The 212,745-nt window shown below is 40.0% G+C and overlaps 9 protein-coding genes and 1 pseudogene across 18 annotated transcripts in view; 4 read left to right on the top strand and 6 right to left on the bottom strand.

The window, feature by feature from the left end:
* The window catches only part of LOC133640706 (oocyte zinc finger protein XlCOF6.1-like), a 7,772-nt gene extending 5,639 nt beyond the window's left edge, over positions 1–2,133 (top strand). For 2 of the 3 annotated variants that reach the window (XM_062034275.1, XM_062034274.1), the window contains exon 3: positions 1,845–2,133. In XM_062034275.1, the coding sequence (XP_061890259.1) occupies positions 1,845–1,915 (71 nt within the window). In that variant the 3' untranslated portion in view covers positions 1,916–2,133. Of the gene's footprint in view, positions 1,161–1,844 lie in introns of those variants that run through there. The other variant, XM_062034272.1, reaches the window with a different exon arrangement.
* A 650-nt stretch (positions 2,134–2,783) lies between these two features.
* On the bottom strand, positions 2,784–11,999 carry LOC133640703 (gastrula zinc finger protein XlCGF8.2DB-like). Of its 3 annotated transcripts, XM_062034267.1 has the most exons (3): positions 11,711–11,998; positions 11,356–11,468; positions 2,784–4,614 (listed from the first exon to the last, which is right to left on the bottom strand). In XM_062034267.1, exon 3 carries the CDS (start codon positions 4,562–4,564, stop codon positions 3,536–3,538), a length of 1,029 nt encoding a protein of 342 aa, XP_061890251.1. In that variant the 5' UTR covers positions 4,565–4,614; positions 11,356–11,468; positions 11,711–11,998; the 3' UTR covers positions 2,784–3,535. The 3 variants fall into 3 exon arrangements, with proteins under 3 accessions (XP_061890251.1, XP_061890250.1, XP_061890252.1); XM_062034266.1 differs by having other exon boundaries at positions 11,356–11,999; XM_062034268.1 differs by lacking the exon at positions 11,356–11,468.
* Positions 12,000–12,034: 35 nt separating this feature from the next.
* On the top strand, positions 12,035–25,437 carry LOC133640667 (zinc finger protein 124-like). Its single transcript, XM_062034220.1, has 4 exons — positions 12,035–12,159; positions 15,496–15,587; positions 16,662–16,928; positions 23,644–25,437. Exons 1-4 carry the CDS (start codon positions 12,146–12,148, stop codon positions 24,738–24,740), a joined length of 1,470 nt encoding a protein of 489 aa, XP_061890204.1. The 5' UTR covers positions 12,035–12,145; the 3' UTR covers positions 24,741–25,437.
* Positions 25,438–31,260: 5,823 nt separating this feature from the next.
* LOC133640671 (oocyte zinc finger protein XlCOF22-like) lies at positions 31,261–76,292 on the bottom strand. Of its 2 annotated transcripts, none has more exons than XM_062034227.1 (2): positions 75,599–76,292; positions 31,261–33,610 (listed from the first exon to the last, which is right to left on the bottom strand). In XM_062034227.1, exon 2 carries the CDS (start codon positions 33,558–33,560, stop codon positions 32,115–32,117), a length of 1,446 nt encoding a protein of 481 aa, XP_061890211.1. In that variant the 5' UTR covers positions 33,561–33,610; positions 75,599–76,292; the 3' UTR covers positions 31,261–32,114. The 2 variants fall into 2 exon arrangements, with proteins under 2 accessions (XP_061890211.1, XP_061890210.1); XM_062034226.1 differs by lacking the exon at positions 75,599–76,292 and adding an exon at positions 39,662–40,100.
* Positions 55,229–88,824, top strand: LOC133640707 (gastrula zinc finger protein XlCGF57.1-like). The gene is made up of 2 exons (XM_062034276.1): positions 55,229–55,292; positions 86,755–88,824. The coding sequence occupies exon 2, from the start codon at positions 87,114–87,116 to the stop codon at positions 88,449–88,451; it is 1,338 nt and encodes a 445-aa protein (XP_061890260.1). The 5' UTR covers positions 55,229–55,292; positions 86,755–87,113; the 3' UTR covers positions 88,452–88,824.
* On the top strand, positions 69,703–189,300 carry LOC133640880 (zinc finger protein 658B-like). The gene is made up of 4 exons (XM_062034562.1): positions 69,703–70,101; positions 155,415–156,829; positions 175,723–175,873; positions 186,319–189,300. The coding sequence occupies exons 1-4, from the start codon at positions 69,978–69,980 to the stop codon at positions 188,601–188,603; spliced, it is 3,975 nt and encodes a 1,324-aa protein (XP_061890546.1). The 5' UTR covers positions 69,703–69,977; the 3' UTR covers positions 188,604–189,300.
* LOC133640637 (zinc finger protein 501-like) lies at positions 94,605–126,362 on the bottom strand. 5 transcript variants are annotated; one of them, XM_062034168.1, is made up of 3 exons: positions 113,459–113,513; positions 113,056–113,168; positions 94,605–96,801 (listed from the first exon to the last, which is right to left on the bottom strand). In XM_062034168.1, the coding sequence occupies exon 3, from the start codon at positions 96,749–96,751 to the stop codon at positions 95,297–95,299; it is 1,455 nt and encodes a 484-aa protein (XP_061890152.1). In that variant the 5' UTR covers positions 96,752–96,801; positions 113,056–113,168; positions 113,459–113,513; the 3' UTR covers positions 94,605–95,296. The 5 variants fall into 5 exon arrangements, with proteins under 5 accessions (XP_061890152.1, XP_061890153.1, XP_061890151.1 ...); XM_062034169.1 differs by lacking the exons at positions 113,056–113,168; positions 113,459–113,513 and adding an exon at positions 126,041–126,362; XM_062034167.1 differs by having other exon boundaries at positions 113,056–113,507.
* Positions 117,587–119,421, bottom strand: LOC133640712 (gastrula zinc finger protein XlCGF8.2DB-like). Its single transcript, XM_062034282.1, has one exon. The coding sequence runs from the start codon at positions 119,364–119,366 to the stop codon at positions 118,251–118,253; it is 1,116 nt and encodes a 371-aa protein (XP_061890266.1). The 5' UTR covers positions 119,367–119,421; the 3' UTR covers positions 117,587–118,250.
* On the bottom strand, positions 132,691–139,594 carry LOC133640641 (oocyte zinc finger protein XlCOF22-like). The gene is made up of 2 exons (XM_062034176.1): positions 139,178–139,594; positions 132,691–134,901 (listed from the first exon to the last, which is right to left on the bottom strand). The coding sequence occupies exons 1-2, from the start codon at positions 139,299–139,301 to the stop codon at positions 133,430–133,432; spliced, it is 1,596 nt and encodes a 531-aa protein (XP_061890160.1). The 5' UTR covers positions 139,302–139,594; the 3' UTR covers positions 132,691–133,429.
* Positions 189,301–198,672: 9,372 nt separating the features above from the next.
* LOC133640710 (gastrula zinc finger protein XlCGF8.2DB-like) lies at positions 198,673–207,141 on the bottom strand (annotated as a pseudogene).
* Positions 207,142–212,745: the final 5,604 nt, after the last annotated feature.

Genomic DNA, 212,745 nt, shown 5'->3' with positions numbered 1-212,745 from the left:
CCTTTTATCTGTTCGGTCTGTGGTAAAGGTTTTACACAAAGGGACTCTTCGAAAGCACACACGAGAATACACACTGGTGAGAAAGTGTTGAGTTGCAGTGTGTGTGGTGAAAGATTCTCTTCTAAGTACCAGTGTAAGAAACACAAGTGTGCTGGTGAGAACAGGATTTGTAAATAAACTGACAACTGTCCTTAAAGGCCTACTGAAATGAAATGTTTTTATTTCAACGGGGATAGCAGATCTATTCTATGTGTCATACTTGATCATTTCGCGATATTGCCATATTTTTGCTGAAAGGATTTAGTATAGAACAACGACGATAAAGATCGCAACTTTTGGTATCTGATAAAAAAAAGGCTTGCACCTACCGGAAGTAGCGTGACGTAGTCAGTTGAACATATACGCAAAGTTCCCTATTGTTTACAATGATGGCCGCATGAAGTGAGAGAGATTCGGACCGAGAAAGCGACAATTTCCCCATTAATTTGAGCGAGGATGAAAGATTTGTGGATGAGTAAAGTGCAAGTGAAGGACTAGTGGGGAGTTGAAGCTATTCAGATAGGGAAGATGCTGTGAGAGCCGGGGGTGACCTGATATTCAGCTGGGAATGACTACAACAGTAAATAAACACAAGACATATATATACTCTATTAGCCACAACACAACCAGGCTTATATTTAATATGCCACAAATTAATCCTGCATAAAAACACCTGCGTGTTTGTTATGCTAGCTCCTAGCTCCTCTGCTAGCTCCTAGCTCCATAGAACACGCCAATACAATTCAAACACCTGATCAACACACACAATCACTCAGCCCAAAAGACCGTTCACCTAACCCAAGGTTCATAAAGCTTATATATTTTTAAAAAGTTACGTACGTGACGCGCACGTACGGTACGGTACGTGTTATGCTAGCTCCTAGCTCCTATGCTAGCTCCTAGCTCCATAGAACACGCCAATACAATTCAAACACCTGATCAACACACACAATCACTCAGCCCAAAAGACCGTTCACCTAACCCAAGGTTCATAAAGCTTATATATTTAAACAAAGTTACGTACGTGACGCGCACGTACGGTCAAGCGATCAAATGTTTGGAAGCCAAAGCTGCATACTCACGGTAGCACGTCTGCGTCTTTGTCATCCAAATCAAAGTAATCCTGGTAAGAGTCTGTGTTGTCCCAGTTCTCTACAGGCGTCTGTGTATCGAAGTCAAAAGTCCTCCTGGTTAGAGTCTCTGTTATCCGAGTTCTTCCATCTTGACTGCATCTTTCGGGAATGTAAACAATGAAACACCGGCTGTGTTGTGTTGCTGCTGAGTTTCTTCGCAAAATACGTCCGCTTTGCACCGAGAACTTTCTTCTTTGCTTGCTCAGCTTCTTTCTCCATAATGCAATGAACAAATTGCAACAGATTCACCAACACAGATGTCCAGAATACATCCAGAATGAGATGAAAACAGCTATTTCGTATTGGCTTCAATGTGGAAGCCATTCCCGTGTTCTACTGGCTACGTCACGCGCATACGTCATCCTCAGAGGCGCTTCAGCGGCAAATTTAAAATGTCACTTTATAAGTTAACCCGGCCGTATTGGCATGTGTTGCAATGTTAAGATTTCATCATTGATATATAAACTATTATACTGCGTGGTCGCTAGTAGTGGCTTTCAGTAGGCCTTTAAAATGTAAACATTTTGTTGTGCATTGTTAAATGTAAGAATATCATGTTTGTTCAAAAGACTGGAGGGTTGTGACATTGACGAGCGAACAGAATCTATTGACTGGCTCATTAACATGAACCATGTTCAACTAATGAGGCTCTCCTCTCTGCTCTGACTGCAGCTGGGACTGCTGCGCGAGGCAACCTGACCGCCTGTGAGGAGGGGCTGAAGGCAGCACCCACTGCTCGTTGACCACATAAACTGCAGCCTGATGCCTTCTTTCATGTCTCCAAAACATCCCCAAAAAGTGGGCGCGTTTGTCGCTAGTCACTTTTGGGAAGAAAGGAGTTAAAAAGTCGGCAGATTTATCAAGAAAGTCAGGAGAGAGAAAACACTGTAGTGGTTGTGGGATATATTCCCTCACTTTGTAATTCATACATCACATTCACGGCTCAGCAGCCATTGTTTTATCAAACACATAAAATAATTTAATAAATGTTTTCACTCCTCTATTAGTCTGAAGTCTTTTATTTTCACACTTTACTCTTTTTTTCCACTTCATTGACGTTTCTAGAAGTACATTTGAAATGTTTCCTCTTAATGCTGCTGCTCCTGGTACATGTGCTTTCATCTTTACTCCATCAAGATAGCTCAGATTCACAATGTTGGAATATTGACCGCTGATGTTAATATTCTTCTATTGTTTAGCAGATTTCACTTTACTCTTTTTCTTTGCTCAAATGAACAGGATGAAAGTGGTCTTTAATTGTCACTACTGAGTGTAATTATATATAATTATGTATATAATAACCTTCCATTCTTCACTGCTTGATTTAACTCTCATCTTAATTTATCAAGAGAGCACTTGAGGATAAAGATGGCTGCACATCAATAAACTGTCACTAAACTTCAATAAAACTAAATATATCATATTTGGATATTGTAAAAATGTAAAACAAATTATGATGGATAATATTGAAATAAAAAAAATAATGGTAATCACATTTTTGGAGTTATAAATGAAAAACTAAGATGGAAACTACATATACATCATATAAAGAAAACATTTAAAAAATTGACTGCAATACTAAATAGAATTAAAATACATACAAATATTAACTACAATTATTGTACCCAACTTTAGTTGAAGCATACATTGTTTATTGCATAAAGGTCTGGGGACATACATATACAACAATCACACAACAATATTCATATTACACAAGAGAGTAAAAAAGATAATTAATAGAATGGATTATAGAGACCCAACAAATGACTCATAAAGTCACACATTTTAAAAGTAAATGATCTTGTATAAAACACAACTGTTCAAATGATGTATAAAGTAAATAATATGTTTCAGATGTGAACCAGTAAATATGAACTAAAAGGGATTTATGTGTACTCAAAAGCAAAGGATATATAAATATGTATATCATATAAAAGGAGTTCATCTATGGAATCATGCACAAATACAAATTAAAATATGTAACACTTCATTATTTAAAGAAACGTCCATAAAAAACACTATTATGATGTTTACTGTATGTAGTATATTTTATGTACTGTTTATTCTCACTCTTTCAGTCAAATTGTTCTGTTCATTTTAAAGTACACAAATGTGTATATTAACTCATGTACTTGACTGAAATAAAAGCACTAACCTGAAGTGTCTACTCTATAAATGTTAGAATCATATTAACAAGATTGTGTTACACACACAACAATGATGTCACACACGTTATATGTGCTGATGTTGTTAGAAAGTCAACGTTAAAGTTTTGAAAGTCTGTTTCAAATCCTGCATCTTCACCCCCCGCTACCCCGAACGGGACAAACGGTAGAAAATGGATGGATGGATGGATGGCATCTTCATTTGCTGCTGCTGTTCTCACCAGCACACTTGTGTTTCTTACACTGGTACTTAGAAGAGAATCGTTCACCACACACACTGCAACTCAACACTTTCTCACCAGTGTGTATTCTCATGTGTACATTCAAATGCGGACTTTGTATAAAACCTTTACCACAAACTGAACATATAAACGGTTTTTCGCCAGTGTGTATTCTAGTGTGTCTTAATAAATATGCCTTCTGGGTGAATCTTCTACTGCAAATTGAACACATGAATGGTTTTTCTCCAGTGTGTCTTCTCATGTGTAATCTTAAATATTTATTTGTTACAAAACGTTTACCACATTCTGAGCAGGAAAAAGGTTTTTCTCCAGTGTGTATCCTCATGTGTGTTTTCAAATGGTGCTTTCGAGTAAAGTCTTTACCGCAAATTGAACATGAAAAAGGTTTTTCCCCAGTGTGTGTTCTGGTGTGTACTTTTAACTCATTTTTCCGTGCAAACCTTTGACCGCATTCTGAGCAGGTGAAAGGCTTTTCTCCGGTGTGCGTTCTCATGTGTCTTACCAGACGACAACGGTATTTAAAGGTTTTGTCGCAGTGAGAACATGTGAAGTGTGTGTTGTCAGTGTGACATGTCTTATCATCTTTAGAGTGTTCATCATCAGTGTCAGGAGAGTGTGACGTTGTGTCCTCACTATCTGATAGTGGAGCTAAGAGCTTGTCTGCTTGTGATCCTCCACAGTGGTCTCCATCAGCTTCTGTTGTCATGTGTTGAGTTGAGCTGCTGCTTGGAGGCTCCGCCTCTCTCCTCTCCTCACTTTCACTTTTGACCTCATCTTCACTCTTCACAATGACAACAATCACTGGGAACTCCTGACTGATGCTGTGTTCCTCCTCTTCATCTTTAATGCGAGGGGGCTGCGGGGCCTCATCTTCTTCACTAACGTGGGGGGTCAGTGGGCTCTCTTCTTCCTTTTTAATGTGTAAGGACTGTGGCGCCTCATCTTCCTCTTTAATGCGAGAGGGCTGTGGCTCCTCCTGCTCCATCCTGAGGCTCCACTCTTGCTGCTCAGGGAGAAGATGTTCTTCACATTTGTCTGCAGGACACGAGAAAACAAACACATGCTTTGCTCAGGAAAATGAGGCATTCAGTATGTTTACATGCACTAAAGAAAACCAAATAGTTGTGTGAACTGGCCTGAAATCTATGTGGGGGACAAACACGCCGCTCTTTCCAACATTATTCACAGAAAAGAAGACTCAAGTAGGACTTTTTACATGGGATTGGCGATATGGCTTACAATCCATATTGCAATATATCATTTAACATAGAATTGATAATGAAACAAGTCCAAATCGGGTTAAGGCTAATAATTTATTTGCTGAAATATGCAGTAACATATTATTTTTTCGAAACTATTATTAATCTTTTTGTTTACTTTCTATTGTAACATGTTTCTATCTGCACTTCTGTTAAAATGTAATAATCACTTCTGGTGTTTGAGACACTATATTGCCAAAAGTATTTGGCCACCCATCCAAATGATGACAATTAGGTGTCTTAATCACGCCACAGGTGTATACAATGAAGCACTTAGGCATGGAGACTGGTTCTACAAACATTTGTGAAAAGAATGGGCCGCTCTCAGTGATTTCCAGCGTGGGACTGTCATAGGATGCCACCTGTGCAACAAATCCAGTCGTGACATTTCCTCGCTCCTAAATATTCCAAAGTCAGCTGTCGGCTTTATTATAAGAAAATGGAAGAGTTGATGTCAGGTTCAAAACCCAGATGACATTTATTAAACAGACAAGAAGTAAGGAATTAAACAGAGACTGGATTCAATTGAGCTCAAATGAGGAGAGACGTCTGGGCTGTACTCTTGTACAGTCTTCCACCATGCTCTGGCAAGAGAATTGTACGCCACCTCTTTTATTTGGACTTTCCCTGCTTACATAGCAAGAGCTGTTTCTAAAGGGACGGGGGTCGTAAACAGCCAATGCCTTTGGTCACAAAACAGTTCAACAAAAAGATGCCTGGAGCTTGGACAGGTCCTGCTTTCTCTTTGCTTCGTAGATCTCGGGTCAAGATAATATCTTCCTGTGGATCACAATAGATCAAAGAAACTGAACCCCTCATGTCTCCTCCCATCGTACACAGTGGAATTTTACAAGCCTTTTGCTTGGTAGGATCAAAGACAGCTTTTGTCCTCTCGCCGGGAACTTGTGGCAACACAAAATTTTGTGATAACTTGCATACAATTATTCTGACATTTCCCTCCTGTTTATCACATAACTTCAACAGAATCTCTCATCCCCAATAACTTGTTCTTGCGATTTTCAGTTAATGGTTCATTTCCCTAGGGCCAAGTTATATTTACACTCAGAGTTCAACATAATTTTTTCCCTCATAGTTACTCAGGTTTGGAAACAGATCAGGAACAGCATCCGGGTAGGTATCCTCATCATCAGATTCATCTTCCTTGTCGTCCGCCAGAAAGTGCATCTGAACAGCTTTATCAGTTTGGGAACAACAGCAACTCAGCCACAAAGTGGTGGGCCACGTAAACTGACAAAGGGGTCAGCGGAGGAATTATGGTGTGGAGTTGTTTTTCAGGAGTTGGGCTTGGCCCCTTAGTTCATGTGAAAGGAACTTTGAATGCTCCAGGATACCAAAACATTTTGGACAATTCCATGATCCCAACCTGGTGGAAAAGTTTGGAACGGGCCCCTTCCTCTTCCAACATGACTGTGCACAAAGCAAGGACCATAAACACACGTATGATGGAGTCTGGTGTGGATGAACTTGACTGGCCTGTACAGAGTCCTGACCTGAACCCGATAGAACACCTTTGGGATGAATTTGAACGGAGACTGAGAGCCAGGCCTTCTCGACCAACGTCAGTGTGTGACCTCACCAATGCGCTTTTGGAAGAATGGCCGAAAATTCCTATAAACACACTCCACAACCTTGTGGACAGCCTTCCCAGAAGAGTTGAAGCTGTAATAGCTGCAAAAGGTAATATTGAACCCTATGGGTTAGGAATGGGGTGGCACTCCAAGTTCATCCATCCAGCCATCCATCCATTTTCTACGGCTTATTCCCCTCGGGGTCGCGGGGGGCGCTGGAGCCTATCTCAGCTACAATCGGGCGGAAGGCGGGGTACACCCTGGACAAGTCGCCACCTCACCGCAGGGCCAACACAGATAAACCGACAACATTCACCCTCACATTCACACACTAGGGCCAATTTGGTGTTGCCAATCAACCTATTCTTCAAGTTCATATGTATATGAATTAATATATTACATATTATTATGAATGTTACTACATGACATATATACTTACATCATGTATATATTACATGTTATTATGAATGTTACTACATGACATATATACTTACATCATGTATACATTACATATTATGAATGTTACTACATGACATATATACTTACATCATGTATACATGACATGTTATTATGAATGTTACTACATGACATATATACTTACATCATGTATATATTACATGTTATTATGAATGTTACTACATGACATATATACTTACATCATGTATATATTACATGTTATTATGAATGTTACTACATGACATATATACTTACATCATGTATATATAACATGTTATTATGAATGTTACTACATGACATATATACTTACATCATGTATATATTACATGTTATTATGAATGTTACTACATGACATATATACTTACATCATGTATATATTACATGTTATTATGAATGTTACTACATGACATATATACTTACATCATGTATATATTACGTGTTATTATGAATGTTACTACATGACATATATACTTACATCATGTATATATTACATGTTATTATGAATGTTACTACATGACATATATACTTACATCATGTATATATTACATGTTATTATGAATGTTACTACATGACATATATACTTACATCATGTATATATTACATGTTATTATGAATGTTACTACATGACATATATACTTACATCATGTATATATTATGTGTTATTATGAATGTTACTACATTACATATATACTTAAATCATGTATATATTACATATTATTATGAATGTTACTACATGACATATATACTTACATCACGTATATATTACATGTTATTATGAATGTTACTACATGACATATATACTTACATCATGTATATATTACGTGTTATTATGAATGTTACTACATTACACATATACTTAAATCATGTATATATTACATATTATTATGAATGTTACTACATGACATATATACTTACATCATGTATATATTACATGTTATTATGAATGTTACTACATGACATATAAACTTACATCATGTATATATTACATGTTATTATGAATGTTACTACATGACATATATACTTACATCATGTATATATTACATATTATTATGAATGTTACTACATGACATATATACTTACATCATGTATATATTACATGTTATTATGTTTGTTACTATGTTACTACATCACATATATACTTACATCATGTATATATTACATATTATTATGAATGTTACTACATGACATATATACTTACATCATGTATATATTACATGTTAATATGAATGTAACTACATGACATATATACTTACATCATGTATATATTACATGTTATTATGAATGTTACTACATGACATATATACTTACATCATGTATATATTACGTGTTATTATGAATGTTACTACATGACATATATACTTAAATCATGTATATATTACATATCATTATGAATGTTACTACATGACATAGATACTTACATCATGTATATATTACATGTTATTATGAATGTTACTACATGACATATATACTTACATCATGTATATATTACATATTATTATGAATGTTACTACATGACATATATACTTACATCATGTATATATTACATGTTATTATGTTTGTTACTATGTTACTACATGACATATATACTTACATCATGTATATATTACATGTTATTATGAATGTTACTACATGACATATATACTTACATCATGTATATATTACATATTATTATGAATGTTACTACATGACATATATACTTACATCATGTATATATTACATGTTATTATGAATGTTACTACATGACATATATACTTACATCATGTATATATTACATGTTATTATGAATGTTACTACATGACATATATACTTACATCGTGTATATATTACATGTTATTATGAATGTTACTACATGACATATATACTTACATCGTGTGTATATTACATGTTATTATGAATGTTACTACATGACATATATACTTACATCATGTATATATTACATGTTATTATGAATGTTACTACATGACATATATACTTACATCATGTATATATTACATGTTATTATGAATGTTACTACATGACATATATACTTACATCATGTGTATATTACATGTTATTATGAATGTTACTACATGACATATATACTTACATCATGTATATATTACATGTTATTATGAATGTTACTACATGACATACATACTTACACAATGTATATATTACATGTTATTATGAATGTTACTACATGACATATATACTTACATCATGTGTATATTACATGTTATTATGAATGTTACTACATGACATATATACTTACATCATGTATATATTACATGTTATTATGAATGTTACTACATGACATATATACTCACATCATGTATATATTACATGTTATTATGAATGTTACTACATGACATATATACGTACATCATGTATATATTACATGTTATTATGAATGTTACTACATGACATATATACTTACATCATGTATATATTACATGTTATTATGAATGTTACTACATGACATATATCCTTACATCATGTATATATTACATGTTATTATGAATGTTACTACATGACATATATACTTACATCATGTATATATTACATGTTATTATGAATTTTACTACATGACATATATACTTACATCATGTATATATTACATGTTATTATGAATGTTACTACATGACATATATACTTACATCATGTATATATTACATGTTATTATGAATGTTACTACATGACATATATACTTACATCATGTATATATTACATGTTATTATGAATGTTACTACATGACATATATACATACATCATGTATATATTGCATATTATTATGAATGTCACTACATGACATATACTTACATCATGTATATATTACATATTATTATGAATGTCACTACATGACATATATACTTACATCATGTATATATTACATGTTATTATGAATGTTACTACATGACATATATACTTACATCATGTATATATTACATATTATTATGAATGTTACTACATGACATATATACTTACATCATTATGAATGTCACTACATGACATATATACTTACATCATGTATATATTACATGTTATTATGAATGTCACTACATGACATATATAGCGTGTATATGAAATGATGACGGAGGTTTTAGGATGTTAATTAGAACAGCGTTGTTCAACCTTTTTTGAGCCAAGGCACAGTTTTTGCGTTGAAAAAATGCGGAGACACACCACCAGCAGAAATCATTAAAAAAATGAAACTCAGTTGACAGTAAAAAGTCGTTGTCACAATTGTTGGATATGACTTTAAAGCATAACCAAGCATGCATCACTATAGCTCTTGTCTCAAAGTAGGTGTACTGTCACCACCTGTCACATCAAGCCCTGACTTATTTTGCTGTTTTTCTGCGTGTAGTGTTTTAGTTCTTGTCTTGCGCTCCTATTTTGGTGGCTTTTTCTCTTTTTTTGGTATTTTCCTGTAGCAGTTTCATGTCTTCCTTTGAGCGATATTTCCCGCACCTATTTTGTTTTAGCAATCAAGAATATGTCAGTTGTCTTTATCCTTTTTTATGGGGACATTGTTGATCGTCATGTCATGTTCGGATGTACATTGTGGACGCCGTCTTTGCTCCACAGTAAGTCTTTGCTGTCGTCCAGCATTCTGTTTTTGTTTACTTTGCAGCCAGTTCAGTTTTAGTTTGGTTCTGCATAGCCTTCCCTAAACTTCAATGCCTTTTCTTAGGGGCACTCAACTTTTGTTTATTTTTGGTTTAAGCCTTAGACACCTTTTTACCTGCACACTGCCTCCCGCTGTTTCCGACATCTACAAAGCAATTAGCTACCTGCTGCCACCTACTGATATGGAAGAGTATTACACGGTTACTCTGCCGAGCTCTAGACAGCACCGACACTCAACAACAACACATCATTTGCAGACTATAATTACTGCTTTGCAAAACATATTTTAAATTACCCAAATAGGTGAAATTAGATAATCTCCCACGGCACACCAGACTGTGTCTCACGGCACACTAGTGGTTGAAAAACACTGATTGAGAGCACTTTGTAGGCAGAACAGAGCGACGGCCATTGACTCAACCGTTGGTTAACTTTTGCTAGTGCTTATTTACGATTCAGAATGCATAAAATAAATAAAAACATATGTGTATCATGTAACAAGAACGGGATATATTGATAATACATTGAGTGATTAGTTCATCTTGATACTGTCCTGCCACAGTGAATATGTTTCCCTTTTTTAAAGGGCAAAGTCCTCCCAGGGTCTTTTGTCCTAATGACTGTCTGGATAAAGTGAGGAGACTATAATTTAAGTGAAACCATTTATTTTACAAATGGACTAGGATAAGTGACACATTTTTACAAGTAGCTAAATTCGACAGAACGCAGTCAACCACGGTGTTGTAAGTACCAGACGTACGTGCATCAACAACACCCACATTCTTACATACAGCATACTTAAGAATGGTGGTAATAATTAAATATAAAGTTAGTAAAAATGTGAGCGTAAGACGTAAACAAACCTGTTCTGTGTAACACAACTTGATGTTTCTTGAAAACAGCGTCCAATAGTTGATGTTGTCGCTCCTTCTCCTCTTTTGTTGGACAAAGTTCCTCCTCGTACTCTGCTATCGTTCTTTCGCACATTTTCACACAATCACAACACTTTACACTCACACTTGATCTTAACTAAGCGATGTGTTTTGATCACTTCCGCCTCTCTTTGTTAGCAGCTTTAGCAAGCTAAGTTAGCAAGCTAAGCTAGTACGGGAAGCAACACGGCGCGCATAAACTAATGTATCCGGACCCAAACAATTACAACGCTCACATAATTTGTAATGTAGACATGTTCACACAATAATAACACTTTACACTTACATTGGCTCTCTGCTTTGATGTGTCGATCACTTCCGCCTCTCTTTGTTAGCAGCTAACAAGCTAAGCTAACCAGCAGGCTAGGCTAGCATGTCAAAGTGCACTCCGACTAATGTATCCGCATACAAACAATTAATAACGACGTTTACTCTGTTAAACGACACACATGTGCACATGTACGTTGTAATTAAGACCAAGAAACCATAATAACCAAAACAACGTATTCTCCGTCAGACGCCATCTTGTTTTGTTCTTCCTCATGTGTGACGTCATCGAGGTGTTCTCAACCGCGGAACAAATTTTGGCCGAACACGTGTTTCACTGGGACAATAGTGAGTGGTGCACACTTCCTTCGCCCAGACACAGAACAAAAAAAAGTCCCATTTAAGAGTTGCTTGTGTAACAATAGGAAGAATATATTCCACTCCTCTCTTGTACATGCAGCTTATGAGGTAATATAAATTATATATTTTTATATTATTTATCTTATTTACCTGATATGTTGTTCGAAGCTAATGTGCTAGGCTAGCGTTAGCCCGCTAACATATCATGGAAATTAAATCAACTGATTAGAGATGTCCGATAATGGCTTTTTTGCCGATATTGTCCAACTCTTAATTACAGATACCGATATATACAGTCGTGGAATGAACACATTATTATGCCTAAAATTTAAAAAATATATATATATTTTTTTCATAAAGAAATACAATCATGTGTGCTTACGGGCTGTATCCCTGCAGACGGTATTGATCTACATTGATATATAATGTATAAAATGTGTTTTTCTATGTTGATTTAATTTTTATTTTTTTCTGGGGCCGCGGCCCGGTGGTTGGGGACCACTGCCGTATAGGCCTGCGTGGGAACTTTTCACCACCTGCAAAGGGTGCACACTGACATACACAAATCAATCACTCAAAAATAACAATATAAACATAGATTCAAGTATGGCTCTCTATTTGGCTCCAACACCACCAATTTGTTTCACTGGATTCAGAATAAAACCAAATTCTGTCTTACCCAACAATGTTAGTATTTGAATATTGTTACTTGAAGACTTATTCCTGGTTACAATTATACTGTTAAGAAAGTATTGTCTTATTCTTTGCCTAAAATGAGAACACATCATAATCAGTGGTGGCTGGTGAATTTTGTTTTAGGTGGGGCTGAACGTTTGTAAACCAAACCCCTGTAGGGGCGTCATCCTCCCCCAGTAGATGTATTTGTGATTTTCACATACAAATATTGAAGATCTTTGCTCTTTCTCAACTTTGTGGTAATATTATTTTCACAAAAATCAACCAATAGTACGTTAATGTTAAATCTTACTTGTGAAAAGTAGTCCCCCGATTCCTATTTTCAACAGTCCGCTCATTTGAGCAGGAAAACGCTGAACACCTAGTTCGTTTTCTACTTGTCAACTGTCAGTTTAGGCTGCTCGCCGGCTCCTCGTCACCACTTCAAGATGGCGGCCCAATTTCTCGCGTCACAGCAGGCAATGCTGCGTCTACTTAAAGGCCTACTGAAACCCACTACTACCGACCACGCAGTCTGATAGTTTATATATCAATGATGAAATCTTAACATTATAACACATGCCAATACGGCCGGGTTAACTTATAAAGTGACATTTTAAATTTGCCGCTAAACTTCCGGTTCGAAACGCCTCTGAGGATGACGTATGCGTGTGACGTAGCCCGGCGAACACGGGTATGCCTTCCACATTGAAGCCGATACGAAAAAGCTCTGTTTTCATTTCATAATTCCACAGTATTCTGGACATCTGTGTTCGTGAATCTGTTTCAATCATGTTCATTGCATTATGGAGAAGGAAGCCGAGCAAGCAAAGAAGAAAGTTGTCGGTGCGAAATGGACGTATTTTTCGAACGTAGTCAGCCACAACAGTACACAGCCGGCGCTTCTTTGTTTACATTCCCGAAAGATGCAGTCAAGATGGAAGAACTCGGATAACAGAGACTCTAACCAGGAGGACTTTTGATTTGGATACACAGACGCCTGTAGAGAACTGGGACAACACAGACTCTTACCAGGATTACTTTGATTTGGATGACAAAGACGCAGACGTGCTACTGTGAGTATGCAGCTTTGGCTTTTTTTTGCGTATGTACGTAACTTTTTTAAAATATATAAGCTTTATGAACCTTGGGTTAGGTGAACGGTCTTTTGGGCTGAGTGATTGTGTGTGTTGATCATGTGTTTGAATTGTATTGGCGTGTTCTATGGAGCTAGGAGCTAGCAGAGGAGCTAGGAGCTAGCATAACACGTACCGTACCGTACGTGCGCGTCACGTACGTAACTTTTTAAAAATATATAAGCTTTATGAACCTTGGGTTAGGTGAACGGTCTTTTGGGCTGAGTGATTGTGTGTGTTGATCAGGTGTTTGAATTGTATTGGCGTGTTCTATGGAGCTAGGAGCTAGCAGAGGAGCTAGGAGCTAGCATAACAAACACGCAGGTGTTATTATGCAGGATTAATTTGTGTCATATTAAATATAAGCCTGGTTGTGTTGTGGCTAATAGAGTATATATATGTCTTGTGTTTATTTACTGTTGTAGTCATTCCCAGCTGAATATCAGGTACCGTGAGTATGCAGCCTTGGCTGCTAAACATTCGATAACTTGACCGTATGTGCGCGTCACGTACGTAACTTTTTAAAAATATATAAGCTTTATGAACCTTGGGTTAGGTAAACGGTCTTTTGGGCTGAGTGATTGTGTGTGTTGATCAGGTGTTTGAATTGTATTGGCGTGTTCTATGGAGCTAGGAGCTAGCAGAGGAGCTAGGAGCTAGCATAACAAACACGCAGGTGTTTTTATGCAGGATTCATTTGTGGCATATTAAATATAAGCCTGGTTGTGTTGTGGCTAATAGAGTATATATATGTCTTGTGTTTATTTACTGTTGTAGTCATTCCCAGCTGAATATCAGGTCACCCCCGGCTCTCACAGCATCTTCCCTATCTGAATAGCTTCAACTCCCCACTAGTCCTTCACTTGCACTTTACTCATCCACAAATCTTTCATCCTCGCTCAAATTAATGGGGAAATTGTCGCTTTCTCGGTCCGAATCTCTCTCACTTCATGCGGCCATCATTGTAAACAATAGGGAACTTTGCGTATATGTTCAATTGACTACGTCACGCTACTTCCGGTAGGTGCAAGCCTTTTTTTTTATCAGATACCAAAAGTTGCAATCTTTATCGTCGTTGTTCTATACTAAATCCTTTCAGCAAAAATATGGCAATATCGCGAAATGATCAAGTATGACACATAGAATAGATCTGCTATCCCCGTTTAAATAAAAAAAAATCATTTCAGTAGGCCTTTAAAACATGTTTATGGGGGAGAGAGCTGGTTTTACTTGTTTCTCTCGCGAGATCTGGAAAAGAGCTGGTTACTTGTTTCTCTCGCGAGATCTGACAACACTGCGGCGAACCAAACACGGCGAGGATAAAGCAAGATGGCGTCTGACGGTGAAGACGTTATTGCAGTCGTCACAGTTCAGTGTTCTTAATCTGTGCGTCCATGTACACATATATGTCCTTTATTAGACTCTATTAAATGGAGTAAACATCGTTAATAACTGTTTGCATCCGGTTATATTAGTCTGAGCGCACTTTGACGCTTCTCCAGCTGGCTTAGCCTGCTAGTTAGCTTAGCTTGTTAGCTGCTAACAAAGAGAGGCGGAAGTGATCAAAACACATCGCTAAGCAGAGATCAAGTGTGAGTGTAAAGTGTTGTGATTGTGTGAAAATGTGTGAAAGAACGATAGCAGAGTACGAGGAGGAACTTTGTCCAACAAAAGAGGAGAAGGAGCGACAACATCAAAAACATCAAGTTGTGTTACACAGAACAGGTTTGTTTACTTCTTACTCTCACATGTTTACTAACTTTATATTTATTATTAACACTATTCTTGAATAGATTGTCTATAGGAAGATGAATTGTCATGTGAGGATGATGCACTGATTGTTTTACATTGTTCATAAAAACGAGACAGTTTCAGACACACAATATTTATGAGAGGTTGATGTTCCTCTCAGTTTGTAACAATGTGTATCAACATGTTTACACAAAACTCACACAGTCACCGGGGGAATATTCCAGAGAGCAGGTTAAGTGCAAACTCCTGAGTATGTAAAGCTCAACAGTTGTACCTTCAAAAATAGAGAGGTTAGACAAAGTCGCAGTCAGTTACCATGGTAACGGACGCTGTAAACCTAGCCTGCTAGCTGGCAGGTTTGACAAGTTATTTATGTGTGTAATAGCTATACTGACCTGTTATTTCCTTCATATTGGTGCAGCCATTAACCTACTACAACACCTACTACATCCACCTACTCAGTGGTCTAGTGGTTAGAGTGTCCGCCCTGAGATCGGTAGGTTGTGAGTTCAAACGTCGGCCGAGTCATACCAAAGACTATAAAAATGGGACCCATTACTTCCCTGCTTGGCACTCAGCATCAAGGGTTGGAATTGGGGGTTAAATCACCATAAAAAAGATTCCCGGGCGCTGCCACCGCTGCTGCTCACTGCTCCCCTCACCTCCCAGGGGGGTGATCAAGGGTGATGGGTCAAATGCAGAGAATAATCTCGCCACACCTAGTGTGTGTGTGACAATCATTGGTACTTTAACTTTTTAATGTGGCAGTGATTGTCGAAAAAACAAAGCCTGATCTGAAGATGACATCTTGATCTCATACCATCTCAAACCAATTGGCCGTTCATTATTAAGTGAAATGTCTTATAGTCGCTTAAATTTGTCTTTAACCAAGCAACACTATGTTTTATCCAGTTACTCGATTAATCGAAAACTTTTCCAGTAGAACACTTGATTAATACAATTTTAAATAGCTACAGTCCTATATTTCATGTACGATTTAATATTCAGCATGTAGGAGTTCAAATGTGTTTTGTTTGTGTCCTGTAGACATCCATCAGCTGATTGGACACCGAGAAGAATGTCTCCCTCATCTGCAGGGGGACAGTTTCACTTTAGAGGATCCACAGCCCTCACATTTTAAAGGGGACGAGGAGGATCCACAGCCCCCTTATTTTAAAGAGGAAGAGGAGGGAGAGTGTCCTGTAGGGCAGGAGGAGGCTGATCTCACCAAGTTTCCACTGACTGTTGTCTCTGTGAAGACTGAAGAGCATGAAGACAAACCATCTGAGTCCTCACAGCTTCATCACAGTCCAAGTAAGCACAACATCCACATATCATCTAATACAATGTTTGTGACACATGTTCATCCGGGGGCCACATTTATGACTAAAGATGGAGATGTACTTGCTTTTTAACACCACCATTTAAAAATGAATGCTCATCAATCGTGTGAATTAGTGAAGTGTATTATATTTTCCGCACTATAAGGCGCACCTAAAAACCTCCAATTTCCTCAAAAGCGGACAGTGCGCCTTATAATGCGGTGCGCCTTATATATGGACCAATATTGAGCCACAACAGGTCTCGCAACTACAGTAACTACGCCGACTTCATTTTCCCCCGTAGAAGAAGAATTTCTTCTACGGGGGAAAATGAACTCGGCGGCTGCTTAACCTCATTCTTAGCTGCCGGGTGGTGACATGCAACAACATTTTTCAGGGCTACTGCGCATGCTCATCACTCCCGTTGCATGCTGGGTAGTGTAGTTGTTATATTCCCTAGCTCGGGGGTCGGCAACCCGCGGCTCTAGAGCCGCATGCGGCTCTTTAGCGCCGCCCTAGTGGCTCTCTGGAGATTTTTTAAAAATGTATGAAGAATGGAAAAAGATGAGGGGGAAAAAAAAAATCAATTTTTTTGTTTTAGTATGGTTTCTGTAGGAGGACAAACATGACACAAGCCTCCGTAATTGTTATAAATCACACTGTTTATATTAAATATGCTTCACTGATTCAAGTATTTGGCGAGCGCCGTTTTGTCCTACTTATTTTGGCGGTCCTTGAACTCACCGTATAGTCTGTTTACATGCATAACTTTCTCGGACTTTCTAGGACGTGTTTTATGCCACTTCTTTTTCTGTCTCATTTTGTCCACCACACTTTTAACGTGCGTGAATACACAAAGGTGAGTTTTGTTGATGTTATTGACTTGTGTGAAGTGTTAATCAGACATATTTGGTCACTGCATGACTGCAAGCTAATCGATGCTAACATGCTATTTAGGCTAGCTATATGTACATATTGCATCATTATGCCTAATTTGTAGCTATATTTGAGCTCATTTAGTTTCCTTTAAGTCCTCTTAATTAAATGTATATCTCATGACACATGTAATATGGCTTTTAATTTTTTGCGGCTCCAGACAGATTTGTTTTTGTTTTTTTGGTCCAATATGGCTCTTTCAACATTTTGGGTTGCCGACCCCTGCCCTAGCTCATAACATCACTTCTTTCCCCCTATAAAGAAATAATGTTAACTCAATAAAGTGTATTTCTTTTTTTAGCTTTAACGTTTCATTTATTAGCATTGTAACCACATTTGCAAACAACTTTTCTCTTCATAGAATTTTCTTTCAATAAAGAAATAAAGTGCAAAAATGTCAAAGCATCATAACAAACAGTTATGTCAAATAGCAGCAGAAGTGCACTTTTTGGAGAGCTGTATTATTTTCAGTTTTGTGCCCAAGGGACTGATTTTATTTAACACTATATTATTATTTATACACCTATAGTGATCACAGAGACAGGCTGTTTTTGTGTTACTGTATATATTTGTTTCTCTGAAAAATCCCACTTAATATACTTTGGGTAACAACAGTCAATATTTTTTTTATTTTTTATTTTTTTAGGGGGGTAACAGTCAATATTTATTTATTTATTAGATTTTATTTTTTTCTTATATAATAAAAGTGAGCTTTTGTTAAACCAAATATTGTGTGTTTTTTTCCATATACAACAACCTATCTGGACCCGATAAGAGAATCGATAAGGAATCGGTTCGATAAGAGGATTCGATAATAGACTCGAACTCGATAATTTCTTATCAAACATCATCCCTAATTGTAAGCGATTAATACTCATTCAGTCAGACAAAATTAAATATTTAATGAAATAAATGCTAAATATTAAAAATGGCTTTAATATACTGTACACAAATTGAACATGCATCAATATTTTGTTTGTAATCAAAGCATGAGGTACCCAAATATTAAAAAAAAATAAAAATAAAAATATATATATGTATATATGTATGTATATATATATATATATATACAAGACTTCTATGGGAATGAAACAACAAAGACTCAGATTTCCCTCGCCCGGACGCGGGTCACCCCCTCTGGAGCCAGGCCCGGAGTTGGGGCACGATGGTGAGCGCCTGGTGGCCGGGCCTGTCCCCATGGGGCCAGGCCGGGCACAGCCCGAAGAGGCAACGTGGGTCACCCCTCCAATGGGTTCACTACTCATGGGAGGGGCCGTAGAGGTCGGGTGCATTGTGAGCTGGGCGGCATCCGAAGGCAGGGCACTTGGCGGTCCGATCCTCGGCTACAGAAGCTAGCTCTTGGGACGTGGAACGTCACCTCGCTGGGGGGGAAGGAGCCTGAGCTAGTGCGCGAGGTAGAGAAGTTCCGGCTAGATATAGTCGGACTCACCTCGACGCACAGCAAGGGCTCTGGAACCAGTTCTCTCGAGAGGGGCTGGACTCTCTTCTACACTGGCGTTGCACGCAGTGAGAGGCGACGAGCTGGGGTGGAAATTCTTGTTGCCCCCCGGCTCAAAGCCTGCACGTTGGAGTTCAACCCGGTGGACGAGAGGGTAGCCTCCCTCCGCCTTCGGGTGGGGGGACGGGTCCTGACTGTTGTTTGTGCTTACGCACCAAACAGCAGTTCAGAGTACCCACCCTTTTTGGATGCGCTCGAGGGAGTACTGGAAAGTGCTCCCCCGGGTGATTCCCTTGTCCTACTGGGTGATTTCAATGCTCATGTTGGCAACGACAGTGAAACCTGGAGAGGCGTGATTGGGAAGAATGGCCGCCCGGATCTGAACCCGAGTGGCGTTTTGTTATTGGACTTTTGTGCTCGTCACAGATTGTCCATAACGAACACCATGTTCAAACATAAGGGTGTCCATATGTGCACTTGGCACCAGGACACCCTAGGCCGCAGTTCCATGATCGACTTTGTAGTTGTGTCATCGGATTTGCGGCCTCATGTTTTGGACACTCGGGTGAAGAGAGGGGCGGAGCTTTCTACCGATCACCACCTGGTGGTGAGTTGGCTGCGATGGTGGGGGAGGATGCCGGACAGACCTGGCAGGCCCAAACGCATTGTGAGGGTCTGCTGGGAACGTCTGGCAGAGTCTCCTGTCAGAGAGAGTTTCAATTCCCACCTCCGGAAGAACTTTGAACATGTCACGAGGGAGGTGCTGGACATTGAGTCCGAGTGGACCATGTTCCGCACCTCTATTGTCGAGGCGGCTGATTGGAGCTGTGGCCGCAAGGTAGTTGGTGCCTGTCGTGGCGGTAATTCTAGAACCCGTTGGTGGACACCGGCGGTGAGGGATGCCGTCAAGCTGAAGAAGGAGTCCTATAGCGGTATAGCTCGGTTGGTAGAGTGGCCGTGCCAGCAACTTGAGGGTTGCAGGTTCAATTCCCGCTTCCGCCATCCTAGTCACTGCCGTTGTGTCCTTGGGCAAGACACTTTACCCACCTGCTCCCAGTGCCACCCACACTGGTTTAAATGTAACTTAGATATTGGGTTTCACAATGTAAAGCGCTTTGAGTCACTTGAGAAAAAGCGCTATATAAATGTAATTCACTTCACTTCACTATCGGGTTCTTTTGGCTCATAGGACTCCGGAGGCAGCGGACGGGTACCGACAGGCCAAGCGGAGGCAAAAACTCGGACATGGGAGGAGTTTGGAGAAGCCATGGAAAACGACTTCCGGGCGGCTTCGAAGCGATTCTGGACCACCATCCGCCGCCTCAGGAGGGTGAAGCAGTGCACTGTCAACACCGTGTATGGTGAGGATGGTGTTCTGCTGACCTCGACTGTGGATGTTGTGGATCGGTGGAGGGAATACTTCGAAGACCTCCTCAATCCCACCAACACGTCTTCCTATGAGGAAGCAGTGCCTGGGGAATCTGTGGTGGGCTCTCCTATTTCTGGGGCTGAGGTTGCTGAGGTAGTTAAAAAGCTCCTCGGTGGCAAGGCCCCGGGGATGGATGAGATCCGCCCGGAGTTCCTTAAGGCTCTGGATGCTGTAGGGCTGTCTTGGTTGACAAGACTCTGCAGCATCGCGTGGACATCGGGGGCGGTACCTCTGGATTGGCAGACCGGGGTGGTGGTTCCTCTCTTTAAGAAGGGGAACCGGAGGGTGTGTTCCAACTATCGTGTGATCACACTCCTCAGCCTTCCCGGTAAGGTTTATTCGGGTGTACTGGAGAGGAGGCTACGCCGGATAGTCGAACCTCGGATTCAGGAGGAACAGTGTGGTTTTCGTCCTGGTCGTGGAACTGTGGACCAGCTCTGTACTCTCGGCAGGATCCTTGAGGGTGCATGGGAGTTTGCCCAACCAGTCTACATGTGCTTTGTGGACTTGGAGAAGGCATTCGACCGTGTCCCTCGGGAGGTCCTGTCGGGAGTGCTCAGAGAGTATGGGGTATCGGACTGTCTGATTGTGGCGGTCCGCTCCCTGTACGATCAGTGTCAGAGCTTGGTCCGCATTGCCGGCAGTAAGTCGGACACGTTTCCAGTAAGGGTTGGACTCCGCCAAGGCTGCCCTTTGTCACCTATTCTGTTCATAACCTTTATGGACAGAATTTCTAGGCGCAGTCAAGGCGCTGAGGGGATCCGGTTTGGTGGCTGCAGGATTAGGTCTCTGCTTTTTGCGGATGATGTGGTCCTGATGGCTTCATCCGGCCAGGATCTTCAGCTCTCACTGGATCGGTTCGCAGCCGAGTGTGAAGCGACTGGGATGAGAATCAGCACCTCCAAGTCCGAGTCCATGGTTCTCGCCCGGAAAAGGGTAGAGCGCCATCTCCGGGTTGGGGAGGAGACTCTGCCCCAAGTGGAGGAGTTCAAGTACCTAGGAGTCTTGTTCACGAGTGAGGGAAGAGTGGATCGTGAGATCGACAGGCGGATCGGTGCGGCGTCTTCAGTAATGCGGACGCTGTATCGATCCGTTGTGGTGAAGAAGGAGCTGAGCCGGAAGGCAAAGCTCTCAATTTACCGGTCGATCTACGTTCCCATCCTCACCTATGGTCATGAGCTTTGGGTTATGACCGAAAGGACAAGATCACGGGTACAGGCGGCCGAAATGAGTTTCCTCCGCCGGGTGGCGGGGCTCTCCCTTAGAGATAGGGTGAGAAGCTCTGCCATCCGGGGGGAGCTCAAAGTAAAGCCGCTGCTCCTCCACATCGAGAGGAGCCAGATGAGGTGGTTCGGGCATCTGGTCAGGATGCCACCCGAACGCCTCCCTAGGGAGGTGTTTAGGGCACGTCCGACCGGTAGGAGGCCACGGGGAAGACCCAGGACACGTTGGGAAGACTATGTCTCCCGGCTGGCCTGGGAACGCCTCGGGATCCCCCGGGAGGAGCTGGACGAAGTGGCTGGGGAGAGGAAAGTCTGGGCTTCCCTGCTTAGGCTGCTGCCCCCGCGACCCGACCTCGGATAAGCGGAAGAAGATGGATGGATGGATGGATGGATATATATATATGTGTATATATATATATGTGTGTATATATATATATATTTATATATATATATATATATATATATATATATATATATATATATATATATATATATATATATATATATATATATATATGTGTATATATACACTACCGTTCAAAAGTTTGGGGTCACCCAAACCATTTTGTGGAATAGCCTTCATTTCTAAGAACAAGAATAGACTGTCGAGTTTCAGATGAAAGATATCTTTTTCTGGCCATTTTGAGCGTTTCATTGACCCCACAAATGTGATGCTCCAGAAACTCAATCTGCTCAAAGGAAGGTCAGTTTTGTAGCTTCTGTAACGAGCTAAACTGTTTTCAGATGTGTGAACATGATTGCACAAGGGTTTTCTAATCATCAATTAGCCTTCTGAGCCAATGAGCAAACACATTGTACCATTAGAACACTGGAGTGATAGTTGCTGGAAATGGGCCTCTATACACCTATGTAGATATTGCACCAAAAAGCAGACATTTGCAGCTAGAATCGTCATTTACCACATTAGCAATGTATAGAGTGTATTTCTTTCAAGTTAAGACTAGTTTAAAGTTATCTTCATTGAAAAGTACAGTGCTTTTCCTTCAAAAATAAGGACATTTACATGTGACCCCAAACTTTTGAACGGTAGTGTATGTATGTATATATATATATATATATATATATATATATATATATATATATATATATATATATATATATATATATATATATATATATATATATTGTATGTATGTATGTATGTATGTATGTATATATATATATATATATATATATATATATATATATATATATATATATATATATATATATATATATACTGTATATTTATGTATATATGTTCAGTTTAACAGTCCAGTTGTGATTGATTGAATGTCCTGAGAATTATACTGGACATTCTTTTGTAATTGCCAAAAAATAACGTGTAGTATTTTGTTAATTTCTTGCCAAAAATATTTTTATTTTATAGATATTTTCAAAACAGAATATTGTCCTTAGGGCCCTCTGGCAAAATCTGTGCCTCTTAAGACGTCACTGTTGGCTTTGTACGCTCATGTTACTTCTCAACTAGTCAAAGTTGATGCTAATCGACCTGTTTCTTCTCCTTTTTACTGAATGTGAAAGCAAAAGTGAGTCCACAAATAACCGAATCGTAAAGCAGACTCGAAAATGAAATCTGAATTGGTAAAATCTCATATATTTCGATCCCAGCATGTGTTTGTCTTCTTGTGTCCTGCAGACGTCTGTGAAAAATATCGTCCACCTGAGCAGCAGGAGGGGTCCTCCAGTATGGAGCAGAAGAGGTCACAGCACCTCCACGTGAAAGAAGAGGAGCCACAGCCCCCCCACTTTAAAGATGAAGAAAAACAGCGGTTGTCCCCCCACTTCATAGAGGAAGACAAGAGACACCTCATCAGTGTGAAGAGTGAAGGTGATGAGGTCAAAGGTGAGAGTGAGGAGAAGAGAGAGGCGGAGCCTCCAAGCAGCAGCTCAACTCAACACATGACAACAGAAGCTGATGGAGACCACTGTGGAGGATCACAAGCAGACAAGCTCTTAGCTCCACTATCAGATAGTGAGGACACAACGTCACACTCTCCTGACACTGATGATGAAGACTCTAAAGATGATAAGACATGTCACACTGACAACACACACTTCACATGTTCTCACTGCGACAAAACCTTTAAATACCATTGTCATCTGATAGAACACATGAGAACACACACTGGAGAAAAACCTTTTTCGTGTTCAATCTGCGGTAAAGATTTTACTCAAAGTAAATATTTCAAAGCACACATGAGAATACACACTGGAGAAAAACCTTTTTCCTGCTCAGAATGTGGTCAAAGTTTTGTAATTAATAACAATTTAAAAGTACACATGAGAATACACACTGGAGAAAAACCTTTTTCCTGCTCAGAATGTGGAAAAAGTTTTGTAAGAAATCAAAGTTTAAAAGAACACATGAGAATACACACTGGAGAAAAACCCTTTTCCTGCTCAGAATGTAGTCAAAGTTTTGTAATAAATAAAAATTTAAAAGTACACATGAGAATACACACTGGAGAAAAACCTTTTTCATGTTCAATCTGCGGTAAAGATTTTACTCAAAGGTACCATTTAAAAGCACACAAGAGAAGGCACTCTGGTGAAAAACCATACTCCTGTTCAAGCTGCAACAAAAGCTTCCGTTACCTAAACACTCTTAGAGTACACATGAGAGCACACACAGGAGAGAAAGTGTTGAGTTGCAGTGTGTGTGGTGAAAGATTCTCTTCTAAGTACCAGTGTAAGAAACACAAGTGTGCTGGTGAGAACAGCAGCAGCAAATGAAGATGCAGGATTTGAAATAAACTGTCAAAACTTTAACTTTGACTTTCTAACAACATCAGCACATATAACATGTGTGACATCATTGTTGTGTGTGTAACACCATCTTGTTATTATGCTTATAACATATATAGATTAAATACGTCAGATTAGTGCTTTTATTTCAGTCAAGTACATGAGTTAATATACACATTTGTGTATTTTAAAATGAACAGAACAATTTGACTGAAAAGGTGAGAATAAACAGTACATAAAATATGTAAGAAACATTTTAAGTGTAGATATTCATAGTTCACTTTTATACTTATTCATAATAGTGTTTTATATATGTTTTTGAAATAATGAAGGGTTACATATTTTATTTTGTAATTGTAGATGATTCCATAGATGAACTCCTTTATATGATATACATATTTGTTTTACATGTGTTCATACCTTTGCTTTTGAGTACACATAAATCCCTCTTAGTTCATATTTACTGGTTCACATCTGAAACATCTTCTGGACCACTTCTGGAAGCATATTATTATTTACTTTATACATCATTTGAGCAGTTGTCTTTTATACAAGATCGTTTACTTTTAAAATGTGTGACTTTATGAATCATTTGTTGGGTCTCTATAATCCATTCTATTAATTGTCTTTATTACTCTCTTGTGTAATATGAATATTGTTGTGTGATTGTTTTATATGTATGTCCCCAGACCTTTATGCAATAAACAATGTATGCTTCAACTGAAGTTGGGTCAATAATTGTAGTTAATATTTGTAAGTATGTATTTTATTCCATTCAATTTTTTTTGCACTCCATTTTTAATGTTTTCTTTATGTAGTTTCCAGTTTACTTCATCATCTATATTAACTCCTAAACATGTGATTACCTTTATTCCTTTCATTTCAATATTATCCATCATAATTTGTGTTTTACATTTTTACAATATCCAAATAGGATATATTTAGTGCCCTGTGATGAGGTGGTGACTTGTCCAGGGTGAACCCCGCCTTCCGCCCTTCCTGGAGTTTACACACACAAAGGAACACAGATAGGTGGGGACAAGTCCAAGAAGTGGTTATTTACAGCTAGAATTCACCAACTCGAGTATTTCATATATATATATATATATATATATATATATATATATATATATATATATATATATATATATATATATATATATATATATATATATATATATATATATGTATAAAATACTTGACTTTCAGTGAATTCTAGCTATATATATATATATATATTTATTTATTTTATTTACATAAAAGAAATACTTGAATTTCAGTGTTACGGTGGCTATCCATTAGATGGCAGTATTGTCCTGTTTAACTTCTCCGTTCATGATGAGTATATCATTTCGGCCACCGTGTTCAATGGAGAAGTCTGTTCTACATATTTACAGGCAGCATACACCTTCCCCTTCGAACTGTCCTGGATGAACTGAAATTCTGGTTTCCATTCGTTTGAATTCGTTAGGCAAGCTGTTTATATTGTGAGAAAGCGGACGTGAGAACAGGCTGTCCCCACTCAGTCTCAGGTCCGCATTGAGCTGGAGGGGGCGTGGCCTCCAGCTCCGGCTGAATACCGGGAGTTTGTCGGGATAAAATCTCTGCCGGGAGGTTGTCGGGAGAGGCGCTGAATACCGGGATTCTCCCGCTAAAAACGGGAGGGTTGGCAAGTATGCCACGCAGTCTGATAGTTTATATATCAATGATGAAATCTTAACATTGCAACACATGCCAATACGGCCGGGTTAACTTATAAAGTGCAATTTAAAATTTCCCGCGAAACTTCCAGTTGAAAACATCTATGTATGATGACGTATGCGCGTGACATGAATGGTTGAAACGGAAGTATTCGGACCCTTTGGATCCAATACAAAAAAGCTCTGTTTTCACCACATAATTCCACAGTATTGTGGACATCTGTGTTGGTGAATCTTTTGCAATTTGTTTAATGAACAATGGAGACTGCAAAGAAGAAAGCTGTAGGTGGGATCGGTGTATTAGCGGCTGGCTACAGCAACACAACTAGGAGGACTTTGAGATGGATAGCAGACGCGCTAGCCGCCGAACTCACCTTGACTTCCTCCGTCTCCGGGCCGCCGACCGCATCGGGGATCGGGTGAAGTCCTTCGTCGATCGCTGGAACGCAGGTGAGCACGGGTGTTGATGAGCAGATGAGGGCTGGCTGGCGTAGGTGGAGAGCTAATGTTTTTAGCATAGCTCTGTCGAGGTCCCGTAGCTAAGCTAGCTTCAATGGCGTCGTTAGCAACAGCATTGTTAAGCTTTGCCAGGCTGGAAAGCATTAACCGTGTATTTACATGTTCATGGTTTAATAGTATTGTTGATTTTCTGTCTATCCTTCCAGTCAGGGGTTTATTTCTTTTGTTTCTATCTGCATTTAAGCCCGATGCTATCACGTTAGCTCCGTAGCTAAAGAGCTTCGCCGATGTATTGTCGTGGAGATAAAAGTCACTGTGAATGTCCATTTCGCGTCCTCGACTCTCATTTTCAAGAGGATATAGTATCCGAGGTGGTTTAAAATACAAATCCGTGATCCACAATAGAAAAAGGAGAAAGTGTGGAATCCAATGAGCCAGCTTGTACCTAAGTTACGGTCAGAGCGAAAAAAGATACGTCCTGCACTGCACTCTAGTCCTTCACTCTCACGTTCCTCATCCACGAATCTTTCATCCTCGCTCAAATTAATGGGGTAATCGTCGCTTTCTCGGTCCGAATCGCTCTCGCTGCTGGTGTGAACAATGTGCAAATGTGAGGAGCCCTTCAACTTGTGACGTCACGCTACTTCCGGTACAGGCAAGGCTTTTTTTTTTTATCAGCGAGCAAAAGTTGCGAACTTTATCGTCAATGTTCTCTACTAAATCCTTTCAACAAAAATATGGCAATATCGCGAAATGATCAGGTACGACACATAGAATGGATCTGCTATCCCCGTTTAAATACAAAAAATTCATTTCAGTAGGCCTTTAATTCCTGTCTGTTTGCTATTAGACTTCTGGCATTCCACTGAACAATCAACATGGCGTTGGATTGTGGTCACATGACTCCGTCTCGTCTACTGTCTGTAGTTCACCTTTGCACCTGTTCCCAAGATAGTTCTTTTACATATAAAAAACGATTATTTTGATCTTCTCAGTCTTATTTCTTGCCTGTTCTGTACACTTTATTACGTATGCCAGGAACACAACTAGTTTGTCCATGGAAATGGACAAACTAGATGACAAACTAGTCGATGGTGAATCGACGAGGTAATTATAAATGTCTGGATATGAGAGATCATGCAGGTCGGCTGTAGCAAAATGCTCAGGTGATGTTAGCATGCTTCTCGGTAAAAGGTACGGATCCGTTGTGCCAACAAGGTTCAACTTCTCTCGGTAACGTTTCTTGGACTCTTCATCCAAATGCACAACTTCATTAGGTAACAAATCAGCCATAATTCGGATGAAATCGCTGAAAATGTAGCGCATAAATCAAACTGAATCTGTACGAACACGTAGGAACGAGCTGACCGGTTGACCGGCAAGATGGTGGCGTAACCCAAAGTCACGTGATAAAACCACGTGACTGCAAAGCCTCTATTGCAGGGGTCACCAACGCGGTGCCCGCGGGCACCAGGTAGCCCGTAAGGACCAGATGAGTAGCCCGCTGGCCTGTTCTAAAAATAGCTCAAATAGCAGCACTTACCAGTGAGCTGCCTCTATTTTTTTTAATTGTATTTATTTACTAGCAAGCTGGTCTCGCTTTGCCCGACATTTTTAATTCTAAGAGAGACAAAACTCAAATAGAATTTGAAAATCCAAGAAAATATTTTAAAGACTTGGATAACAAATTGCACCACTTGTTTAAATAAATTCATTGATTTTTTTACTTTGCTTCTTATAACTTTCAGAAAGACAATTTTAGATAAAAAATACAACCTTAAAAATGATTTTAGGATTTTTAAACATACCTTTTTACCTTTTAAATTCCTTCCTCTTCTTTCCTGACAATTTAAATCAATGTTCAAGTAAATTTTTTTATTTTTATTGTAAAGAATAATAATTACATTTTAATTTAATTCTTCATTTTAGCTTCTGTTTTTTCGACGAAGAATATTTGTGAAATATTTTTTTCAAACTTATTATGATTAAAATTCAAAAAAAAATATTCTGGCAAATCTAGAAAATCTGTAGAATGTCATTTAAATCTTATTTCAAAGTCTTTTGAATTTCTTTTAAAATTTTTGTTCTGGAAAATCTAGAAGAAATAATGATTTGTCTTTGTTAGAAATATAGCTTGGTCCAATTTGTTATATATTCTAACAAAGTGTAGATAGGATTTTAACCTATTCAAAACATGTCATCAAAATTCTAAAATTAATCTTAATCAGGAAAAATTACTAATGAAGTTCCATAAATTATTTTTTTATTTTTTCAAAAAGATTCGAATCAGCTGGTTTTTCTCTTCTTTTTTTCGTTTGAATTTTGAATTTTAAAGAGTCGAAATTGAAGATAAACTATGTTTCAAAATTTAATTGTCATTTTTTTCGTGTTTTCTCCTCTTTTAAACCATTCAATTAAGTGTAAATATCATTAATTATTAATAATAACATAGAGTTAAAGGTAAATTGAGCAAATTGGCTATTTCTGGCAATTTATTTAAGTGTGTATCAAACTGGTAGCCCTTCGCATTAATCACTACCCAAGAAGTAGCTCTTGGTTTCAAAAAGGTTGGTGACCCCTGCTCTATTGGGTTCAGCTGGCAACACTCGGGGGGCGATTGCATGGAGGACTACCAGTTTTCGACCGTGTCGTGTCGTGCCGTGTGTGGTCAGGTCTCGCTGCTGTGACAATGTGCCATTCAAGGTCAGCATACATAATGTTCTATAACCTACATTTGATTTAATTTTGATAGCTTGGAATAAACGGATTGTCATATCCAAACACATTTCTACAGAACTGGACATTCAATCATTTGCACGCGTCAAACTGGTCAACACAGTCGCCCTCAGTATCAGCCCAAAGGTAAGGGCTGTACAATGATAATAAAATGCCTCATATTATACAAATGTGATGAATTCATCTTGATACTGTCCTGCCACAGTGAATATGTTTCCCTTTTAAAGGGCAAAGTCCTCCCAGGGTCTTTTGTCCTAAAGACTGTCTGGATAAAGTGAGGAGACTATAATTTAGGAAAACGATTTATTTCACAAATGGACTAGAATAAGTTACACATTTTTACATGTAGCTAAATTCGACAGAACACCTGCATCATCTTCTCAACAACACCCGCATTCTTACATACAACATATTTAAAGAATGGCGGTAATAAATAAACACAAAGTGTATTCGGATACAAACAATTATTGACGATGTTTACTCTATTAAACGACATATATGTGCACATGTATGCACTGATTAAAAATACAGAACTATAATGCCCACGTGCCTGACTTTCTCCATCACACGCCATCTTGCTTTTTCCTCCTTCTTCTTCTTTCTATTTCCAGCAGACTAGTAGAACATCTTAGGTGTGTTGCTGCCCTCCACAGGCTATTAACAGAATGTCCTCCTTCTGTCCTATGGCCCACACTACAGACTTGGACACGAAAAGGACAGGAAGTAAAAAGGACGTCAAAACAAAATGTATGCATTCTTTCCAACGGCCGCTGGGTGGCAGCAGAGGCTCCATGTATTACCCGAAGAAACATTTGACTTCTGACCTTTCCACATAATTTATCTCATCTTTACTGCTGGAGTTCAGCTCACTGAGGATGTAAGCTCCATTTTGGTATTTTAATTAACTTTAATTATTCATAAACAGGCTTAAAACAAACCATTATTATCATTACTGCCTCATTTTTTTCACTCTACTCATTCAAACAATTCTAGCACAAAAACATTCAGGATGTTCTTACAAACAATATTACACATCCCCAAATGTACCACTTTATTATGGTATTAATATAATATATTATTACATTGAATATTCACATGTTTATAACAGTGCTGAACATTTTAATTTCCCCTCGGGGATTAATAAAGTATTTCTGATTGTGATAATTACATCACTCTCATAAAGCCTTTAAAGCTGAATATGTTTTTTACCATAGCTCAGCTTCACAATGTTGGAATATTGACTGCTCATATTAATATTCTTCTATTGTTTAGAATATTACACTTTACCCTTTTTCTTTGCTCAAATGAACAGGATGAAAGTGTCTTTAATTGTCACTACTGAGTGTAACTATATATAATTATGTATATAATAATCTTCCATTCTTCACCTTCATTACCGCTTGATTTAACTCTCATCTTATTTTATCCAGAGAGAACTTGACCATAAAAAGATGGCTGCACATCAATAAACTGTCACTAAACTTCAATAAAACTAAATATATCATATTTGGAGATTGTAAAAATGTAAAACACAAATTATGATGGATAATATTGAAATGAAAGGAATAAAGGTAATCACATTTTTAGACGTTAATATTGATGATGAAGTAAGCTGGACACTACATATAAATCATATAAAGAAAACATAAAAAAAATGGAGTGCAATACTAAATAGAATAAAATACATACTTACAAATATTAACTACAATTATTGTACCCAACTTTAGTTGAAGCATACATTGTTTATTGCATAAAGGTCTGGGGACATACATATAAAACAATCACACAACAATATTCATATTACACAAGAGAGTAATAAAGATAATTAATAGAATGGATTATAGAGACCCAACAAATGATTCATAAAGTCACACATTTTAAAAGTAAATGATCTTGTATAAAAGACAACTGCTCAAATGATGTATAAAGTAAATAATAATATGCTTCCAGAAGTGGTCCAGAAGATGTTTCAGATGTGAACCAGTAAATATGAACTAAGAGGGATTTATGAGTACTCAAAAGCAAAGGTATGAACACATGTAAAACAAATATGTATATCATATAAAGGAGTTCATCTATGGAATCATCTAGAATTAGAACATACAATATGTAACCCTTCATTATTTCAAAAAACATATATAAAACACTATTATGAATAAGTATAAAAGTGAACTATGAATATCTACACTTAAAATGTTGATTGTATGTAACATATTTTATGTAGTGTTTATTCTCACCTTTTCAGTCAAATTGTTCTGTTCATTTTAAAGTACACAAATGTGTATATTAACTCATGTACTTGACTGAAATAAAATCACTAATCTGAAGTGTCTAATCTATAAATGTTAGAATCATATTAACAAGATTGTGTTACACACACACCAATGATGTCACACATGTTATATGTACTGATGTTGTTAGAAAGTCAAAGTTAAAGTTTTGACAGTTTATTTCAAATCCTGCATCTTCATTTGCTGCTGCTGTTCTCACCAGCACACTTGTGTTTCTTACACTGGTACTTAGAAGAGAATCTTTCACCACACACACTGCAACTCAACACTTTCTCTCCTGTGTGTGTTCTCATGTGTACTGTAAGAGTGTTTAGGTAACGGAAGCTTTTGTTGCAGCTTGAACAGGAGTATGGTTTTTCACCAGAGTGCTTTCTCATGTGTACTTTTAATTGATGTCTTTCTATATAACTTTTACCACATACTGAACATATAAAAGGTTTTTCACCAGTGTGTGTTCTCATGTGTTTTTTTAAATGGTCCCTTCGAGTAAAATCTTTACCGCAGATTGAACATGAAAAAGGTTTTTCACCAGTGTGTATTCTCATGTGTTTTTGGAAATGGTGCCTTTGAGTAAAATCTTTACCGCAGATTGAACATGAAAAAGGTTTTTCTCCAGTGTGTATTCTCATGTGTGTTTTGAAATGGGTCCTTTGAGTAAAATCTTTACCGCAGATTGAACATGCAAAAGGTTTTTCTCCAGTGTGTATTCTCATGTGGAATTTTAAAATGTTATTTATTGCAAAACTTTTACCACATTCTGAGCAGGAAAAAGGTTTTTCTCCAGTGTGTATTCTCATGTGTTCTATCAGATGACAATGGTATTTAAAGGTTTTGTCACAGTGAGAACATGTGAAGTGTGTGTTGTCAGTGTGACATGTCTTATCATCTTTAGAGTCTTCATCATCAGTGTCAGGAGAGTGTGACGTTGTGTCCTCACTATCTGATAGTGGAGCTAAGAGCTTGTCTGCTTGTGATCCTCCACAGTGGTCTCCATCAGCTTCTGTTGTCATGTGTTGAGTTGAGCTGCTGCTTGGAGGCTCCGCCTCTCTCTTCTCCTCACTCTCACCTTTGACCTCATCACCTTCACTCTTCACAGGGACACCAGTCACTGGCATCTTGGTGACATCAACCTCCTCCAGTCCTTCAAGATGCTCTCCCTGCTGACTGATGCTGTGTTCCTCCTCTTCCTCTTTAATGTGAGGGGTCAGTGGATCCACCGCTTCCTCTTTAAAATGGGGTGTCAGTGGTTCCTCCTCTTCCTCTTTAAAATGGGGTGTCAGTGGATCCACCTCTTCCCCCTTAATGTGAGGGCCTTGTGGATCCACCACTTCCTCTTTAAAATGGGGTGTCAGTGGGTCCTCTTCTTCCTCTTTAAAATTGGGTGTCAGTGGGTCCTCCTCTTCCTCTTTAAAATTGGGTGTCAGTGGATCCACCTCTTCCTCCTTAATGTGAGGGCTCAGTGGATCTACCACTTCCTCTTTAAAATGGGGTGTCGGTGGGTCCTCCTCTTCCTTTTTAAAATGGGGTGTCAGTGGGTCCTCCTCTTCCTTTTTAAAATGGGGGATCAGTGGGTATTCCTCTTCCTTCTTAATGTGAGAGGGCTGTGGCTCCTCCGTCCGCATCCTGAAGCTCCACTTCTGTTGCTCAGGGTGAAGATGTTCTTCACAGACGTCTGCAAGAAAACAAGACAATCACGTTTTAGTGACATCCATCTCTGCTCAGTCACACAATGCATTCAGTACGTTTACATGCACTTAGGAACAACTAGTTATTGTATGAACTGTATTGAAATCTTTACAACATTATTCACAGGAAAAGAAAAACAAAGTTTGTCTGATCCCAAATGGCTTGCACAGACATGATAGGGTGAGAAATAAGTGTTGGTGATTTTCAATGTTTTTGGAACAGTGTTAAGGTCATACAAAAAGAAAAAGAAAATTAGTGCCCCAGAGACGTCCGCCGCGACGGGCTCCGAGTGAGGGGTGACTCACTCGTGTTTCGGGCATTGTCCTGGAAACACAAATTGTAAATAGGTAGTGGGCTAATTTGTCTTAAGGTCGAGAGTCACGTCATTAGTGTGAAGAAGTGAATAAAGTTGTAAGTGACATCTAGGGCCTTGCCGCCCCGTAGACTAGTGAGATTGACAGACGTGTTCATCTCGGTGCAACGTTTCAGTATACGCTAAGGAGGTTTGCGGCCCTCGAAAACTGATGTAAATAAGAGAGAGAGATGTATGACATTATATGGTTTTGGATTGTTGTTGATCTTGTTGAATTTTATAACACTGATTTGTTGCTGGATTTACGTGTTGTTAAAAGAGAAAAAGAGTAAAAATGGATGGTGATTTTGAGCGTGAGTGTGAAGAGTTTGGGACGCGTGATGGAGTGTTTTTGTCCCAGAGTGGGGACAGGAAGATAATGGACGAGATAAAGAAGAACATAGTTGGACAGATTGTGAGAAGTGTGGACACAGCGGACAGAGAGAGGCAAGTATGAGAAGTTTTGGAGGAGAATAGACACAGAAACATGGTGTTGCAAGTGTGAGGAAGAGATGCATCCAGGATGTAGTTGTATGGGAAAAAGCAAGTTGAAGAAAAGCTGAGAGAAAGTGACAAACGGAGGTGCATGTAAAAAAAACATGTTTTTGTGCGGTAGATCGCTGCAGACTGTTTTTTTTTAAAGTGTGTATCTTTCCAGGTTCACATTGTGTAAAAACCCCGGGGTTCAAATAAAGATAAGTGAAATATAAAACATAGGACGCTGGCAGGTGAAAGACGCCAAAAGACGATGGAGGTGAGGCTTGAGAAAAACGTTTACAAATAGATGAAGAAATAAGAAGGCCGAAAGAAATCAATAAGAATAATTTAATGCAAAATAGAATAAACTAATGCGTGCGCCAGATATTGTGGGGTTATTGAAATAAGATATGAATAAAATGTAGACTGAAGATATTTATAAATATGAATAGCGCTTTTTTATGGGACCCAATGAGATATATATATGTGTATATATGTATATATACTGTATGTATATATATATATATATATATATATATATATATATATATATATATATATATATATATATATATATATATATATATACACTACCGTTCAAAAGTTTGGGGTCACCCAAACAATTTTGTGGAATATCCTTCATTTCTAAGAACAAGAATAGACTGTCGAGTTTCAGATGAAAGTTCTCTTTTTCTGGCCATTTTCAGCGTTTAATTGACCCCACAAATGTGATGCTCCAGAAACTCAATCTGCTCAAAGGAAGGTCAGTTTTGTAGCTTCTGTAACGAGCTAAACTGTTTTCAGATGTGTGAACATGATTGCACAAGGGTTTTCTAATCATCAATTAGCCTTCTGAGCCAATGTGCAAACACATTGTACCATTAGAACACTGGAGTGATAGTTGCTGGAAATGGGCCTCTATACACCTATGTAGATATTGCACCAAAAAGCAGACATTTGCAGCTAGAATAGTCATTTACCACATTAGCAATGTATAGAGTGTATTTCTTTAAAGTTAAGACTAGTTTAAAGTTATCTTCATTAAAAAGTACAGTGCTTTTCCTTTAAAATAAGGACATTTCAATGTGACCCCAAACTTTTGAACGGTAGTGTATATATATGTATATATATATATACACACACACACACACACACACACACACATATATATATATATATATATATATATATATATATATATATATATATATATATATATATATATATATATATATATATATATATATATATATACACACACATATATATATATTATACACATATACATATATATATATATATATATATATATATATATATATATATATATATATATATATATATATATACACATTAGGGGTGTACCGGTACACAAAAATTTCGGTTCGGTACGTACCTCGGTTTAGAGGTCACGGTTCGGTTCATTTTCGGTACAGTAAGAAAACAACAAAATATTAATTTTTTGGTTATTTATTTACCAAATTTGTAAACAATGGCATAACATACATATACACACAGGGTCCATTGCCAGGGTTAATGTGGTCAACATATATAAAATAAAAACTAAATAAGACAAGGCTCAGAATGGTTTCTTAACAAAACTTTTCTACAAACCCCGTTTCCATATGAGTTGGGAAATTGTGTTAGATGTAAATATAAACGGAATACAATGATTTGCAAATCCTTTTCAACCCATATTCAGTTGAATGCGCTACAAAGACAACATATTTGATGTTCAAACTGTGTTTGGGTATAAAAGTAGATTCCATGAAATGCTCAGTCATTCACAAACAAGGACGGGGCGAGGGTCACCACTTTGTCAACAAATGCGTGAGCAAATTGTTGAACAGTTTAAGAAAAACCTTTCTCAACCAGCTATTGCAAGGAATTTAGGGATTCCACCATCTACGCTCCGTAATATCATCAAAGGGTTCAGAGAATCTGGAGAAATCACTGCACGTAAGCAGCTAAGCCTGTGACCTTCCATCCCTCAGGCTGTACTGCATCAACAAGCGACATCAGTGTGTAAAGGATATCACCACATGGGCTCAGGAACACTTCAGAAACCCGCTGTCAGTAACTACAGTTGGTCGCTACATCTGTAAGTGCAAGTTAAAACTCTCCTATGCAAAGCGAAAACTGTTTATCAACAACACCCAGAAACGCCGTCGGCTTGGCTGGGCCTGAGCTCATCTAAGATGGACTGATACAAAGTGGAAAAGTGTTCTGTGGTCTGACGAGTCCACATTTCAAATTGCTTTTGGAAACTGTGGACGTCGTGTCCTCCGGACCAAAGAGGAAAAGAACCATCCGGATTGTTCTAGGCGCAAAGTGTAAAAGCCAGCATGTGTGATGGTATGGGGGTGTATTAGTGCCCAAGACATGGGTAACTTACACATCTGTGAAGGCACCATTGTAGTAGAATTTCTGACCTTTGACCTATAGTTCATGTCTGTCAAAAATGTATGCTCATTTTGATTTCTCTTCCTCTTCTGTGGGACAAAAGTGAATTTTAAGTCATGCCAACCTGTCTACAGAATGTGTTGACTGTCTAAAGGATTCCAGTTGTTATGGAACAGATAGGGAAAACAAAAAAGACATTGACGCACTAACAAGAGAGATAAGAAAGGGATAAAGCCAAACGAAGAGAGTGTTTTGGGAGCCATTTTTTCATGCTGACGGGCGCGCCCGGGGGGAAAACTTTCTGTGTGCTAGACAACTCAACCCAACCATTGTACCATTTGATTATGAGTCAAATAAAACTCTTGTGTTAAATCTACTTTGGTTCTCATTGACAACCTGGACTTTCCACTACACCATTAATGCTGAAAGGTACATACAGCTTTTGGAGCAACATAAGTTGCCATTCAAGCAACGTCACCATGGACGCCCCTGCTTATTTCAGCAAGACAATGCCAAGCCACGTGTTGCATCAACGTGGCTTCATAGTAAAAGAGTGCGGGTACTAGACTGGCCTGCCTGTAGTCCAGACATTGAAAATGTGTGGCGCATTATGAAGCCTAAAATAGCACAAGGGAGACCCCCGGACTGTTGAACAACTTGTGTTGTGCCTGAGTGTGCGTTGTTTACACCAGTGTTTTTCAACCACTGTGCCGCGGCACACTAGTGTGCCGTGAGATACAGTTTGGTGTGCCGTGGGAGATTATCTCATTTCACCTATTTGGGTTAAAAATATTTTTTGCAAACCGGTAATTATAATCTGCAAATGATGTGTTGTTGTTGAGTGTCGGTGCTGTCTAGAGCTCGGCAGAGTAACCGTGTAATACTCTTCCATATCAGTAGGTGGCAGCCGGTAGCTAATTGCTTTGTAGATGTCGGAAACAGCGGGAGGCAGTGTGCAGGTAAAAAGTGATCTAATGCTTAAACCAAAAATAAACAACAGGTGAGTGCCCCTAAGAAAAGGCAGTGAAACTTAGGGAACGCTATGCAGAACGAAACTGGCTACAAAGTAAACAAAAACAGAATGCTGGACGACAGCAAAGACTTACTGTGGAGCAAAGACGGCGCCCACAATGTACATCCGAACATGACATGACAATCAACAATGTCCACACAAAGAAGGATAAAAACAACTGAAATATTCTTGATTGCTAAAACAAAGTAGATGCGGGAAATATCGCTCAAAGGAAGACATGAAACTGCTGCAGGAAAATACCAAAAAAAAGAGAAAAAGCCACCAAAATAGGAGCGCAAGACAAGAACTAAAACACTACACACAGGAAAACAGCAAAAAAGTCCAAATAAGTCACGGCGTGATGTGACAGGTGGTGACAGTACACCTACTTTGAGACAAGAGCTATAGTGATGTATGCTTGGTTATGCTTTAAAGTCATATCCAACAATTGCGACAACGACTTTTTACTGTCAACTGAGTTTCGTTTTTTATGATTTCTGCTGGTGGTGTGCCTCCGCATTTTTTCAACGCCAAAAAATGTGCCTTGGCTCAAAAAAGGTTGAAAAACACTGTTTTACACAATGAGCGCTACGCTACTTAATATATCCGTGTGGAAATTCATTCGGTACACCTTCGAACCAAACCGGAACCCCCGTACCGAAACGGTTCGATACAAATACACGTACCGTTACACCCCTAATATACATATATACATATATATATATTAGGGATATCCCGATCCGTTATTTGGATCGGATGCCGATATTTGCCAAAAAATGCGTATCGGCAAGGCATGGGAAAATGCCAATCCAGATCCAGTTTTTAAAAATATTCCGGTCCGTGTTTTCCAACGCACCGATTTAAATAATACATTCCACTTTTCTGCTGCTCCCTAATTTCCGTTCCGCATTTTCCAGCACACCTTCAACACATCCACAGGTCTGTGTCCTAACCGTCCTAACCGGAAGCGGATGCCGGTTCATGGTTCCGAAAGGCGAGCGGAAGTCACCGGTAAAAATGTCAGCTGTGTGGGATTATTTTACCCTACAAAACGAAAAAGATGAAGAGGTGGAGTGCACAACATGCCACAATAAAGCCAAGCGTGGTGGTAAAGTTGTAAGACATTTTAATACAACAAATCTGATCAAACGTGTCCGCATCGTTTAACTTTCTGCGCCATGAGCTTGACTTAATGAATTATTGTGGCCACTAGGTGTTGTGAAAGATTACATCGAACAATTGTAAAAGCATCCGTCATAAGGTTAGTGTTTTTATTATATTTGTGTCAATATGTGTAAGCATACTTTGTGGCTTTCACCAGTAGGGTCGCTATCGCTATAAGGGTCAGTCGATATCGCTTTGGGGTCCGCAACCCTAATGCCGCCCCCCAGTGGTCCACAGAGGCTGAAAAGGCTTTCATTGACCTCAAACATGACCTGTCCTCCACCTCCGCTTTTGCTGCCCTTTTACTTGGATGCTTCTGTAAGTGTCTTTTTTCAGAAACAAAAGGGGGAGGAGGTGTGGGGGGAAGGGGGAGAGCTGGACGAAGTGGCTGGGGAGAGGGAAGTTTGGGTTTCCCTGCTTAGGCTGCTGCCCCCGCGACCCAACCTCGGATAATAAGAAGAAGATGGATGGATGGAAGAAAGGACTGCTGTCTGATAATCACATTAATAACACAATAACAATCATGTGTCTGAGTACACCTATTAATCCAGATTAATCTAACACGTCATTTTCATGTTAATGATGAAATATTAAGTTAGTAAACATGTGAGAGTAAGAAGTAAACAAACCTGTTCGGTGTAACACAACTTGATGTTTCTTGAAAACAGCCTCCAATAGTTGACGTAGTCTTTTGTTCTCTTCTTTTGTCCGAGAAAGTTCCTCTTTGTACTCTGCTATCTTCTTTCGCACATTTTCACACAATCACAACACTTTACACTCACACTTGATCTTAACTAAGCGATGTGTTGATCAAATCCGCGTCTCTTTGTTAGCAGCTAACAAGCTAAGCTAACTAGCATGCTAAGCTAACTAGCATGCTAAGCTAACTAGCGCGCTAAAACAACTAGCAAGCTAAGCGGGCCTAATAATGTCCAAAGTTGAGTGAGACGAGTGGAGTTTATCCTGACACGGAGGATGAATAAAGTGTAGTTAGTAGCGATGTGAGGAGATGTGCCGAGGCTTAGAAGCGTGTGTGGAGTAAAGGAGGACTTTGCTGCAAAGCGCATATCCTCCACGCATGCGTCACTTAGGGGCGGGGCCACAGAGTCATAGTGATGGGCAAGTCATGAACGAACCGTTCAAAATGTATGTTTTCATGGTGCCCACACAAAAAACATGGCAACAAATGATATTTCCAAATATATCAACCGTATTTGACTTTTAATCAGGTATATATGAAAATAATGAAAAAGTATGGTTTTTAATGCACTTATTTTCGCTGTTTTTATTTGCCATATGTGTTTTATAGTGTTTTATGATTTATTTTCTAACCACAAAGATGGACCACTATTTCTAAGAACTGGCTGTTGGCTTGCCTTACACAGTCCTACAGAACATGTGATTTCCTATTCCAGCAGATACTATACTTGAAATTACAACCAACCGAACGCCTGATTGTAGAACATTTTGTCATCTAGTTATCAACAATTGTAGCAGCTTTGGTTCATTATCATCCATTATACAGATGTGCATACAAATGTGAGTTTTGTGGAAGAAATGTAAGTAATATGAAGGAATAACATAAGCTTGATCTCCTCTGTAAAATGATTTTGTGTATAATCTCTCAAATCTCCTGTTTTCATTTTGAAGTTTACACAAAGATGAGGATGAAAGTAAAAAGTGGGACGTGCTTTTGAAGAAGGAATAAACATTTGCAAGTAATTTCTCAGTGTGGTGGTTTTGATAAGACAGAAAATATTGTTTGACTCGATTTCAGTCCTTCATGTTGACGTTACCAGTTCACCTCCAAGGACTAGATGTGTCATCACAAGTCCTTCAGCAATGATGAATGTAGATATTATCAATCACAGGGAAGGTATTTATTATTATTTTTAGGTACTATGCCTCTTCGTTTTAGCTGGAAAAGGGCGAGAATAGCCTACATCTTCCTCCAGAAGAGAACATGTCTGTGACCTCTCAGATGATCCAGAAACTGGAACCTCCCACTAGGGGTGTTGCTAAGCATAAAGCTCGACTAGGGCACAGCCCCCACTATAATTACTTTGTACCCCTCCAAAACACACACACACACACACACACACACACACACACACACACACACACTTTTGTCTCTGCTTCAAGGGAAATAAATATGACATGTAGTCTCTTCTCAAGGTTAGGGCTTCAAGGATAGGGCTATCACTTCTGCATTCCGAAGTCCAAATTAGGGCCTCTTCCCTATGAGGAGTGATCCAGCCCACCTGCGAATGTCAAACTAAGGGGCCTTATCTTATTATGTGCTCAAACTGAAATACTACTATTTACTTAAACTTGGTTCTTCGCTTTCTCCAAGGTGAATATAAACCTTCACCATAAGCAAAACATAATATGAGTTAATTAGTTCACTTCAGTATCTAATGGTGCATCAGAATTGGTGTTTTGTAGGAAGAATGTTGTTCCTCTTTTGCATCGGCCTTGTGTGTCCTCACCCAGCCAGTCTCTGGTAAACAATGTCCCATCATGCTGACATCCACTGAATGTGAGGGCTCATAAAACACCACATAAACATACATAGGCCAGCCCCTGGGGTCGACTTCCCAAGGATGCTGAGTGTCTCCTATCTTGGGGAGTTGTGAAGAAGTTGTAACGGACAGGCCACTGACGGCCAAGTGGGGGGGTCAGTATTTTGGTCAGCAACAGGGCCCCAAAATTGTAAACTGACTGACACTGTGTAAGAGAGACATGGCACCATCTGTGTCCTATTTGATACGATGACATACAGCAATTTTCAAGGTCCAACTTTCAGACAAGGGTCGATGACATCAAATGGAAGTATACATCTGACCTGGCTCCTCACAGGAACTGCAGTCTTGTTCTAGTACTTTGAATAAAGTTCTCCTAGGACTGTCGATTAGTCCGCCCCACCCTCACAGTTTACCATTGTTTACAATGCAGCGAGAGAGATTCAGACCGAGAAAGCGACGAGAACACCATTAATTTGAGCGAGGATGAAAGAATTGTGGATGAGGAAAGTGAGAGTGAAGGACTAGAGTGCAGTGCAGGACGTATCTTTTTTCGCTCTGACCGTAACTTAGGTACAAGCTGGCTCATTGGATTCCACACTTTCTCATTTTTCTATTGTGGATCACAGATTTGTATTTTAAACCACCTCGGATACTATATCCTCTTGAAAATGAGAGTCGAGAACGCGAAACGGACATTCACAGTGACTTTTATCTCCACGACAATACATCGGTGAAGCTCTTTAGCTACTGAGCTAACGTGATAGCATCGGGCTCAAATGCAGATAAAAACAAAATAAATAAACCCCTGACTGGAAGGATAGACAGAAGATCAACAATACTATTAAACCATGGACATGTAACTACACGGTTAATAATGCCCAGCTTGGCGAAGCTTAACAATGCTGTTGCTAACGACGCCATTGAAGCTAACTTAGCAACGGGACCTCACAGAGCTATGATAAAAACATTAGCGCTCCACCTACGCCAACCAGCCCTCATCTGCTCATCAACACCCGTGCTCACCTGCGTTCCAGCGATCGACGATGCGGTCGGCGGCCCGGAGACGTAGGAAGTCAAGGTGAGGTCGCCGGCTAGCGCGTCTGCTATCCAACAAAGTCCTCCTGGTTGTGTTGCTGTAGTCCGCCGCTAATACACCGATCCCACCTACAACTTTCTTCTTTGCAGTCTCCATTGTTCATTAAACAAATTGCAAGAGATTCACCAACACAGATGTCCAGAATACTGTGGAATTATGAGATGAAAACAGAGCTGTTTTGTGTTGGATTCAATGGGCTCCGAATACTTCCGTTTAACTAGTGACGTCACTCGCATACGTCATCATACAAAGACTTTTTCAACGGGAAGTTTAGCGGGAAATTTAAAATTGCACTTTATAAGTTAACCCGGCCGTATTGGCATGTGTTGCAATGTTAAGATTTCATCATTGATATATAAACTATCAGACTGCGTGGTCGCTAGTAGTGGCTTTCAGTAGGCCTTTAAAGATTCTTCTTCAAGTATTTTTTCTGACATGTTTATGCTGTATTGCTTTGTTTCTTCTGCCTGTCTCACTTTGCTAGATGCATCATATTCAGACTAATGTCTCGCCTTACTTAGAGTGTGTTTACTTTTCCTAGCTAAGAGTTTCCCGCTTATCTCCAACCCTTCCCCCATGCATTCCTGAGCTAAGATAAAATGTGTGTGCCTCACCGACACTCTCCTGTAAACGGACAACTTGTTTCTTTTGAAGCCTCCAATAAATACTAAAAAAAAAAAGAATTCTCTGAACATTTCTTATTAAATAGATTATTAAATTGTAATACAACAGACACTTTGCTTGTCATCAAGATGATGTTCCCCGGGAAGTCCTGTGGGGAGGTCTCAGAGAGTATGGGGTATCGGACCGTCTGATTTTGGCGGTCCGCTCCCTGTATGATCAGTGTCAGAGCTTGGTCCACATTGCCGACAGTAAGTTGGACCTGTATCTAGTGAGGGTTGGACTCTGCCAAAACTGCCCTTTGTCACCGATTCTGTTCATAACTTTTATGGACAGAAGTTCTAGGCGCAGTCAAGGCGTTGAGGGGATCCGGTTTGGTGGCTGCAGGATTAGGTCTCTGCTTTCTGCAGATGATGTGGTTCTGATGGCTTCTTCTGGCCAGGATCTTCAGCTCTCACTGGATCGGTTCGCAGCCGAGTGTGAAGCGACTGGGATGAGAATAAGCACCTCCAAGTTCGAGTCCATGGTTCTCGCCCGGGAAAGGGTGAAGTGCCATCTCCAATTTGGGGAGGAGATCTTGCCCCATTTGGAGGAGTTTAAGTACTTAAGAGTCTTGTTCACGAATGAGAGAAGAGTGGATCGTGAGATCAACAGGTGGATCGGTGCGGCATCTTCAGTAATGTGGACGCTGTATCGATCCGTTGTGGTGAAGAAGGCAAAGATCTCAATTTACCGGTCGATCTTCGTTTCCATCCTCACCTATGGTCATGAGCTTTGGGTTATGACCGAAAGGACAAGATCACGGGTACAAGCGGCCGAAATGAGTGGGGCTCTCCCTTAGAGATAGGGTGAGAAGCTCTGTCATCCGAGAGGAGCTCAAAGTAAAGCCGCTGCTCCTCCACATCGAGGAGACAGATGAGGTGGTTTGGGCATCTGGTCAGGATGCCACCCGAACGCCTCCCTAGGGAGGTGTTTCGGGCACGTCCGACCGGCAGGAGGCCACGGGGAAGACCCAGGACACTTTGGGAAGACTATGTCTCCCGGCTGGCCTGGGAACGCCTCGGGATCCCCCGGGAGGAGCTGGATGAGGTGGCTGGGAGAGGGAAGTCTGGGCTTCTCTGCTTAGGCTGCTGCCCCCGCGACCCGACCTCGGATAAGCAGAAGAAAATGGATGAATGGATGGATGGGCTGCAATGGTTGTGTTCTCTCGAATGCAGAATTGTACACCTTTCCTGATTGTCAGCTCCCAGACAGTGGTCGAGGAGCGCAGGGGAGACATTCCCTCCAGGGCCGATGTATCGTCGGGGGTAACACCCTCCACTTTACCCGGCAGTGGGTCCTACAGTTCAGCTGTTGGGTCGGAATGACGACCCAACAGTTGTCGATTTGTTGCAACTCTGTCACTTTATTTATGTTTTCCACAAAGCCAACCGGACATCCACTAAGCTACTAACGCTCCTGCACATTAACTGCTTCCACTCCCTCACCTCACTTGCCCACTCACTTACTCAGTCACTCACCTCACATACTGCCATTCTTAAAGGAGCACACACACTCTGGATGACAAATAAAACATAATTACACTCCAGCATAGTAATAAACATTAACATTTCCATACAGACATACAGTTCCATATACATTCAATATAACTGAAAGGATGCAGCATGACTAGTAGGAGTCAATATAAGGAGAATGCAATAATGTAGCTTGTAGTGCAAATGCAAGAATGTATCAGTCCATGTGTTTAGTGCACACATTACAGTCGAGCCAAACAGCCCTGAAAAAATATTAGAATATCCAACACTCAGGCTACATTTTATGAGGAGAAGCAATTAGCATTTTAAAGTATAATGGTAGCTGAGGTCCCTGTAATAACTCCAAACACTCACAGAAAAATACACCAATTGCATTTTACGCCATAGTGCATACAATAACTATTGTCAAGTTGTTGTTTTTTAAGTAAAGAACAATGCTATTAGCTTGAACAGCTTATACAGTAAATTCGATAAGTGCATTAAAAACAGCACTAGTTAATTATTTTCATACTTTTCTGATTGAAAGTCGAATACAGTTTATATACTTGAAAGATCATTTGTTGCCATGTTTTGTGTGGGCACATTGAAAACATACATTTAGAATGAATCGTTCATGACTTGCCCATCACTATGACACGTTGGCCCCGCCCCTAAGTGACGCATGCGTGGAGGATATGCGCTTTGCAGCAAAGTCCTCCTTTACTCCACACACGCTTCTAAGCCTCGGCACATCTCCTCACATCGCTACTAACTACACTTTATTCATCCTCCGTGTCAGGATAAACTCCACTCGTCTCAGTCAACTTTGGAGATTATTAGGCCCGTTTAGCTTGCTAGTTGTTCTAGTGCGCTAGTTAGCTTAACATGCTAGTTAGCTTAGCTTGTTAGTTGTTTTAGCGCGCTAGTTAGCTTAGCATGCTAGTTAGCTTAGCTTGTTAGCTGCTAACAAAGAGACGCGGATTCGATCAACACATCGCTTAGTTAAGATCAAGTGTGAGTGTAAAGTGTTGTGATTGTGTGAAAATGTGCGAAAGAACGATAGCAGAGTACGAGGAGGAACTTTCTCGGACAAAAGAAGAAAACAAGAGACTACGTCAACTACTGGAGGCTGTTTTCAAGAAACCTCAAGTTGTGTTACACAGAACAGGTTTGTTTACGTCTTACTCTCACATGTTTATTAACTTTATATTCCATCGTGAACATGACGTGTTAGACTAATTTTGATTAATAGGTGTACTCAGACACATGATTGTTATTGTGTTATTAATGTGATTATCAGACAGCAGTCATTTCCATTAGATAATGTTCAAATATAGGTGATTTGGCACACTTATGATTAAAATAACAAAAATAATGTTGTTTTTCATCAGATATGTACTAGTATTGTATATGTGGATGGGGGCCCTGCTTTGGAAATAATGTGTACCCCTTTCAGAGATCACATTTAGTTCCACTTCAAACATTCACATGATCCACAATGAGATGAGATGGTATAACGTGAACAGTTCTGGAACTTTCTAACTCGGGGGGGAAACGGGATCTCGTTGGAAGCGCGATGTATTAGCGGACGCCATTTGGGTATAACAAAATGGTGTCTGCCAATGTAGTTTACAATGTCACTATGTCGAACTTTTTTCACCAAGTACCACCTCAGAAAATACTTGGATTTCCAAGTACCACCATCATGAACAGCATTAAAATACCGTAGCATAGTAGGCCTTAATTATTCATTAAAAACAAGGAAGACACGTTATACCATACCATACCAACGTTATTTAACAAGCATATTTAATATTTTTAGTTACTGTAACATTACACACAGTTTGAACAGTAACACTGTGTTTGCATGTAGGAAAATAAAACACTGTACTTAAATAATGAAATGATATTTGGCGTACCACTAGGTGATGCCTGCGTACCACTAGTGGTACACGTACCACAGTTTTAGAATCCCTGCACGATCGGTTCAGGAAGACTTGATCAATGCACGCGTGCACAAAGACAACGTCACTTCCTTTTTACTTGTTTTACGTCAGTTATGTTCCTGCATGTTGTCACTACCATAGTTTTCTTTTTTGTCATCTTTACTTGAATAACAATGTCACATAAAAGATGACATACTGATCTTTTAAAAATAAGTAAGTAGATTGTTAAAAAAAAAAAAATCAACATTTAAAAAATAAATCACATGATGTGAGTCAGTGGCGCCCCCTTACGTCATTCATTGCAATGACAGAAGATTGAAAGTGAATGAAATTGTGGCCATAATACTCCCTGATTTTTTAAAATCGACCCCTTGTTCATGTTTATATTTTGTTCCCTTTTACTCCTATGTAAGCTAGTTTTTATACAAAACATTAATAAAATATTCAAATATCACAGAATGTGACGTTTCAAAAGCACCTTTGTAAAAACAATTGTAAGTCCAGGAAGTGACGTAGTCTTCCGGTACCTATGGAGTAGTGACATTGACCACCACCACCGGAATATGTTTTATTTATTTCATGACAGCACGTCCCCTAAACGTTAAAACATCATGGACACGATTGAACACAGCATCCAGCAGTGGAAACGTGGCTTTATTTACTATCAAGTTCCTATTTTTAATTGTTGAAATGAAATCAGCAGTGACGGGCTAGTTGTTTTGATAGCGGCTAAATTAGCATGTCGCGATATTTGTACACGGGATCACGTCTGCGCCGAGTGGATGCGCAGAGGGTTGAAACAGCGCTTGTGTCTTCTTCCTTACGTTTACTTGAACATCATTATCCAGCACCATCTGCTGGTCACATTGTGTACCACAGTCACTTGAACTGCATGTCATGACACCTACTAACTCGTATGTCACTCAAAAGTGCAGATTTTAACCATTGGAATCATTTCTATAGTTTGAAAACATCCAGCAGGCAGCATTTAAATGTTAATTATGTTGTATTATCCCCAGGTAGCAAATTTAATTTCCTTTTTTGTGCTGTTTTGAAAGACCCGTGTCACGTGACTTCAAACTTGACACCTCATTGGCTGCTTCTGAGACAGACTCCATGGTTTTAGTCTTTTAACGGAAGTGAGTCTTGCTTTTTGAAGCAGCACATTTTTCAACGCTGCATTTTTTTTAACTGAATTTTTATGTACTGAATTTTCAACTAACTGCATCGTTTCGGATCAAAAAGCATTCTAAAAAATAAAAGATCATTCCTGAATCCAAATACACAAAAACAGGTACCAACAAGAAAGAAAAGTAGGTTTTGTATTATAGGATCCCAACCTAAGAGGGGTTTTGAGACAAGAAAAAAATTAAAAGCCTTGAAACTAATATAAGAAAAGTCCAATTAAATCTCCAATTTAAAAAAAACCAACATTGAAATAAAGTGCGCTGGTTTAAGAGGACACGTTTAAATGTCAGCAGCAACATGAAAATAACTGACCTTTAACTATGGTGTTTTTATAGGTGAACATGATTATAGGACATACACACAATAAACATGATTATAGGACATACACACAATAAACATGATTATAGGACATAGGAGTTAACACAACTTGTCTACTTCTCATTGTTTATGAACTGGACTAACATAGTAAACTGGAAGTGCCCAAACTAATGACATTAGTTTGGACACTTCCGGTTTACGACGTTAGTCCAGTTTATGAGACAATGAGAGTCAGACAAGTTGTGTTAGCTCTTACAAGCCTTGGAAAAGATAAGTCTTTTTACAAAAAAAAATAAAAGTCCAGTGCAAGACAAAGCAAGATCAACAACAATAAAGAGCCTAAATGGATTCATCTGCTTTGGGACTTTATTAGAACGTCCTGGATTGGTTGTTAGCTGTCTGCCAAGCTGTACAACCTCATCACATATAGTGAGGGCAGAGCGGTAAAAAGACTAAAAGCCCAGCGGGCTTCACAGAGACATAACGCAGCATTCTCTTCAACATCCAGTGGTAAACAGCACACCATGGAGCATTCAAAAGAAGACGTAAGCGAACATGAAAGAAGTTCAAGATCGTCACATTCATCTCACTCAAGTCGGATGACGTCAGTGAGCGTTGCTGCTGCAAAAGCACGTGCTAAAGCAGAAAGTGCACGTGTTAAAGGCCTACTGAAAGCCACTACTACCGACCACGCAGTCTGATAGTTTATATATCAATGATGAAATCTTAACATTGCAACACATGCCAATACGGCCGGGTTAACTTATAAAGTGCAGTTTTAAATTTCCCGCTAAACTTCCGGTTGAAAACGTCTATGTATGATGACGTATGCGCGTGACGTGACTAGTTAAACAAAAGTATTCGGAGCCCATTGAATCCAATACAAAACCGCTCTGTTTTCATTTCATAATTCCACAGTATTCTGGACATCTGTGTTGGTGAATCTTTTGCAATTTGTTTAATGAACAATAGAGACTGCAAAGAAGAAAGTTGTAGGTGGGATCGGTGTATTAGCGGCGGACTACAGCAACACAACCAGGAAGACTTTGTTGGATAGCAGACGCGCTAGCCGACGCTAGCAAGTTCGCTCTAGCCGCCGACCGCACGGATGATCGGGTGAAGTCCTTCGTCCTTCCGTCGATCGCTGGAACGCAGGTGAGCACGGGTGTTGATGTGCAGATGAGGGCTGGCTGGTGTAGGTGGAGCGCTAATGTTTTTATCATAGCTCTGTGAGGTCCCGTTGCTAAGTTAGCTTCAATGGCGTCGTTAGCAACAGCATTTTTAAGCTTCGCCAAGCTGGAAAGCATTAACCGTGTATTTACATGTACATGGTTTAATAGTATTGTTGATTTTCTGTCTATCCTTCCAGTCAGTGATTTATTTATTTTGTTTCTATCTGCAGTTAAGCCCAATGCTATCACGTTCGCTCTGTAGCTAAAATGTTTCACCGATGTATTGTCGTGGAGATAAAAGTCACTGTGAATGTCCATTTCGCGTTCTCGACTCTCATTTTCAAGAGGATATAGTATCCGAGGTGGTTTAAAATACAAATCCGTGATCCACAATAGAAAAAGGAGAAAGTGTGGAATCCAATGAACCCTTGTACCTAAGTTACGGTCAGAGCGAAAAAAGATACACCCTGCATTGCACCGTAGTCCTTCACTCTCACTTTCCTCATCCACAAATCTTTCATCCTCGCTCAAATTAATGGGGTAATCGTCGCTTTCTCGGTCCGAATCTCTCTCGCTGCATTGTAAACCTCTGGTGACGTCACGCTACTTCCGGTACAGGCAAGGCTTTTTTTTATCAGCGAGCAAAAGTTGCGAACTTTATCGTCGATGTTCTCTACTAAATCCTATCAGCAAAAATATGGCAATATCGCGAAATGATCAAGTATGACACATAGAATGGATCTGCTATCCCCGTTTAAATAAAAAAAATTCACTTCAGTAGGCCTTTAAACTTTCCTTTGCACAAAAAGAAGCAGAAATGCTAAAACAGCAAGCGGAAATACAAGCTAATCTGCTCCTGTTAAAATCAGCAAAAGCCGCTGAAGCAGCAGCAGCTGAAGCACATGTTTTAGACGTATCAGCTCAAGAAGAAAGTGATATCCAAAGAAGCCAATTTGAATTTAATATGCCAGTACTAAGCCCAGTAGAACGCACTAAAGAGTTTGTGGAGCAACTGTCAGAGGCATCTCATGGCCAACACTCACTCCATTCTTGAAATCAGCCAATACTGACTGACCTCTTCCTCAGCGCGCCAGCAGACAATGGACAATGATGAAGATGTTAAGGTCAACACAACGGCTAATAAACAAGAGATGGATAATGTAAAGTACCATGTGCCCAATTACCTACCTGTCCAGCACCACAAACAACCACATCGGGGAGACGTGGGGACTCCACCGCTTCGTATTACTGCAAGTCCATCAAAAGACACCTTCACAAGGAATGATGCAACTCAAAGGATAGATTCTTCATATCAAAAATCATTCCACCATACCCAGCCTCGTCACTTTTCCGCACGAGGAGCAACTTCCTTCGACAATCGGGGTGCATCAGACCTGGCTAAATACCTAATGCGTAAAGAGATGGTTAGCTCTGGTCTTCTCAAGTTTGATGACCAACCACAAAATTACTGTGCCTGGAAGGCATCATTCATGGGCTCCACAAGGGACCTAGATCTCAGTGCACGCCAGGAATTGGATATGCTGGCTAAATGGCTTGGACCTCAATCAGCAGAACAAGCTAAGAGATTAAGAGTTGTGTACATACATAATGCAGAAGCTGGGTTCGAAATGGTGTGGCAGAGGCTAGAGGAGTCAAACGGTGCACCTGAAATAATTGAGCATGCTTTACTTAAAAAACTTGAGAACTTCCCAAATATCTCAAACACAGACAACCAAAGACTGAGAGAGTTCGGGGACCTTCTTCTTGAGTTGGACGCAGCAAAGTCAAATGAACTCTTACCCGGTCTTCTTCATCTTGACACAGCTCATGGCATTAGTCCCATCCTGATCAAGCTACCATATCGTCTCCAAGAAAAATGGGTTAGTGCAGGCTCAGCATACAAAAGGGACAAAAAGGTGGCTTATCCACCATTTCACTTCTTTGTGAACTTCATTATGGAAGAAGCTAGGATCCGCAATGATCCCAGCTTTGCATGTGTCACCAGTGGTAGCGTAACTAATGCTAGACAAGAACGACTTCAACCGAATTACAGGACACCAGTGTCCGTAAAGAAAACTGAAGTGGCGACAGTACTTGAAGCTAAGTACAACTTCCAAGAAAATAAATCTGAAGACCCAGATAAAATATGTCCCATCCACAATAAGCCTCACCCTCTACGTAAATGCCGTGGCTTCCGAAACAAACCACTCGAAGAAAGAAAGGCTTATCTGAAAGAGCAACACATCCGTTATCGATGTTGCGCATCTACGAGACACATGGCGAAGGATTGTGAAAAAGCCGTGCAATGTAAAGAGCGTGACAGCACTAGGCACATAACAGCGCTTCACCCTGGTCCACCACCAACAACAGAGAACTCCCCAGTGAAGGAAGATCAAGGCGGGGAGAATAATGAAGATCTCATCCCATCAGTGACATCAAAGTGTACTGAGATCTATGGCAATTCAGTGACTCCAAAATCCTGTTCCAAAATGTGTTTAGTCAGAGCATACCCTGCTGGCCAAAGAGAGAAGGCTGTCAAAATGTTTGCAGTCCTTGATGAGCAAAGTAACCGATCCCTAGCTAAAACAGATTTCTTCAATCTCTTCGGCATCAAATCAGATTCAGCACCATGCACACTGAGGACATGTTCTGGAGTAATGGAGACAGCAGGAAGACGTGCATGCAACTTCATTATAGAGTCATTGGACATGCAAACCACAGTACCTCTCCCCACACTTATAGAATGGGACATGATGCCCGATGACAGATCGGCGATCCCATCACCAGAGATTATTCAGCATCATCCTCATCTAGCTCCACTGGCAGGAAAGATATCAACAGTTGACCCCAATGCAGCAATTTTGCTTTTACTCGGAAGAGATATCATCCAAGTGCATAAAGTAAGGGAGCAGTACAATGGACCTGACGAGGCACCTTATGCACAAAGTCTTGACCTAGGGTGGGTCATAGTCGGGGAAGTATGTCTTGGAGGAGCTCATAAGCCAGCAAACATCAACGTCTTCAGGACTAATAGAAACATTTCTAAGTCCATGTTCTGTCAGTGAAAAGTTCAGCAGCCCTAATCCGTGCCATGGTCTGCAACCCCCCAAACATCTGGAGCAGATGGACGACCTCGGCAGCCAAGTTTTTGAAAAAGCTAAGAATGATGATAAACCAGGTTTGTCTCCTGATGGTCAAGCATTCCTTGACATTATGAACAGAGAAGTATACAAAGATGAGTCAAACACTTGGGTTGCCCCGTTACCCTTTCGATCACCTCATCGCCACCTCTCAAACAATCGGGAGCAAGCATCAAAGCGTCGTTCATCCCTTTATCATACGCAGAAGAGAGGCGTCATATCTGCACCGCCAGGAGACTTCAATGTGAAAGACATCCACTCAAGACAATGGCGGCAAGTCCAACTTCTCTCTGATAGATTCTGGAAGCGATGGAAACAAGAATACCTGTCAACCATACAACCTAGGAGAAAATGGTGTGCAGAAAGGCCTAACCTGCAAGTTGGAGACCTAGTACTACTGAAAGACGGCCAGGTGAGAAGAAATGAATGGCCCACTGGACTCATCGTCAAGTCTATCAACAGCTATGACAACAAAGTAAGAAAAGTAGACGTCAAGATCATCCGACAAGGTACTCCAAGAATCTACACTAGACCTGTATCAGAGGTCGTGTTGCTCCTTCGTAAAGAGACTGTATAGTGGTATAAAACATTATACCAGGTGGGGAGTGTTGTGCCCGTTTGATTGAGGACTATTACTGACACCTTGTGGCGATGGGAAATGCTGCGCGTCATTAGTTTTGGCACTTCCGGTTTACGACGTTAGTCCAGTTTATGAGACAATGAGAGTCAGACAAGTTGTGTTAGCTCTTACAAGCCTTGGAAAAGATAAGTCTTTTTACAATAAAAAATAAAAGTCCAGTGCAAGACAAAGCAAGATCAACAACAATAAAGAGCCTAAATGGATTCATCTGCTTTGGAACTTTATGAGAACGTCCTGGATTGGTTGTTAGCTGTCTGCCAAGCTGTACAACCTCAACACATATAGTGAGGGCAGAACAACATACACACAAACATTATTATAGGACATACACACAAACATTATTGTAGGACATACACACAATAAACATGATTACAGGATATACAAACAATAAACATTATTATAAACAAACATTATTTTCTTTCGAGGCAGGGGCTCCAAAGCATCCATGCATATATGTATATATATATATATATATATATATATATATATATATATATATATATATATATATATATATATATATATATATATATATATATATATATATATATATATATATATATATATATATATATATATATATATATATATATATATATATATATATATATACATATGTATATATATATATTGATGCTGTATCGGGACAGATCCATTAAGAGTTTGAGCAGAAATATGTCATGTCAAACATATAACACCTTTGTGACATGAAAAAAACACAATTAAATCATGGTGTTTACTTTTTGATATTAATATAAAACTCAAAGCAGTTTGGCTAATGAAGATGAAGTCTAATAAACAAGCTTTGTTCTTCTCCAACAACGCCTCCTTGTAGTTCAGTGCAACAGTTTGGCCAACAAAAATAAAGACTAGTGACACCTCTCACGTCGAATACACAATCTTCACAGCCAGCGTTCAATTCAATGAGATGACAAAACATTTGAGCTAGTATTGATGTTAATTGAACACTGATACAGTTTGCAGTTAAATAAAGGAGAAGTGAACATCCCAGTAAAAAAAAAAAAATTACTTTATAAACAAGTTGCGACAACGTTCCCGACACATCACCTGCTGCATGTTTCCTCACCTCATTAACTCTCAGTCACAGCAGCTGATGGACAATGTATTGAGAAAATAAAAGCAACATCAAATAGTTTTTTCCTTCGCTGTATACTTTTAGTGTGGGGACAAGTGGGCTCGTATGTGGGCTCTGTACCCAGGATGTCGTTGTGGCTTGTACAGCCCTTTGAGACACTTGTGATTTAGGGCTATATAAATAAACATTGATTGATTGATTGATTGAAGTGTCTCCAATATTGTCCACACCTGTCTCCATCTAAACACAGCAGTGCGCTCTTAAACGCACGGCGGGAAGCGAGGGAAAATTACATTAACCCAAGCGCTTGGCTCCGTTTACTCCGAGGGCAAATCACCGTAGCAAAGTCCGTGTAGCTTTTCCGCCATGATTATCAAGCCAAACAACGCTAGTGCGCATGTGCCTGACTTTGTGTTGCCTAAAATGTATTCATAAATGACAATTTGCTGTAATTGAAACCATTTACGTACCACTTACCGTCGGGAAATTCCCAAAGTCGTGTGGACAATGCTGAAGAAACAAGTCCATGTCAGAAAACCAACACATTTAGCTGAACTGCACCAATTTTGTCAAGAGGAGGGGTCAGAAATTCAAGCAGAAGCTGGTGGATGGCTACCAAAAGCGCCTTATTGCAGTGAAACTTGCCAAGGGACATGTAAGCAAATATTAACATTGCTGTATGTATACTTTTGACCCAGCACATTTGCTCACATTTTCAGTAGACCAATAATAAATTCATAAAAGAAGCAAACTTCATGAATGTTTTTAGTGACCAACAAGTATGTGCTCCAATCACTACATCACAAAAAAATAAGAATTGTAGAAATGATTGGAAACTCAAGACAGCCATGACATCATGTTCTTTACAAGTGTATGTAAACTTTTGATCGTGAATGTATATATGCATGTATATATATCCATCCATCCATTTTCTACAGCTTATCCTTTTCGGAGTCGCGGGGGGTGCTGGAGCCTATCTCAGCTACAATCGGGTGGAAGGCGGGGTATGTATATATATATATATATATATATATATACTGTATATTTATGTATATATGTTTAGTTTAACAGTCCAGTTGTGATTGATTGAATGCCCTGAGAATTATACTGGACATTCTTTTGTAATTGCCACAAAATAACGTGTAGTATTTTGTTAATTTCTTGCCAAAAATATTTTTATTTTATAGATATTTTCAAAGCAGAATATTGTCCTTAGGGCCCCCTGGCACCTCATGGGGGACCCGTAAAATCTGTGCCTCTTAAAGGCCTACTGAAATGAATTTTTTTTATTTAAACGGGGATAGCAGATCTATTCTATGTGTCATACTTGATCATTTCGCGATATTGCCATATTTTTGCTGAAAGGATTTAGTATAGAACAACGACGATAAAGATCGCAACTTTTGGTATCTGATAAAAAAAGGCTTGCCCCTACCGGAAGTAGCGTGACGTAGTCAGTTGAACATATACGCAAAGTTCCCTATTGTTTACAATGATGGCCGCATGAAGTGAGAGAGATTCGGACCGACAAAGCGACAATTTCCCCATTAATTTGAGCGAGGATGAAAGATTTGTGGATGAGTAAAGTGCAAGTGAAGGACTAGTGGGGAGTTGAAGCTATTCAGATAGGGAAGATGCTGTGAGAGCCGGGGGTGACCTGATATTCAGCTGGGAATGACTACAACAGTAAATAAACACAAGACATATATATACTCTATTAGCCACAACACAACAAGGCTTATATTTAATATGCCACAAATTAATCCTGCATAAAAACACCTACGTGTTTGTTATGCTAGCTCCTAGCTCCTCTGCTAGCTCCTAGCTCCATAGAACACGCCAATACAATTCAAACACCTGATCAACACACACAATCACTCAGCCCAAAAGACCGTTCACCTAACCCAAGGTTCATAAAGCTTATATATTTTAAAAAAGTTACGTACATACGCAAAAAAAAAGTTGCGCACATACGGTCAAGCGATCAAATGTTTAGAAGCCAAAGCTGCATACTCACAGTAGCACGTCTGCGTCTTTGTCATCCAAATCAAAGTAATCCTGGTAAGAGTCTGTGTTGTCCCAGTTCTCTACAGGCGTCTGTGTATCGAAGTCAAAAGTCCTTCTGGTTAGAGTCTCTGTTATCCGAGTTCTTCCATCTTGACTGCATCTTTCGGGAATGTAAACAAAGACGCGCTGGCTGTGTACTGTTGTTGCTGCCTTCGTTCGAAAAATACGTCCGTTCTTTGCTTGCTCAGCTTCTTTCTCCATAATGCAATGAACATAGTTGCAACAGATTCACGAACACAGATGTCCAGAATACTGTGGAATTATGAAATGAAAACAGAGCTTTTTTGTATTGTATTCAATGGGGAAGGCATACCCGTGTTCCCCGGGCTACGTCACGCGCATACGTCATCCTCAGAGGCGTTTCGAACCGGAAGTTTAGCGGCAAATTTAAAATGTCACTTTATAAGTTAACCCGGCCGTATTGGCATGTGTTATAATGTTAAGATTTCATCATTGATATATAAACTATCAGACTGCGTGGTCGCTAGTAGTGGCTTTCAGTAGGCCTTTAAAATCAACTTTCTAACAACATCAGCACATATAACATGTGTGACATCATTGTTGTGTGTGTAACACAATCTTGTTAATATGATTCTAACATTTATAGATTAGACACTTCAGATTAGTGCTTTTATTTCAGTCAAGTACATGAGTTAATATACACATTTGTGTACTTTAAAATGAACAGAACAATTTGACTGAAAAGGTGAGAATAAACACTACATAAAATATGTTACATACAATAAACATTTTATGTGTAGATATTCATAGTTCACTTCTATACTTATTCATAATAGTGTTTTATATATGTTTTTTGAAATAATGAAGGGTTACATATTTTATTTTCTAATTGTAGATGATTCCATAGATGTACTCCTTTATAATATATACATATTTGTTTTGTATGTGTTCATACCTTTGCTTTTTAGTACACATAAATCCCTCTTAGTTCATATTTACTGGTTCACATCTGAAACATCTTCTGGACCACTTCTGGAAGCATATTAATATTTACTTTATACATCATTTGAGCAGTTGTGTTTTATACAAGATCATTTACTTTTAAAATGTGTGACTTTTTGAATCATTTGTTGGGTCTCTATAATCCATTCTATTAATTATCTTTATTACTCTCTTGTGTAATATGAATATTGTTGTGTGATTGTTTTATATGTATGTCCCCAGACCTTTATGCAATAAACAATGTATGCTTCAACTAAAGTTGGGTACAATAAATGTAGTTAATATCTGTGGGTATGTATTTTATTCTATTTATTATAATAGTCAATTTTTTAAATGTTTTCTTTATATGACTTACACGTACTTTCCAGGTTACTTCTTTATCTAGACTAACTCAGCCTGGAGGATGTGTGTAATGTTGAGATGTATTGGAGATGACTTGGTTTGTTTGGATGTTGTCAACCTGTCAATTGTCAGATCTCGCGAGAGAAACAAGCAACCAGTTAGGTTGGGTTGATATCAGCATACTTCAGTCATCAACAATTATACCATCTGAAAAAAGGACATTGTAACAGTGTAGGTCTGACTTGGTAGGATATGTACAGCGAGCAGTGAACATTAGTGAGCTCAGAAAGCATAAGAACAAGTATATACATTTGATTATTTACAATTCCGGGGAGGTGGTATGTGGTGGGGGGAGGGTGTTAGGCTAGGGTTTTGCTGCTTGGAGGTGTTCTTTTAGTGAGGTTTTGAAGGAGGATAGAGATTCACTTTCTTTCACACCTGTTGGGAGTGCATTCCATATTGATGTGGCATAGAAGGAGAATGAGTTAAGACCTTGTTAGATCGGAATCTGGGTTTAACGTGGTTTGTTGAGCTCCCCCTGGTGTTGTGGTTATGGCGGTCATTTACGTTAAGGAAGTAGTTTGACATGTACTTCGGTATCAGGGAGGTGTAGCGGATTTTATAGACTAAGCTCAGTGCAAGTTGTTTTACTCTGTCCTCCACCCTGAGCCAGCCCACTTTGGAGAAGTGGGTAGGAGTGAGGTGGGATCTGGAGTGGAGGTCTAGAAGTAACCTGACTAGCTTGTTCTGGGATGTTTGGAGTTTATATTTGAGGCTTTTGGAGGTGATGGGGTACCAGGAGGTGCATGCGTAGTCGAAAAAGGGTTGAATGAGAGTTCCCGCTAGAATCTTCATGGTGCTTTTGTTGACCAGAGAGGAGATTCTGTAGAGAAATCTTGTTCGTTGGTTGACCTTTTTGATTACCTTCGTTGCCATTTTATCACAGGAAAGATTAGCCTCTAGAATGGAACTTAGGTAAGTGACCTCATCTTTCCTGGTGATAACAATGTCACCCACTTTAATAGTGAAGTCACTGACTTTCTTAAAGTTGATTTGGGACCCAAATAGGATGGATTCCGCTTTACCTAAGTGTATGGATAGCTTGTTGTCAGTGAGCCAGGTGCAAATACTAAGGAGTTCAGCACTGAGGATTTTTTCCACCTGTGACTTGTCCCTGTCTGATACCAGCAGGGCCGAGTCATCCGCAAACAGGAACAATTCACAGTCGCATGCTGATGACATGTCATTAACGTATATTAGGAACAGTAAAGGCCCTAATATACTGCCTTGGGGGACTCCACAGTTTACTGAGGGGGGGGGGGGGGGGGCAGGGTGCTGTTCACCTCTACCACCTGTTTCCTCCCCTCCAAATAAGATTGCATCCAGCTCGATGAGGTTTTATCAAATCCGATTGCTCTGAGCTTATCCAACAGTATAGCGTGGTTAACGGTGTCAAAGACCTTCTGAAGGTCCAGCATGACCATGCCGCAGTATTTGCCCGCGTCCACCTCATGTTTGATGTGGTCGCTCAGATAGAGAAGGCATGTGTCAGTGGAGTGCTTTGTTCTGAAGCCGGATTGGAATTTGTACATGAGTTCTTTAGTGGCAAGGTATCTATCGACTTGTTCATAAACTATTCTTTCCATTACTTTCAAAATGGAACTGAGAATAGAAACAGGTCGGTAGTTACCAGGTTCTAATTTGCTTCCTTTTTTAAAAAGGGGAGTTACTCTTATCTTGAAATCTTTTGGTACTTGGCCTTGTTTAAGTGAGAGGTTTATTATGTGTGATGATTGGGGCAATGGTGGTGGCAGAGTCCCTGAGGAATCTGGAGGAGATATTGTCAAGGCCAGTGGCCTTGGTCTTAAGAGTGGGTGGCAGGATAAACAGGTCAACAACGCAAGAGGAATCAAAACATCCTGTCAAAGATCTGCATATCACCTTACTTATCCTTCAATATGTTCCCGAAAAACTTGGACTCAGTGGCAGGAATCATGTCTTGTCAAAGGTACGGCAGAAGTACTAGATATTGAAGTCCCACGCAGCTGTCAGAATAATTCTGTCACAATGTGTAACTTGCAGACGTCAGCACAGAAAACCAGAAAGGCAAACAATGGCAGACCTCCCCAGTCAAAGACTCGAGCCAGATGCGCCTCTGTGGACTATTTTGGTCCATTTGAAATCAAAAGGGGCAGGACCATAGTGAAGAGGTATGGAGTCATTTTTACTTGCTTGACGATAAGAGCCGTACACATGGAAGTGGCAAGTTCTTTGGACACGGACTCATGCAGTCACGCGCTGCAGAGGTTCATAGCAAGAAGAGGGCAAGTCCAGTTGATGCATTCTGATAATGGGAAACACTTTGTGAGTGCTTTGGATAACGCAAAGAACCAAAGTACCGTGTTGGAGAAAGGCATCACATGGATATTTAACCCCCCTGCTGCTTCACATTTTGGAGGCGTATGGGAGAGGCAAATACGGACAATAAAGAAGGTTCTCAGTTTCATTGGGAGACAACAAACGGTTGATGAAGAAGGACGACGTACTTTGTTGTGTGAAGTTAAGGCAATTATCAACAGCCGCCCCATCTCAAGCGTCCCTACTGACCCAAATGACGTGGAAGCCTTAACTCCCAAGCATCTATTGCTGATAAAAGCCAAAACATCACCACCTGGATGATTTGACAGTAATGACCTGTACTCCCGACGTAGATGGCGCCGAGTCCAGTATTTGGCAGACTTGTTTTGGCGACGCTGGACCAAAGAACATTTGCCAGACTTACAAAGGAGGGTAAAGTGGTTCCAACCCCAGAGGAATATCAGCAAAGATGATATTGTCCTTATTGTGAATGACTCGTCCCCACAAAATTCATGGACGATGGGCCGTGTGAGCGACGTGATTAACGACAACCAAGGACGGGTTCGACAGGCCCGGTTGAGGACCAGCATCGGTGTGTTCCTGAGACCTGTGACTAAGCTCTGTTTGTTGGTCGAAGGTGACGTGTAAACCCTTTATTATGTCACTTGAAACAGTGGTAAAGGCTGATCTCCTCCATGTGCTGGTGACCTCTGACTCCATCCCCTTTTCCTTTTGTTGTATCTTCCACACCAACATACATGCAAAATAGTTCCAGTTTTGTAAACAGCAAGGAAATGGTGTAAAAACATTTATCTGGTACATGCCTATATCAAAGTACATGTGTGTAACACCAAGGTACATGCCTATATCAAAGTACATGTGTGTAACACCAAGGTACATGCCTATATCAAAGTGTATGTATCTAACACCAAGGTACATGCCTATTTCAAAGTACATGTTTATCATGCAAGGTACCTTCAGGACCAGTTAACTTTAAAGGCCTACTGAAATGAATTGTTTTTATTTAAACGGGAATAGCAGATCCATTCTATGCGTCATACTTGATCATTTCGCGATATTGCCATATTTTTGCTGAAAGGATTTAGTATAGAAAAACGACGATAAAGTTTGCAACTTTTGGTCGCTGATTAAAAAAAAGCCTTGCCTATACCGGAAGTAGCGTGACGTCACAGGAGGTAGGACTCCTCACAATTCCCCGTTGTTTACAATGGAGCGAGAGAGATTCGGACCGAGAAAGCGACGATTACCCCATTAATTTGAGCGAGGATGAAAGATTTGTGGATGAGGAACATGAGAGTGAATGACTAGAGTACAGTGCAGTGTATCTTTTTTCGCTCTGACCGTAACTTAGGTACAAGGTCTCATTGGATTCCACACTCTCTCCTTTTTCTATTGTGGATCACGGATTTGTATTTCAAACCACCTCGGATACTATATCCTCTTGAAAATGACAGTCGAGAACGCAAAATGGACATTCACAGTGACTTTTATCTCCACGACAATACATCGTTGAAGCTCTTTAGCTACGGAGCTAACGTGATAGCATCAGGCTCCAATGTAGATAGAAACAAAATTAAAAAAAACCCTGACTGGAAGGATAGACAGAAGATCAACAATACTGTTAAACCATGAACATGTAAATACATGGTTAATAATTTCCAGCTTGGCAAAGCTTAATGATGTTACTAACGAGCCATTGAAGCTAACTTAGCTACAGAGCGGCGGCGGGCGTTGTTGCTTTCGACGACACCCCGGCCGCCATCAGAGTCGGCAAGAAACATATATTTCCCCAAAGTTACGTACGTGACATGCACATAGCGACACGCACGTACGGGCAAGCGATCAAATGCTTGGAAGCCAAAGCTGTACTCACGGTAGTGCGTCTGTTATCCTTTCTCAAACACAACACAACCTCCTGGTGTTGGTGTTGCTGTAGTCCGCCGCTAATACACCGATCGCACCTACAACTTTCTTATTTGCAGTCTCCATTGTCCATTAAACAAATTGCAAAAGATTCACCAACACAGATGTCCAGAATACTGTGGAATTGTTCGATGAAAACAGAGCAGTTTGTATGGTGACACATTGGGTCCTTCGTCGCGCCGTCGATCGCTGAAACGCAGGTGAGCACGGCTGTTGATGAGCAGATGAGGGCTGGCTGGCGTAGGTGGAGCGCTAATGTTTTTATCATAGTTCTGTGAGGTCCGGTTGCTAAGTTGCTAAATTAGCCTTAGCGTCGTTAGCAACAGCATTGTTAAGCCTTACCAGGCTGAGAATTTTTAACCGTGTAGTTACATGTACATGGTTTAATAGTATTGTTGATCTTCTGTCTATCCTTCCAGTCAGGGATTTATTTATTTTGTTTCTATCTTCATTTGAGAACGATGCTATCACGTTAGCTCCGTAGCTAAGTGTGTCACCGATGTATTGTCGTGGAGATAAAAGTCACTTTAAATGTCCATTTCGCGTTCTCGACTCTCATTTTCAAGAGGATATAGTATCCCAGGTGGTTTAAAATACAAATCCGTGATCCACAATAGAAAAAGGAGAGAGTGTGGAATCCAATGAGCCAGCTTGTACCTAAGTTACGGTCAGAGCGAAAAAAGATACGTCCATCACTGCCTCATCTAGTCATTCACTGTAACGTTCCTCATCTACGAATCTTTCATCCTCGCTCAAATTAATGGGGTAATCGTCACTTTCTCGGTCCGAACCTCTCTCGCTCCATTGTAAACAACGGAAAATTGTGAGGAATACTAGCTCCTGTGACGTCACGCTACTTCCGGTACAGGCAAGGCTTTTTTTTATCAGCGAGCAAAAGTTGCGAACTTTATCGTCGATTTTCTCTACTAAATCCTTTCAGCAAAAATATGGCAATATCGCGAAATGATCAAGTATGACACATAGAATGGATCTGCTATTCCCGTTTAAATAAAAAAAATTCATTTCAGTAGGCCTTTAAATGTGATTTAGAAAAAGTCGCAATGTTGACTAATAAAACAAAGCTGGGTTTTTTTTTCTTTCAAACTGTCATTGCTCAAAACATAATATTGAATCAAAATCAACGTTATTATGAATTATTGACCTATCCAAGGTTCCCATTACTTCACATCAAATATTACACTAAGAAAGATATTTTTGGTGGAAGATTTTTCAAATTTGGTAAATAAATAACCCCAAAATGTATATTTTGTTGTTTTCTTACTGTACCGAAAATTAACCGAACCGTGACCTCTAAACCGAGGTACGTACCGAACCGAAATTTTTGTGTACCGTTACACCCCTATAAAATACTGAACAGATGTTTACTTTATCCCAATAAACATCTGTTCAGTATTCTAACATAAAATAGTTTGATTGTGAGGCATTAAAAGCCACAAAATGCATCATTCCAATGGTCAAATCAACATCAGAACCCAACATTGATTAAACGTCGTCAAAAAGCATGTTGTTTCAACGTTGTATTTGTGTTGTAGAATATTGGTTGGGAAATGACCACATTTCAATGGTCAAATCAACGTCAGAATCCAACATTGATTAAATGTTGTCAAAAAGCATGTTGTTTTAACGTTGTATTTGTGTTGTAGAATAATGATTGGGAAATTACCAAATTTCAATGTTAAATCAACGTCCCAACCCAACATTGTCAAAAAGCATGTTGTTTCAATGTTGTAGAATATTGGTTGGGAAATGACCAAATTTCAACGGTCAAATCAACGTCACAACCTGACATTGACTAAACGTTGTCAAAAAGCATGTTGTTTCAATGTTGTATTTTTGTTGTAGAATATTGGTTTGGAAATGACCAAATTTCAATGTCAAATCAACGTCCCAACCCAACATTGTCAAAAAGCATGTTTCAATGTTGTAGAATATTGGTTGGGAAATGACCAAATTTCAATGTTAAATCAACGTCACTACCATTGATTCTAATGTGTTGATCAAATCCGCGTCTCTTTGTTAGCAGCTAACAAGCTAAGCTAACTAGCATGCTAAGCTAACTAGCATGCTAAGCTAACTAGCGCGCTAAAACAACTAGCAAGCTAAGCGGGCCTAATAATCTCCAAAGTTGAGTGAGACGAGTGGAGTTTATCCTGACACGGAGGATGAATAAAGTGTAGTTAGTAGCGATGTGAGGAGATGTGCCGAGGCTTAGAAGCGTGTGTGGAGTAAAGGAGGACTTTGCTGCAAAGCGCATATCCTCCACGCATGCGTCACTTAGGGCGGGGCCACATAGTCATAGTGATGGGCAAGTCATGAACGAACCGTTCAAAATGTATGTTTTCATGGTGCCCACACAAAAAACATGGCAAAATGATATTTCCAAATATATCAACCTTATTTGACTTTTAATCAGGTATATATGAAAATAATGAAAAACTATTGTTTTTAATGCACTTATTTTTGCTGTTTTTATTTGCCATATGTGTTTTATAGTGTTGTATGCTCATGATTTATTATCTATCCACAAAGATGGACCACTATTTCTAAGAACTGGCTGTTGGCTTGCCTTACACAGTCCTACAGAACATGTGATTTCCTATTCCAGCAGATACTATACTTGAAATTACAAACAACCGAACGCCTGATTGTAGAACATTTTGTCATCTAGTTATCAACAATTTTAGCAGCTTTGGTTCATTATCATCCATTATACAGATGTGCATACAAATGTGAGTTTTGTGGAAGAAATGTAAGTAATATGAAGGAATAAAATAAGCTTGATCTCCTCTGTAAAATGATTTTGTGTATAATCTCTCAAATCTCCTGTTTTCATTTTGAAGTTTACACAAAGATGAGGATGAAAGTAAAAAGTGGGACGTGCTTTTGAAGAAGGAATAATTATTTGCAAGTGATTTCTCAGTGTGGTGGTTTTGATAAGACAGAAAATATTGTTTGACTCAGAAATGATTTCAGTCCTTCATGTTGACGTTACCAGTTCACCTCCAAGGACTAGATGTGTCATCACAAGTCCTTCAGCAATGATGCATGTAGATATTATCAATCACAGGGAAGGTATTTATTATTATTTTTAGGTACTATGCCTCTTCGTTTTAGCTGGAAAAGGGCAGGAATAGCCTACATCTTCCTCCAGAAGAGAACATGTCTGTGACCTCTCAGATGATCCAGAAACTGGAACCTCCCACTAGGGTGTTGCTAAGCATAAAGCTCGACTAGGACACAGCCCCCACTATGACTACTTTGGACCCCTCCAAAACACACACACACACACACACACACACACACACACACACACACACACACACACACACACACACACACACACACACACACACACACACACACACACACACACACACACACACACACACACGTTTGTCTCTGCTTCAAGGGAAATAATTATGACATGTAGTCTCTTCTCAAGGTTAGGGCTTCAAGGATAGGGCTATCACTTCTGCATTCCGAAGTCCAAATTAGGGCTTCTTCCCTATGAGGAGTGATCCAGCCCACCTGAGAATGTCAAACTAAGGGGCCTTATCTTATTATGTGCTCAAACTGAAATACTACTATTTACTTAAACTCGGTTCTTCGCTTTCTCCAAGGTGAATATAAACCTTCACCATAAGCAAAACATAATATGAGTTAATTAGTTCACTTCAGTATCTAATGGTGCATCAGAATTGGTGTTTTGTAGGAAGAATGTTGTTCCACTTTTGCATCGGCCTTGTGTGTCCTCACCCAGCCAGTCTCTGGTAAACAATGTCCCATCATGCTGACATCCACTGAATGTGAGGGCTCATAAAACACCACATAAACATACATAGGCCAGCCCCTGGGGTCGACTTCCCAAGGATGCTGAGTGTCTCCTATCTTGGGGAGTTGTGAAGAAGTTGTAATGGACAGGACACTGACGGCCAAGTGGGGGGGGGGGTCAGTATTTTGGTCAGCAACAGGGCCCCAAAATTGTAAACTGACTGACACTGTGTAAGAGAGACATGGCACCATCTGTGTCCTATTTGATACGATGACATACAGCAATTTTCAAGGTCCAACTTTCAGACAAGGGTCGATGACATCAAATGGAAGTATACATCTGACCTGGCTCCTCACAGGAACTGCAGTCTTGTTCTAGTACTTTGAATAAAGTTCTCCTAGGACTGTCGATTAGTCCGCCCCCTCCTCACAGTTTCCCATTGTTTACAATGCAGCGAGAGAGATTCGGACCGAGAAAGCGACGAGAACACCATTAATTTGAGCGAGGATGAAAGATTTGTGGATGAGGAAAGTGAGAGTGAAGGACTAGAGTGCAGTGCAGGACGTATCTTTTTTCGCTCTGACCGTAACTTAGGTACAAGCTGGCTCATTGGATTCCACACTTTCTCATTTTTCTATTGTGGATCACGGATTTGTATTTTAAACCACCTCGGATACTATATCCTCTTGAAAATGAGAGTCGAGAACGCGAAATGGACATTCACAGTGACTTTTATCTCCACGACAATACATCGGTGAAGCTCTTTAGCTACTGAGCTAACGTGATAGCATCGGGCTCAAATGCAGATAGAAACAAAATAAATAAACCCCTGACTGGAAGGATGGACAGAAGATCAACAATACTATTAAACCATGGACATGTAAATACACGGTTAATAATTCCCAGCTTGGCGAAGCTTAACAATGCTGTTGCTAATGACGCCATTGAAGCTAACTTAGCAACGGGACCTCACAGAGCTATGATAAAAACATTAGCGCTCCACCTACGCCAGCCAGCCCTCATCTGCTCATCAACACCCGTGCTCACCTGCGTTTCAGCGATCGACGATGCGGTCGGCGGCCCGGAGACGTAGGAAGTCAAGGTGAGGTCGCCGGCTAGCGCGTCTGCTATCCAACAAAGTCCTCCTGGTTGTGTTGCTGTAGTCCGCCGCTAATACACCGATCCCACCTACAACTTTCTTCTTTGCAGTCTCCATTGTTCATTAGACAAATTGCAAAAGATTCACCAACACAGATGTCCAGAATACTGTGGAATTATGAGATGAAAACAGAGCTGTTTTGTGTTGGATTCAATGGGCTCCGAATACTTCCGTTTAACTGGTGACGTCACTCGCATACGTCATCATACAAAGACTTTTTCAACGGGAAGTTTAGCGGGAAATTTAAAATTGCACTTTATAAGTTAACCCGGCCGTATTGGCATGTGTTGCAATGTTAAGATTTCATCATTGATATATAAACTATCAGACTGCGTGGTCGCTAGTAGTGGCTTTCAGTAGGCCTTTAAAGATTCATCTTCAAGTATTTTTTCTGACATGTTTATGCTGTATTGCTTTGTTTCTTCTGCCTGTCTCACTTTGCTAGATGCATCATATTCAGACTAATGTCTCGCCTTACTTAGAGTGTGTTTACTTTTCCTAGCTAAGAGTTTCCCGCTTATCTCCAACCCTTCCCCCATGCATTCCTGAGCTAAGATAAAATGTGTGTGCCTCACCGACACTCTCCTGTAAACGGACAACTTGTGTCTTTTGAAGCCTCCAATAAATACTAAAAAAAAAAATTATTCTCTGAACATTTCTTATTAAATAGATTATTAAATTGTAAAACAACAGACACTTTGCTTGTCGTCAAGATGATGTTCCTCGGGAAGTCCTGTGGGGAGGTCTCAGAGAGTATGGGGCATCGGACCGTCTGATTTTGGCGGTCCGCTCCCTGTATGATCAGTGTCAGAGCTTGGTCCACATTGCCGACAGTAAGTTGGACCTGTATCTAGTGAGGGTTGGACTCTGCCAAAACTGCCCTTTGTCACCGATTCTGTTCATAACTTTTATGGACAGAAGTTCTAGGCGCAGTCAAGGCGTTGAGGGGATCCGGTTTGGTGGCTGCAGGATTAGGTCTCTGCTTTCTGCAGATGATGTGGTTCTGATGGCTTCATCTGGCCAGGATCTTCAGCTCTCACTGGATCGGTTCGCAGCCGAGTGTGAAGCGACTGGGATGAGAATAAGCACCTCCAAGTTCGAGTCCATGGTTCTCGCCCGGGAAAGGGTGGAGTGCCATCTCCAATTTGGGGAGGAGATCTTGCCCCATTTGGAGGAGTTTAAGTACTTAAGAGTCTTGTTCACGAATGAGAGAAGAGTGTATCGTGAGATCAACAGGTGGATCGGTGCGGCATCTTCAGTAATGTGGACGCTGTATCGATCCGTTGTGGTGAAGAAGGCAAAGATCTCAATTTACCGGTCGATCTTCGTTTCCATCCTCACCTATGGTCATGAGCTTTGGGTTATGACCGAAAGGACAAGATCACGGGTACAAGCGGCCGAAATGAGTGGGGCTCTCCCTTAGAGATAGGGTGAGAAGCTCTGTCATCCGAGAGGAGCTCAAAGTAAAGCCGCTGCTCCTCCACATCGAGGAGACAGATGAGGTGGTTTGGGCATCTGGTCAGGATGCCACCCGAACGCCTCCCTAGGGAGGTGTTTCGGGCACGTCCGACCGGCAGGAGGCCACGGGGAAGACCCAGGACACTTGGGGAAGACTATGTCTCCCGGCTGGCCTGGGAACGCCTCGGGATCCCCCGGGAGGAGCTGGATGAGGTGGCTGGGAGAGGGAAACCTGGGCTTCTCTGCTTAGGCTGCTGCCCCCGCGACCCGACCTCGGATAAGCAGAAGAAAATGGATGAATGGATGGATGGGCTGCAATGGTTGTGTTCTCTCTGATGCAGAATTGTACACCTTTCCTGATTGTCAGCTCCCAGACAGTGGTCGAGGAGCGCAGGGGAGACATTCCCTCCAGGGCCGATGTATCGTCGGGGGTAACACCCTCCACTTTACCCGGCAGTGGGTCCTACAGTTCCGTTGTTGGGTCGGAATAGTTGTCTGTCACTTTATTTATGTTTTCCACAAAGCCAACCGGACATCCACTAAGCTACTAACGCTCCTGCACATTAACTGCTTCCACTCCCTCACCTCACTTGCCCACTCACTTACTCAGTCACTCACCTCACATACTGCCATTCTTAAAGGAGCACACACACTCTGGATGACAAATAAAACATAATTACACTCCAGCATAGTAATAAACATTAACAATTCCACACAGACATACAGTTCCATATACATTCAATATAACTGAAAGGATGCAGCATGACTAGTAGGAGTCAATATAAGGAGAATGCAATAATGTAGCTTGTAGTGCAAATGCAAGAATGTATCAGTCCATGTGTTTAGTGCACACATTACAGTCGAGCCAAACAGCCCTGAAAAAATATTAGAATATCCAACACTCAGGCTACAATTTATGAGGAGAAGCAATTAGAATTTTAAAGTATAATGGTAGCTGAGTTCCCTGTAATAACTCCAAACACTCACAGAAAAATACACCAATTGCATTTCACGCCATAGTGCATACAATAACTATTGTCAAGTTGTTGTTTTTTAAGTAAAGAACAATGCTATTAGCTTGAACAGCCTATACAGTAAATTCGATAAGTGCATTAAAAACAGTACTAGTTAATTATTTTCATATTTTTCTGATTGAAAGTCGAATACAGTTTATATACTTGAAAGATCATTTGTTGCCATGTTTTGTGTGGGCACCATGAAAACATACATTTAGAATGAATCGTTCATGACTTGCCCATCACTATGACACGTTGGCCCCGCCCCTAAGTGACGCATGCGTGGAGGATATGCGCTTTGCAGCAAAGTCCTCCTTTACTCCACACACGCTTCTAAGCCTCGGCACATCTCCTCACATCGCTACTAACTACACTTTATTCATCCTCCGTGTCAGGATAAACTCCACTCGTCTCACTCAACTTTGGACATTATTAGGCCAGCTTAGCTTGTTAGTTGTTTTAGCGCGCTAGTTAGCTCAGCGTGCTAGTTAGCTTAGCTTGTTAGCTGCTAACAAAGAGACGCGGATTCGATCAACACATCGCTTAGTTAAGATCAAGTGTGAGTGTAAAGTGTTGTGATTGTGTGAAAATGTGCGAAAGAACGATAGCAGAGTACAAAGAGGAACTTTCTCGGACAAAAGAAGAAAACAAGAGACTACGTCAACTACTGGAGGCTGTTTTCAAGAAACCTCAAGTTGTGTTACACAGAACAGGTTTGTTTACTTCTTACTCTCACATGTTTATTAACTTTATATTCCATCGTGAACATGACGTGTTAGACTAATTTTGATTAATAGGTGTACTCAGACACATGATTGTTATTGTGTTATTAATGTGATTATCAGACAGCAGTCATTTCCATTAGATAATGTTCAAATATAGGTGATTTGGCACACTTATAATTAAAATAACAAAAATAATGTTGTTTTTCATCAGATATGTACTAGTATTGTATATGTGGATGGGGGCCCTGCTTTGGAAATAATGTGTACCCCTTTCAGAGATCACATTTAGTTCCACTTCAAACATTCACATGATCCACAATGAGATGAGATGGTATAACGTGAACAGTTCTGGAACTTTCTAACTCGGGGGGGGGGAAACGGGATCTCGTTGGAAGCGCGATGTATTAGCGGACGCCGTTTGGGTATAACAAAATGGTGTCTGCCAATGTAGTTTACAATGTCACTACGTCGAACTTTTTTCACCAAGTACCACCTCAGAAAATACTTGGATTTCCAAGTACCATCATCATGAACAGCATTAAAATACAGTAGCATAGTAGGCCTTAATTATTCATTAAAAACAAGGAAGACACGTTATATCATACCAAACCAACGTTATTTAACAAGCATATTTAATATTTTTAGTTACTGCAACATTACACACAGTTTGAACAGTAACACTGTGTTTGCATGTAGGAAAATAAAACACTGTACTTAAATAATGAAATGATATTTGGCGTACCAATAGGTGATGCCTGCGTACCACTAGTGGTACACGTACCACAGTTTTAGAATCCCTGCACGATCGGTTCAGGAATACTTGATCAATGCACGCGTGCACAAAGACAACGTCACTTCCTTTTTACTTGTTTTACGTCAGTTATGTTCCTGCATGTTGTCACTACCATAGTTTTCTTTTTTGTCATCTTTACTTGAATAACAATGTCACATAAAAGATGACATACTGATCATTTAAAATAAGTAAGTGGATTGTTAAAAAAAAAAAAATCAACATTTAAATAATAAATCACATGATGTGAGTCAGTGGCGCCCCCTTACGTCATTCATTGCAATGACAGAAGAGTGAAAGTGATTGAAATTGTGGCCATAATACTCCCTGATGTTTTAAAATCGACCCCTTGTTCATGTTTATATTTTGTTCCCTTTTACTCCTATGTAAGCTAGTTTTTATACAAAACATTAATAAAATATTCAAATATCACAGAATGTGACGTTTCAAAAGCACCTTTGTAAAAACAATTGTAAGTCCAGGAAGTGACGTAGTCTTCCGGTACCTATGGAGTAGTGACATTGACCACCACCACCGGAATATGTTTTATTTATTTCATGACAGCACGTCCCCTAAACGTTAAAACATCATGGACACGATTGAACACAGCATCCAGCAGTGGAAACGTGGCTTTATTTACTATCAAGTTCCTATTTTTAATTGTTGAAATGAAATCAGCAGTGACGGGCTAGTTGTTTTGATAGCGGCTAAATTAGCATGTCGCGATATTTGTACATGGGATCACGTCTGCGCCGAGTGGATGCGCAGAGGGTTGAAACAGCGCTTGTGTCTTCTTCCTTACGTTTACTTGAACATCATTATCCAGCACCATCTGCTGGTCACATTGTGTACCACAGTCACTTGAACTGCATGTCATGACACCTACTAACCCGTATGTCACTCAAAAGTGCAGATTTTAGCCATTGGAATCATTTCTATAGTTTGAAAACATCCAGCAGGCAGCATTTAAATGTTAATTATGTTGTATTATCCCCAGGTAGCAAAGTTAATTTCCTTTTTTGTGCTGTTTTGCAAAACCCGAGTCACGTGACTTTAAACTTGACACCTCATTGGCTGCTTCTGAGACAGGCTCGATGGTTTTAGTCTTTTAACGGAAGTGAGTCTTGCTTTTTGAAGCAGCACATTTTTCAGCGCTGCATTTTTTTTAACTGAATTTTTATGTACTGAATTTTCAACTAACTGTATCGTTTCAGATCAAAAAGCATTCTAAAAAATAAAAGATCATTCCTGAATCCAAATACACAAAAACAGGTACCAACAAGAAAGAAAAGTAGGTTTTGTATTATAGGATCCCAACCTAAGAGGGGTTTTGAGACAAGAAAAAAATTAAAAGCCTTGAAAGTAATATAAGAAAAGTCCAATTAAATCTCCAATTTAAAAAACAACAACATTGAAATAAAGTGCGCTGGTTTAAGAGGACACGTTTAAATGTCAGCAGCAACATGAAAATAACTGACCTTTAACGATGGTGTTTTTATAGGTGAACATGATTATAGGACATACACACAATAAACATGATTATAGGACATAGGAGTTAACACAACTCGTCTACTTCTCATTGTTTATGAACTGGACTAACATAGTAAACCGGAAGTGCCCAAACTAATGACATTAGTTTGGACACTTCCGGTTTACGACGTTAGTCCAGTTTATGAGACAATGAGAGTCAGACAAGTTGTGTTAGCTTTTACAAGCCTTGGAAAAGATAAGTCTTTTTACAATAAAAAATAAAAGTCCAGTGCAAGACAAAGCAAGATCAACAACAATAAAGAGCCTAAATGGATTCATCTGCTTTGGGACTTTATTAGAACGTCCTGGATTGGTTGTTAGTTGTCTGCCAAGCTGTACAACCTCATCACATATAGTGAGGGCAGAGCGGTAAAAAGACTAAAAGCACAGCGGGCTTCACAGAGACATAACGCAGCATTCTCTTCAACATCCAGTGGTAAACAGCACACCATGGAGCATTCAAAAGAAGACATAAGCGAACATGAAAGAAGTTCAAGATCGTCACATTCATCTCACTCAAGTCGGATGACGTCAGTGAGCGTTGCTGCTGCAAAAGCACGTGCTAAAGCAGAAAGTGCACGTGTTAAAGGCCTACTGAAAGCCACTACTAGCGACCACGCAGTCTGATAGTTTATATATCAATGATGAAATCTTAACATTGCAACACATGCCAATACGGCCGGGTTAACTTATAAAGTGCAGTTTTAAATTTCCCGCTAAACTTCCGGTTGAAAACGTCTATGTATGATGACGTATGTGCGTGACGTGACTAGTTAAACAAAAGTATTCGGAGCCCATTGAATCCAATACAAAACCGCTCTGTTTTCATTTCATAATTCCACAGTATTCTGGACATCTGTGTTGGTGAATCTTTTGCAATTTGTTTAATGAACAATAGAGACTGCAAAGAAGAAAGTTGTAGGTGGGATCGGTGTATTAGCGGCGGACTACAGCAACACAACCAGGAAGACTTTGTTGGATAGCAGACGCGCTAGCCGACGCTAGCAAGTTCGCTCTAGCCGCCGACCGCACGGATGATCGGGTGAAGTCCTTCGTCCTTCCGTCGATCGCTGGAACGCAGGTGAGCACGGGTGTTGATGTGCAGATGAGGGCTGGCTGGTGTAGGTGGAGCGCTAATGTTTTTATCATAGCTCTGTGAGGTCCCGTTGCTAAGTTAGCTTCAATGGCGTCGTTAGCAACAGCATTTTTAAGCTTTGCCAAGCTGGAAAGCATTAACCGTGTATTTACATGTACATGGTTTAATAGTATTGTTGATCTTCTGTCTATCCTTCCAGTCAGGGGTTTATTTATTTGTTTCTATCTGCAGTTAAGCCCAATGCTATCACGTTCGCTCCGTAGCTAAAGTGTTTCACCGATGTATTGTCGTGGAGATAAAAGTCACTGTGAATGTCCATTTCGCGTTCTCGACTCTCATTTTCAAGAGGATATAGTATCCGAGGTGGTTTAAAATACAAATCCGTGATCCACAATAGAAAAAGGAGAAAGTGTGGAATCCAATGAACCCTTGTACCTAAGTTACGGTCAGAGCGAAAAAAGATACACCCTGCATTGCACTGTAGTCCTTCACTCTCACTTTCCTCATCCACAAATCTTTCATCCTCGCTCAAATTAATGGGGTAATTGTCGCTTTCTCGGTCCGAATCTCTCTCGCTGCATTGTAAACCTCTGGTGACGTCACGCTACTTCCGGTACAGGCAATGCTTTTTTTTATCAGCGAGCAAAAGTTGCGAACTTTATCGTCGATGTTCTCTACTAAATCCTTTCAGCAAAAATATGGCAATATCGCGAAATGATCAAGTATGACACATAGAATGGATCTGCTATCCCCGTTTAAATAAAAAACATTCATTTCAGTAGGCCTTTAAACTTTCCTTTGCACAAAAAGAAGCAGAAATGCTAAAACAGCAAGCGGAAATACAAGCTAATCTGCTCCTGTTAAAATCAGCAAAAGCCGCTGAAGCAGCAGCAGCTGAAGCACATGTTTTAGACATATCAGCTCAAGAAGAAAGTGATATCCAAAGAAGCCAATTTGAATTTAATATGCCAGTACTAAGCCCAGTAGAACGCACTAAAGAGTTTGTGGAGCAACTGTCAGAGGCATCTCATGGCCAACACTCACTCCATTCTTGAAATCAGCCAATACTGACTGACCTCTTCCTCAGCGCGCCAGCAGACAATGGACAACCATGAAGATGTTAAGGTCAACACAACGGCTAATAAACAAGAGATGGATAATGTAAAGTACCATGTGCCCAATTACCTACCTGTCCAGCACCACAAACAACCACATCGGGGAGACGTGGGGACTCCACCGCTTCGTATTACTGCAAGTCCATCAAAAGACACCTTCACAAGGAATGATGCAACTCAAAGGATAGATTCTTCATATCAAAAATCATTCCACTATACCCAGCCTCGTCACTTTTCCGCACAAGGAGCAACTTCCTTCGACAATCGGGGTGCATCAGACCTGGCTAAATACCTAATGCGTAAAGAGATGGTTAGCTCTGGTCTTCTCAAGTTTGATGACCAACCACAAAATTACTGTGCCTGGAAGGCATCATTCATCGGCTCCACAAGGGACCTAGATCTCAGTGCACGCCAGGAATTGGATATGCTGGCTAAATGGCTTGGACCTCAATCAGCAGAACAAGCTAAGAGATTAAGAGTTGTTGTCACACCCCGCCTCGGGTGAAGGTAATGTAACCGTTGCAAACCAGACTTTCAAATCAAGGATGGCAAGGCACGCAGTTGGTAACAGTTTACAAACATTTATTGAAATCCCAAAAAGTGTCAAAAGGTGAACAATGACAGGAAAACAAAGCACCTACACTCTGTAATGGTAATAAACAGAGGCAATATTAGTATTGTATATTATATATAGTACATTTATATTCTAAATACATTTCAAAGTTGCATGCTTTAAATAGGCCTATATAATTCATCAAAATAAGCATATTAAAAATAATCAAAATGTAAATCATCCTTTATAACAAAATACATGTATTCATAATCAAAGGTCAATAATCAAATATGTCAAAGTAAAGAATTAAATAATGAAAACAGATTTAGCAAAATCTATTAGCAATCAACAAAACTAATTTAACCGGTTACAACACAACATCTCATCATCAAAATAATCACCTCAGTAGATGATGCATGGAGACCGAAACTCCTGCTCAGGACAGAGAACCTCCCCAACAGCAGACTGTCAGAAAAACGGCATTTTCCAACTTAAATAGCCCATAGCTCCGCCCACTAGCTGGGACCAATTTGACAGGGGGAATTAAGAAAACAGTTATTTTGGAAATTACACCATAAATAACCATCACATGTCTAAAAAGTATTCACATAGTACTTTTGCATGTGTAGAGCAGTCATTTTTGTACACAGTATATTCAGGCTTTAGACAACACAACTTTCAAATGTCCAGTGTCCTTCTGTAATACCCAGCTTTTGATAATCATGGTTTGACCCAAATTTGGCCTAATTAGTGAATGCAGGTGTGTTCACCTATATAAAGCCCTCAACCCCACCCTGACTCTTTTAGTCAACTGTTCAGAGCCATGGTGGGTGACAGGTAACAATTTGTTTGTTGAGCACATGCTTTTCACTAGCTAACAAGATTGAATGTTTGTAGTTTGTCCATGTTGAGCTTCCCAACAAATGTGCACGGTTTGTGAGGAAGTCCAAAGGTCAAACAGTGACAGTGTGGGGTCAAACTGTCACATTACCTCCCTCCTCTCCAGCGACAGCAAGTTCAGGGAGACGAGACAGGTAATCAGCTAGCAAGTTAGTTTTGCCAGCTCGATGTGTGATATTGAAGCAAAAGGGCTGTAACGCCAAGTAACATCTGGTGACACGGGAGTTCTTATCCCTCATGGAGTTGATCCAGCTCAATGCTCTGTGGTCCGTTTCCAGATCAAAGGTCCGTCCCAGAAGGTAATAACGTAGGCTGTCCAATGCCCACTTGATGGCAAGACATTCCTTTTCGATGGCCGAGTACCTAGTTTCTCTGGGATGCAGTTTACGGCTCAGATATAGAAGCGGTTGTTCCTCGCCCTCCTTTCCTTGGGCTAGGACGGCTCCAAGGCCCACACCGGAGGCATCAACTTGAACAAGGAATCGCTGGTTGAAGTCAGGACTTTGTAAGACCGGGAAAGAGCATAGAATAGCTTTGACCTTTGTGAAGGCAGTTTCACATTTTTCTGTCCATTTGACTGGATTAGAGGATGCTTTGGTAGTCAGCTCGACAAGAGGAGCTGTGATGGTAGAGAAGTGGGGCACAAATCTTCTGTACCACCCAGAAAGCCCCAAGAATGACCGGACCTGCTTCTTTGTCCGGGGTCTAGGACTGTCTTGGATAGCCTTCACCTTGTCCACCTGAGGGCGTATCTGCCCGTTGCCAAGATGGTAACCTAGGTAGCATACCTCAGTTTTGGCCCACTCACATTTCTGGGTGTTAAGAGTGAGCCCAGCAGAATGGATCCGGAGCAGGACTTGACGCAGGTGAGAGAGGTGGTCTTTCCAGGAAGTGCTGAAAACCACCACATCATCAAGATAGGCAGCAGAGAACTGGCCACACCCCTGCAGAGCGCGATCCATTAGCCGCTGAAAGGTTGCGGGGGCTCCGTGGAGTCCGAACGGCATCACTGTGTAATGATAGAGACCCTTTGGTCCACGGAAGGCAGTGTACTCCCTAGACTCCTTCTTTAAAGGGACTTGCCAGTATCCCTTACACAGGTCAAGGGTGGTGATGAACACAGCTTTGCCGAGCTTCTCAAGAAGTTCATCAATACGTGGCATAGGATAAGCATCAAATTTAGAAACGGCATTCACTTTGCGTAGGTCATTACAAACTCGTATCGTGTTGTCTTTTTTAGGAACGAGGACAATGGGGTTACACCACTCACTGTTTGAGGGTTCAATCACTCCTAGATCCAGCATGGTTTGGATTTCATGGTTGAGGGGCTCCACCATCCGCTCAGGCACTCTGTATGGGCGCTGACGGATAGGTGTTGGGTTTTTTAAGTGAATGACATGTTCAATTAGTGGAGTCCTTCCGGGCTTTCCACTGAACAATACTGGGAATTCTTCACACACTTGCAATAGGTTAAGGGCAGATTGTGCAGACAAGTGGCTTACATCAGGTTTCTGTGGTGTAGTGAGCATGGACAGATCTGTCTCCTCCACATCATCCTCCATTTCCACTTCCCGTGCCAGCATCACCTTTTTCTCTTGCAACTTCTTGCTTTGAGTAGGTACTTGACTGGCCTGGACATCCTTTCCTTCCACAGAGGATTTCCTCTCCTTCCATTCCTTCAGAAGGTTGATGTGGTACACTTGGGATGCCTTTCCTTTATCCGGATGTGAGATCTCATAGGTGACTGGACCAGCTTGTCTGACCACGGAGTAAGGACCTTGCCATTGGGCCAGCAGTTTATGGCTTGAGGTTGGAAGCAAGAGCATGACCTTTTGACCTGGGTATAGCACCCTGTGACGTGCTTTTTGGTCATACCAGGTCTTCTGTTTCATTTGGGCCTTTCCAAGATTTTCTCTTGCCTTGGCTCTGTATTGCTCCAGCCGGTCTCGCATCTGCAGCACATAAGAAAGTACCCCTTGTGGTGCAGGTGGTTTGGATTCCCAGGATTTCTTCAAGAGGTCCAAGGGGCCTTGAACAGGGAACCCATAAAGAAGCTCAAAAGGCGAAAACCCGGTAGAGGCTTGGGGTACCTCTCGATAGGCAAAGAGCAAGAAGGGAAGCCATTTCTCCCAGTCTCGACCGGTGTCGTCTACATACTTCCTCAGCATGGACTTCAGGGTTTGGTTGAAGCGTTCCACCAACCCGTCAGTTTGTGGATGATAGGGGGTGGTGCGAATGCCAGTAATTCCAAGTTGTTTGTGAAGCTGCTTCATGAGCTTTGAGGTGAAGTTGGTTCCTTGATCCGTGATTATTTCATCTGGAATTCCTACTCGTGAGAAGAATTGTACAAGTGCAGAGATGACTTTCGGAGTCTTGATACTCCTTAGTGGGAAGGCCTCGGGAAATCTGGTGGCGTAGTCACAGAGGACAAGGATGTATTCATGGCCTCCACTGCTTTTCTCCAGGGGTCCCACGATATCCATTGCAATCCTCCGGAAAGGAACATCAATGAGAGGAAGAGGGAGTAGTGGGGCTTTCTCAGGTCGTCTCGGAGAGGTCTTCTGGCACTGTAGACAGGTTTGACAGTACTCAATAACATCTTTGACCATTAAAGGCCAAAAGAAGCGAGCTTTGACTCGAGCAAGAGTCTTGTCTTGCCCAAGATGACCAGCCCAAGGTATGGAATGAGCAAGATGCAGTACAAGGGGCCTACAGCAGGTAGGGACCACCAAGCGATTCTCTGACTGATCTGCTACATACAGAACTCCATCCTCCAAGACATACTTTTCACCCTGGTTTGGCTGCAAGGGGATGTTTGCATCTTTCATCTTAGCCAGCAGGGGAGCCAGTGAGACGTCAGCTCTCTGTAGCTCTCGGATGTCTTCAGGTACTTGCCACTCTTCATCAGGTTTCAAGCTTGACACATTACCCAACAGTGGAGTACCTTGGATTTTCTCCAGGCGGCGCTGGCTCTTACTTTTGGGCGGGCCCTTCTGACCACCCTGGCATAGAGAAGGGTCCAAGTCAGGAAGAGGCTCCAGCCCTATCTTGGCTGTCTGGGCACGGGTGAGTACTGGATAAGCCTCTTGAATGGCTGGAATAAAACTGGACTTCACTTTCTGCGTGTGTGTCTGATGAACAAGATCATGCAGAATAGGCAAGTCTCTGCCCAAGATCATGTCATGGGGCATGTGATCAAGAACCCCCACACGGAGCAAGAAAGCCTGGTCATCGATGACGATGGTCACATCAGCCACGGGATATATTCTTTGATCACCATGGACACATTGAATGGCTGTGGCATGCTGATAGTCAAGATTACCAAGTGACACAAAAGAATGGTTCAACAGTGTCATGGAGCTACCTGTGTCCAACAATGCTTGCACTGGACGGCCATTAACACAAGCTGGCACCATGATAGGTTTGGCCTCAGGTTCAGAATTGGGTGCAAGAGCAGGTGCCATGACTGAAGCTGGGACAGATGGATGGGGAACATGACAGAAGCTGGACAGCTTGGGACCTTTCAAGGGGCAGACTGGGGCTCGATGCCCTGGCTGTTGGCAGTGGTAGCAGATGAGATCCTTCACTGGACTCTGTCTCGGGAGCAGTCTGTTGTCCCCTGAGGTGCTATAACCACCTGCTTTCTGCACACCTCTTTGGTGTGACAGGTCGGCTGCACCTTGGGCTGCTACACGGTTGTTCTGCTGCCTTGGCATTCGGAGTCCTTTACGAGCATTCAAGTACTGGCCTGCAAGTTTAGCAACAGTAAGTCCGTCTTCTGGCTCATGTTCCTTCACCCAAGTCTTCATTTCGTTGGGCAGCATGCGAAGCATTTGCTCCAGAATGAAGAGCTCTGCAATGTCTTCTTTGGAATGCTGCTCTGGCTTGATCCATCTTCTGTAGAGACCTTTGAGTCTGTTGTAAGTCTCCTTGGGAGATTCACCAGGGGGAATGTAGGTTGACCGGAACTGGAGTCTATAAGTCTCAGGAGAGATATCAAACTTAGCAAGGAGGGCTTCTTTAAGGTCAGTATAGACGTTGGAAGCATCTTCCTCCATCGCAGAATAGGCATCCAGAGCTTTGCCGGTCAAGAGTGGAACAAGTCGGCAGGCCCAGTCAGACTGAGGCCAGCCCCAGGTGCGAGCGATGCGCTCGAAGCGGACAAGAAAGTTTTCGATGTCCTCACCCTGCTGGAAAGGGAGCATCTTTGGGCCTTGTCGGAGATGATGGTCAGGTGGCAAGGAATCTCTGGACGGCGACGCTTGAGGACTAGGAGTTGGCTGTGGGCGAGTTCTGGGTTTGGGCGACTGCTCATAACGACTATCATCAGTACTACGGTTAGCATTTTGGTTAGTGAGTGAGTGATCTAGGCTAGGCCTTGTACATACATTTTTTAACTCCTGGAGTTCACGGACTAGGATAGCTTCCCTACGTTGCTGTCCAATCAAAAAGTCTTGGAACATGTTAACCAGAGTAGGTTCACTTAGCACTCTTTCAGTCCTTTGTGGCTCAGCAGACCACCTAGCCTTCCCAGAACCCTTCCTATGCTGCTTACGCCTAGCCCCAGAGTTCTCAAAACCTTTGACGTCTTCTTCAGACTCCTCTGTGTTCCATCCAACTTCACGCTCCTCAGCCATAGTCGTCCGGTCCAGCCTCATCGCCGTGGCCCCTCGACCAGCCATCTCATCAGTCTCCTCTGTCATTGCCACCTTCGACACTTGGGATCTCAAACCAGTTCTGGCCTGCCCTCTGCCAGATTTGTTGTAAACTCTGCGGCTTGCCATCCCACCACTGCCACCATATGTCACACCCCACCTCGGGTGAAGGTAATGTAACCGTTGCAAACCAGACTTTCAAATCAAGGATGGCAAGGCACGCAGTTGGTAACAGTTTACAAACATTTATTGAAATCCCAAAAAGTGTCAAAAGGTGAACAATGACAGGAAAACAAAGCACCTACACTCTGTAATGGTAATAAACAGAGGCAATATTAGTATTGTATATTATATATAGTACATTTATATTCTAAATACATTTCAAAGTTGCATGCTTTAAATAGGCCTATATAATTCATCAAAATAAGCATATTAAAAATAATCAAAATGTAAATCATCCTTTATAACAAAATACATGTATTCATAATCAAAGGTCAATAATCAAATATGTCAAAGTAAAGAATTAAATAATGAAAACAGATTTAGCAAAATCTATTAGCAATCAACAAAACTAATTTAACCGGTTACAACACAACATCTCATCATCAAAATAATCACCTCAGTAGATGATGCATGGAGACCGAAACTCCTGCTCAGGACAGAGAACCTCCCCAACAGCAGACTGTCAGAAAAACGGCATTTTCCAACTTAAATAGCCCATAGCTCCGCCCACTAGCTGGGACCAATTTGACAGGGGGAATTAAGAAAACAGTTATTTTGGAAATTACACCATAAATAACCATCACATGTCTAAAAAGTATTCACATAGTACTTTTGCATGTGTAGAGCAGTCATTTTTGTACACAGTATATTCAGGCTTTAGACAACACAACTTTCAAATGTCCAGTGTCCTTCTGTAATACCCAGCTTTTGATAATCATGGTTTGACCCAAATTTGGCCTAATTAGTGAATGCAGGTGTGTTCACCTATATAAAGCCCTCAACCCCACCCTGACTCTTTTAGTCAACTGTTCAGAGCCATGGTGGGTGACAGGTAACAATTTGTTTGTTGAGCACATGCTTTTCACTAGCTAACAAGATTGAATGTTTGTAGTTTGTCCATGTTGAGCTTCCCAACAAATGTGCACGGTTTGTGAGGAAGTCCAAAGGTCAAACAGTGACAGTGTGGGGTCAAACTGTCACAGTTGTGTACATACATAATGCAGAAGCTGGGTTCGAAATGGTGTGGCAGAGGCTAGAGGAGTCATACGGTGCACCTGAAATAATTGAGCATGCTTTACTTAAAAAACTTGAGAACTTCCCAGATATCTCAAACACAGACAACCAAACACTGAGAGAGTTCGGGGACCTTCTTTTTGAGTTGGACGCAGCAAAGTCAAATGAACTCTTACCCGGTCTTCTTCATCTTGACACAGCTCATGGCATTAGTCCCATCCTGATCAAGCTACCATATCGTCTCCAAGAAAAATGGGTTAGTGCAGACTCAGCATACAAAAGGGACAAAAAGGTGGCTTATCCACCATTTCACTTCTTTGTGAACTTCATTATGTAAGAAGCTAGGATCCGCAATGATCCCAGCTTTGCATGTGTCACCAGTGGTAGCGTAACTAATGCTAGACAAGAACAAGTTCAACCGAATTACAGGACACCAGTGTCCGTAAAGAAAACTGAAGTGGCGACAGTACTTGAAGCTAAGTACAACTTCCAAGAAAATACATCTGAAGACCCAGATAAAATATGTCCCATCCACAATAAGCCTCACCCTCTACGTAAATGCCGTGGCTTCCGAAACAAACCACTCGAAGAAAGAAAGGCTTATCTGAAAGAGCAACACATCTGTTATCGATGTTGCGCATCTACGAGACACATGGCGAAGGATTGTGAAAAAGCCGTGCAATGTAAAGAGCGTGACAGCACTAGGCACATAACAGCGCTTCACCCTGGTCCACCACCAACAACAGAGAACTCCCCAGTGAAGGAAGATCAAGGCGGGGAGAATAATGAAGATCTCATCCCATCAGTGACATCAAAGTGTACTGAGATCTATGGCAATTCAGTGACTCCAAAATCCTGTTCCAAAATGTGTTTAGTCAGAGCATACCCTGCTGGCCAAAGAGAGAAGGCTGTCAAAATGTTTGCAGTCCTGGATGAGCAAAGTAACCGATCCCTAGCTAAAACAGATTTCTTCAATCTCTTCGGCATCAAATCAGATTCAGCACCATGCACACTGAGGACATGTTCTGGAGTAATGGAGACAGCAGGAAGACGTGCATGCAACTTCATTATAGAGTCATTGGACATGCAAACCACAGTACCTCTCCCCACACTTATAGAATGCGACATGATGCCCGATGACAGATCGGTGATCCCATCACCAGAGATTATTCAGCATCATCCTCATCTAGCTCCACTGGCTGGAAAGATACCAGCAGTTGACCCCAATGCAGCAATTTTGCTTTTACTCGGAAGAGATATCATCCAAGTGCATAAAGTAAGGGAGCAGTACAATGGACCTGACAAGGCACCTTATGGACAACGTCTTGACCTAGGGTGGGTCATAGTCGGGGAAGTATGTCTTGGAGGAGCTCATAAGCCAGCAAACGTCAACGTCTTCAGGACTAATAGAAACATTTCTAAGTCCATGTTCTCTGTCAGTGAAAAGTTCAGCAGCCCTAATCCGTGCCATGGTCTGCAACCCCCCAAACATCTGGAGGAGATGGACAACCTCGGCAGCCAAGTTTTTGAAAAAGCTAAGAATGATAATAAACCAGGTTTGTCTCCTGATGGTCAAGCATTCCTTGACATTATGAACAGAGAAGTATACAAAGATGAGTCAAAGACTTGGGTTGCCCCGTTACCCTTTCGATCACCTCGTCGCCACCTCTCAAACAATCGGGAGCAAGCATCAAAGCGTCGTTCATCCCTTTATCATACCCAGAAGAGAGGCGTCATATCTGCACCGCCAGGAGACTTCAATGTGAAAGACATCCACTCAAGACAATGGCGGCAAGTCCAACTTCTCTCTGATATATTCTGGAAGCGATGGAAACAAGAATACCTGTCAACCATACAACATAGGAGAAAATGGTAAGCAGAAAGGCCTAACCTGCAAGTTGGAGACCTAGTACTACTGAAAGACGGCCAGGTGAGAAGAAATTAATGGCCCACTGGACTCATCGTCAAGTCTATCAACAGCTATGACAACAAATAAAGAAAAGTAGACGTCAAGATCATCCGACAAGGTACTCCAAGAATCTACACTAGACCTGTATCAGAGGTCGTGTTGCTCCTTCGTAAAGAGACTGTATAGTGGTATAAAACATTATACCAGGTGGGGAGTGTTGTGCCCATTTGATTGAGGACTATTACTGACACCTTGTGGCGATGGGAAATGCTGCGCGTCATTAGTTTTGGCACTTCCGGTTTACGACGTTAGTCCAGTTTATGAGACAATGAGAGTCAGACAAGTTGTGTTAGCTCTTACAAGCCTTGGAAAAGATAAGTCTTTTTGCAATAAAAAATAAAAGTCCAGTGCAAGACAAAGCAAGATCAACAACAATAAAGAGCCTAAATGGATTCATCTGCTTTGGAACTTTATGAGAACGTCCTGGATTGGTTGTTAGCTGTCTGCCAAGCTGTACAACCTCAACACATATAGTGTGTATATATATATATATATATATATATATATATATATATATATATATATATATATATATATATATATATATATATATATATATATATATATATATGTATATATATATATATATATATGTATATATATATATATATATATATGTATATATATATATATATATATATATATATATATATATATATATATATATATATATATATATATGTACATATGTATATACATATGCATATATATATATATATATATATATATATATATATATATATATATATATATATATATATATATATATATATATATATATATATATATATATATATATATATATATATATATTGATGCTGTATCGGGACAGATCCATTAAGAGTTAGAGCAGAAATATGTCATGTCAAACATATAACACCTTTGTGACATGAAAAAAACACAATTAAATCATGGTGTTTACTTTTTGATATTAATATAAAACTCAAAGCAGTTTGGCTAATGAAGATGAAGTCTAATAAACAAGCTTTGTTCTTCTCCAACAACGCCTCCTTGTAGTTCAGTGCAACAGTTTGGCCAACAAAAATAAAGACTAGTGACACCTCTCACATCGAATACACAACCTTCACAGCCAGCGTTCAATTCAATGAGATGACAAAACATTTGAGCTAGTATTGATGTTAATTGAACACTGATACAGTTTGCAGTTAAATAAAGGAGAAGTGAACATCCCAGTAAAAAAAACCAAAAAAAACTTTATAAACAAGTTGCGACAACGTTCACGACACATCACCTGCTGCATGTTTCCTCACCTCATTAACTCTCAGTCACAGCAGCTGATGGACAATGTATTGAGAAAATAAAAGCAACATCAAATAGTTTTTTCCTTCGCTGTATACTTTTAGTGTGGGGACAAGTGGGCTCGTATGTGGGCTCTGTACCGAGGATGTCGTTGTGGCTTGTACAGCCCTTTGAGACACTTGTGATTTAGGGCTATATAAATAAACATTGATTGATTGATTGATTGAAGTGTCTCCAATATTGTCCACACCTGTCTCCATCTAAACACAGCAGTGCGCTCTTGAACGCACGGCGGGAAGCGAGGGAAAATTACATTAACCCAAGCGCTTGGCTCCGTTTACTCCGAGGGCAAATCACCGTAGCAAAGTCCGTGTAGCTTGTCCGCCATGATTATCAAGCCAAACAATGCTAGTGCACATGTGCCTGACTTTGTGTTGCCTAAAATGTATTCATAAATGACAATTTGCTGTAATTGAAACCATTTACGTACCACTTACCGTCGGGAAATTCCCAAAGTCGTGTGGACAATGCTGAAGAAACAAGTCTATGTCAGAAAACCAACACATTTAGCTGAACTGCACCAATTTTGTGAAGAGGAGTGGTCAAAAATTCAAGCAGAAGCTTGTGGATGGCTACCAAAAGCGCCTTATTGCAGTGAAACTTGCCAAGGGACATGTAAGCAAATATTAACATTGCTGTATGTATACTTTTGACCCAGCACATTTGCTCACATTTTCAGTAGACCCATAATAAATTCATAAAAGAAGCAAACTTCATGAATGTTTTTAGTGACCAACAAGTATGTGCTCCAATCACTCTATCACAAAAAAATAAGAATTGTAGAAATGATTGGAAACTCAAGACAGCCATGACATGATGTTCTTTACAAGTGTATGTAAACTTTTGATCGCGACTGTATATATGCATGTGTATATGTATATATATCTATCCATCCATCCATTTTCTACCGCTTATCCCTTTCGGAGTCGCGGGGGGTGCTGGAGCCTATCTCAGCTACAATGGGGTGTAAGGCGGGGTATGTATATATATATATGTATATATATATATATATATATATATATATATATATATATATATACTGTATATTTATGTATATATGTTCAGTTTAACAGTCCAGTTGTGATTGATTGAATGTCCTGAGAATTATACTGGACATTCTTTTGTAATTGCCACAAAATAACGTGTAGTATTTTGTTAATTTCTTGCCAAAAATATTTTTATTTTATAGATATTTTTAAAGCAGAATATTGTCCTTAGGGCCCCCTGGCACCCCATGGGGGACCCGTAAAATCTGTGCCTCTTAAGACGTCACTGTTGGCTTTGTACGCTCATGTTACTTCTCAACTAGTCAAAGTTGATGCTAATCGACCTGTTTCTTCTCCTTTTTACTGAATGTCAAAGCAAAAGTGAGTCCACAAATAACCGAATCGTAAAGCAGACTCGAAAATGAAATCTGAATTGGTAAAATCTTATCTATGTCGATCCCAGCATGTGTTTGTCTTCTTGTGTCCTGCAGACGTCTGTGAAAAATATCGTCCACCTGAGCAGCAGGAGGGGTCCTCCAATACGGAGCAGAAGAGGTCACAGCACCTCCACGTGAAAGAAGAGGAGCCACAGCCCCCCCACTTTAAAGATGAAGAGGAAGAGTCACAGACTCCTCACATTGAGAATATACAGTCCCTTCACGTAAAAGAGGAACCGGAGGATCCGCAGCCCTCCTACGCCAAAGAGGAAGAAAAACAGCGGCTGTCCCCCCACTTCATAGAGGAAGACAAGAGACACCTCATCAGTGTGAAGAGTGAAGATGATGAGGTCAAAGGTGAGAGTGAGGAGAAGAGAGAGGCGGAGCCTCCAAGCAGCAGCTCAACTCAACACATGACAACAGAAGCTGATGGAGACCACTGTGGAGGATCACAAGCAGACAAGCTCTTAGCTCCACTATCAGATAGTGAGGACACAACGTCACACTCTCCTGACACTGATGATGAAGACTCTAAAGATGATAAGACATGTCACACTGACAACACACACTTCACATGTTCTCACTGTGACAAAACTTTTAAATACCCTAGTCACCTGAAATTACACATGAGAACACACACTGGAGAAAAACTTTATCCCTGCTCAGAATGTGGTAATAGTTTTGCAGTAAGTCACACTTTAAAAGTACACATGAGAACACACACTGGAGAAAAACCTATTTCATGTTCAATCTGCGGTAAAGATTTTACTCATAGGCACGATTTGAAAATACACATGAGAAAACACACTGGAGAAAAACCTTTTTCATGTTCAATCTGCGGTAAAGATTTTAGTCATAGGCACGATTTGAAAACACACATGAGAACACACACTGGAGAAAAACCTTTTTCCTGCTCAGAATGTGGTAAAAGTTTTGCAGTAAGTCACACTTTAAAAGTACACATGAGAACACACACTGGAGACAAACCTTTTTCATGTTCAATCTGCTGTAAAGATTTTACTCATAGTCAACATTTGACAAGACACATGAGAACACACACTGGAGAAAAACCTTTTTTATGTTCAATCTGCGGTAAAGATTTTACTCATAGGTACGATTTCAAAAGACACATGAGAAAACACACTGGAGAAAAACCTTTTTCATGTTCAATCTGCGGTAAAGATTTTAGTCATAGGCACGATTTGAAAATACACATGAGAATACACACTGGAGAAAAACCTTTTTCCTGCTCAGAATGTGGTAAAGATTTTACTCAAAGGCACAATTTGAAAAGACACATGAGAAAACACACTGGAGAAAAACCTTTTTCCTGCTCAGAATGTGGTAAAAGTTTTGCAGTAAATCAAAGTTTAAAAAAACACATGAGAGTACACACCGGTGAAAAACCTTTTTCGTGTTCAGTCTGCGGTAAAGATTTTACTCACAGTTCCAGTTTCAACGCACACATGAGAATACACACTGGAGAAAAACCTTTTTCCTGCTCAGAATGTGGTAAAAGTTTTGTAACAAATGTAAGTTTAAAAGTACACATGAGAACACACACTGGTGAAAACCCATACTCCTGTTCAAGCTGCAACAAAAGCTTCCGTTACCTAAACACTCTTAGAGCACACATGAGAACACACACAGGAGAGAAAGTGTTGAGTTGCAGTGTGTGTGGTGAAAGATTCTCTTCTAAGTACCAGTGTAAGAAACACAAGTGTGCTGGTGAGAACAGCAGCAGCAAATGAAGATGCAGAATTTAAAATCAACTTTCTAACAACATCAGCACATATAACATGTGTGACATCATTGTTGTGTGTGTAACACAATCTTGTTAATATGATTCTAACATTTATAGATTAGACACTTCAGATTAGTGCTTTTATTTCAGTCAAGTACATGAGTTAATATACACATTTGTGTACTTTAAAATGAACAGAACAATTTGACTGAAAAGGTGAGAATAAACACTACATAAAATATGTTACATACAATAAACATTTTAAGTGTAGATATTCATAGTTCACTTTTATACTTATTCATAATAGTGTTTTATTTATGTTTTTTGAAATAATGAAGGGTTACATATTTTATTTTCTAATTGTAGATGATTCCATAGATTAACACAAGATCATTTACTTTTAAAATGTGTGACTTTATGAATCATTTGTTGGGTCTCTATAATCCATTCTATTAATTATCTTTATTACTCTCTTGTGTAATATGAATATTGTTGTGTGATTGTTTTATATGTATGTCCCCAGACATTTATGCAATAAACAATGTATGCTTCAACTAAAGTTGGGTACAATAAATGTAGTTAATATCTGTGGGTATGTATTTTATTCTATTTATTATCATAGTCAATTTTTTAAATGTTTTCTTTATATGACTTACACGTAGTTTCCAGGTTACTTCATCATCTAGACTAACTCAGCCTGGAGGATGTGTGTAATGTTGAGATGTATTGGAGATGACTTGGTTTGTTTGGATGTTGTCAACCTGTCAATTGTCAGATCTCGCGAGAGAAACAAGCAACCAGTTAGGTTGGGTTGATATCAGCATACTTCAGTCATCAACAATTATACCATCTGAAAAAAGGACATTGTAACAGTGTCGGTCTGACTTGGTAGGATATGTACAGCGAGCAGTGAACATTAGTGAGCTCAGAAAGCATAAGAACAAGTATATACATTTGATTATTTACAATTCCGGGGAGGTGGTATGTGGTGGGGGGAGGGTGTTAGGCTAGGGTTTTGCTGCTTGGAGGTGTTCTTTTAGTGAGGTTTTGAAGGAGGATAGAGATTCACTTTCTTTTACACCTGTTGGGAGTGCATTCCATATTGATGTGGCATAGAAGGAGAATGAGTTAAGACCTTGTTAGATCGGAATCTGGGTTTAACGTGGTTTGTTGAGCTCCCCCTGGTGTTGTGGTTATGGCGGTCATTAAGGAAGTAGTTTGACATGTACTTCGGTATCAGGGAGGTGTAGCAGATTTTATAGACTAGGCTCAGTGCAAGTTGTTTTACTCTGTCCTCCACCCTGAGCCAGCCCACTTTGGAGAAGTGGGTAGGAGTGAGGTGTGATCTGGAGTGGAGGTCTAGAAGTAACCTGACTAGCTTGTTCTGGGATGTTTGGAGTCTAGATTTGAGGCTTTTGGAGGTGATGGGGTACCAGGAGGTGCATGCGTAGTCGAAAAAGGGTTGAATGAGAGTTCCCGCTAGAATCTTCATGGTGCTTTTGTTGACCAGAGAGGAGATTCTGTAGAGAAATCTTGTTCGTTGGTTGACCTTTTTGATTACCTTGGTTGCCATTTCATCACAGGAAAGATTAGCCTCTAGAATGGAACTTAGGTAAGTGACCTCATCTTTCCTGGTGATAACAATGTCACCCACTTTAATAGTGAAGTCACTGACTTTCTTAAGGTTGATTTGGGACCCAAATAGGATGGATTCCGCTTTACCTAAGTGTATGGATAGCTTGTTGTCAGTGAGCCAGGTGCAAATACTAAGGAGTTCAGCACTGAGGATTTTTTCCACCTGTGACTTATCCTTGCCGGATACCAGCAGGGCCGAGTCATCCGCAAACAGGAACAATTCACAGTCGCATGCTGATGACATGTCATTAACGTATATTAGGAACAGTAAAGGCCCTAATATACTGCCTTGGGGGACTCCACAGTTTACTGAGGGGGGGGGGGGGCAGGGTGCTGTTCACCTCTACCACCTGTTTCCTCCCCTCCAAATAAGATTGCATCCAGCTCGATGAGGTTTTATCAAATCCGATTGCTCTGAGCTTATCCAACAGTATAGCGTGGTTAACGGTGTCAAAGACCTTCTGAAGGTCCAGCATGACCATGCCGCAGTATTTGCCCGCGTCCACCTCATGTTTGATGTGGTCGCTCAGATAGAGAAGGCATGTGTTAGTGGAGTGCTTTGTTCTGAAGCCGGATTGGAATTTGTACATGAGTTCTTTAGTGGCAAGGTATCTATCGACTTGTTCATAAACTATTCTTTCCATTACTTTTAAAATGGAACTGAGAATAGAAACAGGTGGGTAGTTACCAGGTTCTAATTTGCTTCCTTTTTTTAAAAAGGGGAGTTACTCTTGTTATCTTGAAATCTTTTGGTACTTGGCCTTGTTTAAGTGAGAGGTTTATTATGTGTGATGATTGGGGCAATGGTGGTGGCAGAGTCCCTGAGGAATCTGGAGGGGATATTGTCAAGGCCACTGGCCTTGGTCTTAAGAGTGGGTGGCAGGATAAACAGGTCAACAACGCAAGAGGAATCAAAACATCCTGTCAAAGATCTGCATATCACCTTACTTATCCTTCAATATGTTCCCGAAAAACTTGGACTCAGTGGCAGGAATCATGTCTTGTCAAAGGTACGGCAGAAGTACTAGATATTGAAGTCCCACGCAGCTGTCAGAATAATTCTGTCACAATGTGTAACTTGCAGACGTCAGTACAGAAAACCAGAAAGGCAAACAATGGCAGACCTCCCCAGTCAAAGACTCGAGCCAGATGCGCCTCTGTGGACTATTTTGGTCCATTTGAAATCAAAAGGGGCAGGACCATAGTGAAGAGGTATGGAGTCATTTTTACTTGCTTGACGATAAGAGCCGTACACATGGAAGTGGCTAGTTCTTTGGACACGGACTCATGCAGTCACGCGCTGCAGAGGTTCATAGCAAGAAGAGGGCAAGTCCAGTTGATGCATTCTGATAATGGGAAACACTTTGTGAGTGCTTTGGATAACGCAAAGAACCAAAGTACCGTGTTGGAGAAAGGCATCACATGGATATTTAACCCCCCTGCTGCTTCACATTTTGGAGGCGTATGGGAGAGGCAAATACGGACAATAAGAAGGTTCTCAGTTTCATTGGGAGACAACAAACGGTTGATGAAGAAGGACGACGTACTTTGTTGTGTGAAGTTAAGGCAATTATCAACAGCCGCCCCATCTCAAGCGTCCCTACTGACCCAAATGACGTGGAAGCCTTAACTCCCAAGCATCTATTGCTGATAAAAGCCAAAACATCATCACCACCTGGATGATTTGACAGTAATGACCTGTACTCCCGACGTAGATGGCGCCGAGTCCAGTATTTGGCAGACTTGTTTTGGCGACGTTGGACCAAAGAACATTTGCCAGACTTACAAAGGAGGGTAAAGTGGTTCCAACCCCAGAGGAATATCAGCAAAGATGATATTGTCCTTATTGTGAATGACTCGTCCCCACGAAATTCATGGACGATGGGCCGTGTGAGCGACGTGATTAACGACAACCAAGGACGGGTTCGACAGGCCCGGTTGAGGACCAGCATCGGTGTGTTCCTGAGACCTGTGACTAAGCTCTGTTTGTTGGTCGAAGGTGACGTGTAAACCCTTTATTATGTCACTTGAAACAGTGGTAAAGGCTGATCTCCTCCATGTGCTGGTGACCTCTGACTCCATCCCCTTTTCCTTTTGTTGTATCTTCCACACCAGCATACATGCAAAATAGTTCCAATTTTGTAAACAGTAAGGAAATGGTGTAAAAACATTGATCTGGTACATGCCTATAACAAAGTACATGTGTGTAACACCAAGGTACATGCCTATATCAAAGTACATGTTTACCATGCAAGGTACCTTCAGGACCAGTTAACTTTGAAGACAATCCCAGTTTTATACAGGATATATAAGTAGAGGTCCATCTCTCCCCAACTAGTAGGATCAGTGTTGCCAACTCCTCAGTAAGGAACACAGCTATTGGCTGTCCTAGAAGACGACATCGCCTCGTTTACATAATCCATTGCAATGGACGTTGTAGGAGAGAAGAATAATGTCACGGGAGAGATCAAAAGTGACTTGAAAATAAGTTTGATTAAAACTGAAAATAAACTATCTTCTGTTGATTCGTAGTTCTTAAAAGTTGGTAGAATTATCAAGAAAGTCAGAAAAGAGAAAACACTGTCGTGGTTGTGGGATATATTCCCTCACTTTGTAATTCACATTCACAGCTCAACAGCCATTGTTTTATCAAACACATACAATCATTTAATAAATGTTTTCACTCCTCTATTAGTCTGAAGTCTTTTATGTTCACACCTTTACTCTTTTTTTCACTTCATTGACATTTCTAGAAGTACATTTGAAATGTTTCCTCTTAAAAGCCTACTGAAATGACATTTTTTTATTTAAACGGGGATAGCAGATCCATTCTATGTGTCATACTTGATCATTTCGCGATATTGCCATATTTTTGCTGAAAGGATTTAGTAGAGAACAACGACGATAAAGTTCGCAACTTTTGGTCGCTGATAAAAAAAGCCTTGCCTGTACCGGAAGTAGCGTGACGTCACAGGAGGAAGGGCTGCTCACATTTCCCTATTGTTTACAATGCAGTGGGAGAGATTCGGACCGAGAAAGCGACGATTACCCCATTAATTTGAGCGAGGATGAAAGATTCGTGGATGAGGAACGTGAGAGTAAAGGACTAGCGTGCAGTGCAGGACGTATCTTTTTTCGCTCTGACCGTAACTTAGGTACAAGCTGGCTCATTGGATTCCACACTTTCTCCTTTTTCTATTGTGGATCACGGATTTGTATTTTAAACTACCTCGGATACTATATCCTCTTGAAAATGAGTCGAGAACGCGAAATGGACATTCACAGTGACTTTTATCTCCACGACAATAAATCGGCGAAACACTTTAGCTACGGAGCTAACGTGATAGCATCGGGCTCAAATGCCGATAGAAACAAATAAATAAACCCCTGACTGGAAGGATAGACAGAAGATCAACAATACTATTATACCATGAACATGTAAATACACGGTTAATGCTTTCCAGCCTGGCGAAGCTTAAAAATGCTGTTGCTAACGACGCCATTGAAGCTAACTTAGCAACGGGACGTCACAGAGCTATGATAAAAACATTGGCGCTCCACCTACGCCAGCCCTCATCTGCTCATCAACACCCGTGCTCACCTGCGTTCCAGCGATCGACGGAAGGACGAAGGACGAAGGACTTCACCCGATCATCCGTGCGGTCGGCGGCTAGCGGCGGCTAGCGGCGGCTAGCGCGTCTGCTATCCAAATCAAAGTCCTCCTGGTTGTGTTGCTACAGCCAGCCAGCCGCTAATACACCGATCCCACCTACATCTTTCTTCTTTGCAGTCTTTATTGTTCATTAAACAAATTGCAAAAGATTCACCAACACAGATGTCCAGAATACTGTGGAATTTTGGGATGAAAACAGAGCTTTTTTGTATTGGATTCAATGGTGTACCAATACTTCCGTTTAACTAGTGACGTCACGCGCATATGTCATCATACATAGACTTTTTCAAGCGGAAGTTTAGCGGGAAATTTAATATTGCACTTTATAAGTTAACCCGGCCGTATTGGCATGTGTTGCAATGTTAAGATTTCATCATTGATATATAAACTATCAGACTGTGTGGTCGGTAGTAGTGGCTTTCAGTAGGCCTTTAATAGTCACTACTGAGTGTAATTATATATAATTATGTATATAATAACCTTCCATTCTTCACTGCTTGATTTAACTCGCATCTTGTTTTATCCAGAGAGAACATGACCATAAAAAGATGGCTGCACATCAATAAACTGTCACTAAACTTCAATAAAACTAAATATATCATTTTTGGATATTATAAAAATGTAAAACACAAATTATGATGGATAATATTGAAATATAAGGAGTAATCACATTTTTGGAATATAACTTAAAAACTAAGCTGGAAAATACATATAAATCATATAAAGAAAACATTTAAAAAATTGAATGCAATACTGAATAGAATAAAATTCATACTTACAAATATGAACTACAATTATTGTACCCAACTTTAGTTGAAGCATACATTGTTTATTGCATAAAGGTCTGGGGACATACATATAAAACAATCACACAACAATATTCATATTACACAAGAGAGTAATAAAGATAATTAATAGAATGGATTATAGAGACCCAACAAATGATTCATAAAGTCACACATTTTAAAATTGTATAAAAGACAACTGTTCAAATGATGTATAAAGTAAATAATAATATGCTTCCAGAAGTGGTCCAGAAGATGTTTCAGATGTGAACCAGTAAATATGAACTAAGAGGGATTTATGTGTACTCAAAAGCAAAGGTATGAACACATGTAAAACAAATATGTATATCATATAAAAGAGTACATCTTTGGAATTATCCACAAATAGAAAATAAAATATGTAACACTTCATTATTTCGAAAAACTTATACAAAAAAACTATTATGAGTAAGTATAAAAGTGAATTATGAATATCTACACATAAAATGTTTATTGTATGTAACATATTTTATGTACTGTTTATTCTCACAATTTCAGTCAAATTGTTCTGTTCATTTTAAAGTACACAAATGTGTATATTAACTCATGTACTTGACTGAAATAAAAGCACTAATCTGAAGTATTTACTCTATGTATGTTATAAGCATAATAACAAGATTGTGTTACACACACAACAATGATGTCACACATGTTATATGTGCTGATGTTGTTAGAAAGTCAAAGTTAAAGTTTTGACAGTTTATTTCAAATCCTGCATCTTCATTTGCTGCTGCTGTTCTCACCAGCACACTTGTGTTTCTTACACTGGTACTTAGAAGATAATCTTTCACCACACACACTGCAACTCAACACTTTCTCTCCTGTGTGTGTTCTCATGTGTACTGAAAGATTTCCTCGCTGACAAAAGTGTTTGTTGCAGCTTGAACAGGAGTATGGTTTTTCACCAGTGTGTGTTTTTGTGTGGTTTATCAAATGTCCTTTCTGGGAGAATACTTTACTACAAATTGAGCACTTAAATGGTTTTTCTCCAGTGTGTATTCTCATGTGTGATTTTGACTGTTGATTTGTTAGAAAACTTTTACCACATTCTGAACAGGAAAAACGTTTTACCCCAGTGTGTATTCTCATGTGTTTTTTTAAGTCTTCTTTTCGTGTAAATCTTTTATCGCATTTTGAGCAGGTAAAAGGTTTTTCTCCCGTGTGTGTTCTCATGTGCGCTTTGAAATAATGCTTTTGAGTAAAATGTTTACCGCAGATTGAACATGAAAAGGGTTTTTCTCCAGTGTGTATTCTCATGTGTACTTTGAAATGGTGCTTTTGTGTAAAATCTTTACCACAGATAGAACATGAAAAAGGTTTTTCTCCAGTGTGTATTCTCATGTGTACTTTTAATTTTTGATTTATTATAAAACTTTTACCACATTCTGAACATGAAAAAGGGTTTTCTCCAGTGTGTATTCTCATATGTTCTTTCAGCATCCCTTTCAGTCTAAAATCTCTACCACATTCTGAGCAGGAATGAGGTTTCTCTCCGGTGTGTGTACTCATGTGTCTTTTCAGATTACGATAGTGATTAAAAGTTTTGTCGCAGTGAGAACATGTGAAGTGTGTGTTGTCAGTGTGACATGTCTTATCATCTTTAGAGTCTTCATCATCAGTGTCAGGAGAGTGTGACGTTGTGTCCTCACTATCTGATAGTGGAGCTAAGAGCTTGTCTGCTTGTGATCCTCCACAGTGGTCTCCATCAGCTTCTGTTGTCATGTGTTGAGTTGAGCTGCTGCTTGGAGGCTCCGCCTCTCTCTTCTCCTCACTTTCACCTTTGACCTCATCATCTTCACTCTTCACAGGGACACCAGTCACTGGCATCTTGGTGACATCAACCTCCTCCAGCCATTTGAGATTCTCTCCCTCTTGACTGATGCTGTGTTCCTCCTCTTCCTCTTTAATGTGAGGGGTCTGTGACTCCTCCTCTTCCTCTTTAATGTGAGGGGTCAGTGGGTCTTTCTCTTTAATGTGAGGGCTCAGTGGGTCCTCCCCTTTCTCCTTAATGTGAGGGCTCAGAGGGTCCTCCTCTTCCTTTTTAAAATGGGGGATCAGTGTGTCCTCCTCTTCCTCTTTGATGTAAATGGTCAGTGGGTCATCCTCTTCCTCTTTAAAATAGGGGATCAGTGGGTGTTCCTCTATCTTTTTAATGTGGGAGGGCTGTGGCTCCATCCTGAAGCTCCACTTCTGTTGCTCAGGGAGAAGATGTTCTTCACAGACGTCTGCAGGACACAAGAAGACAAACACGTTTTAGAAACATCCAGCTCTGTTCAGTCACACAATGCATTCAGTACTTTTACATGCACTTAGGAAAAACAAGTTATCGTATGAACTGTCTTGAAATCTCAGTGATGCACAAACACGCTGCTCTTTACAACATTAATTACAAGAAAAGAAAAACAAACAAGGACAACAGGACTTTTTACTATGGATGAACGATATGGTTTAAATATGATTTTGCGATATATAATTTCATATACATTCACTAATAGAACCATTTTAAAACGGGCTACAAAGGCTCCTAATTTAGTTGCTGAAATATGCAGTAAAATGTTACATCATTTCTAGTATTATTTTCGCAAAGAAAGTAACCAGATATTAACAGTAAATAAACAAGTACATTAATAATAATTGTTTTGACAAAATAGTACAATTATAAATGACACAATATGTTACTGCATAGGTCAGCATTCAAATTAGGAGCCTTGGTAACCCATTTTGAAATTATTCTATTATCATTCATATACGGCGGAGTCCACGAAAACTGAAAATTCTGTAAAACGAGTGTGAGTCTGAAGGACGGCGGAGTCTGCGAAAACTGAAAATTCCGTAAAATGAGTGTGAGTTTGAAGGACGGCGGGGTCCGCGAAAACGGAAAATTCCGTAAAACGAGTGTGAAAGGTGTGAACGTGGGAGTGTGTGGGAGTGATCGCCATTAGGCGATCACTCCGTACTAAAAGTTGTGAGAAACAAATAGTGGGTTATTGTGGACGCTCTCGGCAAGAAACCTCTACTGGTGCGCAACCTCCAGTAGAAGCGACGTGTACCACAATAATAAATTCAACCACTATCTTACAACAAAGACAAAAGTAATCCTTATAAATTTGGCTCTGTAGGGGACGACAGATTACTTTACATTCTCAAAATGGGAAAAGGGACAAGTAAACCAAAGGTTAGTCTAAAAGATGAGTTAAAATGTAAAGACTGGAAAGCAGTAGAAAAAACTAACCTAGACTTACTGAAATTTCTCGATGACTGGATCTCAAAACATGAATTTACCGGATGCCTCAAAGTAGGTGATATACTAAAACTGCGGAAATCAATTGTACAAAAATGTGGGAACAACAGAAAGAAACTGGACAGAATGGGGTGGGATCACACGGAGTGCTGGATGAGGATGGCTCAAAGTAGAGAAGACGGAGAAAGAAAGAACAGGAAGAAAGGGAAAGAAAAGAAAGAGGAGAGGAAAAAGAAAGGGCTAAGAGACGAAAAGCTTATTTTTCATAGAGCAGAAGATGATGAGACAGGCCCAGTTAGGAGAAGAAGTAGGCAAGTTGTAAGGGAAGACAGTGAGGAAGAGTCAAGTGAGGAAGAAGTACAGACAGAAGTCGCCACACCCAGCGCTCCAACAACAACAAAACGTAGATCACCGTTATATCCAGACCTAAACAAATTACAAACTCCACCGCCATACAATGAAAGTGTATCAGAACAACCAACAGTAAGATCAAAAAGAGACCCAAAAAACTCAGACCGGTAATGGTCCAGAAAGCAAGGGGTAGTGTTTTCGCCCAGACCTAAAACACCAACTAGAGACTATAATCCTGACAATGGACAATTATATCCATTAATCGAAGTGGCTAATCCACGTGCAGGAGAACAAGGACAAGACCCAACACTGTTAGTACACAGGACATGGACGTTGGTAGATGTTAAAGAAGCATTAGAAGAGATAACACCATACACCGAGGACGTAACACAGTTCCTAGAGGGAATGGAAAACCTCCGCAGATCCTATCACCTTAACGGGATAGAGACACAGACTACCTGTTTGACTGCATTGGGGCCGAAATGGCAACAAGTAAGAGGCAATTGGGACCCCATGGGACTAGACATGCAAGACGGAAGAAGAATACCATTAGAGCATGACCATGACGAACTAAGAAATAGAGTGCTAGACCCAATGGCACGAGTTGAACAAAGGTTCCAAAAGAGAGCAAATTACACTGAATTGGGAAGAAAAAAACAAAAAGATGAAGAAACATTTGAAGATTATAAACTAAGACTTGAAAAAAACATTTAAACAACACAGTGGACTAAATGAAAGTGCTGATCCACAAGGACCCTACCAACAACAACTAAAAAATATTCTGCATGCAAACTCCAGACAAGCCATACACGAGTAGGTGAACAAACATTACATTGGATTCCCCACAGGAACATTGGATGAATACATAAATCATGCAGAAAAAGATACAAACAGAAAGAAAGCCAAAGCAGGCACTGACACATTCTACCACAAGGAGGAAAATGGTGAAATATATTACAACCAAAATAAAGGACGTGGTAGAGGACAGTTTAGAGGATGAGGACGACCAGGTCGAGGTGGAAGAAACTTAGGTAGAGGACAACAACAACAACAGCAGTTACACCCTACTGCATGTTGGTGCTGCAGCAAAGAAGGACATTTCGCACGAGACTGTCCTGACATGAAAGACAACAACCAGGGTTACTCAGCATGACTAGGTCAGGTGAAGCCCACACCTCCAAAGGCCGAGACAAAAGACAAAGGAAATTACCAGTGTAATCATGAGGACATACTAAGTTATGAAAACCTAGATGAGCAAACAGGAAGAAAACCGGAAATAATAATCAAAGTAAATGGCAGAGAAATCTAATTTCTGTGTGACACCGGAGCATGTAGAACTACATGTAGAGAACATTTTCCAGGAATAAAACTAAGTGGAAACATTTCTGCAAGAGCAGCAAGTGATGAAATTGTGACAGTAGCAGAAACAGAAAAAGTATGGTTGCGAGACCCGTTAGGGAACTCGTGTAACATGCCAATCGTAAGTTTCCCAGACTGTCCAATAAACCTACTAGGACGAGACGTGACGACTGTGCTAGGATTAGCGATAGTATCAGATTATGAAGGAGGAATGACTGTTAAAAGACGACACCAATTAGAGAGAAGAGACATATGCGTACTGGAAGGAGTAGGAGGACCCAAATACTTGTACTCCCTAGATCTGAAAAATACACCTCCATTAAACACAGCAACAGCTTTGCTAAATGAGGGAAAGAAACATGTGACGATAGAAGACAGCATCAACGTTGATGAATTACATGTGACCATGTGGTACAGAGACGGACCAGATTTTGGCTATCAAAAGAAATTAGAGAAAGAGACTCCAACAAAAGTAACACTGACACATCTGTACACTGACGGGGAAGCAGCAGCTGCAGTGGCTGTAAATCTACCTGCACCCATGTTCAGAATGTATACTGCACCACATATATCACTGTACAAAGATTATGACATGCAATGGAAAGATCCAGGAGCATTAGTAACGGAAGGAGAATATCTGACTAATTGGGAAAAGACCTCAGACAAAACATGGGTAAATAGAGAAACTGGAATGACAAAAACAAGTCTGTTCTGGACTGTTACTCTACAAAGTGGAATACATCTGGAACCCGACGCAAAACACTGACATCTGCTGCTGACTGAAGCTGAAGAAGTATTTTTAGACCAAATACCAAAAGGATTATGGTCAAAAGGACCTACCGACGTGGGCAAAATTTAAAATATACAACCAGTACAAATCAGACCAAAAAAAGAATATAGACCATGCATAAAACAATATCCACTAAAACCGGATGCATTAGAAGGAATAAAACCTGTAATAGAAGATCTAATCAAAGCAGGAGTTATAATAGAATGAGAGGACTCACCATGGAATACCCCAATATTCCTGTTAAAAAGCAACCACCCTCAGGGGGATGGCGAATGGTACAAGACTTACAAGCGATAAATAATGCAGTAATACAACGTGCACCATGTGTACCAGATCCATACACATTGTTGAACAGTCTAAGAACGGATGCGACACATTTCACAGTGATTGATAACAGTAATGCATTTTTCTCGATACAAATACATAAAGAGAGTCAATTTTGGTTTGCGTTTACTTATAAAGGGAAAAGATACACCTATACAAGACTACCTCAAGGGTATGCGGAAAGTCCGACAATCTATTCACAAGCAATGCATGCAAGCATGTCCAAATTCGACCCTCCAGGAGGAAGTCAAACGTAGATGACGTTTTATTAGCATCACAGGATAAGGAAACCTGTAGATAAGATACATTAGCATTACTAAATCATCTACACAGTGAAGGACACAAAGTAAATAAAACAAAATTCCGGTTATGCAAAACAGAAGTAAAATATCTAGGACATTCTCTAAACAAAGATGGACGCACTATTGTGGGAAGCAGAAAAACAGCAGTACTACAAGCACCAAAACCACAAACAAAGAAGCAAATGATGTCATTTTTAGGATTAACTAATTATTGTAGAAGTTGGATACCAAATTACGCTGAAATAGTGGATGGATGTATGAAAAAGATCTAAAAATGTCATCACTTGTACAGTGGAATCCAAAAGCTGAAGCGGCATTCTGTGAAATAAAAAGAACATTAGTGTCTAGCACAACGTTAGCCTTACCAGACTATAGCAAACCCTTCATACAAATGGTAGACGGCAGAGGCCATTTTATGACATCTGTGTTGCTACAACAACATGGCGCTACTTCTCATCTAAATTAGACAATGTAGCATGCGCACTTCCTCAGTGTGTGCGAGCTGTGGTGGCAGCATCTATGGCAGTTGATAGCAGTAGTCAAATTGTACTGTTCCACCCATTGACCCTAAAAGTGCCTCATGCTGTGTCAGCACTATTACTACAAACTAATCTAACGTTCTTATCACCAGCTAGACACTTATCCTGTATGGCAACGTTACTATCGCAACCACGTGTGACAATAGAGAGATGCACAACACTTAATCCAGCAACATTAATTCCTGACCCCAGTGACGGAGAACCACATGACTGTCAACAGTTGGCAGAACAAACATCTAAACCCAGACCTGACTTACAAGACCAACCTCTCACGGAGGGAGAAGTCTTGTTTGTAGACGGGTCTGCATGAAAAGGGGAAGATGGAAAAAATAGAACAGGATGTGCGGTTGTCACAGCAACTAAAGTGTTGAAAGCTCTCAAATGACCATCAAATTACTCAGCGCAAGCTGCAGAACTAGTAGCACTAATAGAAGCGTGTCAATTAATGAAAGATCAAAAGGTTACAATACACACAGATAGCCAATATACATTCTCAACAGTGCACACATTTGCACAACACTGGCAAAATAGAGGAATGATAATGTCAACAGGAAAACCTGTAAAACATGGAGAACTATTAAAAAATGTATTAAAAGCAGTACAGCTACCAGCTAAAATAGCAATATGCAAATGTACGGCACACACCAACGGAACAGACACCGTATCACTAGGAAATGAGTTTGCGGACAAAACAGCAAAACAGCAAAAGAAGAAATACAAGTTTTCAAACTATAAACTAGCGACATGAATAATGATATACTAAAAGACATGCAGCAACAAAGTCCTCCAAAGAAAAATATCAATGGATAAAAAATGTGAGCCACATTGAACAAAGAAGACATCCAAGTATGTCCAGACAATAAACCAATCCTACCAAAACATCTGTATAAGTGGGTAGCAGTATTGAGTCATGGTTGTACTCATGTCTCAACAGGAGGGATGGTGACCCTTATACAGAAGCATTATACTACCTATGCTTTTAAAGGCCTACTGAAAGCCACTACTAGCGACCACGCAGTCTGATAGTTTATATATCAATGATGAAATCTTAACATTGCAACACATGCCAGTACGGCCGGGTTAACTTATAAAGTGACATTTTAAATTTCCCGGGAAACTTCCGGCTGAAAACGTCTCGGTATGATGACGTTTGCGCGTGACGTCAAGGGTTGAAGCAGACATTTTGGAATAGCACGGTGGCCAGCTTAAGTCGTCTGTTTTCACCACATAATTCCACAGTATGCTGGACATCTGTGTTGGTGAATCTTTTGCAATTTGTTCAATTAACAATGGAGATTGCAAAGAAGAAAGTTGTAGGTGGGATCGGTGTATTAGCGGCTGGCTGCAGCAACACAACCAGGAGGACTTTGAGTTGGATAACAGACGCGCTACCGTGAGTACAGCTTTGGCTTCCAAACATTTGATCGCTTGCCCGTACGTGCGTGCCGCTATGTGCATGTCACGTACGTAACTTTGGGGAAATATATGTTTCTTGCCGACTCTGATGGCGGCCGGGGTGTCGTCGAAAGCTACAACGCCGTCCGCCACCGCGCCGCTGTCCTCACCTGTCTGGGTTGACTTCCTCCGTCTCCGGGCCGCCGACCGCACCGATCATCGTGGTGAAGTCCTTCTCGCGCCGTCGATCGCTGGAACGCAGGTGAGCACGGGTGTTGATGAGCATAGGCGTAGGTGGAGAGCTAATGTGAGGTCCCGTAGCTAAGTTAATTTCAATGGCGTCGTTAGCAACAGCATTGCTAGGCTTCGCCAGGCTGGAAAGCATTAACCGTGTGGTTACAGGTCCAGGGTTTGGTAGTATTGTTGATCTTCTGTCTATCCTTCCACTCAGGGGCTTATTTCTTCTGTTTCTATCTGCAGTTAAGCACGATGCTATCACGTTAGCTCCGTAGCTAAAGTGCTTCGCCGATGTATTGTCGTGGAGATAAAAGTCACTGTGAATGTCCATTTCGCGTTCTCGACTCTCATTTTCAAGAGGATATAGTATCTGAGGTGGTTTCAAATACAAATCCATGATCCACAATAGAAAAAGGAGAGAGTGTGGAATCCAATGAGCCAGCTTGTACCTAAGTTACGGTCAGAGCGAAAAAAGATACATCCTGCACTGCACTCTAATCCTTCACTCTCACGTTCCTCATCCACGAATCTTTCATCCTGGCTCAAATTAATGGGGTAATCGTCGCTTTCTCGGTCCGAATCGCTCTCGCTGCTGGTGTAAACAATGTGCAGATGTGAGGAGCTTCAACCTGTGACGTCACGCTACTTCCGGTACAGGCAAGGCTTTTTTGTAATCGACCAAAAGTTGCAAACTTTATCGTCGATGTTCTCTACTAAATCCTTTCAGCAAAAATATGGCAATATCGCGAAATGATCAAGTATGACACATAGAATGGATCTGCTATCCCCGTTTAAATAAGAAAATTTCATTTCAGTAGGCCTTTAATTCTTATTCGAAAAAATGTTTTGTAGGTCATGCATGACCTGTACGAGGCACAATCCACAAGGGAATATGCGCCCACAACGAGGCCAATTCCCCAAACCACAACACCCGTTCCAACATCTATGCATGGACCAACCTGGGTGCACTTAGCACATTGTAAAAAGGTCATATCTGTTGAATCATCCAATAAGGAAAGTGAAGCAAAGTCTGGTAATATTGTGGACTCACACGACTACTAGAGTTGTTAGACACGAAGGCCAGTGAAGACAACATATGTACTTACATCATGTATATATTACATGTTATTATGAATGTTACTACATGACATATATACTTACATCATGTATATATTACATATTATAAGAATGTTACTACATTACATATATACTTACATCATGTATATATTACATGTTATTATGAATGTTACTACATGACATATATACTTACATCATGTTTATATTACATGTTATTATGAATGTTACTACATGACATATATACTTACATCATGTATATATTACATGTTATTATGAATGTTACTACATGACATATATACTTACATCATGTATATATTACATGTTATTATGAATGTTACTACATGACATATATACTTACATCATGTTTATATTACATGTTATATGAATGTTACTACATGACATATATACTTACATCATGTATATATTACATGTTATTATGAATGTTACTACATGACATATATACTTACATCATGTATATATTACATGTTATTATGAATGTTACTACATGACATATATACTTACATCATGTATATATTACATGTTATTATGAATGTTACTACATGACATATATACTTACATCATGTATATATTACATGTTATTATGAATGTTACTACATGACATATATCCTTACATCATGTATATATTACATGTTATTATGAATGTTACTACATGACATATATACTTACATCACGTATATATTACATGTTATTATGAATGTTACTACATGACATATATACTTACATCATGTTTATATTACATGTTATATGAATGTTACTACATGACATATATACTTACATCATGTATATATTACATGTTATTATGAATGTTACTACATGACATATATACTTACATCATGTATATATTACATGTTATTATGAATGTTACTACATGACATATATACTTACATCATGTATATATTACATATTATAAGAATGTTACTACATTACATATATACTTACATCATGTATATATTACATGTTATTATGAATGTTACTACATGACATATATACTTACATCATGTTTATATTACATGTTATTATGAATGTTACTACATGACATATATACTTACATCATGTATATATTACATATTATAAGAATGTTACTACATTACATATATACTTACATCATGTATATATTACATGTTATTATGAATGTTACTACATGACATATATACTTACATCATGTATATATTACATGTTATTATGAATGTTACTACATGACATATGTACTTACATCATGTATATATCACATGTTATTATGAATGTTACTACATGACATATATACTTACATCATGTATATATTACATATTATAAGAATGTTACTACATGACATATATACTTACATCATATATATATTACATGTTATTATGAATGTTACTACATGACATATATACTTACATAATGTATATATTACATGTTATTATGAATGTTACTACATGACATATATACTTACATCTTGTATATATTACATGTTATTATGAATGTTACTACATTACATATATACTTACATCATGTATATATTACATGTTATTATGAATGTTACTACATGACATATATACTTACATCATGTATATATTACATGTTATTATGAATGTTACTACATGACATATATACTTACATCATGTATATATTACATGTTATTATGAATGTTACTACATGACATATATCCTTACATCATGTATATATTACATGTTATTATGAATGTTACTACATGACATATATACTTACATCACGTATATATTACATGTTATTATGAATGTTACTACATGACATATATACTTACATCATGTTTATATTACATGTTATATGAATGTTACTACATGACATATATACTTACATCATGTATATATTACATGTTATTATGAATGTTACTACATGACATATATACTTACATCATGTATATATTACATGTTATAAGAATGTTACTACATTACATATATACTTACATCATGTATATATTACATGTTATTATGAATGTTACTACATGACATATATACTTACATCATGTTTATATTACATGTTATTATGAATGTTACTACATGACATATATACTTACATCATGTATATATTACATGTTATTATGAATGTTACTACATGACATATATACTTACATCATGTATATATTACATGTTATTATGAATGTTACTACATGACATATATACTTACATCATGTATATATTACATGTTATTATGAATGTTACTACATGACATATGTACTTACATCATGTATATATCACATGTTATTATGAATGTTACTACATGACATATATACTTACATCATGTATATATTACATATTATAAGAATGTTACTACATGACATATATACTTACATCATATATATATTACATGTTATTATGAATGTTACTACATGACATATATACTTACATAATGTATATATTACATGTTATTATGAATGTTACTACATGACATATATACTTACATCTTGTATATATTACATGTTATTATGAATGTTACTACATTACATATATACTTACATCATGTATATATTACATGTTATTATGAATGTTACTACATGACATATATACTTACATCATGTATATATTACATGTTATTATGAATGTTACTACATGACATATATACTTACATCATGTATATATTACATGTTATTATGAATGTTACTACATGACATATATCCTTACATCATGTATATATTACATGTTATTATGAATGTTACTACATGACATATATACTTACATCACGTATATATTACATGTTATTATGAATGTTACTACATGACATATATACTTACATCATGTTTATATTACATGTTATATGAATGTTACTACATGACATATATACTTACATCATGTATATATTACATGTTATTATGAATGTTACTACATGACATATATACTTACATCATGTATATATTACATGTTATAAGAATGTTACTACATTACATATATACTTACATCATGTATATATTACATGTTATTATGAATGTTACTACATGACATATATACTTACATCATGTTTATATTACATGTTATTATGAATGTTACTACATGACATATATACTTACATCATGTATATATTACATGTTATTATGAATGTTACTACATGACATATATACTTACATCATGTATATATTACATGTTATTATGAATGTTACTACATGACATATATACTTACATCATGTTTATATTACATGTTATATGAATGTTACTACATGACATATATACTTACATCATGTATATATTACATGTTATTATGAATGTTACTACATGACATATATACTTACATCATGTATATATTACATGTTATTATGAATGTTACTACATGACATATATACTTACATCATGTATATATTACATGTTATTATGAATGTTACTACATGACATATATACTTACATCATGTATATATTACATGTTATTATGAATGTTACTACATGACATATATCCTTACATCATGTATATATTACATGTTATTATGAATGTTACTACATGACATATATACTTACATCACGTATATATTACATGTTATTATGAATGTTACTACATGACATATATACTTACATCATGTTTATATTACATGTTATATGAATGTTACTACATGACATATATACTTACATCATGTATATATTACATGTTATTATGAATGTTACTACATGACATATATACTTACATCATGTATATATTACATGTTATTATGAATGTTACTACATGACATATATACTTACATCATGTATATATTACATATTATAAGAATGTTACTACATGACATATATACTTACATCATGTATATATTACATGTTATTATGAATGTTACTACATGACATATATACTTACATCATGTATATATTACATGTTATTATGAATGTTACTACATGACATATATACTTACATCATGTATATATTACATATTATAAGAATGTTACTACATTACATATATACTTACATCATGTATATATTACATGTTATTATGAATGTTACTACATGACATATATACTTACATCATGTATATATTACATGTTATTATGAATGTTACTACATGACATATGTACTTACATCATGTATATATCACATGTTATTATGAATGTTACTACATGACATATATACTTACATCATGTATATATAACATGTTATTATGAATGTTACTACATGACATATATACTTACATCATGTATATATTACATATTATAAGAATGTTACTACATGACATATATACTTACATCATATATATATTACATGTTATTATGAATGTTACTACATGACATATATACTTACATAATGTATATATTACATGTTATTATGAATGTTACTACATGACATATATACTTACATCTTGTATATATTACATGTTATTATGAATGTTACTACATTACATATATACTTACATCATGTATATATTACATGTTATTATGAATGTTACTACATGACATATATACTTACATCATGTATATATTACATGTTATTATGAATGTTACTACATGACATATATACTTACATCATGTATATATTACATGTTATTATGAATGTTACTACATGACATATACTTACATCATGTATATATTACATATTATAAGAATGTTACTACATTACATATATACTTACATCATGTATATATTACATGTTATTATGAATGTTACTACATGACATATATACTTACATCATGTATATATTACATGTTATTATGAATGTTACTACATGACATATATACTTACATCATGTATATATTACATATTATAAGAATGTTACTACATTACATATATACTTACATCATGTATATATTACATGTTATTATGAATGTTACTACATGACATATATACTTACATCATGTATATATTACATGTTATTATGAATGTTACTACATGACATATATACTTACATCATGTATATATGACATGTTATTATGAATGTTACTACATGACATATATACTTACATCATGTATATATTACATGTTATTATGAATGTTACTACATGACATATATACTTACATCATGTATATATTACATATTATAAGAATGTTACTACATTACATATATACTTACATCATGTATATATTACATGTTATTATGAATGTTACTACATGACATATGTACTTACATCATGTATATATCACATGTTATTATGAATGTTACTACATGACATATATACTTACATCATGTATATATTACATATTATAAGAATGTTACTACATGACATATATACTTACATAATGTATATATTACATGTTATTATGAATGTTACTACATGACATATATACTTACATCATGTATATATTACATGTTATTATGAATGTTACAACATGACATATATACTTACATCATGTATATATTACATGTTATTATGAATGTTACTACATGACATATATACTTACATCATGTATATATTACATGTTATTATGAATGTTACTACTTGTGTGACTACCGTTGGGGTTTTAACTTTTAACTTGAACTTACATAGGGACTGTGAATGATTCCAAAAAGTGCAGTTCCCCTTGAAATTAGAAAATAGAACAACAAGATATTATGTGACAAGAACAGAATATTTAATAATAAAATGCATCATAGCAAATGTGATGAAGTCATCTTAATAGTGTCCTTTTTCAACCTCTCCCTTTTAAAGGGCAAAGTCATCGCAGGGTCTTTTGTCCTAATGACTTTATGGATAAAGTGAGGAGACTATATTTTAGGAAAACAATTGTTTTTACAAATGGATTAAGATAAGTACGTCTCTGCGCTGCTGACCTTTCTCCACTCAAGATTATCTCCTGCTGACCCCACTATGGACTGGACTCTCACACTATTATGTTAGATCCACTATGGACTGGACTGTCACACTATTATGTTAGATCCACTATAAACTGGACTCTCACACTATTATGCTGGATCCACTATGGACTGGACTCTCACAATATTATGCTAGATCCACTATGGACTGGACTGTCACACTATTATGTTAGATCCACTATGGACTGGACTGTCACACTATTATGTTAGATCCACTATGGACTGGACTCTCACATTATTATGTTAGATCCACTATGGACTGGACTCTCACACTATTATGTTAGATCCACTATGGACTGGACTCTCACACTATTATGTTAGATCCACTATGGACTGGACTCTCACACTATTATGTTAGATCCACTATGGACTGGACTCTCACACTATTATGCTAGATCCACTATGGACTGGATTCTCACACTATTATGTTAGATCCACTATGGACTGGACTCTCACACTATTATGTTAGATCCACTATGGACTGGACTCTCACACTATTATGTTAGATCCACTATGGACTGGACTCTCACACTATTATGTTAGATCCACTATGGACTGGACTCTCACACTATTATGTTAGATCCACTATGGACTGGACTCTCACACTATTATGTTAGATCCACTATGGACTGGACTCTCACACTATTATGTTAGATCCACTATGGACTGGACTCTCACACTATTATGCTAGATCCACTATGGACTAGACTCTCACACTATTATGCTAGATCCACTATGGACTGGACTCTCACACTATTATGTTAGATCCACTATGGACTGGACTCTCACACTATTATGCTAGATCCACTATAGACTGGACTCTCACACTATTATGCTAGATCCACCATGGACTGGACTCTCACACTATTATGCTAGATCCACCATGGACTGGACTCTCACACTATTATGCTAGATCCACTATGGACTAGACTCTCACACTATTATGCTAGATCCACTATGGACTGGACTCTCACACTATTATGCTAGATCCACTATGGACTGGACTCTCACACTATTATGCTAGATCCACTATGGACTAGACTCTCACACTATTATGCTAGCTCCACTATGGACTGGACTCTCACACTATTATGCTAGATCCACTATGGACTGGACTCTCACACTATCATGCTAGATCCACTATGGACTGGACTCTCACACTATCATGGTAGATCCACTATGGACTGGACTCTCACACTATTATGCTAGATCCACCATGGACTGGACTCTCACACTATTATGCTAGATCCACTATGGACTGGACTCTCACACTATTATGCTAGATCCACTATGGACTAGACTCTCACACTATTATGCTAGATCCACTATGGACTGGACTCTCACACTATTATGCTAGATCCACTATGGACTGGACTCTCACACTATCATGCTAGATCCACTATGGACTGGACTCTCACACTATCATGGTAGATCCACTATGGACTGGACTCTCACACTATTATGCTAGATCCACCATGGACTGGACTCTCACACTATTATGCTAGATCCACTATGGACTGGACTCTCACACTATTATGTTAGATCCACTATGGACTGGACTCTCACACTATTATGTTAGATCCACTATGGACTGGACTCTCACACTATTATGCTAGATCCACCATGGACTGGACTCTCACACTATTATGCTAGATCCACTATGGACTGGACTCTCACACTATTATGCTAGATCCACTATGGACTGGACTCTCACACTATTATGTTAGATCCACTATGGACTGGACTCTCACACTATTATGTTAGATCCACTATGGACTGGACTCTCACACTATTATGCTAGATCCACCATGGACTGGACTCTCACACTATTATGCTAGATCCACTATGGACTGGACTCTCACACTATTATGCTAGATCCACCATGGACTGGACTCTCACACTATTATGCTAGATCCACTATGGACTGGACTCTCACACTATTATGTTAGATCCACTATGGACTGGACTTTCACACTATTATGTTAGATCCACTATGGACTGGACTCTCACTATTAAGTTAGATCCACTATGGACTGGACTCTCACACTATTATGTTAGATCCACTATGGACTGGACTCTCACACTATTATGTTAGATCCACTATGGACTGGACTCTCACACTATTATGTTAGATCCACTATGGACTGGACTCTCACACGATTATGTTAGATCCACTATGGACTGGACTCTCACACTATTATGCTAGATCCACCATGGACTGGACTCTCACACTATTATGTTAGATCCACTATGGACTGGACTCTCACACTATTATGTTAGATCCACTATGGACTGGACTCTCACACTATTATGTTAGATCCACTATGGACTGGACTCTCACACTATTATGTTAGATCCACTATGGACTGGACTCTCACACTATTATGTTAGATCCACTATGGACTGGACTCTCACACTATTATGTTAGATCCACTATGGACTGGACTCTCACACTATTATGTTAGATCCACTATGGACTGGACTCTCACACTATTATGTTAGATCCACTATGGACTGGACTCTCACACTATTATGCTAGATCCACCATGGACTGGACTCTCACACTATTATGTTAGATCCACTATGGACTGGACTCTCACACTATTATGCTAGATCCACTATGGACTGGACTCTCACACTATTATGCTAGATCCACCATGGACTGGACTCTCACACTATTATGTTAGATCCACTATGGACTGGACTCTCACACTATTATGCTAGATCCACTATGGACTGGACTCTCACACTATTACACTAGATCCACTATGGACTGGACATCTGCGGTCCCCTCCAAGTTTTCTCATTGTCATCCCACTGGGTTGAGTTTTTCCTTGCCCTGATGTGGTATCTGAGCAGAGTATGTCGTTGTGGCTTGTGCAGCCCTTTGAGACAATCGTGATTTGGGGCTATATAAGTAAACACTGATTGATTGATTGATTGATTGATAAGTAACTCATTTTTACAGGTAGCTAAGCAACCACGTGGTTGCAAGTACCAGACTTACGTGCATCAACAACACCCATATTCTTACATACAACATATTTAAAAATGGCGGTAATAAATAAATATAAAGTTAGTAAACATGTGAGAGTAAGAAGTAAACAAACCTGTTCTGTGTAACACAACTTGATGTTTCTTGAAAACAGCGTCCAGTAGTCGATGTTGTCGCTCCTTCTCCTCTTTTGTTGGACAAAGTTCCTCCTCGTACTCTGCTATCGTTCTTTCGCACATTTTCACACAATCACAACACTTTACACTCACACTTGATCTTAACTAAGCGATGTGTTTTGATCACTAATGTTGTGTTCTTAATCCGCGCGTAGTTGTACGAATATGTCGCGTCTTTGTTAGCAGCTAACAAGCTAAGCTAGCTAACAAGCGAAGAAGCGTCAAAATGCGCTCAGACTAATGTTTACGGATACAAACAATCATTGACGATGTTTACTCTATTAAACGACATATATGTGCACATGTATGCACTGATTAAAAATACAGAACTATAATGCCCACGTTTAGACTTTCTCCATCAAACGCCATCTTGCTTTTTCCTCCTTCTTCTTCTTCTATTTCCAGCAGACTAGTAGAACATCTTAGGTGTATTGCTGCCCTCCACAGGTTCTTAACGGGATTTCATGCTTCCGTCCTATGGCCCACACTACATTCTACAGTCCAGTAGGTGGCAGTATGAACCTTTCAAGTCATGGCTGCAAACTGCCAGTAAGAAGAAGAAGTAATAGAGCTGGTTGCTTGTTTCTCTCGCGAGATCTCAGAATCAGAATAGTTTTATTGCCATTGTTTGAGAACGGGTTCACAATCTAGGAATTTTTCTTGGTGCAATGGTGCAACATAAAACACATATAACACATATTTGGTGATAAAAAGAGCTGTAACTGAGCTATCAGATCTTGTTATTGACTTAGAAGGAATTCAAGGAGCTACTGTTAGGAGTTATTGTTCATGTGCCTGATGGCCGAGGGGAAAAAACTGTTCAGGTGGCGCGAGGTGTGGGTCTGGATGGACCGTAGTCTCCTGCCTGAGGGGAGAATAGTTTGTGTCCAGGGTGAGAAGAGTCAGCTGTGATCCGACCCACACGCCTCCTGGTCCTGGAGGAGAACAAGTCCTGGAGGGATGGGAGCTTGCAGCCAATCACCTTCTCAGCAGCACGTACGATGCGCTGCAGTCTATGCTTATCCTGGACTGTGGCGCCGGGGAACCACACTGTGATGGAGGAGGTCAGGATGGACTCTATGATGGCTGAGTAAAACTGCACCAGCATCTCGGTCGGCACCTTAAGTTTCCTCAGCTGCCGCAGGAAGTACATCTGACAACATGTTTAAAGGCCTACTGAAAGCCACTACTAGCGACCACGCAGTCTGATAGTTTATATATCAATGATGAAATCTTAACATTGCAACACATGCCAATACGGCCGGGTTAACTTATAAAGTGACATTTTAAAATTCCCGCCACACTTCCGGTTGAAAAACTCCTTTGGATATGATTTATGCGCGTGACGTCACAAAAGCACCGGAAGTGGTTGGACCCCATCGGACCCGATAGAAAAGCCTCTTGTTTTCTTTGACAAAATTCCACAGTATTCTGGACATCTGTTGGTGAATCTTTTGAGGCTGCAAAGAAGAACGTTGTAGGTGGGATCGATCGGTGTCTTAGCGGCTAAGTACAATACTGTAATATCTGTGATATTTGCATTAGTGTACTGTGTCTTTAAGGGTTTGGGAAACGCGCATGCGCGAGTGAGTTGGCGGAGACACAGCAGCTCGTGTATGTGTGTGCGTTACTTTTTGAACTACAACCAGTTACCGCTTGTTAATAAAGCAATTGAGCAATTTGTTTAATGGACAATGGAGACTGCAAATACGAAAGTTGGAGCCGGTGGAGCGGCGGACTACAGCAACACCAACACCAGGAGGTTGTGTTGTGTTTGAGCAGGATAGCAGACGCACTACCGTGAGTACAGCTTTGGCTTCCAAACATTTGATCGATTGCCCGTACGTGCGTGTCGCTATGTGCATGTCACGTACGTAACTTTGGGGAAATATATGTTTCTTGCCGACTCTGATGGCGGCCGGGGTGTTGTCAAAAGCGTACAACGCCCGCCGCCGCATCTAAGTTAGCTACGCAGCTAGGTTAGCTTCTGTTTTTTTAGCTTTGCCAAGCGGAATATTATTAATCGTGTATTTACATGTTCATGGTTTAATAGTATTATTGATCTTCTGTCTATCCATCCAGTCAGGTTTTTTTTTAATTTAGTTTCTATCTGCATTTGAGACTGGCGCTATCGCGTTGGCTACGTTGCTAGGTTAGCTTCTGTTTTTTTAGCTTCGCCAAGCGGAATATTATTAATCGTGTATTTACATGTTCATGGTTTAATAGTATTATTGATCTTCTGTCTATCCATCCAGTCAGGTTTTTTTTTAATTTAGTTTCTATCTGCATTTGAGACTGGCGCTATCGCGTTGGCTACGTTGCTAGGTTAGCTTCTGTTTTTTTATAGCTTCGCCAAGCGGAATATTATTAATCGTGTATTTACATGTTCATGGTTTAATAGTATTATTGATCTTCTGTCTATCCATCCAGTCAGGGTTTTTTTAAATTTAGTTTCTATCTGCATTTGAGACTGCTGCTATAATGTTGGCTACGTAGCTAGGTTAGCTTCTATTTTTTTAGCTTCGCAAAGCTGAATTATTAATCGTGTATTTACATGTTCAGTCACTGTGAATGTCCATTTCGCGTTCTCGACTCTCATTTTCAAGAGGATATAGTATCCGAGGTGGTTTAAAATACAAATCTGTGATCTACAATAGAAAAAGGAGAGAGTGTGGAATCCAATGAGCCAGCTTGTACCTAAGTTACGGTCAGAGCGAAAAAAGATACGTCCATCACTGCCTCTCAAGTCCTTCACTGTAACGTTCCTCATCTACGAATCTTTCATCCTCGCTCAAATTAATGGGGTAATCATCACTTTCTCGGTCCGAATCTCTCTCGCTCCATTGTAAACAACGGGGAATTGTGAGCAGCACTACCGCTTGTGACGTCACGCTACTTCCGGTACAGGCAAGGCTTTTTTTATCAGCGAGCAAAAGTTGCGAACTTTATCGTCGATTTTCTCTACTAAATCCTTTCAGCAAAAATATGGCAATATCGCGAAATGATCAAGTATGACACATAGAATGGATCTGCTATCCCCATTTAAATAAAAAAAAATCATTTCAGTAGGCCTTTAAATAGAACAATTGACAGGTTGACAACATCCAAACAAACCAAGTCATCTCCAATACATCTCAACATTACACACATCCTCCAGGCTGAGTTAGTCTAGATCAGGGGTCACCAACGCGGTGCCCGCGGGCACCAGGTAGCCCGTAAGGACCAGATGAGTAGCCCGCTGGCCTGTTCTAAAAATAGCTCAAATAGCAGCACTTACCAGTGAGCTGCCTCTATTTTTTAAATTTTATTTATTTATTAGCAAGCTGGTCTCGCTGTGCTCGACATTTTTAATTCTAAGAGAGACAAAACTCAAATAGAATGTGAAAAGCCAAGAACATATTTTAAAGACTTGGTCTTCACTTGTTTAAATAAATTCATTATTTTTTTTACTTTGCTTCTTATAACTTTCAGAAAGACAATTTTAGAGAAAAAATACAACCTTAAAAATGATTTCAGGATTTTTAAACACATATACCTTTTTACCTTTTAAATTCCTTCCTCTTATTTCCTGACAATTTAAATCAATGTTCAAGTAAATTTTTTTTTTTTTATTGTAAAGAATAATAAATACATTTTAATTTAATTCTTCATTTTAGTTTCTGTTTTTTCGACGAAGAATATTTGTGAAATATTTCTTCAAACTTATCATGATTAAAATTCAAAAAAATTATTCTGGCAAATCTAGAAAATCTGTAGAATCAAATTTAAACCTTATTTCAAAGTCTTTTGAATTTCTTTTAACATTTTTGTTCTGGAAAATCTAGAAGAAATAACGATTTGTCTTTGTTAGAAATATAGCTTGGTCCAATTTGTTATATATTCTAACAAAGTGCAGATTGGATGTTAACCTATTTAAAACATGTCATCCAAATTCTAAAATTAATCTTAATCAGGAAAAATTACTAATGATGTTCCATAAATTATTTTTTTTATTTTTTCAAAAAGATTCGAATTAGCTAGTTTTTCTCTTCTTTTTTTCGGTTGAATTTTGAATTTTAAAGAGTCGAAATTGAAGATAAACTATGTTTCAAAATTTAACTGTCATTTTTTTCTTGTTTTTTCCTCTTTTAAACTGTTCAATTAAGTGTAAATATAATTAATTATTAATAATAACATAGATTTAAAGGTAAATTGATCAAATTGGCTATTTCTGGCAATTTATTTAAGTGTGTATCAAACTGGTAGCCCTTTGCATTAATCAGTACCCAAGAAGTAGCTCTTGGTTTCAAAAAGGTTGGTGACCCCTGGTCTAGATGATGAAGTAAGCTGGAAACTACATGTAAGTCATATGAAGAAAACATTTTAAAAAATGACTGCGATAATAAATAGAATAAAATACATACCCACAAATATTAATTACATTTATTGTACCCAACTTTAGTTGAAGCATACATTGTTTATTGCATAAAGGTCTGTGGACATACATATAAAACAATCACACAACAATATTCATATTACACAAGAGAGTAATAAAGACAATTAACAGAATGGATTATAGAGACCCAACAAATGATTCATAAAGTCACACATTTTAAAATTGTATAAAAGACAACTGCTCTAATGATTTACAAAGTAAATAATAATATGCGTCCAGAAGTGGTCCAGAAGATGTTTCAGATGTGAACCAGTAAATATGAACTAAGAGGGATTTATGAGTACACAAAAGCAAAGGTATGAACACATGTAAAACAAATATGTATATCATATAAAGGAGTTCATCTATGGATTCATCTACAATTAGAAAATAATATATGTAACACTTCATTATTTAAAAAAAACATATATAAAACACTATTATGAATAAGTATAAAAGTGAATTATGAATTTCTACACAAAATGTTTATTGTATGTAACATATTTTATGTACTGTTTATTCTCACCTTTTCAGTCAAATTGTTCTGTTCATTTTAAAGTACACAAATGTGTATATTAACTCATGTACTTGACTGAAATAAAAGCACTAATCTGAAGTATTTACTCTATATATGTTATAAGCATAATAACAAGATTGTGTTACACACACAACAATGATGTCACACATGTTATATGTGCTGATGTTGTTAGTGAGTCAGAGTTAAAGTTTTCTTTTAACTTTGCTGCTGCTGTTCTCACCAGCACACTTGTGTTTCTTACACTGGTACTTATAAGAGAATCTTTCACCACACACACTGCAACTCAACACTTTCTCTCCTGTGTGTGTTCTCATGTGTGCTTTCAAAGATTTTAGGTGACATAAGCTTTTGTTGCAGCTTGAACAGAAGTATGGTTTTTCACCAGTGTGTGTTCTCATGTGTACTTTTAAGTTTTCATTTGTTACAAAACTTTTACCACATTCTGAGCAGGAAAAAGGCTTTTCTCCAGTGTGTTTTCTCATGTGTAATTGGAAATGTTGCCTCTGAGTAAAATCTTTACCGCAGATTGAACATGAAAAAGGTTTTTCTCCAGTGTGTATTCTCATGTGTGCTTGGAAATTTTGCCTTTGAGTAAAATCTTTACCGCAGATTGAACATGAAAAAGGTCTTTCTCCAGTGTGTATTCTCATGTGTCTTTTCAAATTGTTGCTTTGAGTAAAATCTTTACCACATTCTGAGCAGGAAAAAGGTTTTTCTCCAGTGTGTATTCTCATGTGTATTTTCAAATCGTGCCTATGACTAAAATTTTTACCGCAGATTGAACATGAAAACGTTTTTTCTCCAGTGTGTGTTCTCATGTGTCTTTTCAAATGACTAAGATAAGTTTTGTCACAGTGAGAACATGTGAAGTGTGTGTTGTCAGTGTGACATGTCTTATCATCTTTAGAGTGTTCATCATCAGTGTCAGGAGAGTGTGACGTTGTGTCCTCACTATCTGATAGTGGAGCTAAGAGCTTGTCTGCTTGTGATCCTCCACAGTGGTCTCCATCAGCTTCTGTTGTCATGTGTTGAGTTGAGCTGCTGCTTGGAGGCTCCGCCTCTCTCTTCTCCTCACTCTCACCTTTGACCTCATCATCTTCACTCTTCACAGGGACACCAGTCACTGGGAACTCCTCCAACCATTCAAGATGCTCTCCCTCCTGACTGATGCTGTGTTCCTCCTCTTCCTCTTTAAAATGGGAGGTCAGTGGGTTATTTTCTTCCCTTTGCCTTTGTAATGTATGTGGCGCCTCTTCTTCCTCCTTAATGTGGAAGGGCTGTGGCTCCTCCTTGTCCATCCTGAAGCTCCACTTCTGTTGCTCAGAGAGAAGATGTTCTTCACAGACTTCTGCAGGACACAAGAAGACAAACATGCTCTAGAGGAGTCCATCTTTGTTCAGTCACATGTCAGGAACGATATTGATAGGATTTTACCAATTCAGATTTCATGTTCGAGTCTGCTTTACGATTCGGTTATTTGTGGTTCTTTTATGAATTTATTATGGGTCTACTGAAAACGTGAGCAAATGTGCTGGGTCAAAAGTATACATACAGCAATGTTAATATTTGCTTACATGTCCCTTGGCAAGTTTACCTGCAATAAGGCGCTTTTGGTAGCCATCCACAAGCTTCTGCTTGAATTTTTGACCACTCCTCTTGACAAAATTGGTGCTAAATGTGTTGTTTTTCTGACATAGACTTGTTCCTTCAGCATTGTCCACACGACTTTGGGAAGGCCATTCTGAAACCTTAATTCTAGCCTGATTTAGACATTCCTTGACCACTTTTGACGTGTGTTTGGGGTCATTGTCCTGTTGGAACACCTAACTGCGCCCAAGACCCAACCTCCGGGCTGAGGATTTTAGGTTGTCCTGAAGAATTTGGAGATAATCCTCATTTTTCATTGTCCCATTTAAAGCACCAGTTCCATTGGCAGCAAAACAGGCCCAGAGCAACTTGACGGTAGGGATTGGTGTTCCTGCGATTAAAGGTCTCACTTTTTCTCCTCCAAACATATTGCTGGGTATTGTGGCCAAACAGCTACATATTTATTTTATCTGACCACAGAACTTTCCTCCAGAAGGTCTTATCTTAGTCCATGTGATGTCAGATGAAACAAAAATTGAGCTGTTTGGCCACAATACATTACATTATATACATTACAATCAATTGAAATCGGTACGATACCACCTTTGAAAAGTATCGCTTCCGCTCTTTCATCTGAGTGACTACAGGGTCGAGGCGCACACACAAAGTGCATACAAGCAATAACATCTAGAAGAGGAAGAAAGGCAAAAAACTACAATTCTACTGGTTAATAATGAGGGTGTGAAGTACAACATGGAGGTATTTGGGCTTCAAAACTAACAATAAAGGTGACGCTTTAAACAGGGAGGCACCGCGTTGCAAGTACTGTTTTACACCTTTCCTGCTTGTCGGCTCCCAGACCGTGGTCGAGGAGAGCAGGGGAGACCTTTCACTTTGGTCGGAATGACGAGGCCATCGATTAGTTACAACTTGGTCACTTTATTTATAATGTCCGCAGGGCACAAGCGGACATCCACCATGCTATTGACACTCCTGCACATGCTAGCGCTACCTCTCCTAACTTGCCCACTCACTTACTCGTCACGCACCCCACATACTGCCATTCTTAAAGGAGCACACACACACACATATGCTACTCTCACAACAGCTGCATAAAGGCCTACTGAAATGAATTATTTTTATTTAAACGGGAATAGCAGATCCATTCTATGTGTCATACTTGATCATTTCTCGATATTGCCATATTTTTGCTGAAAGGATTTAGTATAGAACAGGGGTCGGCAACCCGCGGCTCCGGAGCCGCATGCGGCTCTTTGACCACTCTGATGCGGCTCAGCTGCATACTTGCCGACCCTCCCGGTTTTCCCTGAAGTTTTACGGACGTCAGTACCTCTCCTAATAATCTCCCGGGGCTAATATTCTCCGATTTTCACCCTAACAATTGAATTAAGAGTGTACCTTAGCGGTACTGCAATAATTGTCCTCTATTGCCTGTACAAATCACATGCCAGCCCAGCCACATGTTGTATGCAGCTTCTGCTTGCTAACGTAGGAGACAGCAGGGCATACTTGGTCAACAGCCACACAGCTTACACTGACGGTAGCCGTTTAAAACAACTTTAAAACTGTTACGTTACAAATATGCGCCACACTGTGAACCCACACCAAAAAAGAATGACAAACACATTTCTGGAGAACCTCCGCACCGTAACACAACATAAACACAACACAGCAAATACCCAGAATCCCATGCAGCCAGTCTACATTATACACCCCCGCTACCACCAACCCCCCCCCCACACATCAACCCCCCCCCCCCCTTCGTGCGTCGGTTGAGGTGGGCGGGTTTGGGGGTAGGGAGGGGGATGGGGGGGGGGGGTTAGACCGGAAGAGTTAGGGCTGCATGGGATTCTGGGTGTTTGTTTTGTTGTGTTTATGTTGTGTTACAGCGCGGATGTTCTCCAGAAATGTGTTTGTCATTCTTTTTTGGTGTGGGTTCACAGTGTGGCGCATATTTGTAACGTAACAGTGTTAAAGTTGTTATATACGACCACCGTCAGTGTAAGCTGTGTGTCTGTTGAACAAGTATGCCTTGCTGTCACTTAAGTGTGCACTGTGCATGCGGAAGCTGCATTCAACATGTGGCCGAGCAGGTACGCTGTTGGAGCAGGCTGTAGAGGGCGCTAAAGGCAGTACCATCACTCCCTGGAACTCGGGAATCTCCCGGATAAATTGAGAGGGTTGGCAAGTATAACGCAATCAGGCGCAATCGCGGGTCGCACTATCATTACATTTTTATATTAAGGTGCGGGCCGGGGCGTGTGTCTGAGACCCCTGGTTTAAACATAGCACAAAGCAAAAAAAAGCTTTGTATGCAGTGTTATTTCATTTTAAATTTTCAAAAGAGTTTTGTGGCTCCCATTGTTTTCTTTAATTTGTGAAACTTGTCAAAATGGCTCTTTGAGTGGTAAAGGTTGCCGACCCCTGGTATAGAACAACGACGATAAAGTTCGCAACTTTTGGTCGCTGATAAAAAAAGCCTTGCCTATACCGGAAGTAGCGTGACGTCACAGGAGGAAGGATTCCTCACATTTCCCCATTGTTTACAATGGAGCGAGAGAGATTCGGACCGAGAAAGCGACGATTACCCCATTAATTTGAGCGAGGATGAAAGATTTGTGGATGAGGAACGTTAAAGTGAAGTACTAGAGAGGCAGTGCAGGGTGTATCTTTTTTCGCTCTGACCGTAACTTAGGTACAAGGGCTCATTGGATTCCACACTTTCTCCTTTTTCTATTGTGGATCACGGATTTGTATTTTAAACCACCTCGGATACTATATCCTCTTGAAAATGAGAGTCGAGAACGCGAAATGGACATTCACAGTGACTTTTATCTCCACGACAATACATCGGTGAAGCACTTTAGCTACGGAGCTAACGTGATAGCATCGTGCTTGAATGCAGATAGAAACAAAATAAATACACACCTGACTGGAAGGATAGACAGAAAATCAACAATACTATTAAACCATGGACCTGTAAATACACGGTTAATGCTTTCCAGCTTGGCGAAGCTTAACAATGCTGTTGCTAACGACGCCATTGAAGCTAACTTAGCTACGGGATCTCGAGCTATGATAAAAACATTAGCTCTCCACCTACGCCAGCCAGCCCTCATCTGCTCATCAACACCCGTGCTCACCTGCGTTCCAGCGATCGACTGAGCGACGAAGGACTTCACCCGATCACCGATGCGGTCGGCGGCCCGGAGACGGAGGAAGTCAAGGTGAGGTCGGCGGCTACCGCGTCTGCTATCCATCTCGAAGTCCTCCTGGTTGTGTTGCTTTAGTCCGCCGCTAATACACCGATCCCACCTACAGCTTTCTTCTTTGCAGTCTCCATTGTTCATTAAACAAATTGCAAAAGATTCACCAACACAGATGTCCAGAATACTGTGGAATTTTGGGATGAAGACAGAGCTTTTTGTATTGGATTCAATGGTGTCCGAATACTTCCGTTTCAACCATTGACGTCACGCGCATACGTCATCATACATAGACGTTTTCAACCGGAAGTGTCGCGGGAAATTTAAAATTGCACTTTATAAGTTAACCCGGCCGTATTGGCATGTGTTGCAATGTTAAGATTTCATCATTGATATATAAACTATCAGACTGCGTGGTCGGTAGTAGTGGCTTTCAGTAGGCCTTTAATAACTGTTTAATAAATACACTTTTGCTAAATTGACTTGCATGAAAGTTTAAAAGTAGCATATATTAATGCAGTATGAAGAAGAATGTTTTAATGTAGACACATAGAATCATCATACTGCTGTGATTACATGCATCAAGTGTTCATTCAAGGCTAAGGCAAAATATCGAGATATATAAATAAATAAATGATAAATGGGTTATACTTGTATAGCGCTTTTCTACCTTCAAGGTACTCAAAGCGCTTTGACAGTATTTCCACATTCACCCATTCACACACACATTCACACACTGATGGCGGGAGCTGCCATGCAAGGCGCTAACCAGCAGCCATCAGGAGCAAGGGTGAAGTGTCTTGCTCAAGGACACAACGGACGTGACTAGGTTGGTAGAAGGTGGGAATCGAACCAGGAACCCTCCGATTGCTGGCACGGCCACTCTATGGTGTATCGCGATATGGCCTAAAAATATCGAGATATTAAAAAAAGGCCATATCGCCCAGCCCTAATATACAGTACATATATAAATATAAATGTGTATATATATATATATATATATATATATATATATATATATATATATATATATATATATATATATATATATATATATATATATATATTAGGGCTGCAACTAACAACCAATTTGATAATCGATCAATCTGTCGATTATTACTTCGATTAATCGATTAATAATCGGATAAAAGAGACAAACTACATTTCTATCCTTTCCAGCTATGTAATCAGAAAAGGCCCAAATAAAAAAGGACGCGTGGAACTCCCTCGTCAGAGCGTGGTGGGAAACTGTTCAAAGTTGCAGCCCAGATGTTTCTCCTCATAAGCTAAATTGAATCCTGTCTCTGTTTGATTGCTTTGCTTCTTGTCTTGTCTAATAGATGTCATCAGTGTTTGAACCTGACAAAACTGTCAAAGCATTTCTCTAAAAGTCAATATTATACATTCTGAAAATGTAAACGATAGCAAGAATATAACTACAAATTTCAGAAAATTTCACTCGCAAACACTTTTTTTAAAAGGTTTTTACTGGTCCAAAATTCTAAATAACTAAAGAAAAATCACTGATAAACACTGGAAAACTGTCACTGAATGTCTGAGTGTGATGTCATTGTGTGACAGACAAATGGTACACAGTTTCCACATGGTGAGGACATTGATGGTCTGACTCACTGTCTTACGGATTACCTCAACTTCTGCGTAGACGTGACCTGCCCTGCTAAGACTGTTCGGTGCTACCCTAATAACAAACCCTGGGTAACACAGGAGGTTAAAGCTGTCCTCAACAAGAAGAAAGCTGCCTTCAGGAGTGGAGACAGGGAGGCAATGAGAGCAGCACAGCGGGAGGTGAGGAAGGCTAAGGACAGCTACAGGAAGAAGCTGCAGCAGAACAACATGAGGGAGGTCTGGGAAGGTGTGAAAACCATCACAGGCCACAAGACAAAGACCAGAGCAGTAGGGGGGACAATAGAGAGGGCCAATGAGTTGAAGAACTTCTTCAACCGGTTCAACCAGCACGTGTCCTCCCCACCCCCCACTCCTCATCGCAGCCACCCCCTCCTCTTCTCCCCTCAACACGCCTCCCCCCCAGCCATGGCTGCACCCCCCTCTTGCTCCTCCTCCACCACCTCTAGCAGACATTAGTCATCTCTGTGGACCAGGTCAGAGGTCAACTGAGGAAGCTGCATCCTAAAAACTAACTAGTGCGCACCAGATACATATTTAAGAAAAATTTGTACCCATGTCCCTTTAGGGGCTCCGTAATTTTTAAATGATCAGCATGTCACCTTTTATGTGACATTGTTATTCAAATAAAGATGACAAAAAAGAAAACTATGGTAGTGACAACATGCAGGAACATCACTGACGTAAAACAAGTAAAAAGTAAGTGACGTTGTCTTTGCGCACGCGTGCATTGATCATGTCTTCCTGAACCGACCGTGCAGGGATTCTAAAACTGTGGTACGTGTACCACTAGTGGTACGCGGGCATCACCCAGTGGTACGCCAAATATCATTTAATTATTGAAGTGCAGTGTTTTATTTTCCTACATGCAAACACAGTGTTACTGTTCAAACTGTGTGTAATGTTACAGTAACTAAAAATATTAAATATACCTGTTAAATAACGTGTCTTCCTTGTTTTTAATGAATAATTATGGCCTACTATGCTGAGGTGGTACTTGGTGATAAAAGTTTGACAACTACTGATGTAGTGACATTGTAAACTACATTGGCAGACACCATTTTGTTATACCCAAACGGCGTCTGCTCATACATTGCGCTTCCAACGAGATCCCGTTTCCCCCCCCCCCAGGTAGAAAGTTCCAGAACTGTTCACGTTATACCATCTCATCTCATTGTGGATCATGTGAATGTTTGAAGTGGAACTAAATGTGATCTCTGAAAGGGGTACACATTATTTCCAAAGCAGGGCCCCCATCCACATATACAATACTAGCACATATCTGTTGAAAAACAACATTATTTTTGTTTTGTTTTTAATTATAAGTGTGCCAAATCACCTATATTTGAACATTATCTAATGGAAATGACTGCTGTCTGATAATCACATTAATAACACAATAACAATCATGTGTCTGACTACACCTATTAATCAAAATTAGTCTAACACGTCATGTTCATGTTAATGATGGAATATAAAGTTAGTAAACATGTGAGAGTAAGAAGTAAACAAACCTGTTCTGTGTAACACAACTTGAGGTTTCTTGAAAACAGCGTCCAGTAGTTGACGTAGTCTTTTGTTCTCTTCTTTTGTTCGAGAAAGTTCCTCTTTGTATTCTGCTATCGTACAAGCTAAGCTAACTAGCACGCTAAGCTAACTAGCGCGCTAAAACAACTAGCAAGCTAAGCGGGCCTAATAATATCCAAAGTTGAGTGAGACGAGTGGAGTTTATCCTGACACGGAGGATGAATAAAGTGTAGTTAGTAGCGATGTGAGGAGATGTGCCGAGGCTTAGAAGCGTGTGTGGAGTAAAGGAGGACTTTGCTGCAAAGCGCATATCCTCCACGCATGCGTCACTTAGGGGCGGGGCCAATAAGTCGTTGTGATGGGCAAGTCATGAACGATTCATTCTAAATGTATGTTTGCATGGTGTCTACAAAAAAAAAGCACGGCAACAAATGATCCATCCATCCATTTAGCTACCGCGTGTCCCTTTCGGGGTCGCGGGGGGTGCTGGAGCCTATCTCAGCTGCATTCGGGCGGAAGGCGGGGTACACCCTGGACAAGTCGCCACCTCATCACAGGGCCAACACAGATAGACAGACAAATATATAAACTGTATTTGACTTTAAATCAGATAAATATCATTCAACAACAACACAATTTGCAGACTATAATTACTGGTTTGCTGGTTTGCTGGTTTTACTGGTGTAAAATTCTGCATCCGAGAGATCACAACCATTGCAGCCATGCGTCCAAAACGTAACATCATCTTGCAGGGACATAAGGACAAGCAAAAGTAAAGTGTCTGTTTTGTTACAATGTAATAATCTATTTAATAAGAAATGTTCAGAGAATACATTTTTTGGAGTATTTATTGGAAGCCTCAAAAGACAAAGGTCGTCTGTTTACAGGAGAGTGTGGGTGAGGCACACACCTTTTGTCTTAGCTCAGGAATGCATGGGGGAAGTGTTGGAGACAAGCGGGAAACTCTTAGTTAGGAAAAGTGTAGCTGCTGACAGAAGCACATTGTATATATGTTATATAATTATTGGTTGGTTAGAGTAAATAAATACAATGTATAAATATAAGTTCATATTTACATATAATGTGATTAAAAATGTATCTCCTTTGGTTAATTCATGCAAGTATATGTTAACTTTATTTTTGTTACAAAACCCATGTCAATTGGAGGGGGACATATTTTTTGTCCCGGTTTGGTCACATTGTTGGGGGGACAATTAATATGTGACGGAATAAGGGAAGCAGCATGAGACAGCAAGCATTCGATGTAAGAGGTTAATGGAGTCTCGGCTTGAAAATAAACTTTATTCCCTCGGAGTTTGTGAGGCCAATGAGGTATGATTATTTCTGATAATGTATGTGAAATCAATGTGTTTTCTTTTATGGGATGTCGGACTAATTGTAAGTTCTGGTTTTCTTATTTATTAGTTCTGACGGCATTCTTTTGGCATTATTTTGGCATCGTTGTTAACGAGAAGAAGGCGTGGCTGAAATAAAAGTTGGACCTTGAAAATTGCTGTATGTCATCGTATCAATTAGGACACAGATGGTGCCATGTCTCTCTTACACAGTGTCAGTCCGTTTACAATTTTGGGGCCCTGTTGCTCACCAAAATACTGACTTAATGGACCACAATGGAAACAAGCCTTTTGGCTTTTTGTGCCATCCATTTGCCTTTTTAAAGCATTACATGGATTCAATTCTTTAAGATGTCAATAAACTTCTCAATCAATCAATCAATCAATCAAACCCCCCACTTGGCCGTCAGTGGCCTGTCCGTTACAACTTCTTCACAACTCCCCAAGATAGGAGACACTCAGCATCCTTGGGAAGTCGACCCCAGGGGCTGGCCTATGTATGTTTATGTGGTGTTTTATGAGCCCTCACATTCAGTGGATGTCAGCATGATGGGACATTGTTTACCAGAGACTGGCTGGGTGAGGACACACACGGCCCACGCAAAACAGGAACAACATTCTTCCTACAAAACACCAATTCTGATGCACCATTAGATACTGAAGTGAATTAATTAACTCATATTATGTTTTGCTTATGGTGAAGGTTTATATTCACCTTGGAGAAAGTGAACGACCAAGTTTAAGTAAATAGAAGTATTTCAGTTTGAGCACATAATAAGATAAGGCCCCTTAGTTTGACATTCGCAGGTGGGCTGGATCACTCCTCGTAGGGAAGAGGCCCTAATTTGGACTACGGAATACAAATTACCAGAGGTGTGGACTCGAGTCACATGACTTGGACTCGAGTCAGACTCGAGTCATGAATTTGATGACTTTAGACTCGACTTGACAAAATGTAAAGAGACTTGTAACTCGACTTAGACTTTAACATCAATGACTTGTGACTTCACTTGGACTTGAGCCTTTTGACTTGACAGGACTTGCTACTTTCCCCAAAACCCAAAGATTAAAAAGTTATTTAGGAGCGCTCCGTATCTTTCATTGTGTACGTGTGTGTCTGTCAGCGTGTTGTTCCTGTCAGTACAACATCCAATCAAATTAGATCCACGTTATTTTCGTCCCACAGCATTCATCCAATCAAATTGCAGGATAACCAACGAAGAAGAGCTCTCAAACAACGCGCCAGTGAGGAAAAATGATGCCAAAAATAGTTTTGTTCGGGTATTAAAACTACGACTTGGTCAACAAAAAAACGAATTCCAGTATGCAAAGCATGCGGTTCGAAGATTACAGACGGAGACGCAACAACTTCCAACTTCGTTCAATATTTAAAGTTGCACAAAGAACGGTAAGTTTTGAATGTAAGCTAACGTTTATTGGCTAAGTGACGTAACTTTTATTTGCTGTGTAGTTAAATCAGTGAGGCTGTAAACTCACTGCTAACGTTATAACCATAGACATGTTATAAGAGTAGGCAGCATCGAGCGCTACTGCCTACTGGCACTGACGAGACGCGGGGCCGCCATCTTGGAGTGGTGATCCGCTCCACTCAGTGCAAATCATTTGGCAGTAACAATGAACTGTCAGCGCATTTAATTCATCTTACCTCACTGAATACCACTGATTTTTACGTTTTTTTTTGTCATACGTGCAGCTATGATAAAGGACACATGTTTTGGCGTGTTTTATTATTCATAGTTTGCTCAACAGTAATAGAATATTCCTATATGCTATAAGTGACCAGACGTCCGAGATCAAAACTGGTAATATAATCCCAGAGAAGGGGGAAAACAACGGTCAACTAATTTTAAATTGAAGAAATAAAATGATTAGGTTATATATATACATGCATACTGTATATCCTACATAAACAATGTATAGATACATTAGATATCTATATATCTATAGACTGTATCTCTGTTGCTGCAGCAGCAGAGAGTTTATTCTGTCTTGACACTTTGTATTGATATTTTGTATTACACACACAAAATCTCGTTGACATGTATGACTTGAGTGTTATTAGGACAATGACAACAAAGGAATTGATTGATTGACATTCTTACCTTAAATGATAATGTTTACAGTGATTGTTTTATATGTATTTTTTATGTATGTCGCTTTGGATAAAAGCCAAATACTTAAACATAAACATATATAAACACCTGACAGTCTTTATATCAGCTAAAACCACCAATTTGTTTCACTGGATTCAGAGTAAAACCAAATTCTGTCTTACCCAACAATGTTAGTATTTGAATATTGTTACTTGAAGACTTATTCCTGGTTACAATTATACTGTTAAGAAAGTATTATTATTTGCCTAAAATGAGAACACATCATAATCAGTGGCGGCTGGTGAATTTTGTTTTAGGTGGGGCTGAAAGTTTGTAAACCAAACCCCTGTAGGGGCGTCATCCTCCCCCAGAAGATTTCTTTGTGATTTTCACATACAAATATTGAAGATCTTTGCTCTTTCTCAACTTTGTGGTAATATTATTTTCACAAAATACAACCAATAGTACGTTAATGTTAAATCTTACTCGTGAAAAGTAGTCCCCCGATTGCTATTTTCAACAGTCCGCTCATTTGAGCAGGAAGACGCTGAACACCATCTTTGTTTTCTACCTGTCAACTGTCAGTTTAGGCTGCTCGCCGGCTCCTCATCACCACTTCAAGATGGCGGCCCAATTTCTCGCGTCACAGCAGCCAATGCTGCGTCTCCTTAAAACATGTTTACGGAGGAGAGAGCTGGTTTTACTTGTTCTCTCGCGAGATCTGGAAAAGAGCTGGTTACTTGTTTCTCTCGCGAGATCTGACAACACTGCGCGCGAACCAAACACGGCGAGGATAAAGCAAGATGGCGTCTGACGGTGAAGACGTTATTGCAGTCGTCACAGTTCAGTGTTCTTAATCTGTGCGGCCATGTACACATATATGTCCTTTATTAGACTCTATTAAATAGAGTAAACATCGTTAATAACTGTTTGCATCCGGTTTTATTAGTCTGAGCGCACTTTGACGCTTCTCGAGCTAGCTTAGCTTGCTAGTTAGCTTAGCTTGTTAGCTGCTAACAAAGGGAGGCGGAAGTGATCAAAACACATCGCTAAGCAGAGATCAAGTGTGAGTGTAAAGTGTTGTGATTGTGTGAAAATGTGCGAAAGAACGATAGCAGAGTACGAGGAGGAACTTTGTCCAACAAAAGAGGAGAAGGAGCGACAACATCAAAAACATCAAGTTGTGTTACACAGAACAGGTTTGTTTACTTCTTACTCTCACATGTTTACTAACTTTATATTTATTATTAACACTATTCTTGAATATATTGTCTATAGGAAGATGAATTGTCATGTGAGGATGATGCACTGATTGTTTTATGTTGTTCATAAAAACGAGACAGTTTCAGACACACAATATTTATGAGAGGTTGATGTTCCTCTCAGTTTGTAACAATGTGTATCAACATGTTTACACAAAACTCACACAGTCACCGGGGGAATATTCCAGAGAGCAGGTTAAGTGCAAACTCCTGAGTACGTAAAATGAAGTGTATTAATTCACTCATATCATGTTCTACACTTGGTGAATGTTCATATTCATCTCGGAGAAAGCAAACCATCAGGTTTGAGTAAACAGTGGTATTTCAGTTTGAGCACATGATAAGATAAGGCCCCTTAGTTTGATACTCGCAGGTGAATTGGATCACTTCTCGTAGGAAAAGAGGCCCTAATTGGGACTTCGGAATGCAAAAGTGACAACCATATCCTTGAAAGGAGACTACCTGTTTAGCTCAAACACCAACCTTTAAGTTATGACTTAAAGCAGTTGTTTTCCAGACACTTACACACCAACATCTCCTTTCGTGGTCAGGTGGTGCTGTTTAGCTTTAGCGCACACCCAGACAGTGAAAGAAGGAATATATAAAACGATGGTTTGGCTTCTCCGGGAGAGGAGTCCTCCATATTTGACCTGACCTCCTCCCAGGAACTGCAGTCCTGTGTAAATGACGCTCGCTGGTAATAAAGCAACTTTTGCTTCAGTAAAGCGTCTCCGACGTCTCTTTTGATCCAGCCGCACTGCCGTGTCGCCCTTCTGTCCGGACGACGATGACAAGACCAGAAATACACTTCAAAAGCTCCAGAGTTTTACCTCCAAAAATAGAGAGGTAAGACAAAGTCAGAGTCAGTTGCATAAAACACTGAAAGGGATCGGCGCGGTTGGTAGAGTGGCCGTACCAGCAACCTGAGGGTTCCTGGTTCGAGCGCCACCTTCTACCAACTTCGTCACGTCCGTTGTGTCCTCGGGCAAGACACTTCACCCTTGCTCCTGATGAGTCGTGGTTATTGCCTTGCATGGCAGCTCCCGCCATCAGTGTGTGAATGTGTGTGTGAATGGGTGAATGTGGAAATAGTGTCAAAGCCCTTTGAGTACCTTGAAGGTAGAAAAGCGCTATGCAAGTATAACCCATTTACCATTGTTCCTATAACCCCTTTGTTCAAATGTTTGTTCCACTTGGCATCTTGTCTGACTCGCACCATGCACAGCCTTCCTTGTCACATATTGTTCCTTTTCCCGCTATCCATCCAGTAATTCAAACTGATCCAGCAGCGCGATTGAAGATTTTTACTTACAAAAATCAAGGAACCAGGATACTCGGGAAACAAAATAAAAGGTAGCCTATATAAAACGACATATATGTGCACATGGATGCACTGATTAAAAATACAGAACTATAATGCCCACGTTTAGACTTTCTCCATCAAACGTCATCTTGCTTTCCCCTCGTTCTTCTTCTTTCTATTTCCAGCAGACTAGTAGAACATCTTAGGTGTATTGCTGCCCTCCACAGGTTCTTCACAGGATTTCCTCCTTCTGTCCTATGGCCCACACTACATTCTACAGTCCAGTAGGTGGCAGTATGAACCTTTCAAGTCATGGCTGCAAACTGCCAGTAAGAAGAAGAAGTAATAGAGCTGGTTGCTTGTTTCTCTCGCGAGATCTGACAACATGTTTAAATAGAACAATTGACAGGTTGACAACATCCAAACAAACCAAGTCATCTCCAATACATCTCAACATTACACACATCCTCCAGGCTGAGTTAGTCTAGATGATGAAGTAAGCTGAAAACTACATGTAAGTCATATAAAAGAAAACATTTAAAACATGTACTGCGATAATAAATAGAATAAAATACATACCCACAAATATTAACTACATTTATTGTACCCAACTTTAGTTGAAGCATACATTGTTTATTGCATAAAGGTCTGGGGACATACATATAAAACAATCACACAACAATATTCATATTACACAAGAGAGTAATAAAGACAATTAATAGAATGGATTATAGAGACCCAACAAATGATTCATAAAGTCACACATTTTTAAAATTGTATAAAAGACAACTGTTCAAATGATGTATAAAGTAATAATAATATGCTTCCAGAAGTGGTCCAGAAGATGTTTCAGATGTGAACCAGTAAATATGAACTAAGAGGGATTTATGTGTACTCAAAAGCAAAGGTATGAACACATGCAAAACAAATATGTATATCATATAAAGGAGTTCATCTATGGAATCATCTAGAATTAGAACATAAAATATGTAACCCTTCATTATTTCGAAAAACCTATACAAAAACACGTATGATTAAGTATGAAAGTGAATTATGAATATCTACACATAAAAGGTCTACTGTAACACATTTTATGTACTGTTTATTCTCACCTTTTCAGTCAAATTGTTCTGCTCATTTTAAAGTACACAAATGTGTATATTAACTCATGTACTTGACTGAAATAAAAGCACTAATCTGAAGTGTCTAATCTATAAATGTTATAAGCATAATAACAAGATAGTGTTACACACACAACAATGATGTCACACATGTTCTATGTGCTGATGTTGTTAGAAGGTCAAAGTTAAAGTGTTGACAGTTTATTTCAAATCCTGCATCTTCATTTGCTGCTGTTGTTCTCACCAGCACACTTGTGTTTCTTACACTGGTACTTAGAAGAGAATCTTTCACCACACACACTGCAACTCAACACTTTCTCTCCTGTGTGTGTTCTCATGTGTGCTGTAAGAGTGTTTAGGTAACGGAAGCTTTTGTTGCAGCTTGAACAGGAGTATGGTTTTTCACCAGAGTGCGTTCTCATGTGTACTTTTAATTGATGTCTTTCTATATAACTTTTATCACATACTGAACATATAAAAGGTTTTTCACCAGTGTGTGTTCTCGTGTGTTTTTTTAAATGGTCCCTTCGAGTAAAATCTTTACCGCAGATTGAACATGAAAAAGGATTTTCACCAGTGTGTATTCTCATGTGTTTTTGGAAATGGGGCTTTTGAGTAAAATCTTTACCGCAGATTGAACATGAAAAAGGTTTTTCTCCAGTGTGTATTCTCATGTGTGTTTTGAAATGGGTCCTTTGAGTAAAATCTTTACCGCAGATTGAACATGAAAAAGGTTTTTCTCCAGTGTGTATTCTCATGTGTGTTTTGAAATGGGTCCTTTGGGTAAAATCTTTACCGCAGATTGAACATGAAAAAGGTTTTTCTCCAGTGTGTGTTCTCATGTGGAATTTAAAAATTTTATTTATTGCAAAACTTTTACCACATTCTGAGCAGGAAAAAGGTTTTTCTCCAGTGTGTATTCTCATGTGTAATTTCAGGTGACTAGGGTATTTAAAAGTTTTGTCACAGTGAGAACATGTGAAGTGTGTGTTGTCAGTGTGACATGTCTTATCATCTTTAGAGTGTTCATCATCAGTGTCAGGAGAGTGTGACGTTGTGTCCTCACTATCTGATAGTGGAGCTAAGAGCTTGTCTGCTTGTGATCCTCCACAGTGGTCTCCATCAGCTTCTGTTGTCATGTGTTGAGTTGAGCTGCTGCTTGGAGGCTCCGCCTCTCTCTTCTCCTCACTTTCACCTTTGACCTCATCACCTTCACTCTTCACAGGGACACCAGTCACTGGCATCTTGGTGACATCAACCTCCTCCAGTCCTTCAAGATGCTCTCCCTGCTGACTGATGCTGTGTTCCTCCTCTTCCTCTTTAATGTGAGGGCCTTGTGGATCCACCACTTCCTCTTTAAAATGGGGTGTCAGTGGGTCCTCTTCTTCCTCTTTAAAATTGGGTGTCAGTGGGTCCTCCTCTTCCTCTTTAAAATTGGGTGTCAGTGGATCCACCTCTTCCTCCTTAATGTGAGGGCTCAGTGGATCTACCACTTCCTCTTTAAAATGGGGTGTCGGTGGGTCCTCTTCTTCCTTTTTAAAATGGGGTGTCAGTGGGTCCTCCTCTTCCTTTTTAAAATGGGGGATCAGTGGGTATTCCTCTTCCTTCTTAATGTGAGAGGGCTGTGGCTCCTCCGTCCGCATCCTGAAGCTCCACTTCTGTTGCTCAGGGTGAAGATGTTCTTCACAGACGTCTGCAAGACAACAAGACAATCATGTTTTAATAACATCCATCTCTGCTCAGTCACACAATGCATTCAGTACGTTTACATGCACTTAGGAACAACTAGTTATTGTATGAACTGTATTGAAATCTTTACAACATTATTCACAGGAAAAGAAAAACAAAGTTTGTCTGATCCCAAATGGCTTACACAGACATGATAGGGTGAGAAATAAGTGTTGGTGATTTTCAATGTTTTTGGAACAGTGTTAAAGGCCTACTGAAAGCCACTACTACCGACCACGCAGTCTGATAGTTTATATATCAATGATGAAATCTTAACATTATAACACATGCCAATACGGCCGGGTTAACTTATAAAGTGACATTTTAAATTTGCCGCTAAACTTCCGGTTCGAAACGCCTCTGAGGATGACGTATGCGCGTGACGTAGCCCGGGGAACATGGGTATGCCTTCCACATTGAAGCCAATACGAAAAAGCTCTGTTTTCATTTCATAATTCCACAGTATTCTGGACATCTGTGTTCGTGAATCTGTTGCAATTATGTTCATTGCATTATGGAGAAAGAAGCTGAGCAAGCAAAGAAGAAAGTTGTCGGTGCGAAGCGTCTATTTTGCGAGGGAAGTCAGCAGCAACACGTACACAGCCGGCGCTTCTTTGTTTACATTCCCGAAAGATGCAGTCAAGATGGAAGAACTCGGATAACAGAGACTCTAACCAGGAGGACATTTGACTTGGATACACAGACGCCTGTAGAGAACTGGGACAACACAGACTCTTACCAGGATTACTTTGATTTGGATGACAAAGACGCAGACGTGCTACTGTGAGTATGCAGCTTTGGCTTCTAAACATTTGATCGCTTGACCGTATGTGCGCAACTTTTTTTTGCGTATGTACGTAACTTTTTTAAAATATATAAGCTTTATGAACCTTGGGTTAGGTGAACGGTCTTTTGGGCTGAGTGATTGTGTGTGTTGATCAGGTGTTTGAATTGTATTGCCGTGTTCTATGGAGCTAGGAGCTAGCAGAGGAGCTAGGAGCTAGCATAACAAACACGTATGTGTTTTTATGCAGGATTAATTTGTGGCATATTAAATATAAGCCTGGTTGTGTTGTGGCTAATAGAGTATATATATGTCTTGTGTTTATTTACTGTTGTAGTCATTCCCAGCTGAATATCAGGTCACCCCCGGCTCTCACAGCATCTTCCCTATCTGAATAGCTTCAACTCCCCACTAGTCCTTCACTTGCACTTTACTCATCCACAAATCTTTCATCCTCGCTCAAATTAATGGGGAAATTGTCGCTTTCTCGGTCCGAATCTCTCTCACTTCATGCAGCCATCATTGTAAACAATAGGGAACTTTGCGTATATGTTCAACTGACTACGTCACGCTACTTCCGGTAGGTGCAAGCCTTTTTTTTATCAGATACCAAAAGTTGCAATCTTTATCGTCGTTGTTCTATACTAAATCCTTTCAGCAAAAATATGGCAATATCGCGAAATGATCAAGTATGACACATAGAATAGATCTGCTATCCCCGTTTAAATAAAAAAAATTCATTTCAGTAGGCCTTTAAGGTCATACGAAAAGAAAAAGAAAATTAGTGCCACAGAGACGTCCGCCGCGACGGGCTCCGAGTGAGGGGTGACTCACTCGTGTTTCGGGCATTGTCCTGGAAACACAAATTGTAAATAGGTAGTGGGCTAATTTGTCTTAAGGTCGAGAGTCACGTCATTAGTGTGAAGAAGTGAATAAAGTTGTAAGTGACATCTAGGGCCTTGCCGCCCCGTAGACTAGTGAGATTGACAGACGTGTTCATCTCGGTGCAACGTTTCAGTATACGTCGAGGAGGTTTGTGGCCCTCGAAAACTGATGTAAATAAGAGAGAGATGTATGACATTATATGGTTTTGGATTGTTGTTGATCTTGTTGAATTTTATAACACTGATTTGTTGATGGATTTACGTGTTAAAAGAGAAAAAGAGTAAAAATGGATGGTGATTTTGAGCGTGAGTGTGAAGAGTTTGGGACGCGTGATGGAGTGTTTTTGTCCCAGAGTGGGGACAGGAAGATAATGGACGAGATAAAGAAGAACATAGTTGGACAGATTGTGAGAAGTGTGGACACAGCGGACAGAGAGAGGCAAGTATGAGAAGTTTTGGAGGAGAATAGACACAGAAACATGGTGTTGCAAGTGTGAGGAAGAGATGCATCGAGGATGTAGTTGTATGGGAAAAAGCAAGTTGAAGAAAAGCTGAGAGAAAGTGACAAACGGAGGTGCATGTCAAAAAAACATGTTTTTGTGCGGTAGATCGCTGCAGACTGTTTTTTTTAAAAGTGTGTATCTTCCCAAGTTCACATTGTGTAAAAACCCCGGGGTTCAAATAAAGATAAGTGAAATATAAAACATAGGACGCTGGCAGGTGAAAGTCTGTGTTGTCCCAGTTCTCTACAGGCGTCTGTGTATCGAAGTCAAAAGTCCTCCTGGTTAGAGTCTCTGTTATCCGAGTTCTTCCATCTTGACTGCATCTTTCGGGAATGTAAACAAAGAAGCGCCGGCTGTGTACTGTTGTTGTTGACTACGTTCGAAAAATACGTCCATTTCGCACCGACAACTTTCTTCTTTGCTTGCTCAGCTTCCTTCTCCATAATGCAATGAACATGATTGCAACAGATTCACGAACACAGATGTCCAGAATACTGTGGAATTATGAAATGAAAACAGAGCTTTTTCGTATTGGCTTCAATGTGGAAGGCATACCCGTGTTCGCCGGTCTACGTCACGCGCATACGTCATCCTCAGAGGCGTTTCGAACCGGAAGTTTAGCGGCAAATTTAGAATGTCACTTTATAAGTTAACCTGGCCGTATTGGCATTTGTTATAATGTTAAGATTTCATCATTGATATATAAACTATCAGACTGCGTGGTCGGTAGTAGTGGCTTTCAGTAGGCTTTTAAAGGCCTACTGAAATGAATTTTTTAAATTTAAACGGGGATAGCAGATCCATGTTATGTGTCATACTTGATCATTTTGCGATATTGCCATATTTTTGCTGAAAGGATTTAGTATAGAACAACGTCGATAAAATTTGCAACTTTTGGTCTCTGATTAAAAAAAAACCTTGCCCCTACCGGAAGTAGCGTGACGTTGTCAGTTGTTCACTTCCTCATATTTTCCTATTGTTTTCAACACAGCTAGAGCTATTCGGACCGAGAAAGCGACAATTACCCCATTAATTTGAGCAAGGATGAAAGATTTGTGGATGAGGAACGTTAGAGTGACGGACTAGATTGCAGTGAAATACATATCTTTTTTCGCTCTGACCGTAACTTAGGTACAAGCTGGCTCATTGGATTCCACACTCTCTCCTTTTTCTATTGTGGATCACGGATTTGTATTTCAAACCACCTCGGATACTATATCCTCTTGAAAATGAGAGTCAAGAATGCGAAATGGACATTCACAGTGACTTTTATCTCCACGACAATACATCGACGAAGCTCTTTAGCATGAGCTAACGTGATAGCATCTGTCTCAAATGCAGATAGAAACAAAATAAATAAATCCCTGACTGGAAGGATAGACAGAAGATCAACAATACTATTATACCTTGTACATGTAACTACACGGTTAATAATTCTCAGCCTGGTAAGGCTTAACAATGCTGTTGCTAACGACGCTAAGGCTAACTTAGCAACTTAGCAACCGGACCTCACAGAGCTATGATGAAAACATTAGCTATCTACCTACGCCAGCCAGCCCTCATCTGATCATCAACACCCGTGCTCACCTGCGTTCCAGCGATCGACGGCGCGACGAAGGACTTCACCCCAACACATATGTGGTTGGCGGCTAGCATCGGCTAGCGCGTCTGCTATCCAAGTAAGTCCTTCTTGTTGTGTTGCTACAGCCAGCCGCTAATACACAGATCCCACCTACAACTTTCTTCTTTGTAATCTCCATTGTTCATTAAACAAATTGCAAAATATTCACTTATGATATGTTGGAGCAGCAGGCAGCTATATACTCTGCATAGACCTACAAGACCCTGAAGACAAATGTCAAAAACATCATCACCCTGTCTGATGATGATGTGAGGGCGGCAGAGGAGGTCCTCCAGGTGCTTAAACACCTCTAAACTGTTACATCTCTGCTGAGCACTGAAACTTCACCATCTGTGTCAATGATCCTGCCACTGAAGTGTGGAAGACAGCACCATCACTGGAGATGTCAAGACTGCCATTAGAGACGACAGAGTAAGAAGTAAACAAACCTGTTCTGTGTAACACAACTTGAGCTTTCTTGAAAACAGCCTCCAGTAGTTGACGTCGTCTTTTGTTCTCTTCTTTTGTTCGAGAAAGTTCCTCTTTGTACTCTGCTATCGTTCTTTCGCACATTTTCACACAATCACAACACTTTACACTCACACTTGATCTTAACTAAGCGATGTGTTGATCAAATCCGCGTCTCTTTGTTAGCAGCTAACAAGCTAAGCTAACTAGCACGCTAAGCTAACTAGCGCGCTAAAACAACTAGCAAGATAAGCGGGCCTAATAATCTCCAAAGTTGACTGAGACGAGTGGAGTTTATCCTGACACGGAGGATGAATAAAGTGTAGTTAGTAGCGATGTGAGGAGATGTGCCGAGGCTTAGAAGCGTGTGTGGAGTAAAGGAGGACTTTGCGGCAAAGCGCATCCTCTACGCATGCGTCACTTAGGGGCGGAGCCAAAGAGTCATAGTGATGGGCAAGTCATGAACGATTCATTCTAAATGTATGTTTTCATGGTGCCCACACAAAAAACATGGCAACAAATGATATTTCAGATATATCAGCCGTATTTGACTTTTAATCAGGTATATATAAAAATAATGAAAAAGTATTGTTTTTAAATGCACTTATTTTCGCTCTTTTTATCTGCCACACGTGTTTTATAGTGTTGTATGCTCATGATTTATTATCTATCCACAAAGATGGACCACTATTTGTATGAACTGGCTGTTGGCTTGCCTTACACAGTCCTACAGAACATGTGATTTCCTATTCCAGCAGATACTATACTTGAAATTACAACCAACCGAATGTCTGACTGTAGAACATTTTGTCATCTAGTAATTAACAATTTTAGCAGCTTTAGTTCATTATCATCCATTATACAGATGTGCATACAAATGTGAGTTTTGTGGAAGAAATGTAAGTAATATGAAGGAATAAAATAAGCTTGATCTCCTCTGTAAAATGATTTTGTGCATAATCTCTCAAATCTCCGGTTTTCGACGAGAACACCATTAATTTGAGCGAGGATGAAAGATTCGTGGATGAGGAAAGTGAGAGTGAAGGACTAGAGTGCAGTGCAGGATGTATCTTTTTTCGCTCTGACCGTAACTTAGGTACAAGCTGGCTCATTGGATTCCACACTTTCTCATTTTTCTATTGTGGATCACAGATTTGTATTTTAAACCACCTCGGATACTATATCCTCTTGAAAATGAGAGTCGAGAATGCGAAATGAACATTCACAGTGACTTTTATCTCCACGACAATACATCGGTGAAGCTCTTTAGCTACTGAGCTAACGTGATAGCATCGGGCTCAAATGCAGATAGAAACAAAATAAATAAACCCCTGACTGGAAGGATAGACAGAAGATCAACAATACTATTAAACCATGGACATGTAACTACACGGTTAATAATTCCCAGCTTGGCGAAGCTTAACAATGCTGTTGCTAACGACGCCATTGAAGGTAACTTAGCAACGGGACCTCACAGAGCTATGATAAAAACATTAGCGCTCCACCTACGCCAACCAGCCCTCATCTGCTCATCAACACCCGTGCTCACCTGCGTTCCAGCGATCGACGATGCGGTCGGCGGCCCGGAGACGTAGGAAGTCAAGGTGAGGTCGCCGGCTAGCGCGTCTGCTATCCAACAAAGTCCTCCTGGTTGTGTTGCTGTAGTCCGCCGCTAATACACCGATCCCACCTACAACTTTCTTCTTTGCAGTCTCCATTGTTCATTAAACAAATTGCAAAAGATTCACCAACACAGATGTCCAGAATACTGTGGAATTATGAGATGAAAACAGAGCTGTTTTGTGTTGTATTCAATGGGCTCCGAATACTTCCGTTTAACTAGTGACGTCACTCGCATACGTCATCATACAAAGACTTTTTCAACGGGAAGTTTAGCGGGAAATTTAAAATTGCACTTTATAAGTTAACCCGGCCGTATTGGCATGTGTTGCAATGTTAAGATTTCATTCAGTGTCAGAGGTTGGTCCACATTGCCGACAGTAAGTTGGACCTGTATCTAGTGAGGGTTGGACTCTGCCAAAACTGCCCTTTGTCACCGATTCTGTTCATAACTTTTATGGACAGAAGTTCTAGGCGCAGTCAAGGCGTTGAGGGGATCTGGTTTGGTGGCTGCAGGATTAGGTCTCTGCTTTCTGCAGATGATGTGGTCCTGATGGCTTCATCTGGCCAGGATCTTCAGCTCTCACTGGATCGGTTCGCAGCCGAGTGTGAAGCGACTGGGATGAGAATAAGTACCTCCAAGTTCGAGTCCATGGTTCTCGCCCGGGAAAGGGTGAAGTGCCATCTCCAAGTTGGGGAGGAGATCTTGCCCCATTTGGAGGAGTTTAAGTACTTAAGAGTCTTGTTCACGAATGAGAGAAGAGTGGATCGTGAGATCAACAGGTGGATCGGTGCGGCATCTTCAGTAATGCGGACGCTGTATCGATCCGTTGTGGTGAAGAAGGCAAAGATCTCAATTTACCGGTCGATCTTCGTTTCCATCCTCACCTATGGTCATGAGCTTTGGGTTATGACCGAAAGGACAAGATCACGGGTACAAGCGGCCGAAATGGGTATAACAAAATGGTGTCTGCCAATGTAGTTTACAATGTCACTACGTCAAACTTTTTTCACCAAGTACCACCTCAGAAAATACTTGGATTTCCAAGTACCACCATCATGAACAGCATTAAAATACAGTAGCATAGTAGGCCTTAATTATTCATTAAAAACAAGGAAGACACGTTATACCATACCATACCATACCAATGTTATTTAACAAGCATATTTAATATTTTTAGTTACTGTAACATTACACACAGTTTGAACAGTAACACTGTGTTTGCATGTAGGAAAATAAAACACTGTACTTAAATAATGAAATGATATTTGGCGTACCACTAGGTGATGCCTGCGTACCACTAGTGGTACACGTACCACAGTTTTAGAATCCCTGCACGATCGGTTCAGGAAGACTTGATCAATGCACGCGTGCACAAAGACAACGTCACTTCCTTTTTACTTGTTTTACGTCAGTTATGTTCGTGCATGTTGTCACTACCATAGTTTTCTTTTTTGTCATCTTTACTTGAATAACAATGTCACATAAAAGATGACATACTGATCATTTAAAAATAAGTAAGTAGATTGTTAAAAAAAAAAAAATCAACATTTAAAAAATAAATAACATGATGTGAGTCAGTGGCGCCCCCTTACGTCATTCATTGCAATGACAGAAGAGTGAAAGTGATTGAAATTGTGGCCATAATACTCCCTGATTTTTTACATCCACCCCTTGCATACTCCCGTAAAATAGCTAAACCTAAAGCCAATGGCCACATAACAGCCCAATCCAGATCCCTCAAAAAATACTCCAATGACAATTTCAATTTAAAATTAGATGAGTGGGACTGGTCCCCTGTGCTCGCGAGCAACCTGGTCGATGTCGCTTGGGATCGCTTCAAAACGGCGTTCCTAAAGATACTAAATGACATGGCTCCCGTGAAAACAGTCAGGATCAAAGCCCGCTCGGAACCATGGATGAATCCGGACCTATTAGCTGCCATAAAAGACAGAGACAGGAAATACTCTGAATACCAAAAATGTAAAACAGAAGTAGATAAACAACCCAATAATATCAACCTCAAATTACTCCTTTCAACTCTCAAAAAGCAATGCAATAAATTAAGAAATAAGTCAACCAACCTGACTAAATCCTTAAAAAAAAATTACATTAACGACAAAATAGAGGAAAACACGAATAAGCCACGTGAGCTCTGGAAAATTCTCAACAACCAGCTTCCTGGTTGCAGCCAGAAACTTAAAACAAGACTCACCAACATCAGCATCAAGGAGGGTGACTCCCTCATTACAGACAAAATGGAGGTAGCTAGCAGACTTAACGCCTTTTTCACCAGCATAGCTGCAACTCTTGTCAACAAGCTGTCCCACCACTCTGGTCGCTTTGGTGTAGAACACATTAAAGCCTTCTACAGAAAGCTAGGAGTATCCAACAATGATTTCAAATTAGAAATGGTCACAGCTGATGAGGTGTTTAAAAAATTGAGCGCGCTCCACCCTAACAAGGCCACCGGCCTTGATAATATTCCCTCCAGATTCCTCAGGGACTCTGCCTCCATCATTGCCCCGATCATCACGCACATAATAAACCTATCAATTACACAAGGCCAAGTACCAAAAGATTTTAAGATAGCAAGAGTAACTCCCCTCTTTAAAAAAGGAAGCAAATTGGAACCTGGCAACTACCGACCTGTTTCTATTCTCAGCTCCATTTCGAAAGTAATGGAGAAAATAGTTTATGAACAGGTCGATAGTTACCTTGCCACTAATAAACTCATGTACAAATTCCAATCCGGCTTCAGAACTAACCACTCCACTGACACATGCCTTCTCTATCTGACCGACCACATCAAACATGAGGTGGACGCGGGAAAATACTGCGGCATGGTCATGCTGGACCTTCAGAAGGCCTTTGACACCGTTAACCACGCTATACTGTTGGATAAGCTCAGAGCAATCGGATTTAACAAAACCTCTTGGAGCTGGATGCAGTCTTACTTGGAGGGGAGGGAGCAGGTGGTAGAGGTGAACGGCACCGTGTCCCCCCCCCTCTCGGTGAGCTGTGGAGTCCCCCAAGGCAGTATATTGGGACCTTTACTGTTCCTAATATACATAAACGACATGTCATCGGCATGTGACTGTGAATTGTTTTTGTTTGCGGATGACTCTGCCCTGCTGGTATCCGGCAAGGACAAGTCACAGGTGGAGAAAATCCTCAGTGCTGAGCTCTGTAGAACTTGCACCTGGCTCGCTGACAACAAGCTATCCATCCACTTGGGTAAAACAGAATCCATCCTGTTTGGGTCCCACATCAAACTTAAGAGAGTCAATCACTTCACCATAAAAGTAGGTGACAGTGTCATCACCAGGAAAGATGAGGTCACCTACCTAGGTTCCATTCTAGAGGCTAACCTTTCCTGTGATAAAATGGCAACCAAGGTAATCAAAAAGGTTAACCAACGAACGAGATTTCTCTACAGAATTTCCTCTCTGGTCAACAAAAGCACCTTGAGGATTCTGGCGGGAACTCTCGTTCAACCCTTTTTCGATTACGCATGCACCTCCTGGTACCCTAGCACCTCCAAAACCCTGAAATCTAAACTCCAAACATCTCAGAACAAGCTAGTCAGGTTACTTCTAGACCTCCACCCCAGATCCCACCTCACTCCTACCCACTTCTCTAAAGTGGGCTGGCTCAAGGTGGAGGACAGAGTTAAACAACTTGCACTGAGCCTAGTCTATAAAATCCGCTACACCTCCCTGATACCGAAGTACATGTCAAACTACTTCCTTAACGTAAATGACCGCCATAACCACAACACCAGGGGGTGCTCCACTAACCACGTTAAACCCAGATTCCGAACTTACAAAGGTCTTAACTCATTCTCTTTCTATGCCACATCAATGTGGAATGCACTCCCAACAGGTATAAAAGAAAGGGCATCTCTATCCTCCTTCAAAACCGCTATAAAAGTTCACCTCCAGGCAGCTACAACCCTAAACTAACACCCTCCCCGGATTGCTAATAATCAAATGTAAACAATCAAATGCAGATTCTTTTTCTTATGCCTTCTGATCTCTCTCTCTCTCTCTATGTCCACTACTTGATGTCCATATCCCCACCCCCCCACCCCACCCCCCCTCCACACTCCTGATTGTAAATAATGTAAATAATTCAATGTGATTATCTTGTGTGATGACTGTATTATGATGATAGTATATATGATAGTATATATCTGTATCATGAATCAATTTAAGTGGACCCCGACTTAAACAAGTGGAAAAACTTATTCGGGTGTTACCATTTAGTGGTCAATTGTACGGAATATGTACTTCACTGTGCAACCTACTAATAAAAGTCTCAATCAATGTTCATGTTTATATTTTGTTCCCTTTTACTCCTATGTAAGCTAGTTTTTATACAAAACATTAATACAATATTCAAATATCACAGAATGTGACGTTTCAAAAGCACCTTTATAAAAACAATTGTAAGTCCAGGAAGTGACGTAGTCTTCCGGTACCTATGGAGTAGTGACATTGACCACCACCACCGGAATATGTTTTATTTATTTCATGACAGCACGTCCCCTAAACGTTAAAACATCATGGACACGATTGAACACAGCATCCAGCAGTGGAAACGTGGCTTTATTTACTATCAAGTTCCTATTTTTAATTGTTGAAATGAAATCAGCAGTGACGGGCTAGTTGTTTTGATAGCGGCTAAATTAGCATGTCGCGATATTTGTACACGGGATCACGTCTGCGCCGAGTGGATGCGCAGAGGGTTGAAACAGCGCTTGTGTCTTCTTCCTTACGTTTACTTGAACATCATTATCCAGCACCATCTGCTGGTCACATTGTGTACCACAGTCACTTGAACTGCATGTCATGACACCTACTAACTCGTATGTCACTCAAAAGTGCAGATTTTAACCATTGGAATCATTTCTATAGTTTGAAAACATCCAGCAGGCAGCATTTAAATGTTAATTATGTTGTATTATCCCCAGGTAGCAAAGTTAATTGCCTTTTTTGTGCTGTTTTGCAAGACCCGAGTCACGTGACTTTAAACCTGACACCTCATTGGCTGCTTCTGAGACAGGCTCCATGGTTTTAGTCTATTAACGGAAGTGAGTCTTGCTTTTTGAAGCAGCACATTTTTCAGCGCTGCATTTTTTTTAACTGAATTTTTATGTACTGAATTTTCAACTAACTGTATCGTTTCGGATCAAAAAGCATTCTAAAAAATAAAAGATCATTCCTGAATCCAAATACACAAAAACAGGTACCAACAAGAAAGAAAAGTAGGTTTTGTATTATAGGATCCCAACCTAAGAGGGGTTTTGAGACAAGAAAAAAATTAAAAGCCTTGAAACTAATATAAGAAAAGTCCAATTAAATCTCCAATTTAAAAAACAACAACATTGAAATAAAGTGCGCTGGTTTAAGAGGACACGTTTAAATGTCAGCAGCAACATGAAAATAACTGACCTTTAAAGGCCTACTGAAATGAATTTTTTTTATTTAAACGGGGATAGCAGATCTATTCTATGTGTCATAATTGATCATTTCGCGATATTGCCATATTTTTGCTGAAAGGATTTAGTATAGAACAACGACGATAAAGATTGCAACTTTTGGTATCTGATAAAAAAAAGGCTTGCCCCTACCGGAAGTAGCGTGACGTAGTCAGTTGAACATATACGCAAAGTTCCCTATTGTTTACAATGATGGCCGCATGAAGTGAGAGAGATTCGGACCGAGAAAGCGACAATTTCCCCATTAATTTGAGCGAGAATGAAAGATTTGTGGATGAGTAAAGTGCAAGTGAAGGACTAGTGGGGAGTTGAAGCTATTCAGATAGGGAAGATGCTGTGAGAGCCGGGGGTGACCTGATATTCAGCTGGGAATGACTACAACAGTAAATAAACACAAGACATATATATACTCTATTAGCCACAACACAACCAGGCTTATATTTAATATGCCACAAATTAATCCTGCATAAAAACACCTGCGTGTTTGTTATGCTAGCTCCTAGCTCCTCTGCTAGCTCCTAGCTCCATAGAACACGCCAATACAATTCAAACACCTGATCAACACACACAATCACTCAGCCCAAAAGACCGTTCACCTAACCCAAGGTTCATAAAGCTTATATATTTTTAAAAAGTTACGTACGTGACGCGCACGTACGGTACGGTACGTGTTATGCTAGCTCCTATGCTAGCTCCTAGCTCAATAGAACACGCCAATACAATTCAAACACCTGATCAACACACACAATCACTCAGCCCAAAAGACCGTTCACCTAACCCAAGGTTCATAAAGCTTATATATTTTTAAAAAGTTACGTACATACGCAAAAAAAAGTTGCGCACATACGGTCAAGCGATCAAATGTTTAGAAGCCAAAGCTGCATACTCACAGTAGCACGTCTGCGTCTTTGTCATCCAAATCAAAGTAATCCTGGTAAGAGTCTGTGTTGTCCCAGTTCTCTACAGGCGTCTGTGTATCGAAGTCAAAAGTCCTCCTGGTTAGAGTCTCTGTAATCCGAGTTCTTCCATCTTGACTGCATCTTTCGGGAATGTAAACAAAGAAGCGCCGGCTGTGTACTGTTGTGGCTGACTACGTTCGAAAAATACGTCCATTTCGCACCGACAACTTTCTTATTTGCTTGCTCAGCTTCCTTCTTCATAATGCAATGAACATGATTGCAACAGATTCACGAACACAGATGTCCAGAATACTGTGGAATTATGAAATGAAAACAGAGCTTTTTCGTATTGGCTTCAATGTGGAAGGCATACCCGTGTTCGCCGGGCTACGTCACACGCATACGTCATCCTCAGAGGCGTTTCGAACCGGAAGTTTAGCGGCAAATTTAAAATGTCACTTTATAAGTTAACCCGGCCGTATTGGCATGTGTTATAATGTTAAGATTTCATCATTGATATATAAACTATTAGACTGCGTGGTCGGTAGTAGTGGCTTTCAGTAGGCCTTTAACGATGGTGTTTTTATAGGTGAACATGATTATAGGACATACACACAATAAACATGATTATAGGACATACACACAATAAACATGATTATAGGACATAGGAGTTAACACAACTCGTCTACTTCTCATTGTTTATGAACTGGACTAACATAGTAAACCGGAAGTGTCCAAACTAATGACATTAGTTTGGACACTTCCAGTTTACGACGTTAGTCCAGTTTATGAGACAATGAGAGTCAGACAAGTTGTGTTAGCTCTTACAAGCCTTGGAAAAGATAAGTCTTTTTACAATAAAAAAATAAAAGTCCAGTGCAAGACAAAGCAAGATCAACAACAATAAAGAGCCTAAATGGATTCATCTGCTTTGGGACTTTATTAGAACGTCCTGGATTGGTTGTTAGTTGTCTGCCAAGCTGTACAACCTCATCACATATAGTGAGGGCAGAGCGGTAAAAAGACTAAAAGCCCAGCGGGCTTCACAGAGACATAACGCAGCATTCTCTTCAACATCCAGTGGTAAACAGCACACCATGGAGCATTCAAAAGAAGACGTAAGCGAACATGAAAGAAGTTCAAGATCGTCACATTCATCTCACTCAAGTCGGATGACGTCAGTGAGCGTTGCTGCTGCAAAAGCACGTGCTAAAGCAGAAAGTGCACGTGTTAAAGGCCTACTGAAAGCCACTACTAGCGACCACGCAGTCTGATAGTTTATATATCAATGATGAAATTTTAACATTGCAACACATGCCAATACGGCCGGGTTAACTTATAAAGTGCAGTTTTAAATTTCCTGCTAAACTTCCGGTTGAAAACGTCTATGTATGATGACGTATGCGCGTGACGTGACTAGTTAAACAAAAGTATTCGGAGCCCATTGAATCCAATACAAAACCGCTCTGTTTTCATTTCATAATTCCACAGTATTCTGGACATCTGTGTTGGTGAATCTTTTGCAATTTGTTTAATGAACAATAGAGACTGCAAAGAAGAAAGTTGTAGGTGGGATCGGTGTATTAGTGGCGGACTACAGCAACACAACCAGGAAGACTTTGTTGGATAGCAGACGCGCTAGCCGACGCTAGCAAGTTCACTCTAGCCGCCGACCGCACGGATGATCGGGTGAAGTCCTTCGTCCTTCCGTCGATCGCTGGAACGCAGGTGAGCACGGGTGTTGATGTGCAGATGAGGGCTGGCTGGTGTAGGTGGAGCGCTAATGTTTTTATCATAGCTCTGTGAGGTCCCGTTGCTAAGTTAGCTTCAATGGCGTCGTTAGCAACAGCATTTTTAAGCTTTGCCAAGCTGGAAAGCATTAAGCGTGTATTTACATGTACATGGTTTAATAGTATTGTTGATTTTCTGTCTATCCTTCCAGTCAGGGGTTTATTTATTTTGTTTCTATCTGCAGTTAAGCCCAATGCTATCACGTTAGCTCCGTAGCTAAAGTGTTTCACCGATGTATTGTCGTGGGGATAAAAGTCACTGTGAATGTCCATTTCGCGTTCTCGACTCTCATTTTCAAGAGGATATAGTATCCGAGGTGGTTTAAAATACAAATCCGTGATCCACAATAGAAAAAGGAGAACGTGTGGAATCCAATGAACCCTTGTACCTAAGTTACGGTCAGAGCGAAAAAAGATACACCCTGCATTGCACTGTAGTCCTTCACTCTCACTTTCCTCATCCACAAATCTTTCATCCTCGCTCAAATTAATGGGGTAATCGTCGCTTTCTCGGTCCGAATCTCTCTCGCTGCATTGTAAACCTCTGGTGACGTCACGCTACTTCCGGTACAGGCAAGGCTTTTTTTTATCAGCGAGCAAAAGTTGCGACCTTTATCGTCGATGTTCTCTACTAAATCCTTTCAGCAAAAATATGGCAATATCGCGAAATGATCAAGTATGACACATAGAATGGATCTGCTATCCCCGTTTAAATAAAAAACATTCATTTCAGTAGGACTTTAAACTTTCCTTTGCACAAAAAGAAGCAGAAATGCTAAAACCGCAAGCGGAAATACAAGCTAATCTGCTCCTGTTAAAATCAGCAAAAGCCGCTGAAGCAGCAGCAGCTGAAGCACATGTTTTAGACATATCAGCTCAAGAAGAAAGTCATATCCAAAGAAGCCAATTTGAATTTAATATGCCAGTACTAAGCCCAGTAGAACGCACTAAAGAGTTTGTGGAGCAACTGTCAGAGGCATCTCATGGCCAACACTCACTCCATTCTTGAAATCAGCCAATACTGACTGACCTCTTCCTCAGCGCGCCAGCAGACAATGGACAACCATGAAGATGTTAAGGTCAACACAACGGCTAATAAACAAGAGATGGATAATGTAAAGTACCATGTGCCCAATTACCTACCTGTCCAGCACCACAAACAACCACATCGGGGAGACGTGGGGACTCCACCGCTTCGTATTACTGCAAGTCCATCAAAAGACACCTTCACAAGGAATGATGCAACTCAAAGGATAGATTCTTCATATCAAAAATCATTCCACCATACCCAGCCTCGTCACTTTTCCGCACAAGGAGCAACTTCCTTCGACAATCGGGGTGCATCAGACCTGGCTAAATACCTAATGCGTAAAGAGATGGTTAGCTCTGGTCTTCTCAAGTTTGATGACCAACCACAAAATTACTGTGCCTAGAAGGCATCATTCATGGGCTCCACAAGGGACCTAGATCTCAGTGCACGCCAGGAATTGGATATGCTGGCTAAATGGCTTGGACCTCAATCAGCAGAACAAGCTAAGAGATTAAGAGTTGTGTACATACATAATGCAGAAGCTGGGTTCGAAATGGTGTGGCAGAGGCTAGAGGAGTCATACGGTGCACCTGAAATAATTGAGCATGCTTTACTTAAAAAACTTGAGAACTTCCCAAATATCTCAAACACAGACAACCAAAGACTGAGAGAGTTCAGGGACCTTCTTCTTGAGTTGGACGCAGCAAAGTCAAATTAACTCTTACCCGGTCTTCTTCATCTTGACACAGCTCATGGCATTAGTCCCATCCTGATCAAGCTACCATATCGTCTCCAAGAAAAATGGGTTAGTGCAGGCTCAGCATACAAAAGGGACAAAAAGGTGGCTTATCCACCATTTCACTTCTTTGTGAACTTCATTATGGAAGAAGCTAGGATCCGCAATGATCCCAGCTTTGCATGTGTCACCAGTGGTAACGTAACTAATGCTAGACAAGAACGACTTCAACTGAATTACAGGACACCAGTGTCCGTAAAGAAAACTGAAGTGGCGACAGTACTTGAAGCTAAGTACAACTTCCAAGAAAATACATCTGAAGACCCAGATAAAATATGTCCCATCCACAATAAGCCTCACCCTCTACGTAAATGCCGTGGCTTCCGAAACAAACCACTCGAAGAAAGAAAGGCTTATCTGAAAGAGCAACACATCCGTTATCGATGTTGCGCATCTACGAGACACATGGCGAAGGATTGTGAAAAAGCCGTGCAATGTAAAGAGTGTGACAGCACTAGGCACATAACAGCGCTTCACCCTGGTCCACCACCAACAACAGAGAACTCCCCAGTGAAGGAAGATCAAGGCGGGGAGAATAATGAAGATCTCATCCCATCAGTGACATCAAAGTGTACTGAGATCTATGGCAATTCGGTGACTCCAAAATCCTGTTCCAAAATGTGTTTAGTCAGAGCATACCCTGCTGGCCAAAGAGAGAAGGCTGTCAAAATGTTTGCAGTCCTGGATGAGCAAAGTAACCGATCCCTAGCTAAAACAGATTTCTTCAATCTCTTCGGCATCAAATCAGATTCAGCACCATACACACTGAGGACATGTTCTGGAGTAATGGAGACAGCAGGAAGACGTGCATGCAACTTCATTATAGAGTCATTGGACATGCAAACCACAGTACCTCTCCCCACACTTATAGAATGGGACATGATGCCCGATGACAGATCGGCGATCCCATCACCAGAGATTATTCAGCATCATCCTCATCTAGCTCCACTGGAAGGAAAGATACCAGCAGTTGACCCCAATGCAGCAATTTTGCTTTTACTCGGAAGAGATATCATCCAAGTGCATAAAGTAAGGGAGCAGTACAATGGACCTGACGAGGCACCTTATGCACAACGTCTTGACCTAGGGTGGGTCATAGTCGGGGAAGTATGTCTTGGAGGAGCTCATACGCCAGCAAACATCAACGTCTTCAGGACTAATAGAAACATTTCTAAGTCCATGTTCTCTGTCAGTGAAAAGTTCAGCAGCCCTAATCCGTGCCATGGTCTGCAACCCCCCAAACATCTGGAGGAGATGGACAACCTCGGCAGCCAAGTTTTTGAAAAAGCTAAGAATGATGATAAACCAGGTTTGTCTCCTGATGGTCAAGCATTCCTTGACATTATGAACAGAAAAGTATACAAAGATGAGTCAAAGACTTGGGTTGCCCTGTTACCCTTTCGATCACCTCGTCGCCACCTCTCAAACAATCGGGAGCAAGCATCAAAGCGTCGTTCATCCCTTTATCATACGCAGAAGAGAGGCATCATATCTGCACCGCCAGGAGACTTCAATGTGAAAGACATCCACTCAAGACAATGGCGGCAAGTCCAACTTCTCTCTGATAGATTCTAGAAGCGATGGAAACAAGAATACCTGTCAACCATACAACCTAGGAGAAAATGGTATGCAGAAAGGCCTAACCTGCAAGTTGGAGACCTAGTACTACTGAAAGACGGCCAGGTGAGAAGAAATGAATGGCCCACTGGACTCATGGTCAAATCTATCAACAGCCATGACAACAAATAAAGAAAAGTCGACGTCAAGATCATCCGACAAGGTACTCCAAGAATCTACACTAGACCTGTATCAGAGGTCGTGTTGCTCCTCCGTAAAGAGACTGTATAGTGGTATAAAACATTATACCAGGTGGGGAGTGTTGTGCCCGCTTGATTGAGGACTATTACTGACACCTTGTGGCGATGGGAAATGCTGCGCGTCATTAGTTTTGGCACTTCCGGTTTACGACGTTAGTCCAGTTTATGAGACAATGAGAGTCAGACAAGTTGTGTTAGCTCTTACAAGCCTTGGAAAAGATAAGTCTTTTTACAATAAAAAATAAAAGTCCAGTGCAAGACAAAGCAAGATCAACAACAATAAAGAGCCTAAATGGATTCATCTGCTTTGGAACTTTATGAGAACGTCCTGGATTGGTTGTTAGCTGTCTGCCAAGCTGTACAACCTCATCACATATAGTGAGGGCAGAACAACATACACACAAACATTATTATAGGACATACACACAAACATTATTGTAGGACATACACACAATAAACATGATTACAGGATATACAAACAATAAACATTATTATAAACAAACATTATTTTCTTTCGAGGCAGGGGCTCCAAAGCATCCATGCATATATATATATATATATATATATATATATATATATATATATATATATATATATATATATATATATATATATATATATATATATGTATATATATATATATATATATATATATATATATATATATATATATATATATACATATGTATATATATATATATATATATATATATATATATATATATACATATATATATATATATATATGTATATATATATATATATATATATATATATATATATATATATATACATATATATATATATATATATATATATATATATATATACATATGTATATATATATATATATATATACATATGTATATATATATATATATATATATATATATATATATATATATATATATATATATATATATATATATGTATATATGGATGCTGTATCGGGACGGATCCATTAAGAGTTTGAGCAGAAATATGTCATGTCAAACATATAACACCTTTGTGACATGAAAAAAACACAATTAAATCATGGCGTTTACTTTTTGATATTAATACAAAACTCAAAGCAGTTTGGCTAATGAAGATGAAGTCTAATAAACAAGCTTTGTTCTTCTCCAACAACGCCTCCTTGTAGTTCAGTGCAACAGTTTGGCCAACAAAAATAAAGACTAGTGACACCTCTCACATCGAATACACAATCTTCACAGCCAGCGTTCAATTCAATGAGATGACAAAACATTTTAGCTAGTATTGATGTTAATTGAACACTGATACAGTTTGCAGTTAAATAAAGGAGAAGTGAACATCCCAGTAAAAACAAACAAAAAACTTTATAAACAAGTTGCAACAACGTTCACGACACATCACCTGCTGCATGTTTCCTCACCTCATTAACTCTCAGTCACAGCAGCTGATGGACAATGTATTGAGAAAATAAAAGCAACATCAAATAGTTTTTTCCTTCGCTGTATACTTTTAGTGTGTGGACAAGTGTCTCCAATATTGTCCACACCTGTCTCCATCTAAACACAGCAGTGCGCTCTTAAACGCACGGCGGGAAGCGAGGGACAATTACATTAACCCAAGCGCTTGGCTCCGTTTACTCCGAGGGTAAATCACCGTAGCAAAGTCCGTGTAGCTTTTCCGCCATGATTATCAAGCCAAACAACGCTAGTGCGCATGTGCCTGACTTTGTGTTGCCTAAAATGTATTAATAAATGACAATTTGCTGTAATTGAAACCATTTACGTACCACTTACCGTCGGGAAATTCCCAAAGTCGTGTGGACAATGCTGAAGAAACAAGTCTATGTCAGAAAACCAACACATTTAGCTGAACTGCACCAATTTTGTGAAGAGGAGTGGTCAAAAATTCAAGCAGAAGCTTGTGGATGGCTACCAAAAGCGCCTTATTGCAGTGAAACTTGCCAAGGGACATGTAAGCAAATATTAACATTGCTGTATGTATACTTTTGACCCAGCACATTTGCTCACATTTTCAGTAGACCCATAATAAATTCATAAAAGAAGCAAACTTCATGAATGTTTTTAGTGACCAACAAGTATGTGCTCCAATCACTACATCACAAAAAAATAAGAGTTGTAGAAATAATTGGAAACTCAAGACAGCCATGACATTATGTTCTTTACAAGTGTATGTAAACTTTTGATCGTGACTGTATATATGCATGTTTATATATCCATCCATCCATTTTCTACCGCTTATCCCTTTCGGAGTCGCGGGGGGTGCTGGAGCCTATCTCAGCTACAATGGGGTGTAAGGCGGGGTATGTATATATATATATATATATATATATACTGTATATTTATGTATATATGTTTAGTTTAACAGTCCAGTTGTGATTGATTGAATGCCCTGAGAATTATACTGGACATTCTTTTGTAATTGCCACAAAATAACGTGTAGTATTTTGTTAATTTCTTGCCAAAAATATTTTTATTTTATAGATATTTTCAAAGCAGAATATTGTCCTTAGGGCCCCCTGGCACCTCATGGGGGACCCGTAAAATCTGTGCCTCTTAAGACCTCACTGTTGGCTTTGTACGCTCATGTTACTTCTCAACTAGTCAAAGTTGATGCTAATCGACCTGTTTCTTCTCCTTTTTACTGAATGTGAAAGCAAAAGTGAGTCCACAAATAACCGAATCGTAAAGCAGACTCGAAAATGAAATCTGAATTGGTAAAATCTTATCTATGTCGATCCCAGCATGTGTTTGTCTTCTTGTGTCCTGCAGACGTCTGTGAATTATATCGTCCACCTGAGCAGCAGGAGGGGTCCTCCAGTATGGAGCAGAAGAGGTCACAGAACCTCCACGTGAAAGAAGAGGAGCCACAGCCCCCCCACTTAAAAGATGAAGAGGAAGAGTCACAGACTCCTCACATTGAGAATATACAGTCCCTTCACGTAAAAGAGGAACCGGAGGATCCGCAGCCCTCCTACGTCAAAGAGGAAGAAAAACAGCGGCTGTCCCCCCACTTCATAGAGGAAGACAAGAGACACCTCATCAGTGTGAAGAGTGAAGATGATGAGGTCAAAGGTGAAAGTGAGGAGAAGAGAGAGGCGGAGCCTCCAAGCAGCAGCTCAACTCAACACATGACAACAGAAGCTGATGGAGACCACTGTGGAGGATCACAAGCAGACAAGCTCTTAGCTCCACTATCAGATAGTGAGGACACAACGTCACACTCTCCTGACACTGATGATGAACACTCTAAAGATGATAAGACATGTCACACTGACAACACACACTTCACATGTTCTCACTGTGACAAAACTTTTAATGACCGTTGTCGTGTAAAAACACACATGAGAACACACACTGGAGAAAAATCTTTTTCCTGCTCAGAATGTGGTAAAAGTTTTGCAGTAAGTCAAAGTTTAAAAGTACACATGAGAATACACACTGGAGAAAGACCTTTTTCATGTTCAATCTGCGGTAAAGATTTTACTCGAAGGCACGATTTGAAAAGACACATGAGAAAACACACTGGAGAAAAACCTTTTTCCTGCTCAGAATGTGGTAAAAGTTTTGCAGTAAATCAAAGTTTAAAAGAACACATGACAACACACACTGGAGAAAAACCTTTTTCCTGCTCAGAATGTGGTAAAGATTTTACTCAAAGCAGCAATTTGAAAACACACATGAGAATACACACTGGAGAAAAACCTTTTTCATGTTCAATCTGCGGTAAAGATTTTACTCAAAGGGACGATTTGAAAAGACACATGAGAAAACACACTGGAGAAAAACCTTTTTCCTGCTCAGAATGTGGTAAAAGTTTTGCAGTAAATCAAAGTTTAAAAGAACACATGAGAATACACACTGGAGAAAAACCTTTTTCGTGTTCAGTCTGCGGTAAAGATTTTACTCACAGTTCCAGTTTTAACGCACACATGAGAATACACACTGGAGAAAAACCTTTTTCCTGCTCAGAATGTGGTAAAAGTTTTGTAACAAATGTAAGTTTAAAAGTACACATGAGAACACACACTGGTGAAAAACCATACTCCTGTTCAAGCTGCAACAAAAGCTTCCGTCGCCTAATAACTCTTACAGTACACATGAGAACACACACAGGAGAGAAAGTGTTGAGTTGCAGTGTGTGTGGTGAAAGATTCTCTTCTAAGTACCAGTGTAAGAAACACAAGTGTGCTGGTGAGAACAGCAGCAGCAAATGAAGATGCAGGATTTAAAATCAACTTTCTAACAACATCAGCACATATAACATGTGTGACATCATTGTTGTGTGTGTAACACAATCTTGTTAATATGATTCTAACATTTATAGATTAGACACTTCAGATTAGTGCTTTTATTTCAGTCAAGTACATGAGTTAATATACACATTTGTGTACTTTAAAATGAACAGAACAATTTGACTGAAAAGGTGAGAATAAACACTACATAAAATATGTTACATACAATAAACATTTTAAGTGTAGATATTCATAGTTCACTTTTATACTTATTCGTAATAGTGTTTTATATATGTTTTTTTGAAATAATGAAGTGTTACATATTTTATTTTCTAATTGTAGATGATTCCATAGATGAACTCCTTTATAAGATATACATATTTGTTTTACATGTGTTCATACCTTCATACGTTTTACACAAGATCATTTACTTTTAAAATGTGTGACTTTTTGAATAATTTGTTGGGTCTCTATAATCCATTCTGTTAATTATCTTTATTACTCTCTTGTGTAATATGAATATTGTTGTGTGATTGTTTTATATGTATGTCCCCAGACCTTTATGCAATAAACAATGTATGCTTCAACTAAAGTTGGGTACAATAAATGTAGTTAATATCAGTGGGTATGTATTTTATTCTATTTATTATAATAGTCAATTTTTAAAATGTTTTCTTTATATGACTTACACGTAGTTTCCAGGTTACTTCATTATCTAGACTAACTCAGCCTGGAGGATGTGTGTAATGTTGAGATGTATTGGAGATGACTTGGTTTGTTTGGATGTTGTCAACCTGTCAATTGTCAGATCTCGCGAGAGAAACAAGCAACCAGTTAGGTTGGGTTGATATCAACATACTTCAGTCATCAACAATTATACCATCTGAAAAAAGGACATTGTAACAGTGTAGGTCTGACTTGGTAGGATATGTACAGCGAGCAGTGAACATTAGTGAGCTCAGAAAGCACAAGAACAAGTATATACATTTGATTATTTACAATTCCGGGGAGGTGGTATGTGGTGGGGGGAGGGTGTTAGGCTAGGGTTTTAGCTGCTTGGAGGTGTTCTTTTAGTGAGGTTTTGAAGGAGGATAGAGATTCACTTTCTTTTACACCTGTTGGGAGTGCATTCCATATTGATGTGGCATAGAAGGAGAATGAGTTAAGACCTTGTTAGATCGGAATCTGGGTTTAACGTGGTTTGTTGAGCTCCCCCTGGTGTTGTGGTTATGGCGGTCATTTACGTTAAGGAAGTAGTTTGACATGTACTTCGGTATCATGGAGGTGTAGCGGATTTTATAGACTAGGCTCAGTGCAAGTTGTTTTACTCTGTACTCCACCCTGAGCCAGCCCACTTTGGAGAAGTGGGTAGGAGTGAGGTGTGATCTGGAGTGGAGGTCTAGAAGTAACCTGACTAGCTTGTTCTGGGATGTTTGGAGTTTAGATTTGAGGCTTTTGGAGGTGATGGGGTACCAGGAGGTGCATGCGTAGTCGAAAAAGGGTTGAACGAGAGTTCCCGCTAGAATCCTCATGGTGCTTTTGTTGACCAGAGAGGAGATTCTGTAGAGAAATCTTGTTCGTTGGTTGACCTTTTTGATTACCTTGGTTGCCATTTTATCACAGGAAAGATTAGCCTCTAGAATGGAACTTAGGTAAGTGACCTCATCTTTCCTGGTGATAACAATGTCACCCACTTTAATAGTGAAGTCACTGACTTTCTTAAGGTTGATTTGGGACCCAAATAGGATGGATTCCGCTTTACCTAAGTGTATGGATAGCTTGTTGTCAGTGAGCCAGGTGCAAATACTAAGGAGTTCAGCACTGAGGATTTTTTCCACCTGTGACTTATCCTTGCCGGATACCAGCAGGGCCGAGTCATCCGCAAACAGGAACAATTCACAGTCGCATGCTGATGACATGTCATTAACGTATATTAGGAACAGTAAAGGCCCTAATATACTGCCTTGGGGGACTCCACAGTTTACTGAGGGGGGGGGGGGGGGGGGGGGGCAGGGTGCTGTTCACCTCTACCACCTGTTTCCTCCCCTCCAAATAAGATTGCATCCAGCTCGATGAGGTTTTATCAAATCCGATTGCTCTGAGCTTATCCAACAGTATAGCGTGGTTAACGGTGTCAAAGACCTTCTGAAGGTCCAGCATGACCATGCCGCAGTATTTGCCCGCGTCCACCTCATGTTTGATGTGGTCGCTCAGATAGAGAAGGCATGTGTTAGTGGAGTGCTTTGTTCTGAAGCCGGATTGGAATTTGTACATGAGTTCTTTAGTGGCAAGGTATCTATCGACTTGTTCATAAACTATTCTTTCCATTACTTTCAAAATGGAACTGAGAATAGAAACAGGTCGGTAGTTACCAGGTTCTAATTTGCTTCCTTTTTTTAAAAAGGGGAGTTACTCTTGTTATCTTGAAATCTTTTGGTACTTGGCCTTGTTTAAGTGAGAGGTTTATTATGTGTGATGATTGGGGCAATGGTGGTGGCAGAGTCCCTGAGGAATCTGGAGGGGATATTGTCAAGGCCAGTGGCCTTGGTCTTAAGAGTGGGTGGCAGGATAAACAGGTCAACAACGCAAGAGGAATCAAAACATCCTGTCAAAGATCTGCATATCACCTTACTTATCCTTCAATATGTTCCCGAAAAACTTGGACTCAGTGGCAGGAATCATGTCTTGTCAAAGGTACGGCAGAAGTACTAGATATTGAAGTCCCACGCAGCTGTCAGAATAATTCTGTCACAATGTGTAACTTGCAGACGTCAGCACAGAAAACCAGAAAGGCAAACAATGGCAGACCTCCCCAGTCAAAGACTCGAGCCAGATGCGCCTCTGTGGACTATTTTGGTCCATTTGAAATCAAAAGGGGCAGGACCATAGTGAAGAGGTATGGAGTCATTTTTACTTGCTTGACAATAAGAGCCGCACACATGGAAGTGGCTAGTTCTTTGGACACGGACTCATGCAGTCACGCGCTGCAGAGGTTCATAGCAAGAAGAGGGCAAGTCCAGTTGATGCATTCTGATAATGGGAAACACTTTGTGAGTGCTTTGGATAACGCAAAGAACCAAAGTACCGTGTTGGAGAAAGGCATCACATGGATATTTAACCTCCCTGCTGCTTCACATTTTGGAGGCGTATGGGAGAGGCAAATACGGACAATAAAGAAGGTTCTCAGTTTCATTGGGAGACAACAAACGGTTGATGAAGAAGGACGACATACTTTGTTGTGTGAAGTTAAGGCAATTATCAACAGCCGCCCCATCTCAAGCGTCCCTACTGACCCAAATGACGTGGAAGCCTTAACTCCCAAGCATCTATTGCTGATAAAAGCCAAAACATCATCACCACCTGGATGATTTGACAGTAATGACCTGTACTCCCGACGTAGATGGCGCAGAGTCCAGTATTTGGCAGACTTGTTTTGGCGACGCTGGACCAAAGAACATTTGCCAGACTTACAAAGGAGGGTAAAGTGGTTCCAACCCCAGAGGAATATCAGCAAAGATGATATTGTCCTTATTGTGAATGACTCGTCCCCACGAAATTCATGGACGATGGGCCGTGTGAGCGACGTGATTAACGACAACCAAGGACGGGTTCGACAGGCCCGGTTGAGGACCAGCATCGGTGTGTTCCTGAGACCTGTGACTAAGCTCTGCTTGTTGGTCGAAGGTGACGTGTAAACCCTTTATTATGTCACTTGAAACAGTGGTAAAGGCTGATCTCCTCCATGTGCTGGTGACCTCTGACTCCATCCCCTTTTCCTTTTTTTTTTTTTTTTAATAAATGTTTTTAATGAATTTGACAGGTATTACACTATACAATAGAACAGTAATCACATGTTCCTTTTTTTTTCCCCCCCACCCACTTCCAAGAACAGCAACCCAACACACACCCCATACACACACAACCCCCCCCCCCCCACCCCCCAGGTCCTACATAAGTTAAAGGTACAGTCACAAATGGAAAATAATTAGTACATCACTTTCTTCTCAACATAGGCAGAAAATAAATATACACCCAGAATAAATGTAAATAAAAAATAAAAAAAAGGAAGCTGGTTTGTGAAAGGTGAACTTTTCATGTGTCCTATAGCGTCTTTAATTTAGCTATGTAGTCAACCACACCACCCCAAACAGAATAAAACTTCCCAGGTGCCCCCCTAAGATTAAACTTTATTTTCTCCAGATCTAAATAAATCATAAGGTCTTTAAGCCATAAGGAGGCTTTGGGGCAAAATGGTGACTTCCACTCCAGCAAAATTCTCCTACGTGCTAATAAGGATGCAAAGGCGATACTATCCTTAAATTTTCTCCTTATTTGGGGATCTGATACCGTCCCAAAAATAGCCATTTCTGCACATGGTGTCAGGTTTAAATCCAATGCCTTAGCAAGGTGTTTGAAAATAGTTGTCCAATAGTCCAGCAAATGGGGACAAGACCAAAACATGTGCGTCATGTTTGCAGGTGACATGTGACATCTGTTACAAGTATCCGAAATATTGGGGTATATTTTGGAGAGTTTGGAATTAGTAAAATAAATACGGTGGACAATCTTAAATTGTATTAAATTAAGCCTTGAACAGGATGTACTGTTGTTAATTCGGGTTAAGGCAGAATCCCAATCTCCATCATCTAAAGATCTGCCAAGCTCTTTTTCCCAATTCCCTCTGATTTTATCAAGAGACGTTTTACTAAACTGGGATATTAAGATGTAGATTTTGGAGATTAGGCCTTTCTGATTTGTGGGAATATCTAAAATTGAGTCAATTAGCGAATTAGGTGGAGTATTAGGAAAAAAGAGACTATTTAATTTAACGAAATTACGAACCTGAAAGTATCGAAATAGGTGAGATTTTGGTAGGTCAAATTTTATACACAGTTCACTGAAACTAGCGAAGACATCACCAATATATAAGTCCTTTAGCCTGCTAAGGTTTGACTGCTTCCATAGAGAAAACGCTACATCTGTGCTAGGAGGGAGGAAGAGGTGGTTATTATGAATGGGGCTGTGGTTGGATAAGCCCTGCAGGCCGAAAGTATTTCTAAATTGAGACCAGATTCTAAGGGTAGAAATGACGATTGGACTACAAGTAAATTGGGATGGTCGATAAGGTAATTTTGATGTAAGTAGATCCAAGAGAGAGGTAGAACAGGAACTAGCTTCAGATTTACACCAGATTAATTCAGGTTCTTGGATCCAGAGAGTCACTTTGTGTATGTTAGCTGCCCAATAGTAGTATTTTAGATTAGGGAGTGATAAACCACCTACGGACCTATGCCTTTGCAGGAACTCTCTTCTAATCCTGGGAGTCTTGCCTTTCCATATAAAGGATGAAATTAGTTTGTTTATTATGCAAAAAAAGGAATTGGGTAAAAAGATAGGCAAACATTGAAACAGATACAAAAATCGAGGAAGCACATTCATTTTGACGCAGTTTACCCTGCCAGCAATAGTTATGTGTAAATCTTTCCACCTATCCAAATCTAATTTAAGTTTATCGATTAGAGGTGGAAAATTGTCCTTGTAGAGAGCTGGTAGATTATGACAAATATGTACACCTAAGTACTTGAAGCTGTTCCTAGACATCTTAAATGGGAAATATCCATCAGGGATCTCAAGGGCCAAATTATTCACAGGGAAGCATTCACTCTTAGCGAAATTCAATTTATAGCCAGAGAATGATCCAAAATTGTTTAGCAAATCAATAATCTTTGGAATGGTAGAGATTGGATCAGATATAAACAATAGTAAATCATCCGCGTATAGAGAATGTGTGTGTTCTAGACCGCATCTATGGATTCCTTTACTGATACCGGCCGATTTAAGAGCAATGGACAAGGGTTCGATTGCAGTAACAAATAACAATGGGCTTAGAGGGCACCCCTGCCGTGTACCTCTGCCAAGTGTGAAAAATTGGGATAACATCCCATTTGTGCTTACGGCAGCCCTAGGAGAAGAGTATAGAAGTGCTATCCAAGATATATATTTAGACCCAATGTTAAACCTCTTTAAGACCTCCAATAAATATCCCCACTCCACCCTGTCGAAAGCTTTCTCTGCATCCAAAGAGACCACCACTTCTGGCGTCTCCTCGTATGCTGGAGAAAAAATAATGTTAAGAAGGCTACGAATGTTGGAAAAAGAGCCGGTTTTTCATAAATCCAGTTTGGTCAGGTGATATGATGTTTGGTAAAATTGATTCAAGGCGAAGGGCCAGTGCTTTAGCTAAAATCTTATAATCAGCGTTTAAGAGAGAGATGGGACGGTAAGAACTACAGTCAGAATCAACTTTGCCCGGTTTTAGTAATAAAGTTATTGACGCTTCTGTGAGAGTTTGAGGCAAGGTACCCCGGTCCAGAGAGTCATTGTACATATTTAAAAGGAGAGGAGTCAGTTTATCTGAGAATTTTTTATAAAACTCTATAGGATAGCCATCTGGGCCAGGGGCCTTGCCGCTCTGCATTAGTTTAAATGAATTTACAATTTCCCGGATTACTAAAGGTTGATCCAAAGCGCTCTCTTGAGTAGTAGTTATGGATGGAAATTTCAAGTTATCCAGGAAACGCAACATGATTGTTTTATCAGCAGCGCATTGTGAAGTATATAGTTCAGAGTAGAATGATTTGAAGGTGTCATTAATGACTGAAGGAATGACTGTAAGTTCATCTGTGAGGGTTCTGATTTGTTGAATTTGCCGAGATGCTGACTGGCTTTTAATTTGGCGTGATAGATGGCGCCCTGCCTTCTCACCGTGCTCGTACAGGAAGCCACGCGATCGTAAGAGTAATTTTTCAGTTTCTTGTGTTGACAATAAATTATAGTTCATTTGCAGATTTTGTCTATCTTTAACCAGATCAGGGTATGGAGATACTGATAGTTGTCTGTCCAATTCTGTTATACTTTCCATGAGCTGCTCCTGTTTTTGTCTTCTCAATTTGTTTTGTCTTGCTGAATAAGAAATAATCTCTCCCCGGACTACCACCTTTAATGTCTCCCAAAGTAAAGACGGGGATATGGGAGTAGAGTTGTTGGTGACAAGAAAATCATCTATCACTTTGGAAATTGTTTTGCAGAATCCGTCATCATTGAGTAGTGTGCAATTAAACCTCCATGGAGTCTGCGTTTTTTTAAAGAGTGTAAACGAAAGATCAAGTGACAATGGAGCATGGTCAGATATCACTATTGTTGAATATTCTACATTATCGACAGCCGGAAGGAGATTATCATCTATGAAAAAGTAGTCAATCCTTGAAAAAGTTTTATGGACCTGAGAATAAAAAGAAAATTGTTTTTTATCTGGGTAAAGAAGGCGCCACGGGTCCACACCTCCTATTTGACCCATGAGATTTGAAATTGTTTTGGCCATTTTTAATGGGGGGCCCTGCCTTGGACTAGATTTGTCTAGCAACGGGTCTATTGCACAGTTCAGGTCCCCCCCCAATATTAAACGATGAGAACTGAGGTCTGGCAAAAGTGAAAACACTTTCCTAATAAATGCTTCATCATCCCAATTGGGTGCATAAAGGTTGGCAAGGACAACAGACATATTATTAAGAGAACCCGAGACTATTACAAAACGACCTTGATGGTCAGTTATGACATTTGTTGGGCTAAACTGGATTCTTTTGTGTATTAAAATAGCTGTGCCCCTTGCTTTACTGCTAAAATTTGAGTGAAAAGATTGTCCAACCCATGAGGCCTTTAATCTATGGTGATCCTTAGTGGTCAGATGAGTCTCTTGTAGGAAAGCAATTTCAGTTTTAAGGTGTTTTAAATGGGAAAATACTCTACCTCTTTTAACTGGGCCATTGATCCCTTTAATGTTCCAAGAAACAAATCTCAAGCAAGATAACCCTTTTTTGTTTGTATTAGCCATAATCACATTTATAAAAAATATGGTGAGATGACACAATGCCTTGTAGAAGGAAGTGGTATTAACATACAGATAGGACTAAAAGAAAAGACAAATTTGTAGGACCTAACACACAAAACCCCCCCAAAAAAACCCATAGCAACAAAGAACAAATATACACTCCTAAACTACCCTAAGCGTGTCCTAAGAACTAGAACTAGCAGCGGGACTCCATAAACTCTATTACTTCCGTATGACATTAATCTGTGAACTAATATCACCGAGCAGATAGGGCTCCTGTATCTGCTAATGTGTCTATAATGTACAGTAGATGACACTTAAATAGGAATAAGCAAAAAAATAATAAAATAAAATAAATAAATAAATAAATAAGACAAAAAAAAGTTGCATTGCAGAAATTGACCAACAAATATAACCATACCTCAAATAAGTTGCACAACAGGCTGATTAGTTGCCTGCAAGCCTAAATAAACAATGTCCATTGTTTTTCTGACGCACCCGTTAATGTCCTCTTCAACGTAATTTTGGCCTGAAACGTCTTCCATACAAAGTCATCTTCCACTAACCTGTGGGAGCGATGCGTTCGTCGTAAAAGTCCTGGGCTTTTTGTGGAGACTCAAAGTACAAGTTTTCATTTCTGAAGGATACCTGGAGACGGGCGGGGTGCAGCAAGCGAAATTTAATTCCTTTCAGGTAGAGCGCATTTTTGACGGGGTTGAAAGCAGCTCGTTTCTTGGCCAAAGTAGGGCTGATGTCCGGGTAAACTCTCAGCTCGGTGCCGCGGTAATCCAATTTATGTTGTCTGGCCCATCTGAGGACTTTTTCTTTCTCCTGGAAACGGAGGAATTTAACAATGAAAGTCCGCGGTTTTCCGGCGCCAGCATCCAATGGTCTGGGACCGAGGGAGCGGTGAGCTCTCTCTATCTCCGGTGGGCTGCTGAAGACATCAGGACCCGCTATCGCCATTAGCAAGTCAGACGCAAATTTGGTCGGATCTTGCTCCTTCTCGCTTCCCTCTGGGATGTTGATAATCCTCAAATTAGAGCGGCGAGACCGGTTTTCGAGGTCGTCCACTCGTTCCAGGAGCACCGTAGTTTGGGACTGCAGAGACTTCACAGCGGCTTCCATCTCGGTGAGTTTTTCAAAGTTTTCACCCACTGTAACTTCGGTTCTAGTCAGCCGGCTGTTAAATGACGTCACCTGTTGTCCTAATAAATCGACTGACTGCTTCAGGGACTCAGTCGACTGTTGAATCAAAAAAGCCATATCAGCCTTGAAGCTATCGCGCTGTTTATTGAGGAGAGCCTCGATGTCGTTCTTGGTGACTGGGTCAGATTGACCCTCGAATTCGGCTCTCTTGTCTTCCGACCCTGAAGCTGCTGCTGCGGCCGCCATGTTAGCTAGTTTAGCCGAGACGCTCGCTGCTCGAGTTATTGCTATTGCCGATTTTGTCTTCGAGCTGCTCATCACGTCGCAATAGCCACACTATCTCGCACAAAAAAGGGTGCGTCAGCCAGGAAAAAATACCGTGAAGTAGTTAGACTTTTAAAGAGTAAATGAAAAGTTTGGTCGGAGTCCTCCTCTCACACGTCTGCCCTCTACCTCATCCGGTCACCCCCCTTTTCCTTTTGTTGTATCTTCCACACCAGCATACATGCAAAATAGTTCCAGTTTTGTAAACAGTAAGGAAGTGGTGTGAAAACATTTATCTGGTACATGCCTATAACAAAGTACATGTGTGTAACACCAAGGCACATGAAAGTACATGTGTGTAACACCAAGGTACATGCCTATATCAAAGTACATGTGTGTAACACCAAGGTACATGCCTATATCAAAGTACATGTGTGTAACACCAAGGTACATGCCTATATCAAAGTGTATGTATCTAACACCAAGGTACATGCCTATTTCAAAGTACATGTTTATCATGCAAGGTACCTTCAGGACCAGTTAACTTTAAAGGCCTACTGAAATGATTTTTTAAAATTTAAACGGGAATAGCAGATCCATTCTATGTGTCATACTTGATCATTTCGCGATATTGCCGTATTTTTGCTGAAAGGATTTAGTAGAGAACAACGACGATAAAGTTCGCAACTTTTGGTCGCTGATAAAAAAAAAAGCCTTGCCTATACCGGAAGTAGCGTGACGTCACAAGAGGTAGGACTCCTCACAATTCCCCGTTGTTTACAATGGAGCGAGAGAGATTCGGACCGAGAAAGCGACGACTACCCCATTAATTTGAGCGAGGATGAAAGATTCGTGGATGAGGAATGTGAGAGTGAATGACTAGAGTACAGTGCAGTGTATCTTTTTTCGCTCTGACCGTAACTTAGGTACAAGGTCTCATTGGATTCCACACTCTCTCCTTTTTCTATTGTGGATCACGGATTTGTATTTTAAACCACCTCGGATACTATATCCTCTTGAAAATGACAGTCGAGAACGCGAAATGGACATTCACAGTGACTTTTATCTCCACGACAATACATCGTTGAAGCTCTTTAGCTACGGAGCTAATGTGATAGCATCAGGCTCCAATGCAGATAGAAACAAAATTTAAAAAAACCCTGACTGGAAGTATAGACAGAAGATCAACAATACTATTAAACCATGAACATGTAAATACACGGTTAATAATTTCCAGCTTGGCAAAGCTTAACAATGATGTTGCTAACGAGCCATTGAAGCTAACTTAGCTACAGAGCGGCGGCGGGCGTTGTAGCTTTCGACGACACCCCGGCCGCCATCAGAGTCGGCAAGAAACATATATTTCCCCAAAGTTACGTACGTGACATGCACATAGCGACACGCACGTACGGGCAAGCGATCAAATGCTTGGAAGCCAAAGCTGTACTCACCGTAGTGCGTCTGTTATCCTGCTCAAACACAACACAACCTCCTGGTGTTGGTGTTGCTGTAGTCCGCCGCTAATACACCGATCGCACCTACAACTTTCTTATTTGCAGTCTCCATTGTCCATTAAACAAATTGCAAAAGATTCACCAACACAGATGTCCAGAATACTGTGGAATTGTTCGATGAACACAGAGCAGTTTGTATGGTGACACATTGGGTCCTTCGTCGCGCCGTCGATCGCTGAAACGCAGGTGAGCACGGCTGTTGATGAGCAGATGAGGGCTGGCTGGCGTAGGTGGAGCGCTAATGTTTTTATCATAGTTCTGTGAGGTCCGGTTGCTAAGTTGCTAAATTAGCCTTAGCGTCGTTAGCAACAGCATTGTTAAGCCTTACCAGGCTGAGAATTTTTAACCGTGTAGTTACATGTACATGGTTTAATAGTATTGTTGATCTTCTGTCTATCCTTCCAGTCAGGGATTTATTTATTTTGTTTCTATCTTCATTTGAGAACGATGCTATCACGTTAGCTCAGTAGCTAAGTGTGTCACCGATGTATTGTCGTGGGGATAAAAGTCACTTTAAATGTCCATTTCGCGTTCTCGACTCTCATTTTCAAGAGGATATAGTATCCGAGGTGGTTTGAAATACAAATCCGTGATCCATAATAGAAAAAGGAGAGAGTGTGGAATCCAATGAGCCAGCTTGTACCTAAGTTACGGTCAGAGCGAAAAAAGATACGTCCATCACTGCCTCATCTAGTCCTTCACTGTAACGTTCCTCATCTACGAATCTTTCATCCTCGCTCAAATTAATGGGGTAATCGTCACTTTCTCGGTCCGAATCTCTCTCGCTCTATTGTAAACAACGGAAAATTGTGAGGAATACTAGCTCCTGTGACGTCACGCTACTTCCGGTACAGGCAAGGCTTTTTTTAATCAGCGAGCAAAAGTTGCGAACTTTATCGTCGATTTTCTCTACTAAATCCTTTCAGCAAAAATATGGCAATATCGCGAAATGATCAAGTATGACACATAGAATGGATCTGCTATTCCCGTTTAAATTTTAAAAAATTCATTTCAGTAGGCCTTTAAATGTGATTTAGAAAAATTTGCAATTTTGACTAATAAAACAAAGCTGGGTTTTTTTTCTTTCAAACTGTCATTGCTCAAAACATAATATTGAATCAAAATCAACGTTATTATGAATTATTGACCTATCCAAGGTTCCCATTACTTCACATCAAATATTACACTAAGAAAAATATTTTTGGTGGAAGATTTTGCAAATTTGGTAAATAAATAACCCCAAAATGTATATTTTGTTGTTTTCTTACTGTACCGAAAATTAACCGAACCGTGACCTCTAAACCGAGGTACGTACCGAACCGAAATTTTTGTGTACCGTTACACCCCTATAAAATACTGAACAGATGTTTACTTTATCCCAATAAACATCTGTTCAGTATTTTAACATAAAATAGTTTGATTGTGAGGCATTAAAAGCCACAAAATGCATCATTCCAATGGTCAAATCAACATCAGAACCCAACATTGATTAAACGTCGTCAAAAAGCATGTTGTTTCAACGTTGTATTTGTGTTGTAGAATAATGATTGGGAAATGACCACATTTCAATGGTCAAATCAACGTCACAACCTGACATTGAATAAACGTTGTCAAAAAGCATGTTGTTTCAACGTTGTATTTGTGTTGTAGAGTAATGATTGGGAAATTACCAAATTTCAATGTTAAATCAACGTCCCAACCCAACATTGTCAAAAAGCATGTTGTTTCAATGTTGTAGAATATTGGTTGGGAAATGACCAAATTTCAACGGTCAAATCAACGTCACAACCTGACATTGAATAAACGTTGTCAAAAAGCATGTTGTTTCAACGTTGTATTTTTGTTGTAGAATATTGGTTTGGAAATGACCAAAATTCAATGTCAAATCAACGTCCCAACCCAACATTGTCAAAAAGCATGTTTCAATGTTGTAGAATATTGGTTGGGAAATGACCAAATTTCAATGTTAAATCAACGTCCCAACCATTGATTCTAATGTGTTGATCAAATCCGCGTCTCTTTGTTAGCAGCTAACAAGCTAAGCTAACTAGCATGCTAAGCTAACTAGCGCGCTAAAACAACTAGCAAGCTAAGCGGGCCTAATAATGTCCAAAGTTGAGTGAGACGAGTGGAGTTTATCCTGACACGGAGGATGAATAAAGTGTAGTTAGTAGCGATGTGAGGAGATGTGCCGAGGCTTAGAAGCGTGTGTGGAGTAAAGGAGGACTTTGCTGCAAAGCGCATATCCTCCACGCATGCGTCACTTAGGGGCGGGGCCACAGAGTCATAGTGATGGGCAAGTCATGAACGAACCGTTCAAAATGTATGTTTTCATGGTGCCCACACAAAAAACATGGCAACAAATGATATTTCCAAATATATCAACCGTATTTGACTTTTAATCAGGTATATATAAAAATAATGAAAAAGTATTGTTTTTAATGCACTTATTTTCGCTGTTTTTATTTGCCATATGTGTTTCATAGTGTTGTATGCTCATGATTCATTATCTAACCACAAAGATGGACCACTATTTCTAAGAACTGGCTGTTGGCTTGCCTTACACAGTCCTACAGAACATGTGATTTCCTATTCCAGCAGATACTATACTTGAAATTACAAACAACCGAACGCCTGATTGTAGAACATTTTGTCATCTAGTTATCAACAATTTTAGCATCTTTAGTTCATTATCATCCATTATACAGATGTGCATACAAATGTGAGTTTTGTGGAAGAAATGTAAGTAACATGAAGGAAGAAAATAAGCTTGATCTCCTCTGTAAAATGATTTTGTGCATAATCTCTCAAATCTCCTGTTTTCATTTTGAAGTTTACACAAAGATGAGGATGAAAGTAAAAAGTGGGACGTGCTTTTGAAGAAGGAATAAACATTTGCAAGTCATTTCTCAGTGTGGTGGTTTTGATAAGACAGAAAATATTGTTTGACTCAGAAATGATTTCAGTCCTTCATGTTGACGTTACCAGTTCACCTCCAAGGACTAGATGTGTCATCACAAGTCCTTCAGCAATGATGAATGTAGATATTATCAATCACAGGGAAGGTATTTATTATTATTTTTAGGTACTATGCCTCTTCGTTTTAGCTGGAAAAGGGCAGGAATAGCCTACATCTTCCTCCAGAAGAGAACATGTCTGTGACCTCTCAGATGATCCAGAAACTGGAACCTCCCACTAGGGGTGTTGCTAAGCATAAAGCTCGACTAGGACACAGCCCCCACTATGACAACTTTGGACCCCTCCAAAACACACACACACACACACACACACACACACACACACACACACACACACACACACACACACACACACACACACACACACACACACACACACACACACACACACACACACACACACACACACACACACGTTTGTCTCTACTTCAAGGGAAATAATTATGACATGTAGTCTCTTCTCAAGGTTAGGGCTTCAAGGATAGGGCTATCACTTCTGCATTCCGAAGTCCAAATTAGGGCCTCTTCCCTATGAGGAGTGATCCAGCCCACCTGTGAATGTCAAAATAAGGGGCCTTATCTTATTATGTGCTCAAACTGAAAAACTACTATTTACTTAAACTTGGTTCTTTGCTTTCTCCAGGGTGAATATAAACCTTCACCATAAGCAAAACATAATATGAGTTAATTAGTTCACTTCAGTATCTAATGGTGCATCAGAATTGGTGTTTTGTAGGAAGAATGTTGTTCCTCTTTTGCATCGGCCTTGTGTGTCCTCACCCAGCCAGTCTCTGGTAAACAATGTCCCATCATGCTGACATCCACTGAATGTGAGGGCTCATAAAACACCACATAAACATACATAGGCCAGCCCCTGGGGTCGACTTCCCAAGGATGCTGAGTGTCTCCTATCTTGGGGAGTTGTGAAGAAGTTGTAACGGACAGGCCACTGACGGCCAAGTGGGGGGGTCAGTATTTTGGTGAGCAACAGGGCCCCAAAATTGTAAACTGACTGACACTGTGTAAGAGAGACATGGCACCATCTGTGTCCTAATTAATACGATGACATACAGCGATTTTCAAGGTCCAACTTTCAGACAAGGGTCGATGACATCAAATGGAAGTATACATCTGACCTGGCTCCTCACAGGAACTGCAGTCTTGTTCTAGTACTTTGAATAAAGTTCTCCTAGGACTGTCGATTAGTCCGCCCCACCCTCACAGTTTCCCATTGTTTACAATGCAGCGAGAGAGATTCGGACCGAGAAAGCGACGATTACCCCATTAATTTGAGCGAGGATGAAAGATTCGTGGATGAGGAAAGTGAGAGTGAAGGACTAGAGTGTAGTGCAGGACGTATCTTTTTTCGCTCTGACCGTAACTTAGGTACAAGGGTTCATTGGATTCCACACTTTCTCCTTTTTCTATTGTGGATCACGGATTTGTATTTTAAACCACCTCGGATACTATATCCTCTTGAAAATGAGAGTCGAGAACGCGAAATGGACATTCACAGTGACTTTTATCTCCACGACAATACATCGGTGAAGCTCTTTAGCTACTGAGCTAACGTGATAGCATCGGGCTCAAATGCAGATAAAAACAAAATAAATAAACCCCTGACTGGAAGGATAGACAGAAGATCAACAATACTATTAAACCATGGACATGTAACTACACGGTTAATAATTCCCAGCTTGGCGAAGCTTAACAATGCTGTTGCTAACGACGCCATTGAAGCTAACTTAGCAACGGGACCTCACAGAGCTATGATAAAAACATTAGCGCTCCACCTACGCCAACCAGCCCTCATCTGCTCATCAACACCCGTGCTCACCTGCGTTCCAGCGATCGACGATGCGGTCGGCGGCCCGGAGACGTAGGAAGTCAAGGTGAGGTCGCCGGCTAGCGCGTCTGCTATCCAACAAATCTTCCTGGTTGTGTTGCTGTAGTCCGCCGCTAATACACCGATCCCACCTACAACTTTCTTCTTTGCAGTCTCCATTGTTCATTAAACAAATTGCAAAAGATTCACCAACACAGATGTCCAGAATACTGTGGAATTATGAGATGAAAACAGAGCTGTTTTGTGTTGGATTCAATGGGCTCCGAATACTTCCGTTTCACTGGCGACGTCACTCGCATACGTCATCATACAAAGACTTTTTCAACGGGAAGTTTAGCGGGAAATTTAAAAGTGCACTTTATAAGTTAACCCGGCCGTATTGGCATGTGTTGCAATGTTAAGATTTCATCATTGATATATAAACTATCAGACTGCGTGGTCGGTAGTAGTGGCTTTCAGTAGGCCTTTAAAGATTCATCTTCAAGTATTTTTTCTGACATGTTTATGCTGTATTGCTTTGTTTCTTCTGCCTGTCTCACTTTGCTAGATGCATCATATTCAGACTAATGTCTCGCCTTACTTAGAGTGTGTTTACTTTTTTTAACTAAGAGTTTCCCGCTTATCTCCAACCCTTCCCCCATGCATTCCTGAGCTAAGATAAAATGTGTGTGCCTCACCGACACTCTCCTGTAAACGGACAACTTGTGTCTTTTGAAGCCTCCAATAAATACTAAAAAAAAAAAGAATTCTCTGAACATTTCTTATTAAATAGATTATTAAATTGTAAAACAACAGACACTTTGCTTGTCCTCAAGATGATGTTCCCCGGGAAGTCCTGTGGGGAGGTCTCAGAGAGTATGGGGTATCGGACCGTCTGATTTTGGCGGTCCGCTCCCTGTATGATCCGTGTCAGAGCTTGGTCCACATTGCCGACAGTAAGTTGGACCTGTATCTAGTGAGGGTTGGACTCTGCCAAAACTGCCCTTTGTCACCGATTATGTTCATAACTTTTATGGACAGAAGTTCTAGGCGCAGTCAAGGCGTTGAGGGGATCCGGTTTGGTGGCTGCAGGATTAGGTCTCTGCTTTCTGCAGAGGATGTGGTCCTGATGGCTTCATCTGGCCAGGATCTTTAGCTCTCACTGGATCGGTTCGCAGCCGAGTGTGAAGCGACTGGGATGAGAATAAGCACCTCCAAGTTCGAGTCCATGGTTCTCGCCCGGGAAAGGGTGGAGTGCCATCTCCAAGTTGGGGAGGAGATCTTGCCCCATTCGGAGGAGTTCAAGTACCTAGGAGTCTTGTTCACGAGTGAGGGAAGAGTGGATCGTGAGATCAACAGGTGGATCGGTGCGGCATCTTCAGTAATGTGGACGCTGTATCAATCCGTTGTGGTGAAGAAGGCAAAGATCTCAATTTACCGGTCGATCTTCGTTTCCATCCTCACCTATGGTCATGAGCTTTGGGTTATGATTGAAAGGACAAGATCACGGGTACAAGCGGCCGAAATGAGTGGGGCTCTCCCTTAGAGATAGGGTGAGAAGCTCTGTCATCCGAGAGGAGCTCAAAGTAAAGCCGCTGCTCCTCCACATCGAGGAGACAGATGAAGTGGTTTGGGCATCTGGTCATGATGCCACCCGAACGCCTCCCTAGGGAGGTGTTTCGGGCACGTCCGACCGGCAGGAGGCCACGGGGAAGACCCAGGACACTTTGGGAAGACTATGTCTCCCAGCTGGCCTGGGAACGCCTCGGGATCCCCCGGGAGGAGCTGGATGAGGTGGCTGGGAGAGTGAAGTCTGGGCTTCTCTGCTTAGGCTGCTGCCCCCGCGACCCGACCTCGGATAAGCAGAAGAAAATGGATGAATGGATGGATGGGCTGCAATGGTTGTGTTCTCTCGGATGCAGAATTGTACACCTTTCCTGATTGTCAGCTCCCAGACAGTGGTCGAGGAGCGCAGGGGAGACATTCCCTCCAGGGCCGATGTATCGTCGGGGGTAACACCCTCCACTTTACCTGGCAGTGGGTCCTACAGTTCCGTTGTTGGGTCGGAATGACGACCCAACAGTTGTCGATTCGTTGCAATTCTGTCACTTTATTTATGTTTTCCACAAAGCCAACCGGACATCCACTAAGCTACTAACGCTCCTGCACATTAACTGCTTCCACTCCCTCACCTCACTTGCCCACTCACTTACTCAGTCACTCACCTCACATACTGCCATTCTTAAAGGAGCACACACACTCTGGATGACAAATAAAACATAATTATACTCCAGCATAGTAATAAACATTAACATTTCCATACAGACATACAGTTCCATATACATTCAATATAACTGAAAGGATGCAGCATGACTAGTAGGAGTCAATATAAGGGGAATGCAATAATGTAGCTTGTAGTGCAAATGCAAGAATGTTTCAGTCCATGTGTTTAGTGCACACACTACAGTCGAGCCAAACAGCCCTCCAAAAATATCCAACACTCAGGCTACAATTTTTGAGGAGAACCAATTATCATTTTAAAGTATAATGGTAGCTGAGTTCCCTGTAATAACTCCAAACACTCACAGAAAAATACACCAATTGCATTTTACGCCATAGTGCATACAATAACTATTGTCAAGTTGTTGTTTTTTAAGTAAAGAACAATGCTATTAGCTTCAACAGCTTATACAGTAAATTCGATAAGTGCATTAAAAACAGTACTAGTTAATTATTTTCATATTTTTCTGATTGAAAGTCGAATACAGTTTATATACTTGAAAGATCATTTGTTGCCATGTTTGTGTGGGCACCATGAAAACATACATTTAGAATGAATCGTTCATGACTTGCCCATCACTATGACACGTTGGCCCCGCCCCTAAGTGACGCATGCGTGGAGGATATGCGCTTTGCAGCAAAGTCCTCCTTTACTCCACACACGCTTCTAAGCCTCGGCACATCTCCTCACATCGCTACTAACTACACTTTATTCATCCTCCGTGTCAGGATAAACTCCACTCGTCTCAGTCAACTTTGGAGATTATTAGGCCCGCTTAGCTTGCTAGTTGTTTTAGCGCGCTAGTTAGCTTAGCATGCTAGTTAGCTTAGCTTGTTAGTTGTTTTAGCGCGCTAGTTAGCTCAGCATGCTAGTTAGCTTAGCTTGTTAGCTGCTAACAAAGAGACGCGGATTCGATCAACACATCGCTTAGTTAAGATCAAGTGTGAGTGTAAAGTGTTGTGATTGTGTGAAAATGTGCGAAAGAACGATAGCAGAGTACGAGGAGGAACTTTCTCGGACAAAAGAAGAAAACAAGAGACTACGTCAACTACTGGAGGCTGTTTTCAAGAAACCTCAAGTTGTGTTACACAGAACAGGTTTGTTTACTTCTTACTCTCACATGTTTACTAACTTTATATTCCATCGTGAACATGACGTGTTAGACTAATTTTGATTAATAGGTGTACTCAGACACATGATTGTTATTGTGTTATTAATGTGATAATCAGACAGCAGTCATTTCCATTAGATAATGTTCAAATATAGGTGATTTGGCACACTTATAATTAAAATAACAAAAATAATGTTGTTTTTCATCAGATATGTACTAGTATTGTATATGTGGATGGGGGCCCTGCTTTGGAAATAATTTGTACCCCTTTCAGAGATCACATTTAGTTCCACTTCAAACATTCACATGATCCACAATGAGATGAGATGGTATAACGTGAACAGTTCTGGAACTTTCTAACTCGGGGGGGAAACGGGATCTCGTTGGAAGCGCGATGTATGAGCAGACGCCGTTTGGGTATAACAAAATGGTGTCTGCCAATGTAGTTTACAATGTCACTACGTCAAACTTTTTTCACCAAGTACCACCTCAGAAAATACTTGGATTTCCAAGTACCACCATCATGAACAGCATTAAAATACAGTAGCATAGTAGGCCTTAATTATTCATTAAAAACAAGGAAGACACGTTATACCATACCATACCAACGTTATTTAACAAGCATATTTAATATTTTTAGTTACTGTAACATTACACACAGTTTGAACAGTAACACTGTGTTTGCATGTAGGAAAATAAAACACTGTACTTAAATAATGAAATGATATTTGGCGTACCACTAGGTGATGCCTGCGTACCACTAGTGGTACACGAACCACAGTTTTAGAATCCCTGCACGGTTGGTTCAGGAAGACTTGATCAATGCACGCGTGCACAAAGACAACGTCACTTCCTTTTTACTTGTTTTACGTCAGTTATGTTCCTGCATGTTGTCATTACCATAGTTTTCTTTTTTGTCATTTTTACTTGAATAACAATGTCACATAAAAGATGACATACTGATCATTTAAAAATAAGTAAGTGGATTGTTAAAAAAAAAAAAAATCAACATTTAAATAATAAATCACATGATGTGAGTCAGTGGCGCCCCCTTACGTCATTCATTGCAATGACAGAAGAGTGAAAGTGATTGAAATTGTGGCCATAATACTCCCTGATTTTTTACATCTACCCCTTGTTCATGTTTATATTTTGTTCCCTTTTACTCCTTTGTAAGCTAGTTTTTATACAAAACATTAATAAAATATTCAAATATCACAGAATGTGACGTTTCAAAAGCACCTTTGTAAAAACAATTGTAAGTCCAGGAAGTGACGTAGTCTTCCGGTACCTATGGAGTAGTGACATTGACCACCACCACCGGAATATGTTTTATTTATTTCATGACAGCACGTCCCCTAAACGTTAAAACATCATGGACACGATTGAACACAGCATCCAGCAGTGGAAACGTGGCTTTATTTACTATCAAGTTCCTATTTTTAATTGTTGAAATGAAATCAGCAGTGACGGGCTAGTTGTTTTGATAGCGGCTAAATTAGCATGTCGCGATATTTGTACACGGGATCACGTCTGCGCCGAGTGGATGCGCAGAGGGTTGAAACAGCGCTTGTGTCTTCTTCCTTACGTTTACTTGAACATCATTATCCAGCACCATCTGCTGGTCACATTGTGTACCACAGTCACTTGAACTGCATGTCATGACACCTACTAACTCGTATGTCACTCAAAAGTGCAGATTTTAACCATTGGAATCATTTCTATAGTTTGAAAACATCCAGCAGGCAGCATTTAAATGTTAATTATGTTGTATTATCCCCAGGTAGCAAAGTTAATTGCCTTTTTTGTGCTGTTTTGCAAGACCCGAGTCACGTGACTTTAAACCTGACACCTCATTGGCTGCTTCTGAGACAGGCTCCATGGTTTTAGTCTTTTAACGGAAGTGAGTCTTGCTTTTTGAAGCAGCACAATTTTCAGCGCTGCATTTTTTTTAACTGAATTTTTATGTACTGAATTTTCAACTAACTGCATCGTTTCGGATCAAAAAGCATTCTAAAATAAATAAATAAATAAAAGATCATTCCTGAATCCAAATACACAAAAACAGGTACCAACAAGAAAGAAAAGTAGGTTTTGTATTATAGGATCCCAACCTAAGAGGGGTTTTGAGACAAGAAAAAAATTAAAAGCCTTGAAACTAATATAAGAAAAGTCCAATTAAATCTCCAATTTAAAAAAAACCAACATTGAAATAAAGTGCGCTGGTTTAAGAGGACACGTTTAAATGTCAGCAGCAACATGAAAATAACTGACCTTTAACTATGGTGTTTTTATAGGTGAACATGATTATAGGACATACACACAATAAACATGATTATAGGACATAGGAGTTAACACAACTCGTCTACTTCTCATTGTTTATGAACTGGACTAACATAGTAAACCGGAAGTGTCCAAACTAATGACATTAGTTTGGACACTTCCGGTTTACGACGTTAGTCCAGTTTATGAGACAATGAGAGTCAGACAAGTTGTGTTAGCTCTTACAAGCCTTGGAAAAGATAAGTCTTTTTACAATAAAAAATAAAAGTCCAGTGCAAGACAAAGCAAGATCAACAACAATAAAGAGCCTAAATGGATTCATCTGCTTTGGGACTTTATTAGAACGTCCTGGATTGGTTGTTAGTTGTCTGCCAAGCTGTACAACCTCATCACATATAGTGAGGGCAGAGCGGTAAAAAGACTAAAAGCCCAGCGGGCTTCACAGAGACATAACGCAGCATTCTCTTCAACATCCAGTGGTAAACAGCACACCATGGAGCATTCAAAAGAAGACGTAAGCGAACATGAAAGAAGTTCAAGATCGTCACATTCATCTCACTCAAGTCGGATGACGTCAGTGAGCGTTGCTGCTGCAAAAGCACGTGCTAAAGCAGAAAGTGCACGTGTTAAAGGCCTACTGAAAGCCACTACTAGCGACCACGCAGTCTGATAGTTTATATATCAATGATGAAATCTTAACATTGCAACACATGCCAATACGGCCGGGTTAACTTATAAAGTGCAGTTTTAAATCTCCCGCTAAACTTCCGGTTGAAAACGTCTATGTATGATGACGTATGCGCGTGACGTGACTAGTTAAACAAAAGTATTCGGAGCCCATTGAATCCAATACAAAACCGCTCTGTTTTCATTTCATAATTCCACAGTATTCTGGACATCTGTGTTGGTGAATCTTTTGCAATTTGTTTAATGAACAATAGAGACTGCAAAGAAGAAAGTTGTAGGTGGGATCGGTGTATTAGCGGCGGACTACAGCAACACAACCAGGAAGACTTTGTTGGATAGCAGACGCGCTAGCCGACGCTAGCAAGTTCGCTCTAGCCGCCGACCGCACGGATGATCGGGTGAAGTCCTTCGTCCTTCCGTCGATCGCTGGAACGCAGGTGAGCACGGGTGTTGATGTGCAGATGAGGGCTGGCTGGTGTAGGTGGAGCACTAATGTTTTTATCATAGCTCCGTGAGGTCCCGTTGCTAAGTTAGCTTCAATGGCGTCGTTAGCAACAGCATTTTTAAGCTTCGCCAAGCTGGAAAGCATTAACCGTGTATTTACATGTACATGGTTTAATAGTATTGTTGATTTTATGTCTATCCTTCCAGTCAGTGGTTTATTTATTTTGTTTCTATCTGCAGTTAAGCCCAATGCTATCACGTTAGCTCCGTAGCTAAAGTGTTTCACCGATGTATTGTCGTGGAGATAAAAGTCACTGTGAATGTCCATTTCGCGTTCTCGACTCTCATTTTCAAGAGGATATAGTATCCGAGGTGGTTTAAAATACAAATCCGTGATCCACAATAGAAAAAGGAGAAAGTGTGGAATCCAATGAACCCTTGTACCTAAGTTACGGTCAGAGCGAAAAAAGATACGTCCTGCATTGCACTGTAGTCCTTCACTCTCACTTTCCTCATCCACAAATCTTTCATCCTCGCTGAAATTAATGGGGTAATCGTCGCTTTTTCGGTCCGAATCTCTCTCGCTGCATTGTAAACCTCTGGTGACGTCACGCTACTTCCGGTACAGGCAAGGCTTTTTATTATCAGCGAGCAAAAGTTGCGAACTTTATCGTCGATGTTCTCTACTAAATCCTTTCAGCAAAAATATGGCAATATCGCGAAATGATCAAGTATGACACTTAGAATGAATCTGCTATCCCCGTTTAAATAAAAAACATTCATTTCAGTAGGCCTTTAAACTTTCCTTTGCACAAAAAGAAGCAGAAATGCTAAAACAGCAAGCGGAAATACAAGCTAATCTGCTCCTGTTAAAATCAGCAAAAGCCGCTGAAGCAGCAGCAGCTGAAGCACATGTTTTAGACATATCAGCTCAAGAAGAAAGTGATATCCAAAGAAGCCAATTTGAATTTAATATGCCAGTACTAAGCCCAGTAGAACGCACTAAAGAGTTTGTGGAGCAACTGTCAGAGGCATCTCATGGCCAACACTCACTCCATTCTTGAAATCAGCCAATACTGACTGACCTCTTCCTCAGCGCGCCAGCAGACAATGGACAACCATGAAGATGTTAAGGTCAACACAACGGCTAATAAACAAGAGATGGATAATGTAAAGTACCATGTGCCCAATTACCTACCTGTCCAGCACCACAAACAACCACATCGGGGAGACGTGGGGACTCCACCGCTTCGTATTACTGCAAGTCCATCAAAAGACACCTTCACAAGGAATGATGCAACTCAAAGGATAGATTCTTCATATCAAAAATCATTCCACCATACCCAGCCTCGTCACTTTTCCGCACACGGAGCAACTTCCTTCGACAATCGGGGTGCATCAGACCTGGCTAAATACCTAATGCGTAAAGAGATGGTTAGCTCTGGTCTTCTCAAGTTTGATGACCAACCACAAAATTACTGTGCCTGGAAGGCATCATTCATGGGCTCCACAAGGGACCTAGATCTCAGTGCACGCCAGGAATTGGATATGCTGGCTAAATGGCTTGGACCTCAATCAGCAGAACAAGCTAAGAGATTAAGAGTTGTGTACATACATAATGCAGAAGCTGGGTTCGAAATGGTGTGGCAGAGGCTAGAGGAGTCATACGGTGCACCTGAAATAATTGAGCATGCTTTACTTAAAAAACTTGAGAACTTCCCAAATATCTCAAACACAGACAACCAAAGACTGAGAGAGTTCGGGGACCTTCTTCTTGAGTTGGACGCAGCAAAGTCAAATGAACTCTTACCCGGTCTTCTTCATCTTGACACAGCTCATGGCATTAGTCCCATCCTGATCAAGCTACCATATCGTCTCCAAGAAAAATGGGTTAGTGCAGGCTCAGCATACAAAAGGGACAAAAAGGTGGCTTATCCACCATTTCACTTCTTTGTGAACTTCATTATGGAAGAAGCTAGGATCCGCAATGATCCCAGCTTTGCATGTGTCACCAGTGGTAACGTAACTAATGCTAGACAAGAACGACTTCAACTGAATTACAGGACACCAGTGTCCGTAAAGAAAACTGAAGTGGCGACAGTACTTGAAGCTAAGTACAACTTCCAAGAAAATAAATCTGAAGACCCAGATAAAATATGTCCCATCCACAATAAGCCTCACCCTCTACGTAAATGCCGTGGCTTCCGAAACAAACCACTCGAAGAAAGAAAGGCTTATCTGAAAGAGCAACACATCCGTTATCGATGTTGCGCATCTACGAGACACATGGCGAAGGATTGTGAAAAAGCCGTGCAATGTAAAGAGCGTGACAGCACTAGGCACATAACAGCGCTTCACCCTGGTCCACCACCAAATAACAGAGAACTCCCCAGTGAAGGAAGATCAAGGCGGGGAGAATAATGAAGATCTCATCCCATCAGTGACATCAAAGTGTACTGAGATCTATGGCAATTCAGTGACTCCAAAATCCTGTTCCAAAATGTGTTTAGTCAGAGCATACCCTGCTGGCCAAAGAGAGAAGGCTGTCAAAATGTTTGCAGTCCTGGATGAGCAAAGTAACCGATCCCTAGCTAAAACAGATTTCTTCAATCTCTTCGGCATCAAATCAGATTCAGCACCATACACACTGAGGACATGTTCTGGAGTAATGGAGACAGCAGGAAGACGTGCATGCAACTTCATTATAGAGTCATTGGACATGCAAACCACAGTACCTCTCCCCACACTTATAGAATGGGACATGATGCCCGATGACAGATCGGCGATCCCATCACCAGAGATTATTCAGCATCATCATCATCTAGCTCCACTGGCAGGAAAGATATCAGCAGTTGACCCCAATGCAGCAATTTTGCTTTTACTCGGAAGAGAAATCATCCAAGTGCATAAAGTAAGGGAGCAGTACAATGGACCTGACGAGGCACCTTATGCACAACGTCTTGACCTAAGGTGGGTCATAGTCGGGGAAGTATGTCTTGGAGGAGCTCATAAGCCAGCAAACATCAACGTCTTCAGGACTAATAGAAACATTTCTAAGTCCATGTTCTCTGTCGGTGAAAAGTTCAGCAGCCCTAATCCGTGCCATGGTCTGCAACCCCCCAAACATCTGGAGGAGATGGACAACCTCGGCAGCCAAGTTTTTGAAAAAGCTAAGAATGATAATAAACCAGGTTTGTCTCCTGATGGTCAAGCATTCCTTGACATTATGAACAGAGAAGTATACAAAGATGAGTCAAAGACTTGGGTTGCCCCGTTACCCTTTCGATCACCTCGTCGCCACCTCTCAAACAATCGGGAGCAAGCATCAAAGCGTCGTTCATCCCTTTATCATACGCAGAAGAGAGGCGTCATATCTGCACCGCCAGGAGACTTCAATGTGAAAGACATCCACTCAAGACAATGGCGGCAAGTCCAACTTCTCTCTGATAGATTCTGGAAGCGATGGAAACAAGAATACCTGTCAACCATACAACCTAGGAGAAAATGGTATGCAGAAAGGCCTAACCTGCAAGTTGGAGACCTAGTACTACTGAAAGACGGCCAGGTGAGAAGAAATGAATGGCCCACTGGACTCATGGTCAAGTCTATCAACAGCCATGACAACAAAGTAAGAAAAGTCGACGTCAAGATCATCCGACAAGGTACTCCAAGAATCTACACTAGACCTGTATCAGAGGTCGTGTTGCTCCTTCGTAAAGAGACTGTATAGTGGTATAAAACATTATACCAGGTGGGGAGTGTTGTGCCCGTTTGATTGAGGACTATTACTGACACCTTGTGGCGATGGGAAATGCTGCGCGTCATTAGTTTTGGCACTTCCGGTTTACGACGTTAGTCCAGTTTATGAGACAATGAGAGTCAGACAAGTTGTGTTAGCTCTTACAAGCCTTGGAAAAGATAAGTCTTTTTACAATAAAAAATAAAAGTCCAGTGCAAGACAAAGCAAGATCAACAACAATAAAGAGCCTAAATGGATTCATCTGCTTTGGAACTTTATGAGAACGTCCTGGATTGGTTGTTAGCTGTCTGCCAAGCTGTACAACCTCATCACATATAGTGAGGGCAAAGCAACATACACACAAACATTATTTTTATGTCTTGCCTCTTGGTGAGGGTGGTCGCATTTTTCCCTGCTCCTCCTCCTTCCCGCTTGCTTTCTTGTGTCCTTGTCTTTGTCCGAACTTTTTGAAGCCTCTTTTCTTGAGCTGTCCTCAAATCTAAACATCAAAATGAATTTGATCAACTGGACTCTCGACGCAATTGACACAGTCTTTTCGACAAGGAAAAGAGGTTCGGGGGAGCCTGGCTGCCCTGATGGAACCATTGCTGCGGGGTACGTGAGAGATTCCTGGAATACTTGGAGAATCATGTGCCTCTCAGTCCTTTCCATCGAGGACGTGGAAGACATCTACCTATTTGGAGCTGTGATCGCAGGGCATTTGCTGATTGGGCTGGGCATTGCTCTGGTGTATCGTCAAATTCGGAAGACGATGGCAGCCACTCAAGGGGCCAACAGGCTGTTCAACGCAATGGAAGGAATGGGTCGTGCTGTGGGATCACAGACTGGAGCGATTGCTGATTTGAATCGCAAGGTAGATTCCATCTTGATGAAGTTAGAGAAAGAATAAATTGGAATTGTCAGAGCCAGCATACAGAGCAGGAATGTCATTGTTTTGACTGCTCGAAGAAAAAACAACATCTTAATCTACGATTTGACTCCCTTGAATGGCCTTGAGGAACAGGCTGTTTGAAAACACTCCCCTGAGGACTCCTCAAAGATGGACGCTTTTGACCTTTCCCTTTTTTTTCAAAAGCACCTGGGTCGGACTCTTGAACTCTTGAACTCTTGGGGCCGGCCTCGGCCCATAAAGACAATTCCAACATCTCACCCAAGTTAATTGGGCATACATGCACGCACACACCCCTCCCCAAATCAACGCCTTCACCACTGCTTAATTCCTCCGGGGTTGTGGGGGCTGAGTAGCGCTCAACAGCAGCTGCCGGCCTCCAAAGTCCTGTTGGATGACTCTGTTGCGAGTTGTTGTGATTACATGTACCATGTTTATGTGTGCCATGCTATGTGAGGTTTTTTCCTCGGACTCAGTCTGGACCATTCCTGAGGGTCCAGCCTCAGACTGATATTTTTTTTTACTCTCCCCCCCTTCCCCAATGTCACCTTTTTCCCACCTTTTTAAGGAGCGCCCTAAGTGGCTGATCCGTTGGCGGTCCCGTCTTGTCTCCCTGTAACGTATGTCTGCTCTTAGCGGGATTGTGCCGAAAATGTAATTTCAGTTCTTATGTGTCTTGTACATGTTAAGAATGGACAAATAAAGCTCTGAATTATAGGACATACACACAAACATTATTGTAGGACATACACACAATAAACATGATTACAGGATATACAAACAATAAACATTATTATAAACAAACATTATTTTCTTTCGAGGCAGGGGCTCCAAAGCATCCATGCATATATATATATATATATATATATATATATATATATATATATATATATATATATATATATATATATATATATATATATATATATATATATATATATATATATGTGTGTATATATATATATATATATATGTATATATATATATACATATATATATGTATATATGTATATATATATATATATATATATATATGGATGCTGTATCGGGACAGATCCATTAAGAGTTAGAGCAGAAATATGTCATGTCAAACATATAACACCTTTGTGACATGAAAAAAACACAATTAAATCATGGCGTTTACTTTTTGATATTAATATAAAACTCAAAGCAGTTTGGCTAATGAAGATGAAGTCTAATAAACAAGCTTTTTCTTCTACAACAACGCCTCCTTGTAGTTCAGTGCAACAGTTTGGCCAACAAAAATAAAGACTAGTGACACCTCTCACATCGAATACACAATCTTCACAGCCAGCGTTCAATTCAATGAGATGACAAAACATTTGAGCTAGTATTGATGTTAATTGAACACTGATACAGTTTGCAGTTAAATAAAGGAGAAGTGAACATCCCAGTAAAAAAAAAAAATTACTTTATAAACAAGTTGTGACAACGTTCACGACACATCACCTGCTGCATGTTTCCTCACCTCATTAACTCTCAGTCACAGCAGCTGATGGACAATGTATTGAGAAAATAAAAGCAACATCAAATAGTTTTTTCCTTCGCTGTATACTTTTAGTGTGGGAACAAGTGTCTCCAATATTGTTCACACCTGTCTCCATCTAAACACAGCAGTGCGCTCTTAAACATACGACGGGAAGCGAGGGAAAATTACATTAACCCAAGCGCTTGGCTCCGTTTACTCCGAGGGCAAATCACCGTACCAAAGTCTGTGTAGCTTGTCCGCCATGATTATCAAGCCAAACAACGCTAGTGCACATGTGCCTGACTTTGTGTTGCCTAAAATGTATTAATAAATGACAATTTGCTGTAATTGAAACCATTTACGTACCACTTACCATCGGGAAATTCCCAAAGTCGTGTGGACATATGTGTATATATATATACATATATGTATATATATATACTGTATATTTATGTATATATGTTCAGTTTAACATTCCAGTTGTGATTGATTGAATGTCCTGAGAATTATACTGGACATTCTTTTGTAATTGCCACAAAATAACATGTAGTATTTTGTTAATTTCTTGCCAAAGATATTTTTATTTTATAGATATTTTCAAAGCAGAATATTGTCCTTAGGGCCCTCTGGCACCTCATGGGGGACCCGTAAAATCTGTGCCTCTTAAGACGTCACTGTTGGCTTGGTACGCTCATGTTACTTCTCAACTAGTCAAAGTTGATGCTAATCGACCTGTTTCTTCTCCTTTTTACTGAATGTCAAAGCAAAAGTGAGTCCACAAATAACCGAATCGTAAAGCAGAATCGAAAATGAAATCTGAATTGGTAAATTCTTATCTATTTCGATCCCAGCATGTGTTTGTCTTCTTGTGTCCTGCAGACGTCTGTGAATTATATCGTCCACCTGAGCAGCAGGAGGGGTCCTCCAGTATGGAGCAGAAGAGGTCACAGAACCTCCACGTGAAAGAAGAGGAGCCACAGCCCCCCCACTTAAAAGATGAAGAGGAAGAGTCACAGACTCCTCACATTGAGAATATACAGTCCCTTCACGTAAAAGAGGAACCGGAGGATCCGCAGCCCTCCTACGTCAAAGAGGAAGAAAAACAGCGGCTGTCCCCCCACTTCATAGAGGAAGACAAGAGACACCTCATCAGTGTGAAGAGTGAAGATGATGAGGTCAAAGGTGAAAGTGAGGAGAAGAGAGAGGCGGAGCCTCCAAGCAGCAGCTCAACTCAACACATGACAACAGAAGCTGATGGAGACCACTGTGGAGGATCACAAGCAGACAAGCTCTTAGCTCCACTATCAGATAGTGAGGACACAACGTCACACTCTCCTGACACTGATGATGAAGACTCTAAAGATGATAAGACATGTCACACTGACAACACACACTTCACATGTTCTCACTGTGACAAAACTTTTAAATCTCCTAGTAAATTGAAAATACACATGAGAACACACACTGGAGAAAAACCTTTTTTCTGCTCAGAATGTGGTAAAAGTTTTGCAGTAAGTCAAACTTTAAAAGTACACATGAGAACACACACTGGAGAAAAACCTTTTTCCTGCTCAGAATGTGGTAAAAGTTTTGCAGTAAGTCAAACTTTAAAAGTACACATGAGAACACACACTGGAGAAAAACCTTTTACATGTTCAATCTGCGGTAAAGATTTTACTGATAGGCACAATTTGAAAAGACACAAGAGAAAACACACTGGAGAAAAACCTTTTTCCTGCTCAGAATGTGGTAAAAGTTTTGCAGTAAGTCAAACTTTAAAAGTACACATGAGAACACACACTGGAGAAAAACCTTTTTCCTGCTCAGAATGTGATAAAAGTTTTGCAGTAAGTCAAACTTTAAAAGTACACATGAGAACACACACTGGAGAAAAACCTTTTACATGTTCAATCTGCGGTAAAGATTTTACTGATAGGCACAATTTGAAAAGACACAAGAGAAAACACACTGGAGAAAAACCTTTTTCCTGCTCAGAATGTGGTAAAAGTTTTGCAGTAAGTCAAACTTTAAAAGTACACATGAGGACACACACTGGAGAAAAACCTTTTTCATGTTCAATCTGCGGTAAAGATTTTACTGATAGGCACGATTTGAAAAGACACATGAGAAAACACACTGGAGAAAAACCTTTTTCCTGCTCAGAATGTGGTAAACGTTTTACAGTAAGTAAAAGTTTAAAAGTACACATGAGAACACACACTGGAGAAAAACCTTTTTCCTGCTCAGAATGTGGTAAAAGTTTTGCAGTAAATCAAAGTTTAAAAGAACACATGACAACACACACTGGAGAAAAACCTTTTTCGTGTTCAATCTGCGGTAAAGATTTTACTCACAGGCCCAATTTCAAAGCACACATGAGAATACACACAGGAGAAAAACCTTTTTCCTGCTCAGAATGTGGTAAAAGTTTTGCAGTAAATCAAAGTTTAAAAGAACACATGAGAAAACACACTGGTGAAAAACCTTTTTCGTGTTCAGTCTGCGGTAAAGATTTTACTCACAGTTCCAATTTCAAAGCACACATGAGAAAACACACAGGAGAAAAACCTTTTTCCTGCTCAGAATGTGGTAAAAGTTTTGCAGTAAATCAAAGTTTAAAAGAACACATGAGAAAACACACTGGTGAAAAACCTTTTTCGTGTTCAGTCTGCGGTAAAGATTTTACTCACAGTTCCAATTTCAAAGCACACATGAGAAAACACACAGGAGAAAAACCTTTTTCCTGCTCAGAATGTGGTAAAAGTTTTGCAGTAAATCAAAGTTTAAAAGAACACATGAGAATACACACTGGTGAAAAACCTTTTTCGTGTTCAGTCTGCGGTAAAGATTTTACTCACAGTTCCAGTTTCAACGCACACATGAGAATACACACTGGAGAAAAACCTTTTTCCTGCTCAGAATGTGGTAAAAGTTTTGTAAAAAATGTAAGTTTAAAAGTACACATGAGAACACACACTGGTGAAAAACCATACTCCTGTTCAAGCTGCAACAAAACCTTCCGTTACCTAAAAACTCTTACAGCACACATGAGAACACAAACAGGAGAGAAAGTGTTGAGTTGCAGTGTGTGTGGTGAAAGATTCTCTTCTAAGTACCAGTGTAAGAAACACAAGTGTGCTGGTGAGAACAGCAGCAGCAAATGAAGACGCAGGATTTAAAATCAACTTTCTAACAACATCAGCACATATAACATGTGTGACATCATTGTTGTGTGTGTAACACAATCTTGTTAATATGATTCTAACATTTATAGATTAGACACTTCAGATTAGTGCTTTTATTTCAGTCAAGTACATGAGTTAATATACACATTTGTGTACTTTAAAATGAACAGAACAATTTGACTGAAAAGGTGAGAATAAACACTACATAAAATATGTTACATACAATAAACATTTTAAGTGTAGATATTCATAGTTCACTTTCATACTTATTCATAAGTGTTTTATATATGTTTTTTGAAATAATGAAGGGTTACATATTTTATTTTCTAATTATAGATGATTCCATAGATGAACTCCTTTATATGATATACATATTTGTTTTACATGTGTTCATACCTTTGCTTTTGAGTACACATAAATCCCTCTTAGTTCATATTTACTGGTTCACATCTGAAACAACTTCTGGACCACGTCTGGAAGCATATTATTATTTACTTTTTAAATCATTAGAGCAGTTGTGTTTTATACAAGATCATTTACTTTTAAAATGTGTGACTTTATGAATCATTTGTTGGGTCTCTATAATCCATTCTATTAATTATCTTTATTACTCTCTTGTGTAATATGAATATTGTTGTGTGATTGTTTTATATGTATGTCCCCAGACATTTATGCAATAAACAATGTATGCTTCAACTAAAGTTGGGTACAATAAATGTAGTTAATATCTGTGGGTATGTATTTTATTCTATTTATTATAATAGTCAATTTTTTAAATGTTTTCTTTATATGACTTACATGTAGTTTCCAGGTTACTTCATTATCTAGACTAACTCAGCCTGGAGGATGTGTGTAATGTTGAGATGTATTGGAGATGACTTGGTTTGTTTGGATGTTGTCAACCTGTCAATTGTCAGATCTCGCAAGAGAAACAAGCAACCAGTTAGGTTGGGTTGATATCAGCATACTTCAGTCATCAACAATTATACCATCTGAAAAAAGGACATTGTAACAGTGTAGGTCTGACTTGGTAGGATATGTACAGCGAGCAGTGAACATTAGTGAGCTCAGAAAGCATAAGAACAAGTATATACATTTGATTATTTACAATTCCGGGGAGGTGGTATGTGGTGGGGGGAGGGTGTTAGGCTAGGGTTTTAGCTGCTTGGAGGTGTTCTTTTAGTGAGGTTTTGAAGGAGGATAGAGATTCACTTTCTTTTACACCTGTTGGGAGTGCATTCCATATTGATGTGGCATAGAAGGAGAATGAGTTAAGACCTTGTTAGATCGGAATCTGGGTTTAACGTGGTTTGTTGAGCTCCCCCTGGTGTTGTGGTTATGGCGGTCATTTACGTTAAGGAAGTAGTTTGACATGTACTTCGGTATCAGGGAGGTGTAGCAAATTTTATAGACTAAGCTCAGTGCAAGTTGTTTTACTCTGTCCTCCACCCTGAGCCAGCCCACTTTGGAGAAGTGGGTAGGAGTGAGGTGTGATCTGGAGTGGAGGTCTAGAAGTAACCTGACTAGCTTGTTCTGGGATGTTTGGAGTCTAGATTTGAGGCTTTTGGAGGTGATGGGGTACCAGGAGGTGCATGCGTAGTCGAAAAAGGGTTGAATGAGAGTTCCCGCTAGAATCTTCATGGTGCTTTTGTTGACCAGAGAGGAGATTCTGTAGAGAAATCTTGTTCGTTGGTTGACCTTTTTGATTACCTTCGTTGCCATTTTATCACAGGAAAGATTAGCCTCTAGAATGGAACTTAGGTAAGTGACCTCATCTTTCCTGGTGATAACAATGTCACCCACTTTAATAGTGAAGTCACTGACTTTCTTAAGGTTGATTTGGGACCCAAATAGGATGGATTCCGCTTTACCTAAGTGTATGGATAGCTTGTTGTCAGTGAGCCAGGTGCAAATACTAAGGAGTTCAGCACTGAGGATTTTTTCCACCTGTGACTTGTCCTTGTCTGATACCAGCAGGGCCGAGTCATCCGCAAACAGGAACAATTCACAGTCGCATGCTGATGACATGTCATTAACGTATATTAGGAACAGTAAAGGCCCTAATATACTGCCTTGGGGGACTCCACAGTTTACTGAGGGGGGGGGGGGGGGGCAGGGTGCTGTTCACCTCTACCACCTGTTTCCTCCCCTCCAAATAAGATTGCATCCAGCTCGATGAGGTTTTATCAAATCCGATTGCTCTGAGCTTATCCAACAGTATAGCGTGGTTAACGGTGTCAAAGACCTTCTGAAGGTCCAGCATGACCATGCCGCAGTATTTGCCCGCGTCCACCTCATGTTTGATGTTGTCGCTCAGATAGAGAAGGCATGTGTTAGTGGAGTGCTTTGTTCTGAAGCCGGATTGGAATTTGTACATGAGTTTTTTAGTGGCAAGGTATCTATCGACTTGTTCATAAACTATTCTTTCCATTACTTTCAAAATGGAACTGAGAATAGAAACAGGTCGGTAGTTACCAGGTTCTAATTTGCTTCCTTTTTTTAAAAAGGGGAGTTACTCTTGTTATCTTGAAATCTTTTGGTACTTGGCCTTGTTTAAGTGAGAGGTTTATTATGTGTGATGATTGGGGCAATGGTGGTGGCAGAGTCCCTGAGGAATCTGGAGGGGATATTGTCAAGGCCAGTGGCCTTGGTCTTAAGAGTGGGTGGCAGGATAAACAGGTCAACAACGCAAGAGGAATCAAAACATCCTGTCAAAGATCTGCATATCACCTTACTTATCCTTCAATATGTTCCCGAAAAACTTGGACTCAGTGGCAGGAATCATGTCTTGTCAAAGGTACGGCAGAAGTACTAGATATTGAAGTCCCACGCAGCTGTCAGAATAATTCTGTCACAATGTGTAACTTGCAGACGTCAGCACAGAAAACCAGAAAGGCAAACAATGGCAGACCTCCCCAGTCAAAGACTCGAGCCAGATGCGCCTCTGTGGACTATTTTGGTCCATTTGAAATCAAAAGGGGCAGGACCATAGTGAAGAGGTATGGAGTCATTTTTACTTGCTTGACGATAAGAGCCGTACACATGGAAGTGGCAAGTTCTTTGGACACGGACTCATGCAGTCACGCGCTGCAGAGGTTCATAGCAAGAAGAGGGCAAGTCCAGTTGATGCATTCTGATAATGGGAAACACTTTGTGAGTGCTTTGGATAACGCAAAGAACCAAAGTACCGTGTTGGAGAAAGGCATCACATGGATATTTAACCCCCCTGCTGCTTCACATTTTGGAGGCGTATGGGAGAGGCAAATACGGACAATAAAGAAGGTTCTCAGTTTCATTGGGAGACAACAAACGGTTGATGAAGAAGGACGACGTACTTTGTTGTGTGAAGTTAAGGCAATTATCAACAGCCGCCCCATCTCAAGCGTCCCTACTGACCCAAATGACGTGGAAGCCTTAACTCCCAAGCATCTATTGCTGATAAAAGCCAAAACATCATCACCACCTGGATGATTTGACAGTAATGACCTGTACTCCCGACGTAGATGGCGCCGAGTCCAGTATTTGGCAGACTTGTTTTGGCGACGCTGGACCAAAGAACATTTGCCAGACTTACAAAGGAGGGTAAAGTGGTTCCAACCCCAGAGGAATATCAGCAAAGATGATATTGTCCTTATTGTGAATGACTCGTCCCCACGAAATTCATGGACGATGGGCCGTGTGAGCGACGTGATTAACGACAACCAAGGACGGGTTCGACAGGCCCGGTTGAGGACCAGCATCGGTGTGTTCCTGAGACCTGTGACTAAGCTCTGTTTGTTGGTCGAAGGTGACGTGTAAACCCTTTATTATGTCACTTGAAACAGTGGTAAAGGCTGATCTCCTCCATGTGCTGGTGACCTCTGACTCCATCCCCTTTTCCTTTTGTTGTATCTTCCACACCAGCATACATGCAAAATAGTTCCAGTTTTGTACACAGTAAGGAAATGGTGTGAAAACATTTATCTGGTACATGCCTATAACAAAGTACATGTGTGTAACACCAAGGTACATGAAAGTACATGTATGTAACACCAAGGTACATGAAAGTACATGTGTGTAACACCAAGGTACATGCCTATATCAAAGTACATGTGTGTAACACCAAGGTACATGCCTCTATCAAAGTACATGTGTGTAACACCAAGGCACATGCCTATATCAAAGTACATGTGTGTAACACCAAGGTACATGCCTATATCAAAGTACATGTGTGTAACACCAAGGCACATGCCTATATCAAAGTGTATGTATCTAACACCAAGGTACATGCCTATTTCAAAGTACATGTTTATCATGCAAGGTACCTTCAGGACCAGTTAACTTTAAAGGCCTACTGAAATGAATTTTTTTTATTTAAACGGGAATAGCAGATCCATTCTATGTGTCATACTTGATCATTTCGCGATATTGCCATATTTTTGCTGAAAGGATTTAGTATAGAAAAATGACGATAAAGTTCGCAACTTTTGGTCGCTGATTAAAAAAAAGCCTTGCCTATACCGGAAGTAGCGTGACGTCACAAGAGGTAGGACTCCTCACAATTCCCCGTTGTTTACAATGGAGCGAGAGAGATTCGGACCGAGAAAGCGACGATTACCCCATTAATTTGAGCGAGGATGAAAGATTCGTGGATGAGGAATGTGAGAGTGAATGACTAGAGTACAGTGCAGTGTATCTTTTTTCGCTCTGACCGTAACTTAGGTACAAGGTCTCATTGGATTCCACACTCTCTCCTTTTTCTATTGTGGATCACGGATTTGTATTTTAAACCACCTCGGATACTATATCCTCTTGAAAATGAGAGTCGAGAACGCAAAATGGACATTCACAGTGACTTTTATCTCCACGACAATACATCGTTGAAGCTCTTTAGCTACGGAGCTAACGTGATAGCATCAGTCTCAAATGCAGATGGAAACAAAATAAAAAAAAACCCTGACTGGAAGGATAGACAGAAGATGAACAATACTGTTACGGTCAGAGCGAAAAAAGATACGTCCTGCACTGCACTGTAGTCCTTCACTCTCACTTTCCTCATCCACAAATCTTTCATCCTCGCTCAAATTAATGGGGTAATCGTCGCTTTCTCGGTCCGAATCTCTCTCGCTGCATTGTAAACAATGGGAAAATGTGAGGAGTCCTTCCTCCTGTGACGTCACGCTACTTCCGGTATAGGCAAGGCTTTTTTTTATCAGCGACCAAAAGTTGCGACCTTTATCGTCATTGTTCTCTACTAAATCCTTTCAGCAAAAATATGGCAATATCGCGAAATGATCAAGTATGACACATAGAATGGATCTGCTATCCCCGTTTAAATAAGAAAAAATCATTTCAGTAGGCCTTTAAAGACAATCCCAGTTTTATACAGGATATATAAGTAGAGGTCCATCTCTCCCCAACTAGTAGGATCAGTGTTGCCAACTCCTCAGTAAGGAACACAGCTATTGGCTGTCCTAGAAGACGACATCGCCTCGTTTACATAATCCATTGCAATGGACGTTGTAGGAGAGAAGAATAATGTCACGGGAGAGATCAAAAGTGACTTAAAAATAAGTTTGATTAAAACTGGAAATAAACTATCTTCTGTTGATTCGTAGTTCTTAAATGTTGATAGAAGTATCAAGAAAGTCAGAAAAGAGAAAACACTGTAGTGGTTGTGGGATATATTCCCTCACTTTGTAATTCATACATCACATTCACAGCTCAACAGCCATTGTTTTATCAAACACATAAAATAATTTAATAAATGTTTTCACTCCTCTATTAGTCTGAAGTCTTTTATGTTCACACCTTTACTATTTTTTTCACTTCATTGACATTTCTAGAAGTACATTTGAAATGTTTCCTCTTAATGCTGCTGCTCCTGGTACATGTGCTTTCATCTTTCCTCCATCAAGATAGCTCAGATTCACAATGTTGGAATATTGACTGCTGATGTTAATATTCTTCTATTGTTTAGCAGATTTCACTTTACTCTTTTTCTTTGCTCAAATGAACAGGATGGAAGTGTCATTGTCGCTACTGAGTGTAATTATATATAATTATGTATATAATAACCTTCCATTCTTCACTGCTTGATTTAACTCTCATCTTGTTTTATCCAGAGAGAACATGACCACAAAAAGATGGCTGCACATCAATAAACTGTCACTAAACTTCAATAAAACTAAATATATCATTTTTGGATATTATACAAATGTAAAACACAAATTATGATGGATAATATTGAAATAAAAGGAGTGAAGGTAATCACATTTTTGGAATATAACTTAAAAACTAAGCTGGAAAATACATATAAATCATATAAAGAAAACATTTAAAAAATTGAATGCAATACTAAATAGAATAAAATACATACTTACAAATATTAAGTACATTTATTGTACCCAACTTTAGTTGAAGCATACATTGTTTATGGCATAAAGGTCTGGGGACATACATATAAAACAATCACACAACAATATTCATATAACAAAAGAGAGTGATAAAGATAATTATTAGAATGGATTATAGAGACCCAACAAATGATTCATAAAGTAACACATTTTAAAATTGTATAAAAGACAACTTTTCAAATGATGTATAAAGTAAATAATAATATGCTTCCAGAAGTGGTCCAGAAGATGTTTCAGATGTGAACCAGTAAATATGAACTAAGAGGGATTTATGAGTACACAAAAGCAAAGGTATGAACACATGTAAAACAAATATGTATATCATATAAAGGAGTACATCTTTGGAATGATCCACAAATAGAAAATAAAATATGTAACACTTCATTATTTTGAAAAACTTATACAAAAACACTATTATGAATAAGTATAAAAGTGAATTATGAATATCTACACTTAAAATGTTTATTGCTTGTAACATATTGTATGTACTGTTTATTCTCACCTTTTCAGTCAAATTGTTCTGTTCATTTTAAAGTACACAAATGTGTATATTAACTCATGTACTTGACTGAAATAAAAGCACTAATCTGAAGTGTCTAATCTATAAATGTTAGAATCATAATAACAAGATGGTGTTACACACACAACAATGATGTCACACATGTTATATGTGCTGATGTTGTTAGAAAGTCAAAGTTAAAGTTTTGACAGTTTATTTCAAATCCTGCATCTTCATTTGCTGCTGCTGTTCTCACCAGCACACTTGTGTTTCTTACACTGGTACTTAGAAGAGAATCTTTCACCACACACACTGCAACTCAACACTTTCTCTCCTGTGTGTGTTCTCATGTGTACTGAAAGATTTTCTCGCTGACAAAAGCGTTTGTTGCAGCTTGAACAGGAGTATGGTTTTTCACCAGTGTGTGTTCTCATGTGTTGTTTCAGATGATATCTTCGTATAAAACTTTTACCACATACTGAACATATAAAAGGTTTTTCACCAGTGTGTGTTTTTGTGTGGTTTATTAAATGTCCCTTCTGGGAGAATACCTTACCACAAATTGAGCACATAAATGGTTTTTCTCCAGTGTGTATTCTCATGTGTGATTTTGACTGTTGATTTGTTAGAAAACTTTTACCACATTCTGAGTTATTACTGACTCTCACACTATTATGCTAGAACAGGGGTCGGCAACCCGCGGCTCCCGAGCTGCATGCGGCTCCTTGACCACTCTGATGCGGCTCAGCTACATACATGCCGACCCCCCCGATTTTCCCAGGAGACTTATGGATCTCAGTGTCTCTCATAGATTACTCCCAGGGAAAAAATAATCTTATTTACACTCTAATTACTAAATAAAGGGCGTGCCCTAATTGCACTGCAGTAATTGTCCTCTATAGCATTTAGATACAGCGTGCCAGTCCAGCCACATGTTGCATGTTGTTATTACTTGCACACACAGGAGACAGCAAAGCATAGTTACTCATCAGCCACACAGCTTACACTGACGGTAGCCGTATCAAACAACTTTAACATTGTTACGTTACAAATATGCGCCACACTGTGAACCCACACCAAAAAAGAATGAAAAACACATTTCTGGAGAACATCCCACCGTAACACAACATAAACACAACACAACCATTACCCAGAATCCCATGCAGCCCTAACTCTTCCGGTCTACATTATACACCCCCGCTACCACCAAATCCCCCCACACATCAACCCCCCCCTCCGTGCGTTGGTTGAGCGGAAGAGTTAGGGCTGCATGGGATTCTGGGTATTGGCACCGTCAGTGTAAGATGTGTGGCTGCTGAGTTAGTACGCCTTGCTGTCACTTACGTGAGCAAGCTGAAATTGCATTCTACGTGTGGTCGAGCAGGTACGCTGTCAGGGCAGACTGTAGAGGGCGCCAAATGCAGTGTCATCACGCTCTGATATTCGGGAGTCTCCCGGGAAAAATGAGAGGGTTGGCAAGTATGACGCTATCAAGCGCCATTCATTCAAAACTCGCGGGCTGCACTCACATCAAATTTCCACATTAAATTGCGTGCCGGTGCGTGTGTCGGAGACCCCTGGTTAACATAGCACAAAGCATTTAAGCTTTGTATGCGGTGTTTTTCATTTTAAATTTAAAATTTTTTTTTGTGGCTCCCATTACTTTCTTTAATTTGTGAAACTTGCCAAAATGGCTCTTTGTGTGGTAAAGGTTGCCGACCCCTGTGCTAGATCCACTATGGACTGGACTCTCACACTATTATGCTAGATCCAATATGGACTGGACTCTCACACTATTATGTTAGATCCACTATGGACTGGACTCTCACACTATTATGCTAGATCCACTATGGACTGGACTCTCACACTATTATGCTAGATCCACTATGGACTGGACATCTGCGGTCCCCTCCAAGTTTTCTCATTGTCATCCCACTGGGTTGAGTTTTATTGCCCTGATGTGGTATCTGAGCAGAGTATGTCGTTGTGGCTTGTGCAGCCCTTTGAGACAATCGTGATTTAGGGCTATATAAGTAAACACTGATTGATTGATTGATAAGTAACTAATTTTTACAGGTAGCTAAGCAACCACGTGGTTGCAAGTACCAGACTTACGCGCATCAACAACACCCATATTCTTACATACAACATATTTAAAAATGGCGGTAATAAATAAATATAAAGTTAGTAAACATGTGAGAGTAAGAAGTAAACAAACCTGTTCTGTGTAACACAACTTGATGTTTCTTGAAAACAGCGTCCAGTAGTCGATGTTGTCGCTCCTTCTCCTCTTTTGTTGGACAAAGTTCCTCCTCGTACTCTGCTATCGTTCTTTCGTACATTTTCACACAATCACAACACTTTACACTCACACTTGATCTTAACTAAGCGATGTGTTTTGATCACTAATTTTGTGTTCTTACTCCGCGCGTAGTTGTACGAATATGTCGCGTCTTTGTTAGCAGCTAACAAGCTAAGCTAGCTAACAAGCGAAGAAGCGTCAAATGCGCTCAGACTAATGTTTACGGATACAAACAATTATTGACGATGTTTACTCTTTTAAACGACATATATGTGCACATGTATGCACTGATTAAAAATACAGAACTATAATGCCCACGTTTAGACTTTCTCCATCAAACGCCATCTTGCTTTTTCCTCCTTCTTCTTCTTCTTTCTATTTCCAGCAGACTAGTAGAACATCTTAGGTGTATTGTTGCCCTCCACAGGTTCTTAACGGGATTTCCTGCTTCCGTCCTATGGCCCACACTACATTATACAGTCCAGTAGGTGGCAGTATGAACCTTTCAAGTCATGGCTGCAAACTGCCAGTAAGAAGAAGAAGTAATAGAGCTGGTTGCTTGTTTCTCTCGCGAGATCTGACAACATGTTTAAATAGAACAATTGACAGGTTGACAACATCCAAACAAACCAAGTCATCTCCAATACATCTCAACATTACACACATCCTCCAGGCTGAGTTAGTCTAGATGATGAAGCAAGCTGGAAACTACATGTAAGTCATATAAAGAAAACATTTAAAGATTGACTGCGATAATAAATAGAATAAAATACATACCCACAAATATTAATTACATTTATTGTACCCAACTTTAGTTGAAGCATACATTGTTTATTGCATAAAGGTCTGGGGACATACATATAAAACAATCACACAACAATATTCATATAACAAAAGAGAGTAATAAAGATAATTAATAGAATGGATTATAGAGACCCAACAAATGATTCATAAAGTCACACATTTTAAAATTGTATAAAAGACAACTGCTCTAATGATTTACAAAGTAAATAATAATATGCTACCAGAAGTGGTCCAGAAGATGTTTCAGATGTGAACCAGTAAATATGAACTAAGAGGGATTTATGTGTACTCAAAAGCAAAGGTATGAACACATGTAAAACAAATATGTATATCATATAAAGGAGTTCATCTATGGAATCATCTACAATTAGAAAATAATATATGTAACACTTCATTATTTCAAAAAAACATATATAAAACACTATTATGAATAAGTATAAAAGTGAATTATGAATTTCTACACATAAAATGTTTATTGTATGTAATATATTTTATGTACTGTTTATTCTCACCTTTTCAGTCAAATTGTTCTGTTCATTTTAAAGTACACAAATGTGTATATTAACTCATGTACTTGACTGAAATAAAAGCACTAATCTGAAGTATTTACTCTATATATGTTATAAGCATAATAACAAGATTGTGTTACACACACAACAATGATGTCACACATGTTATATGTGCTGATGTTGTTAGTGAGTCAAAGTTAAAGTTTTCTTTTAACTTTGCTGCTGCTGTTCTCACCAGCACACTTGTGTTTCTTACACTGGTACTTAGAAGAGAATCTTTCACCACACACACTGCAACTCAACACTTTCTCTCCTGTGTGTGTTCTCATGTGTGCTTTCAAAGATTTTAGGTGACATAAGCTTTTGTTGCAGCTTGAACAGAAGTATGGTTTTTCACCAGTGTGTGTTCTCATGTGTACTTTTAAGTTTTCATTTGTTACAAAACTTTTACCACATTCTGAGCAGGAAAAAGGCTTTTCTCCAGTGTGTTTTCTCATGTGTAATTGGAAATGTTGCCTCTGAGTAAAATCTTTACCGCAGATTGAACATGAAAAAGGTCTTTCTCCAGTGTGTATTCTCATGTGTGCTTGGAAATTTTGCCTTTGAGTAAAATCTTTACCGCAGATTGAACATGAAAAGGTTTTTCTCCAGTGTGTGTTCTCATGTGTCTTTTCAAATTGTTGCTTTGAGTAAAATCTTTACCACATTCTGAGCAGGAAAAAGGTTTTTCTCCAGTGTGTATTCTCATGTGTATTTTCAAATCGTGCCTATGACTAAAATCTTTACCGCAGATTGAACATGAAAACGTTTTTTCTCCAGTGTGTGTTCTCATGTGTCTTTTCAAATGACTAAGATACGTTTTGTCACAGTGAGAACATGTGAAGTGTGTGTTGTCAGTGTGACATGTCTTATCATCTTTAGAGTCTTCATCATCAGTGTCAGGAGAGTGTGACGTTGTGTCCTCACTATCTGATAGTGGAGCTAAGAGCTTGTCTGCTTGTGATCCTCCACAGTGGTCTCCATCAGCTTCTGTTGTCATGTGTTGAGTTGAGCTGCTGCTTGGAGGCTCCGCCTCTCTCTTCTCCTCACTCTCACCTTTGACCTCATCTTCTTCACTCTTCACAGGGACACCAGTCACTGGGAACTCCTCCAACCATTCAAGATGCTCTCCCTCCTGACTGATGCTGTGTTCCTCCTCTTCCTCTTTAAAATGGGAGGTCAGTGGGTTATTTTCTTCCCTTTGCATTTGTAATGTATGTGGCGCCTCTTCTTCCTCCTTAATGTGGAAGGGCTGTGGCTCCTCCTTGTCCATCCTGAAGCTCCACTTCTGTTGCTCAGAGAGAAGATGTTCTTCACAGACTTCTGCAGGACACAAGAAGACAAACATGCTCTAGAGGAGTCCATCTTTGTTCAGTCACATGTCAGGAACGATATTGATAGGATTTTACCAATTCAGATTTCATTTTCGAGTCTGCTTTACGATTCGGTTATTTGTGGTTCTTTTATGAATTTATTATGGGTCTAATGAAAATGTGAGCAAATGTGCTGGGTCAAAAGTATACATACAGCAATGTTAATATTTGCTTACATGTCCCTTGGCAAGTTTCACTGCAATAAGGCGCTTTTGGTAGCCATCCACAAGCTTCTGCTTGAATTTTTGACCACTCCTCTTGACAAAATTGGTGCTAAATGTGTTGTTTTTCTGACATAGACTTGTTTCTTCAGCATTGTCCACACGACTTTGGGAAGGGCATTTTAAAACCTTAATTCTAGCCTGATTTAGACATTCCTTGACCACTTTTGACGTGTGTTTGGGGTCATTGTCCTGTTGGAACACCCAACTGTGCCCAAGACCCAACCTCCGGGCTGATTATTTTAGGTTGTCCTGAAGAATTTGGAGATAATCCTCATTTTTCATTGTCCCATTTAAAGCACCAGTTCCATTGGCAGCAAAACAGGCCCAGAGCAACTTGACGGTAGGGATTGGTGTTCCTGGGATTAAAGGTCTCACTTTTTCTCCTCCAAACATATTGCTGGGTATTGTGGCCAAACAGCTACATATTTATTTTATCTGACCACAGAACTTTCCTCCAGAAGGTCTTATCTTAGTCCATGTGATGTCAGATGAAACAAAAATTGAGCTGTTTGGCCACAATACATTACATTATATACATTACAATCAATTGAAATCGGTACGATACCACCTTTGAAAAGTACCGCTTCCGCTCTTTCATCTGAGTGACTACAGGGTCGAGGCGCACACACAAAGTGCATACAAGCAATAACATCTTGAAGAGGAAGAAAGGCAAAAAACTACAATTCTACTGGTTAATAATGAGGGTGTGAAGTACAACATGGAGGTATTTGGGCTTCAAAACTAACAATAAAGGTGACGCTTTAAACAAGGAGGCACCGCGTTGCAAGTACTGTTTTACACCTTTCCTGCTTGTCGGCTCCCAGACCGTGGTCGAGGAGAGCAGGGGAGACCTTTCACTTTGGTCGGAATGACGAGGCCATCGATTAGTTACAACTTGGTCACTTTATTTATAATGTCCACAGGGCACAAGCGGACATCCACCATGCTATTGACACTCCTGCACATGCTAGCGCTACCTCTCCTAACTTGCCCACTCACTTACTCGTCACGCACCCTAAATACTGCCATTCTTAAAGGAGCACACACACACACATATGCTACTCTCACAACAGCTGCTTAAAGGCCTACTGAAATGAATTATTTTTATTTAAACGGGAATAGCAGATCCATTCTATGTGTCATACTTGATCATTTCGCGATATTGCCATATTTTTGCTGAAAGGATTTAGTATAGAACAGGGGTCGGCAACCCGCGGCTCCGGAGCCGCATGCAGCTCTTTGACCACTCTGATGCGGCTCAGCTGCATACTTGCCGACCCTCCCGGTTTTCCCTGAAGTTTTACGGACGTCAGTGCCTCTCTTAATAATCTCCCGGGGCTAATATTCTCCGATTTTCACCCTAACAATTGAATTAAGAGTGTACCTTAGCGGTACTGCAATAATTGTCCTCTATTGCCTGTACAAATCACATGCCAGCCCAGCCACATGTTGTATGCAGCTTCTGCTTGCTAACGTAGGAGACAGCAAGGCATACTTGGTCAACAGCCACACAGTTTACACTGACGGTAGGCAATTAAAACAACTTTAAAACTGTTATGTTACAAATATGCGCCACACTGTGAACCCACTCCAAAAAAGAATGACAAACACATTTCTGGAGAACCTCTGCACAGTAACACGACATAAACACAACACAGCAAATACCCAGAATCCCATGCAGCCAGTCTACATTATACACCCCCGCTACCACCAAACCCCCCCACACATCAACCCGCGCCCCCTCCGTGCGTCGGTTGAGGTGGGCGTGGTATGGTGGTAGGTGGGGAAGGGGGGGGGGGGGGTTTAGACTGGAAGAGTTAGGGCTGCATGGGATTCTGGGTGTTTGTTTTGTTGTGTTTATGTTGTGTTACAGCGCGGATGTTCTCCAGAAATTTGTTTGTCATTCTTTTTTGGTGTGGGTTCACAGTGTGTCGCATATTTGTAACGTAACAGTGTTAAAGTTGTTATATACGACCACCGTCAGTGTAAGCTGTGTGTCTGTTGAACAAGTATGCCTTGCTGTCACTTAAGTGTGCACTGTGCATGCAGAAGCTGCATTCAACATGTGGCCGAGCAGGCACGCTGTTGGAGCAGGCTGTAGAGGGCGCTAAAGGCAGTACCATCACTCCCTGGAACTCGGGAATCTCCCGGATAAATTGAGAGGGTTGGCAAGTATAACGCAATCAGGCGCAATCGCGGGTCGCACTATCATTACATTTTTATATTAAGGTGCGGGCCGGGGCGTGTGTCTGAGACCCCTGGTTTAAACATAGCACAAAGCAAAAAAGGCTTTGTATGCAGTGTTATTTCATTTTAAATTTTCAAAATAGTTTTGTGGCTCCCATTGTTTTCTTTAATTTGTGAAACTTTTCAAAATGGCTCTTTGAGTGGTAAAGGTTGCCGACCCCTGGTATAGAACAACGACGATAAAGTTCGCAACTTTTGGTCACTGATAAAAAAAAGCCTTGCCTATACCGGAAGTAGCGTGACGTCACAGGAGGAAGGATTCCTCACATTTCCCCATTGTTTACAATGGAGCGAGAGAGATTCGGACCGAGAAAGCGACGATTACCCCATTAATTTGAGCGAGGATGAAAGATTTGTGGATGAGGAACGTTAAAGTGAAGGACTAGAGAGGCAGTGCAGGGTGTATCTTTTTTCTCTCTGACCGTAACTTAGGTACAAGCTGGCTCACTGGATACCACATTCTTTCTTTTTTCTATTGTGGATCACAGATTTGTATTTTAAACCACCTTGGATACTATATCCTCTTGAAAATGAGAGTCGAGAACGCGAAATGGACATTCACAGTGACTTTTATCTCCACGACAATACATCGGTGAAGCACTTTAGCTACGGAGCTAACGTGATAGCATCGTGCTTAAATGCAGATAGAAACAAAAGAAATACACACCTGACTGGAAGGATAGACAGAAAATCAACAATACTATTAAACCATGGACCTGTAAATACACGGTTAATGCTTTCCAGCTTGGCAAAGCTTAACAATGCTGTTGCTAACGACGCCATTGAAGCTAACTTAGCTACGGGATCTCGGGCTATGATAAAAACATTAGCTTTCCACCTACGCCAGCCAGCCCTCATCTGCTCATCAACACCCGTGCTCACCTGCGTTCCAGCGATCGACGGAGCGACGAAGGACTTCACCCGATCACCGATGCGGTCGGCGGCCCGGAGACGGAGGAAGTCAAGGTGAGGTCGGCGGCTACCGCGTCTGCTATCCATCTCAAAGTCCTCCTGGTTGTGTTGCTGTAGTCCGCCGCTAATACACCGATCCCACCTACAGCTTTCTTCTTTGCAGTCTCCATTGTTCATTAAACAAATTGCAAAAGATTCACCAACACAGATGTCCAGAATACTGTGGAATTTTGGGATGAAAACAGAGCTTTTTGTATTGGATTCAATGGGGTCCGAATACGTCCGTTTCAACCATTGACGTCACGCGCATACGTCATCATACATAGACGTTTTCAACCGGAAGTGTCGCGGGAAATTTAAAATTGCACTTTATAAGTTAACCCGGCCGTATCGGCATGTGTTGCAATGTTAAAATTTCATCATTGATATATAAACTATCAGACTGCGTGGTCGGTAGTAGTGGCTTTCAGTAGGCCTTTAATAACTGTTTAATAAATACACTTTTGCTAAATTGACTTGCATGAAAGTTTAAAAGTAGCATATATTAATGCAGTATGAAGAAGAATGTTTTAATGTAGACACATAGAATCATCATACTGCTGTGATTATATGCATCAAGTGTTCATTCAAGGCTAAGGCAAAATATCGAGATATATATGGTGTATCGCGATATGGCCTAAAAATATCGAGATATTAAAAAAAGGCCATATCGCCCAGCCCTAATATACCGTACATATATACATATACATATATATATATATATTAGGGCTGCAACTAACAACCAATTTGATAATCGATCAATCTGTCGATTATTACTTCGATTAATCGATTAATAACTGGATAAAAGAGACAAATTACATTTCTATCCTTTCCAGCTATGTAATCAGAAAAGGCCCAAATAAAAAAGGACGCGTGGAACTCCCTCGTCAGAGCGTGGTGGGAAACTGTTCAAAGTTGCAGCCCAGACATTTCTCCTCATAAGCTAAATTGAATCCTGTCTCTGTTTGATTTCTTTGCTTCTTGTCTTGTCTAATAGATGTCATCAATGTTTGAACCTGACAAAAATGTCAAAGCATTTCTCTAAAAGACAATATTATACATTCTGAAAATGTAAACGATAGCAAGAATATAACTACAAATTTCAGAAAATTTCACTCGCAAACACTTTTTTTAAAAGGTTTTTACTGGTCCAAAATTCTAAATAACTAAAGAAAAATCACTGATAAACACTGGAAAACTGTCACTGAATGTCTGAGTGTGATGTCATTGTGTGACAGACAAATGGTACACCGTTTCCACATGGTGAGGACATTGATGGTCTGACTCACTGTCTTACGGATTACCTCAACTTCTGCGTAGACGTGACCTGCCCTGCTAAGACTGTTCGGTGCTACCCTAATAACAAACCCTGGGTAACACAGGAGGTTAAAGCTGTCCTCAACAAGAAGAAAGCTGCCTTCAGGAGTGGAGACAGGGAGGCAATGAGAGCAGCACAGCGGGAGGTGAGGAAGGCTAAGGACAGCTACAGGAAGAAGCTGCAGCAGAACAACATGAGGGAGGTCTGGGAAGGTGTGAAAACCATCACAGGCCACAAGACAAAGACCAGAGCAGTAGGGGGGACAATAGAGAGGGCCAATGAGTTGAAGAACTTCTTCAACCAGCACGTGTCCTCCCCACCCCCCACTCCTCATCGCAGCCACCCTCTCCTCTTCTCCCCTCAACACGCCTCCCCCCCAGCCATGGCTGCACCCCCCTCTTGCTCCTCCTCCACCACCTCTACACAGACATTAGTCATCTCTGTGGACCAGGTCAGAGGTCAACTGAGGAAGCTGCATCCTAAAAACTAACTAGTGCGCACCAGAAACTATCTGGTGCACACCAGATAGTTTCTGGTGCGCACGAGATACATATTTAAGAAAAATGTGTACCCATGTCCCTTTAGGGGCTCCGTAATTTTTAAATGATCAGCATGTCACCTTTTATGTGACATTGTTATTCAAATAAAGATGACAAAAAAGAAAACTATGGTAGTGACAACATGCAGGAACATAACTGACGTAAAACAAGTAAAAAGGAAGTGACGTTGTCTTTGCGCACGCGTGCATTGATCATGTCTTCCTGAACCGACCGTGCAGGGATTCTAAAACTGTGGTACGTGTACCACTAGTGGTACGCGGGCATCACCCAGTGGTACGCCAAATATCATTTAATTATTTAAGTGCAGTGTTTTATTTTCCTACATGCAAACACAGTGTTACTGTTCAAACTGTGTGTAATGTTACAGTAACTAAAAATATTAAATATACTTGTTAAATAACGTGTCTTCCTTGTTTTTAATGAATAATTATGGCCTACTATGCTGAGGTGGTACTTGGTGAAAAAAGTTTGACGTAGTGACATTGTAAACTACATTGGCAGACACCATTTTGTTATACCCAAACGGCGTCTGCTCATACATTGCGCTTCCAACGAGATCCCGTTTTTCCCCCCCGAGTTAGAAAGTTCCAGAACTGTTCACGTTATACCATCTCATCTCATTGTGGATCATGTGAATGTTTGAAGTGGAACTAAATGTGATCTCTGAAAGGGGTACACATTATTTCCAAAGCAGGGCCCCCATCCACATATACAATACTAGTACATATCTGATGAAAAACAACATTATTTTTGTTTTTTTAATTATAAGTGTGCCAAATCACCTATATTTGAACATTATCTAATGGAAATGACTGCTGTCTGATAATCACATTAATAACACAATAACAATCATGTGTCTGAGTACACCTATTAATCAAAATGTATCTAACACGTCATGTTCATGTTAATGATGAAATATAAAGTTAGTAAACATGTGAGAGTAAGAAGTAAACAAACCTGTTCTGTGTAACACAACTTGAGGTTTCTTGAAAACAGCCTCCAGTAGTTGACGTAGTCTTTTGTTCTCTTCTTTTGTTCGAGAAAGCTCCTCTTTGTACTCTGCTATCGTACAAGCTAAGCTAACTAGCACGCTAAGCTAACTAGCGCGCTAAAACAACTAGCAAGCTAAGCGGGCCTAATAATCTCCAAAGTTGAGTGAGACGAGTGGAGTTTATCCTGACACGGAGGATGAATAAAGTGTAGTTAGTAGCGATGTGAGGAGATGTGCCGAGGCTTAGAAGCGTGTGTGGAGTAAAGGAGGACTTTGCTGCAAAGCGCATATCCTCCACGCATGCGTCACTTAGGGGCGGGGCCAAAGAGTCATAGTGATGGGCAAGTCATGAACGATTCATTCTAAATGTATGTTTGCATGGTGTCTACAAAAAAAAGCACGGCAACAAATGATCCATCCATCCATTTAGCTACCGCGTGTCCCTTTCGGGGTCGCAGTGGGTGCTGGAGCCTATCTCAGCTGCATTCGGGCGGAAGGCGGGGTACACCCTGGAAAAGTCGCCACCTCATCACAGGGCCAACACAGATAGACAGACAAATATATAAACTGTATTTGACTTTAAATCAGATAAATATCATTCAACAACAACACAATTTGCAGACTATAATTACTGCTTTGCTGGTTTTACTGGTGTAAAATTCTGCATCCGAGAGATCACAACCATAAGGACATAAGGACAAGCAAAAGTAAAGTGTCTGTTGTGTTACAATGTAATAATCTATTTAATAAGAAATGTTCAGAGAATACCTTTTTTTGGAGTATTTATTGGAAGCCTCAAAACATAAAGGTCGTCTGTTTACAGGAGAGTGTGGGTGAGGCACACACCTTTTGTCTTAGCTCAGGAATGCATGGGGGAAGGGTTGGAAACAAGTGGGAAACTCTTAGTTAGGAAAAGTGTAGCTGCTGACAGAAGCACATTGTATATATGTTATATAATTCATAGTTGGTTAGAGTAAATAAATACAATTTATAAATATAAGTTCATATTTACATATAATGTGATTAAAAATGTATTTCCTTTGGTTAATTCATGCAAGTATATGTTAACTTTATTTTTGTTACAAAACCCATGTCAATTGGAGGGGGACATATTTTTTGTTCCGGTTTGGTCACATTGTTGGGGGGACAATTAATATGTGACGGAATAAGGGAAGCAGCATGAGACAGCAAGCATTCGATGTAAGAGGTTAATGGAGTCTCGGCTTGAAAATAAACTTTATTCCCTCGGAGTTTGTGAGGCCAATGAGGTATGATTCTTTCTGATAATGTATGTGAAATCAATGTGTTTTATTTTATGTCATGTCGGACTAATTGTAAGTTCTGGTTTTCTTATTTATTAGTTCTGACGGCATTCTTTTGGCATCGTTGTTAACGAGAAGAAGGCGTGGCTGAAATAAAAGTTGGACCTTGAAAATTGCTGAATGTCATCGTATCAATTAGGACACAGATGGTGCCATGTCTCTCTTACACAGTGTCAGTCAGTTTACAATTTTGGGGCCCTGTTGCTCACCAAAATACTGACTTAATGGACCACAATGGAAAAAAGCCTTTTGGCTTTTTGTGCCATCCATTTGCCTTTTTAAAGCATTACATGGATTCAATTCTTTAAGATGTCAATAAACTTCTCAATCAATCAATCAATCAATCAAACCCCCCACTTGGCCGTCAGTGTCCTGTCCGTTACAACTTCTTCACAACTCCCCAAGATAGGAGACACTCAGCATCCTTGGGAAGTCGACCCCAGGGGCTGGCCTATGTATGTTTATGTGGTGTTTTATGAGCCCTCACATTCAGTGGATGTCAGCATGATGGGACATTGTTTACCAGAGACTGGCTGGGTGAGGACACACAAGGCCCATGCAAAAGAGGAACAACATTCTTCCTACAAAACACCAATTCTGATGCACCATTAGATACTGAAGTGCATTAATGAACTCATATTATGTTTTGCTTATGGTGAAGGTTTATATTCACCTTGGAGAAAGCGAAGAACCAAGTTTAAGTAAATAGTAGTATTTCAGTTTGAGCACATAATAAGATAAGGCCCCTTAGTTTGACATTCGCAGGTGGGCTGGATCACTCCTCGTAGGGAAGAGGCCCTAATTTGGACTACGGAATACAAATTACCAGAGGTGTGGACTCGAGTCACAAGACTTGGACTCGAGTCAGACTCGAATCATGAATTTGATGACTTTAGACTCGACTTGACAAAATGTAAAGAGACTTGTAACTCGACTTAGACTTTAACATCAATGACTTGTGACTTCACTTGGACTTGAGCCTTTTGACTTGACAGGACTTGCTACTTTCCCCAAAACCCAAAGATTATAAAAGTTATTCAGGAGCGCTCCGTATCTTTCATTGTGTACGTGTGTGTCTGTCAGCGTGTTGTTCCTGTCAGTACAACATCCAATCAAATTACATCCACGTTATTTTCATCCCACAGCATTCATCCAATCAAATTGCAGGATAACCAACAAAGAAGAGCTCTCAAACAACGCGCCAGTGAGGAAAAATTATGCCAAAAATAGTTTCGTTCGGCTATTAAAACTACGACTTGGTCAACAAAAAACGAATTCCAGTATGCAAAGCATGCAGTTCGAAGATTACAGACGGAGACGCAACAACTTCCAACTTCGTTCGACATTTGAAGTTGCACAAAGAACGGTAAGTTTTGAATGTAAGCCAACGTTTATTGGCTAAGTAACGTAACTTTTATTTGCTGTGTAGTTAAATCAGTGAGGCTGTAAACTCACTGCTAACGTTATAACCATAGACATGTTATAATGGTAGGCAGCATCGAGCGCTACTGCCTACTGGCGCTGACGAGACGCGGGGCCGCCATCTTGGAGTGGTGATCCGCTCCACTCAGTGCAATTCATTTGGCAGTAACAATGAACTGTCAGCGCATTTAATTCATCTTACCTCACTGAATACCACTGATTTTTACGCGTTTTTTTGTCATACGTGTAGCTATGATGAAGGACACATGTTTTGGCGTGTTTTATTATTCATAGTTTGCTCAACAGTAATAGAATATTCCTATATGCTATAAGTGACCAGACGTCCGAGATCAAAACTGGGAATACAATCCCAGAGAAGGGGAAAACAACGATCAACTAATTTTAAATTGAAGAAATAAAATGATTAGGTTATATATATACATGCATACTGTATATCCTACATAAACAATGTATAGATACATTAGATATCTATATATCTATAGACTGTATTTCTGTTGCTGCAGCAGCAGAGAGTTTATTCTGTCTTGACACTTTGTATTGATATTTTGTATTACACACACAAAATCTCGTTGACATATATGACTTAAGTGTTATTAGGACAATGACAACAAAGGAATTGATTGATTGACATTCTTACCTTAAATGATAATGTTTACAGTGATTGTTTTATATGTATTTTTTATGTATGTCGCTTTGGATAAAAGCCAAATACTTAAACATAAACATATATAAACACCTGACAGTCTTTATATCAGCTAAAACCACCAATTTGTTTAACTGGATTCAGAGTAAAACCAAATTCTGTCTTACCCAACAATGTTAGTATTTGAATATTGTTACTTGAAGACTTATTCCTGGTTACAATTATACTGTTAAGAAAGTATTGTCTTATTCTTTGCCTAAAATGAGAACACATCATAATCAGTGGTGGCTGGTGAATTTTGTTTTAGGTGGGGCTGAAAGTTTGTAAACCAAACCCCTGTAGGGGCGTCATCCTCCCCCAGAAGATTCCTTTGTGATTTTCACATACAAATATTGAAGATCTTTGCTCTTTCTCAACTTTGTGGTAATATTATTTTCACAAAATACAACCAATAGTACGTTAATGTTAAATCTTACTCGTGAAAAGTAGTCCCCCGATTGCTATTTTCAACAGTCCGCTCATTTGAGCAGGAAGACGCTGAACACCATCTTTGTTTTCTACTTGTCAACTGTCAGTTTAGGCTGCTCGCCGGCTCCTCATCACCACTTCAAGATGGCGGCCCAATTTCTCGCGTCACAGCAGCCAATGCTGCGTCTCCTTAAAACATGTTTATGGGGAAGATAGCTGGTTTTACTTGTTTCTCTCGCGAGATCTGGAAAAGAGCTGGTTACTTGTTTCTCTCGCGAGATCTGACAACACTGCGGCGAACCAAACACGGCGAGGATAAAGCAAGATGGCGTCTGACGGCGAAGACGTTATTGCAGTCGTCACAGTTCAGTGTTCTTAATCTATGCGTCCATGCAGGGCCGGCCCGTGGCATAGGCCATATAGGCAAATGCTAAGGGCGCCGTCCATCAGGGGGCGCCACGCTCCAAATGTTGGAGAAAAAAAAAAAAAAAAAAAAGTTGGTACTATTATTTCTAAATACAAAAAATAATCCCAAGTTAATTAAAATGCAAAGTAAAGCCTATTTAATAGAAATATTATTTGTTACAACATTATGCCCCCCCTCCCCCCGCACGGTGCGCCCCCTCCCTTCCCCTATCATGACTCTTTTTGGACGTCACCACATCTAGAAATCAACACAAGATGTCAAAACGGCCAAAACTGTCAGGTGCCCAGGGAAGAAAAAAGACAAAAGAGGAGAAGAAACGAGAAAAAGACAGAGGTAGCAGGTAGGTAACGTTAGCCTACATGAAATTATTTGTCTGTTACAGAATGTGATAGTAACCTGGCTTTTTAGCATTAAATGATAAATAAATGATAAATGGGTTATACTTGTATAGCGCTTTTCTACCTTCAAGGTACTCAAAGCGCTCTGACAGTATTTCCACATTTACCCATTCACACACACATTCACACACTGATGGCGGGAGCTGCCATGCAAGGCGCTAACCAGCAGCCATCAGAGGCAAAGGGTGAAGTGTCTTGCCCAAGGACACAACGGACGTGACTAGGAAGGTAGAAGGTGGGAATTGAACCCCAGTAACCAGCAACACTCCGATTGCTGGCACAGCCACTCTACCAAATTCGCCACGCCATCCATTAAGCTAATGTTACATGATTCGGCAATTGCTAATCAATAAATAGCTAGTTCTGTTTTAACGTCGGGTTAATATTGTGGAGGGGGCTAAATTGTTATGGAAAATAATAATGTAACGTTAGGTAATTACAGTACTCCCACCTTACATTACTGAGGGACGTTTGTATTAGATCTTTTAAGCAGGTGTTTTTTGTTCACATTGTTATTGCCTTCTGGTTAGCTAATGTTTGACCTGCAGGTAATTGTCACTTTTCCACCCCTTTATATATTAGGTATAGTTGTAAGTCTAGTTGTTAAAGTGCACATCATTAATGTTAAATAAGCAATATCACATGAGAGGGAATGCTGTTTTTTAATTTGAGCACTGCTGTGATTCGGTTAAAGATAATCATAACATAACATTCTCATATAATATGTTAATTTGCTTTTTTTAAGTAAAAAAAAAGGTCAAAGACAAAGCTATTCGGTTTCTTGTGAATATATACACTTCACTGCCGATGTGGGGGGGCGCCACCTAAAATCTTGCCTAGGGCGCCAGATTGGTTAGGGCCAGGCCTGCGTCCATGTACACATATATGTCCTTTATTACACTCTATTAAATAGAGTAAACATCGTTAACAACTGTTTGCATCCGGTTATATTAGTCTGAGCGCACTTTGATGTTTCTCGAGCCAGCTTAGCTTGCTAGTTAGCTTAGCTTGTTAGCTGCTAACAAAGAGAGGCGGAAGTGATCAAAACACATCGCTAAGCAGAGATCAAGTGTGAGTGTAAAGTGTTGTGATTGTGTGAAAATGCGAAAGAACGATAGCAGAGTACGAGGAGGAACTTTGTCCAACAAAAGAGGAGAAGGAGCGACCACATCAAAAACATCAAGTTGTGTTACACAGAACAGGTTTGT

Source organism: Entelurus aequoreus, linkage group LG23, assembly GCF_033978785.1.
Source record: "Entelurus aequoreus isolate RoL-2023_Sb linkage group LG23, RoL_Eaeq_v1.1, whole genome shotgun sequence".
In the NCBI taxonomy this organism is placed as follows: Eukaryota; Metazoa; Chordata; class Actinopteri; order Syngnathiformes; family Syngnathidae; genus Entelurus; species Entelurus aequoreus.
The sequence above is the reverse complement of the archived record's forward strand: the minus strand, read 5'-3'. Positions and strand labels throughout refer to the sequence as shown.

Coding starts and splice junctions, on each gene's coding strand:
- LOC133640703 (XM_062034266.1), bottom strand. CDS start 11,479: ATGTGCGAAAGAACGATAGCAGAGTACGAGGAGGAACTTTGTCCAACA. Junction 4,615..11,355: donor AGTTGTGTTACACAGAACAG/GTTTGTTTACGT, acceptor CGTGTCCTGCAG/ACAAATGTGAAGAACATCTT.
- LOC133640641 (XM_062034176.1), bottom strand. CDS start 139,301: ATGTGCGAAAGAACGATAGCAGAGTACAAAGAGGAACTTTCTCGAACA. Junction 134,902..139,177: donor AGTTGTGTTACACAGAACAG/GTTTGTTTACTT, acceptor GTTGTCTTGCAG/ACGTCTGTGAAGAACATCTT.
- LOC133640637 (XM_062034167.1), bottom strand. CDS start 113,179: ATGTGCGAAAGAACGATAGCAGAGTACGAGGAGGAACTTTGTCCAACA. Junction 96,802..113,055: donor AGTTGTGTTACACAGAACAG/GTTTGTTTACTT, acceptor TGTGTCCTGCAG/ACGTCTGTGAAGAACATCTT.
- LOC133640880 (XM_062034562.1), top strand. CDS start 69,978: ATGTGCGAAAGAACGATAGCAGAGTACAAAGAGGAACTTTCTCGGACA. Junction 156,830..175,722: donor ACCAGTGTAAGAAACACAAG/TGTGCTGGTGAG, acceptor AGATCAAGTGTG/AGTGTAAAGTGTTGTGATTG. Junction 175,874..186,318: donor AGTTGTGTTACACAGAACAG/GTTTGTTTACTT, acceptor TGTGTCCTGCAG/ACGTCTGTGAATTATATCGT.
- LOC133640712 (XM_062034282.1), bottom strand. CDS start 119,366: ATGGACAAGGAGGAGCCACAGCCCTTCCACATTAAGGAGGAAGAAGAG.
- LOC133640671 (XM_062034227.1), bottom strand. CDS start 33,560: ATGCGGACGGAGGAGCCACAGCCCTCTCACATTAAGAAGGAAGAGGAA.
- LOC133640667 (XM_062034220.1), top strand. Junction 15,588..16,661: donor AGTTGTGTTACACAGAACAG/GTTTGTTTACTT, acceptor TGTGTCCTGTAG/ACATCCATCAGCTGATTGGA. Junction 16,929..23,643: donor ACAGCTTCATCACAGTCCAA/GTAAGCACAACA, acceptor TGTGTCCTGCAG/ACGTCTGTGAAAAATATCGT.
- LOC133640707 (XM_062034276.1), top strand. CDS start 87,114: ATGACAACAGAAGCTGATGGAGACCACTGTGGAGGATCACAAGCAGAC.